Below are 236,539 nucleotides of genomic sequence, written 5' to 3'. Positions count from 1 at the left end.
TGTATCCATTGTCACAGGTTCTGCTTTTGGTCTCGCTGTTCTCTGCCACCTGTGAGGACAAGTTCCTGGAACCAAATTTGGTTGTTGCTTAGTAGTTGATACAAGATCCAAGGTCCAGGTATTTTCAAGGGTTGGTTGCAGTTCTGTCAGTCCAAGGAACACTACAATAACAACAATACCCAGTGTCTGGCACAAACAAATGAAACAGTTACATTTAAAAAATTACCATTTTGTTTGATCTACTTTTTGAATCTCCTCTGATTCTTTTAGAGACTACCTCAGTACTATCACTGTACATTATTGTTGAAAGATGAATGAAACATATTTGTCCGCCAGGAAATGAGAAAGCATTCCAGGAGCTGACATTGGCTTGTTTCCACCGGGTTTTGTCAAGGAACTCTTTATCTTTTTGCTCGGTCTAGGAGACAAGCAGCTATCAGGGGTCAGCTGTGTGACATTTGGCTGCCTTGCGCCAAACACTGAGAAAACAAAGAGGCTCTTTCTGATGGCCTTCATCCCCCTGTTACCATAACCAGCTGTTAGCTCCATCATTTTATCAAGACTTAATTTTGTGGTGAAAGCACTTCACCTTCTCACCAGATGCACAGGCAACTAACAGCAGAGCAGCAGAGAGTGACTGAGAGGCCAGTTCAGGAATTCCCTCATGCTGCCATCCTAAACCTCTCTCTGCCCCATTGCTTCGTGCTCTGACCCAGCCACACTCAAGCACTCCTCTAAAATGACATACTCTAATTCTCCCTTCATTTTATGGACATTTTTGACCATGTAAACCATGTGTCTCTGTCTCCTCAAAACATATTTTCTGGATAGTTTTGATTTTATTTGTCAAGATACACTACCTGTCTCCGTGATTTCTGCCTCTACCCCAATACATATTTAAAAAACTTAAATGCTCACAGATGTAATTGCATAATTGAACTTTTGCTATGCTTCATTACTTCACATTTTTCATAGGATAAATATTATTGATAACTTCCATAATTCTGACATGACCATCTACAAGTAATATAAGTAGATTAAAGACTTAATGTGGACTGAAAATGCAAAACTGATTTGCTTTGACCTGTACTGGTGTGAATGAATGAAACTGTAACAGAAAGGTCAAACACTTGCACAGAGTCATTACCAACAGACACTAAGCAATTATGAAAATCCCTGCCCACACATCCACTGCTGTGTGCAAAATACTCACTGGATGGATGTCCTCCCATCCATCTTTTGTTCCTTCCCAGTAGGTGCTCTTTGTCAGTAGTGAGTCCTTGGCTGGTCACTGTATCAGTCTGTACCACTAGATGACATCTGAGATCTTTCTGGAATTTGTATATTTGTATGTTTCTCTTTTAGTCCTTGTTGTCTCTTGAGCAGCTTGTAATGGTAGGTCTACTGGTAGGTAATTTATCAAGCACAAAGTTAACTGTTGAGTTGAGTGTTGACCTGCCTTTGAACCTGCCAGATTTACAGGACCATCATTTATTCTTTCCTTAAAAATGTAAACGTTCTTCTCATGGCATGACCTTTTCCAGGTCCATGATTTTTGTTTAAGTGGCAGACTAACACCGGGAATCACTCCTCTTAAATGATGCTCATACTAACTTTTCCCTGTGGCACTGGACTGTTTGCTGTCATCAGATACAATGAGCTTCAGCTATTCTCTTTGCCCTCTTCTCAGCATATTCGTGAGGTGAGTTTATCTCATCTTGTGAGGTCAATAGCATAGTTGGACAGGAGTGGTGGCCATAGAGGAAGTACTGTAAAGTGCTGAGAACCCTGTTGCTTCATATTCTGTGCAATCATACTCATGCACAGTTTGAGACTGATGTTCCTTTCCTTTGATCAGTTCCTCTTCCTTTCCTCAAATGTACTTCACATGTGAAGCAGTTTAGCAATAAATCTCTCAAGAGAACTGGCCTGGGGATGATATCGTGACATCTGACGACGATCCACTCCTGTCATCCATTCCTGTGTCTTCAAGAGCTGGCTCTCGAATTCCCACCCACGGTCTAGAGGGGTAGCCAAATCTCAGTATGAAGTCATTACTTTTCAGCAGTGGTCTTTTCATATTTGTTTTTGGTGGCATATGCCTGCATGAAGCTGGTGAAATGGTCTGTGGTGACAAGCTTGTTTCTAGATGTGCAGTACATAGTATAAAGCAGATAGCTCAAAAGGAGAGTTTGAGGTGTTGAGATGTCGTTTTCTAGTTAATACAGCAGCAACTCTGTTTGGTGACATAGTTTTCTATGCCGTTGTTTATGTAGGGACAGTAAAATGGTGATTTTTACTTAGGATATACTCCTTTACCTCTTGTATAGTGGTTTAGAAATAGAACATTACACTCACTGTACTTAGGTTTTGTTTTTCATGGCCATCAACATTTGTAAACTGGGGATACATCCAATATCATCATTATGTTATGCAAACGCTTTGGACTCCTCATACAGCATATCTTTAACAACCTGTTACAGAGCCTCATTCAAATTACTTAATTCAGCAGGTGGGTACCATACATTGGTAGCATCCTGAGTATCCATCTTGGGATTTGAAGACGCATCAACGTAGGTACAAAGCAGATCAGATTTTTCAAGAGGCTTTCATTTTTGGCAATTTTCTGTCATAGCCTCCTTCCCACATTCTCCTCTGCCCTTGTCTCTAGTCCCTCTAGTCCCACTTTTCCTGAACCATGTTCTCCTTCATTTCTCCAGACCCGCTATTTTTCATCCACCCACCCAATGTCCCCAATGACTTTTGGGCGGGTTATCCTTTGGGTTGTGTAGGATTTGGGGTGGGGCCTCCTGGGGAATCCCACAAGATGCTCAATGAGATTGGGATCTGGGGACCGGGACCTCTTCTTTGCTTCAGCCTGTCTGAGTCTGGATTTGGGTCCTCTCTGCCTGTGCTGCTTTCACCAGCTGTAACATTTCCCATAGGTATTTTCTGAGATGAGGTGACCTTATGACCTTTGGGATTTTGATGAGATTTCCCTGTTCTGTTGGTACTGAAACTTACTAAGGCATCTCTATAGCTGTCTTGAGAAGACTAATGAAGGTGAGTATACCACAACTTGTATCCATTGCGCGTATTATGAGTGGGTCAGTGACACTGAACCACAGCAGAGATTGACTCGTCTTTTCCAAGAATTTCAGGCAGGGGCCAAATGACATGGCCAGGTGTATATTTACTTTTCTGTGATACTAACCTGCATCCAGCAGAGCACTACTACATAGCCATTTGGTTTGGGTTTGAGAATACACCTCTTGTGGGGGTTGAAGTTAACCTCAGCAGGAATGAGGTCTAATATAGGTTTGGTAAATGAGAATCACGAGAGTGGCCAGTATTCATTTGACACTCTTGGTGCTGTGTCATCACTAGTTATCTCCTTGTGTGATGACTTGGCTTTTCTCAAGGAACCCACTGTAAACACCACAATCTGATATTCACCATTTAGAAGTTGTTTTTACCTGTCCATACCTCACTTTAGTCAAGTCAAGTCAAATTTTATTTATATAGCGCCAATTCACAACAGAAGTTATCTCGAGGCACTGTACATATAGAGCAGGTCTAGACCGTACTCTTTATCTTATAAAATTTACAAATTTACAACCTCGAGCAGAACCGGACTCAAGGTGGGCGGCCATCTGCCTCGACCAGTTGGGTTTAGACAGAAAGAGAGGGGGGTGGGGGAGTGGAGTAGGAGAAAGACAACATTGCAGATACACAGACTAAGTCAAAATGTAAATAGTAGTAGTAGTAGTAGTAATAATAATAATAATAATAATAATAATAATAATAGTAATAATTATTATTACAGCTAAAGGAATAATAATGACAAACAATGGTACATTAATAGCAATAACACTAGCAAATGTTTAATTGTTGCATCATGGGTTGAGCTGGATCATGGGAGCAGCAGGAGACTCTCCAGCTCTGGAGGCAGAACCCTGCAGTGAGAGACAGTAGCAGAGAGAGAGAGAGAAGCACAGCCTGGGCACTAATGTGCTTGAGGGAAGAACACACAGTTAAAGTGATGCAATGATATTAAGACAGTTAATAGTAATCTCGTCGGCAGGACATCATGGACAACATTTACTAACTATTAATCTTAACTGATGCATTTAGTTGTATAGTAATTTATTTTCCTTGACCTAAATTTAACCATACTATAGTTTCCAAGCATGGATACTGAAGAAAGTAAGAATTTTTAAAACATTATTACTGTATGGGTATGTATAGGTTTACTTTTCGGAATCCAGTACTTTTTGTATTTTATTAGTCCTTTAAATTTCATTTAAATACTACATAATACTGTTCCCTTGTTTTGCTCTTTTGCCTATTCAATCCCAAATGCAATGTATAACACTGAAGTGCAGTACATTCACTGTAAAAGTGCTGAATAAAGTTTGTTCAGAGGGCATTGCTGCATTTCTATTGTATTAATTGGTTTAAAAATAGACCACAAGAACCTTTGGAACAAGGCCAAAGCAGGTTGAATGGCTCATATGCATGAAAGAAGATGGTTTCAATACAAATTGGAAGAGGCTGCTTTACATTTCTGTTCCAGTAGAGCCAATTGAAACTTTGTCTTTGTTCATCCACATACTGTAAAAGCACATAGAGTAAACATGGACAGCGTTGACAGTTTCAAGTGGCAGATGCTCAAATCTGACCGGGCTTCCTGATTCAAATTGGTTTACTCACCAGCTATTTACAGTTTATTTTGAGCTGCACTACCTCACATGTGACTCTAGTTAAAAAATAGAAACTTTTCTTTCCTCCTCCATTCTTATCTTTGTTCACATTAAGAGCTCTTCATGTTTTCTTCTCTACCTTCTCTCTTAGTCAATACTAATTGCTCTCATTGCAATTGTTGTTCACTCTTTTCTGTAGTTGCAGTTTTCATGCATTCCTGTACATGTTTATCTTCCTACCATCATCAAGGACACATAATTTCTCTGAGTGACTTTCAGGAGACTGATTTATCCAAAGAATTTGTAGGTAAAAACATATTTAATTTATGATATACAGTATGTGCAACTTCTTGGCTTGTTTGAGCAGCATTTAATGCAACAGCATTTAATTGACAATATTTCAACATGTAGTTAAGACTGGAAAAAGGCTCCTTGATTTTAGCTACAATAACGTCAAATGTGTGAAAAATCATTTTAGCATTTGGGACAACAAAATCAAGACAGGATTTGGAAATGCTCAAAGTAGACACTGTGGCTGTGGCAAAATGTGTGTACCCTGAACTAGATCTTACTTTTTCAATGGTTCATATTCCCTGATTTCTATTGGAAATGTTGATCATATCTCTATTCGCAGAGGACACCACACCATGATGTGTGTGTACTGTCTATGAATGACCTGTTCTAAAACTATTCTCAAAATTAATGTACCTGTGCTCTTAATACAGGTACTTGTATTGAACTACATTTTCTGTTTAATTATTTTTAGGTTTGATAGACTGTCATGATGGCTCCAAAACAGATTTTAAGACTTAACTGATCCCTTTCCAAACAAAGAGGAGGAACAGGTAAAGGGAGATGACTGTGTGTTGTCCAGACAGAACACACTGTGTGCACTAATCCAGGATCCCCTCATGCTTCCCTGAACAGCAGAGGAGAGCAGGCCAGCTATCCTAGATGCTGTGGGAGTCTCTCACAGAACCGCTCCGAGTTCCCAAACAATAGAGTGTATTGATTCGACATGTATCGAGAACATTTCCACTGGAGCTGTGTACTTCAAGTAGCCTCTGAGAATTTCTCTGCAACAGGAGAACAGGTGATATGTCCTCTGTGGCACTGCCATTAAAGCATTGCATTTCTCTGCAGAGAAATACAGCCCCCCTAGGGGTGGCTGTGTGTGTTTGTGTGCACGTGCGCGTGCATGCGTGTATACAGTGCAACATTACAGTAACGGAAAAACCTTAAACTTTCACAATTTAGATTAAGGAGACAGTTCAGAGACAGGAGACAGAGACCACATACAGGGGACAGAATCAGAACAGGACCGGAGTCATCATGAATCATCATGATCAAGTTTAAAAGGGAACTGAGATCTAAGCAAAACTGAATTAGGTGAATACCACAGTATACAAAAAAATCTAAATCTGTAAATCTGTAAAGTTGAGTCAGATTGAGCTTGTTATTTTCTTATTATCTTATTTTTTTTTATTGTTCAGATAATAAATAATATGTCTGTGTAATCAAATTTGAAGGGCTGTTTACATTTGAAATGCTGTGTAATAAGATTTAGGGGGTGTATATTAGAACACGCCAAAAATGTTGTAAATTTGTAAGATTCACTAAATCTAGTGTTGCAGTAACTGGCTTATGTGCAAACAACATGCCTGTATAGGGCAATTGCAACATTAGCTGGTCAACTTAAATTTAATTAACAATTGGGTGTCCAACTAATTAAACTCACTGACATAAATTCAACAAAATGTTGTTTCTTTTGCTTTACTTAACTGTGTTTATTAATGCAAACATAAAGATATTTCATTACACTGACTTAACTCACTTAACTGTTTGTCCTCTATTATTCAGCTGTATTTGGAAAGACCGACTAGACTGTCCTTAGTAGTTCCTTCTTTAACTAAAATAAGTGTGACAACCATTGGGTTTGGTTTTACTTAACTACTTTTTACTGTTATAATGGCAATAATTTTACGTGGACTAATTAAATCAGATTATGTCAACAATTTCCACACTGTAGTTACATAAATTCAGATAACACTACTTTGGTTCTGTGAAAAAGTTGCATTTATTACCAATGAAATGCAATTGCAGTGCATTTGACCACTTTAATGCCTGTTTACTGTTTTTAAAGAGGGCAAGTTTTACAACAACTCCTTTTCTAATGATTGTGTATGGGCAAAAATGGCTTTTGGGTCAGAAGTGCAGCTCCTGGAGGCTTGGTATGATTCACCTGTAGTGGCAGGACTGGACTCCAGTGTGACGTAATGCCCTCCTCATTAGGAGAAGAGCTTACAATTGCAACAAGCAGGTTAGAACGGCTTCATGCTGACACAACAAAGAACATGTGGGTTTGAATGAATAATGGTGCGTTCTACTGGTTCCTTGTCAGAAGTTTCAACTACGACGCCTCCCGAAGTCGGGTTTCCAATTCGGAGAGTCGGAGCAACCCCACCAACCCTGACGTAAGAATTCAAGACTGTTTAAGCTGCAAGAAAGGCACACTTTGGATGGATGTCAACTTAGCAATTGAGATTTCTTTTGGAAAGAGTTATTGTTCATGTATCTTTAGAGAAAAGCTGCGAGTTGTTGGATATTAAGTACAGTCCTGTTTTTTTCCCTTCTCTATGACTGATTGTCAGTGTAACAGTGAAATAGACCTTTCACTTTGACCACAATTTTTTTAGAAAAGCAGGTCTAACTTTCTTCCCCAACTGTGTAGTCAAATAACTGAGATGCCAGGAAAGTTAATCTGCTGTCTATTATAAACAGTGATGAGAGATTCTATATCTAAGCTCCTTTTGTTTAATGCTGTTCCTGAATGAACTTGCAAATTGGTCTGATCTGAAAACACAAAGCGCTCTCTCACTCCTTATAACAGACTGGGTAAGTGGCTGGACTGATGTGAATTGGTGAGAAACGGCCAGGAGTAAGAATCTCTTTCTGACTTCAAAAGACTGTCATCTCACTTCTGTCAGCTTAGGCAGGGAGGGGGGATGACAGAGGGCCGCCAGGCAGACACATATCCCTGTGCAAGCTGAGCCCACAGAGCACTGAGAGTGTTGAATGGATGTTGATGCCAGGGCCTGCAGCAGTGATGAAACCCTGAGTAAATATAGTACGAAGAGAAAGCTGAGAAAATGTCAACAGTTTTCCGTCCGAGTGAGTGAGTTATGGCTTTTTTGCACCACTGACCAGTTTCATGTAAAGCGTGTGCATCAGGTTTAGGACAGTATTTTCACAGACCAGCATTTGAGGATGGGAATATATGACAGGGATGTAGATTCGGCATAAAAACAAACAAACAGAAAGTGCAGCCACACTTGTTGCTTCTGTCACTTCTTGTTCGTGTTTTTTTCATTTTCAAAAAGCCTGTTGCCATATATTATGCAGAGGGGGCTCGGGGCACTCGGGGCATGTGAATCACCTGTTGCAATAAAGCTGTATTTTAAGTTGGACTCCTGATATTTTCTACTTCTTTCTGTGTGGCCTGGTACCAAATGATCCACTGCACAGCATGTATATATATATATATAATGTGGTCTGTGCTCCTGCTAACAAATGTACACATTCTATATCTTATTTGAATATCACTGTGTTCATGTATAGATGGGGTTTAGATTAGAATAAGTTGTTTGTATCCACCATATAAAAGCATATATTAATTATGTTAGGAAACAGAACAATATAACATGCTTTCTTATATACTACACCTAACAGCCTGACAAAGAGCTGTGTATAAACTCAGCACTATCCTGTTTGATTATTGATGCATTGTTCATATGAGATGATAAAATTCAAGTCAGATGTATTTTTTACTTCAATAATCATAGAGGAACTGTACAATCAATAACATACTGTGACTGACTTGTTTTCAGTCTGATAATTTCAACATTATTCTCTGATTCCTGTTAGTTTGTGGTTTGATTTAACTGTTTTGACAATTAAATAATGCATTACATTAAGCTTTTTAATATTTAATTAAAATGTCAAATGTTTCTTCTTATCCCTTACTTATGCTTATGCTGCAGCTCTAACTCTGACTGCAACATTTATAGTACATTTTGAACTCAGTTTAGCAATCCATATGCACAGTTTATTGATGAGTATTTATTATATAAAACTTGACATTTTACCATATTTTACGTGTATTTCATTTTGTGCATATTTACTTTTTTCCCAATACATGTTTATTAAGAAGCCTCATCTACAGTCATATAACACCATTCAATTGTTGCTCAGTTTATGGATGTGTTATCACTTTGTGCATTTTGTGATTCATGGCTGTATATTCCTCTGTATTTCTGCACATCTTATGCTGTTCCTGACTGTGAAATAAAGACTGATGCTACAATACACTGGTGCAATCCTCATTCTCATGGAAGCCAATGGATTTCTTTTCCTTTTCTTTCTCTTTTTTCTTTTCTGTACTGCTCCAACCTAATGTCCTACATTTACATACAGTCATAATAAGTTATTTTCCCAAATGCATTGTGCTGTTAAAAGGAATTTCCTGCCTGGATTATGTTCACAGGTGAAGATTTTTGAATGAATCTACCACACTAGAGCTGGTAGGAGGAGGAGGAGGAGGTCAAGGTCAATGTGTTTTGGTTAAATGTTAACATGCACATTATGATTCAAGTCACAGCAGCATTTTCTGTTCTTTTCCTCACCTTAACTAAGTGCTATGAGTGCCTAAACATAAACATAAAAAGTTTTATAATGCTGCATTCACTACAAAGATATTGGATATTTTTGTAGAAAAAAATTAATATGTTGTCAGTGAACATTTTACAGAATTGGTATCAATGTTTTTGTAACTTGCCAGACATGCTGATGAACGACATTTCCTCATCATGTTACATTTTTTAAAAATGTATTTTGCTGCTGCAGATTAGCTGTAGGTGTAATTACGAGGAGACAGGGTTGGCTGTTCTGTAGCCCTGTTTAACTTTAATGCTGGAAAACTTTCAACCAAAACGCAAATCTAACACAATTCACTTATTGTCAATGTTGTCAGTTCTGACCTCAGCACTTTTCTCTCCCGGCTAATGCTCTTGTTTACTGGCAGCAGTGAGGCTGGTGTAATTGGGTAGACGCTCCCCTGGTCCTTACTTTGGTACAGTAACAGAGTATAAGCTTCTGCCTGAGTTGTGCTCTTTTTTTCTATCTTGTATATTTTGCAACAAGTGGAGGAGCAGTGCGTTCTCATCATGGTCTGAAAAGAGCCTTTGTTTGGCTCTGAACACCTGGACAGAGTTATCTCAGTGGTTCAGACTCTCCCTCCCTCCTCCCTCTCTCCTTCTCTCTCTCTCTCTCTCTCCCTCTTTTCTCTATCTGTCATTCTTTTTCAGTCTGAATTGTTCTCGCCTTCTCCCCTCCCCTCTCTCTGTTTTACACTCTGTCTGTGTGTGTCCAACTGCAGCAGTGTGACTCAGAGTGCAGGCATGGGAAAGTGCTTTAAGTTTAAAGGGAAAGCAGCACAAGGGGAGAATGACATTTATAGAGAGAGCCATTGTAGTGGTCATGTCTAAGGTCAAGTCCTCTTGAGTTTGATACCAGACCAGGCCCGAGAGATTCTTAAAGGAGTAGTGTGTAACATTTATGGGGATCTATTGGCAGAAATGGAACATAATACATAAGTACGTTTGTGTGTCAGTGTACAGTCACCTAAAACTAATAATTATCATCATCATTGTGCTTTTGTTCGCTTAGAATGAGACATCTCTATCTACATGGGGAGCGGGTCCTCTTCCATGGAGTCCCCCATGTTTCTACAGTAGCCCAGAATGGACATACCAAACCAAACAGTGGCTTTTTTATGTTGACACCACAGCTTGTGCGCAGAGGATGAAGAAATATCACATTGACATAAGTATTCAGATCCTTTACTATGACACGTGAAATTTAGCTCAGGTTCCTCCCATTTCTCTGGATCGTTTTTGAGATGTACACCAGGTTCTCTGGAGCTCAGCCAGAGTGACCACCAGGTTCTTGGTCACCTCTCACCTGATTGCTCAAGTTGGAACAATAAGGGACTCTAGGAGGGTCTGTGCCTCGACACAGTCCTGTCTCTGAGCTCTGTAGACAGTTTCTTCCACCTCATGACTTCATTTTTTCTCTGATATGAATTATCAGCTGTGAGACCTTATATAGACAGGTGTGTTTCTTTCCAAATCAAGTCCAGTCTATTGAATTTATCACAGGTGCACTCCAATCAAGGTTTAGAAATGTTGAAGATGATCCAGAGAAATGGGAGGGACCCGAGCTAAGTTTCATTGTAGAGGGTCTGAATACTTTCCAAATACACTGACCGTACATGTTGTTTTGTTTCTTTCTTTCAGTTTTTCTTCTTATTTTATTTCTGATCTTCCCCTCACTTGTTTCCTACGTCATATTCACCACAGACATGGACAATGTTCATTTTCTTCCTATATATGCACTATATTACAAGGTATCCTATATATTTTATTATTACCTCCACCAAGGGGGCTGATGTTGTTTGTTTGTTTGTCAAGAAGTGAACTGATTTGCATCAGTCTTGGTAGAGGGATGGGACATGAGCTGGAGAAGAACCCATTAACTTTCAGTGCAGATCCTGGCCAGGGTATGTGCTCTCTTATTTTATCTCTACTTCTATTACATTATCCTAAACTGGGAATTGACCCTGTGTCTTGACTATGAAATGCTACTTAACCATTTACAAATTCTCAAGAAGACCATGATGCTACAATTAGCTGTCTGTGTAGTGAGTCTAATTGGCCTTGAAGCCTACTGATCGGAGGAGACTTGACCTTCATTAGAAGGTGTTCGATGCCAATTAGCCTGAGCAGCCAAGCCTGCAGCAAGAGGTCACCTGACTCCACTTTCCCACGACACGATGCTCTGCTAACTCCCAGTCAGCCACAGGATTGAATATTCATCATATACAGTAGAAATCCATGATCACAAAATGATATCTGTTTCCTAGTTACTGTGTTTAAAAGATGCAGAGTGTGCAAAGGTCTGACCTCAGGTGTAAGGTGTAAGCTCCTAAACGTAAGCTCCTAAAACGCAAAACGAAATTATCAGAATGTTAAAATGTCAAACAATAACTTTGTTATTATTGATTATGAAATGATGATTTCCTCAAAGATGTTACAGATAAATATGAAAAAATGTATCGTATAAACACTACAAAAGTACTATAATACACTATGTTAACGTCCCCGACAACCTCTGTAGTCTCATTTAGACAGTTGTTGGCAACCGCCAACCACCACATAAAAAAAACACAATTCTATTCTATTCATTTAGATTTTGTATCAATTTTAATTTCTCCTAGCTCTTTGGGATCAGTACGACCTGATCAGTATAAAAACAGGGATTGGCGCCATCTTGTTTTTACACTGTTGAGTGCATTGTGATTTTGTTAAAACTTGACCACACAAAAAAGTGTCGGCTAACAAGGACAACAGGTCTTTTAGCAAAATGAAGTATAAGGTGCAGCAAATCCAAAATGTAACGTTCCTGTATGAGGACACAGATTCACATATTCAATAGGAAACAGTATGTTGATAGAAAGAAACACACTGAATATCAACAGTTTTATCCTTCTGTGATTTACAAAAATCATGGTTGTGGACGTGGGGTAGGTCTAAAGAATATTTATGGCTGTGATTTCTCACTTGCAGTTAATCTCTGCCTCCACAGCAGAGCAGCTTCCTGATTATTTGCATGAGTCTGGGCCCATGTTTTGCATTTCACACACACACACACACACACACACCTTATCCTCTCTTTCTGTCTCTTCTCTCCCTCCTTTTTCAGTCAGTCCCTTTGAGTCTCTCTCTCTCTCTCTCTCTCTCTCTCTCTCTCTCTCATTATAAAGTGTTAGAAACTTGCTGAAGTGAGAAATGAGCCTGTGAAAGCCTCGTTGTCCTAATTAAACTTTGACATCAAGAGTGACAAGAAGCAATGAAGAGGAAACAATAGCAGACTGTGTACGAGTGCAAGTCTGGAGCGAAGCAAGCAGCTTTTGTCCCTGAAGAACAAAAGCATTTGTTTGCATGTGTTCAGCTCCATTCAACTTCACCAGGCCCAGGTGCAAAAACCAACTTTGCGAGGAACATCACAACTGATAACACCTTGGCGAGGTTGATGAGTGGCCTGCAGTCGTTCCAGATCGGCCGACAGAAGCAGATCAAAGCTGCGGTGTTGCGATGTAAATATTGTGCAGCTGAATGAATTCAGTCTCATTATTTTCATTGCTCGGACTCATGGACACAGCCAAATAATTCAGCTGTGAAATTTTACTCTTGACTCTCCCTCAGCTCTTTGAAAGGTCACACACACCCACACCTCCTCGACCTCCACAATCACCACTGGTTAGAGTGAAAGTACAAGTGCACTGCCTGTATCCACCATCTTCCAGACTGGACAGGGGTCTGAGGACCATGAACAGGAGGTCAGGGTGTTGGGGGACGTCCTGGAACAAGATGATTCTCTGCAGCTCTGCCAGGGCTCCTTCAGAGGTCTGTAGAGTCCATGCCCCAGCAGGTAGAGGTGGTCTTAGTGTTTTGGTTCATCAGTGTGTACAGGAAGTGAATCTAGGCATGCCCCCGCCACAATATTCACACAGCATAAGTAATAAACATGATACATGTTGCAGGATGTTTCCAAGGTGCTGCAGAAAACCGCAGATCTCCCTCAGATAAGGGCCCTTGATATTTGATAGGGGCGGAGCTGGGATCTCTTCAACTGCTGTGTGAGGAGGGAGGAGCTCCGCGGATTTATAAAAACACAGTGGAGGAGCTGGGTACACGGAGCAAGTTCAGGAGAGCTGACCCAGAATGGCACAGAACGGAATATCAGAGAACGGAGTGACTGAGGGAGTCCCGGCTCTGCCCTTCCCTCAGCCCACTGAAGTCCAGGAGATCAGACACACCAAGGTAAGAGAGAGGAGGGGGGGCCGCAGAGACCCGGTTCAGCTGCTGCAGCCTGGGTTTGTTAGTGACAAGACAAAGCATGTCCCCTCACTGTGTCTTTAACTCTGCTCATGTTTTAAATGATCGTGTCAGGTGTCAGAGATTCTACATATTTAACTTTCCACACTCCACAGATTTTTATCGACAATGAATGGCACACGTCCTGCAGAGGGAGGACGTTTCCAACCTTCAACCCGGCGACAGGTGTCAAACTCTGTGAAGTGGAGGAAGCGGACAAAGTAAGAAGGCATCATTTACAGTTATCTATATAATATGATTCATAATAAATGATTTAACTTGGTGCAGACCTGCGTACCGTTTGTTTTCTGCTTCACTGTTTTGGCTCTAAATCGATTTTTTTATGCCAAACTTCATTTAAATATTAGATTATTTAAGTTTTTTTGTTTACTAGTAGAAATGTCTATGAAATACAGTCATATAAGAACTCAACCAAATAAATGAGGTTTTTTTTTTTTTTTTTTTTTTTTTTTTTTTTTTTTTTGCCAAACTTTTATATCCACAAAATATCACACGCCACGGGACATTTAGTTAAAGATAACGTGTGAACTTCAGTATTTTTAAAATAAAGTAGGTCTGTTATTATTACTACCACTACTCTGTGGCTATTTCTTCCAATAGAGGCCTAATTAAGAACTGAAAACGGGCCATAACATTTTAGAAGAAGCCATACTGTGGCCCAGTGCTGTACTTTTTGCTGCATTTATTTCCGCTTTATTTTTTTGTGTGTAGGAAGACGTGGACAAGGCGGTGGAGGCAGCCAGAGCGGCCCGGCAGAGAGGCTCTGTGTGGCGGAGAATGGACGCGTCCAGCCGCGGGAGGCTGCTGCACAAACTGGCCGACCTGATGGAGAGGGACCGGCTCCTGCTGGCGGTGAGCTCACTCTCAGTTTAATGTTTTCTGCAGACAGCTGCTCTAACAACGTGTCGTACATTGACACATTAACAGTTTTACTTACAATACATTTTTTTGCTTAGTGTATCAGACTGTCCCGTAGGTCCGGTTCAGTTCAATTATCTAAAAGATAAACAAGTTAATTAAAAACATTCTGCATACAAGGATGGAATCATTACATTTACTTCAGACGAATTATTAATTATTGATTAAAGAAAACATAGCCTTCTAAGTTTAAAACACTGCAGAATATTAGGTTGATACATGACCAGACATTAGAAAGTGGTTAGTGTCATAGTGACAACATATCACTGTTTTATCACCACAGAAGACTTATTTAGGCATAACATGATCACCAAAATACACAGCTGACGACAGAAAGTTGTTCTGATTTCCAGTAAAACTGATCAATATGCAAAAAAAAAAAAAATCTTATTACAATTATTTTGACAGATATTACAATATGAGTCAGGATTTTAGTGGGAATTTTTGAATTTCATTCTCACTGAAAAAAATAACAGTGATGATAATGGTGATATTTGCTGGGGTCTGTACCAAACAAACATGTTCCCTCACATCTGGAGAACATGATAAGTCCACAATGATTTATGTACGTCGTTATGTTGTGACACATTTCACCTTTATCCAAAAAAGTACAGCACCTGTGATATGGATACTGCAACTGAGATAATATTTAGAATAATTGTTCGGCCCTAATTTCCAGTAGTAGAAAAAGTATTAAGTATTCAAATCCTGTACTGCACCTCATTAAAAAACTTGCATTATACATTTAGAGTAGAGCCTCTGTCAGGGAGATATTATTATGTTTTATATTATATTTGATTATTATTACTGATGCATTAATGAATTTGTGATCAGCATTTTGAGCTTTATTGACTCTAAGTGGAGATGGTTGAGAGTATTTTATATTATTTTGAGTGATTAATTTATTGTATAACAAGGTTTAACAGGTTTTAACAGGTTTTTTAAGTAACTATAGCAGTCAGATAAATGTAGTGGAGTAAAAAGTACAGTGATTCCCTCTGAAATGTATTGAAATAGCATTGAATAGCAAAAATGGAAATACTCAAGTAAAGTCCCTGTGTTCAGGGACTTGCAGTACTTTCGTAAATGTATGTAATGGTGAAAAGTTCAGTTCCATCACTTTCTTCTTACAAACTCAGAATCAGAATCAGATATTTTTTCAATGATCAGAATAGATCTCAGTTGTAGGAGTAAGTTCTGTTTCACAAACAACAAACCTGTGGGATTTTCCTGCAGCTGTCCATGTGCTGTCATGGCTCTGACTTATTCCTATCAGGGACTGGCCTATATTATTGCATGACATCATGACACTGTGACCCCACCCCGGTCTCTCTCTCTCTCTCTCTCTCTCTCTTTGTAATGACTGCTGGATGTTACGTTCCCTCTCTCTCAGATATTGTTTGGAATGAAATCCCCCGTTGCTGTGCCTTTTTCACTCTGTTTAGCTGCCAGCTTGCAGTAAGACTCAGATCTGTAAATGAACCCTTACAGATGTGAGTGAAGTAATAATACCAGATTGCATGTGACTGCTAATTGCAAACATGCTCTGGAGTGGTAGTGTGCAGGGTATGGCTAATTACACTAAACTCCTAGCTATGTTTGAGGAAATATGGTCCAGATTCAGGCCGTTTAAAAGGTACAGTGAAGTGGTAGAGTGGTTTCAGTGTCTGTTTGTCTCCTTATTTTCCCGTTTACAATGAAATAAACTCCAGTAAACATGGTATATATGTTGGAAAAAGAGTGGAGAACAGTGGACCACTGTGGCCGACATCCCACTGCACCACCCTTGGCTCCACACTGAAACTACCATGCCAGCTATTTCAGCCTCATACAACTCGCTGCCTTTGTTAGGCCCCAAATTAATTCACCATTATTATAGTAATTATTATTATTATATCTGGAACCAACGAGTATAGCATCATATTAAATTCCTGGTAATAAAACTGTAGATGGCCGGCAGTAACTTTATGGGCAAGAGGGAGGCCTGGAAGGTACCAGAGATTATAGATATTTATTTAAGGATTACTCTGGTTTATTACAATTTTGGTCTTATTATTGGAGTTTTTGTCCAACATTTCGATCAGATGATAACATTGTGTTCCCCCAATGTAGAACTGTAACACATCAGTCTGAACAGTCAGATGATTAAAAACAAGGCCACAGTTTATCCAGAAAATCTGAATCAATTTATTTGCAGATCAGACTGAAATTGGTGAAATATTGAGTAAAGGAAAACTGCACAGGAAAACAACAGTGGGTCAGTGTTAAAGTAGGGAGTGAAGTTTACAACAGAGACTCGGGGTAGTAATTGTACTGTGCGCCTTTATTTTGTCCTCCAGATAGGTTTTACTAACCTGGGAGTTTGTTCTCGACATGGCGGCCAGGAAGAAAAATCTTTTGCTCTTGCTCTTGTAAAACAGTATATTTTTGCCTCTTCAGACCTGAAACATTATTCATATCAAACAATATGAGAAGTTAAATTTACTCTAAATGAATCACTCACAAATCTGGCGTGAGGTATACATTCCTTCATCTTCAGATCACCAGCAAAATGTCAAGGCCATGTACCGAACCGTGATGCTAGTTTTTCCTGATTCCTCAGACCCTGGAGACTCTGGACACAGGGAAGCCCTTCCTCCAGTCCTTCTACATCGACCTGGACGGCAGCATCAAAACCCTTCGCTACTATGCAGGCTGGGCCGACAAGATCCATGGCAAGAGTCTGCCTGTAGGTGAGTGTGTGGTGCGATCGTCCTTTAGCTGTCAGGAAACTAAACCATTGTGATTAAGAACTGAGACACTAAAGGGAGGAAAAATTCACATGGCACTACTAAGATTTAGTTATGAATGTAAATCTGAAATAATACTTGGATGAACTTGAAGTCTTGACCCTTTGCAATCATGGATATGTGTATAAAGTACGAGCTGTTATCTGTTTAATAGCTTGACTGTTTAAAGCAAGGCAATGTGACTTTTGCTGAGCAGGACATTGGTGCCTTAAATTCTGTTGGGCTTTAGCAGCATAACCCTAGAGGCTAACAGGTCATATATTGAAAATAAAGCCTGTTAATAGCTCAGGCAACAAACACACTGTCTACTCATGTCAAGTCAGCGCTCGGCTGAGTGTAACACACCTCTTGCAGGAGATCGTATCCACTCGACCCAAGTTATATGGAGCAAGAACAGGTGTTTGAGGTGCAGAGTGGGAATGATACAGGCCATTCTCCCTATTAGAAGCTAATGTATACAAAATGATTTTGAAACTGATATTTTAACCTCCTAAGACCCGAGTGTTGATTTTGTCTGCATGTCTAATTTCTCCTGTTTGGGAACAGTAGGACCTGAAAAACTAAACCATGTCTTTGAACAGGAAATAGTTTTTGAAAAAAAAAAAAAGAAGTCAGCATCTAGGGAAAATGGGTTTATTTTATTGTATTTCCTTGCCTAAACATGGCTGTCTGAAAACAAAATTGCAAACAACCCAACACATCTAAAAGCCTTATGATTGTTCAACATTTTGTAACTCTATAAATTTTCCTTCTACCATACTCCAAACTAGGAATCTGTAGGAAGTGTCACACTTGTTGGCCTGTGTGAATTTCTGCTAACATTTACTAACAGGCTATGAACAGCAGCTCTCACTCTGTTTGTCTCTCAGTGAAATGATGAATAAGCATCTAGAAAACTGAAAAATAAATCTGAATGGTGATGTCCTGTTGTCATATCAATCAACAAATATTATTGAGCAGAAAAAGTTTCAACCATAAACTCTGCTCAGGTTTTTTTCCTCTGATACTTTCATCTTGAGCTCGGCTGTAGAGTGTGTTGACAGAAATTGGTGCCATCTTGTTTTTACACTGTTGAGTGCATTGTGATTTTGAACACTAGGTTGCACAAAACTAGCGGCACAATTACCACATCCCAACATAATTTATAGTGAAACTGCAGAGCTTGGTGGGTGTCAAGAGATTTTTTATTATTATTATTATTGTTACACTAATTTGACAGTTGATGGAATGAATTAGTAATTTGTGCTCTCAGATTAATGACCCATGAACACAAATTAGTAAACTATCTTCTGACATCACAAGTTAATTAATTTGCCTTTTTAAATTACTGTTAATGCTGTTAATGTTAAAGGTGTCAAATCCATTCAGCTCAGGGAGGAGTACTCAGAGTGTTACCAGCAGTGTTATTATATTATGGGACCTTACATTTATTCAACACATTAATAATTTGTGCTCCCAAATTAATTTATTTGCTCATTTTAACAAAGATAATATTTACACATGAATAACTAAATAAAGATAATTAAGAATAGCATGAGATGAGTTTCCAGAGTGCCTGAGAAACACAGAGGTACTTTTTTCAGAATCCATAACCTGCGCACTGTTGGGAAACAAGTTAATTACGATGGAGTTGGTGACTTGTCCTAGCTCAGGATTGTCCTCAGCCCTGGGTGGTATCTCATTCAGCCTCTTAATACTTCCCCCTTTTTGTCAAATCCTACTTTGCCTCTCCTCCGCCTCTGCAGGACAGCAGATAGACAAAACACGCTTGCCTTTTCCTCCTGATTAGATCCTAATAGTGTGGTGAGAGACGAACGGCACGGTAGGACAAAAGGAAGAGGAAGAGGCAGAGATAGTGATCAGTGAGGTGCAACAGTCTGTGGGGATTAACAATCCGTGCTGTGCTCAGTGCCTTCGCCAATACCAGCAGCCACTCAGCCAGTAATCCCCAGCTCTGAACTGGAGTCGTCTCACCACTGTTCACCAAGAAGATGATTGAGCTGTTGTTTGATATGCAAAGTGCAAAATTGTAGGCAAAATACACACGGTGAAACTCTGACTCAAATTATAATTCTACAATGAACATTAAACATGCTTTAGTGGTAGAGAAGCTGTACAGACTAATTATGGTTTTGTTTCATTCAGGTGAAGCTGAAGTAATTATTGTTATGTAATAGAAACTTCAATAACTTCTCCTTCATTTTAAATTTTCTCACTCTTTGGTGCATTTCAAAATGAGAAAATCAAACATATGTACCTGGTATCTGTCCACCATCTGAAGAAACGGTATAGATAAAGTACAAACAGCAGTCTAAAAAACAACAACAACAAAACAACAATATAAATAAAGATAGCACAACAATTATGAAACATCAACAGGTTTCTCCTTCATAAATTCAAATAAGGACCGACAAAATGCTAATAACGCAACCAGTTGACAGAGTGAGACAAAAAGAAACCCACCAGACACCAACAGAGCTAAATCAGTGATATTTTCACTTTTCATTTCATTCATTCCTCTTACCAGAAGATTTGTTGTGCTGACAGTGGCTGAATCACCAGGATTACAGACATAATAAGTGGCTCCTCGGCTGCTTTCATTTTCTATTTTACAAAGACTGAAATTTTCACGAGCTTAATAAGCTTGCAGTGGTTTAATTTATTTGACATTATGAAATGTTAGAGGATGTTATAAGTCCATGCCAGTACCAACATTATCACTGGAAAAAAAGTTGCAAAGTCACAAGTCAAACAGCAAAAAGTAAATGATTAACATCATTATTAACATTCAGCTTATTGTGATTGCAATTGCAGAGGTAATTTTCCCAGTGCCACAGAATCTAAAGACCCAGGTAAGCCTTAAAGGGGACCTATTATGTTATGTAATTTCCAGCTCTATATAATGCTATAACATTAGCTTTTTACTTCTGGAGAAAGCTATAAACCAGCTACACCACGGTCACATGACATCAACTTCTCCACCAACTTGTCATTTAATTTAGCTCTGACCTCTTCTACAAAAGCCTTTCTTCTTAGAAAGTTAGTGATAGTTTGAAAGAGTGTGAGTATAAACACAACGAGGCTGTAAAGGTGGACTGGTGAGTAGATCAGTTTTCATGTTAACATCCCCAACAACCTTTGTAGTCTCATTTAGACACTCGTTGGTTTTATGTGGAGGTTGGCAACTTAAAAAACTTTAAAAACCACAGGTGTACTATTTTCTGACAGATTTTATGTTGTAGAATAAAACGTGAAAATGTCTTGAGCTTGTGTTAAAACCACAGACCTTATTTCAGACATTTAACCAAAAACCCACTGACTTTGGGATGAGGGAACCGGAAGTGCTAAAATGCTAACTGATTCCCAGGTTTTAGGACTCATTCTATTGTCTAATAAACATTATATATAATAACAAAAGATTTGGCTTAAAAAATCTGATCATCTGGTACAATACTGGTTGAACTTGCAGTTGCATTGCTTTAAGTTTTGATCCAAGAACAAAAAATTGGATACACAAAGTATAAAGATACTGAGTGTAAAGATTTATTATAAAATAAACATATAATACATAACAAAAATGGGAGGAGAACCAAGACACAATAAATGACCACAAACCTTAACTCACTGAAATCAATGGGTTAAATATGTAGTCAACCATTTCAGTGCTGATGAAAACACATGCTTCTTGTGAATCTTGTGTTACACGCTGATAGCAGAGTCAAAGATAAAGGCAGCTGGAGATGAGTCCTGTTGTAGGGGAGCCACCCAGTCTGTAATCAGTTACACAGGAAACTAGAGAAGGTCAACATGCTGAGTCTCTGATACATCCATGTACAGTCTACCTTAAGTCACGTGTTAGCGTCATGTCAGTATTGGTGGGGCTTTCAGAAAGGATTTAAATAAAAACTTAAAAATACAAGAGAAATTCTGCACATACACAGTTTCTGCTTCCTTTACAGAAATATTTTCACTCTAAACATTGTGTGAAAAGTTGTTCAGTTTAAGAAAAGGTCATTAAGAACTGACAAATCCTCCAATTTAATTAGATTAATCGTTTGTCCACACAGTGACACAAACAGAAACGTTTCCTGGTCTGACGCCTCAATCAGCAGCATGATATCATTCATCTGTGCTCTCCAAAAACATTACAAATCTCAGTTGAAATAAGTCTGTTTTATGATGTGACACCACTGTAGTTAATATTTGGAAACATCGTGGTTGGGGTAAAAATTACTACTTAGTTTAAGGTTAGGTGACCTCTGTTGTCATGGTCACAAAAAATAAATACTTGGGAATAAGGTTCATGGAGAAACATGGTCACGGTTAAAAAAAACCTAACAATGTTGGCTGGTGTTTGAAAACAGTAAAGAGCAGCAGTCTACTGTGTTAAAGTCCAAAGTTTTTTTCATCCATCCATCCATCCCAATTTCCTCCTTGACCATAAACATTTGTCGTTTACTTGCAGAAATGACTGATTATTTAAAGAATTTAACACCCGTTGACATTTTTTTCTTTCTATTTTTTGACCTTGAGCAGTTTCACTTCCCACCTTGCTGCTGTACAAGTTTAATCTAGGACTCATTTCTGGGTGTAGTTACAGGTGAAACAGAGCACACCTCCAACCAAACCCAACCACACCCATCAGATGTGTTGGGTAACTTTGCTTTTAAGAGTAAGTTCATATGTTACAAAATTACTGATATTAAAAAGTAACGTTAGGTTAATTACGTACTGAGAAAAGTAACTTTTGTGTTACCAAAAATGTAGCATCAGCATTGTTCTACTCCTCTTCAACAAGCCTCACTGCCATTGTTGTGGAGCTGTTAGCTTAGCTTGAAGCTGCTTCTTCAAATTTGAAGTAGAGTTCTTTACAGCTGACAGACACTTATCACCCAAGCACAGTTTGCATTTCACTGTGATGTTCTTTTCTTTTTCACCCACAAATTCAAAATAATGTGAATATTTCCACAGCGTAATGGTTGTCCTGACCACACTGACACACTGTAGGACAGGAAACCTTCCACTAGTTCGTTAGCGTGGATTGCCTATTTGAAAATGTAACTAACCGATGATTACCTGAATCGCAAAACTAATGTGTTAAGTTACTCATTTCAACAAAAAAGTAATCAGAGTACTCTAATACATTACACTGCCCATCAGTGATGCTGGTTGTGATGTCTCAGTCTTCTTTCCTTTTCAAACTTACAATATAGTGTATAAAAGTGATTGTGCTGTTTCTGTTTTTTGTCTTCTTTTTTTTTTTTTTTTACAGATGAAAGCTTCGTATGTTTAACTAAACATGAGCCAGTCGGTGTGTGTGGAGCCATTATTCCAGTAAGTCCAGAAGGGATCTAGTTTGAATTTATTAGCCATAATATGTAATAGGAATTTTGATTACTCTTCATATATTCATACTATTCATACATTGCTGTTGATATAGGGTTACAGTGAGTGTGGGCCTGTATAACTCTAACTGTTTTGGAGACATAAATCTGTTTACACGGTCAAATCATTATAACTCGTCAAATTTTATTTCATTTTTGGTTTACAGTCAGGGTAAGGTTAGGTTTAGGTTAAGGGTAGGCCAGGCATTAGGGGTTATGGTTAGGCTTACGGTAAGTCTCCAGGAAATTAATGTAAGTCAATGTAATGTCCTCTGAAGGGATGGAAACACAACTTTGTGTGTATGTGTGCTTTTATTCTGCTGGGGAGATCCACTAAAATGTGCCTCAGGATGTTTGACCATTTGGCTGTAATACAATCTGTTCTTATTAAGCATTTTTAAAAATCTGAACATTGCACAATATCTAGTTTATAACTTGAGGATATAGAATCCAACACAGTGTTAACTGTATGGATAATTATCATACATGTGTTTTAAGTATGTCATCAGAGAGTTAAAAGCATGCTCTGACATTCTGGGAAAAACATTCATTTTGTTTACTGTCTTCTCCAGAGTTCAGAGAGTATGGATATCCATTTCATCTGTGTAGATCAGTACAGTGATAGATCCAAGCCTCAGGAGCAGGAGCTGGGCTGTGTGGCATTTTTGCACAGTCATGGTCACGTGACACCCTGGAAAGCAGAAAAATGTTTTTCCATTCCAAAAGAAAATTTTCTGATTGTGATACACATTCACAATTACTCTTTAAATTCAGAAAGAATTCTAAACATTACGTTCAAAAAGCAGCAGCAGAAATTGGAGAAACTTTTTTGGCATGGCATTTGCAGCTCTCAGTGGAATGACTGGGCTGCCATGTTTAGATTCATAATCCATTGTTGAATACATCCATGGATTGATCTCAGAGGCTTAGCTTAGCACATAGACTGTAAAAGGGAGAGTTTGCCTGCAAAAGTCCGTCCAATATGGGAGCTATCTTATGTGCTCATTGTATCTTGTCTAACACATAAAAAGGATTGTGGTTTTAAAAGCTGCAGGTTTGTGCTCTATCCTAACCTGAAAATGAGAGTGTTGGAGTTGCTGGAAGATTTATTTATTTATCCGTCCGTTGGCTCATTCATTTGCTCTTCTGTCTGACTGTTTGTCTGTCTGTTCATCCATCTTTCGTTCATCCCTCTATCCACGTAATTTGGCCTCTTGATGTGTGATATTTCAAGCCCGTCTTGAGGGAATTCCTTCAAACTGCACAAATGTTCACTTGGGCTCAAAGACAAGGTGATTTGATTCTGGTGGTCAGAGGTTAAAGGTCAAGGTCTATGATGGCACAAAATGGCTGTAACTTAAGAATTGACACACAAATTATCTACAGCTAGACTGATTAGAAGAAACATACAACCAAGGTGAGCTGGGCGGTAATTCTAGTCTATGTTGGTATTGTGCCGAAAAACCAAAACCAGGACAGAGGTTGGGATGGATGGAGCAGTCAAGAAAAAGTGCAACACTGGAGACAGCTGTTCACTGTTCTCTTATTATGTTTTCGGGTTGTCCATATGTACCATTTTCGTGAATGCAATATCTTAGGAACACCTTGAGGGAATTTCATTACATCTGGCAGAAACATCCACTTGGACCAAATGATCACCTGATGAGAATTTGATGGTCAAAGGTCAAGGTCACTGTGACCTCACATCCATCTCATTTTTGTGAACACAATATGTTAGATTCACCTGGAGGGAATTTCATTAGTTCTGGCACATATATGATTGCAGGGGATTTTTGTGTTGCTGTACCACAATTTATCACTGAGATAGATAGCAGCAATACTGACTTGCTGTGCCATCTCCAGCTCTGTAAATAAATTATTCATGTTCTGGACACAGGTATAGAAGAGAGATGAAATCTTCTCATCTTATCTTACAGTGCTCCTTTAATGCAGTAGGCCCCTTAAGTGTCAACAGGTATTAAGGTTTAATTGGAACTGTTGCAGACTGACCTTAATTTTCCAGAAAAGCACTGATCATAAATGTGTAGTGCTAGTAAGGCAACTGCACTCATTTCACAGTATTGTTGGGATGTGAGGATGAAATGAAACCGTGTGTACCAGAAACCTTATCTTAATCTTTGCTCTCCCTAAACAAGACCTCCTCTATGCTAATCCCTTTAGGGCTATTCTTACAGGAATACACTGCCTCAACCCTGTGCTGCTTGGATTTACTTTCACACATTGGAATATATGTTTTTTTTTTTTCTTTTGATAATAACTTCTTCAGATTTAGGGTGGGGCAGTGTGTTTCACCGTATTGTTTTTCACTTTGTCATAGATCCAGACAGACACATGAGTATAATTTCAACATCATGACAGAATACAGTCATTCAGTTTTTATCTTTGAGCATAAGCCTATAACCTCTAATGTTGCTTTGGCAACAAAGGAACAAAACGGCTGTTGTTTGACATGGGAGATTATATCATAAAAGTGAAATTTATACTGAAGAACGTTGTGTAATTACTGAAAGTACTGTTGGCACTCACACCACATGACTCATTGTCAGAGGAAAACAGGAAACCTTTCTCCTGACTTGTGATCCCAAGATCCCTTAATGGCGCTGAGTGTTTCCAAAGTGTTGTAAATTTAACAATGCCTAAACAATAAACATGCAGCACTCACATATATTGCTGTCTAATTTGGGTTTAAGTGCCCAATTATTTGTCCATTGGTTTCCAACATGGAAACAAGCAACTGGAAAATAAATGACCTCTTCTTCTGAATTTGTTTACTTTGAATCATCTCCAGTCCTGATGATTTAGAGCTCCTTTTATTGTCTTGTATATTCCCTCCAACCTAACATCCAAGTGATAAAGTGGATTTAACTTGGAAAACCAAAGTAGTGATGATTTGTGTGTTTCTTGGATTATTAGCTCAAGTTTGTGCCTTTCGTGTAGTCGTTATTATTTCCATTGGAGACCGCCGCAGTGATAGATTATAACAGAATCACAGAAATAAGCTACTGTTTATATCAAAAACTTTGATTAAAAAACTAATTCTAGACTACAATTTGACAAAAGTAGGAACCACAAATTACACCTGCATATCTTTTTGTTGAAGTATTATATATAACCAAGGGTGTAGTTCCAACTGGACAAAGCTGACAAAGAGCTTCCATGGGCCCCCTAAAGCAAGGTTTGCTGTATAACAATTGTTTTGTGATGATATGATCACTTGTAAGATCAATTCATCCATCCACTTTCCACTGCTTATCCAGGTCCTGGTAGCCGTGGCAGCTGCTCAAATCACCACCGTTTCTTTCTATGTGAGAGAGCAGGGGTTTCTACTCCAAGCTCCTTCTGGATGTCCAAACACTTCATCCTGTCCCTTGGGGGAAATTCAGCCACCTGAGTAGACTTTCTCACTTATTCATTACCAAGTACTCATGACCTGAAGTGAGAATTGGACGCTAGTAAACTCTGGGCTTTGCTCTCTCTTCACCACTACACTTCATCACTGCTGAAGCTAGTGCTGGCTAAAATGCTCAAACAAATCCAAGCTACTACTACTTTTGCGTTCGAAATGTATGGGGTCTGCACTGGTCTTCAGCCATATGCTTGCGCACACACAAGTCAGACATGTCAAACGCCGTCTCCTTCATCTGCTGAACAGCTTTTATATGTTACCAAGCTGACTGCTAACCATATAATTAAGGGGCATATACAACCTTAAATAGTGTTAAATACATGCTACTGTGATGATACAACATATAAGAGAACTGGTAGATTTTTGTTTATTGACTATAGAAATAATACACACAGAGTAGCAACACAATTATCAAATTAAGTAAAGTAAAAACCATTTTGTATTTCATTCTCATCAGCTTTATGTAGCTTCAAGGTTAATATTTTTGGAAGCATATTACTTTACATATACTCTACATTGCACTCTTGTGGCCTGAAACGTTCACAACACCCAATACTCAAAATACTCAAAATACTCAAAAATAGTCAACATAATCAATGCATTTAGAGGTCCAAGCCACTCCCAGCATTAGCAGATGCCACATCAGCCAACACTCAAAGCCAGGACATACTTTGAATCTCTTCTTTTAGACATTTGTGGTGTTGTGCTTAGATGTACACACAAAATGTAAGGGAAAAAGAATGGAAAAAGAGAGCTTCAGAGAGAAATTTAAAGCCTGCATTCAGTGACACCCACATTTTTGGCCACTTGCTAAATGAAGTGGGTGTGGAAGGCCAGATTGTCATTTTCAGACAGTTACAAATTGCATATCCCTGAGTGTTATCTATTAGAAGCATACTGACCTTTTGACCCCAAAATACTTCAGCTTCTTCAGTGTGGACAGCAATTGTTGTTACTAATGAGCAATATTAACTGACATGATAGGGCTGCTACAATGTAATCCAATGGGCAACTGTCCATGTCAAAATTGTGTTGTACTTATATAAAGGATTTGAATATGATTGAGGCAGTGGTATTCCAGCAGCTCCCCTGGAGTCTGGTAGAGATATATGAATATATATACATTAAACATTTGGGGTTTTGTCAGTGACAAAAACAAGCACTTTAGTGGATGTACTTTGATGTGGACAATTTGCCACTGAAATACATTGCAGCAGCTCTTTCATGGTTCTTGGGAAAATAAAGCCCAGGTTCAAAAAGTTAGTTATCCTTCATTAGCTGACCTTGAGTTTCTCTCTTGAAGTTGGGACTTTTGTTCAAATCCACTTTTAAAAGATTTCAGCTGATATTATCTTTGCATGATGCATACTGCTAAATGATTTGTATTAAATCTCATTGCTACATGTGTTGTTGTGGATGAGTTACATAACCTTTGACTTAATAAGCTCAAGTAGACACACATGTGCATGTACAGTGTTGATTTAGTTTTGAGTTGTTCTCTACTTTACATTGTTATGTTTCATGTAAGAGGCAGTGGTCTCTAAAGGTTAGAGATGTGGGTTTATGGCCATAAGGTTGCAGATTACAATTTCTGAACCAGCGGGATGAATCTGGAAGGGGAGAGTGAAAAAGCTTTCCACTGAGGGGCCTTTGAGCAAGACCCTAACCCCAGCTGCTCCAGTGGAACTGCTCAGTGGCCAGCAAATCAGACTCTGGTCATATTGGGTAGCTTTCAGGTGTGAAATTGTCTAATATAGTCAGTGTCAGGGGGACCAGAGGAGTCTAGGGGATTTATTTAGGGAGGTTCTTAAATACTGGCCACAGTCAGACCACACATTTGAAAATGTTTTGACAGTCAACTAACGTATGTTTTTGTCTCTGACAGTGGAACTTTCCTCTGCTGATGTTCATGTGGAAGATAGCGCCAGCCCTGAGTTGTGGTAACACTGTGGTCGTCAAGCCGGCAGAGCAGACCCCTCTCACGGCCCTCCACGTCGGATCACTCATCAAAGAGGTCTGATGTTAGGCTCAACATGTACAGTGGGATTGATCCAAGCTGTGGGCTGAGACAGGTTTAGACTAGTCCATGTCTTGAACAGATTCTGAATCTGTATTCTTACAGAGAGTCATGTTTTTTAGGGTCGAGACTGTACCCAGCAGGGGAGACAGTCTAAGTGTGGTTTGAAGACTTCCAATAGCCCTTTCACTGGAGGTTTCACTTAAGGATAATGTCCTTCATTTGCACACTTTAAATGTAAATCAACAACAGCATTCCTTGCATATGGGACAAAGATTTTGCACATAAAGTTAACATTTTTATGTTTCAGCATTATGACTGTTACTTAAATTTTGTCCAAACTTTTGATTTTACGAAGTGTTGATTGTGTTACATCAACAACACATAACTGATTAACTTACCTGTAGGTCTAATTGTGCTTTAGTGTTTCACATTGACTTACCTCCAGTTGTGAGCACCCAGGCTGAGTTACTCACCTCCCAGCTCTGTCAAGTTCATAGCATCGGTTAGCATCACAGCTAGGCTAACGTTAGTGGTTAGCAGACGAGGGATTAGCCAATCAAAGGCAGGTTAGAAGAAGAGGGTAAAAAAAATGCTTTTTCCACACTTATCATTCCCATAGATATATCGTCATTAGCTATGAGTTCATGGCTCAATGGGAGCAAAGGAAATGGTCAAAAAACTAAATGTACAGTAAGCACTGAATGCCCGAAAAAGAGCTCTGGACTCGATTGCTCTTCCTCAATTACCGGATGTGTGCCACAGTGAACTGAATTTTTAAAAAGTGAAATTGAAAAGTGAAATGTTTGTGATTCTAATTCAGTTTTTAGTGATATATTTCTGCCCATACGTCAGCCTTTAAAATCATTACCATGTGTCAGTTTAAGTTGTAGAATGTTAACACCTCTCATACAACCCTGAAATCCTCAAATTGCTTGAAAAAAATACAGAAGACATGACTTCATTTCTTAGAGGTGATTTGTTGTTGTAGAGAAATACTAAAATGAGAAACATCAATATGGTACAATATTTAGATATAAGAACGGTGTCCCTGATCAACACACTGCAAACACATGCAAATAGACAAAAAAAAAAAAAAAAAAAGAGAAACACAAAGCTGAAAATATAGAAAATCCAGATGCACTATAGGGTTAAGAGCAGATGTCTGGAATAATATCTGAATCATGCAGTCTGAATGTTTAAAGATTGGAAAAAAACATTTGTATGTCTGTTTTTGTAGTGTGTTTAAGTATTTGGTTTTGTTGTCTTACTTTGCAGTATTTTTCCTAAATGTCATATGGGGTCTTTTGCTCTTCCCTTTTTCATTAAATCACTGGCAATACTCTGCACTAACACACTCTCTCCATTGCCATTTTCAGGCGGGCTTCCCTCCTGGAGTTGTGAACATCGTTCCAGGGTTCGGTCCCACAGCAGGAGCAGCGATCGCCAACCACATGGACATTGACAAAGTGGCCTTCACTGGCTCTACGGAGGTATGTGAATGTATGAGGACACACTTTTGCTGCATAGCCATCATTTTGAAGAAGTAATAAAAGATAAATGCTCTCATATACTTTGATTTTGTTATTGAAGAAGATCAGACCATTACTTTGTTTCACTCCAAGTCCCAATGAAGATTCAAGAACTTAAGTAATACAAGTTTTGGTATAAGACAATAAAGTAAATATTTGACCATGGTTTATGTGATGAAACTATTTATTCAAAGTTGTAAACAAGCCAGGAAGCCAACTACCCACAGTTTTAATGTTAAACATTTCCCTAAAAGTCCCTCCCTTGTCCCAATCGATACTCATACTTGCTTAGTTTTAAATGAAGCTTAACACATGTTGAAGCAGCTGCAGTGTCTGAGTTTGACAAATCACCATCGGACAGCACTGATAGTTCGACCTTGATAGCTCCATAACCACCAGGAACCAACTTTAATCCCTGGTTACTCTGACTGAACCACTAATTCCTCAGTTCATCAAAGGGTTCTTGATCCCTCAGCAAGTCACTTCTAACAGTTGAAAAGCCCTATTTCATACAAAATACAGTAAAAACCATATGCTGTATTGAGTTGTAACGTCTTAAATTTTAGCACACAAAAATCTGAATTGCCAACGTGTCAGTTACAGTGACTTAGATAAAGAGAACTGAAAATAAAAAATGTCATCATATGAAATTAAGTGGCTTTACAATAGACTTTGCTAAAATTTGATGGGCAAAGTAACAAGAATAGCTTTTTTATGCAAAGGAACCATTATTATTCTTCATTTAAGACATTACCATTCACCTAAAATCTTTTTAATCAGGTTTCCCAATGCACCTATTTCTATTTCAGTTGTTAAATATAATCAATGGTTTCCTTAACATTCATTAAAAGAGATATCCATAGTCACACTCACAGCTGAAAACTCACTTGTTCTGTTACGAAGTATAAGTTAAGGAGTTGTATTTTCATTGTTCATGGTTTCATGGTTTACCATTGTGTCTACAGGTTGGCCAACTGATCAAAGAAGCAGCAGCCAAAAGTAATCTGAAGAGAGTAACTCTGGAGCTGGGAGGGAAGAACCCATGCATTGTGTTTGCTGACTGTGACTGTAAGTAAACACACTCTGAGAAGAAACATCAAAATGTTGGATTTTGATTATTTCATCATGCATTAGAGTCGCAACATCACCACTTACTTCTCACTTTTGTGTGCCTATCTCATTGTCAAAAATATAAACTACAGCTAAGTGGTGAATTGCCAGGGACCTGCAAAGAACCCTACCCAGTTTTACGTTCCTGGGTCCAGTGCTGGGTGTTGTTTTACTGTAATCTACTGTAGCAATCATTGAGGACACTGTTCCTCATCCTAAATCTAAATCTGTATAATAGAGAAGAAAAAACAAACAAAAAAAATACTCAAAATCAAACCATCACTAAGGCTTGAAAAAGAAGCCCATTGTCCAGGTGAGCGTTTTGTTTGGTTTATTTTAAATTTTTTGCAAGTAAACAAACAGAGAAAATGACATCCTCTTGAGCCCAATACCTGGCTACCCGTGTTTGTAGATTCACTTGATGTGCCCAAGCTGCCCAGTACCTTCTGAATAAAAGCATCAACAACTACCCACATTAACCAAAATAGTAATACTTATGCTGCAGCCTTATTCTTAAAACAAAACAGCAACAAATAAACAAATTAATGTTTAGGTAAATAAAAATAACTAAAGATACGCTTTTTTAGAGATTTAGCTGGGTCTAGTGTCGCTCTTACTGACAGCTGTTTCCCCAGTGAAAAACAAAACAAAACAAAAAGGAGCCAGTCAGAGCTTTGACAGTGGGATTAAGAATGGTGACTGTAGGAATGACAGAGTAGACAAAGCAGGTAGAGGGTATGAATAAGTTTCAAAATGTAAATTACAACATGTGCTGAACATCACAGACCAATGATACATGATAGAAAATGTTTCCTAAAATGTTAGTGTGGTTCTTATTTTTGCTCTCATTGACTGTGTATCCGTTATGTGTGTCTGCAGTGCAGCTGGCTGTGGAGGAAACCCAGAAAGGAGCTTTTTATAACCAGGGTCAGTGCTGTACAGCCGCATCACGCGTCTTTGTGGAGGAAAGTATTTATGAAGAGTTTGTGCGTCGGAGCATAGAAAACGCCAAGAAGATTGTTGTAGGAGATCCACTAGACCCCCAGACAACACAAGGGCCACAGGTAGGAACAAGTATCACTAAACCTGCAGTGATTGATGGGGAACTTGTTATCAAAAGTTGCTTATTTACACATCCAGCATACTGAACTGCCAATGTGGAGTTTCTGACCATGTGGCAAATGTCCAATATTCACACTCTTTTAGCTCTATTTTTGGTCTCTACCAACAACTAAAGTAAATATTTGGCTCTTTAGCTCTTTATGTTCACTAGCTCTGTTTTATCCAGTTTGTGGGAGACGCTTGAAGCAGCAGTGAAATGCTCTTTAATGGAGGTGGAGCAGTTAGCCAGATGTATACATTTACAGAAACACGTCTTTAACGCTGAAGTCTTTTCTCTTGTTAACACTGAAAACACTTCCGATAAGGCATATGTCACCCCTGTGTCGATAGTTGAAGTTTGGTGCTGAGTGTGAAATGGGCTCATTGTGGATGCCCAGGGGGAAAAACACCCACTATAACTGCTGTTCCCATCAACCGTTAATTACCAGTGAGTGTTTTTGCACCTTCTGGCCTCAGGGGACAGTAATGAGCACATTACAGCTTGGGGAACTGTACTGGCACAAAGAAGACAGCATTTTAAAAAAAGCACACAAAGATGAGATTTATACCTCATTAGAAGTGTTTTCCAACACAGTTTTTCAGATATCAAGGATGAGGACTGGTAGATTTTAGTCTGGTTAACGTCAACAGTAGATTTTATTGTCCCAGAGGAAATTCTCTTTCACAGCATTGTTCAACAATTGACACAGCTAGTTAGTAACTCTGTCTGTGGATGTTTAGAGAAAATAATGCTATGAGAGCAGTGAGAGTGAACCAAAACAGTAAAGTTGCAGGCCAGTGTTTCAGCATATTCTATGAGCATTGCAAAGTATGGCAACAGGGGGGAGCTATTATGTGGATGTCATTTTGTTCGAGTGGATTGGAACGTTATTCATCAGTCTTTGGAAAAGGTGAAAAAAAGTACCTGACAATATTAATATTGCTACAGTATACTTTTGTTTAAGTTCCAGGCACAGTAGGGAGAGTGAGATGGAAAGATGGATATCAATTTCATGTCTGTGTGTTAAGTATTTCGAGTTAGGACATGGTTAGCCTTAGCAAATAAGACTGGAGGGTAAAATAGCTTGTCCAGACATCAGACACGATATTTTATTTGTTTAACTTGTACACATCTTAGCAATGCAAGACCAGCTAAACACCTCTACCTCTGTGTTAGACAAACAGAAAGGAAACTAATATTAGTGTATTACTTTGTGTATTATTAGTGTATTATTTGACTCTGTTTAAAGACAGCAAACAATGATTTTAGATTGTTCCTGTTCCTTATTAAACCATCTCCTTCCCTTGTACACTTGTCCGTCTGCAGATTGACCGACAGCAGTTCAACAAGATCATGGATCTGATTGAGAGTGGGAAGAAGGAGGGAGCCAAGCTGGAGTATGGCGGAGAAGCAGTGGGTGAGAAGAGCCTCTTCATTCAACCCACCATCTTCTCCGAGGTCAAAGACCATATGCGCATCGCCAAGGAAGAGGTTACAACTTGTTTAAGTACATTACAAATGAACTAGACACAAACAGTGCAGGCTACAGGGTCAGTGTGTCACAGTCTACGACAAAGGAGAACAACAGTTTTAGTTCTGTAAAGGCCTGTTTCTGACAACAAAACTCAAAATTATGCAATAGGTCAACAGTACTGACATAAGTCTTACTAGTGTTTATCACCCCTAATTGAAAAGGTGAGACTGGGCCTTGGACTGAAGACTTGCTGTCAGGTTATGTTAAGTGTTGTGGTGCTAATTTGTACGTCACTGGCCTTTCTGTTGTTGAGGTTTTTCAGGAGTTTGCATCTTGTGCTGAATCCTCTGAAGTTTTGGTTGTGAATTTTGAGGTCTGAAAATCTCTCCAACTGTTTCTTTCGGTATGAGATTCTGTTTGTATGATAACCCGATGATGCAAAAAGCTGCACTAAAAAGGTTGAAAAAGATAAATGTTACATACAGTATGTGGGTTAAAAACTTCTAAAACACAACTCCTCCTTTAGCTGGTGGAATGTCCAGGAGGCATGCAGTAGATTGAAAAGCTGGTACTAGCTTAGACAGTAATTCAATGCAATACTCAGCTGATTCCTGCAGAAGAAGATAAAGAACTAATGTTGTATCTAATCTTATCTATCTAAGTTTAAGATCACTGGAGTAGCACTGGAGGTAGATACACGTAGACCTCGGTTGAAATTTCTAGTGCAACATTTAGATTGTATCTTTATTCTGCACATCATATTTTCTAGATTTGCTAAAGAGAGTCTAGATGAGAGGCTTGTCGAAGCAATTCTTCAACAGCTGACCAAATGAACCATTGTGACTCATGTGTTCAGATACTAAAAACAACATTTTCCAGTGCATATTGAACAAACTTGACCACACTAATTTGAGCTTTTCTAAAAGGTTAAACTTAGTTTGCACATTTGATCCTGTATTTTCTCAGTTTATATCACATATCATGTTTTTTATTTTATGTGTAACAGTATAACTCACTTCTTTGCCTCAGATCTTTGGTCCAGTGCAGTGTATATTCAGCTTTAAGAGCCAGCAGGAGGCCATAGAGAGAGCAAACAGCTCACAGTATGGCCTGGTGTCAGCAGTCTTCACAAGAAGTATGGACAGAGCTCTGTCTGTGTCTGCAGCCCTAGAGACCGGCACCGTCTGGTAAGTCCCTGTTCACAGTCCTGATTCCAGAGGGAAAGATTCAAGTTTGCCAATGTTCCTTTCTTTCTCAAACAATTTCTGCTGTACACATAATAGCTATTATAAACTTCAGAAGCACAACAATCAGAGATAAAGGATGGGGAGGCTGACTCAATTCAAATCTTGAGGACAACAGAAAATCACAAAAATTAAATTTAGCTCTGAGGGCCAAGTTTCAAAACTTCATAACTTTTTTATGTTTCTGTTCATGTACAGATTAAACAAACAAACAAGTTACAATATGTTAATTAGTGCCTTTAAATGTGTTGGTGTTGGTCTAAGTGTATTTTTTTGTCCTAGTCTTTGCGCTTAACTAAAGACAGAGGCAGTGATATCTTTCTTTCTTCCTCTCGCTCAAGGATAAACTGCTATAATGCCCTTCATGCCCAGACACCCTTCGGAGGATATAAGATGTCAGGAAATGGACGAGAACTGTAAGTATCCTAACTGTTTCTTTTACATTTCATATTCTTGGGTTATATCTGGTCACTATGAATTCCCTAACCTGCCTCATGTGTCCTCTCTGTCCTCTCAGCGGAGAGTATGCTCTGGCTGAGTACTCCGAGGTGAAAGCAGTGACCATCAAACTGAGTGAAACCATTTGAGGAGAACTTTGGAAAATCCAGCGCTCTTCACTTCCCCTCACATCAGGCCACAACACAATTCTCCACATCCCCCGCATTCCTGTCTTTGTCTCAGTCAGGCTCATGATGTTGACATTAATGTCAGGCCTATACAGTAACATAGCCCTAAAAGAGTCATTGTTTTATCACCTTTTCTATGATTTACTGTAATGTCGGTGTATAAAACTGCTAATGCTCTGTTTTACCAGTTCATATTTTCCAATAATTTATTTGTAAGTTAATAGCTCCCACAAATAAGTGATCAGTACAACAGTAATTATCAAGAAGAGTCAGTGTTCAACTGGTACACTGCCAACAACACTATGTAACAGAAATGTTGCTCCTGGATAGTATGTCTTATTTCTTAATCACTTATGTTGTAAAAGTATTAAAAATGGCCATTATTCCCTCCTTTCTGATCTGGATAATGAAATTTAGAAATTAGCCCATTTTCTATGTAAAAACAGGCAAATTTGCACATTTTCATTTACATAAGGTCTGAATAAAACAACATATGAATCAAGATTTACATGGATTTATACTAAAGTTATAAAAAATGTTTAGAAGTGAGTAGTTTTCTGAGATTTACTGTACTATCTCACCTTCTAGAGGTTTTTTTTTTTTTTTTTTTTTTTGCAGTAAAATGAGGTGCCCAGGATTTGTCTTGATCCCCAACAGGCATGCCAAAGTGTGCCTTGTCGTCTTCACACATTTTAGTATATGCTGTTACAGTGCACTTTGTCGCTCTTAATAAATTGGCCATGTACAGAGCAGAATGCATCTGGAGAATGCTTGCAGCTCCTTGATGCCATCTCTGATAGATTCAGATAAGTGTTCACTTAGGCAGCTAGAACTATACTGAAGTGGAGAGTGGTGAGCCCTTGCATATACATTACTATGAAGACAACAACATTCCAGAATGTTCATGAATTCTCTAAGTTCTAGAGAATTCTCTCTCAGCTAATCAGCACTGAATCTACCTGGACTTTTCTGAAAAATTGGCAAATTTGAAAATTTGGTTACCCAGGCCACAGAAGCAAAGTCTGTAGGCATAAGTAAATGGGAAATTACAGTTTCTGCCCAGGACAAGAGAAAGTAACAGTTTTGTTACATAGTGTAATTGATTACCAGAAACTGCTGGCTGAACCCTCAAAGCACAGCAGGGCAGCTGAACATGCACAAATGTGAAATTTGTCCAGAGTCGCGCACACTATGCAACACACTGTATATGAAGCACATCTTTCCAATAATAAATGCATAATGATTGAATATTTCCTTGGCTTTAAATTGGGTAGTTCTTTCCGTCTATAGTTAGCACCAAATTACAGAGTTCTGTTTTGGAAAATACAAAAACTGTGAGTTTGAGACTTGTTCTCTGGCCGTCCTCTGACTCCAGGTCAGTGATCTTTGACCTCTCCCACTGGATGCTATAAGTGGGTTTGATCTGGTGCTGGTCTAGAAAGCTGACGTAGTCTGTTTCTACTGATCATTCAGTCTTCTAACCAGAATCCTTTCTTCTTCAGTGATGTTGTGTTCTTGTAGTTCTGTCCTGTTCCTTGTACCTGTTAATGTCCAATCCAACTGAGTCATTTGTGTTCTCACTTTCAGCTCCTCTGTCTAGATAAGTTTGGGGTTGCAGCGCACATGTGACAGCAGCCATGGAAAAATATTTCCCACATCCCAAAACTGTTGCACTGGTATTACTTATTATTATTTGGACAGTGCATGAGATTATCTGTGCAAATATGAACACTTGCCAGACATTTTGTCCTCATGGTTGTTTTCTGTCATGTCACCTGTGTGGGAATCCCCCTCAACCCTACAATGTTCCAACATACTTAAGTAGTTATAATGATGCAGTTTAATGCCTGCTTAGTCCAGAAATTAGATACATAAATGCACTAAACAGTGTTTAATCAACAAAAATAGGATTTTGTGCTTGAATTTCATTGATCAGTTGTTTTTGTTCATCAAATCTCCCAATGTGGGAAAAGATACAGTAGCTGATGTATGTAGATGAAAAATCAACTTTTTGTTTCTAACTGAAAGCGCTGATTCTGCTCCTGGTGTGATCTGATATAAATGTTCTCTCTGCTGAGGAGAATGTGCCTTCCCTTTTTAAATGTTGGAGACACCTCTGTTTCCTGTCCCAGTTTAAGGTAATATTTACCTTTCCAGGTCCATTTAGTAGCAACAGCAATAATGTTATCATTACATGGATAGTGTCAACTTCAACTTTTTTAAATTTATATAAATATATAACCAGCGTATATATTTGAGTGTTTGTTTATTATCACACATGGAGAAGAAGAATGTCTCTGCCATTTCTCACATAAGTTTTGTAAGCAATTAGAAATTCTGAATAAAGAAAATCATATATATGTCTTGTGTCATTCTTTGCACCTGGTGTACGGGAATTTGTTTCTTTTTATAGGGTGCAGTATGGACCAATGCCACATAGCACATTATTTACAACATAAACTAGTTTGTAATAAACAGTATATTTAAATGGCAGATATTCTGTGCTGAGAACAGTCAGGTGCCTCAATGGAGCAATTTAGGAATAATACAGGTTTAAATATTAACACAGAACAAAGCAGCTCACATCACACTCAACTGCTTATACAGAACAGGGGCAACTACAATGTATAATGTTTTTTCTTGCTAAATATCACATTTAAAACCTTAAGAGATACTGTGCAGGAATCTGTTGTTCTTTTCAGACAGACGTCATTGTTTTGCGAGGCAAAGACAGATGAAGATATTATTTTCTAGTCTTGCTGTTTAATCCTGCTGATTGTAGCAACCAAATTTTATTTAGAAATGTTTAAAGGATGTTTTTAACAAAATGGGCGGCTGGGCATTGTTTCACAAACTCTTAGTGGTCTCTCTTGTCAATATATATTTTTTGCTTCGGATGGCTCCTACTGAGTGACCTTGAAATCAACTCACTCAAAAAAAATATTTTCTCTACTCAAATAAATAAATAAATGCATAAAAAGGTCAAAAGCACCAATATCATGAAACTCTAGATACACTCTACATATAATGTCTGAATATAATTTACCTCTTTGCTCAATTCTTTTTTTTAAATTGAATTCATTAATATTTGAATGGCCCAGCTTTCTGTACTTGTATATTCCTTTAATTTTGTTATATTGTTTTATCATTTAAATCCTGTTTGATTTGTTTTTGTTGTCAACATTGTCTGTTATGTTTTTGTTACTTCCTGTGAATAGTTGATGGTTAAATGTTCCTTGTGTATAAACCAAAAACATCCCTTCTGTAGGAGGTGTAGTTCTGTTTTGAACGGTAGCCTTATAAATAAAGTTTTTTTCTTAAAACAAAAAAACCCCTAGAGTTAGCGGTACATGAAGAAATCCGGCGAGCCCCGAAGCAACCAGGTCGTGTTTTCGGCATTCTTCGGCGTAAGCGGGAAGTGAGGAAGACAGCTAGTATACGAGAGTTGTATCAGGAGTCGAGCCGAATCGAGTCGAGTATAGGGATTTGTAACATGGATATAGTAAATTACATCCATGGTTTGTAGTTTATAGATAATCTGATAATACTCATAATACTACTACAGCACAGACAGCTACGGCAAGCTCCGAGGGTAAAACAACTAACCAGTCACCACCTGTATTTAATCACACGGTACACGAGTAAAGTTTGTAACTCTATTTGCCTGCGTGTACATATAAACACCGAGTTGGCTGGAGAAGACAAAGCAGTTGACAGTGTAGAGTACGGGCATGGCTATTTCCTGGAAACATCATGTAAAAACGTAAACTCGATTTGTATCGAACTCGCGGAAAGAAGTACCGGTAGAAAAGATTCCTTCTTTCATTTTGGCCCAAATCCTCTAGTCTGAGTCGACACAGCGTGCGCACGGATTGGAAAGTTTGCATCGTGGAATCAGGAAGTCCAGTAAAATGCTAAACCGTAATCTGTGCCTGTCACTGTTAAGAAGTTGTCAGCTCTGAAACCATCTCGTGATGCTCGTTGGACCCATAGAACATGCGGTGAGTTGGACAATAATAACTATTTGGTCCAGTGTTTTTGCTGCAACTATGGGCGCAACAAGTGTTCGTGTTTTTGCCTTGTTAGATTTGGTTCATGACGTTGTCAGTTAATGGACAACAAACCAATACATTGTTTCCTTATCTGTGCGTGTGATTCAAGTCAATTCAGTTTTATTTATGTAACAATAAATCAGAGAGGAAGGGAACACAGTACAGTGCAAGTTTCACATAGAGATGAGGAGTAGTAGTAGTAATAATGACAATAATAATACTAATAATGATAACAGCGATAGTAGTGAATGATTACAATGTTATCAATTATGGTTGATATTATGAAAATAATAAGAAACGTATAAATGTATAAATAAATGTTGAGCAGGATCATGGGGGCAGTAGGTGTTTTGCAGTGACAGATCCAGACTCTACTGCTCTGGACGCAGAAATACCAGCAGAAAACGACAGGAGGAGAAAGGCAATGTCAAGTTAATGGACTTGAATGGGATATGAATGCATACAGGTGGAGAGGGAGAGGAGGAGAGCTCATCATGGGAAGTCCCTTGGCAGTCTAGGCCTATAACACCAAATCTGAACCATCCATAACTATAAACTTTGTTAGGCTGACCATTAAGAGCTTTGTAGGTGAGGATTTTCATTTCTGCCCCAGATTTTACAGAGCAGTAAAATAAAAGTGTGTTTCCTTGTTCCTGTCAGCAATCATGCTGCAGTGTTTTGGCTCTGTTGGAGAGTATTTACAGACTGAAAGTCCAATAATTCAGCCTAAAAGTCACAAATGCATAGATAAGTTTTTCTGCTTGTTTTTGAGACAGGATGTGCCTGATTTTTGCAAAATTACACAAGTGAAAAATTACAGTTTAATGTGGGAGACATACATTGCATTCAGAAAGTATTCAGACCCCTCCACCTTTTTTTCATGTTTTGTTGTGTTGCAGTCTTATCCCCTCATCAGTCTACACTCACTGCTCCATAATGAAAAAGCAAAAACAGAATTTTACAAATTATGACGTTTAATTAAAAAGTAAAAACTGAAATATCACCTTGACATTGACGTATGTATTCAGACCCTTTGCTATAAAGCTTTAATTTTATCTCAGGTTCCTTCCATCTCTCTTCATCATCTTTAAGGTGTGTCTACACCTTGACTGGAGTCCACCTGTGGGAAATTAAATTGATTGGACATGATTTGGAAAGGCACACACCTGTCTATATAAGTAAATTCTCAATGCGGCACTCTGCACACTGGACTCTGCACCGATCTGAGTGTAATAGTTGAATGGCTAGATAGAAGCCTCTCCTCAGTGAAAGTTTAAAAAAAGCACTTGAAGCACTCTCACAGGATCTCTGGAGCTCAGCCAATGTGACCATCAGGTTCTTGGTCACCTCTCTTAACAAGGTCCTTCTTTCTTAATGGCTCTATTTGGCTCTTGGTAGAGTTGCAAACAATGTTCCCCCTAATTTTTCATGTGTCTGAGCATACACACAAACTCCCTGAGAATTCCTTGGACCTCTGTGAGCAACATCAGACGTGCACACTGTCACACACTGTAATTTTATGCGCTACATAGTTTTGCTGTGCGTGGAGAAAGCGGGAGCAGTGCGCGATTGCGCAGGCGCACAGCTTAGAGGGAACGTGGTCGTAAATCTTTTCCATGACCACTGTGCTCTTGGGAACCTTCAATACAACAGAATTTTTTTTCCCCCATATCTGAGCCTTGACACAGTCCTGTCACACAGTCCGGCTCTTTCCACCTCCTGGTTTTGTTTTTGTAGTAGTTCAGGTCTTTGAGTGATTACACGGAAAGCTCAAAGTTAATAACCTTTGTGGTATTTCTGTTTTGGGTAATTAGAAATTGTAAGTCAGCATTGTCATCCAGCGAATATAAATAATGAATAATATTTGAACTTGTCCAACACCCACCCTATTTGGCACCCTCAGAATGCTACCAAGATGAAGAGGCAGCTTGGTGGTTACCAAGGATGTGTAGATAAATGGAGATGAAGAATAACATAGTACAATATTGTAAAACAAATGCAGTGACCAGAAAAAGGAACACTAGTGCAATCTAAGGGAATCCAACAGCTCTTCATGAGGTTATGATTTCAGTTAATTATTACCTATCTCAAAATATATCTTAGAAATCTTTCCCAGCAAGGCTCCTCAATTTTTCAAAACTCTTCAAAAAGCTGCACATTTGTGTCTGTTTAGCTGGTAAAAGGATTTTCAGTAAGACTCGAGGAAGCGGTGGGTGTTTCCTCTTCATCACTGCTGCTTTGTCTTTGTGCAGGCTGACAGCTGAATCCAGGCTCTCTGTGAAGGAACTGAGCTCTGACAGTGGTTAATCAGTGACTCCAGTGGGAATGTCCTACTGGTCTGTTGGCCTTCCCCAGGACTCTGGAGACTCTACCAGCAACATGGAGCAACAAAGCAGTGAGTAATCGTCCTGTATCTCGTCCATCCCTCTTTAAACTCTGTCAAGGCACATGGTCCCGTTCTCTCATGGCGTTACAGGGACGTTGGACAGGTTTCGGAAGGATGTGACTGTAAACTGAAATGTATTGATGTGTGGAGTGACTGCAACACTGCTTAAATTTAGCAAAAAAACAGAACTGAAACTGTGATTGTTGAGAGCCAGAAGTCTTATCTGTTGCTGTCTGACTGCATGTATGAACTAGACTGTCCTCACTGAACGAACACATGGAGAAAGTTGAATTTTTAGTTGCATTAAAATGACCAGTACCAAGACATTGTAGTGCAGGTGTGTGGTAAATGATAACAGAGTCAGTAATAGATGTTAAGGGGTTACAGTGGGAGATGGGGGAGTATAGGAAAAGGGGAAGCTATCACAATCTTCTGTTATATTTTGTCTTTTAACTTCCTGTCTACATCAGAAGTGGGGACACAGTGTTGGTCTATATTTTCTGCTTGTGACCATCTTTAACACACAGTTTTACAGCAGTTTAACATGTAGCGTTTAAGATTTCCAGAGCTGGTAGAAGGTAATTGAAGTCGTTGCAGTTTTCCACTCTCAGCATATCAGGCAGTGCTTTTTTCCCAAGCTATGTGCTACGTCTCCCAAGTCGCCCACTGATTGAAAGATCAGTGTTTTGATCCCTCGCTCCTCCAGTCCTTGAGCAAGATACTGAACTGCAAATTGTCCCCAATGGCATACCATCTTATATGAGAGAAATTTTGTATGATTGTGGGTGAATAGTTGAATGTGACCTGTTGACAAGACTAGAAAAGTGCTCTACAGATGCAGACCATTTACTCTGTAGGCTGAAAGATAGGATGGTTTGCTGAGATTTGGACTGGCGGAGGTCATCGGGCAGTGGTATATCTAAAAGGACATTTCTTTTTATTTTTGTATAATATTGCTAAGGACAAAATCATTGGTTCTTGAAAGTAAGACATGGATTTTGAACCAAATTGTATGGTGGCCCTGAAGGTCAAAGCACAAGGGCAGTTCAGATTACGGGCGGGACAGCACTCCTTTTTTGTGATTGGACAGAATTATTCTTCTTGTTTCCTGAACTGTTGTAATGTTTTCTGAAATGTTGTGGTTTGTGAATTGTCATTGTGCTTTGACCTTCAAGGCCACCATAGGATTGTGTTCATGGAGGCAGAACTGCAAACATAAACATTAGTCATCACTTATAACTACCTTTTTGTAATGAAAAACAGAACTGACACATCACCTTCAATAACCGCTGAAATTTGGCAGTAAATTGGGCGATGAGGCATTTTGTGAAAATAACAGCAGCACCACCACATACCACAACTATTACTTAGATTTGAATATGAATTTGAAATTTTAAAATATATTTTCTCATTTAATTGAGTCATTCATCAAAGAAAAATACTAATCATTGTCTGGCAGCTTGGTCGATTGTTTGGAGCTTCTTTAATATTTTAGATTTATTTCTTCAGAGCAGAGACAGAGAGAGAGAGAGAGAGAGACTAGAAGCTCAGAGGCTGGTGTGGCTCTTAAACAAAGGAGCATCACTCCCCCGCCCCTCATCCTGTACCACTACCTCTCTCTCTCCCTGCCTCCGCTGTCGTCAATCCCTCCCTCCTCAGCTAATCAGAGGGTTAGGGAGGAGGGAGGATCATACAGGGAACACAACCGGGACGGTTGAGGATGCTGGATAGAAGCCACACAGCAGTTTGAGGGGAAAACCATGAAAAGAGAACAGTCAGCTTAATAGGTGATGGTGGCGAGAGGAAGAGGAGGATTTGCTGCTTCGCTATGAGCAGGTTAGTTGGAGCAGAGGAGCAGAGGGGCAGAGCTAAACGCTGACTGGAGTGTTGTTTATATGCTGCACATGTAGGTCTGACCGAGCTGTATCTACTCTGCACTGAGCTCTGGCTGTGGTATCAGCTTACTGACATCATATCTGGATCAGCCAGTGTGTGATTGATCTGATGACTTCTATACTGTAGATCTCATCAGTGCAGTAGTCATTGTTTATGAGAAGCCATTAACCTGGTTCATATACATGTGGATGTATTAGACTGGGTCTTAATGGAAGATTTCAGTGGGATATATTCTAAATGTTTCTGCTTGGTAGCGACAACAATGATACAGATTTTTTCAGCATAGATTAAATCACACAAGCTTGCCACTATAACAGTACAAAATAACAAGGAGCAGTTATGGCTCCGTGGCTGCAGACGATATTTAATCCCACTAACAAACTGTATCATATGTTTCAGCAGCTGCTATCCACCTATATCTCCTCATTTACCTTAACAGAGCAGGTTTTAGCCTAAAGGATACAGTCACCTTACATTTTCAAGTCTGACTTGAAACAGTATTTATCCATTTTAAAGCCACAACCTGCAGGTCTGCACACTGCATCGTGGAGATTTTGGAGTTGGGCACATTGCCTCCTCTGAAATGTTGTAGTAGATGTTGTAGTAGATATGGTAGATTTGTACAACCTCTCTGTTACAGTAGAAGAAATTTCCTTGATTGATCATCAGGAAAATAAACAATCAATTATTATTTTTTATACTGAAAATGCCTATTGCAGAAAATAGGCTGCTAAAGAAAGTGTGTTGTTCCTCAATGAAATCTTTATTCCAAGAAGAAATTATAGTCCATCAACAATCCTCTTAAACAAAGCCTTTACAGTTAAACAGTTAACCACCTTTTCTTTTTTTTTACACATGCAACTGATGTAAAACAAGTGTATTTCATAGAAAGAGGAAGCCTGTGGTGTTGTTTTCTGTGGGCCTTTAGGATCACTGGGCCACCAGGCGCAAAGTTATCTTTTATAGAACTGATTCCAGTGATTTCCATACAGTGTTTTGAAAAAGGAGAGCACCAGTATCAGCATATATCCTGAATTAAGGAATCAAAAGTCGTTTGTTCATCCTTAGCTGGTATATCAGTCTTTACTTAAGGTTTTTATGTCTAACAGGAGTCTGTATTTAATTTCTGCCATGTAAACAGATGGTCCTCAAGTCTCTCATTTGTCTCTAAATCAAAGTCTCCTCCACTTTCTTCAGCTTCTCTGTAATTAAATCCACTCTTTATCACACTGATGTTTAATTGCCACTATCGTTTGTTCGTGTAGCAGAAGTCAGGAGTGTATGTTTCCTTTGATCTCTGAATTAGACGGACAAGTGAAAGGAGAAATTCAATAATGGAGGAGTTGCTGGGAGCCCCATCCCTCCTCAGGTCTGAAAAAGCTGTGAAAGGCGAGTATTGACGGTGGATGGGAGGCACATGTGGGTCTAATGGTTTCTGTGCCTCAACCTTTCTCATATAACCCCGGCAGGCCAATCAGGCTCTCTTTGTCTTAATTATTCATAGAAAACTGACTGGTCTGCAGGAAGCAGGCACACACAGCTCAGACGAAGCTAAAAGAGGAAACAGAAGTGTTTGCTGGTGAAACAAATAACTACTCTGACAAACATGAAAATGATATAGAGCTCGAGAACAGAGGTTTCATTTACCAAGCCAGTTCTACATTAACCTACTGCTGCTTGACGCTGTGATCTGTCTAATCTTTTTAATTACACATGAAGGGTCAGAGTTGTAAATAAATGTGCCAGGAGCAAACAAGACCCCTGTCCAGTGCAGGCCCAGGCAAGAAATAACTGTCTCTGTGATAACTTTCCAAGGTTGTAAAATTTGGAACATAAAACAACTGTACAGGCATTTGGTGTGAATGACGAATGACTTTATGATTTGAATCATGAATGACTTTATGATTTCAGACATAGCCGGAATGCCGGTAATCAAAGGTTTAATGACCATGCGATAAAGATGCAGCACATTGGCCGACACAGTTTCTTTGGTCAAGGACAGGATGTGCCAAAATTCTGATCACAAGAAGTTTTATAGTTAAGATGTTACTCCAATAATGTAAAATGAGTTTTGAACCAATTACTCCTTAAAAACCAAAAAGATGTTGAAGTGACTCTGAACTAACAAATGTGCTGTGATAACTTTAAAATATTAATCATTAAGAAACATATATTTTGAAATGATCATTGTGTGTACCAATGCTCTTTTAAAAAATTGATGAGGGAGGGAAAATTTTCAAGCTGAAGGTGTCAACTGAACTCGTGTGTTAAACTGGTCGGCTTTGAAGCTACAAAGTTCGATGATGAGAGTCCCTGATAAACCATATGAAAGCATAAAGTGGTCCTTTGTGTGTTTTTGTTCTTTTAAAATGAAGGTGGAGAAACTCTCTGTATAAAAACTAGAATCCAGAGAGAGTTCAAAAGTCTGTTTTTGTCTGACATTGTTTACTGCTTTCCATCTTTATCTGCTCCAGAGCTTTATTGATATTACAGCTCATGATATCTCAATAAAACACTTCTGCAGTTGACTTTCTCATCACCAGAATTCTCTTGAATTTCTCTTGACATTAAGAAGAAATTGAGAAGTTTGAGTTTAACACTCTATATTGTATAGCCTGAGATTTCAGTAGACCAACTCAAGCAAGGATGGGGGGGCTTGCTTGGGAGAACATGCAAACTCCACACAGAAAAGCCCCGGGCAAACCAGGGCTTAAACCAGGAAACATCAAATATTGACATTTGTTGTCTAAGATTATTAGTATTTGCCTTTAAATACCAATATCTTTGTGTGATGGTGCGTCAGTGTCAAGTGCTATTCTACCTGCCACCAGAGGCTAGTACTATATCACACTGTGCGCTAATCCACTCAGCTGTACTGCTGTTCATGCCATGAGAGCATTCTTTATTAAGATGACCTAGTTCTGGGTGTCTGCTGCTAACAGGACTACAGTATAACAATGTCTTAAACCTGCACTATACTGTTATATGATCCCAGTCCCTCCTCACAAATAGTCTTTCTAACTGCCATCCCTCAGGCCCTGGGGAGGAAATGGGAGCCAAGGCATCTTTGGTGGATGGTATGGGGCCTGGCTCTTCGCTCGCTCCCTCTCTCACTCTGGAGAACATCCAGACAGCATATGAAGATGGAGAGGAGTCCGCCAGGGAGCTGATTCAACAAGCCTGCTGTGTGGAGTGCAGTGCAGGGACGCCCCGGATCGACGGGGTGAGTACACCTGAAATATATATGACGGTTACAATGTCAGCTGTACTGCAGGTTCGGCTGTGGTCATCACTGTAACAGTATGTAATTTGCAGGGTGGAAATCTGGGGTTATCATGACATGCTGATACTCGATCAGCCACAACATTAAAACCACTGACAAGTGGTTACAATAAAATGTTCTGCTGGGAAACCTTGGGTCCTTCATTCATCTGGATGTTACTTGTTACACGTATGGCCCCCCCTAAACATTGTTGTAGACCAAGCACCCCCCCCATAGCAACAGCACTCCCCAATGGCAGGGGCCTCCCCCAGCAGGACAGTGCTCCCACCACACCACAAAAACTGCTCAGAAATGTCTTGAGACTCCCCAGGTCCCAATCTGATCCAGCATCTGGGAGCAGCCTGGCTGTTTGCTCATTTTGTTTCTCTGGTTAGTTAAGATCCAGACCTTCTATGACAAAAATCCTTTATCTGGTTTAAGATTATAGTTATGATAGAAGTGAAGGTGACGTGACTTGAAACAGTGAGAAAGTAGTCACATGAGAGTGTTTTAATGTCCAGCTATCCAGCCCTGCATGGTGTATTATGCTGATGGATTTGGATTTGCTGTTTGAGGCTAGCATGGTTGTGTCTGTGTTTGCTCTGAAAGTAAAGACTAATGCAACTTATTATGAGTGAGAATAAGAAGAATTTTATTTTTGTTTTGATTAAAAGAAAAACATAGGTAGTGATAGTAATATTGAGTTGTTATAATATTGAGAGTTGTTAAAATAGTTGTATCCCCTGTGATTGGCTAAGGCTTTTTCAAGTTTGTGCAGGTGTTGAGGGAGAAACTCACAGAAAACTTGACAACTTGACCCTGGCCTTTGTTCATTATCTGTGATGTGAAACATCACATTTCCACACAGTCAAAGAAATAAAAAGTTTCAGTTATGAAATCCTATTACACCATGTCCCCAAGTGTCTTACCCGATTGGCTACTGACAGCTCTGTCAGATGAAGAGTCAGTAACACCAGATTGCAGTAAGGAAGGTTGCACCAGTGTCTGGTTCAAAAGCGGTTTAGCTGACTTGACTAGCATTCAGCACAGGGGCAGCACATTGTTGAAGCAGTGAACAGAAACAAATGATCATTAAATAAATGTCTAGACCACATGAAGAAATGTCTAGTTTTGGACAATGGTTGTTGAGGATGAGTTTGGTTCTGTTTGTTGGTGAGCTTTTATGCAAATATACATGGACCAGCTCTCCTCTTTTCACCCAGTAGTGCAGGAGTTTTCAATATCATCCTCTTGGTGTAATTGTTCCATATAGCAGGGATGCTTTAACAGTCTTGTATATCTGTAACTGATGAAGGCCACTCTGTCATTATGCACCAAACTGGCAGTGTTAAAGGAGGAAGCATGAAACCTTACCTTAGTTCAACTAGAAAAACCAGTCCCTCACAGCCGTGAGAAGACAAAACTAGTTCCGCTTCAAGCTACTTCTAAGAATGTGATAAACTGCATTTAAAAACAAACCAACCGCACTGGGTTCAGGGGATTAAACCAAACTCTAGGATGTACCTCTGTTTTGAAATCGAATATTAGTGGTGACAAATGTCCACTCTATAGTTTAGGAGGGAACTTCACTATCAACTACGGTCCTTCCTCATTACCTTTGGAATAATTTTCTCATTTCCTCTGCTGGTGAAGCTTGTGAAATACAGTTGAAAGCTATGAAAGCTAGTAAGTTGGTAAAGCAAGTTGTGTGTGTGTATTGTTACAGGTACATCTGTTGTGTGTGGCCACTCAGCATGGTGATCTGGAGAGCGTGTGTTACCTCCTAAAAGAAGCCCGGATCTCAGTGCCCCTGGAGCCATCCAACAGCAACCCAGCCATCTTGGCAGCGTACTACGGCCACACCAGCCTGGTCAAAGAACTGCTCGACTCCATACCTGGTAGGAGGAAAGAAAATAGCTCAACACTCATGACATATGGGACAGGGAAGACCTTTTAGTTTGGGAATAACATGGATTAAAAATTTTCTTTAGGGCTAGTTAATATCCTGCAGCTGTGACAAGATAAATATGATGCAGTTTATTTAAATTCTATATTCATGGTGTTACTGTTACCGCTGTAAAAATTAGAGTAAAGAAGGGGCACTCAGCTATTTTTTATAAATAGTTGTGTTAGTACTGCTCAGCCTGTAATAACAGTTGTATAATGTCCCCTGAGGTTCTGGAGGAGCTGTGCCAAGTGTGAGAACTTGGACTTGGACAAATGTATAACATAATCTGCATTCCAACGTTGAGGTGTGGAGTTGGGGAGAGAAGGTCTAATAAAAAGATGATAAGGGTTGAATTATGGGAAGTCTTTGGCTCCCTCTCAGGTCCATGTCTGAGGAAAGACTTACTGAACTGGATGCTGGCCACATCTTGCCAGCAGGGTCACCTGGATGTGGTCCGTCTGTTGGTCCACGGTTACGACGCTGATGCCAAGGACTGTGCCATCCACAGCGATGAGTTTGCTGTTGTTACTGGACTGCCGCTGTACGCTGCTGCACGAGCAGGTAGGGAGACGCACGTGAATACAAAACACAGCCCGAGGTGAGAACATTTTGGATTTGCTGCTTTACTGATAGAAAATCCTCAAATCTAAAAAGAACATTTATTTCTACAGTGCCTTCAAAAACTATCCAACTCTGAGCAACTGCAATACAATTAGAGAAGCAAAGCCATGTATTTGCAGAACAGTCCTCCAGCCTTAACATCTGACCCATAGGAGCAGACCAGCTGCAGGCACACAGGATGGTTGTTTCTAAACACAGTTAAGATTTGAGGACCTTCATGGTTTGGTAAGGTTTAGGAACAAAAACTTATTGTTTAGGCTCAGGAAAAGATTGTTTTTTAGTTTGAGTTTATTAAGGTTAGAGGACCTTTATGGTCATGGCTACAGTAATAAACATGTGGTTAAGGGAAATGAACAGTGGTCTCTGATTTGTGCCTGTGGGTCTTAATAAGCTCATGGTGTCGTTTTTTCATCTCTTGCAGAATTGCTGGCAAAAGATACTGAGTGAACACTGCCTCCACCTCTGTTATTAAGGACACAGAATGAGTAGTGTGTTTTTTTTGTTGCAGGTAATGAGGAGATTGCTCGCTTCTTGCTGCAGAATGGAGCAGGATTCTCATCATACACCCTGATCGATCATCCAGCCTTCAGCAAACACCTCCTCAGACTCAAACTACAGGAAACGTCCAACAGTGAGGTAAAAGAGGTCTGTATTGACAAGTGTGTCAAATATTTTACTTCTAAAAAGTCATTTTTCCAGCTAGTTTATGTTTCTAAATACTAAAAATGTCCATATATAAGTTACCATGATATTGTGGTGATAATTTTTCTGCCTGTGAGTGCAGGCTGTCAGTGTGTATTGGAGTGGTCTGCAACTGCCCTGGTTGGACCTAGATTGGTTCATGGATATCTCCTCACGCATCACCCACCTGGATCTGTCCTCCAACAACCTGACTGCTCTGCCCTCTGTCGTGCCCTGGGGTCTCATCCACCTTCAAACTCTGGATCTTTTCGAACAACCAGCTGAAAGAGCTGCCTCCTGCTCACAGCTCCCAGGAAGTCATCTGTTCCAGGTACACATGGCAGGAAGTTGTCTGGCCTAGCTATGGCTGTGACAGATATTTGGATATGATGGATGTCCTCCAGGCAAGAGACCAGAATTAGGAGGAAAGTGACAACTTCCATCAAAAATGAAAACAGTCATGAAAAATAACTAAGCATAATGACTTTAAACTCCTTATCTAAATACGAGACTTGCCCAACCAATTGACCAACAGGGCTGAAGAAGTGGTCTCCTTTCTCCATTCATCTGGCAGATTTGCTGTTGTGCTTTGCTGCCTTTGCTGCTCCAACTCTTGTCACCATATAACTTGATTACATGTTTTTTCTTGATACAGGGACAAGAGATTGAATACATGAGCTTGATTTGTAACGTAAGAAGAATTCTTCATCAATTAAATTTTGGAAAACTGCCACTTTAAGCGATTTGCATCAAATTTTAAGTGCTAGTGCTGCCAATATGGTGAAATTTTAAGTTTTTAATTACTGATTTAGAAAATGTGTTGTTGCACCCACTAGGTGGTCAATTTACACATTTTTTTGCATGGTAAATCAGCCAATCGTCCTTGACATCTTTGCAAAATCTATCTTAAAATGTCTAAAATTTAGACATTTTGTTCAATCAGTGGTTGAAGTCATGTAGCGAGCAAGAAAAAATGGTGTCACCCTGAGACAGGCTAGTAAGAAAGCAGAGATGGGCGGGGCTTTTACCAGGAGCTGCAGCTAAAAAATAAAGCACATGGATATAAAGTATTTGAATATGTGATGAATGTTAAGTGAGTTATCAAACAAAATGCTTTTCTGTTTATTATAGCACTCCCTTATGGTTGACTTGGTTTTGCTTATGATACTAGAAATTTTTAAGTTACTAAGTAAAAGTATAGAACAATTTTTTTGTAAATTAAGGTTTTGATTGCAGGACTTTTACTAATGGAGTTTTCAATGGTTATTTTTACTACAGTAAAGGATTTTAATACTTTTGTTTTCACTGTGCATTAATGTTTTATTAACTAGCAAGGGAATTACCAGTCCATGGAGAAATGGTTCTAGTGCGTGCATTTACTAACTGCTCCTGAAACCAAAATGTCTCATTTCCTATTTCTACATGTGCTAAATATAGATAATACAGTGTAAATATACCGCTCTCCCCCTGCTTCCAGCCTTTGTGCTGTTAATCTAGGCTGAACATGCCATGAAGTTAATCCTGTTACTGAACACAGTAATTTGAGTAAAATGCTTGTTTCTCAAAATGTCACTTCTAAAGAATTCCCTCATCAAAAGTTTTTACCTTGACACCAGCAAAGTATATGCAAGTGAAAGGCAAACACAATTTACTTGTCTCAGTCCTGAATGCTTTTGTATTAAAGTTATCTTGTGTATCAAAAGCAAAGTGGCAAGAAAACTAAGTAAACCCTTTGTTTGTCATTTACATATAATATATGTCTTAAGATATGGTCAGATCTTCATCTAAGTCACAATTATCTGTTTTAACTGGTAACGCAAATCATTATATTGTTCCCCTAACCCCTATACTAGTGATGTCAGTAAAAGCTAACTGGAGTCAGGAGTTAGCAAATCTAAATCTAGAGTCCAATCAATGAAGCAAGATTGCAGGTGCAGGTTAGAGATGCTGTGGACTGAGCTCGAGCTGTTCATACCTCACATCTGTAAGAATATGGCTGAACTTACACAAAATTCCTCCTGAGCTGGTACAGGTCTGATCCGAAGCTACCAGTTAATAAACCCAAGGGTTCACTGACTTTCCACCAAAACTGTGAATCTTTGTTGGACGTCCAATAAAGAATTCTAACTAAAATAACTGTTTGTGTGTTACTGTAGTTCAACCTGTCAGCACTCATTCTCCCTTCTCCTGTGCTTTAGTTTACAGCAGGTAAATCTCTCTCAGAACCTGCTCACCAGTTTGCCACCTGGACTTCTCCATCTGACCCGCATCCAGAGACTTTCTGCTGCCAAGAACCAGCTCACAGTCCTGTTTGACATCCCTGCTGGTATGTCTTAGCTAGGTTGACACTGAGAACAGCAACCCACAGCTTTAGCCTCTGTCTCGTCTTGCCTCTGTCCATTTTTGGATTCCTCAATGATTTGTCATTTGTTCAGATCTAATTTAGACTTGGGTTGTGTTCTTTAATTCCAGCTACTAACTGGATCGGTCTTCGTAAGATGGAGGAGCTGGACGTGTCTGATAACTGTCTGACCAGTCTGCCTGTGGCCGTCATGCACCGTTTGAAATCCCTGAGCTTCCTCAATGTGTGCAGGAACAAACTGAGCTCCTTCCCTGACCCCTGGGCCTGTCCTCTGGTAAGAAACCAGACTGATAACAATCCACTTAGTGTTTGTTAAGTCTGCTCATTTACATTTGTATTTCTCTAAGTCAAAATACAATATTTAATCTGCTTTGGTGCCTCTGGGCCAGGATAGCTTGACATCACTGATGGAAAAATGAATTCCAAAATGTATAAAAAATTCAGTCTGTTAAATAAAACATAAAAAAACAGAAAGATAACTCAAAGTTAATTCTTTCTCCTTCCCTGCAGAGGCAATGCAAAGCTTCTTCTAATGTGATTGAGAGTCTTCCTAACACGATCTCCATCTTCTGGAGGACTAAGCTGCAGGAGGTGGACTTCTCTGACAACAGCCTGAGGGAGCTGCCATCGTACATTTTTGAACTGGAGGTAGAAACCATCAACTGGCTTTGTTATTGTACATCTGTATCTGCAGCAAATCTCTGGTCTTTCTAGTCAGTGTGTGATCTCTTAATTAGCCTCCAGATGGCACTGCTGCTGTGTGGAGGGCTCCAAGTTCGGGTCCCTGACAGTAAATCATCTCCATGCCCTCAGTCATTGGCTTTAGTGATCAGTGCCTGTAGTTCAGTATACTAAGTAATGATATATACAGTAGATGTATTTATTTTTGATTCTTTTTCTTAAGAATCCTGATCAATTTTGTCAAATATTCCGATGCTGAACCAACAAAGACCCACGTTTCCTGGTGTGTTGATGTATTTATCCTCACAGATAGAAAGATAGAAAAGTACTCAGTCGTTAAATCATATATTCTGTACCGTCACAGACTTAAACAGTAAATACACAGTACAGTACTATTTCTTATTGGTGCAACTGCTGCTTCAAAGCAGAATTATACAGTCTGTGTCATTGCTTTAGCTTTTGAACCATTTGAAACTTGTCATAGGTTTTAGAAAATGCTGATAGTAGGATCAGAGTTTGTGTTTTCATCACTTCACAGGGAAAGCTGTGTGCCTGATCCAGTCAGCCAGCTATCTGTCTGAAAGTGAAAATGCAGATGTGTGGTTTACAGTATCTCTCATCTCTCATCAGGCTCTGGTCTCATTGAGACTATGTGGGAATCATATTTCGACACTCCCCGCTCCCAGTAAGTGGAAGTGCTCTCAGCTCAGGACCCTGGATCTTTCCAGGAACCAGCTTGGCAAGTAGGTCCACATACAAATACACACTTCCTCATTTTTGTGTCTGCACTGTCTGCTGGAGTCAGCTGTTACTGACTGACGTCATGTGTGAAGAACTTTATGCAGTTTAACATAACATTTTATAGGATATGAACCAGAACCAAGTTAAACTCAGAGACTTGGTTTAGATCTACAGTTTTAAGCTGTAGCCTAATTAACATAAACTTAAAAATAAGATTTGCAGAAGACATGAAATGTTGATTATGTTCACATTGAAAAAAACTATTTGATCTAAACACTGGAGGTCTTGATTCAGAATTACTAAGCAGATCAATTTAAACTGTCAGTGTGATATGTATAAAAGTTGTGATTCTGGCCACCTGAAACTGATGTGATTCAATCAGCTGCTGTATAGTCTTGATAATGTGTTAAAATAATGTTACAGAGAGGGAGTTTCTTTCTGAATACAGGCACTATCTAAGCTTCATTTGGCCTTTGGGCAAGTTGTAACATCACCATGTTTAGTGTTTAAACCAACAAAAACAATCATCAGGACCAGATAAAAATGAGATCCTGGCCCCTGAATGTTTTGTTTGTGGATTTTTTTTTTTTGGAACCTTGGAATCAAATCTGGAAGAACAGAAGCAACTTTTGGAATTCCAGCTAGTTCAGCCTTTTCCATCGAATATGTTTGGATATTACACTCACTGAGCACTTTATTAGGAACACCATACTCATATTAGGTAGGGCCTCTTTTTGCTCTCAAAACAGCCACTGATGGATAAATGCATTAATAAGCCGGTGTATGGGTGTTCGTAATAAAGTGCTCTGAGAGTATATTTACTTTATCATACTAGGCTTAAATGCTGACAGATTTAGACATATTTCTTGACAACTAAATCATAAGTGCTGCTTTCATTCTTTCTTGCTGTTGTACTCATCAGTGGACTTCATATTGTCCTTTTAATGGTCTCTTTTAGAACAGAAGAGGGGCCCAAAACCAGGAGGCTGGCCTTCCTGACTACATGGAACAGGAGGGACCCAGACCCAGGTAGGTCTGCTTTATATATGTGGAAATAATTATGTTATTACTTTTATTACTTTTATTACTCTGTTATTACTTTTGTTGCAGTTTTAATCAAAACTGTATATTTAGAATTTAGAATATATTTACACATGGAAAGACGTCGCTGACCTTAAATTGCATGGATGTTGGAAATATCACATTCAAATGTCAAAGAATTTCTCATCCCTTCACAGTTTACTGTTTTTTTGTGGCTAATAATCTGCTCTGAAGACTTGATGATGTCTAAGAACATGAAATACTTTTACAAAATGGCCAAATCCTTTCCAATATGACTTATTACTATTACAAATTACCCATCTGAATAACTGATAGACGTAAAACAACCCAGTATCTCACCAAAATAGAGAGAAAGGCTTTGCAGAGCAGTGCTTTTTACTTTTTCTCATTAATGATCTTCGGACTTCTTCTTGCCAGCCAATGCTCTGAGACACAGATTACTCTCCATACCTCAAACTAACCCTTTATATACTGTATATATGAATCTTATTGTGTGTAAATACGATGTGGGAGAAATATGAACCTCACAGGCTGAATTCAGGACAAAATAACCCCCTCACATTGCTCAACCTCCTGTTGAGCTATCTGTTACCTTTCACGCTTAAATGTATAAATATTATAATTATTGTTGAGGTCACTTAACAGTCCCTAAAAGATCCTGCGGGGACTGATAACTCTGTGATATAATGGAAATGATGCAATTTGATTTAAGTTTATTGTGACATTATTGTGTGTAATATCTTTGTATTAGTGTTATATAATGTTTCAGAGGAATTGCAACCTGCCAAGATCCAGTTCTGTGGAAGTTGCTTCTTACTAGTTATGTTTCATTGGAAATGTTTGGCACAGATACCCCCAAACACAAGTCTGAAACCTAAATTCAGTATTGTAATAAATGATTAGTAATAATAAGTAAGTAATAAAAAATTATGAGTAATAGATAAATCATTGCTGTGTGTGTTTGAGCATACATGCTGTGACCGTCTCCATGGCTCTGTCTCGGCAGTGTGTCCCATAGAGTTTCCCATGATACTGCGGGATTCACTGGAAGTGCTTTACTTGAATGACAACCAGCTGGAGTGTGTTCCTCAGTCAGTGTGTGGTCTGCACAGCCTCACTGAGCTCTACCTCTCCAGGTGAGTCCCTCTGTCACATGCATGCCATCCTTCACAGTCCTCCCTCTGTCACACTCATAACTATGGTGTCATTTTGTCAAGCTACAATCCCCCAGGTGCAGTCCAGAGACATTGCAGTACATCTGATTTTCATGTAGGGGGTGCTCTTGTCTCTCTCACTCCTAAAGATAAAAATGTAAAACAACATTTTTTCTATGCTGGAATATTTCCCAAGGTTCACTGTGGCAGACACCAGGGACAGTCTGCAGATACTCAAAAAGCTTGAACTTAGGATCAGAAGTTCTAGTGAATAATAAGACATTTTGTCAACCCAGACCCTTTCCAATCCATTACAGAACCTTGTTGTCGTCTTAAATTTTACCAAAATTATCCTTTGTATTGTCAGCGTGCTGCCATGTCTGTGTAGGTTCTCAGTCATCCAGGTCGTGGTAGTCTTAAGAGCTCAAGTTGAAAGCAACTAGACTTCTATTACTTGAAGACGTTTTACCAATGCAGTGAGGAGTGCTTGGACCTATACATAGGAGAGACCAAACATCCACTCTACAGGCGCATGGCACAACATAGGAGAGCCTGCTCATTGGGACAAGACTCATCTGCATCTAAAGGAGAAGGGACAGTCATTTGACGATACAAATGTCCACATTCTGGATAGAGAAGACAGATGGTTTGAGAGAGAGTAAAGGAGGCCATTTATGTTCAACATTTATGTAACAACCATCGTTGAACAGAGGTGGCGGCTTATGACACCAACTATCAGCCACCTATAACACAGTCTTGAGATCTCTTCCCAGGTGGTTTAACCCTCATTCACACCATGATCTGTGTGATCCTAACGACTCACAGGGTGGGCAGTAACTCTCATGGCCAAGATGACAACCCCACCAGAGGTTAAATACCTGGGAAGTGAAGAAACATTTCAGATTAGAGGTGAAATTTCTTCAAGGAACCTAAAAAAAGTCCAATTGCCTTCGACTCTAGCACTTAAGACCAACATGCTGCTAACTGCATACATTGCTTTTTATTGTTTTGTTTTCTGTCTGAGGAACACGTTCTAACATTATGTTACTGTGAAAAGTAAAATGTCAAAAGTCAGTTTGACTTTTGAAAAGAACAAATAACTGAGTAAAAAATCATAAATGTTGGGATTTCATTTCATCATTTCAGTCACTGGGAACCACTGCTTGGTATGTGGTCAGTCCTTCTGCTGCAGCTTTTTGCAGCTGTTTTATATAAACAGCAAATTGCTCTGTTCTCACAGTCTCCCCATTGATTGAATCATTTGGGAAGTCATGGAACCACATTTACTTTTGCTGCCAAAAAAAGAGTTTGGCAACATCCATCTGACTGTTTCTTAAAACAGGGGTTAGGGACCCTGAAAGTCTCATTCAGTGAAGATCCATGATGATTAGAAACTATTTGTCATTTTAGGTAGCTCTGACTGTTCTTCCTTTAATGTGAATCGTTGACCCATGTTGTCTCATCTGCTCTGGGAACAGTAATCCTGGAATCCGGGAGCTTCCAGCAGAGCTCGGTCAGCTTTCCAACCTGTGGCAGCTGGACACCGAAGACCTCAACATCACTAATGTTCCTCAGGAAGTGAGGAAAGAAGGTACTGTCTAACTGTCTTTAAGGACACCTTCAACTGACATGTCAAAAGAAAGAAAGCTTGGCTATAAAAAATAAGTTATAATCTTTGTAAGATCTACACTGAAACCATTTTTGCTTGCTGAAATAATTCCTCCTATTCATACCATTAAGACCAGACGCATCTCCTCCCAGTGGGGTTCCAGTGTAAGTGATAGTTTCCCTGGACAGCGTTTCCATGCAAATCTAAGGCAGAGGAACTGTAACACAAAGAGGGAATTTCCCTACAGATATCAATTGATTTGTCTAACTCTTTGTCTGCTGAAGTTTCATAGTAACTCCAGATAAACTAAATGTTTTCACAGAGTAAAGACAGTGTATTTTGTTTTCCTTAAGGGCCATTTTGTTGTCGTCTTAAATTTTACCAAAATTATCCTTTGTATTGTCAAGAGAAATGTTTCCAGCAAACAAGCCCTGTTTCAGTGTGAAATATAAAGCCCGTATAAAATGGAAATGTTCAAGTGATGTACAAATATGTAAAACTTACATATAGTCCTTGAAAAAATGTATCTAGCATATGAAATTCAGACAATGACCAATGAATCAGGTCTCGACATTCAAAGTGAAGCAGCTTATGTATTTGGTTTGTTTCAGAGGTGGCGCCTTTTTCCAACATCTTGTCCTCTCTGGTTTCTCAGGTCCTGCATCTGTCCTGGCTTTCCTCCGGGCTCACCTTCGAAAAGCAGAGCCTTGTAGACTGCTAAAGATGCTTGTGATTGGTCCACCGAGGCAGGGGAAGACAGCCCTTCTGGAGGCTCTACAGACCGGCAGGGCGTCTGCCTTCACCCCAGCAGAGTGCAGCATCTCCACCTCCACCTGGGAACTGGACAAACCCAACAGTGGCAAAAACAATGTAAGAAAAACACAGACAGGATTCACTTTACAACCCACAATACAGTACATGGTCAAGATTTTAGACTGAACAATTTTTCAAAAATTATATCAATAAAAAAGGAAATGTGGTGTATTTTATTGTATGTATCTGTAAGATATATAATAATTAGTTTTAATAATAAATATAACCAGACCGTAATGAGACCATTCGCAACTGAAATGATCCCTTTTGGCATTTTGGCTAAAATCAAGTCCAAGGGATTTTTACCCATGCTCTCAGCCAGGGGTGGGTAATATAGCCTTAAAATAATATCACAACATTTCAGGGTAATTTGAGGTAACCTTATTCAAGACAATATGACAAGAAAATTTCAGCCGCACATCACCAGCAACAGCGGATAAACTCCGGTCCTCACGCAACTTCTGAGTTTCATCATACTCATGTCTGTGGTTTTGCCTCAGGTGGTGAACCAAATTGCTTGTGTTGTCACCTTTAATTGTGACTGTTTTCTTACAAACCTTGTAGAAAACTGTGTCTTGCTGGAGGTCTGACCTCTTAAGACCAAACCACTTCCACACAAGAGATGTAGCTCCCCTTTTAGGGACCAATTCTTCATCAGAGGTCGGTGAGCTGCTCTGGCTTCCCGCCATTGTTGTGGTGAGGGAAGACTAGATTGCACATTATGGTTGGAAAATGCACCAACACATCATCACTTTAGAGATACATTAGAAAAGCTTATTTAGCCTCGAAGCCTCTGAGTGGATAGACATGTGACAGTGTTTGGTTGGCAGCAGTAACTTCAATTAGAAAGCTAATGTGGGTTGTGGTTCAACGTCTGAGGCTCTTCTTGTGCCATATTGTGGCTGTTGACTTGCCATAACTATTTGATCCAAATACAGTTTACAATGAAGTGATTTCATTGGCTGTGAACAGAAATTCTCTTAACTATGTAGAAGAAGATGTCAGCTCACAGATGCTTCCCATCCGATCTGACAGAGCTTGAGAGGCTCTGCCAGGAAGAATGGGATAAACTGCCCAAATCCAGGTGTGTAAAGCTTCTACAGGCTTACCCAAGAAGATTTGAAGCAGTAATTGCTGCTAAAGAGGCTTCTGCAAAGTACTGAATACGTTTGTAAACAAGACAGTGTTTCCCCTACCATTGTCTTGGCAGGGAGGCCTGCCCCGCCAACAGGACCCCCGCCCTCCCAGGAAAATCAAGGAAAGAAAATGCAAAAATTAAAAGATCATTTATGTTTGTGTTTTTCTCTCCACCTCCTGTTTCATGTGCATCTCCCTGTATGTGAAATCCATAAACAGTGTCCCTGTTTCTCTGGATAAACCACAAAACAAACGTCAATAGTTTCATTGGAATTACTCATCATAAAGTAGTTCCAATAAAAACTATTCACAGTGAGGTCTGTGAATTTGTCTGTGGGAAACTAGCTAGACTTAAGGAATAAGTTTTACATATTTTTAAAAGACTGAGTCACCTCAGATGGTTTTGGGTTTTTTTTTTTTTGCTGACCCATCACATATTCACTTTTGAGCATCCTCTTTAGAGTTCACTTGTCTCTTGGCTCTTGTCTTGTATCACACAGAAGGACTCGGTGGCATTCAATGTGTGGGACATCGGAGGTCAAGTCAGCATGTCCACAGTGAACCAGTGTTTCTTCACCGATAAGGCCCTGTATGTGGTGATCTGGAACCTGGCTCTGGGAGAAGAGGCGGTGGCCAACCTGCAGACATGGCTGCTCAATATTGAGGTGAAATTTAGTTCTCTCTCTGCAGACCCACTGAGAACCTGGTCCCAGCTGTATTTTAGCGTGAGTGGTTCAGAGAATGAAGGGTGTGACTGTGTGAACCAGACAGTACTTAACAAGGAGATGGTTTTTATGTCTCCAGTGCGACAGAGGAGTGATCTCACTATAAGGAAAATTATTTGGTTTTCTGACCACATAAAGCAACCACAGTCAAGCTTATGTTAGTTATTGGAAGCATGATAATGTTTGTTTTAAAGGCTGATCTGAATGAAACTTTAACATGCATGCATTTTCTCAGTAATGTTTTTCTCCAAAGGGCTTAATGATTTTTTTATTTAGGTTTTGTGTAAGCATCTACCTTTGGCTGCAGATTTATGGTGCTATGTGCATCAATCACAATGTGATTTCCTGGAGAAGTTTTTTTATTTGTTAAAATGTTGTTGTCATCCACCAGAGTGGAGTTTTTCAGAGCAGTGAAACCACTAATGTGACTGGTTGAGAGTGTATTTATTAGTCACAACACCTTCCAATCTACAGTATATTCCACTTCAACCAGCTCTTTTGTTTTGATATGTAAATCAGACTGTTCAACACTCAATAAACTTTATTTCTTGTGTCTTAAAAGGCTCGAGCACCCAACTCTGCAGTGGTGGTCGTGGGAACACATCTGGATCTCATCGACACCAAGTTTCGCACCGAGAGACTGGCCACACTGAGAGCTTACATTCTGGCTCTGTGCCGATCCCCATCAGGGGCTCGAGCCACCGGCTACCCTGACATCACCTGGAAACACCTGCAGTAAGCACATATTTTAACATTTTATTGTTTTATGTTAATGAAGGCAGCTACACAACTGCATTGTAGAACATTTGTTCATCTGTAGAGCGTATTCAAGCGTTTGAGTGTGTGGGTGTGTGTGTCTTGGTAATCAGTGAAGTGTCCTGTAAGACCCTGGAGGGTTTGGAGGGGCTGAAGAAGCTGATATACCAGGTGGCTCTCTCCATGAAAGACTGTAGCAGCTCAGCATGTGGCAGTAAATTGCTGGGCAGACTGGTGAGTGTGGCCACTCATGTGTAGAGAAAGATTGTGTTCTGACAGCTTAAACAAAGGAATTTTTAAAGTCCTGCTCTCCACCTGTGCATGTTTTATATCGGTTTATGCATGCCATATCAGTTTAAACATCAAAAAACAAAAACTGAAGGAACTTTTGCAATAATTCTTCATGTTAGATCCTTGAATTATTTGGTCAAAAGACCAGTTTAGATTATATACCTGTCAAAATTATTCAGCACTTCAAATCTTCCTTATGTTATTCTGAAGTACAGGAAGGTTTTAATGTTGTCTCTGCTCCACCAGATCCCCAGGAGTTATCTGACACTTCAGGAAACAGTGATCGCGGAGAAGCAGAGGCGAGAAGCTAAGGGAGAAGTCCAGTATCTGACTGATGCCCAGCTGGACCTCATCATTGAACAGAACCCAGGAAGTGACATTAGAGACTATGAGGACCTACAGACTGGTACTGTGCACTATTTAGAACCATTTCCTTGTACAAAAGTATCTTATTCCTATTACAAATATTCCCATTTGAATATATGAAGTGTGGAGATTTGAGTATTTGTTATTGGCCAGAGGAGCTGGTCAAGTTACTTGAAAACTGTAATGAATTACTCCTCGCATTTGACTCACTGAAAAGCAAAAAATTAATTAATAAATTACTTGATTCATTATTCAGCTACAAAATTTTATGTATTACACTACTCATTACTTTTATTACTCAGTTGCCACCTCCATCAAAGGTGCCGCAAACTCATCTGCACCCTTACATTACATCTTTTGCATATAAAGCAACATTATGCAACTTTTTTAGTTATCGATTAATTTTTATTTTCATTGGCAGAAAAAAGGCTACTAAAGAAAGTGTGTTTTTTCTCAGTGAAATCTTTATTCCAAGAAGAGATGAAGTTAAAGTTGAACTTAACCAAAAACAAAACAACAAAGACTAACTCAGAGTAAAACCGAACAAATTAACAAACCAAAACTACGGTGCTCGTCATCAACACAACTGAGAGTCTTTTAAACACAGTACAAAAAAGTTATCACTGGCACTGCAGTTTTAACAATGAAACATCAAACAAGCTGAATCCCATTCAAAATAAAGTTACTGGTTGTCGACTTAATGCTGAAAATACAAAGAAATACTTCTGATGCTACTGGTGTGGCAGCATATTTCCCTCATTTCCCGCATCAGCAGCACTGACATTTAGTTACGAATAAACTCCATGTACATGTTCTCTTGTCTTTTTTGCATTGTGTTCACATCCAGCCATCAGCTTTCTGATAGAGACGGGGACCCTGCTGCACTTCTCCGACACCAGCCACGGCCTTTGCACCCTCTACTTCCTGTGTCCTGTGTGGCTGTCAGAGTGTTTGGAGAGGATCATACACCTCAAGTCGTCTCGCTCTGTAGCCAGAAATGGAGTTATTCGAGCTGAGGACCTCAGGGTGAGACTCAGGACAGACAAGTAGCTGAAATCAGATTTGTAAGTTGTTAACGATTCCTGACTTCCTCTTCTTTCCGTGATGTCTGTTGTGCAGATGCTGTTGGTAGGAACAGGGTTCACCCAACAGACAGAGGAACAGTATTTCCAGTTTCTAGCCAAGTTCGAGATCGCTCTGCCTGTGGCCAACAACAGGTAAAATATATACTGATATTTGGTTGATACAAATGGTGACTCCCTCTACTTTTGAGCATTTTTATTGTGTGTGCTTGATCTACATGTATTTAAATGACGCCAAATCACAACAGAAGTTGCCTCCAGGCATTTGTCATATATAGGGCAGGTCTAGACTGTACTATATTATTTTATTTACAAAGAGAGACCCAACAGTTCTCACCATGAGCAGCACAAGGCGACAGTGTAGAGGAAAAACTTTCTGTTCAGAGGCAGAAACCTCGAGCAGAACCAGACTCAGGGTGGGTGGCCATCTGCCTCGACTGGTTGGGTTTTGGGGGTTAATGATTCCTTAGCAACCATCTAATAAAACCAAACAACTGCTCAGAAAGCCACAGCAGTCACATAGCATCGAAACAAAAATGACCAGAAACCATCACACACACCCAGCTAACTTTTGCAACTACTGTGAGAACAGTTATCACCGTAGCAACCAACTAGCAACCAACTAACTACCACCCAGGAAACACTTCAAACGCCTTAAAATACAAAGTAGTAACTACTGTGAAAGCAACTCATGAACAACAAAAAATGTCAAGCAGCTTCCTCAAATATTTACTCATTTTAATTGTGTTCTCCATTGTTTCTTTCCTCTTTCTGTAGCTATCTGCTGCCCCACCTCCTTCCTCCCAAGCCTGCCCTGGACATCCACGGCTTCCGGCAGCAGGTCACCAACACACTACAACGCCTTTTCAAGATGAGCTTTGTTCCCGCTGGATTTTGGGAGCGCTTCATCGCCAGGATGCTCATCAGCCTGACAGAGATGGACCTGCAGGTACTGAAACTAGCAGATTCTCATCTTTCACCTGTTGGACTTCTTACATTTATGGTCTGACATGTTGTGTTTCTCACAGTCATTTGAACCCAAGAGAAACACCAGGAACCAGCGCAACAGGAACTCTGTAATCTACAGCTTTGCTGGAAGCCAGCAGAGAAACCGTTGCAGCACATTCAGAGTCCGACGCAGCCAGACGATCTACTGGAAGGAGGGGCTGCTGGTCACTTTTGATGGAGGTTATCTCAGGTTAGAGCTTGTGATGGAAGGATGTGGACAGTAGACTTGGAGGCAAACAACAGGTCAGATGTTTTGTTCACGATTGAAGGACACACACAGGTTCACAGGAAGTGGGTAGGTTTGTGTGTTTAACAGTTCAACCTGAACATTACAGGGGATTTCTGACAAATGTAGTATTTTTGAGAACAATTAGAACAAGTCATTGTCATTTTCAAATTAATGTTGACCTGCCTCAGACAAAGTATTGCTTCCTGCTGTTCTTGCTGCATCATCATTTAAATTGTGAAAACATATTAACCTTGAGGGAACTACATGTATTTGCATCTCTGCAGCGTGGAGTCATCAGACGTCAACTGGAAGAGGAAGAAGAGTGGAGGCATAAAGATCATCTGTCAGTCGGAGATGAGGGATTTCTCTGCCATGGCCTTCATCACAGACCACGTCAACTCTCTGATCGAGCAGTGGTTCCCTGGTCAGTCCTCTACTCTGTTTATGTAGATGTATTACTGTTACTGATTTAAATAATAGTTTTGTTAATATTATTCTGTGTTTTACTTGGTTATTTAAGGGATTATATAGCTGTTTGCCTTTAGATAACAGTGACACATTTAAATCATTTATTGAATTCCAAAAAGAAAGATTTTTATATCTAGCAAAGTAAGTTAATGAATTAGTCTAACTGGTGTCTTTTCCAGTCAGGTAACAATTTAAAGACACTCAGCCCCTATATGACACAAACACAAAATTCAAAAATGTTTCCATGCCAGAGTAACCAGTGTAATAATGAAATAGCCAGACATCTTAACATATTTTATATACATTTAGAGCTCATACTGCTTATTTTGGATAAATGTGATGTTCACATGAAGAAGAAGAAGGAGAAAATCTTTATTGTTATTGGAATAAAATAAAATACAAGATTCGGAGTGCTACTCCTGTATGGTGCCACAAAGTTAAAAAGAAAGAAAATAAAGGAAAATAATCTCACACACATTCTCCAAAAATCCTGAGTCCAATTTAAGTAAATAATAAAATAATTAGATAAATATGAAGGTGTCTTAAAAAAATCAACTCCAGTAGATGTTTGGTTGCACAATGGGAAAATTAACATTAAAATGACATTAACAACATTAATGTCCAGGGTGTAAACAGACGATGCTTTTATGATGAGTCAGCCCCAAAACCACATTACGTGATCGAGCAGGTTAAAGAAAAATGAACCCACTGTTTCAAAGAATCTAAAGAATTGTTATATGATTTTTGGGATATCCACGTTTCCTTAAACATAAATGCATAAATTATGTTTTTTTCCCTCTTGCTACTTGGGGCAAAATGGACAAGCAAACAGTCAACACGTCCAGCAGACACAGAGCAGCATTGGCAGTTCAATTGGCAGAGTAATTCATGTAATCAAGGGTTTTAGTCATGCTGATCTGATTAGTTATTACTAACCAAACATAAGATATGATCAATTACTCACTATAAATCACAAATCATGACACATAGGAGGTCAGCTAGTCTTTAACTTTATCTGCCTGCTGTTTGGTGCTGGAGAGGTGTACGGTTTGGGACAGTAAAACCAAAACAATGAGCTAAATGATGCTTTAAATCTCTCTTTAAACAAAGTTCTGTAGAGCTGACAGATACTGCAGAATTGGTGGTGATTCTCTGAGCATTCACCACAACCAGCAACAGATTATGCACAGTCATCTGAAACATTAAACTGACAGGATGTGATCTAGCCTCGGACTGCTGACTGCTGACTAAAATTTGATACAAATCAGGCTGTATGGTAATAAGAGAGCTTTGAATGTAAGTTATTTGAAGTGGTATGCTGCCCTCTGGTGTAGTACCTTTGTCTGCACAGGACACACACTCTTTTTATGGACGTCCTTGATCCCACAATCTACTCTGAATGTCCACTAGGGGGCAGCATGACATAATGTGAGACCACGATAGAGGATAACAAACTTGGCTACCTGGATATAAAACAGAGCAACAACTTGGGGAAATGGGTTAGAAGTATTTTTTTGTGCGATCTGCACCTCACAGGTATGAAGTATTATGCAGGGAGACTAGCAATCACGCGCAATTTTGCAAAAGAATGTAGAGTTCCAAGTCTGCGGCTTAAACCTGTATTAACAATTGTGTGCAGGTTTCACATAAAAGCATGACCTCTTAGCAGCAGGTAATTTTTAGTAGATATGGTGAACTACAATGATCGCCAAACAAATTCTGCACAGACTAAGGTAATCCAACAGAGGGCAGCAATACAACACAAATGTCATTTTTGAATGAAATGTCCGAAAAGATACTAAATAAATTCATATTCAATACACCTATTTGCACTAATTGGACGTGCTTGATTTGGAGTGCATGGATGTTTTTACCAAATATTGTGAAATTTGAAATATTTTCTTAACGAGTTAATTTAAAAAATATATACATTATAGCGCCCCTTATGCACTGAATTTCTCATGGAAAATGAGCAGGTTATCCTGGATGTACCAAATCTTGTGCAGGTTGCAACTTTTTTGGGTGAAACGTGTTTCTCTAAATAAATTTATGTGGCTAGCAAATGATGTTTTGTTGTAAATGAGGCCACTCACTCACATTAGAGTCATAATCATGCAGTAATGTTGGAACTGCAACCAGCCCAGTTCTGTGTACCGATTTGGCAACAAGTCCAACTCATTAAATTTCATGCTTCTTTGTCGTCACTTGTAGCTTTGACAGCCAGTGAGAGTGATGGGAGTCTCCTCATCGAGCAGTATGCCCCCTGTCCTCTCTGTGCCTCACTGGGTCATCAGAAGCAGGGTGAGGTCCCAGCCAGCCGGCCCAGCCAGAGAAATCATGGAGCAACTGATGGAGGAGGCAGAGGAGAAGCAGGAGAAGCAGGAGTTCATTACTTTAACATGGAGGACTGTGTGCTGGCTGCAGTGGAGAGGGAGCACATCATTTGTCCTCAGCATCCTGACCAGCCAGTCCCCCTCCAGGAGCTGGTCCCAGAGCTCTTCATGACCGACTTTCCTGCACGGTAAGTTTGGTTTAGTACAGCTTAATTCTAATAATTGTCTACTTTAGTATTGGCTGTCTTTGCTATCAGTTATACTAACATTGTAGCCCCCAGAGTAATGGCTGAAGACAAAGGCAAACATTAATTTTATGACATAAATTTGCTCACTAAAAATGAAAAGCTTGTCAGAGCTCTCTGGCAGGCAAACTATCTCACAGAGACAGTTTTTTTCTTGTTACACGTATGCCGGTATTAATATATCTGTGAGAAACTAATATTACTTTGGGCCTGAATCACTGTGTCCTGTCTCACACACATCTGACAGATTAAATAAGTTTCAGTTTTCATCAATGCAGATGTCTACACAGATGCAACAGCTCATATTTTCTGTTTGTACAGTATTCAGCAAAACCAATTGCAACCCTGGTTAATACAATGAAGATGTTAATTGATTATAAATCCTGTCCATTTAATTACAATTTATTTGTTTTTAGCCACGAGGAATGAAGCAAATTAATTAAATTAAAAGTCAGTTCACCCATCATTAGAGATCCCATTCTTTTATTTATCTATTTTTAATATCTTGTTTGCTTGCCTGTATTTTTGACAACCGATTCAATACTCCTGGGCATGGATGATACCAGCTCAAATCTGTAGAGTGATGTTCTGCTGTTCTTCACAGATGTTTCTCCTCAGCTGCTCTTTGCTGGAGGGGTTTTCTTGTTCTACTTTCTCCTTTAAAATACTCCAAAGGGGTTCTACTGAATTCAAGTCAGGGACCATACCCTGTCAAATTCCTCTCTTAAGCTTCTTGAGTCTCAGTCTCAGTATTGAGGTGTAAAAACTGTTGTTAAACAGTCACAACACTGTGGTAGTCCAAGTCCACACCAAATGTGCTGGTCCCCTTCTGATCCAAACAAATTTATTTTAGTTTCATATGACCAAAGAATGTGCTGCCAGTATTCATCAGGTTACTTTTCATGTCCTTTAACAAAGTGCTCAAACAAAAGAACTCAAAGAAAAGCTTGCTCAGATGTCCTCAGAGTATAATGGTAGAACGGGTGCAAACCACAGAGCACAGAAATGAAGGAAGAAAAGTCATCAATGCTCACACACAGCTGCAGAAAGAAACAGACGTGTTTCAGCTCAAGGTTTTCTTTAACAGATTCTTTGTCAACATTTAATCTTTCAGCTATTAGCCATTTGTAGAGGTCAACTTCATGCGACGTCACTCACACTGTCTGATCAGTCCCTGAAACTTTCCACAGATAACCTGTATGCTTGGTCAAAAGGAACCAGACTGTTTCTCAATGTCAGGTTGTTTAAAAAGCAAATTGTATGTGCCGTAATTCTTCGAGGATGGACACTCTGTTATTGGTTGTATGGCTCTTCCTGTGCCTCCTAACCACTGGTTCTCACAATCTGGTTTCTTATTTGTTCAGGCTTTTACCATGTGAGACCATTGCATTAAAGACAACCCAGTCTGAAACAGAGGAAGTTGTGGTGGCAGGTTATTTTATAACTGTGTTCACAGATTTAGCCTGAATTAGATGTTACAGATGTAATCAAATTTGTTGCAGTGATCACAGGTGTACTCGCCTTTACTGCTTTGAAGTTGTGCTTTGGGTCCCATATTTTCAGTGTAGTCTATCTAATCTGTTTGTTTTTAATTATACATCAGATCAAATACCTGACACTTAAATTTAAAAACAATACAACAATAAGACAACACTGTTTGGAATCATTTAACATTTTAGTGATATTGCACAGGAGTTTTTTTGGATACTGTAACTAAGCGGTCGGTTTACACATCAGTGCCTCAAAGCTCCAACTTCTGGACGAAAGAAATAACTTTATTTGACTAAAGAGTGTTGTCAAAAGTCATCTGAGTCCGCAGCTTCACTGTGGCTGAGTATATCTTATTTGACACTGACCAAGACCTCAAGCTGCTTTCACTACACTGCTGATGTAGGCTCTGAGCCAGCATCGACTGGAGATAAAACTTACATGCAATACCTGCTCAGACCTGTAGGGGTCAGCAGATTCGCAGCTCAGAAACAGCAGTTTATTGTAACAGGAGGAAAGGCTTGTATACATTTTAGCAGATGTTACGCTCATGTCATCAGCCCTATTCAGGACCATCAGAGACTTCAGACTCCTGAGCTCAGTAACTACGGCTAACCTTAAACTAATTGTAACCTAATCCCTAAAACTAAATCTTAACCCTCAAAAAGCAGTCTTTGCCCATGGGGACGTAATTTTTTTTGGTGTGTATTGAGTTTAAGGGGTCCCCACCAGAATATAAAAACAACCCCACACGTGCACTTACACACAGTGACAGTCAGCAGCTCTCCAGAGCTTCGGCCGTATAATGAGTTTCAGCTGATTTGTTGCTAGTGACAGCATTTGTTGATGCATTGTCAGGGGCTCAAGGATAACCAGCACTTCTTTCAATTATTGGAGTAAACATTCAGTGTCTGTCCTTGTGTCCTACACGCGCACACACACACACACACACACACACACACACACACACACACACATACAGACACATACACACTTGAGTATGTGGGGGTGGGGGGTGTAGGGAGTCAGTTGCACAAGCGTATCTCTGTCTCTGTAAAATAGCACAGGCCCATGGAAATATTTGCTGCAACAGTTAAACAGTGTCTCCAAATATTTGTGCAACTGCAATTGAAAATGTGTTGTACTTGCGCACTTAAAGGATGTAAGATGTATGTTTAGTATAAACACAAGTACCAGCATCATCCGTTTTTACAGCTGGAGGGGCTTCTTAGTACAGTACAGTAAGGTTGGACTGTTCTATGAGCTTTTGCCAATATTCCAATAGTCCCTTTATTTTTATAGTGTCTTTTTGGTCACTGAAACCAATCAGTTTTGTTGCAAGGGTCACATAGACTGATATAAAGCAGTGGTTAAAGTGTTGACTGAAACTGTATTGAATGTTTGATCAAATAATTGTAACTCAGGGTCCACTCAGTACCTTTTTCAACCACATCTCACAGTCTTCCACAGGAGATGGATTTTGCTCAGCTGTCACGGATGACTTTCCATGACAGGTGAACAGAAAAAAACAGGCTGGGAAGCCAGGAGCTTTTTCCAAAATTGTCAAGAACCAACAAAATAATCACTTAAATCAGGCAATATCAAATATATAACAAAGAATCTGAAAAACAAAACTTAGATTGTGACCAGTCATTTGATGTACTCAACTTTGAGTACAGTTTTCTATACTCACTGGCACAGACACAGTTCAGTTTTCCAAAGGTAGTAGGAAGTAAGTTAATAATATATTGTGTGCAGCGAGGTTAAAACAAACAGATTTAAATGTGATGCTAGTTTGGGTCTGATATAGTGCTGAAGATCTGCTCGGGACATTCCTGTTCTGGACTCCTAAAAAGATGAAGTACTGCTGCAGTTTGATGTCTACATTTAATTAGTGTTTCTGTAGATTTGCATCCAAATGTTTTTGCCTTAAAGAAAACCATTTCCAGAGTCAACAGTAAAGTGTGTCACCATTCAGACTGGAGGGCCATGGTTTATGTTGTCCCTGTGGTTGAAGATTACATCAAAGGCCTGTGAGCTGAGGATGATAGAGGGACGGAGGAGATGCTCTGGATGAGCAAGAAGTCAGGAGGGTTGCTGATAAAAGAAAGGCTTTGTTTCTCTTTGTGACCCTAACCCTATCATTATCTTTAAGATACTTTGCCACAGTACTAAATTATCTCCATTCATAACTGTAGACAGATAAATATCTATACTCTTTCATCCCATTTACACCAGGGATTAAAATATGATCTGTATCCAGATATATTATCCAGATAATAAACTACCAAATCTTACCGTTGTCTTCAGACTTCACATCATCCCGAGAGATCAGATTTCTGTTCTGTGACGCAAAGCCTCAGCAGGATTACTCACCCTTATCATTTGAAGTCGAGTCTGAGACACTGTTGGTGGGCTGGCTCTGAACTGTCTGGTTCAGTCGGCTGATTTACCAGAAGTGGTCGGGTAGATCGAATCACATTCACAGCACATTTAAACATGTGCTTTTCCTTATGTGGTTAAGATGTCTGAATACAGATCATAGTTTAACACCAGATGTAAACAGGATCTTTAAATGACCTTGTAACCCTTTTCAGCTTGATGCAAATCGATAATTCTTCATTTTAAGTCTGCTGAGATGTTTGTTTTATAGCATGGTTCTAACTCACACCTCCAGTATTGTTTCGTTGATCACCAACTCCTTTGTTGATGGCATTAGCCTGAGGATTCACAGACTTACACTGTCAGTGTTTGAATGATGTATTCAATGTGAACAATACAGTAATTTCTGTGTTAAAATAGATTAAAATAGATGTGTTGTGTATATTTACCATCTGACTCTGGGTAAGACCGTTCCAGGCTTTGGTCTAAATAATAAACAAGAACTTGTGTTTTTGTGTTTGTGTGTGTTAGGCTCTTTTTAGAGAAATCAAAGCTGGAGTACTCTGAGGAGGAGAGTAACATCCTGGGCCAGGGTGGTAGTGGGACCATCATCTACCGAGCCCGATACTGTGACCAGCCGGTGGCCGTCAAACGCTTCCACTTCAAGAAGTGTCGACAGCAGACCATCAGCAGCGACACAGGTACAGAGGCGTGTTCTTCTTCTTTAGTGAATTATTTGAAGCTTGACTGGAAGCTGCTGATGAACAGTAGATGGTGTTAATACTAACTGTTAACACTACTACGTCTATGTATCTACAACTAAATCCAGTTGCCCTTTATTCAACCCTTCTTGGAAAACCATGACCTGGATGACTGAGAATCTTAACATACATATTAGTTGGGATTATCTTCTTTATTCTCCATATATCCCAAATGTAAGTATCCCTTTTTTTAATGTGACATCTGTGCTGTTTCTCATTCCCCTTCTCACCGTTTCAGACACCATGGTGAAACACCTGCAGTCTGCAGATGCCTGTCGGAGCTTCTCTGAATTTCGCCAGGAGGCCAGTATGTTGCACTCTCTTCAGCATCCCTGCATCGTCTCTTTGGTGGGCATCAGCATCCACCCGCTTTGCTTCGCCCTGCAGTTAGCGCCTCTGGGCAGCCTCAACACTGTGCTGGAGGAGAAGCACAAAGGCAAAGGCACGTACAGAGGCAGTCATCATGTGGTTTTTCTCTTGTAGTTGGCCTGTTTGTATTCATAGCAGAACAAGCTTATGTTTTTTTTATTTGTAGGCTCAAAGTACATGCCCCTCGGTCACATGCTAACCTTCAGAGTAGCCTATCAGATTGCAGCAGGACTGGCATATCTACACAGGAAGAGCATCATCTTCTGTGACCTTAAATCTGACAACATCCTGGTCTGGTCTCTGCAGGTCTGTATATTATTCACAATAAAGTCCTTTCATTTGTTGGCTGCTGTTTCTATCATCTAATTTATTAACTCCTTCATGTGTCTTCTTCCAGGTTCAGGATCCAGTCAACATTAAACTTTCTGACTATGGCATTTCTCGACAATCCTTCCATGAGGGTGCGCTGGGGGTCGAGGGCACACCGGGTTACCAGGCTCCTGAGATCCGACCAGGCATCGTGTATGATGAGAAGGTGACTGACTGCCTCTTCTTAACTGATTTGTGGACCGAGTTTATGAATCTTTTTTGTCACTCTGTTGGTCATATATATACATGCAGTACAACAAGATAACTTCACAACTTTTTGCCAGATTTTCCTTTTATAACATTAAGTATAGACAGTCGTGGCCCCCAGCCGAATTATATAGATAGAAATACTTCATTTATGCTAATGGGAAATGACAGTTTCACAGCAGTCAAGAATAAGAGCACTCAAGGAGGTTAATAAGAAATAAAATTCAATAAAACCATGCATAAAAAGCAATCAACTAAAATAAAATTATGTCTGAGAAAAAGAGTAATTTTAACTCTGATGTTTACTGCATTCATACTATATAATGATTGCCACATAGACAGATGTACACTGTGTAAATAGGTAATATTGTGCAATGTGCAGCAAGGTGCTGGATAGAGATTGTGAATTAACTGTGCACAGGATACAGTGCAGACCACTGATATTTATATTTTTGTTCTTTAGCCTCTGAGCTTCACCACATTCAATTTGAAATGAAATAATGGAAACTACATTTAAATGCCAAGTCTTACAACAATATAGATGAGCTGGGGTTAGCTGAAATTAAACAAGTGCACATAAATTAGGTAAATAACATTTACCAAAAATATTTAGTGTTCTTATTTTTTAGATTTTTTTTCTTCAGTTTCTTTTGGGGACAAAGGTTTGTGGTGGTGGGTGGGCTGTCGTCCCAGGACAGTGATAGAGAAAACACTGGTCTGGTCCTACTGAAGGGAACCTCTCCAAGGGATCAATAAAGTTTTTATATATCTGGTCTTTCTGGTAATACCCAACCAATTGTGGTCATGGAGAGTGAGTGACTACACATAATCAGATAAACTTGTATTTTCTTGAAGCCATTACTAAAAAAACAAGCCAACAAAACTTGCTTGCTAGTGTTAGCTAACATGTGTAGGGAGACTTTTTGCCTCAAGCTAAACTCCGCACAGAAAAAACATAATAAAAGTAAAAGGTTACATATATTTGGCTTTCCTCCTCATGTTGACAGATGTCACCTCACAGTGCAACTACCAAAGAAACATTTTAATTTTAAACCCTTCAAATTTTGGCTCTTTGATTTTAGTGATGGTGTTAATGTCTCTGTTAATGTCTCCATCAGATGATTTATTCAGTTTAGTAGATGCCTCTCATGGTCTGAATTCCAAACTGAAAACAGAAGGATTATCTCAAAGCAAACCCAGCTGGGGTTTACTCGAAAGATGATCACTCATCATAGCCAACACAGCCTCCATCCTGCTCTGTACCTCTCTGTGATTTTTCCTTCATCTCCATCACATATGAAAGTTTCCTAACTGGGGACACACGTTGAATTAATAATACAGGGTAATCACTGAAGCATGGGGAAGAATGGGGAGTTTTACACTGCAGTAGAAATGTATCTGGACTTTGAGCAGAAGGTGAAAGAGCTGCTCCTTCCTCAGTATTTATTTTACTTGTTGAAACAGGGGATTTATGGTTAATGGGCTGATTGTTTTGACTGGCTACTTCCTCTCTTTAGCATGTTGCCTTACTGTCTGATTAGCACCATATGTTTACTTTAATGGCAAAGAAGAAAACCTGTAGACTCATGCAGGTTTTACCACAGCTGTTTTTGCCTCCACACAAAAACTGATCGCAGTCCATGACTCTGTACCATTTTGATTTTTTTTTTGTGCTAGTACCAACAAAGTTTCACACCAAAACAATTCTTTTTTGATAAATTTTACTTTGTAGAATATAAACATGATTTTCATATAACCCATAAGCCAGAGATCTCAAATGTGACAAATGTTTTGATTCATATCAGGAAATATCTGAGCAAAGAAAAATCATCAAACATCTTCAGAGGTCTCATTTTGTCCAACCAACAGTCCAAAATCCAAACATATCTGGTTGACAATGATATGAAACAGAGAAAAACAGCAAATCTTCAAATTGGAGAGGAAACAACTAGAGAATATTAGACTCAAATGATGAATTAACAAAAATGAACTGAATTGTTAAATATTTCTTTGTCTGTTGGCTTGATTAATCAGCTGGTCGCTACAGCAGTAAATGTAACTTGAGCATGGATATTGGTGTTGGTCTGATGTGGCTGGTCCAGGCTTTTCTGAGCTTCTCTTCTCTCCAGGGGAGCTAGCTTTACTAGGGTTTAATGTTTTACTGGTCCTGGCCTCTGTAGAGAAGCTTTCAAAGAGCAGATAAAATGATCTTTAAGCCTCCATCTCTATTCACCAGCCTCTCTCTCCCACAGAGTCTGTTGACCTTGGCCAATCAAACACCTTTTTATCTCTCCTGGGCATTAACTTCACTGTTTGATGAGGTTTAATTATTTTAATGAGATGCAGACAAGGCCAGAGAGAGACTAAATTTAAATTATGAAGCAAGTGGGAAAGGAATGAAGAGTATAATAGGAAAATAAATGAAAAACCAGCTTCATGGCTGTTAACTTGCTTGCCAGCTACAAATATCTTGATTTGTCAATGAGGATCTGGACAACATACAGTGATACCACCAGAACACTGTTACTAGCCATTTGTTTATGGGCTTGGATAATATCAACAGAGCTCAGAGACTAGATTAGGAATGCCAAACATGGATTGTTTATTATAGTTGGTATATAATGAAGAGTGTGGTCTAGAAATGTGTAAAATGTGTGTCATCCAGCTGAAATAACCCTGATACTTCCCCTCCAGGTACCTTGGTGCTTTGAGTGCATTGCAGGGAATTTGATAACCAAAGTTATCTCTGTTTATGAACAACAGTTTGCTCTTATTGTGGAATAAAAAGCCATATGAATGAAAGCCATAACAATGATCAGCACTTCTATCAGTGGAAGAAAGAGTCCAAAAGCCCATCAGGAAGTTAGCACTTCCTGTTCCCTTGTCCCAAAGTCAATGGGTTTTTGGTTAAATGTCTGAAATAAGGTCTGTGGTTTTAATACAAGCTCAAGACATTTTTATTCTACAACATTAAATATCATCAGAAAACACCTCACTTGTGATTTGTTTAAGCTTTTGTATGTCTTAAAAAATCGCATTGGCTTTTTGTCAAGGGAACCAGGGTGATGCTAACGTCCGGGTTGACTTACAGAAATACATCATCCCTGCACCTCTCTATTATACCTCCTATCTGTTCTGGCCATGTAGAGATACTTTGACCTTCCTTGGACCTGACTGAAAAACAGACCCAAGGAAAACCTGCCATTGATTTTCAATTGCTTGTTCACCTGAACAAGACAGACTATTTTGGTCAAATAGTCTGCAAATGTTGTCAACAGAGTGTCTACCCGCCAATGTTAGCATTAGCAGGTTTACTTACTGCTCATTAATTTCTTTAGCTCACCAAGAGCTGTCTCCAGCTGTGAAAAGCAACACCAGTGAACTCCTGTTTTGCTTGTTTTTATCACCTGTTCTCTTCTACTGAAGTTAGCATGCTAACCAGCTAGTCCAATCCCACCAGTCTTATAATACCACCAATAATGAGCCCCCCCCCCCTCGCCCCAGTTGTATATAATACAATAGATTATCATACCACATAAGTTAATGACTCCAATATTAATACAAATATGCAACTGGCTCTGTAGCGGTCTTTTTATGTTGGGAAGGATGTGGATAGAGCGTCTTTCTAGCAAGAATAAAAGCTGGAGACAAAATGAAGGGTGAGAAGATTCTAGACTAATCAAACTGAGGTCCTGGGGACTTCCTTATATGAACATGCCATCATTTTGTGATGCCATAACATACCACAGACCTCGAATGTGTCTGGAGCCTCTACCAAGTGATGTCACAGCAAAAGTAGCTGAGTGGTTTTGGCATCACACAATTGTTTACCTCTAGTTATTCTTGGAATTCCCACAGGGGCACCCTCCCCCTCAGTCACTATCTGTGACCATTCAGAGACAAGCTGAGGAATCCACTTGGGTATTTTGGTTCTCAGATATGGGTTTCAAGGATGAGATGAGTGAGGAAAGAATGGAAAAACTGGAGTTTATCTTTGCAAAGAAGAAGTGTGGCAGTTTTTGGTTTTGTTTCGGTTGTTTTTGTGTTTTGTCACACTTAATGACCAAAGGTGCTTTTTGGAATCAAGGGCCATGACAACTGCAAACAAGAGGAAAAACTCAAAGACACTCTGAAGCTCTAGGAGATAAGAGAGAGTAGGATAAGCTGATTCTGTGGGGTATCTATCAATCAGTGTCTCCATTATCATTATCAGTAAAAGTCAAGCTATCATTGCCATTCATTTCCTGCCCTGTGTTCACCTGCTGATAATTATAGGATCATGGTTTCTCAGTACTGTATACTGTATGTTTTACACCAGTCTTTTATTGTATCTTTGATGATCATTTAATTTTGGTTCATCTTTTGATTACTGTCCATTTCATCAACATTCCTGACATAACTTACCTCCAGCCACACACTCTTTTAAATCCAAGGTTGTATTTCACGTTCACATCATGCACAAATCTCCAAAACCTGACCTTGACATTCCTTGGTTTTTGAAGGTGGACATGTTCTCCTATGGTATGGTGCTGTATGAGCTGCTGTCTGGGCGAAGGCCAGCACTGGGACAGCACCAGCTTCAGATAGCAAAGAAGCTCTCCAAAGGCATACGGCCGGTGCTGGGCAGTCCAGAGGAGGTCCAGTTCCACTGCCTCCACAGCCTGCTGACTGAATGCTGGGACACCAAGCCTGAAAAGGTGAGCCTCCCTGCTTTGCCCTGATTTGTAGGAAGCAGACTTAATTGTACTGTAGTGGTTAAGTTCCATGAAAAAGTATTAAAAACATACTGAAAAAAATTCTCATCCACCATCACTAAGACACAGGGTCATTAGCTGCAGCTTGGTTGTATGTTCTAGTCAACAAAACTGGTTATGTGCCTTGTCACACAAAGACAGAATGAACCTTTCATGCAGTGCACCCTCCCTATTTTTCTCTTTTTCTCCTAGCTGGAAAGTTAAAAATAAAAAAGCTGCTTGCAATAACAGGGACATAGCATGTCTGTCTGTAGCAGTTTTAGCACATAATGTGAGTGCTGCTGAGCAGAGGGGATGATAGAAATATAAACTGGACAATGGACTGCATTTCATACAATGTTTTGTGTTTAGTTATGTCAGCCGAGCACTTTACAATACAAGTGACATTCACCCATGCATTCCTATGGGGCTTGTATTTACATATTCACAACGCTCTAACTCACACACATGCATTCACGCATTGATGCTACATCAGGGCCAATTTGGGGTTCAGTATCTTGCCCAAGGATACTTCAGCATGCAGACTGGAGGAGCCGGGGATCGGACCACTGACCTTCCAATTAGTGGGCAACCTGCTCTACCTCCTGAGCCACAGCCGCATTAGGCATTATTATTTCAGTTGTATTAAATAAACAATGACTAATTGTATTAAATGTCTCCCAAAGGTTTGTGTGACACAATAGTGTTCAGTTTTATTAGTAATAGTTCAGTCACAACCTACAGGTCCCATGGCTTTAGTCAGCAGAAGGCAGTGATGTTCTGGACTCAAGAAAAACAGCAGATTACAGTTACCCTCTGTGTGTTTCTGTGTGTGTGTGTGCAGAGGCCGGTGGCCATGCAGTGTGTGAGGCAGATGCAGGAGCCCACCTTCCCCTGCCTCAGGTATATATTGTCCTGTGACAGTCAATCACAGCTCTTCCTGTCCCAGCTGCAGGGATACAGTGCTGTGTTCTGGTGCGGAGACAAGGACAACAGGTTTGTTTCAACTCTTAAAAACATTCTGAGTGAACTCTAGAGACAGTTTGATGTTTGATGTGAACATGAACTGAAGCTCCTGGTCAGAATCTGATCCATTACCTCCCACTACCCTTCCCTACATCCTCATCTCTCTCTTCCACTGAGCTTTACCTACCTGTTTGCAAACTGTCAGTAAACTCAAAGAGAGGGAAGAAGGAGAGAGGGAGTGCCTTACTAAACTATATCCAATCAATGAAACTGATTAAATTGACAGGTGAACTCCAGTGAAGATCAAGACACATTTGGTGGAAAACTAAAGAAAAATTTCAGATTTTTAATAAATTTGCAATGATTTCTAAAAGCATGTTTTTACTTTGTTATATAGGTTATTGAGGGTAGATTGATATGCATTGACCAAGAATGCATGAAATAAAAGAGCAAAAGTGCTTCAAATGAGAATAAATGTTGATAAAAAGAAAATTCTAAAATGGTTATAAATAATCAGTGGGGAAAAGAACCAAGAGAATGACCTTGTGTATTAAAAGGTACATCTTAGGTGTAAGTCCAGAGCAGGACGTAAAGGTCATCAGTAAAATCTTAAAATCAATTCTAAGATGAAGTCAGTGAAGAGAAGCTAAAATGCAGGTAAACTGGTCTTTTTTTTTTTTTTTTAGTTCTGGTGAAATGTCTGGCATCTGCATTTTGGACAAATTGTCATTTCTTAACTGTGTTGTTTCAAACATGTGAAGAGGGAGAGATGGTAATGTCTTTGTGTGTTGCTGTATTTGTGTTGAATAGGAACTACAGTGTGGTGAATGTGGAGAAGGGCCAGGTGGAGGTGAAGAGGATGTCCTGTCCAGGCAGCAGGATCAGCTGTCAGATGAAAATGTCTAACACTCTGTGGATGGCCACTGAGGTGCACAACACCACCTGAAATCACTTTCATGTTTTACACATGCTTTATGCTGTAGAGTTTTAAACAAATTGTGTTTGCATTTTGCTTGTGTTTATGTCACAGGAGCAGGAAGTATTTATCTACAGTCTGAAGGACATGTGTCCACTCAGTCAACCCCAGAAACAGTTCTCCTGTCCAGCTGTCATCACCTGCCTGTTCCCTGTTCCAGCAATAGAACAGGTCAGCACACGTTACAACATACAAACACAAGATGTTCTACTCATGTCTGTTTTCACAGAGTCAGTAGTGTGAGAAGCAGGTTTTTGTCCCTGGATGAATAAAAAAATCTGGAAAAAGTTTCATAAGCTAGAAACTATCCAAGGTGGCGTTGGCAAACCACCTTCATATGCTCAGTTTGTTCAGTTTGTTCCCTCAAGTTAATTATTTTTCTGCAAAGATTAACACAACTGAAAGACTGATGATCTGTTGGGCATATGTCAACTAACAGAGTTATGGCAGTTGTCAGAGGTGATGGGATGCTGCTTGTACAGCAGCGCATCGCTGTAAAAGTGAAAAAGAGAAATCTTAGTAGGTCACATGTGTAATATTTCTGACAGCTTCCAGCACAGGTCTGAACTGAATCCTGTCTGGTTTACATAAAGACTACAGCAGCACAAGGTTCAATAAACACAGAGATTAAATGCAGGTTTTGTTCACCTGTAAAACATTTATCGATTAATTATTGTCTCTGATGCACAAACAAAATTAAATCAGCTCATTAAAGAAGGAAACACTGTGAGCCAATTTTAAATTGTTTTTTTTTTTCATGTACGATCAATAAAAAAGGGATGTTTTTCCTTTGAGGGCAGGGCACCTTGTAAACATGCAGATCAATAATCAGTCCAGCGCCCCCCACCATGACAGGTAATAGCTTATCTGTCATTCAAAATTGCCCTAAAACATCAGTTGGTTGTGAGTGTGAGGCACCAAAGAATACTTCAATGGGAGAAGTTGTTTTACGGTCTGTATTGCTGTTCCCTCCCACTCTGACCTTTGACCTGCTGTCTTCCTAACAATCTATATGTAACTGTTACGTCCTTGTTCCCTTTTGAAGTGTAGGGGATGGAATCCAGATGTTATCAAGGGGTGGGGGGAGGTGGGTCAACTCTCCAGCCTGTAGTGGTATCAGTGAGTGGACTGAAGTGTCATCATTTTTTTCTGTGTGATTCTCTATTTGAAAAGTGCCCTCAGATAACTTCTGTTGTAATTTGATGATATATAAATATAAATACCTTGATTCATAAATAACTTGACTTACTGGTCATAGTAATACAGGAAGAAGTTTAAAGAGTTTGGAAACAGAACAAAAACCTCAAATGGTGTAAATTAAGTAAATGCATTCAAATGCCATGTAAAATAAAGTATCTTTATACAGACAGTATATGTGAAATAATGAGTCTGGTTGATGCAATTCTGCAATTCTGACTCATTAAAAGACACGGTTCACAGTTTTTAATTGAAGCTAATATGAGGCTTGAATTAGACAAAGCAAGTTGGAATATTTGTCCTTGTTGTTGCATGTAGGTTTATTGCAGGCATTTTCTAATGCAAGTATAAGGACATATCGCTCCACCATGTCTCAGCAGGGAAACACTGTCTAGGGAAATATAAACAGGGCTTTTTGTTCTAAAAAGACGACTTCAAACTGCTGAATCTTAATTTTGTTTAAATTTTTGAGTCTTGGGGTGTAAGTTGATTATTAAAATGTAAATGTAGAAAGATCTCCTCCTCACCTGTTACAGAGCCTGGACAGAGTGTTTGCGGGAATGTCTGACGGCCTGTTGGCGGTGTACAGCTTGGTGGAGGAGCTTCCTCTGGAGGGGGAAACCTACCTGTGTTCACACACCCTCAACAAAACCGTGTTTGGTCTGAAGGACTCAGATCCCAGACAGAGACCCTACGCAGTCAGGAGCATGGCCCTGGTCAGCAGTGGTTCGCAGGTGAGCCAGTAATTATGTTTGATGTCTTTATGTTATGGCTATTGAGTGAACACCCCATCTTCACTGTGTTGTTCCTGCCCCTGTTTTTATCAGTTATGGTTCTCCAATGGTCCGGGTGTGCTGGTCATCGACTGTCTGAGTCTTAAGGCAGTTCGGAGGCTGGAGCCCTACAACCCGCCGTCCTCCATCGTATCCATGGCAACCAGCTTCAGTCTGTGGGGAGAGGAGGCGGTCTGGACCCTGGATGACCACATCAACACCCTGCTGCTCTTTCATGCTGCTTCCTATGAGCTCTGTGCCAAGTACTGGTGAGTGGAGCTTCAATGTTCAGGACTGTCACAATTTGTTCTTTCACAGTTTTAAGACATTTTATTTCTACCTATAGCTTTCAGCTGTTTCAACAACATGTTTCTGCTCTCAGCTTCTTCTCCTCATTCATTTCAGCTCCCAGCTCCAGTTTTACATTATAGCTTTTTAGCATTCAAGTTTTCTCCTGCATTTCACCTGTTTTTCAGCCATTTTCAGCATTGCTTCAGCAAACTCCCTCATCTTTCAGCTTCCATTCTGTGCATTTACATTTTGGCCATTAAGCATTTTTTCAGCACTGTACTTTAGCTCACATCTTCCTGTTTCCTTAAGGCTCTGAGCGGAAATGCATTTTCTAGTATGTGAATAATGTTTAATTGGTGATGTGCACCATCCATAAAAGGGTTGTTTGAAACCTGCGCTTTCAACTGAGACAGAACGGGTTTGTAAGTCACTACACACTTGTAGCTTCAGTTTCTCCAGGTTTCAGAAAGCTGTGGTGCATTTAGAGATATTCCTGATGTGCTGATTTTAACTTCATGTCACGGTTTCAGCTGCAGTGACAGCAACCCTCTACGAGACATCTTCACTGTGCAGCGTCCTGCCGGGGTTACCATGGTGACAGCCACTGACCTGAAGACCACGGACCAAGAAGAGAAAGTGGAATGGACTAATGGAGAGGTGACACTGATCTACAGTGAGGATGCAGGCACTCAGATCATCCAGCACCAGGATTCAATGACAGACTACTGCTCCATCTCATCCAACTGCTCCCTGGAGCCTCTGGGGTCAGACTGTTCCAACTCCGCCGACCTTGGTTCATTATCCACCCATTGCAGCGTGGCACAGCCGGCAGACCAGGATGGGACGGACATCAGCCAGGACCAGCAGCTGTTCACCAGTCCTGATCTGGACTCTACAGAGACTGTGAACCCCACAGTGCCTCAGCTGCAAGCCTTCAGTGTGCTGCCAGTGAATGGATCTTTGTGGATCCCCAGGTAGAAAACAGAGCACAGCACATACACACAGGAAGTGTATGTGAAATAAATGCACAAAATAAATATCACATCTAAATATACATACATCAGTATGAATCAGCAAAAAAAAAAAAAAAGTGTAAATTCTCACTACTTTTATATAATAATATATGCTGATCTACAGAAGGCTATACATTCCTGAAGTTCTTCCACTATTAAAACTTGAGGAATGTAAGGGTCATTAAAGGTTTTTGTAATGTGTCAGTTAGTTGCCAGGAAACATTTGTAGCATCGCTTTATCAAAAGCAGTAAATATCATAAGTCACTGCAGTATCACAAGCTGTAATATAACTTTCAAACAGTTTTAGGAGGTCAAGCTGACAATATTTTGTAAATGTAGGTATGACTGTTTTATTTATATATTCAATTATATATTGTGAGTTGTACACACAATACTCCTATGCTTTTGTTAACCTCATTAATTAACAATCACTTAGTGTCTGGGTTCTGTGTGTTTTGTTGTTTGACAGGCGTGGAGGTGATGTGATGGTCATTGAGATGCAGCCACATGGCGATCAGCTGAGGGGGCGTGTCATCGCCGTCCTCAGTCCACCTGGATGTTCCTCTTTGGGGTGAGTTTATTTCCTATTAAGAGTAGAGCTGTTCAAAGGTTTTTCCAACACCTCTGTCAAATGTTTAGATTTGTTTTAGAATTAGTAATTGAGTTGGGTCAAATAAGACTTGATAAACCATAATGTGAAGGATGGTAGTATTCATTTTACAACATTGATTTCCAAGATTTGTATCAGTTAATTTTTAATGCAGCCTTAAAGAGCTGGAAAAACAAGATTAAAAACAACTACATCATGATGCATCAGTCAAATTTCCAGGCAGTTTGTGGTATCATGTTTTATCAAAAGTGACTCACATTAAAGGAGGTGCTCTCAGAAGAGATAAGTCTTAAGGAAATTCTTGAAGATAGAGAGGGATTCTCTGATAGTGTTTGGGAGCTGGTTCCACCATCGGGGAACCACAGACAAAAATAGTCTGGACTGAGAACGCCGTGTGCAGGGATGGTGATGGCAGAGGATGATCCCTGGAGGAACACAGTGACTGCGAAGGAGCATGAGCCTGAATGACTGAGTTCAAGTAGATGGTGCAGACCCACAAGTCTCTCTGTAGGCAGCATTAGAGACTTGAATTTGGTTCAGGCGGCCATGTTTAGCCAGTGGAGGTAAAAGGGCAGCAGAGGGACACGTGACCCTTTAGTCTGATCAGAGACCAGATGCACTGCTGCACTCTCAACCCTCTGTAAGAGTTTCACTGCCTGTGAAGGGAGGCCTGTCAGCAGGGCATTGCAGCAGTCAGGGCGAGAGATAAGCACAGGCCTGTACCAAGAGTTTGGTGGCATACTGACATAGGGAAGGTCTGATTTTTCTTATGTTGTATAGTGCAAAGTGGCATGACCAGGAAACTGATGCAATTTGGTCAGAGAAGGAGAGCTGGTCATCAAACATGACATCCAGGCTACTGGCAAAGGGCAACAGTAGTAGATTATTTTCATGATTCAGTGAACATGTTGGCTGGGCAGCTCCTCTACCCAGTGAGCCTGAGTATCAGCCAAGCAAATTGCTTTTCACAAGGCAAAGCTGTTTGTCAGCGCTGAAATAAACTTTTCAACTGAAGGGAAACCATTGAAAAGAGTTGAAATTTGTCCAACTGCAATCACTGCAGCAGAGATCTAAGTTATAGTGTAGTTAAATTGTCTGAAATGAACCTAAAATGAAAGCTGTGATGAAAGATGAAAAGATGCACAAAGTTCAAAGTGTGATCTGTTCAAGAATTACATGTCAGTCCTTAAACCTAATTTCAAAAAGAAGGCTTCATCTTATGTTTGTATTTAAAAGTGTTGAGGAGTAAGTTCTTTCTAAGATCAAAGGGTGAGTTATGAATTCAGCTTTCCTCCATTTGAATGGAGCCCATTTTGAGCTTTGCTTGAAACCATTCAGCACTCGAGGGGGAGGACGGGCTATATGTCGATTTACTGATGCAGCCTCAATAAAGTGCAGCAAGATCCTTCATCATGTTCTTATGGTGCTTGGCTGAGTCTGTAATTATTTCTGTAAAGAAGCCAGCAGCTGGTCGTTTGCAGAAAGGACTTCTGTGCGAGCTTCAACAAAGAGGCCTGGCCTTTTAGCCACAGGCAATAAAGGGCCACCTAACACAAGGTCCTTAATAAGCAGTTATTACACGGTGCACCTGTAACATAAGCAACACAATGGGAGGTCATATCTGAGGTCAAGGGAGAGGTCATCAGGCCTGTAGGGTTTCATTTATAGCACATAGCTGCTGGTGTTGTTCTTCAGCTGTAGTGATCATGGAGCAGTTTTACTCCATTACAAATGTAGCTAAGTTATCGTTTAATGTGTCTGTTAGTTCATGTGTGGGCTTGATGTCTGTCACAGCTCCTGGTGACTTCACAGAGCACGGCCTGTTCTTGTGATCATGAGGCTGTATATCACAAAACATGAACTAATGTCAGAAGAGGATAATGATACACCTCAGAAAGATGAAACAACAATGGAAGAACATAATTCAGGGTTGTTCTGCATGATACATGGGTGGTTGAGCTCAGGATGCAGGGTCACCAGTGTTTTGTGTCACAGCCTTCATAAATTAGATGCCTTTAACGTCTTTGCATTTTTTCTCTTTAGACAAAAAAGCTTTGGAGAAGACCTTTTAGAACAGAGAAGTGCAGGAATTTTGCTCTTTACCAGTGCTTAAATAAATAGCAACTTGTGTGCTAACAGTATATTCAGTGTCCTTAGTGGCTTTCCAAGAAGCTGCTTCCTAGAACTGCCCACGAGCTTCCAGGAAAAGCTAATTACAGTGCACAGAGATGTCCCACCAACTTTAGCTCCTTCTCCGCACTGCATCCCTCTCTTCTCTCGCAGATCGATCTCTTTCTTCACTCCCTCCCTCTCCCCTTCTCTCTCCCTTTCTCTCAGGATCCTGGAGGAGGCAGCACTAGTGGCAAAGGACACAGTTGTATGTGGCTTTCATAAGGAAAACATGGAGTGGTGCCTGTGTGTCTGGAGGGGCTGGGGCTGCCGCGAGCTGGAAGTCTTCTACCAGTCCTACGAGGAACTGGGCCGCTTGGAGACCAGCATGAGGAAAAGAAGGTAGCTGTTGTGCTGCGACAGCGAGGGCGCAGAATCGCAGCTCTGTACGGAGGGCGAGCCGACGGGAATACGCACCGACAGACTGCCAGTGTTCAGAGAAGGGGTGGGGTGGGGGGGAATGCTGACATCAGGGCAACTGAGGAGGGGGGAGGAGGTCGGGCCATAAGGGCTGAGCCTCAAGCTGTGCACAGTGGTTATATCCCTTCACTACATACCTCAGCACCTATAATATGTTAAGACCTGAAAAATCAGTAATCTCACAGCAGACATGAAAAGCCATAAACCTGAGTCACAGATCAAGGTTGCCAGAACAAAACTTTTTAGTAAGTGACTTTACTTATGCACAAAGGTTTTATTGTTGGTTGCAGTCTCATATTTAGTGCTATTTGCCATATTTGGTCAGTTTGGTATGACTGGGATTCAGTTCAAGATGTGGTGGACTGTTTGAATCTGATTCCAGCTGCAGTCTATTGTTTATTCTTTCTGTCTATTTCAGTCTTCCTTCATTTAACAACTCCAGTCTGCAACCTTATGCAATTTGGAAGTGACGCTGGATGAGGACATTTTTAAAGGGACAAGTATTGACTGTTTTTTAAAAGGAACTGGCGGGATGAAGCTGCTGGTTAACAGCTGTGTTCTACAAACAGACAGCAGGTTGTAGATGGGTGGATGGCAGCGACACTGACACTCTCACACAAACTCAGAACACAGTGTTCCTCTCTTTTCCAGTGTATTTTAGCTCTAAACTGTGCCATATGAATCTGCATGCCAGCTACAGCTCCCACTGTTACCAAAGTGGCTTGCAAGCAACAAACTAACATCTGTGTTCTGTGCAACATTATGCAACAGACCAGTTGTTCCCAGCTTTTGCCATTAAGAGTTTTTGGCAGGTTCTTACAGATAAAACACTTTCTTTTAAATGAAGCTCCTTTTTGGCTTCAGACTTGCCTTCTGTTCCTCTGGCATCATTTTCAGTGTAAAAAAACATGAAATATGTTCTTGGGGTTTGACCTCTCTATTAAGCAGAAAGTGATGTAGACATAATGCAGAAGACAGAAGCTGGTGCATGTGCACATTTTACATAATGTAGACAACAACATTGGCTCAGTACGTCCATGTTGGATGTTGTTTCCTTGGTTGTCTTTATTAAAACAACATGCTGTGATGAATTCTCTCAGCTGCAGTTTGTTTGGCTGGGCTGTAAACAGATCCACCAGTTGTTCTTGTTCTGTTGTATTTGACAGAGTAACTGGCCAAGGAGTGTTGGCTGTCCCCAGTGGCCAGTGCAGGTATAATTTCAAACAGAACTTTGGGATGTTTTATTAAAATACACATGATGTTACAACCAGGTGCTCAATCTTTACCATCCCTTACTGTATAGTAGATTATACCAGTCGATGTTAGTCTGTTGAGAATACTTTCAGAAACTCTGATCAAAGAAACCCCTGAAGGGAAAGCCCACTCTGTTACAGATGTTAGAGGAACAGAGTTTATCTATAAGAGAGAGGGAACGACTTTGGCTCTGTGTAGGCTAAGCCGTAGCTGAATAAGTCAAATACCTTTTAAAGTGTATCATGTGTGTCAGTGCATTTGCTTTGAGACCTCACCCGCCAGGTCTGTAATCACATGGGATCCTACTGACAGATAAAATGTTTCTTACCAGATCATATCAGTTATTTCCACAGCAGCACCCATAATCGGACTGCAAGAAAGGGAAGCAAAAACACAGGGAAAATGTAAGAAAAATGTAAGAAAAATAACCTAAATGCATGGGACTCATGCTAATTTTATTAGATGAGGTCACTTTAAAGATCATTTCCAGTCATTTTTACATTAGAGACGTGGCAGATTCACATGGGATCAAAAAGGCACGATGCCGCTGATCAACAGGGCTTAGAAGATCAATGCTCCCCACGTGGTTTTACATATTTAAAGCAACACTATGTAACTTTTGCTGAGCAGCAGCAGCCTAAACAGCCACGGGTGGTAATTAGGTGCAGGACTCTGGCACATTTAATTCTGTCAGGCTGAATCTGAGCAGTTGGGAGCAACACACTCCCTAGAAGCTAAAAGCTCAAAGAAAGCCTGAACTGAAACATGGCAGAATGATGTATATTCCTAATGATCCACAGCTTCCAGTACCAGAAGTGCTGCTGGTATAACAAAGACACCAAACTCTGTTTAGATTTCTTAATATTTTAATTTGCTAGGCCTGATTTCGGCATTCGCTGCCCAATCAACCCAAGTGCAAGGCATTTGTGGCTCGGAGTGGGAATGACAGAGGCATCATTCTCCCTGTTATTTTAAGGTAAAACAGTGGAAATGATGTTGCTTTAAATCTTTTTATTATTGTTATTATTCCATCCAAAATAGTTTTATTGACTTACATGAGCACATTTGCAGTTCTACAGTTGTCAGTAAAGACATGTACAGTCCAGGGCAGCCTTTACATAAGGCAGAAGTTATTTATTTATCAGAATGTGAAATGAAAGTATATTGCAATAGAAGTTGTTGTGTACCTGATCACTGTACAATATTTTACTTAATAAAGTTCTTATGATAATTCTGTTAAATTTCTGAAAATTTCATGTGTCCATTTTATTCTGCTTGTCGAGTCACAGTGGCAACAGGCTACACTCAGTATTCCAGATGTCCCTCTCTCTAGCAATGTTTACCAGCTCTTCCTGGGGAATCCGAAGGCGCTCCCAGGCCAGATGAGCTATACAATCCTTCCAGCGAGTTCTGAGTCCACCATGAGGTCTCCTCCCAGTTGGACATGCCCGGAAAACTGGTTAGGAGGCATCCTAACCAGATGCTGGAACCACCTCCTTTCAATGTGAAGGAACAGCAGCTCTGCTCAGAACTCCTTACCCAGTCTCTAAAGCTCAGCCAGTTTTGGCTGGTTGTATCCACGATCTCATTCTTTTGGTCACTACCCACAATTTATGACCATCGGTGGGGGTTGGACCATGTATTGACTCTTCACCATGACAGTCCAGTACGACATCCACATTACTGCTGGTACCACATCAGTCCGCCTGTCAATCTCCGGCTCCATCCTGCCCTCACTCATGAACAAGACCCCGAGATACTTAAACTCCTTCACTTGAGGCAGCAACTCTGCCCCAACCCAGAGGGAACAATCCACCATTTTCTGGCTGAGAGCCTTTTCTGAAAACTGTCTTAATCATTAAGACAGATGGAAGCTCGTCCTTTTGCAGGCATGCACTGCACAGAGAGAGAGAGCCACCTCTTCTGATGAAGTGATGATGACAGATGGGAGAGGGAAGTTGATAACAAGGCCCTTGCTCAGTATGAGGAACGTAGGAGGTTGCCTCCTCTGCAGGAATTTGGCAAGCTTTCTGCTGAGTGGTTGAAAAAAACCCTTGTTCAACTTGTTCTTGACTGCATGTTTACCTGTAACAAAATCATGTTTTTGGATTAGTCCATGTAATAACAGAGTGGCTCATGTGTGAATGATTAATTTTCTGATCTGCCACTGCCATGCTTTAGTTTCAGCACAAAAAAGTTTTTTTTAAATTTTCAATCAATTTTTAGTCAACTCTAAACATTTTTGTCTTATCTTGTCAAATAATGCTAATGCTGCTAATTTTCTATGATCTTAACTTTCTGTGTGAAAACAAACTGAGTAAAACAAAACTTACACAGCAATGTTTAGTTTGGTCAGAGCGGTGCTAGAAAGGTGTTGATATGACATTTTGTAGACTTCAGTCATAGTGTTTAAACTAAGTGTTTATATACAGTGTACATCTCTGCACACTCACCTTCTCTCTAGGTGGCAAATTGAATTGGAACTGAGTTCAAATTTTTACTCATTTTTTTTCCTACCATGACCCACTGAGATGTCATGTTCTGTCACAGTATGTTGGATTATGGCATCTTTTGAAAAAACAGTATTGTAATTTCATCACCTCCTTTTTTCATCTGTGCATATATAGATTCTGTGATTTTTTTTTCTTTAATATGTTAACCTAATTGTCGCCTTTTTTCTCACATTGTTATTGTTATTGACTTTTCAGTTTCATTTCATCAATGTCTCATCTTTGTCATGGGGGAAAAAAAGATCCTTATTTACATTGCAATTTTCATCAACAAAATTAACACTAAATAGACTTGACTTTGTTGGATAAGTGTAAACAGACATGAACAAATCACTGATGCTTTTTTCTTTTCTCCTGAGGACAACTTTAAAACTTCACACCTCCAGGCTGGAGCATAGACTTGCAAAAGTGTGTAGTCTCCGTGCCCCAGCTTATATTAAGGGATGTGCTTTAAACAAACTAGTAACTAAGTGTACTGTTCATACAAGTCAAAATCGATTGCTCAGCTGTACGTCTGTAATACTTGAAAAGACAAAAAGCTACAGAAAGTTTCTTGGATATACATACAAGCCTTCCTGTAAACAAGATGACAGGGCCGGTGCCAGGAGTTTACTCAGCAGCCAACATGGTGGCACTGCAAATATCATGAATGATGCTCTTGTCATTTAAAAAGACTTGGCCCCTCAGTTGGACTGATATGAATAAATCATGCTCAGTCCTCGGGTGCTCTCATTTAACCTCTGCTCAGGCCATAATACCCACAGCAGCCCTGGCCTCGCAAACCTGACCAGCAGCCTCTCAGCTCCTTACACTGCACCAGCTCTGCTCAGGATCCCATTCAGTCTTATCACTGCCAGCCAACTGGATTTCTAACGCAGACAAGATCTCTGTTACTGGGCAAAAACCAATATGAAGCTTGTCAGAAGGAGTAATGGCTTGTATTTGCAGTTGTGGTCTTTTCCTCAGATCAACAGACAGAAGAGGGCAGTAGAGAGGTCTTGGTAGTTTCTCTGCTTCCTTATAACATGCCATGATGCATTGCTGCTGACAGTGTTGGAGGATTTCCCTTCTTCTCTTCAGCTGTTTGAGTTTACTTTTCTCGTAATAGGTTTTTTTTTTTTTAAATATCATAATAAGCTCCTTTACATCATGTTTGGGATTATTACATGTTCTAACTGATTGATTTTGTTTTCTCCTATGGAATTTTAAAAAGCAATCATTGTAGGCATAAGCACTTAAAGAAAAATGCCATGTTATTGCTGAATATACCTTCCATTAACTTGTAACTCAACCAACAGCATGTTTTTGTTGACTTAAACCAAGGTAATTCAGGTAAGGCAGCTTGTTCCCTTGTTATAATCAGGAGTTATGACATTATCAGTGCAGAGTGTCCCTTCAGTGTTGTTTAAAGCAGTAAAAAAAATGACTTCTTTGGAATTTGCTCAGCAAAGGCTCTTAAACTGTCTAGTCCTGTTTCACTGAGAATGCAACTCATTGTTTTATCCTCTGAAAAATGAATTCACAAAACTAGAATGCTGATGAAACTGTAGACCCACTGTCCATAAGGCATCTGAGGCCCTATGTACACACATTTTTGTTGTCATGCAAATGTGAAATTTTTTTAAAACACAAAGGAAAAACGTTTGGCCTGAGATGTGCATGCATCACCAGACAGGATACCTATCTGAATAGCATTTCAGCTTTCTCACTGCTCTATCCAGCACTGACCAAACCAAACAACAGGAAGTGAACAAAATAAGATCATGTTAGACTTGTTCCTTCCTCTTTCTCCAAGGTGCCTTTCACATGCAGTTTAGAGAGTGATGGCTCAGTAGCATGTGTCTACAAAACCTTATATAATTCATATCACCTCTTACCTTTAGGATGTCTGGTGGTGAAGTTGTTGGCTTAAGTTGTTGAGTGGAAAAAATGTAGAGGGTCAGAGCCTGTGCATAGAGTATAAGAAAATAATGCTGTATTTTGGGGTTGTTTTTTTTTTCTCCCCCAGCTTCTGCTTTCCCCAATTCGAGTGACCTTTTAGTCAAAGTTAATACTCACTGAGTCCAGGTTGTCCAGTGTATTGTCTGTGGCTAAAGTGAGGACAGTTTGTTCATTTCATAGAGTTGAGACAAAAAGAATTTGTAATTGGAATATACATTTCTACATTCTATATTAATAAATTATACTCTTTGAAATTAATATATTTTGACTGTGTGCACATCAGTTGATGATGATTGATTTGATTGTGATTCTTCTCTTTGTTTGTTTCCTAGTATTAATTTTGGTCATTTGCCACCTGCTGAGTTTGGTAGTTCATTCCTGACCTTGAAAACAGTGGTTTGAAAGAAACTCTTGAAGGTTGGATGTTTTGTTTGTTTGTTTTTGCAATATAATGGTGATTTCATTGAATAAAAAAATAAACTGAAACAAGAATAAATACACATGGGTGACAAATTAAAGGAAACCACAATAAATGGGTGGAGAAACGTGTGCACTGCACAGTACACTTAAGCAGTTAACATCCAACTGTGCTCTTTGGCATGTGTAATAATACTGAGCAGGCCCAGCTGATTCTGATTCTATATCAAAACAGAAAGAAAATTCATTGTTGGTGCTCAGAGGGCAGGAACTTCAGTCATAAAAACTGCTCAACTGGTAAGTGACATCTGCATTTAGATTATGACAGCCCTCTTGCACAATGGCCTAAAGGGTTGTGCCTAATCTTTGGTGACTGCTTGTGTTTTGTGGAATAACTTCTGTATCCATTTCCAGTGATCTTACATTCAAACACAGAGGCCGCACAGCCGGACCAGGCTGCACCCCACTGGGAAGCCTAACAAGCTTGCAGCTCGCTGGACTTGGACGTCTTCCTCCACAGACTCGGTAACATTGACTGGGCTTAGCATAGCATAGCATAGCACAGCTAAGCACAGGACTGGCAAACCTTTGTCAGTGTATTGATCTGAATGAATGCATTCACCAAGCTTTTTTTCAATGATGTCTGTTTATATGTAGGTTATAGGATAGCTGATATAGAGTGGTGCAGGGATGACATATTTTTGTAGGCCAGTCTGGTTAGCATCACCCTGGTTCCCTTGACATAAAGCCAATGGGATTTTTTAAAATTGGGTTTGGAATTATTACAGAGATCTGTGATCATCAAAAGTTTATGATACTTAAATGGTTTGTTCAGCAAGATAATCTTCACAAATGAACACCATAGCATTATAACATCAACAACCTCTGTAGTCTCATTTAGCCACTTGTTAGCAACCACCTTTTTTAAGACACATAAAAGCTTAAAAAATCACAAGTGGGGTATTTTCTGACTCAAAACTCATAGACTCTGGGATGAGGGACCCGGGATTGCTAAAATGCTAACTTACTTTATTAATATGTTTCACACACATAGGACTGAGGTACATCCATTAACTACTATGTCTATCATGTAACCAACTAACTTATCTTTTAACCTGGCACCTTTATCCTAAATGATTTGGCCTTAACCAAAGAAACACATGCTTTCTATCTCCCTCATATGCCATGCAATCCCAGCAGCCATCTTTGACTCTGCCATCTTTTTATAAGTTTCCTTTGTTTACACAATGTGTTTCCAGCCTATACCTGCTGGTCTGTTTAAGATTTTGCCAACCTTCTCTCTGCAGAATTCCAAACCCATCAGTCTGTGCTTACTATTGACCCTCCAGTTATTAACAACTTAGCTTAGTCCAGTTTAGAAAGAACCTCATAGTTCCCCCACCTTGACGTCCTTGAGCTTATAATATGAAGATATTGACCATTTTGATCCAGACAACTGTGATCACTACATCAACAATCACTTTAGAGAACCAGACCACAACCTAACTGATAAAAGCAGCAGAAGGCCATGCTCAGAAATTCTGGTCCAGAAGCATGACCAGCCAATAAATGGATCAGACGATGACCGTATCATCGCCGACCACAGTTCAGAACGTAGTCATAATCCATCAGCGCCTCTGAGTGCCTCTCTGTCTCCAGCTGCCTGGAGTGTTACAGCCCTGAGCCACAAGTTAAGATAAAGCACAAGAGCTCCAGAGTTCGCTCCTCACAGTCATCACTAACAGCACAGTCCATCCCTGTACTGACAGTAAGACAGATACTAGCTCAGGGTATCTCACTGTTCTTGCAGTTCTGAACTCACTAATAGGTGGACATCCTTCTATTAGTTGAGAAACCACTGTCCAACTGTACAAGTACACCTGGATCAACTCCCTGGTAGTACTTTTTTTTAGTAAGATCACTACTGAAATACACTCATGAGCACTCCAGAAATGGCCTTATCTTCTTTGATTTTGTAACTTGATGACTGTTCTTCCTTAGCCAATATAGACAGTGCCCTGCACCAGTGTGTGGCCTGAATCTACTGTTGGAAACCACTGCAATGCAATACTGCAATGCAATCTTTAGATGTATTATTAAATCTTTTCCTCGTGTTTTGTGTGGAGAATGTTACAGTGAACAACACTGCATATCTGTAATCAGAGTTACAGTGTGACTAAAGGGGATCAGAGGGGGAGGATGGGAGATGGGGGTGTGGGGAGAGAGGGGTGTTGGCTGGTTGGTTGGGTTATGAAATAAATAACACTCCTTCAGAGCAGGACAATGCCTCTCTTGTTTACCACATTTGCTTCTTGTTCAGTGTCTCAAGGAGATTTGGCTCACTCAAAAGAATAGCCTTTGCACACCACACTATGTGTGTGTGTGTTTGTGCTGCCATGTGTGGCTGCTTTTCATCATGATAATTAAGTTGATTTCTTTATGACTTTATAGTCTGTCCACCCATCCATCCACCCATCAAAATCCTCTGCACAATTGTTGAAGACTGGAACGAAAACTTCCTCTATGATTTCCAATTGAGGCTGACCACATGCAGGTTATGTATAACATACACTGATCAGCCACAACATTAAAACCATCTGCTTAATATTGTGTAGGTCCCCCTCATAGTGCCAAAACAGCTCTGACCTGTCAGGGCATGGACATGGGATCTTTAGGGGTGTCCTGTGGTGTCTGGCACCAGAACATTGGCAGTGGATCTTTTGGGTCCTGAGGGTTGGGGGTGGGGCCTCCGATGGATCTGGCTTGTTCCGGATCATCCCACAGATGCTGGATCAGATTGGGATCTGGGGAGTCTGGAGGACAGGTCAACACCTTGGGCTCTTTGTCGTGTTCCTTGAGACATTTCTGAGCAGTTTTTGTGGTGTGGTGGGAGCACTGTCCTGCTGGGGTGAGGCCTTCACTTCACCTGTCAGTGGTTTTAATGTTGTGGCTGATCAGTGTAGCTCTTCTTTTACCTCCTGACTACTGCTACAACTGTGTTTCAGCTGATATTCAACAGCCTACTGAATCTCTTTTACTAACTGTGGTGTTCACAGGTTATTTTATAACCTTGTTCATGCAGTTAACTTCAACTGGAAATCACATTTGTTGTAGTGGTCAACAATTGTCTTGGGGCCCATATTTTAATGTAGTCTATCTAACCTTATACCCCTCACTTAACTTAAAATGATACTCTCTGATTGTCCTTGAGTGGCCCAGCCAAACCCCAAACTTAAAGCCCATAGTACATTTGTGGAGAGACCTGAAGATGGCAGTTCACCTCCTCTCATCCAATCTGATGTAACTTGAGAGGATCTGCCATGAAGAATTAGATAAAAATGCCCAAATCCTGGTGTGCAAATCTTCTAGAGACTTACACAAGAAGATTTGAAGCTGTAATTGCTGCCAAAGAGGCTTCTACAAAGCACTGAATTCAAGGTCTTAATACTTTTGTAAATGAGAAATTTCAGTTTTTGATTTTTAGTTAAGATATATTTCAGGTCTTGCCAATTCAATTTATATACAAAAAATATGAAAAATGATTCCATTTAGCTTTTAATTTAGATTCTGAACAGAGCTCCTTCATTGCCACTGGGGTTGTCCAGTTCACTAATTCTGCATATGTCAATTCTTGCACGGCTTTTCTCTGATTCTGCGGACTCATCAAACCTTTCTGTCGACATATAGACAGATTTAGATGTACTGAATGCTATCTACTGTCAGCTTCACAATTTGGCCAGGTGCGTCTCACAAGGCCACCCTTTCATTTCCTGTTACAAAACCCAGCCTTCAATTCTCCACAGATACAGCGCCGTCCATGGTTGTCTTTCACCCAGTGACAGCCCAAGTCTTTTTAAAGAGTCCACAGTCTTTCTCTGATTTCTTTGACATTAGTTCCGGCAGAGCACTTGAGTTGTGTTTGGGTCAACTGTCTTGCTGCCAGCTGACTAACTGTTCAGCATGGTTTGTTGGTTATTGTGGTTTGACATCAACACAGAATGATGCTGGATGCTGCAGGGCTGTATTAGAGCAAAGCAAAAAGTTGACATCAGGATGAGTTGGTGTTAGTGCTATAATATCATCTTAAATCCATCTGTTATTTTTCCAGGAGTCAGAAAAATGTCAATATCACTGTCATGCTTAGTACAAAGACTGGAAGCAGAAGGACACAGTAAACCTCTGTCAAATATGAAAAAATCCACATCTCGTAGTAAAGACATCTTAAGCTGTGGATGATATTTCCTAAAAATATCAGTGTGTGTTTGCCTTTAACATTATCTAAATGGAAAGATTCCCCAGCTATAATAGGAAATTAAAAAACTGTGGTAGCACAGCAGGGACCTTTAATGGAGGCCTCTGTGGTCTCATCTGGCTCCAATCAGTCTGATGCAGATAAGAAAGAGTTTCTGCCTTCATGTCTACAACCTGCTGGGCTCTCTTCATGCTCAGCTCTGCCAGTATATGAGCTGAAGACAAAGCTCTTCTGGTTCGAATCTGGAGGATTTAACCAGATCTTTGATTTTTCAAACATATCTCTGTACAGAGAGATAGATGCAACTTACTCTTTAATTTAACATCATTGCCTGCTGCTCTCTGTAGATCACTGTAACTGGTCTGTGCAGTTGATAGTGTGATAGTGTTAGTGTTTACTTTATTTATTATAGAAGTTATGGAATTGATCACTGACATTCTTCCTGTCCAACTAGAAGAACTTTTCTATTTATTTCTATCTAGAGGCCTGTCTTCGGTCACTGTGGCTCTGTAAAAACTTACTTGCTAGTATTTACTCTGTTATGTTGCCAATGTGTTTGTGTGCATCTCCTTCAGCTTGGCACACGCTAGATAAAAGACAACATCTCTCTGAGGTGAGAGTGTATGATCAAGAAAATTATTATTGCTTAGTTCAGAATCACAGGGTGTACTCAGTGGTGGTTGCGACAATGTTTGATTATATGGTATGTGTATATGCATAAATACTGAATAAATTAGAGCAGCTACTGAACAGATCTTGAGGTCTGACTGATTTGTTAGCTGGTGTTTCCAGGCTCAAGAATGAACCTTGAAGCTTAATGCATAAATGTATTTTAGAATTTTAAATTTAAGTCACAGTTATTATCCCAGCACAGATTTCCCACTAATAATATACCGAGTGAGCAGAAAAATAGAAACTGCTGTACACTGTAATTTAATGTATTACATAAGTCATTTAATAAACAGGCCACTATCTTTATGAAACATAATTTTAGAATGTTGGTGACAGGTGTCTGACAGGATGTTTTGAACATTTGTTAAAAAGGTAGACAGAATACCCTTCTAATATGTTAGGTTAAGTTTGATGGTGTTAGGCTTTATTTTGCGTATCTGTCAATAGTTAGTGGTCACCAGATTATGAATTGTAAAATTAGAAACTGCCTATAAATTTTTATTCACATTCATTAGAAAGCCCTTAATACTAAATGTCACTTTATATTATTAATTTTTTTATACTACAATATTATCTTTATTTTTTATTTATTCATGATTGCGATTTCGATGTCGATTGACAGATTTCTTTCTTCATGTCTGTCTAATTTCATTTTATTTTAGGGCAGGGGCCAGGGAGCGCGCGAGTTACACAATCTGCATATCATTTGCATACTAAGTCGGAAGCACGTGACTCTTCCTGAAACCGCCATTCCCTCAGAAACCGGAGATGACTGTGCACCTGAAGTTTGCCTTCCATACCGTAAATAAGTGTGTTTCTCTTTGCTCTTTTGTTTTCACGTAAAACCAGAAACTTAACCGGACGTTCACTTTTATCGGACGTTTCACTGGTTTGGTGGAGGTCCGTTCCGTTGAGACAAGCGCTAACGTTAGCTAATACATATCAGCTAGCAAACCTAAAATTAACACTAGCTAAGTCTTCCGTCCTGTGATGTGAAACAAACAGTGCATGAGGAGATGACCAGGTTTTGAATTAATATATGATTACTTAACGGTATTGGGCTTATTTGATGGGAAGTTGTGTTTCATAATGTTAATTCATAACCTTATAATCATATATGTCGGCCAGTTCCTGGCCTCTTCTTTCTGCTGCTGAAGAGTTGGCGATGTCAAAATTAAGTTATTCTGATAAAGGTATTGTAAGTACTTTTATAATTCTTTGAATGTTTCCCTCGTTTTCTTATGTGAATACAATTCACACTGAAGAATTTTCCAAAATGGAGGGAGTGGAGGTGTGGCTGTTCTACAAGTCTTCACGGGTATTATGTACCATTTACAAACATCTTCTCTTTCCTTTAGGTAATATAAAGACATCAACATCGAAAATTCTTTCTGTCACTGTCTGTATATGCAGGTGAACCATTGTAGATGAAAACTGGCAGCAGTTCCTCCTGATGTCGATGGTTATACATGAAAACTGATTTGCAGTGTTTTGGGTGCTGGGAAGACCCATCATGTATGATGAGGTAAATGCATATATCTGAGAATTACATTGTAAAAAAACACTATTTGTACACAGAGTTAGGAACAGCAGTGTAACTCATGATACAATATAAAATATTTTGTCCATGATAACACTACAGACGAGTGATAAATTAAAGGAAAAACCCAGATAAAGTCAGGTAAGGTGCCAGGCCATTATGAGAGACCAAAACAGCTTCAATGCTCCTTTGCGTTTACTCCAAGTCTCTAAACTCTGTCATCCTGTTTATCCACTCATTTTAATTAGTCACCAATCTGTGTATCATAACACATAATACATTTGCCACTAAGATTAAAGGATATTTCTAAAAAGGCCATATTTAACTTTGCAAAGCCGAAATTGACAGTTGAGATGAAACACTGTACCAAAATGTCAAAGTCTGGACATTGTTCTCAACTATATTTCAATGTCAAGCAACCATAAAACACTAAACTGCCAGAACATTTCAGAGTTCAAATTTAGGCCGGAAAAGAAACTCTTTGCCTCATTTATGCAACAGAATGATGGATATTGGTCCCAGAGTTTATCTACTGTACCACCTGGTATCATAACATTGATCATTTGTCCTCCTATCTGAAGATGCACATTCTAACAAAGAGTCCAGTGATCTTGAACAGGTAATAATGTTGGAACCAAAATCTATCTGCAGTTTTACATATTTAAAAAAAAAAAAAAAAAAAAAAAGATATCTCATCTAGTTGATTTGATTTTGGTGCAGTGGACTGTCGAAACCTGTCCACTGTGTTTCCCTGTCTATGAGGTAGGCTCCAGTCCCCCTTTAAAGTTCACTACTCACTCAGTTTGCAACTCAGGTGACAAATTGGTTAAAATTAACCTCATCAGTAGAGTGCACAAATAAGTAGTTTAAGGTAATCCAACATTCTTTCAGGTGTGCAGAAACCTAAATATTGATGCTTTACCAGCAAATTGAATGTTTTAATGTTGATCATTCTCATCATTCCATATATAATACTGACCTCTGTCTTAATGTTGACCCCAAGAGTAGTGCTTTACGTGATACCTCTGCATACCTCAGCATACCTATTGCTTATACATATCCAGGTGATTGCTTTGGGTTTTTTTCATTTAATCATCTATTTTCTTAAGAATGAATTCATTCTATTCTATTCTTTTTTCCTTCCTGCTTTTATTAGTGAAGATGATGTCCATCAGATGCTTGCAAGCCAAGTAGCAAAGATTTTAAGATCTGCATCACCCGGGTAGACCTTGTCCACAGAGGCTTCATTCAGTGGCGAAGACAGAAGAAGGGCTCCCCTGTCAATAAACTCCATGTGACTTTCATTGGAGAAGTAGGAATGGAGGAAGGAAGATGGTGCTTATAGGTTTGCATTGTTTCATAGTTACTCTACATTATTGAGTCTATGCATGTTGGTGTAAAGTCAGTGTTTACAGTGTTTGTTGATCATATGCAGGAGACATGTTTTCAGCACCATGCATCTTCAGAAACTGGTGTTGTCAGTTCTTTGCAACAGGAGACATTGATGCTCTGCAGCTGAACAGAGACAATATGGATGATCTTGAATATGTTTTACTCATAGAAAAGGTGAGTGGCTGTAGAAAACAATTAAAATGCTTTCTGTAGGGTACATTATTTCACTGCTGTCCTGTTAATGGTTTTGTGTTATAATTTTAGGTGGAGAAATTGCAAGTTGTGGTTACACAGAGCTGCTAAAGTTGGACAGAAAGGTCAGTATCATAAGGTGTGTATGTACATTTTATTGACAAATGTTTTTTTTATATTTATATATCTATATCATATCTTTAAAAAACACATGTATCTTAGGTTGATTCTCCTGTTGGTTCCCTTGACAAAGGCATGGTTTAGTACTGGTGTTGGTAACCCAGGCATTATGGTATCTGTATTAACTAATGTCACAATACTTTAGGTGTGAAAGAGGATAATGATTTCAGGCAAATAGTACATCTAAAAATGTTTTTCATTATTTCATTATTATAATCATTTATTCAGATTTGAAAAGGATTTGTGTGAAGGAAGTTATGTGGAAAAAAAAACATGCTTTTTCGTTTTGTTTTGCTGTTCCTCTGAAAATCAAGACAAACTATTATCCATTCTCAATAGAGCCATTGTTCTAAATGATATAATGCATCTGACTCCAAAGCTTCACCAAATTAGAAATGACATGAATGAACCTTCTGGAGTTGATTGGGAGGGACCAAACTCTCTGCTCAAACCCCAAAGAGGATGATGATAGAGTGAAAATGTTGATATATAATCATTCAGATTTGCTTCAGTACTATGATTTGACAAAATTCTGTGAGAAACCAGACAAAATGTAGTGGTACAGCTGCATCTCTTTATAACTATGAAAAGTTATGAAAGTTCTATTTTTATCACTTTCTGTTAATTCTATTTTTAACCTATTTTAGAAGAACACAAAGCCTTATATAAAGTGGGATGTGGACATTTTAAAGGTTTCTATTTTTTCCTGCACAGTAACCCCCCCCCCTTTTTTTTGTTCTGTTATTTTCATTTTTCTTTATCTTCAGCCAGATGCTGTTGGATGCTGAGTGCCAGCAGAAGTCCAAGCGGATCAAGAGAAAATGCCATCATCAACTTCCTCCAGAACTTTCTGCAAGACCTTGAAATCACAGGTTTGACTTGATTTGGTTCCCAGCTTTAAAGGTTCTGTACGGAGAAATCCAAAAACCCTTGCTATTACTGACACCTGTGGTCATTAAGTGAACTGCAGCCTGTGTCCTGTTGCTCATAAAGTTTTTTACCAACCCTGTCAGTGTCTCAGCCAGTCCTCACTGTGTGCTTGCTGCGGGTGCATGAGTCACCGACCATGGTGATAATGTTACCGAGCAAACAAACAAAGGTTAGCCAGATAGCTGTAACTTAGCTACACTGCAGGGGTCCAGTGTTGGTTTGTTAGTCAATTAAGTAATTATCAAATGGCAAGCTTGTCAATTTACCAGCCAGATCAGCCCTGGGAGTGTGGGTAAATTAGTAGACGTTAACCACTCATCACAGTAGTTTGCTACCGATCTGTCCACGTTAGCAGGCAAGCTAATGTCAGAGAGCATTAACAGAATCAGAATAAATTTCACAGGGTTTGCAGTTACCTCACCTGTCCAATAGGAAGAGAGACAGCTTGGGGTCGGTTTAGATCCCAAATCAAAGGTCAAAGGTCCCTCCATATATCAAATAAATCAAATGCCCTGCAGATGTTTATCCTAGTTTTCCCCCGACATTGGGGTTAAACTCAATTCATGTTTGGCCAAACAAACTTCATGAGAAAGTTTTCTTTTTTTTTGTTCTTATGCAGAGTTTGTGTTGGAGTATTTCTTGTGCTGGGCACTGGTCATTTCGTAATGGTGGTGGACTCCATTCTAAAGCTAAAAATAGTACACTGCCAGTCCTATGGTGGCTCAGAAGAGAGACTTTTATTGTGGTGGGGAATTAATCTTTTTTTTTTTTAAATGTCACATAATCTTTCCATACATTGGCAATAAAAAAAGCAATTATTACATGTAAATTGCTTCAAGTTTTTTCATACAGAACCTTACTCCCTTCAGGGAGAAAAATATTAAGCTTTAGGTAAGACAATATGATGACTGAATTTCAGATCAACCTATGAAACTTTGAGGACACTTGAGCTATTTTGCACCCTAACCTCTCCTTCTGTGCATGTTTGACCACTAGAAGGAAGAACTTATATATGATAGGGTTCAAACTATTGTACAAATTTAATCAAAAGATTTCATGGTATCTTTGACCTTTCAGTTATTTCAGTGTATATTAAAATGTAAAGAGCATTGCTGTAGGTTCAGGTTGAATTAGGCCTTTGGGATTTGTGGTGCATAGTTCTTCTCACAATGTTGGATTTTTACATCATTGGAATGTAAAAACTCTTGATTTGTCTAAACAATACTTTTTTCTCTATCATTTAGGTCAGGATGAAGAGCGGGGAATGTGAAAGTCTCTGACCCAAGATGTTTTGCAAAGTGAGAATCAAGAACTCCTAACTGGACAAAGACACAAGCGCCCCCTAAGATTTGACCACCAGCGCAATGAAAAATGTCTGGTCAACACATTTGTTTCCCACTTGTAAGTGCCTGCACAAACACAGTAACTCTTCCTGTTAAATGCATATGAGTTCAGAGATATAATAACAGTAGCCATCACAATGAGCAGAGGTTTCAGTCGAGTGTGATTTGTCAGTTGATTAAAAAAAAAAAAAACCCTCTTGAATGAATGACTTACTGTTACCTGTGTCTTATATAATTTAGTCAAACTAAAAACAGATGGATGAAATATTAGTGCCTGGTTCATTACACTTGATTCTACCATTGCATTTTGGTTCTTGTTCTTCAGTTCAGTGATACTGAAAATTTACAGAAAAAAATATTTTGACAACAGATAAAGTTACATCCAGCTGTTATCTTTACTGTCTGTCCTTAAGGGAGAACATGCAAACTCCACACGGAAAACCACAGGCAGACCAGGGTTTGAACCCAGAACCTTCTTACTGTGAAGCAACAGTGCTAACTGCTGAGCTACTGTGGCTACCCACGAGTAAGGTTGGGAAAAGGTAATTCTAGGACTTGATAAGTATTTGCGTGACACGGGTACAAATGTGATGTTCATAGAGAAGTTTCTGTATGTTTCTCAGCTAAAGGTTACCTGTGCTCATGAAGAGCTTTCAAAATGTTAACAGATGCAGTCACTATCAACATTTGCAAATTTATGTTATTATATTAAAGTGGAAGGACACACAGTGGTGTAGTGGTTAGCATTGTTGCCACTCAGCAAGAAGGTTCCAGGTTTGAATCCCAGCCCAGGGCTTTTCTGCAGGTTCTCTCCAGGTACCCCAGCCTCCTCCCACAGTCCATGAACGTGAATGGTTGTTTTTCTCTCCATGTGTCAGCCCCACAATAGACTGGTAATCTGTCCAGGGTGTACCCCCCCTCTTGTCCAGTGTCAGCGGAGATTGGCTGCCTGAGACCTTCAAGAATAAGCAGTATAGATAATGGATAGATGTTACTCAAGTTTTTGAAGATTTTGGAATTCTTTGCCAACATATTCATACTGAATGGTCAGCAAGATTGACTTGATTGATGTCAGTTTCTGAGTTTGACAGTTTATGGACTAAATGTAATCATATACAAGTCTTAATCTTGTGTTGCCAATTGTAATGTGATCTGGAATGTTTTCTTTGTGAATGTTAACATAAGTTTAAGTTGACCAAGGACAGCATCTCATGTTTTACAGTGTTGACAGGTCTTTGCTGATTTGTAACACCCCCATACAGCACTGAACATTTTTCTTCGATCAAAAATGTTTGTGATTGGTTTAAAAGTTGTTACTCTTTAATAAATGTGTTATTCCTGAACTGTTTTACTTGAAACTGTGTAGAAGCACGTTATTTCAAACATTATTTAGGATTGAAATCAGCATTATACAGTATATTTTGTGTTCTTCTCCACTGTCACTAAAACTATCTGGCTTTGTAAGTTCAGTAAATGCAGAATCAAAGTGTTCAAATTCACAAAGCTTTATTTTTAATTTTTCCGAGGCAAATTACAAAGATATTAAACATGTTGTTTTATGCAGTGTGGGACCATGTCTGATGTTATTTAAGGTAACAGTTAATCTACATGGGTCACAGATAAAAAGTCTAAAAAGAAAGTATGGCCAATTAAACCCACTAAAACTTGTGGTAGGTTATATTTGACTGATTAAAAACAAGTAACAGGAACAGAACTGCTTTGAATTGTTCATAGTGGATACTGTAAAGTAAAATCTAAATATCCTAAAGCCACTCCACCATAGTTTTGCACAAAGAACTATTCACAGCAACTTCATCTAACTAGTATCATCAAGCATCAAGTAACAAATGTCCATACCATTTTCAAACCATAAAAACCAGACCATTTACATTTGTTCTACACGACAGACTGAGTGTTATCCTGCCTTATTTGTGACTGTAGTGTACACAGTTTCAGCCTTGAAAATGTCTCTTACATTGTCCTAGGAGGAAGTCATGGAATCGATGGCCGCCCTCAGTCCTGCCACTGGATGGGTGGTAGAACGACTCCACCACAGACTCTTCTGTCAGACTGTCAGGGTTCCAGTCCAAAACATGATCTTGCAGTGTCACTGAGAGCTGAAGGAATCACTGAAGCACTGCTAAAATTTCAGGAAATAGTAGGAAAACAGCTGAAAGCTTAAAATCATTCATTCATTGGAATGAATTTTTGCAGGAAAAGCTGAATATAAGTAAAAGAATTAGTTAGTGTGAACAACTTTTCCAAAAACTTCACTAAAAACCTGTCCCAGTCCACTCAAAATAGCCCAAAACATGCACCTTACAACTTCTACTGAGACAAATTTGAACCTGACAAATTTTCACTCAAAACATCAACCCAAACCCTAAGCAGACACCAAAAAATGTGGTCAACTTCTCAAAAAACTTGACTACAAACTTGTCCCAATCAAGTTTACCTTTGATTATGCACAGCTTTTCCAGATATGTAGCTTGCTCTGCCACAGCCATGGACAGTGAACATGAAGTGAGTGATGTCCAACATTTTTGACTCCTTGGTCTTTCTGCCTCTCAACCAACTTCCAGATTATATATTGGAGATATTCAGATCTTCTGTGACTAAATCATAAGAAACAGAGACAAAGTCAGATGTTTTCAGTCAACGAATTTCAGTGAAAAAAGATAACACTGGGTACTCTTGCTGTCGTCTTACCTTAATGGAAGCCCAACCTTTAACAGAGCTCATGAAGAAACCAAGTGTAGCACCAGGGCACATCACCTTTGAAGATTATAATAGTTGTACATTGTGTATACAAAACAGTAGTTTGGTCAGTCTCTGGTTTTCGTACAATGTATTTCAAGATTTCCTTTAATTTCCCATAAAAGATGAACACATACTATATTCATATATTTCATACATGCTCACTGTTCAGCTATAGGTATGAATTAAATGTTCTTCTGTTCATGGTTCTACCTTCAGACACAATGAAAAATTAGGCTATTCAAAGAGGTTTGATCAACAAAGGTGGGAAGCATCCTTAGAGACGCTGTTCACAATATTAAATGGATGTTTTATTCAGGGGTATACCAGACATCCACCATCACTTTGTTCAATAATTGCTCCATTAATTGATTTCTCACTGTCCAGTTAGGACTGTGCATTCACTGGAGACAATTGCAAAGGCTATAAAGACCATAGCTGCATGCCAATGAGGTTTTACTAATATTCTTCAGAAACATCAAGCTTTGACTGTCCCCTATCACCACCCAGAGCCACTATGAAAGTAGAAGCTGGAGGCCTTTCCTCTCATGACAACAGACAAGGAAAAAACATCTTGTGTTCATTAGCAAAAGAGCATACAAGTCCCACTTCATGATTTGCAACAAAGTGTTAATTATTCAAACCCACAGGTTGATGTTGCAGAACTTCCTGAAGCCTTCTCAGCGTATGAACTGCCTCCCAATTAACAGCAATAAAATTAACATTTAAAAATGATTACTTATGTGATGACATATTTATCAGGACTCAAGTTGCACAGGTTTGATTAATCATCCTGCCATGATGATTACTCTAATGCACATCTGACCTACGGCTATAGAAATTATGAATTACTGCATTATAGTTGTAGCCTTGTGATAATTCAATGAGAAATATTAGCCACTTAATGTAAGTTCAAAAGTAGTGCTATGCTTCCACATCATTCAGAACCCTCTCACTGCAATCTATGAAATGACAGGAGATGTGTTTTGTTGATTATCATCACTTGAGTGTATATTTACATTAGCAGGAAAACACTTGTACTTCAACATCATCTGTGCTCCCTATTGATTAGGATAGGGCTGAAACTTACTTATTTTGTCTGTTAACAATTACTTTCAGAAGCAGTGCCCAAATGACAAAAGTTCAAACTTTCCACAAAGTTTGCAACAGAGTGGTGCAGGAATGAGTCATAAAACCCAGAAGTTTTAGAACTACCTGTTCCCTTGTCCCAAAGTCGACAAAGTTTTTGGTTAAATGGCTGAAATAAGGTCTGTGATTTTAACACAAACTCAAGACATTTTCACATTTTATTCTACGACATAAAATACGTCAGAAAATACCCTATTTGTGTTTAAGCTTTTCCGTGTCTTCAAAAAGGCGGTTGCTAACAGGTGGCCAAATGAGACTACAGAGATTATCTTGCTGAACAAAACATGTAAGCATCACACACTTTTGTTGGTCACAGTATATTTTCTGTAATAATCCAAAACCCAGTGAAAAAAAATCTCATTGACTTTTGGTCGAGGGAACCAGGGTGATTCTAACTTCCGGGTTGGACTACAAAAATGCATCATTCCTGCACCACTCTATTTGAAGTTGAATTAGAGTTCCATCATTTGACGTAAAGATAGAAAGACAACCATAAAGCACCACATTAGAAAGTCAAATACACAAAAGGCTGAAGAGGGAAACAACTTTTCATTACCGTTATTTCTTGGAGTCACGAGTCTGCCATCTCTTCATCTTCACCAAAACCTCCCGAAACCAGAAGTAAATCAGAGAGTAATGCAGCAGAAAGCAGAGTTTCTACTGGGGTGAGAAACTGTTGAATATTTTGCCTCAGCACTTTTGTGATGCCTCCTGCAGCAGCAACAACAAAACTCACAGGAAGGGAGCAGCTAGCGTCACAGTTTAGCTAGCTGCTACGCATTAGCTAACGTTAGCTCTCGTTTCAGCGGACCTCTGCCAAATCAGGGTAACGTCCCTTAAAACGTGAGCTTTAATCGGGCCCCGGTTCTCTGTGAAAACAAAAAACAAAAAACTTGAGAGAAATACACGTATTTTCGGTTTGGGAGCTCCAGGCGAATTCGTTGAAGCCATCTTCCAGGTGTGCGGTCACGTTCAGTTCCTGAAGAACGGCGGGTTCAGGAAGAGTGACGCGTTTCCTCCTTCGTATGCAAATACTACGCAGATTGTGTAGATCGCGTGCTTAATGCCCCGCCCTTCTACATCAGAGCAGTGACAGGAAGATGAAACTGAAAACCATTAACGTAAGAAAATAAATATGGACAGCGTAAAAACAAACAAACTGTCTCTGAAAATAGACCATCATGAAGAAAAATCAAATCAAAGAAAGATAATAATGTACTTTTTGGTATCTGTGTTTTATTTTTCAATGTAACTTTTTCAGCGCCAATACAACTTTGAACAATGTTTCCTTTTTCAGTTCAGATTTTGTTTTCAATGCCAAATTTTCTTTTCAGTGCCAATTTTACTGTCACTGTTCAAATTAAGTCTACTAACTCAAACAATAGCTATTACTGAAGTAGATCACTATGTGTATAGGTAAAAGTAATTGACCAAACCAATACATAAACACATGACAAGTCCTATTGTCATTGTTGTTATTGAAGCTGCAATAATGACAATTGCTCCATTTTCAACAACAGTTATCACAAATGTGAGTATGTGCAGTCATATCCAATATCCAATATCAGAGCTGATCAAACATCATCTTTGGATTAGTTTAAACACAGGGCTGAGACTCTGCTGACCTCCCTCCCCTCTGCCCTTTCAGTCTTTGCAGCTCAGCAGCAGACAAAAAAGCAGAGTATTGACTTATCCCAGCACTTGCTTCAGAGGCTCTGTCTTATTGTCCCTGCAGGGGCTTCCTGATAGTGGCTCAACTAGGAGAGCAGGCCTCCCTGAGTACAGCTGACTAAGTCAGGAGGGTGCCTTGTATCAAAAAAGCTTCACACTGCTTTTCTGTCTTTTAGAAGACAGAGGAATCACATGGAGTACACAGAACCCACAATTAGCTTAAAATCAGCTACTTAACTCACAGCTATGAATGAGGAGATTTATTTTTGATATGATATTATTATGGTTTTAATTAATTACACCATCTCAGTTACTGGGAGTCTTTGCAGTAACTGAGAGCAGAGTCTATCATGAAATTATACGTTTAATGGCATTCCGGGAAAGACAGTTAATATTCGAATTCAGCAGCAAAACTAACACACCCCTCCCTTCAGTGCTCCCTCAGAAGCTCCACCCCCTAAAACTCATGGACGTGACCCACCTACAGCATTGATTCATGCAGAAGTATAAATTGGTGTTTATGGGAGTCTGTGTCAAATTTGGGCTGGGTTATACCAGCAGTAGTATGTATGACGTGTTGGTCCGACCATGTTAGAAAATAAAAGTGTGGACACCCCCTAATTCAACCTAGCAAAGGTTTGGGGCAGTGGTTTCCCAAAGGTGTCAGGCCACTCGACAAGCAGCTCTGACAGAATACTGGCCCCTTTACCCAACCCTCAGACACAAGTAAAAACTAAAGTGATGGAGGCCCTAAGATGTTTCCTGCATTTACCTGTTGTTTCTGTGGTGACCATCATCCTGGCAGCTGAGAACTAAGAAAAATACCACAAAAGCAGCAGATTTTCATACTTTTCCCCCCACTTTATTTCTTTTTAAATAGAAAACATTGCCCAGTCGGACAGAGTTGAAAGAACAAAAATTATAAAAGTAAAAGAAAATTTAAAAAACTATGATGACAGCACAGTCACTCATCCTGTTAACATCAGTCTTAAAAATCAGCCATTCTTCTTGTAATGCTGAAAGAGAAGCATTAACCCGATGGAGTGCTACAAGGTACAGTACCTGCCAATAAACACACAGGCAGGAACAGGACAGTGATTCAGGCCTTTTATGAGGAAATGTTCCACCCTCAAACCTGTAACACAGGATCAGACAATGTGGGTTTTTTCATATCACAGCTCAATGGAAATCAGCACTGAAGCCACACCTTTGTAGACTGGGACCAGCCACAACACTTTTTTTATTTCAACATAAAAGAAAGCAATTTACTTATAGAGAAAGAGAGAGACAGCGAAGTGTGACTTGAGCCGGCCGACCAGAGCCCTGCTCCCATTTCAACCCACCAAGAACCATCAGAAAGGCCTGGGATAGATAGAGCATTTGTGTTTACTCACCATTATACAGCCAGTTTCATGTTTGTGCCTGCAAAACACCACCCAACCACCTACACACACACACACACACACACACACATACACACATACAGGCAACATGATACCTAAAGCAGACTGTGCAAAACTCTTTGGTGATAACGAGTTTAAGAAAAGGAACATGAAAAAAAAAAAAAAAAAACTATCCCACAACTGACATGGTTATACAATCTTTCCAATATACATATTTAAACAGTCAGGGAGTAGAAAATGGAGCCTGCAAATTCAATAAATTAGACAGCAAAAGATGAATTGCAGATATCAAATCCAGCAGTTGGGTTCACAGAAATTAATAATAAAGAAAAAAATACAATAAAATCCTGGAGCAACAGTAACAGTGTTATGTTGTATTACCCAAAAAAAAAGTAAAAAAAAAAAAGAAGAATGTAAATCAACAAAATCAAATGGCCCTTAGTAACCACTCAGATATCTAGAATTTGAGTTTTCATTGATGAAATATTTCGAATCAATCTTTTGTAAACATTCACAATCAAAGAATTATGTTTCAAGCACTGCTGGTCTGAGAGTACATGGACACGTGTTCATCTGTTTTCTGCATACAAGATAAATGGAATATTTAAGGGCCATGACAGTATACTTCCCCTTCTTCCACTGCCCTGAGAGCCAGGGCAGTGGGAGGCTGGAGGAGCCCTCTGGTCCCTTTGTAATCAGGCTCACACAAGAATATTGGTTCATATTCCTTCCATCATGACTTAAAAAGATGTACTTCCATACAAGGGCCCAGTCTGTCTCTAGGAATTGTTCATTGTGGCGTTTTTCTTTGTTTAAAAAAAAAAAGAAAAGAAAAGGAAAAAAAAAGATGTTTTCAAAAGATATCCATGTGAAGTCTTTCATTTCATTAAAAAATAAATTAGGTAGTGAAAACACCACTAAGAGGAAGAAATGAGCACAGAGAAGGTCCAGGTTCAGTTACTGACAGACTGCAGCCTGTTTTTTTTTTTGTTTTTTTTGTTCACACTGTCCTAACTGAGCCGTTATTGCTGGCCAGTCTCCTGAAGCTGAGATCGTTCTTCTCCAGCCAGAGCTCGGCCAGCTGCTGGGTGGAGCCGTGCGATGAGGCTTTGGAGCCCAGGCACATCTTATATTGCTTTGCCTCCAGGTTTGGATCGCATATGACCGGGTGGTGGACGTGTACTATCCCCGTGTCTGTACTTCTGAACAACTTAATCCCTGACTGGACAAATTTATTAAAAAGGTCCACGTCCTCCAGTCCCCATCCCTGTATGGAGGTGTCAAAGCCTCCAGCTTGGACCAAGTCTCCCTTGTAGACGCAAACAATCCCAAAGCCGTAGTTCCTCCACAAGCCTGTCTTGGAGGTGAAGACGTAGTGGTTGTTGCTAGGGACCTTCCCAGCGATACACCACCTTAGGGTCATACTGGCTGAAGATGATAGGGAAGTAGGTCTGCTCCCCGAGGGCGGTGTTGGTCCGACATCGCTTGAGGAAGTCGCTGGTGAAGAGCAGATCCACATCACAGTAGAAGAGCAGTGAATCGTTAGAGAAATGCAAGGAACCCACTTCTAAAGCCAGAGCCCTGGAGAAGGAGCCGGCAACGGGCTTTATCTCCATCTCGGCCCGGGGATACTTCATGTGATACTCCCTCATGAGCTCCACCTGCTTGACCCGCTCTGTGTTGTTGTCTGTGCTGAAGAGCAGGATCAGAAGCTTGACATTCTGGTTGGGAATCAGACAAACTCGTTCAAAGTTGGCCATGAAGCGCACAAAGATGTCATATCGCCCTGACAGAGGTACTAAGATGTTGACTTTCTTCTCTTTTGGTTCTCTCTGGTCCTGGCCAGAAGTGGCCAACTTAAAGGGTACCAACATCTTGAGGGAGTTGGAAAGAAATGAGAGGGAGTCTGACTCCTTGTTAATATGACTGGCTAGAGCTCTGGCATCCATCTCTTCCTCCTCTCTGAACTGGATCTGGCTGAAGGTCTGCTGCAGGTAGGCGTGCCTCCTCACAGGAACTGTCATAGTCTTACCTTTGTGCTTCTTGTACAGCAGTAGCAGATCCAGCACATACTCTGCCCCATATAAAGGATTGACCCTCCGGTAGCCATACTGGATTTCTTTGAAATCAATGACCCGACCCCGCGTCTTGGCGTTGGCATTGATCATTTCCATCACTTGCATGATGATATCATCCAGGGCTTGCCTCTGGGAGGAGTCCATCCCACGGCGTGGTGGCTGACCATCAGATGACGAGAACAGGTACTTTCCCGTCAGGAACTCCCACTCTAGAACCTCCTCTCTCTGTCGTGGGTGGAAGCGCATAAATGAGGGCGGCATGCCGAGTTGAAGGTCGTCTCGGCTGGGCTCGCCCGCTCCATAACGTCCCATCTGGACAATCTCCCGGTGGAGTTCGATGGTTCTGTGGCGCAGGTCTGCGATCTTGCGGCTAAGCATATAGCTGTGCAGGCGATACTGATAGGGAGGGTTCTTGTTGGGGTGGAGGGTGATGGCTCGATGGATCTTGCTGTTGTGGAGATCTCGTATGTAGCCCTTCTTATTTGGTTCATAGTTCTCATAGAAGAGCTGCTGCATCTGTGGAGACAGGAGATGGATTGGCATTAGTGCCACTGAGGTCATGTCCATTTGGATTTCATGTCCATTATTACACGTTAATTCAAATTGAAATGCCCTCAAGTCCACAGTGAACTGTGACATGACAAATGAAGGTACAGAGATGACCAGCAAGTTTTGCTCTGAGCTACACTCAGAACCATAATGTTGCAAAAACATGGTCAGTGCCTTGGTGCCTTATCTCCATAAAAGTTCAATAAAGTGTCTCTACAGGATTTTGGTAGCCCACTCAAACAGTTTTGAGCATACTTAGAGATTTCTTTCAACACATGACATAAAATGGACTTCTTTAATGGAACATTAGCTTGTAAATGCAATGTTGTTTTGCTGCCAATCTTGATCCAAAGACAGTATCGAAAATGGGTGTGCACGCTGTACCAGTGGCTGATATTATTGGTTGATAAGTTCCACTATCAAGCAACAGAGGGACAGAGGAGAGAGAAGAGAATGAGTGATAACACAAGGCTATTACCTAGTTTAATGTGAAAGGCTTGTATCCTCTCTTTAAGAATGGAGTGAATAGCTTTATGTAACCATTAACCAGTCCAACAGTGTGTATACCATTCAATCCAATGTTTTTTTAACCTATACAGGCTTGTCAATAAGGAAATAACATCTGGCAGTAACTTGACTGAAACAAACTAAGGTTACTACAAACAAACTTAATTAACTTAAACAAAATTAATTTATTATTTATTCTTGGGGTGTTTAACAATCTCTAAGTGGTGTTGTATTAGAAAAATAGACTATTGTATTATTAACGGGTCATTTATTTTCCTTGTCACATTTTTACATTTGTCAGATCAGTTGTCAGTTATTGTTATCTGCCCTGAATTTCCAAATCAGTGCATGTCTGGACAAAAAAGCTTATGTGCATGTAAACACACTTAAGCCTCGCCAGTATTCTCCTGTACTTTGCTATTTTCAAACTCCAAATTAAGAACCTTAAGGGGTATGTTGTACACCCACTGCACAGTCTACTGCTGACAACAAATAGGCGAGTGAGTGTTTACTGCAGACCTGCTGGAGCTTCACAAACCTACTGTTCCTCAAATTGCAGGAGCCTATAAGTGTGAACACTGGGACAGCTGTTTTGGAGTCGCTGGCAGGATCTCAACCGTGGTCAAGAAGGCAGGGTTTGTGTCGTTGCCTCCCAATGAAGGGAGCATCAGAACGGCTGCCCCCAGAAAGTCTAATTTGAGAGGAAGGCTCTGGAATGCAGCCGCAAGGCTGATCCCCATGGTAAAGGCCGTACGGGGAATAAGACAGGACGTGCCTGAGAGCTATGGAAAATGATACCTGAAGCTGAATACGATCACAGGAACTTGCCAGAGTAACTCTTTGCTTTTCCATGGCTTTAACCTGTGTTCTTCTCCTAAAAGAGGGCAGCCTGCCAATCAAAACATACTGTACCCTTGTCATTAATGGAGTCTTGAGCCAAGCTGTGCCTTCAGAGGTGAAGGGTCAGCCTTTACATCTGAAACCAGGCCACTGTATGTGCAACAACTTACAAAAATTCAGATGTAGTATTCAAACAGTTTTATGCAACAGTTTTTTCATAGAGGTCTTTTCAGATAAGGAATATGACTTCATTCAGACATGACAGCACACTTACAAAGCACTATTTGTCATTTGATGCACAAGAAGAGCAGGAAGAAGGAGAAAGGATTGTTTCTGTACTCTTTTATAAACTTATTTTGCTATTGACGCCTTAATTGATTACCATTCTGATACAGACTTGAGCTAAAAATAATATGGAAATGTTTGGAAAACTTTGTCTGACTTTGTAAGATTGCCAGCATCACTGACCTCTGCAAAAATGTGCAGGGTGCTTCTTCAGACATGTTAAATTATCATAAGATTAATGTAAGGTATAGGGGATATTCCTACATACCTGGTAAAAAACAAACAAACAAAAAACAATAAGCTTACAGTTACTGCTACATGCCTGTAATTGTTTTATTCAGAACAAAGGTTGATGCTGAACAAGCTGAGATTCCCTTCCATTCCCACAGTATTTTTCCAGGTAGTTCAGTTGATAGTGATGCTGGGGGAGAGCTCTGTGCCGGCTCAGACTGTCTCCAGCAGGTTAACACCAGTGGTCATCAGCTGACAGCCAACTGGTCAGGATGTTTATGTCTCTCTCCTGTGGCTTCACCATCATTAGCACACGTCCTAATTATATGACCTGGTCACTGCAACTCACTACTCATTAGTACGATTTCTTCACAGTTGTTAACCTCACAACATCACTGCCTGCTAATCAGCTACGATGGTTCTCTAACAAAAGGAAAGACAAGGGTAAGTCACAAGTTATTGCCAGGAGCTGAAGCCTTGTACGCTTCAATTAAAACACAGCTGCTATGGAGATATGTCTGGGTCTTGGTCCACAATTATGTCTGTATTACCCCATTACATACCCCATTCTTTCAACTGACTCAATACAAAAACAATAACCAAGGCAAAGCCAGAGAAATAGTATTATCAAACCAACAACACAGTCATTGACAGAGGAGAAAGTTATCTGAAGTGAAAGGAGAGGCCAAACCAATGACCACAGCTCATGAGAACCCATGAGAAGGGTCTGTGCTAGCGATTACATTTGTGAAATGATTACATTATCGTGCGGGGTGTTTGGACCCTGCACAAACTCACTGTTACACATCACAACCAAATGCCTTGAAATTGATTCTCTCCAGAGAATCGCTCTTCGGCCTGGCAACCCTCAAGACTCGCTAGAGACATCCTGCTGGAGGAAACCTGAGAAACCAAACACCAGAGATGAACTGGGTTTACTGTTTTAAACATAATAAGACACAGGAAAAAAAATCTGTCACCGGGATTGGTTCTATAAGTACCCCCCGTCAGGTTTAAATCTGCTTTTGCTTTTAGGATCCAAATTTTTGACAGAAACCTTGCAATATTTGGATTTTGAAAGACATTTACTGGGCAAAATATTCTTCTGCCCAGGAGAAGAGCATTCTTCTTCTTAATCTGTCTCTTAACTTTATGGAAGCGCAACACTAAATTGCTGGAGTACATCTTAAAAATATATGGTTAAAAACTTACTGAATCAAGTATGTTTCTTTGTCTGAGCAGTGTTCAGCTAGCTCTTTAAATGCGGCTATTTGCAAGTTTTCTCTGCTGCCGAGTGTGTTTTTTTTTGCCAGGAGTAGGCACCCGTGATTGTTGCTTCCAAGAGCTTCAACCAATGTTGCGTTTAAAAAATAGGAGGTTGAATGTGTCCTGTGAGCTGTGCTACTTGTTCAGGGAATATAGATAGCACTACAATGAGTCACAATCGTAAAGTCCTGGACTAGAGCTGGGTAAAACGATAAAGATAATTATTGCAAAATAGCTTTTCCTTGATAGAAACATAAGACATGGTCAATAAAATGTCAATAGAACTAATTCCATCCATGTTTTCACAAACACAAAAAGCCAATGATAATGACAGTAATGCCACGCCAAACCAATCATGTGGCTGGAATAGAGTTAGCAACCATGTCAGGTTAGATTGACGCGTAGGAGTAGCAGCTGGCAGCAGCAACCCGCTAATATCTGGGCTTCTGCAGCTGTGCACATCAGTACGTCAGGAGTGGTAGCAAGATAAAACAGAAAATGAAAACAGAAAAAGAAAATCCTTTAAAGCAGAGTCATAGTGTTAAATGATGCTCCAGTCACAGCAGAGGAAATGCATACAGCTTGTGTATGTCATGCTGGAAGGCTGGAGTATGTGCAGGCAGTGGAAGTGAAGCCTGAGGCTCAGTCAGAGCAGCATGGTTGCCACTCCGGCTGGGTTTAATCTGCAGGACAATAGGTAGTGCCTGCCTCTGAGTGGGCCATGCAAATCTAATTGGAGACAGCATTATACTGCAGTAATTGGTTCTTCTGTAAACAAGAGCGGTCTGTCCAAACTAATTTCTCAACTCAGGGAACAGCTTCTTGCACCTAAGACAGCTCCACAATAGGTCTGGTTTGATCTGCATGATCAACAGAATGACTTCATCAATATTAGCCATCTAACCTGTGGACTACTGGTGCGTGAGACTTTACTCACCACAGAGAGCTGTTGATTTAGACTGTCAAGCTGAGATCTGCACTGGGCTGACCATGTTTCATCAAATCAGAGGTAATTCAGACTTAAATCAACAGTTTTAACACAAGCACAAGACATTTTCATGTTTTATTCTACAGTATAAAATATGTCTGAAAATACCCCACATGATTTTTTAAAACCTTTTTTTTAACCATGTAAAACATGTCTTAAAAAGGCTGTTGCTAACAAGTGACTAAAAGACTACAGAGGTTGTTGACGTCATAAAACCCCACACCAAAAACTGATCTACTCACAAGTCCACCTTTACAGCCTTGTTGTGTTTATACTCACACTCTTTCACACTCTTTCTATCTAACTATCACTAACTGTCTAAGAAGAAAGGCTTTTGTAGAAGAGGTCAGAGCAAAATGAAATTATAAGCTGGTGATTGTATTTCAAAAATTATAACAGTAGTGTTCATTTGTGACTATCTTGTTGAAGAAAATATTTCATTCATCATTTCACAAACTTTCAACAACAATCCAAAAACCAATGAAAAAATCCCACTGCCTTTTTGTTGAGGGGATCAGTATGATGCTAGTTTCTGGGTTGGCCTACAAAAATACATCATCCCTGCACCACTCTGTATACATTAGACAGGCAGACTCTGTTGAGGCCTTAAAACCAAACTTAAAAATCATCTTTACGCCTTAACTTTCATTTAGCTTCAGGCTTCTACCTGTTACCATTCTACCAGGGTTGGATCACTCAAAGCATCAGTTAAAGTCAATATTTAGTAAAATCCATGTTGTCCAACTCTTTAAAAATCACTGCATCACTCTAACTGAGTGTGTAAGCTGTGTGCTGCTTAGTTCTGCCCCGAGTTTGTCCTTATCTGATTCAGAGTCTCAGGACAGAGGGTGCTGTATGCTCCACACAGATTGACAGAGTCTCTTTAGGGCAAATTTGTGATTGTGATACTGGATATATAAATAAAATCTGACTTGACTTGATGGCGCTAAAACAAACCAATGCTGCATTAGTGAGGATGTGTCGTCTCACATTAATATGATCCTGGAGGTCCAGTTGAAGGAACAGGTTGGCATGCACGCTTGATTAACCAACACTTTGCCTTGCCAAATAATGGCACATTGCATTTCAGCACTTTCTCCCTATTCTAATGAATGAGTAGAGCTGCGTTTTTACATGCAGAGCAAATGAAGACTGAAAAGGTGCCCAGTAGGCTGAACTTGAGGAAGCTGAGAAGGGATCAACTTTTTGAAAATGTGTTCTGACATGCTGTTGTGATTTCCTCGTAATGGAGAGGGTAGATAGTTGAAGGGTGGTGAACTGGTGAAATGAATGACATTTCCATGGCACTGTGATATGAAATAAATGACTAAGAATGAAAAGTCATAGCTTAGTGTATTCCTGCCTTCTCTAAAAACTGTTGGTCAACTCTGTGGCCTTGGCACAAACCAATTACAGATTTCATTTACTTTATAATTGTTCCAGCTCTTATTTTATGTTTAACTTTTGTTTATTTCCAGTAACACGCTGAGACACAAACAATAGATCATGTGGGTCTAGGCTTACATGAGAATTATACAGAAATGCCTTAGTTGTCCAATAATTTAAATGACAAATCACAGAAAAACTAGGAGGGTCAGATTAGTTTAAACAAGAGTGAAAAATACTGTGTAAAGCCAACAGCAAGGAGAGAGATTCTGCAGAAATGATTTGGTGTCAACAAAGGAAATGAAGAGATACTGAAGGTTGTGTCCCAAAGTGCCTCAGAAAAAAATTCATCTGGGCAAAACTTTAGAATACGTCTTTGTAATTTTTTTACTTACAAAAATATTTCTATGTCCTCAAGGACCTGTAGCTAACCCAATCATTTTCACCTATTTATTCACCCAGCAACATAAATTCAAAACACCATTGTTTAAAAAATCACCAGAGCTACAGGGGCACAACCTGCCAAAACAGATGCTCCTGTTCCACGATTATTTCACAGATTCTTCTGTTGAACTGTAGACTGATATGAAATTAAAATAAATAAACATAATGACAGATACTTATCTTCTCCAGAACTAGGCAGCAGTGTGAATGTGAGAAATGCCTACAAGGATAAGATTCAAGCACTGACATGTTCTTGTCAGGTCACCACCCGCAGGTATCCAGCACTCTGCCAATCAAAATCACTTTATCTAACATTATGCAATCCTGTTGCACTACGCTGTCTGAATCCTGTGTATCCTCTGTGTTGCTTTTGATTCCCTGTAGACCAGCAGCCTGATAAAACAGCATTTTATGTGAGTGAATAAAACCTTTTGACTGTCTAAATTTACTACTGATTTCCTTTACTCCGCAGTCATGTCATCTGGGTCATTGCTAGTCTTGATGATTCAACACTTTGGCAGAGTTTACAGACCAGCTGGAGAAGTCTAGACCAGGAAACTGAGTAAAACTACCCCACCCCCCCACCCTTTCCTCCGGCGACATCCCTCCACTATTTCCAGTTACTGTGTAGTTGCACATCACAATAAGATCACCTCGATAAGTACCTTTATTACTTTGTGCTGCCACTGGATATGAGTGTGTATGACTCCAGGTAAATAAAGGAGAAATATGAGCAGGTTATTTGGTTTGTGTGTCCACTGTGAATTGGACAGGACTGGGTGACAGGCAGCAGAAAAGGCCCTTTGTTCTCCCTCCTCCCGACCGGCCCAGTTCCTCTGTCCAGATGTCTTCTTCAGCGCAGGCTCCCAGGGAGGGATGGGAGATATGCACTGTTACATAACTCAGTAACAAAATGGATCTCAGATTTCTCACACTTCTTAAAAAAAAACAAAAAAACAAATAGCATTCTGATGATAAAGTCTGAAACAATATCAAAACTGAAATGAAGTCTAAAGATTTGAGTAAATATATATTTTTCAGTCTTCTTTCTGTCAGAATTGATCTCAGAACAGGGAAAATTGCAGGAAATAAAATGTTTTTAAATCATTACTATTGAGAGAGGTTCTTAGTTTATGAAAGGGCCTTTTCTCTCTTTTTTACAAGTTCATAATGAGTCACAAATTACAACTGGACCTTAAACAGATACCAGTTGAAGAAATCACTCTGAGATAACAGATACTGTGCACATATATCATCCTGACTCTTGAGTTTTCCAATCCTGCCCTGATCCTCATGACTCAGCACTGCCCAAACATTAAAGATGGACAGATAATTCAGAAACTCCAAAGCTTGTTTTGCTCTTGTGACACACACTGTTTTAACACGTCAGAGCTTGTGTCGAATGAAGGATATCATGTAACTAATGAAGCTTCAAACATCATAGCCAAGAAGAAAGTGTTTCATTAAAGCTTTTCAGCTAAACTATGTGATCTAATTTGATGGACTTAACTGAAATAAAAGGAGAAACATGGCGATGTACAGCAACACCATGGTGTGTTTGCAGCAGACAGGAAAACATGTAAACGAGAGTAACTACACACTGATCAGCCACAACATTAAACCACTGACAGGCGAAGTGGATAATATCGATCATATCATTATAATACTTTTTCTGTTAGGAACCTTGGGTCCTGACTAGGGGTGGGCATAATTACTCAATGATCAAATTTTGTTGATCATGTGAAATTGAATTGCTACATTCATATCACTGATGTGGTGTAGTGTGTCTTGAAGCAATATAATGATTTTTCACTATGTGGCAGCAACCAGCAGGAGGCACAATAAAAATTACACAAAAAACCCAAACTGCCTTTGAGCTGTTTTAGAAATAGGTAAACATGAAGAGAACAGCACCATTTCCAGCTGAGAAATAACAAAGCTCATTGTAAACACCACAATGCCAGTGATAACTTTTTTGTATTGTGTCTAAAAGCCTCTCAGTTCTGTTTCTGATGAGCGCCATGGATTGGGTTTGTTAATTTGTTGGGTTTGACTCTGAGACTTGGCCTCCGCTGCCTTAATGAGGTTGCAGATCTTTGTTGTTTTACTTTCTGTTAGTTCAACTTTAAAGACTTTGTTTAAGAGGATTATTGTTGGAATATAATTTCTTCTTGGAATAAAGATTTCATTGAGGAAAAACACACTTAACTTAATAGCCTTTTTCTGCCATAGGCATTTTCAGTATAAAAAATAATGATTGATAAAGGAAAGTTCTTCAAAGTCCCATCCCTAGAACACTGGGACAAAAAAAGGAAAAATCAAAAGAGCCTAATAACTAAATGGTAAATCCCACATGAACTGTACCTTATCTCACAAGGGATCCTGCTATACTGCCATTTTTTGCCAGAACAACAATAGTCCCCCACTCCATGTTCGTACCTTTTATACAGAACATTAATGCAGAATAATGATGCAATATTCCCGCCTTGAACAGGCTGTAGAAAAGAGGCCTTCAACTGGTCAGACACACAAAAACACTTGTTCTGCTGTATGTGATAACTGAGTGGTGTATGAAAAGCAAACACAAATAAACACACAATCACGGCCTTAATGGCCTTAATTTATGATTGGTTTCAAAGCAGCTATACAAATGTGTTGAAACCGTTGCACCAATGTTGTGAAAGGGTGTGACACACATACTGTCACTGTACACTAGACATAATTATAAATAACAGAACACTTCCACTGAGTACCAAATAACCAAATAACAATGTAATAAAAGTAATCAGCTAATTAAATGAACATAATTCTCTGGTCACATCACATCATCACTCACATGAAAAGTTATAAATTAGGGTTAAAATAATTTAACTTCAATCAGTAGCTCATAGAAAAATAATGCATCATAAAAAAATTGGTTAATTGCCTTCTATGATCCTTCTTGATTTCATGTGTCAACACAACTGTCCACAGTAGCTTTGTAAAAATAATGGAAACAGATGCGAAAATGTTGCTTGGCCCAGTGAATGGCAAATGTACATTTAATAAATTAAATTAATCAAATTGATCAATAACGGATGACTCAAGATGGCTTCAGCACTCTACCCACGTTTCAAGGACTTAGAAGAGGAGAGACAGAAGAGGTGTGGACCCAACAAAGCCTCTCCTGAGACCTTTGAATGTTACCTGAATGTTAAAATATGTTCAGCCGGCTACTTTCTCACTGTTTTATATATACATTTTTTATAACTACACTATAACTATAATCTTAAACTAGATGAAGGATTTTTGTCATCAGATGTCTGAATCTTAACTAATCAGAAACAAGATGAGCAAACAGCCCCTCTCAATGTCCTGTGTCCACCCAAGAGCATCATAGAGAAAGATTTTTAATGTGAAACAGTTTTATTCAGTGTTTTTTACAGATTTTATTTACTTGGTATGTTTGTTAATAGATAATTCGGCTCCCAGTAAAAACCTCCTGAATGACTGATATTAAAGGAATCCTAACCTACAAACAAGCTGAGCTAATGTTAGCAGCAGCTCAGCTAACAGCCTACAGTCCCTTACTGTGTCTGCTGAAGAGTGCCGGAAAAACATGTGAAACTACTTTATTCAGTGTTTTATCCGTCTTAATGCGTAGAGAGGAGGAGACCTCTGAGGATAATTCAGCTCCTGGTAAACCTCCTGAACTATGAACACTGGGACAAAAAAAGGAAAAATCAAAAGAGCCTAATAACTAAATGGTAAATCCCACATGAACTGTACTTTATCTCACGGGTCAACAGACTAATGACTAATGTGCTTCTAGAGGTTCTCATCAGATGGTAGTAATAGTTTTGGGAACCCCCTCCCTCTACACATTTCTGATGTCTGGCGAATCCTTCTGACACCAACAATCCGCCATTCAGAGGTGCAGAGATGACAAAGAAGCCATGGTTTAAACTTATCTCATTTTTCATTTTCACAATCGTCACTTTTCATCTGTACAATAAAGTGAAACCAAAGGAACGGACAACAATACCACAATGACCTCACACAAAGCAAAAGCAGAACTAGACACTTGCTTCACTTCCGTCTAGATAAGGTTGCACTTCTAACAGATATGCTCTGTTCAGACAGTCTGAATTTTATTTTAATTTTCCACCAGCTAACTGAGGAACCTAAGTTTACTAAATTATTCACCATAACTAACAGACAAAGGTCTTGAACATACTACACTGAAAATATGGGTCACCAAATCTGCTCATAACTTAGGGTTGCATGCATTTAGTCTGTCTGGGCCTCTTTCCTCTCATCCTCACCTAACATTTCAAAGACATATGTTTTTACATTAATTTATAAACCAACTATCAGATAAATGGGAAATTCAACTTTATGACAATAGGAAAGGGGTCTGCAAACTCTGATTGTTTACAACAGACAGTTTGGGTAATGATTTTACTATCCATCTTAGTTTTCTTTTTTAAGTTAGTTAAGTTGGAAGTTTGTCTGACTGCTTGCATCTCTGCATATTATGGACAAAGCAACAAAATTAAAACTCAAGTCGTAATGAACTTGAACTATCCTTTAACATTTACTTACTGTTACCAGCAGATGGCACTATGGTAGATGTCGTTAGGGAAACATATTAAGTTCGGGGCAGACTGGACAATGTTAATGTGAGTAACAACAACTTCCTGTTGAATGGTAAAGAATCAAAATTTGCCATGTCACCACGGAAACGTTCTTCAACAAAAATGCAAAAGTATCATAATTTAACATCAGCAGTGTTTTAATGTTGCACTGACCAAATTTGAAGTCCATCTGATAAAGTGTCTAAGAATAGTTTGTTCAAGTATGACCCCTGAAAATGGTCAAAATAACATAAAAAAAAAATCATATTCAAATCAAAATACTTACCAACTTCCTGTTACCAAAAATGTATGCATGTAGGTGAAACATACAACCGGGGCTACTTAGTTAAAATTTTGTATGGGGCGCTATTGAGCCACTTTGCCACACCCATAAGCAAAACCTATAAAACATGTAAATTCTCACCACATCGGATGTATATACAAAGTCTCATGAGTGTTCATGCAACTCTCTCCCCTAAAAATGTGATTCATTTGGACCAAGAATAATAATAAACAGAGCAAATCCAAATGTGCCTTTGTACCCTTTAGGTGCTCGGGTCCCTGCTGATCAAATAAATCAAATGACAGAATGAGGAGTTTAGAGAATTATATGTGCAAATTTAGCAAGTTTATTGTAAAAGCGACAAGGGAGTTTTTATTCCTATTGCACTTGAACCAGTGTTTGTACAGAAATTGACATTTTCTGTACAAAGCCAAAATGCTAATAAGGGGACATACCAGAGGCTGATCAACAAACTCAAGAGGCAAATATACTTTCATCTAGTGCTTAACAAAACATACCAAAAATATCCTTTCAAAGAACACATAAAGGTGTGACCCCAAAAGAGAGGTCATTAACTTTAACTTTGCAATGAACTGGATTCTTCTGACCCACCCTGAAACCCTGTACAAACACTTCAAATGACAAGCGCGACACATACAAACCGGTGTGGTGACAGCGAGAGGATAGATAGCTAGGGTCATTCAGAGAGCCTGTCTTTACTTTAGCACGGTGTAAAGTGGTGGGATGTTGAGGACTTAGAGCATGACCTGCGCACCACAGCACCTTGTGATTTTGATGTTGATCAGGTGTGATTCTGGATGAAGCCTTCCTCACACCTCACTCATGGCAGACAGCTGCATCATTAATGTCTGTCTGCCTGCAGAGATGCTGACCACGGGCGGATCCACAGCATGAATTGCTTTCTGACATCAAAGTAAAGAGCTAAATTAAAACCTTCCATAAAAGTGAAGGGAAAACTACCCAATATTGGTTAAATTCTTTTTTTTTTATTGTTGAAGGTAATTATAGCTGTGCGGTGGGCAGCAGCATACTTGTGGAGTCCTGGTGGTCCACAGAGCTAGCATTTAGCGAGCGCCGCCCAAGGAAGCTGGAGGAAGAAAAGGAACTGTAGATGTGGGTGTAGAAAAGCTTGGAGACAAGTGTTTCTACTCTCACATCACATGACAGAAAGTGAATATGTTTATGTGAGTCTATAATCTGCACCTCAGTCCCTGCCCTAAACAATCCTTCCATTCCAAATGCAAATCTCCTACATGGGGAAGTGCATGAAACACCACTTGCTAAAGACATTTTAAAACTTTTGCTTTTGTGACCTGGGTAATGAAGTTTACCCATTTTTCAGAACAATCTAGGTAGATCCTGTGCTGTGTAGCTGATGAGATATTTGTAGAACTTGCAAGAATTTTCAAAAACCTTTTATAACTTCCTAGAACTTTCTATAATAACATATATATGGCTCATCACTCACCACTTCAGTTTAGTTCTAGCAATCATAAGGCTGAAAATTATGTGGAACTGGTTGAAGCTCTGGTGAAAAACTATGGTAAAATGGGCTGCAGGATGTCCCTGAAGTCCATATACGTGAGGCTCAACATACTCAGAGGAGCAAGGCGAGTGCCTCCACCAAGATATACAGGACTTTGAATGCCGCTTCCAAGGAGTGTATAACGAAAACATGATGGGACAGGATGTAAATCTTGATTCATATGTTTTATTCAGACCTTATGTAAATGAAAATATGCAAATTTGCCAATTCTTACATAGAAAATAGGTCAATTTCTAAATGTCATTATCCAGGTCACAAAAACAAAGTTTGAAGGGAATAAAGGCCATTTTCTGTATTTTTACAACATGTGTGTTCAAGGAACAAAATTTGTGTCACATAGAGTTATTTGTCATGTTTTCTGTGTGAGTGCATTACACAATCAAAGCATAGCCAAGCCCCAAAATGTAAGTTCCAAATCTCCACTGTGTTTGGAGTAAACAAAGAAAAACTGTTTTGCTAGTAGGTGAATGTGACTTTATTAACAGAAAATCCAAGGACACAGCTGTGCTACCACTATGCAAAAAATCTTTTAGATTATATTTGTGTATGAATCAGTCTTTTAACCAAATGTTTATAAGACTTCCTGGTGTAAATGAAGGTTCCTACAAACACTGTCAGTGCTGTGCTTACACATATATTCAAACTGGAGCTGAAACATATACTGTTCAGTCCCTCCCCCCAAAAACCCTGTGGCCTGCCCAGGAGGCGATGGCGGGAGTAGGGCACTAATTACAACCCTGCCCTTGTTTCATCCCGCTGACAGCATGGCCGCCTGACCCCCAGGTAAACGGGCAACAGCTGTACACTGATGGTTATGGGTCACAGTCCAGATGTCACCACCGACACAAGTATCTTAGATACCTCCCAGCAACCATGTGACGGCCACTGTGCAGAAATGTAAAGAAGTCTCGGCTTGTGAGCGGGTGAACACTGAGCTCTCTCTTGTGATAAGTTCACGTGCCATCAGACTCAAGTGTGACCAGTTTCTCAAATTAAATCTTCTGTGGTGGATGCCACTGCAATTCTATCAAGTGAATCAGTCTCAAATGTCAAAGAGAATGACGTCCAGGAGGCCCAGGGTAAGAGCCAGTTCATGGCCTCCCAGAACTAGCTCTTAAGGACAAGGATAACCAAATATTTCCAGTCTACATTAAAAGAGTGCAATGCCTTTCTCACCTCTGCACAGGTGAGTGCGAATGCCAGATCTTCAGTTTCTGAAAGTCAGTCCAAAAGGAAAGGAAAAGGAAAGGAATATAATTCCCCTGAACGCTGTTACATCAGAGCCCAGGTGAAGGGCAGCAGGTTGCCTTGGCAGCGCTGAAGGATGGCTGTGGGGGTTGGGTGGTGGATGGTGCTGCTGCCGCTAACTGGATTTACAGAGATTTGTACTATCTTGATGGTGCCAACTAGGAAAAGAGCCCGTTCACACAAACACACAAACACAAACACTCTCCAGGTGTAATGGTACAGAACGTTCTCATTCATCCAAATGTGCTAGCTTATTGGTCTGTTAGCCTTGTTAGCTTGATATAATTACAGAATATGACTTGGCAAATGCCCAGCATAAAGTCAAAGGTGTCAGTTTAAGTCACCGTACCTCATCTGGGTGGGAACCTGGAGCTGGAGGAGCATCCCCTTTCATTTTGTTTAGAAGCCTTATGGATTTCTAGTTGATTACAGTAACACAGAGACAGGAAATTACTCAAGACACAATCAGATGCTAGGAGACAACTGCCATTTCTCTCCACTGGATCAGTAAACAAACTGGATAAAAGTGAAATAAAGACAACAGGTCAAAGCAGTCCATGTCAGGGGATCACTGGTCCCGCTGCTTAATTAGCTTCATCCACATCCTCTCTCAAAGTGGCCACATTATGTTCAGAGTCACCGCTACTACAGAGAACAATAAACAGTCAGTTCACCAGCTGTAATGAGGTCTCACACTTCCTAATGAAATATTGTTGTTGGAGGAAGCTCGTGTGGTGATATGCAGGGCATCAGCCAGGGCTCAAGAGGAAGAAACCTCTGATTGTTCTCAGAGGAAACATTCAGCTGCCACAGTAAACAAATAACAACACATACTCTACACATTTTTATTGGTCGGGCTGTCAATATGTGCATGTCCTCTGTCTCAGTTATCTTTTACACTCCCTCCTCTCAAGTCTCATTCTGTTACTGAGCTGAGTTAAATGATCAAAATTAAGCCAGTTTACGTGATATCAACTGCCAGTAAAAAGTGTTCTAGTTTTATCCTCATGGCTTGGTTTTTGTCCTGAATGTGGTTTAAATTTGGGACCTTAAATCAAAACTTTTAGGGCCCCTCCATTTTCCACCAGTTGTTACTGATATTTACAGTGTAATGTGTTTTAAAACTGTTTATCAGTGTATACTAAACTACGTCTGATCAATTCAATTCGCCAAAGTTGAATCGAGTTCTACACATATCTCAAGGATAATTAAAGCAAACAGTGAGTGACACAGCGAAGGAAAATAAAGATTTTAGTTTTTATTTTTAATACATTTGCAGAAATTTCTTAAAACATGTTTTTATGAAATGTTATTGAGTTTAGATTGATGGACAAAAACAGCAACGTTATCCATTTAAAATTACATCTAAAACACAATAAAGTGTGCAAACTCTCTGAAAAGGCTATTGCGCTTTTGAGAAATAAGACTATAGAAACACAAAACAAAACATCCAGAGAAGTGATGAGACAGAAAAAACCCTTTCCCTCATGGGTGCAGATAAAGATGAACTGAATGTACCAAAACAAAAAGTTGAATATCAAAAACCTTTATTCATTTAAGAGCTACACTCTCTGGCTGACGTCATTAGATTTACTTTGAAAAGACACAAAAGCTAAACAGGGTGAAGTGTGCCAGCCTTGGCCTTTGCAGACATGGTAGAGCTCCAGCATAATGTCACACATAAATGGTTTGTCAGGGTTTATAGAACATAGGTCTGCTTGCATTTGGCACTCTGAGCCTGTATCATATGACTTTCTGCTTGGCGTTAGCAGCTAGAGTGATGAATGGTGGCAATGCACTGGTGTGAAATGGCTCTCAGGGAAGAGAGACACGAGAGGAGTCTCAATGTGGATATGGGGTTGGTATAATGCAATGTCTGTTCTGCACTTGTGGTTTTAGAAACAAATGATAAACCTTTCCCAATAGGCAATAATGCAATAAAGAACCAGTCTCAGTGCAGGAGAAATGAGGGCACTAGCAGGTAATGAAAGGGAAGTTTTAGTCCACGCTTTAAAGGACCAGCTGCACAAGGTTTTATTTGGAGTCCCAGCCACAGTAGCTCATTCTAACATCCTTCCAAATGGATTAGTAGCTGTGTCTGGGCTTTCTGAAGACAGTCTGAGGCAAAGGCAACATCTCTGAGAAAGTCTGAGAAAATGTCTTTCAAAAATAGCAGAGATGAGTAAAGATTTGTAGCCACTCTCCTTAGAAAAGAGATCCAGTTCTCCCTTGGCAATCATATTCATCTCCAAGTCTAATTAAAAGTCTCAGTATGGAGCACATTATTAGGAGAATATAATTCTTGCCTGAGGACAGACTTAACTTTCATGTCGCTTTCCGTGCACATGTGGACAAGAGCTGTAGATTAGCATTTTGTTCACTTCATACAGTGTATCTGGTGCTTGTGCATAACTGTATGTTACAGTTTAAATGATATTGTTAAGTCAAACTTGTTTATGGAGATTCCAAGTGTATGACTTGGCTAAGACAGAAAACAAGCATTTGCCTTGAGACTTTTTTTTTTCCCTGCAAAAATTTAAGAGTTGGCCTCATCTTGAATTGAATTTTCCACCAAATACTTTTAAAAAAGAGTTAAGATGGACGTATAATAATATTCTGAATAACTTACATAATAATAATTGAGTAACCTGAATAGCCGAGCACAGATTAAATGACAGAGAGGAACAAAAAACACACCATAATCCTCATGTTAACTCCATCTGAAATGAAGAACAACCACCTGAAATCAATGCCTCTCTTTCTCAGTTCAAAGGGGAGAGGAACCTTTTTATTTATTTGTTCATCTGTTACCTGTTTATTTTGATCCTAATTTTTATTTTCATTATTTTTTTAATAATTAAAAGAAACTTCTGGTACTGCCACTGTTACTTCTGTTTCTACAGCTACTACTATCACAATCAACACTATAAAACACAGATGGGGAAATTTGGGAGAGTTAAGTTTACAACCTCACAGACTATGAAATTGCCTCTGTGAAAGAAAGTGTCTATTGCTATCACCACTGATCCAACTGCTGAAATGTATTTCGGAATTGTATTCTCGCCACATAGCAACAGAAAAATAAAAGGCAAGAAGTGAAAAGCAAAGGATGCCTTTTGGATTTTGAAATAAACTCAAGTGTTGGGCTTGAGGATTTGCCTCGTCATAACCTGTGGATTTGGTGAGACGACTATTTCCGCTGAGAAAAGCAGAGCAGAGAGAGAGGAGTGAGAAGATGGAAAAAATGAATCACTCTAGACAGTCTGCACAGGTTGGAGAAAAAAGAGAAGAGGGAGCTGAGGAAGTGGTGGATGGGTTAATTTGGGGAGTGAGGGAACATGTCATAATAGATGTCATTTTCGAGTGCAGAGGTAAAAAAAACATATTCTTCTGTCTGTTTAGGCAGGCTGCTTTCTTTTCTAACTCCCTCTCTGTTGTAGATATGAAAGCAGGCGGCCTGAGGGTACACAGTTCCCAAGCCTGGTAATGTGAGCAGTATGTGATAAAACAACTGCATTACTGAATAGCAGCTGATATTCACATGTCAGTAATCAAAGATGTTTCATGTGGATATGATATGGGAGCTGTCACACTACTGCAAAAAACTCTAAGCTAACAGAACTGCTGCTGACCACAACAAATGACTATGCACTGGCACTAACATGGAGACTGTCCAACTGTAGAGATCCAGTATCCTCTGCCCGCCACAGCTGGCATCGCCTGCATCTCAGTCAGCACAGACTACTGGGGAATGATGAATTACCTAGTCATACCCAGCCAGACCAAAACGACAACATCAGGAACAGAATCTAGTCTGCGCAAAACCAGCCCCATGCTCCAAAAGGCCTAATGCATTTCCATCAGCCTTCTTTTTCTATCCGACGGCCTTGAAACTGCGTGTTCTGCTCAGCAGCGCAGCCAGCCTTGCAACTCAAAGCTTCATCATCTAAAAATGCAATCAATCTGAGCTATGCTGCTCCTGAAAACATATCAGCACCCAAGTTAAATGACCCCCTTTCTGGACTAAATAGTGACAAATATGGCAGCTGCTGGTTATTTACTTACAAATTTACATGGAGCAGTCCTTAAGTAGACATGACCTCCTAAAATGTACTTACTGTTCATTATCTCCATAAATAAACTGTTAAACCTTTGTGGTTTGTCAATAAATCACACTGATTTGTGATTTATATTTAAGTGCTGTTGCAGAATGCAGCCCCACAACTGTGAACAGGTTGACAGCTGAGTGCAGCAGGTATCTGTTCTGAATCTTATCAGAGTGATGATGTGCACTCTCAAACCACAATCATGGACGTGGGCACATTGAAAACACTTAACACAGTTTACACCCACTTTTAATTATTCTTTTGTGGTCTGACTGTGTGCCACAGGTGTGCCAGGTGATCCTGGCAATGAAAATACCAATGCCTTCAGTTCACCAGACAGAATGCACCTGACTGGCTGTGCCACTGGATTCATAAAAATAAAGTCCAAAGGGATTTATCACATTGTTGGTTTGTTAAGACAATTTTAAGTCCATTACAACTTCACATTTGTGTAACTTCACACTAGTAGCAGTAAGTTTCACATAGTTCTAGCCTTCCAAAGGCAGAATAGTAGTTAAAAGTTACAATTTTGATAACATTTGTAATTGCAATTGTGGTAAACATGGTGGTAAATCCACTTGTGTTTGTAGGGCTGACACAATTAGCTGGTAATCTGTTAGACAGAAGATTAGAAGAAGAAAAGAAGCAAAGACGAGGTAAAACACCACAGATTTGCTGGTAATGGCTTTGAATAGTAAAGATTTGTCACCTCACTTTTTGTAGTTCCAATCATTCTAAACTGGATTGGACATAATAAACAACTGGATGGAACTGGTGTTGTATGACTTGTCAGTAACTTGTCACAACATTTTCATGGTAGTGTAGCTAGTGATGCCAACCATTCTCTGTTTATAATGTCATAAATGTGAGGATTTGCTGCTGTTGGACTTTTTGTTGGGCAAAAACAAAATGATTAAACAATTAATAATAAATGCATTTATATATTAATAATAATGATTTATTGATGTGGAAAATACTACACATGGCACCTTTGAAGCATGCCTAAGGACAATCGTCCTCCTGTCTCTGGGCCCTGATTCCTTCCTCTCTCTGAGGCATCCTCATTTCAACCCTCCAGTCATTCCTCCGGCAGCAACCTGAGCCCTCCACCCAGCTCTAACCTGCTGCAACTCACAGACAAAGGCTGCTTTCTAATCCCACAGCCACACATAGCACTAAGCATAAGAGGCAAGGAATTCCCTCTCCTTCGAGTGCTTATGCATGAATACACACCTGTGTGACTCACAGCCCCTGCATCTCTAACTTTAGCTTTAACTTTTTTCCTGTCCTGACACACTGAGAGCATCTATCTATCCATCTAACATGACCATCATACCTCAGCAAAGGGATTTCAAGGAGCTGAAAAGATATGAGATTGAGCCAAGTTCATCTTAAATTAATACAAACATTGTGTAGCGTCAACCAGCAGTGAAAACATATTGATTGCCATCTCTCTTTGACTATGGTTTTCATAAACACCATAAAAAGTTATTATGTTGTGTACACTTAACATGTTTTAAACCGATGAAGTATGCTTAATGTGCAAGTCACATATTTTGTTGCTGGATCATTAATTATGTAATTAGTTTTTGTGGTTTTACATGTAGTATCAATGTCTAAAGTTGGGCTTTTCTTATTTTTTCAGGAGGAGAACCAACCTAACTAAACAAAATTAACAAATACACAAATTTATGGTACCATAGAATGTATTTATGTTAATTTTCCATTAGGGCCTGACAGCACAGATGGAGCTCAATTTAGAGATGCACATATTCTTCCTTCTGCTGAGCAAAGACTACAAGTATCAATAGACAAAGGAAATAATCCTATATAGTTGCGGGTGATGAAGAGAGCATCAGTATTGTTTCTATAAAACTCAGATGACATTCAGTGAAAGGTCAACAACATTACTGATTTGTGATTTTGGAGAACTCTATGTTTGCACTCCTGTGTCAGCTAAAGCCATGCAAACTGTAGCTTTTGCACTCAAATGTGGAGAAAAGCCAGAAACACCGAAGGCAGCAGCAGCGGTAAATGCACATCTTGCTAGTTTAGTAAATTTACTCTCTATCTGCATGTGACCTGTCATGTGTTCTGCTCCATCACATTAAAATTTTTGAAGATAGATGCAATTATTGTTGATACAGCCTAAGACAGCACTTGACTGTAAAATTAAGTATAAGGGCGCCTAATCTTTTAGAGGATATACCACTGACTAATTAATGTAATGGTGAATCAAACAAACTATTCAGGAGCCTCTGAAGTCTCTGCTGCTGACGTCAAGGATTTTGTGCATTTGCTACGGAAGACTGTTAAACATGTTTGTAAGCAAATCCAGTTTTCTTGTACATTCAAGATTAAATCCAGCCCCATCATCAATTATCTGCGTACTAGTCATGCTGATGTTCTCGGGGGTTTCCCACTTGGGTTGTGATAGGCTACTCTGTCAAGGGACGCTGATGCCATCTTAACAAATAGGAATGATGCTTGAGCCTGTAGTGTGATCATAGATATACTTTTAAACTCAAGCTCGTTCCATTCTTCACAAAACTACTGTCACTTTTCAGCACCATAAATGTCTTCAAGGACAGACTGTTTGAAAGTGCGTCCCATCTTCCCTGTTTGGAGGATTAATTGCATTAAGACAACACTCAAGACGCGCAAAAGAAATGCAGATACTGATCACGTAACACCTACAGATTGATTACAAAGAGTTTATCTAATCTACATGCTTTTGGAGTGTAGAGAGAAACCCACACAAGAGGAACATAAAAAAAACACCTAAACAAAATAAAAACCAATTTCTGTTTACAACAGTGAAGTACATAACTTTCATGTGCAAATGCAATGTGGACAAATTCCAAGGTCAGAATTTCCTTTTTTATCACACAGTTATTATGGAGCACCACAGAACTTGACGGTATGAAACTATGTCACAAGTATTTCCCAGGCCTCCTCCTACCATCACAAGCAATTACCTGCCTTTACCTGTCACCAGTTAATCATCACCTTGTGGACAATGTTGCCTCTTGTACCTATCATATATGACAGCATAAGCCACTTTTTGATATCACTAATTCAGCAGGAATACCAACCCTGGCCACAGTCCACACATTACTTCAAATAACCCATTACCTGTCCGCCATGACAAAACCATGTGCCTCTAGTTTAGCAACAAACCCAACATTGGACAAAACTGTCAGAGATGGCACTCTCAAATAGATTGATGTAGAACTTCCATTTGGACCTGTACCTACAAGTCCCATTATCATAGCCTTTGGTCAGTGGCTGATGGCATGTCAAGTCAACACAAGTGCTGGCTCCATGACTGGAGGATCTCTTGCTCTTTTCCCTGCATTTCTGTCTCTATGTGCCAGTTCAGGTCTATTTTTGATGCAATTTCTACTTTTGTGCTGTTAGTCCAATACGCCACATTAGGACTTGATACTGTTAATCTGCCATCAACTTGAAACTGAGGCCTGTATTTGATTTAGACCACAGCAAAACTGGGAGAAGCATCAGTTTCTGCTCAGTACTAAGTCTTTATCTTTTTCATTTCTGAATGGGACCTGCACATCGGCAGGTTGTAAATCCATTCAGGTTTAACACACTTTCAGGGTGGAGGCTCAGGATTCCTAGATTCACCTCGAGTTGGCTGGTTAGATTCTCCTTTATATTGTTTTAGTCCAAGTAATAGTGAGAGTGGCATCTGGTTTGTCTTAGTGAATGATTCATCTCCAATTCGAGGAGGCTTCAGGCTCTAGTAAGTTCTCGTGAAATGCTTTTAAGTTTGGTACACTACACAGTCCTCACTGCACAGCCAGAACCTGCAGATTTTATGCTCACAATGCACAAAAAAACTAAACAGCCATGACATGGGTGTTCAACGTTTTGTAACTCTTGTCTCTCATTGAAATGATGAATAAGCATCTAGAAAGCTGAAAAATCAATTATGGTAATGTCCTGTTGTCATCATTTGTATGCTATATCAAACAATAGTTTCAACCATAAACTCTGATCAGGTTTCCATCTATCTTTTTACACTGACTGCATTGTGATTTTGTTAAAGCTAGATTGAACAAAAAGCTGTCAGCTAAAGAGGACAACAGGTCTACGTTTAGCAAAATGAAGTATAAGATGCAAAAAACCCAAAATGTAATGTCCCCATATGAGGATGCAGGGTCGCAGGAGGTTAAAATAAGAGGGTTGCTTTACTTTGTGCAATCTGAAAGCCACATTGATACTTGTTCAAGCAATTAATAGATAAAGGTATCATGACCCACTTTAAACTGCATGTCATAACTCTATATTTAATAATATTGACCAGATATGAGTTTTACTACTGGGGAACATAATGAGTAACAGAAAAATTCTTCATTCTAGTCACAAATCCTCATTCTCTCATTTGGGTTGTGCTAGTAAAAAAAAAAAAAAAAAAAAAAAAAAGATCAATTAAAGTATTCAGTCTAGATATAGGCTCTTATTCTCTAAAGCAGACAGGACTAAGAATGACTTGTTGAAAACCTTTTATTCTTGAAGACGAATTGTTTCAGATTTCACTCACTGACAATGAATTCTGAGCAGTTTTACTTATTGACTGGATTACAAGACTTACAGCTGCTTTCAGCTACAAACAAATGGTAAAGTTAAATGATGTTACAATCCACAAGCTGATATATATCATGTTAAATCCTCTGCATACAACAACATATGGAATGTAGGTAAAAGGCCGTGGTGATCTGGACATGAAATGGTATCAGTGCCAGCTCCTCAATATATGCAGAGGAAACACATGGTGAGGACCTGTATGGTCATTGTAAGAGTCTTAGAAAGTAATCTCCTCTAATTGGATGCTAGAGGCTTAACAACACCACTATGATTGACTGTGATGGGTGCCATGGTGTATTGAGCATGGTGAATGGACTGGCCTCAGAGCTCCTGGTGCAGCTCTGCCAGGCCCAAGTCCTCCATCTGGGGTAAGGGTTTCTTGTGTACCGCTTGCATATCACAGGTTTGAGTATTCTCAGGAGTTCTCAGGGCAGAAAATCAGACCCGTCATCCTGGTGTGTCTTCTGATCTCTTGTACTGTGAGTAGAGTCCAGGAAGATCTCATCAAAAGTAAACATCATCAGGTCACTCAGATAATCTAAAACATTATACTGTTTCATTGGGGTCATCTAGGTACAACTACAGATATATTCAGAGAAGGAGAAGCATCTATTTAACAGGATGTAAGACCAAACCCAGTTTTGATATAGCCTGATTAAGGTGGTAAATGTTGTAGTGGACATGATCTAATTTTATTTATATTATTTCATGACTCAAGATTCAAGAATCTATCTATAATAATATAATAATAATAATAATAACTAAAATATTTAATTGCGATTAATCGCATGATTGTACGTAGTTAACTTGCGATTTATTGCACATTTTTTATCTGTTCTGAATGTACCTTTAAGGGACATTTTTCAAGCTAAGCAAGTGGCATTTGAGACTCAATGTACTCTACATCGATGTGGTAACTCAGTTCACATCAACAGTAAATGCAAATAACTTTGGTCTTGACGAGAGAACCATCCAGCAGGGCTTTGAAGCTGAACTTGGCATTAAATAGACCCTTTTCTTTATCCATTTATGCTCAAGTAGGTTTGTCTCCATGTCAACATTACATTAATCAGTTCAGTGCAGCAGAGTGTAACAATGATGTAGGAAAAAGTGGACCACATTCAGTTTTTTTACTCATGTGTAACCCATCAATGATTCTTTGAGATAAAGAAAAAGGTAGATTTCTTATTTTCATAGAACTTTTCACTTCTAAACTCTTGTGAAAAGACTGACTGGACCTGGTTTACATTTGAAATAGTTTGTGACGATTCAAATGCACAAACTCACCAGCAAGCTAGCGAGAGTTAGTGTTAGCAAGTTATCATCTCTGCAGGCACAGTTCAGTGTAAAACTCTCTGAAATAGCTGGCTATCTGTAGGCTGATGATAGTAAAACACAAAGAAAAAATGTTTTCCTAATATACTTACAGTTCGGGGTTCTGAATAAACACACTGGCCCAACAGTTGGTGCTGTCCGTCCTTCAGTAGCAGCATAACTTACAATCATGGCAAAAATGCAGGGGTTGTAAAACAGAACCAGGAGTTTTTTGTACAAAAACAAATGTTGGGAAGCATAGCACACTGAAACTTTTAGTTTTACAGGGAGCATCTTAATATATGTGCACCTGTATCTAACATCACAACAGATAAAAATTATTTTAAAAGCGTAATATATCCCCTTATATAAGACAGTAGTCACAATGAAACAAAGGCCGAGTAAAGGCATCTTTCAGTTTCTGTATGTTGGTAGATAAAGATATGCAGAGAAAGATCTCACTTGAACCATTTGAACAAGTATGCAAACAGACTGAAGATCTTGTAGGGGGGAATTAACACACAGCAAATCAACAATGGCTTTTGAAAAATTATCATTAAATAGGCGTTGGAGAGGAACCAGAACAAGTGGGTGGATTGACAAGCAAATACATCCTAGCATGGATGGATAAAGATTATGGCTTACTGGTCAGCAGCAGTAACGTCAGCAGCAGAGCTTAAATCTGGTTTATCTGCCGGGTAGACGAGTAGCTGTTCCTCTGCTGGGCAGAGAGAGCTGCTCTGAGGACGGGGCTTTTGACTACTTCAACGTTTCCAACGGTTGTGTTCAGTGAAGATCCTAAATGATTCTAATAGTTTGTGTGTTATGAACTTATACATTTATACATGCTACTTAGATGATCAGGTCGCATTTTACCATTTATTGCAGACAAACAGATAATTCTATAAGGTTCACAGACTCTTTCTTTGCCCAGTGGTGACAAATTAAAGGAAAAACCAACACAAAATGTATGTATGTGCGTTTCTGTACTGAAAGTCAGATATATGACTGCTAGTTTTGAATAATTAGAATTTAGATATAGCTGAGTTAACCTTGAGACCTTGAACATTCCCCGTTTGGAGTATGGAGGAATGAAGATTTATGCATTGCATTGTTTGCAGTGTTATTTTTGCACAGCAATGTTTAGGAATTGAAGTTTTATACACTGATGACTTTATTATACAGTAAAATGAAACCATTGTCTCCATATGCCAACTTCAATTTTTTTTTCAAAAACTACTTCCTGTTCAGAGACATGGTTTAGTTTTTATACTGATCAGGTCCAACAGGTCCCAAAAAGCTAAGAGAAATTAAAAATGCATACAAAATCAATGCTCAAGTCTTGGGAGGTTAAGGTAAAGGTTAGAAATGCTGAGATTTATTGGAGCTTGTTGAGCTTGAGCCATACACAAACTGAGGGTAAAATCTGCCTGAGAAGAGACGTAAGGAGTACAGGGAACAATGTCTTGTAGATATGCTGCCTGCTGATCTAATCCAACCGTGCCCAGGACCCCCTTGCCAGTGACTGACAAATAAATATTCAGGCCAGAGGCGGTGTGGACCCCCACCACATCCATGAACAAACCCACCACTGCTTCTGGTGATGACACATTCACTCACTACTATGGTCGGTTGCCACATGTAATCACAAACACACACACACACACACACACACACACACACACACACAAAGCAGAGCAGCTGCAGCCATCTGGATGAGACTGTGTTTGACTTTGCTATCTCACAAATTTGGCTAAAGCCCGTCTGAAACAACTCATAATTGTCTTCCTTTGGTTGGATGTTATTACCACTGGTGTCATGACAAAATGCAGAAGGGCTGACGTTCCTACGTTCAAAAGTACCCTGTGAGTTTTCTACAAATTTATGCTAAGACACTGAAAGAGATATTTACCAAGGATGCAGCCTTGACTGCACTGAGGTTTTAAACAGATAAAATGCTCAGAGCAGAATGCTGAAAATTGTTTGATGTCAAGCAATATGAATTTCAAGGTGCTACAGCATCTGATGTTCTTGTTAACCTGACAACATCAAGCTATTCAGCTAAAATATCCTCACAAACAGCTTTCTTCTTGCAGTTTCAAAAATGTCTTTTCTTAAACCAATATGTAAGTTCAGGGAAAAAAAGACTCTGTTATTCCTTGGTTTCCAGACCTGCTACAACAGTCTGGCATCAGATATTATTTAGTGAAATTTTATGCAAATCTGACTTTCAGATCAAGTATTGCTGAGCTCATTTAGATCTTGAGTCTTGATAAATATCCCACTAAATTAAAATTTTGCAGTGATGATCTGACTGTAATTTGCAACAAGGATAAGTAAAAATTTCCCTAAAACCCATGTCTTTCTACAAGAAGGACTGACACATGAGAGGAAGTAATTGGTCAGATCAGAAGTATTATGGATTTTTAAAGCAGTGCATGGTGTTTCTCCCCCGAGATTTCTTTCAACAGCAGGGTGAAATGGTTTAAGGGTTGGACTGGGAAAGAAATTCACATCTGGACTTATCCACTGGGACTGGTGGACAGCTTTTTTGATGGTCCACCGGCCAACAGACAAGGTCGGGATTTGTCCTGGAAAACTACGAAGGATTTTGTTGTACCCGCATAGAAGGTGTGCATAGTACAAAAGTGGTTGGAGTGAAAATCAAAAGGTGATGGTTTGCCAGTTAAATCTATCTTTCTCTTGTTTCTCCTTCTTTTCCCTTCTCTCCTCAACAAACCACCACCACTACAAAATATATATAACACAAGTGGTCCAGTTAGTCAACAATGATCAATTAATTTCAGTTCCCAACTGTTTGAATTTCCATTCTTTCCTCCTATTTTTTGTATTCCTACACAGAATGTCCTGGAATACATGCTGCTTTACTTGCAGGGTGTATTTTAGGGGAAAACCTCTGTGAGGCCAACAGTAAATATGGGTAACCAATATCATGGCTATTTACCGCCGAAAAAAAAGAAGCAGAGAACAATCTCAAAGAATTTTAGTTAGATCCAGAACCTTAAGTTGTAATAAGTCATACCAATGGAATGGGTAACACAGAAGATATAAACACTGATAGTAGTAATTGTACTGTGTTTTTAGTTTCACTGACGTTTGTGCCAGCTGAGCAGCTGTGGAAGAAATTCAGGTTGATTTATCATCAGTTTGGGTTTGAGCATAAACCTTTTTAAAGACGTGGTTTAGCTCACTGTGGGTGCTCCATGTTGTTTTAGTTGTTTTAAGGCCCACAACATTAAAAGATTGACAGAGAAACACATAATGAAGAGTAATGGCAGCCAGGCCGAGCCAGCAGTGAGCTGACAACCGCTCAGCCCAATTAACCAAACTGAATAGGGCTAATCCTCCAAACACAGGGAGAACACTGCCTGTGGCCAGTCTGTGCACATTTCTACAAGGAAATAATGGATTGGCAATACAAAAACAATAGTGATGAGTGAGATAGAGGACAATAGGCACAGCTTAGTAGCTGACCATATTAAACATTAGGCTGTGCAGACTCATGTGAAGCATCCATATTTGTTTGTGTTTCCCTTTTTATGACTTAGATGTAGATGTGAACAGCGTTTAAGTCAGAGAGTGGTAATTACAGTAAGCATGTTTCTCGGCATGTTTCAAATATGTCAAAAGTCAAAACTGTTTCTACTTGTTCTCAATGGAACAGAACAGGTACTCGCACTCAGAGGTGGGATGAAAAGCCTGCTGTCACACACTGTAAAAACTCAAAGTAACTTGAATATCCAATAGGTTACCTATAAGGAACTTGAAAATATATCTGAGGTGCTTCAAGAAACCCTTTTCATATGATGATGCCACTCAAATATCCAATAGGGTGCTCAGAGAACTTCAGATAACATCAAAGATGATCACGGAAGAACCCTACCCCAACAACCTATGAACTTGCATCATCTTTCCACATCACTGTGAGAACCCTGTTTAGCCTCACTTACACAGAGACTGTAGAACAAAAAAAAGAAGGCAAAAAATCAACAATCGATATTATAAACCCAGAACATCAGACCAAAAACAATACATGACAAACATATTTACCAGACAGAGTTATTAGGAAGGTCAACAGTCAGCTTAATATTTTTAAATAAAAAATATACTGAAAGACTTAGGTATTGTGTGTTATTTAAAACATGATTCAGCTTATTTGTCTGTACCATAGAGCTCTACTGTCCTCTAAGTGACAGCTCACTGCAGATACCAGTAAACATAGTTCATACTGTAAACAATGTATAAATGTTGTGTTTTCTTTGCTAACAAAGTTAGCATTAGAAAACAAGGTGCTCTGTATGTGGTTATGGGAATATCCTGTCCACACAATTATTCACTTTTCTCCTTCAGATCTTGGGTTATGCTGTTTATAGTTTATGTTGTCCACCCTGAAGAAAGTCCCTTCACACGCTGTGCCTCAGGTGTGCTGACTAATCAGGGTGGTGTGTCAGACATTAAAAATCATCCTGGTCTTTAGACTATCCTATTCATTGCACCATCTACGTTCTGACTGCAGCTGCACCACCAGACTCCTGTAACTCTGATCTTTGATGTGCCCTTTTTTCCTCTGGTGTTTCAGACATATAATCATACTGTTCTGCTTTACAGGAATTATTCTCTAGCAACTGCCGTTCATGGAGCGGTTTCTAAATCGCTTGCCATGCCCATATTTTTTGCAATAAAGAAACATTTTACCTTGTGCAATGGTATGGTTCAAATATGTGTTTTAATAATAGTTTCTGGTCAAAAGAGGAGCTCCATGGCATGTCAGGTTTTGGATACACGCATGGATTTGTTGACAATAACGAAAATATTAAAAAATCACCAGCCTTATCCTATAAAGACTTGTGATTTTCATTAAAATCATCCACCTGTGTAACTACTGCTTTATTCTGGAAATACTACATATTCTCTTTGAAATACAGGAATATGTGAGGAGAGAGGATGACTCTGCAGTCAGCAGATGGCAGAGAGAGAGGCCAGTCCTCCCACTTGGGCTGCTGGCCAAGGTTTTAATAAGCCCATTTACCAGAATGGCTTGATCAACTCGGTCCTAGGCTAAACTTGAAGATGCTGTAATGAGTACACCCCTGACCATGCAAGGCCTTAATGTCCTTATAGTTTATCTACTATTATTCATATTTTTTTTTTTGGAATGAAGTTATGAACTGTTCAGTGTCAGTAACTCATTAAATTGACTGATTTTTCTTACTTCAGTGCTTACCCTATGGTTTAATTCTTGTCAGAGCTTTTGTCAGAGTTGAAAGAGGGAGAAAGAAAAATGTTATGAGGGGGGAGAGGGGGGAGGAGGAGGAGGCGGCCAGGAGCATGACTAAGGCCTACAGTGGCAAAGCTTTAGAGAGCTTTAGAGTGCCAGTAAATGCCAGCAGCTTTGGCTAAGCAGACAGGAAAGAGGAGAAAGCTACTGGGTACAAGAGATGCAAAAGAGGAGGAGGTGGAGAAAGCAGACTGGAGACAAACAAAGATCTGAGGGTAGAGAAGGATGCATGAAAAGGGAAGAGATGTTTAAGTGCAACTGCAAAAAAGGTCAAATTCAAGAAACATATTCACTGAATTTGTTCTGAAATTGCTCCTGAGTGTTTCTTCCAGCGAGAAGGAAAAAGAGACAGATTATAACAGTTCTTTCATATTTACATCTCCTCCTGAGGTGTATAAGGGAATAACTGGAGTATAATTTGTCTACATTGCTTCTTGGTTGTATTTACACTTGAGTTTTACATGTATAAAGATTGTACAGAAGTGAAAATGGTGGTTTTGTGAATGGAGAAGAGAGAAAAGAGAAAAAAATGCTAGCATTCTGTTCCAACAGTCCTAGCAGAGTTGGTAAGCATACAATTAGAGAGGAAAAAAGGAGGTGGTGTTAAAAAGGAAAGCAGGAGCATGAGCTGGCAGTGGGCTGGACACAAAGGAGGAGCCTGGCTTCTCTCCGCTGCGCTGACTGGCCTTGCCCAGTGGGGTTAACCTCAGCCTGGGATTATAAGGGACTGGCCTGGAGAAGAGCTTTTCAAGAAGAAACAGAAACAAGAGCCCTCATACAAGAATATTTTCATATTCTTCATTTAAATTTCATATTCTTAATCCTTAAACTGGTGCAAGTTTGTCAGATATGATCAGTAGCATGGTAGATACCCCCTAAAGATGCCATGTAATGCTGTCTGTACTGCTCCATGTGTGGGCTAGTTTTATTCACCAAAAAGTTAATAAAGAATAAAAGACAGTAGTCATATTAGAGGACCAGAAACAAATGGAAAATATTAATTGTAAACCTGCCAATGACATGTTATCAGAGCAATCAGAGTAGGACTTAACTGTGAATGGGTGAATGGTCTAACAAAGGATGAGCTTTTGAAGAAATTTCCTTGACAGATCACTGGGAAAGTCCACTAAAGAAAGTGTGTTGTTCCTCACTAAAATCTTTATTCCAAGAAGAAATTATAGTCCAAGAACAATCCTCTTAAACAAAGCCTTTAAAGTTGAACTAACAGAAGGCAAAGCAAAAAAGATATTCAACGCTCATAAAAGCAGTGGAGCTTGAGGCTCCAAGGCAAACCCAACGGGGTCTTTTAGACACAATACAAAAAAAGTTATCACTGGCATTGCAATGTTTACAGTGAGCTTCGTTATTTCTTAGCTTGAAATGGTCCTACACCAAACTTCTCCTGTCCTCATCATGTTTCCCTTCAATTTCTATGACAGCTCGAAGGCAGCTCAGATCATCGATTAATTTTTCCTATCCCCACATCTGACATTAAAAAACACAACTATTTCTGAAGTGATCCATGACTCCTGACACCCGGTTCTAAACTGGAACTAATCTGTAATGGCAAACCTCTTGCAGCTCCTATGATTCTGCTCAATGCCTATTGATATGATTAAATTATTAGTCCTACATCTAGTCTTATGAGTCTCGATTCTGCTCGAGGTTTCTGCCTCTTAAAAAGAAGGTTTTCCTTGCTGCTATCACCTAGTGCTGCTCATGGTGGGTCTCTCTTTGTGAAGATTATAATATAAAGAGTACAGTCTAGACCTGCTCTATATGAAAAGTTCCTTGAAATAAATTCTATTGTGATTTAGCACTATATAAATAAACCTGACTTGACTTGACTTGAAGTGATACTAAATTATTAAGAGCTATATATTGATTATAGATTACAGAATATTTTCATAGGGTCTTCATTCAGGCCAGCACTGTTGATGCTCATGTCTCTGTTTACCTGCAAGTCCTGTTAATCACATTACAACAGCTTGGCTTCAGCCTTGGCATTGGATCGGGAACATCTTTCACAAAAAACACTTTCATTCAAGTCATTTGACACTTTGCAAACCAGATAGTCACCACAAAATACAAGCACATTGAATCTGACACAATCAAAGTGGCACCACAGTGATCTGATAACCTACTTTATACCAGACTTTAAACCAGGCCAGAATCCAGTCAATGCCAGTCGCCGCCTGTCCCATTCACTGTGCTCTAGCTTTCCACAACACAATAATTCACATAATCAGGGTGAATCAGAAAATACAGACAGCAGACAACATATCCTTTATGGATCCATCTATCCATTACAAGGGGTTAATTCAGCCTCGGTATAGATCTTACCTTCAATATTGGCCCTTTATGGGTTGATATTAGCCATTAACAGCCACAAATAACTAATAAACTACCAACTGAGGCAGAATGATCATTATGGCAATGTCTCTCTGGAACAGCCGAGGGAATGCAGCAAGGAAAAAAAAAAAAAAAAAGGTGGAGAGGTCAACATGCGGGGGTGTAGCAGAGACTCTGGGCCCGTGGTAGCAGGCTGCCTCTATCAGCAGTGATCCTCACAAACACACGCCGTCTCCCAGAGTAGAGTTTCAGTCAGGCGGTGAGTTATTTTACCAAGTACAGGGACAGCTGCTTTGCTTTATGACCTGTGAGAGTGAACTGTGATCCTCTGGTAACAGGGAGAGAAGCTGGTGGAAAGGTGTGTGCTATTCTGATGATTTTGCCTTTTTTAAAATCTCCCACATCCTTAAGTGATGTCTTCAAATGTCTCATGTTGTGCAACCAACACTGCAGGGGTCACATTGCTCTGGGGTTATTGAGCTTCTTCCCATGCCATTTAGATCTTTTCACCTCCCGAGGGAGTTTAGATAATTATTTATTAATCTTGTTTACATTAATCAGAGGCCTGAACGCCCACACTGCCACAGATCTAATACATGATAGTGTGGTTGGGTTAGGAAACACTGCTCCTTGCTTTGTACTGGTGGAATTCAGTGGTTATTCCATTACTCATGTATTGTTGATTAGCTCAACATCAATATCATAGCAATAGTGTTGGAACCATTTTTTTTTTCCAGTGGGCTTGGGGGCAACGTAAACGCCAGACCATATAAATTCTTTTATATATATATAGAACATTTTTTTAGGTTTGCCAAACAAATTGTTATTTCTCATTGGTGACTGAATTTTTATTTATTCATACTGTTTTTATGACTTTCCGCAATTTTATTTCCTTTTTTCTTCCACATGTCAACCGATCAACTTTTTATCTGATGGAAATCTTCATCTGCATGTAATTGCAACTACTACATCAAACATGAACATGAACATGCAAACTTCACACATAAAAGCCCCGGACCAACTGGAGTTCGAACCCAGAACCTTCTAACCACTGTACCACTGTGCCACCTGAATCTGAAAACTTAAAATCTAATATCACTACATCACAGCCACCAGTACATCAACAGTAATGATGCATGTTACTTCAACCCACTACACTGTAAGGAAAGAGCCAAAAAGCGAAAAGTGATGTGATCTACCAGTGAAAGCTCTGGTCAGCATTGGCTCAAAAGCCATGTTTCCTGCATGCTTCATACACTCATATTTGCCAGTGAGAAAGTAAGAGAGAAAATAATGGATTTGTTACTTCTTCCATTTCATTCATTGTGGGCAGCACGGTGGTACAGAGGTTAACACTACTGCATGTTCTCCTCGTGCCTGTGTGGGTTTCCCTCAGGTACTACGGATGGATTTCATTCATTTATTATTGTAAAAGGATTAATAGAAGACAGACAGTTGGTTTCTGGTAGATTAACAGGCAGGGCAGTGAAGGAATGTAGGGGAGAGCTTTAATTTTATTCATTTCAATTGTCAGTCTATATGTTCCCAAGACCTGGGAAACTTCACTTCAAATAGTAGTCAATTAAAAACTGTGTCTCTAATAATGGCTAGGGGGCATGGTCAACAGGAACAAATAAAGGTTGGATAAATTCCTGATGTCTGTACCTGTTCTAAGAGAATACTTCCAATAAAAAGGTATCCAGTATGTTTTACAGGGTACAAACTGACACAATGGCAGCTTTTGATTCATTCATTCTGATCCACCTTGCTTTATCAGCCTTTAATCCCATGTGGCTGTTGTTACACATGGTATGCATCCAAATGTTTCACAATAAAAGCCCCTGTTAAGAAGGGTTTCTGCCTGCTGAGATGCTAGAGGGCTTTTAATTTCAAACACTTACAGGAAAAGTTGAGTGCAACAGTGTAACACTGTTAACTTTAACTGGAGCAGGTCAAAGTGAGAATTTGTACTAAAATATGCTAAATTATACCTTACACAGCTTCGTTCATTTGTGAAAAGCATTCTAGCTTTCTCCTTTATTGCTTGGTATTTCTAGCTGTCTGTAACAAGAATAAACTCAGTGAGACTGTTTCAGATTTCAGCTTTCAGATCAACACCACCACCATACAACACTGCTTAGCGAGTCCCGAATGGTGAGGAAAGGATGGGCAATCCTCAGGTCATCATATATGAATTGCCAACTATGGACAGAGGTACAGAGTACCGCCTTTGCTGACTACCCAAGCTCAGAAATCCTTCACATGCTCCAGTCCATTTTCTTATACTTGGCTTGTGGTTCAGCCCTCAAGACTAACTTTTTGACCTTGGAGCACTCACCCTCCCAAACTTCACTGTCCCTGCATCATTTTATACAAAATTTTCCCAGAAACAAGCATAATTTATTTGCCACCATCTAAATCTTCCACAATATAAATCTCTGTAGGAATGACAACACACAACTTGAGTTTGTTAAGATGTAACCACCACTGGTTAAACATGGTAAGATACAAATGTTACTCGTCTGATTATCTAGTCTTTGCCCTACAGCCCCTCTAAGATTTAAGGGGAAGCAACACAGGCAACACATTCATTTGATTAAATATGAAGCCAAGTAATATGCACACGCTGAGTTGAGACAGAAACGGAGGAATGGGAAAGCTAGTTAGTCCCGAAGAAAAGTGTCAGTAAGGCAGGAATACAATGGTGCTGTTGTTGGCAGGATGAGAGCACATGCAGCACGTGCACAGTGAGTGGGTCGGCCGCAGGTTTGGCAGGCCTGCAGGCCACTCAAGAGAAATTAGGATTAGGAAGTGGACCCACAGCTCTCAGCAATGCAGCCTTGTGATTCCCATTAGCTGTGTTCGAGCTTGTTTTTCAGCTGGCGTGCAGGATTGGTGATGGAATGGTCTCGCTGCTGTTGAGGAAAGCAGGCTACCGCTCACCTCAAGGACATTATCACCACTTACAGTGAGCAGGACCACTGCAGACTCAAACTTCTGACATTGAGGTGGTCCTATACTCAGCAATATTAATGAATAGTAGAGGAAGAAGAAGAGGAAGAGCAGGGTCCGCTTCACAACTTTGCATGTCTCACCCTGTTGAACACCGCTTTGTCTTCTCTTACATCTTTTTTATCTTATTTACATCCTAAACAATATGTTCTGAGCTGTAAGCAGAACTGATGAATCCATCAGAAATCCAGATGAATATTGATTCTAAAGGGGTCATCCTGAGGAGGTGCAAAGTCAGAGGTCCAGAGATACTAAAACATGAGAAAGCAGATTAGTCCAAATAGTGTGATTAGCTATCCAGTTTATTTGTTTCGAACAGTTCCAGCCTTCAACCTGCTGCGGGAGAGCCAGCTAGGGAAGAAGCAACGCGACTTAGCCCTTAAATATTTTGAGGTTTACGTTGGTTCTGCTAGCACACCCGTTGTTATTTACACTGACCACAATTCCCTGGTATTCATTTATCAAATGCAAAACACAAATCAGAGGTTTGATTAAAGATTAATTGATTAACATAATATAATACAATATTAAATACATTTATTTAATCTTGTGCTGCAGCGTTAATCAGACAGCATTCAATTCAGACATGTTGAAAGTGTTACAGAAATGTTTCAGGTCTGCTATCACCTTTGTTTAACAGGTACAACCAGGTCAGACCAGTGCTTTTTATGGGTTTCAGTCATCATTACTAGACATATGAAATCTCTGTCTCATTAACTCAACCTCCTCCCCCTCCCAAACTGTCACCCTGCTGCATACCAGTTCACTGCTGCTCCAACCACACACAGCCTGCACTTCATGCTGTAGTACTGTAATTCATGCTAATTCAGCACCCTGGCCTTCCATTTCTGTTTATTTTTGAAACACAAGTGTAAACATTTTTTTGCTCATTGGGCCTCGCGTTGCGGGGGCCTACTTTTAGCACACCGTGGAGAGTCGGAGCAGAGGCACAGAGAGTGAAGGCCACAGCATGTCTGAAAATACATGAAGCTCACCACACGATGGGTCGTGCTCCACAACAGGAAAGAACAGACACATACAGTCCAAAGATGCAGACAGAACACTTAATCCTCTAATTACTAACATAATACTAATACAGACAATTATTATAAATACACAACTTTATGCCTTGCATATTACAACAATTTCATGTAGTTAAAAATTAGTGAAAGAATATCACCTGCATCTGTTGCACTAGAAACTATTACTATATCAATCAATTCTCATCTGCCATGATATCGACAAGTCAAGATTCTAAAACAAACGCTCCTATTGGATCCACATCTTGGTTTAACATACAATGTATGGTTGAGAGTACCCATTAAAATACCCCATTCAAGACATGTCAGGTGCCCCTGTGTCTGATTCTGGACAGTAACTACCATGATGCAGAACATATTTAGGGATATACAGGCAGGAAAACATGAAAATTCTTGGCCAAAAAACCGGCCATGGACACTGGAATAACTCATAGACAGACGAGGCTAGAAGCTTCAAATCACTTTTAGCATTATCTAAAGAAGTAGGTGCAACCTACTGTGTTGAGATTTTGTTTTGATATCATGGTTTACAGTGCTGTTTTGAAGAAATGACAAAAATTCAACATTCATTTTTTTTTTTTTTTTATGTTTTATGGGCTAATGTCCCCTGTTGCAGTGTATAGTTCTTATTGAGTGACAGATATGATTAGTTGAAGTTGTGCTGATTCTGGGATGTGTAATGCTTGATGATACTGTTAAAAATGACAATTTTATAAACATAAATGTCTGTATGTCGGTGTAAGAGGGTTAAAACAGCCAATATGTAGCGAGAAATTAAAGAAATGGAAAGCAAACGTAGCTGCTTGGCCTGAGAATCTTTTCTTAATGCTCTCAGAGACCTTTATCTGCAGCCTGTTGAACTCCAAGCAGGCATATGTCCATGGCTGTCCTTGCAACCAGGTTCTTGTGAAGCTCTGTGGGAGTCACCATTGGGTTCTTCATACTGGTGGTTTCACACTTCTTCCATTTCACAATTATTGAGGTGAAGTGGGAACATTCACACATAAGGTTCCCTGTACTTCATGGCTACTATAATACATGACTTGACTAGTATTGTTAATATATCCAAACCTGTGTTACTATATTGGGTAAAATTGAGAAAAGAAACATTACATTGCACTGAGAATCTACAGTAGGAGAAAATATTTCAAGTACCAGTGGCTTCTCACAGTTCACAACTCTACTGAGAGTGACAGCAAAGAGTGTGCGACATGGCTGGGGGAGAAACAGTCAGAAAGATAACAGCATGTTGAGCCGCAGAGTGTGGGTGGCTGCTTCCTGTTCATTGGTCTAGCATTAGCAAGCACAACTGATGTAGAAATATAAACCCTCTGAAACACTGAAAAAGAAATTTTAAAAAGGAGGAAAAAAAGGGGAAATCCACAATGAGACTGCACTGATGGATCACCGTCCTACTCATCATATCAGTGCACTCCCTGATACAGGCTTTCTCATGCTTTTCTGTGTGCGAGACCTGAGACTGGGCAATGGCTCACCTTTTAGCACAATGACCTGAGGCATGCAGCCAAGAAAAAACTGGAGTGCCTCAGGACAAGTCTCTCACTGTCCTTGAGTGGCCCGACCTAAACCCCACAGAACATCTGTGGAGAGACTTGAGAGAGAGCTTGAGAGGACCTGTCAGGAAGAATAGGTTGCTGAAATCCAGGTGTGCAAAGCTTTGTAGAGATTTGCACACCTGGATTTTACAGCTGCCCCCTTGAAAGGCTCTGAATACTTGAAATGAAAGATTGTTTTTTATTTTTAATCAATTAGCAAAAATTTTAATGTTTTCATGGGTTACAGAGTGTAGATTGGCAGGCATAAAAGACAATTTTACCATTTAACAATTAAATATAGAACGCAATAAAGTGCGCAAAACATGAAAAAGGTCTTAATACTGAATACATGTATGAGATGTCGACAGAGATCTTAGTCTTCCTGAAAGTTATGCATTACGGACTAGGGATGTTCACAATTAATTGAGGATTGAGTAATTGATTGTCTAACATACAAAGATGAACTGTGTGTAGTTTCCTATAACATTCAGCTAGTAGAGCTGTGTATTTGACTCATGTTTGCTACAGGGCACAATGTATGACCTCACACATCAAGAAGAGGTGCAAGGATGCTAAGTCAGAGATGCTAGCACAGCTACTCAGCACTGCTAGCAAGGTTACATTCAGTGTTTCCGCTATCATTGTCTTAATAGGGCAGGCCACCCTGCAAATGGGGCCCCTCACCCTCCAAGAAAAGCAAAGAAAAAACAGTAAAAACTAAAAGATCATTTACGTTTGTGTTTCTCTCCCTGCTTCCTCTCTCACATGCGTCAGATTTGACCAGTCAGATTAGAGCAGAAACAACACTTGGAGGGAATTTTTGGTGTTATGAGACACAGCCAGATCAGCCAGACTGTGTAACTGACCGTGTTGGACATCAAAAGAGGTCGCCATAGAGGGAAATGTGATATCATTTAAAATGGAGATAAAATGGAGATAAAGACACATTTTCACAGTTTCTCCACAGACGCATTCATAGTGTTGGTACATTACACACATGAAAAGAGCCACAAATAGCTGTGTAACAAAGAGAGCTAGAGAGAGCAGTTCAATCTTTAGCTTCCTTTCTCACGTCTACATGAAGGTGTAGGTCAGACAGGTGTATTAGAAGGGGTTTTCCAAAGCTATCCAACCATCCTAACTGCTTATTGGAAAGTGTATAAAGCCGGACAGTCCAGCACCCAATCTCTAAATGCCTGTGATCCAATGCATGCTGGGATAGACCCCAAGCTATGGCGACAGAACCAAAAGAACCCATTTTGCATTTCTACACAACTCTTTTCATCAAGCTGCTGCTCTCATGTTTCTTCCACAGATATTCTCCACAACTGAACTATCAGGTTAAACTGGCTGTTAATGGAGCTGAATAGCTTAGATTTTTCCACCTGTGTGAAACGATGAGCTACACCTAGGTCCACAGACAGATTTCTCCCTTCTGCCAGTTGCAGTAGAAGCGGTAGAGGCACCTTCACTGTGATTGACAGGCACAATCAACCGACAAATCTCAGAAGGCAGCACATTAGGCCATGTGCATTGTGTATGTGCATTTCTTACAGGATGCTGCACATGCTGCAAGTTAATCCAATGTTTGTGCATCTGATTTCATTATTCATATGTATTTCTTCTGGGTCTGGGGTTGCTACAACATTACTACATTATTACTCTCTATCTTCCAACATCATTTTGATCTCAGCTATACACCTGGAAAGTTTCATAGCTGTTTTTTTGTACAGTTGTGACACTATCGCTGTGACATATTGCCAAAGTACTGAAGAACACCTCTGTGGTAGCTTCTGCTACAATGAACCACATTATACCATGATGACACACACAAACAATATGGACTGGAGGTCAGCTTCTTTTTTTGTATGACTGATGTGATGCGGAGGGCAACGTGCTGCAAATGTGTTGTCTATTACAGGCACACGCTAGGACTTTACACCAAATTATACTTTCTGATACATTTAATAAACCTGACACACTTCTATACTGAAACACTCAGACACAGGAAACTTCAGGAAATGTTAAATTGCTGAATAATCTGTCAACAGATCATGTCTGTGACACATGAAACAAAAAACGCAGAGCTTGAAAATTGTTTTCTGGGAAAACTCGAGTGTCACGAATCCACGCAACATTTTGTGGTTCTGTTAAATGAGAGCAAGATGATATATTCATTCACAGATCAGATCTATCATCACATAGAGTCACATCATCAAACCTCCAAATTACTGTGTAATTTGCATTAGTTTTAGAGGGCTCTGACTCATGTAAGGACCAGTCATATCAGCAACAGCTGAGTCTAGACATGTCAGAGAACAGGTTTGTTGGAGTAAACACTTGACTGGAGCACACACAGAAACACACTCTCCTCCAGTGACGAAGCTGGTTTGGTTATTGGAGTTGCATTAATAACTTTCCCACACAATGGCAACAGTCACACAAGTCTCAACAATGACTGAATACCATAAAATCCAGCTGGCACCAGAGCAACCATTTCAGCTGCCCGAAGAAGGGACTAACACTCAGCATACACACTTAAACCAAGTATAAACAATCAGACCACTTGAAAAATAACATACCTGCACATCGCTAACTGAACAAAACAAAACCTCGTTGTGTAAACATAACGCAATAGTGCAGGCAGGACTCAGTTTCACAGCCAGAGGAATGCTATTCTGTAAACCATGAGTAGGGTCAAAGGTCAACCCAGAGAGTTTGGGATTGATCAGACACTTTACTGATGGTACTGTGTGATGGATAAAAACATATACATCTAAAGGTTTTTGCACAGGACTGTACATTGTGACTACATGACAAGGGACAGCAGCAGCTCCATCTGGTACAATCAATCCCTTTTCTTTGCTTGAGAATAATGATCTTTCTAATAATATATCATTATCAATAACACATAAAAAACACAAACTGTCTCAAATGAAGGAAAAACAGGTCCAAAGATCACTAAGGAGAAAGCTTTCCATAAGCACTGGGTGCTGACCAAACAATAATGACAATAAGTTGTAGCATGTAGCTAGCCATCAAAGAAGTGGCAGTTATGGCTTTAAACGGTTCACATTAGCTACAAACATTGTTAAATCTGCAGCACAGAATGAAGCTGTAAACAGGGAGTAATACATTTTGCTTTGATGGTAATTCACTGTCTCATCCTCTGGTGGAGAAAATGTGAATTTTGATGGTTCTAAGAACCTTAATTGCTTCCAACTAAAAAAAAAAAAAAAAAAAAAACAAAAAAAAACAGAAACAAAGTGAAACCATCTTACCTCGTAGGACCAGACACACTGGACCCCGGCGAACCTCCTGACACACCGGCCCACCTCCACATCTTCGTGGGTGGTGTACATCTCCTGCAAACATTCTCGGATGTGGGGCACCATCCTCCTGAGGACCTCACGGCTCATGATGACCCCCGGCCCCCCCATACAGAAGTTCTCCCCGGGCTCTAGCGCCAGTTTCCCCAGCTCATCGCGGGCCCCCATGCCCGTCTGGCCGAGGAAGATGGCCTCGCTGCTGTTGAGGCTGCGCAGGAAGCTCTCCAGCTTCTCGCTCTTGATGTACACATCGTCATCAGCCCTCATGAACCACTCGTACCTGTCCAGGTAATGGTCATGCATGTACTTGAGCATCATGAAGGACTTCTTCTGGGGTGGGTATGAGTCATCCACATTCCTCAAAGCCACTATGGGGATGGGTATGGAGGTGTCGGAGCCCTCGCTGGAGAAGAACTCCACATGACCTGGTATTGTCTGAGCCCAGGTCCTGGTAAAACATGGACACACAGACACACAAAAAGGTCAGACAACAAAGCAACAAAAATAGCAACAGCCCCAAAACAGACACAGACATGGGATGCTCAAGTGGCTCTGTGTATATTACAGTGCAGTATGGTGTGAACCAGTTTTAAACACAGGAGAAATTCATCATCATCTCCTCTCCACAGGCCCCAGAGTAATAACTACAGCAGCAGCTGCAGTCCTCTGTCAGTGGACTGGATATATTCTGCCACAGCACTGCTGCCACAATAATTCATCAGATGTGGTGGTGATCAAACATTATGGACAACTGCTGTTGTCAATTGCATTTACGATTATCAAAAAGACAGTGATACTTGTCCGAGCAATTCCCTCTTTTCCTGCAATAAAACCCAGAATGAGCATTTGAATCTGCTGGGAATAAAAGAAAAACTCTGCATCTACTGCTGATGGACTGGGATGGATTTATATTTGAGGAACAGACTGTTTATTTCTGGAGCTTGAACATGTATCATCAGTGCCCGAGTCACCAATGACCAGTCTCAAGTTCTGAAGACCTGCGACGTGTTCAGTGAACAGATCTGACACTTCAGGTCGCCCGGCTTAACCTCTTAAACTCCACTGACCTGCCAGTGGGTCAGTAGGTACAAACTCATACTGTTCAAAGAGCTGTGTTTAAAAAGTAAGTGGAAAAAAAACATCTGTCTCAACATATGTAAATTCACAATATTTCTGATACTGCCAGACAAACTGGAATGACATTATTTTACCTGCTTACAAAGCTACTTTAAGGGGGAAATAAAGGGGTTTTAATGGCAATTTTAAGGCACATAGCATGACAGTAAATGGGTAAAACCCAACTTGAGAAGTTAACAAACCACTGGGGTGTTCTGGTCAATTCAGTACATATTTAATTAGGTATATATTCTTATATTTCCTTATGATTTACCCCCCCCCCAAAAAAAAAATAAAAAAATAAAAAAAATAAAAAAAAAATAAAATAAAATAAAAAAATGGCTGTTAGCAGTCAATAACAAAAGCTGGGATAACTGCTGTTAGCTAGCTAGCTAACTAATGACTGTTTTTATCCAAGTAAGCTAATGGTGCAAGCCACATTTAACTGCTTTAATTTAAGCTTAAGGGTTAATTAATTAATTAAGGTTAAGGTGTTAAGTCGTGTGTAAAAAAGCAGCATTCATCACATACCTGTACGCTGCCACGGCTCGGCTGTTCAGGTACTTCTGTGCGGTCATGACACCGACGAACAGGAAATTATTGGACCTGGATCCAGGTTTCTCCGTTACCGGTGAACCGTTATCTTGCGACGGCCATAACACTCCGCCGTACTCATTCCTGAGCCCCACGTTCAAGCCACAGCCGGCGGGGTTCGCTTTGCGTTTCTGTCCGGCTTTCTTCAACTCGCTCGCCTTGGGTAAAATGAGTCTGGAAGCCAGGGTGAACCCGACAACCAGTCCCAGCAGAACACTAAACCATGCTCTTCGGCTTCGACCTGCCATTCCCTAAAACTTCACCAGCTCGGGCTATGTGTCCGCACAATATCCTTAAACGACGGGGAAACAAAACCAATAATTAAATTAAAAAGGAGACTTAAAAACAACAAATCTGTAGAGGTCCCGTGTCTCCAGAAAACCGGGCTCACACACACTCTCTCATGGTAGAAAAGCCCTTTTCTTCCAGTTGCCTACGTAGCATCACAGCAGTCTCCTTGAAGCCGCCACCTGAACTCTTCTCCGCCGCTTTTCCCTCCGATCATCAAACCGTCCCGTCGCTATCGATCATCGATCGGCAGAAAACTTCAACGCCAATCGACGAACGCAGCGCCTCTTTTCAATGCCTCGATCAGCGGCCCCATGTTCGCCATTATCTCGCCATTGGAAGGATGTCAGACTGTCGAGATACTGCTGTTCGCGAACGGTTTAACGCTGATTTTTGACCCAGCGGGTGTTGCCGTAGAAGCGCTGTGACTGGCTGGCTGGTGTGGCGTTCATGTGACGTGAGAAAATTCCTTTGCACAGCAGCCGCTGGATTCATCTGCAACATGAGGATGGCTGTAGTTGGGGTTGCCCTGTGACAATTGTTAAAGCTTCTATAATAACCAAGTAAATCTAAAACCGGAGTCAAGTTCCTTTGCCAATAAAGCTGATTCTCATAATCATAATTTTTATACCACATTATCATAATGGATTGAATTACTATTATAACACCGGAATTTATTATGGTTAAAAGTAGTCCCTGAGAGCTTAACTTGACAGCAGAAATCAAAGAAAATAAAGTTCAGACCAATTTAAAAAAAAAAAAAAGAAAAACCTGCAAAACATTAACATTAGAAACATATCCAATCAGCTAAGAAATGTATGTGAAATATGAACATGTAAAGATGAAATGTAATTCAAACACGTGTGGTTTGCTTTTTTATATAAAGTGTTATTTGTTTATTTATTTTTTTATTTGCCTGTTAACTTGTAAGAACTTCTGTGCTACATTACAGATTACGCCACAACAAAGTACTTCAAAGTACAACTTCCGCAAATGCAGCACGTCTTGTAGTCAGCTCTCTAGTCTCGAGCTCCCCCACGTGGTTTGTGTTATTGTTTGATTATAACCACAAAACTATTATATTATGTATGTGTGCTCAATCCTAAACACTGTTTATACTGTAAATCTGTGTAAATCTGAATTCAAGTTTAAAAGGGACGCCATTTTACACATATGATATCTTTTTTTAGCTATTTATTTATTTATTAGTATCTAACACAATGATCTTAAATGAGACAACAGCAGAAATGCCATTTTATGAAGTGATGTAATTCTTTCTAGTTTTTTTCTAATTGACATATTAATTAAAACGTATTGTTTTCTTTTAATTTCTGTGTTTCTTGTTGATGTGTAGCACACATTAATACTGAAAAATGCACTGAGGCCAATCAAGGTTGGATTACCAATTTAGATTATTACTTCAAACTAAAAAAATAAATAAATAAATAAATCACAATTTGCTTTTAAATTATCTCTAAAAATCAAATTTTACTGAATGGCTTTTGCACAATTATTACTATAATTAATTACTATTATTTTATCTGTAACTTGTAACATGTTAATTGTAACTTTTATGTGTTACTTGTATCCTTTATTCTACCATGACTTTTAACTTTTTTAAGTGTCATCTTATTTGTTGCCTTGATTTAACAGATTTTATTTTATTTATTGTATATTTATTATATATTTTTCTTTTATTTGTCCTTCCCTGTGAAACACTTTGTAACAGTTGTTTTGAAAGGGGCTATATAAACTATCATCATTATTAGGTTGAAATGTCACAAAGTTCCTTTTTTAACCTGAATGTGAATCAAAGAGATCAAGATGGAAACTTTAAAACGTTTAAACCTTTACAGCACCTCAAAACAACCCAAGCGGAAGTTCTGGGAGGAGACTCCTCACAAATTGTCAGGTACATTCAAGACATGTTCAAAGTAAATCCAGAGGAGATGAAGGGTATATGAGAGGATCGCAAAATGCAGAGACCGCAAAGACTACAAAGCACCCGGGACTCTCAGAGCAGGTGAATTATCACCATCACCTGTACTGTTATGGAGCAACCAACCATGACAAATTGTGGGTTACACTTTGAAGAGAATCAGGATAAATATACAGAGCATTTCCCTGATCAGTCTACACTCAACACCACATGATCAAAAAGTGAGATTTTAGAAATGTTTCTAAAGTTACTTAAAAGGGAAAAACTGAAATATTGGATTGATGTAAGTATTCAGACCCCTTAGCTCAGGTTCCTCCCATTTCTCTGGATCATCTTTAAGATGTGTCTATACTTTGACTGGAGTCCACCTGTGAATTGATACCTGTCTATATAAAGGGCTCACAGCTGATAATTCATATCAGACCAAAAACCAAGTCATGAGGAAGAAGGAACTATCTGCAGAGCTCAGAGATGGGATTGTAGCCATTGTTGTCCAAAAGCAATTACCATAATACTCTATTATCCCAGCAGATCACTTCAATTCCAAAAGGCAGGTTTACTTCCTTGAGTTTCCAGGAGTAGAATGGGGGGCAGAGCCCTCAGATGTCCAGCTCCTCTCCTGTGGAACCAGTTGCCAGTTTTGGTTTGGGAGGCAGAAACACCTTCTCTGCATTTAAAATTAGACTTAACATTTTCTCTCCTTTCAATCCAACCAATCGAGGCAGACAGCTGCACACTCTGAGTCTAGTTCTGTCTGAGGTTTCTTTTCCTCTACACTGTCTCTTGCTCATGGTGGGAACTGTTGGGTTTCTCTCTGTAATATCACAAAGGTCTTGACCCTGATTTGTAAAGTGCCTTGAGACGATGTATGTTATGATTTGGTGTTACAGAAATAAAATCAAATTGAATTGAGCTGTCGATAACGTCTGTGTCTTCATTCATAAGGTCTTGCCATCTTTGTTTGTCAGGATATTAAACATTCTTAGTTGAGTTCAGCAACAGCAACCAGATCACAGGACACATTGGCTTTAAAGTTCTTCATACCAACTCTGAACTAGAACAGACTGCACCTCCCCACTGGAATGAATGGGAACATAAACTGAAGTTAGAGGGACAAATTGGGGTTTTTGCCTTGATCTTAAAACTAGATTTTCTTTTCTAATTCTAGCCCCTCTATATGGCACAGGTACCAGGATTAGGTAACAATGGCCTGCTTCAGAAACAAGTTTTCAGTTACGTAAAGTTATCCTGTGGAATATTTGACCACTAGTGGCGTAATGGAGCATATTCTTAAACATGGGTCCTTGCTTTTTGTATTCACATGCTTCTTGGTGGTGGTAATGCACTTAAAACAAATGCAATGCAGCATTGCCAAAAAAAGCAGTGAAAACTAAAACTGCTAGCTTGTAAGCATGAATGTTAAAATCAATGTTTCTAACTAAGTTTTAACTTTTTTTCATCAGTTTTTCAAATGTTTTATGATGCAGTTGCCAGCTTTGCACAGTTGGTGATCCAGCTTTGTTGACGTTTGTATCTGACTCTTAGTTTTATTTTGTGTTGCGTTTGTGCTTGATCATGTTATTTGTCCTCAGATCTTGGTTCCTGGTTTGACTAAAGCTTACAAAGCCACACCCAGCGTGTTGCACATTCACACCACCCTCAGGTGCCTGCAATTTCCCATGTGGACAAATTCAAACTCCTGGTGACCATATTTTTATTGCATAAAACTGTCAACATACTCTGCTTACATTTAGATAGATCAAATGTTTGTAACTTTATAACCAGAATATATACTAAATCTTATAATTAGCCATTGTGCACCAGCTAGCGATATAAGCTCTAAAGGTGGTAAAAATTGATGAACATATTAAAATAACACAGACTGTGAAGTTCATCAGCCAAACCTGGTGGTTACACACCATTTGACAGGAATGGCTTCATAACAAGCTTTCAATTCCACAACTGTTTTACCCCTTAAAGGTGTGATTCAAGATGATCATATTGTGTTTGATGCTTAACAATGCAGCAGAGAGGAAATAACAGTAGAGAAAACTGAACAGGATGGCAGGTATATACTCATTAGAAGTGTGGGACAAGTAAAAAAAAAAAAAAAATTAAATGTGGACTTTGTGGTATTGTCAACTTGCTTCAGTCAGTCGGTGCAAACATCAAGATGTCAGAGCTCAAAGGTCAGACAGACCAATGTCTCTGACCTTTAACCTCATCCACCAGATGACGGCCCTCTCCTGCCAGGTCTCCAAGAACAGGTTCCTCCTCCCTGTCCAGACAGAGGACTGTAGTCTGAAAAACACACAGGTGTACAGGATGTAGCATATTTCATTCTGAGAACAAATAATTAAAACATTATGAAAGCTAAAATATGGCTGCATACTGCATACAAATGTAGATTCTGCTCTAGATTTCCAGGTGTAGATTGTTGATAGAAATAGGAAAATTTGTTTTTCTCAGTTTCTTCCAGTTCTTCCCTCCACTTTTGAAAATAAATGCACATCTAACACACTGGTGACCTAGTTTTAAAGTTTTTAAGTTTAACACTAATCAAAAATGGTAAAATAGAGGCAAGAGGAAACAGAACAGTAGGCCTGTTAAAAGAGGAAAACCCAGTAAATTTGTCTAACATACACATGTTACTGTATTGTCTATTTTGTGTGGTTTAGTGTCTGTCACTAACTATATGTTTTCACTGTCACCTGCTAAAGGACTGCAGATGATAGTTAGCTTTATACTAACGCTGGTTTAAAAAACAAACAAACAAAAAAAAACATCAAACAGCAACATTTCTGTCTAATATTGTACATGGTCCCTTTCAAATAAACTAAAATATCCTGGTACATTGTGTAGATGACAGGGGATGTCAGATAAATTTAAAAATGAAAATCATATTTAAAAAAAGCAAGACCTAATAATTCATTGACCTCTTCCCTGGCTACATATTTAAAGGTGAGCAGGAACTGAAGGTTGAGTTCTTGTTCTGAGAAATACATACCAGTACTGCGAAGTGGTTTCTTGTCCGTCTTTGGTTTCAGCATTGTTGTTGATGAGCTGGCCTCTTGGTTCATCTGCAGTTAGACGCATTAATCAGATACTACAGCCTTCATTAACAGCCTTAACAACCTTACATCAATCCCTGTTTTATACTCAACCAGTGAACAGGCCTGTGTGTAAGTAACAACAGTTGTGTGATCTACTATAAAAGAAAACACTAGTGATGAATAACAATATCCGACCATGACCTGTTTCGCAGCGTTCAACTGGCCCTCAAATCTAGAGCCATATAGAAAATGAATATGCATGCAGCACAGGTTTAGTTCAGACAAACTGAAAACATGTTTGTCTTCCATCTTACAAAGTTTGAGGAAGGAATAATACTTTTCAAGATATTAATGGCCAAATATAACTTCTATGATAAACTACTATGAGAGTTAAAAACTTTTTATCAAAAATATTTTCCAGGCTTACTTTTGGGATCCCAATATTACTTAGACAAACTCTTGAGACAGTGCTGAGTTTATTTACTGAATGTACTGAACCATGATTCCTGTATCAGACTGAAACCTGGGCTAACTCATTACACCCCTGTCAGTGATGCATGGTTTTGTTAACACTTTGAGGTAAAGAGAGGTAAAAAGAATGAATTTAAATTTAATAATTTCAATCATCATCTTTCTTTCAATCACATCTAGTTCACCTCTGTACCTGTTTCTGTTGCTGTTTCTGTTTCTGTTTCTCTTTGTAGATGGCTGCGCTGGCATCAAGCTGCTCCTGCATCTTTCTCCGAGCTGCTTCCATGGCCTCTTGTCTTTTTGCCACCAATGCTGCATCTTCACAAAAAATAAATACATCAAAATCATTACATTTAGCCCTCTGTAATATGCACCAAATCACAATGCTCAAACTCTTTGCTGATAACTAACAGACAAAATTCATCAACATGTTTGATGATTAATCAAAATCCCCCACAGGTGTTTAATCACCTAGGGGACCCCCAAGATCCCCTTAAGGGCCACTGGAAACATCCTGAAGGACAGCTAAGACCTTGTAAAGGACCACAACCTCAAAAAGACACTGCCTTCTTAATGGCGATCAGAACATCCCAAGGGCCAACCACACTATTAAAATTAAAGGATACTCAAGGCTCCTTTTAGGGGTCCTCAGTTTGCCATACTGGCGGAACCCTTTTGGGAGCCTTGAGGAACCCTTTTTAACACATCAGTTCTCTGATGATCTAAGGATAGTTTATGAGGTTCCTTGAAGCTCCTCTTACGGTTCTTCAGTTTGCCATACTTTCTGCAGAAATCCTCTGAAGGACTTCTGGGACCTTAATGGACCACTAAAACACTGAAGAATCTTCAAACATTCTGAAGGACTTCTACAACCATCTCATTGATGGCTAAAACTTCCAAAACCCCTAGGGTGTTGGTTGGTGTGGGACCAACTCCTAACATTCCCCTTTAGTTTCTAGTGGACCTCTAAGACCATGTCATTTAGCAATAAAACTTCCAAACCTTCACATAGAGCATTTTCAATGACCACTGGAACTTCCAAAAGACGGCTGGAAAATTCTAAAGGACACCTACAACCCCCTTACTCACCACTACAACCTCTCATAGCCTCCTAAAGGACTATTGACATTTCTTAATGACTACTACAACTGCCTAAAACCATCCTTATAACCTTTTCAGTGACCACTTAAACCTTCCAAACAACCTACAGGACTTCTGGAACCTTCCTATCGACCACTGAAACATCCTAAACGATCCTGAGATTCTCCTCAATAACCACTAGAACCTTGTAAGAGATCCTTAGAACCTTCTTTAGATTCTGTAAATAATGCATAACATGGTGAATAAAGTGAAAGTAAAGCCCAACTTTAAATGTCTAAATAAGCCTTGAGCCAAGTTTTTCCTTCAATTTGTCACCTGATGAAATCATGTAGCTTTTCTTGAACTATAATAAAGCAGACTGTGAACAACAACACTGTGTAGTGTTACAAGTTCTGTTTGAATCTATTCCTAATGTGGCCTTTGTCTTGGTAACTTTGCAGTTTGGTAAATGCTGGTGTTCACCTTGTGGTGTCTGTGGGGCTGAACTCTGGCAGCTCTGGCTGGATCTCCTCTTCTTCAGGTGCTGGATGAGCAAGTAAACCAGCACGGTCACAGCCAGAAGGTACCAGCCATACTGGGACAGCAGCTCTCCTGCTGCAGGTGGCAGGAGAAAACACATCATGTTCCTTGTTGTAAAACAGTTTTGACATATGCGAGATATAGATAGACATTTTAGAGATTAATAACAAAGATTACAATAACAAAAAGAAATGGGGGTGACAGAAAAATATTACTTAAAATATGAGAGACTATAAAAATAACTCTAGAACGCATTTATTAAGTTATGGAAAGTTTCTAGCTCTTTCTCTTTAAATGAATTAATATATTTCTCCATATTCTCTTTCTTTCCTTATAAACTGCTGGATAAACTGCTTAGATTATGTAAAAATTCGAAGAATGGAACATTGGTGGTGTTATTTACATTGTAACCAGCTATGAAGACACAGGAGACAGGTAAAAAGAAAATCCCCAGCAGATTGAGTTAATAAATAGAGTATTGATGGAAAGAGAAGTGAATTAGGTAGAAGCACACGTCACTAAAACTTAGCTATTAGATTTAATTTCAAATTATTTTTGTTTTAATAGATATAGCTACACACAGGAAGACAAGATACATAGGAGTTCCGATATGTCAGGCTAGTAAATCAACTAGTATATCCAGCGAGTGGTGTTTTTCAAACGACTCGTGCTAACTGCCAGCATACTATCGTTTATCGTAACTAAAATCGTTTCGCTCAATCAGACATTACGTTGATCCAACAGCAAACACGTCATAATGTGAAGTTACCAAGTATGCTCAGGGAAGTCAGATCCCGATTTTTTGGGGGGTGTTTCTCCACCTGAATGCCGCCTTCATTGACGTCTGTGATCTCCACATCATCCATTTCAGACGGTTTTAAACGCCGTGTATTTAGAGCTCCCGTGAATAAGCAACAAACGTTATCCACTCTTTTATTTGTTACTTGTCGTGGTGAGGACTGCTTCCTACGTCAGCCATCTTTGATAGAATGGAAAGCAGAATAGAATGTGACGTGTTGGCCTTCTGCTGACTGACAACATCATCATCACCACCGTTCTACCTCTTCCTCTTGTTGTTTTGCGGTAGTTGTTATCCAGGTCATTGGTGCCCTACCGCCACCTTCTGCTCCGGAGTGTGGTTCAGTTAGTCCTGTTATAAAATGTCAGTCCATGTCAGCCACCATTGCATTCTATTCCCGTTTATCCTACAAAAAACTGAATTCTACCACGACCATAACCTGTGCTCTCTCACCCAATGCTCAGTAAATCCTTTAATATTGATTCCTGCACCTCTAATTCTCTCAGGTAATTCCCCATCATCTCTCAGTGTCCCTTGCAGTTCTAAATTGCACTATTTTTTAAAATGTAAGATTAATGACTAAGACTATAAGAAACTGAGAACAGAGCTTAACGCAGACTCCATCCCAGACTTATTGTCCACAGCACACAGAACAGAATGAAGCCTTTTCACATACAAAGAGCAGCCATTTCACACATGTAGCACATAACTAGATAGTCCATGTGGGACATGTTCTCTCTTACTGGAAATACTCAGTATGGTTTAGGCAAGGCTTTGTGTTTGGGCACTGTGTTGAAGGGTAGATCTTACACACTGTTCTTTCAAGGTTAACAAACATACTCAAAGCTGAGCTTCAATGTAGTATCAATTATTTTATTTCAAACAGACCCTTAAGTACAAAAATGTGCAACTGTACAAATACAGAAAGCCTGCCCCACAAAATGTTGACATGAAAGCTGTGCATTTACCTATCAGCAACAGAATGACGCCATTGGCTTGAATTTGGGACCCATTCTAGTGATTAAAAAAAAAAAAAACTAAGGCATTTACAGACCATATAGGTAGACACCATTCAGCTGACTGTTTAAAGAAAGTGGTCCCACTCACAGAAGTATTAAAAATCTGTTTAATGTTTGTCATTTTACAAAAAAAACAAAAACAAAAAAACAGCTGTGGTAAATGTATCAACACAAGAAATCTACAGCATTGGAAAAAACAAACAAACAAAAAAAAGAGTCAGGGCACTCAGGAGCCATTAACATGTGGCTCTTCATCCATATCTTCATCACCCTCCTCCTGATCTCCCTCAGTCATCTCCACACTTCCACTCATATGTGCGTCCATCTGTTCAGTGTCGTCCTCTTCTTCCTCCTCCACCATACCAGCTTGACCTTTTACAAATAGATATATGAATATATTCTGTGAGGCTGGAGTTGTCCCATATTTTTTTTTGTCCATTTCTCAGTATTTTCTAACCGCCCTAATCAGGCCCAGTACCTTTCCACAACAAGACAGTGTCATTTTTAGCAAACATTACTCAGAAGCAAAGGTTTTCCACAAGTGAATACAATGCCCAGCTCTGTCACAGAAGTCCAGTTGATTGCACTGTCAAACAACAGATTCCTTCAGTGTTCAGCAATGAGGAGGTTTTTACTGGGAGCTGAATTATCCCCAGAAGTCTCCTCTCCAAAACAAACTGCCCACATAATTAAAATCAGTAAAAGCACTGAATAAAACAGTTTCACTTTAAAAATCAATGTTTCTCACTTGGGGACACAAGACGTCGAGGGGGGCTCAGCTTGTTTCTCTGATTATTTAAAATCCAGACATCCAATAACAAAAATCCTTCATCTGGTTTAAGAATATAGTTACAATGTTATAAAAAGAGTCGATGACATGACTTGGAACAGTGAGAAAGTGGTCGGCTGAAAATGTTGTAATGTTTGACAGCTGCTGCTTATGGAAAACCCTGCTCAGTGTGCATTTCTGTCACTTCTAATTAATACTACATAAGGAATCCTGGCCAAAATGGTGCATCAGCCTAAAGCATCCACCAGATTCTGCAGCATTAGTTATTTAGTCAGTACTGACCTTGTCTGACATCCCGGCCTGGGATCTGACCGGCCTGCAGCATCCCTTTCAACCTCTCCACCTCTGCCAATGATGAAGCATTGGCAATGGCATTCTGAAACACAAACACTACTAGTCAAACCACAGATAAAACAGTCTCACAAATACAATTCAGCGCTTTATGTTCTGCAAATTCACCGCACGGAACCTGAATCTTCATCCAAGTGACTGAGTACATCAGTGATTCTTCATCTCCACTGTGGTTATGTGACAATTATTTTGTTAATTTGATATCTATTTCATGTCAAGCTTCAAAGCTCTTTTTCTTTAATGACAAACATCCACCCACGTCACATTAAGACGATGGGATGGAAATGAAAACCCAGTTCTCGTAATCTAAACCCCCTGAAAACTAAACAGCCAACATTTTTAAAACCAATAACTGAACCTTGACGGCTTCAACGTCGGCTTGAGATGGCCCTGTCCTCCTCTTCTCAAGCTGTGCCGCCACTCCAGGAGTGAATCTGAAAAGGAAAACACCTCATTTAGAGGACATGGACAAACACGGCTTCTCTGACCTCTCGACCAGTGTAGTCAATCATGTGTAGTGTCTTTTCTTGAGTCAAATAAACTGATACATCGTCCAGAGACAGCAGTCCTGAGCAACACTGTGGTGAATAGTAATGGATTCAGATTCAAGCAGTTATGGCTTATTCAGATTATTTATTATGAAACAGTCCAGAATCATTTGGAAATATGATTAGGCTGGAAGTATTTAGACAGTTACACATTTGTTCTTCAGAATAACAGAAGATTTGAGTGGATTTTCATTAAAATTTAAAGACCTGCATGGCCAAAGCTGAAAGGCTGAGAAGTAACCAGACAGATCATCGTATTTATCATCAGTCAATGACTCAATGTCCTGCTGAATGATAATATGTTGTCCGATGAGTTCTGATGCATTTGGCTGAAGCTGAGCTCACAAGCACAACTTAAGAGCCGGTACGCTATGCACTTTCCTCTTCGCATTGTTTTGCTAGAGTGTGATTTTTGTTTCGTCGGAACTCTGCAACCTGGCCTTTCTGTTTTTGAGGTTCACCAGGTAATAGCCTTAAAATAACATCACAACATTTCATGGAAATTTGCAGTAACGATATTCAGGATGATTTAAAAAAGTGGCTAAACGCAGGGCCTCATGTGACTTATGAGTTTCATCTGTGGTTTTGCTTCAGATGGTGCAACAACTAGTTGTGTTGCCACCTTTAGCTGTAACTGTTTTCTTGAAGTTGCAGAAAACTGTGGCTTGCTGGAGGTTTGTCATCATGCTGCTGCATCGTGTAAAAACTGGCACCAGCATTATGGTTGTTGTTTTTGAAAGAACAGTCTTGATTTACCAAGCAGTTCAGTTATTTTAAATTGAAGAACAAAAACTGTAACTATCCAAATACTTATAGTCTGAACTGTATGTTTTGAAATTTTGTACAGGAACATACTGTATATGATGGGTGGTGACGGTTTATCTGTTATATGATTTAACCTGCTTCATCAGGCAAGATCCAGTGATTCTGAGGAGCTGCTGTCTGACATGGACTTTTAATCTTACGTTTTCGTTCGCTTGGCAATATCCTTTGCAAGTTGAGCACCTCGTTTGCCTTTGAACATTTTCTCCGCCTCCTGGCGTTCCTATGATGATATCACACAGTTAAAGTGAAAACCCTCATTAATTACAGACTGAGCCTTCATCCAAGGAGGGGAGGTAAAGGCCAGGCAGGAAAATGCACAATTTACCACAACTCCTTTGGATGTTCTACAGGTGGTTAACTTCAGAGTTAAACACGTTGTTAGTTACCAGTTAAACGTTTTAAGGTTAATTAGCCACTCTATTGTGTAGACTCCAGGCCTTAAAATACTGTACAGAGTCAATGAGGACTGGTCAGCAAACTTGCATCTCATGTTACTTCACATTTAATTGAGACTTCGAAAAATTAGTATACAACATACCTGCTCACTTGTTCTTACCTTTAGTTTTACCTTCTGGAAGTCAAGCACACGGATCTGTGGGATTTTGTTGATGACGTAGAGCCTGTAATGCTTCTTGTTTGTCACTGGATTCCTTAAGAGGCTGAAATTTCAGAAGCATATGATCACAATTAAGTATAGCACAAGACAATTCAATAACCAGTTTACTGTATCTCTGAATATTGATCATTCCTACCTGAGAAGAGTCAATGACTTCACAGTGGCCAGTGGGTCCAAGTCCCCCTGCATATGAAAAGAAAAAACACTCTGAAAAACACAGTATCATAAAACAAAGAGGCAGTGGTTTCCAAAGTGTTTGATGGGCCATTACCACTTGCACCATTTTGCCCAACAAATAAAAGAAGGGTATCAGACTGCTGAGGAATCGCCATCGTTATTGGTATTTCAGGGTAAATCAGTAAACTGTATTCACAGTTTCAGTGATGGTTCTGTTGCATTCACTGCTACTGAAATGTACTCACCAGCTCCTGAATGTTGTTGTTTGTGAGAACAAGTTCTGTCAGACTCGGCAGACAGTGCTCCAGATTCTCACCTATGCGACTGCAGAAAAGATTTCATAAGGTCAGAAGCATTCAGCCACATACTGTGACTCATTTAAATAAAGGCAGCACTTCAAGACAGTCTAACATCATCCACATCCACAAGTATCTGTATTTCTTGATGAGACTCAATCAGGCCTGCAGTGAGAGCAGATCAGCCCACACAGGTGGAGCAATAGGCTTCACCAATTGATGTTTGATCATTTAAAAGACAGGGATTAGCTATGATGTTTAAAAATTGATTTCACAACCAGGAAAACAGTCACAAGGTAATTCTAATTCAGCTTCTGTCATTTACAGTGACCTTGTTATGTGCACCATTCTCAAATGGCACTATGAGGCTTCTGTAACAGGCCAATCATACCTAAGCTTTATAAACCATTTAAATGTGAATTATAACATCAACACAACATCAACATGGTTTTCTACATTAATATGAACATCATATTAAATTTCTTTGCCATTCACGTGACTGGAAGGTGCTGCAGCTGCAACTTACCAAATCCTGTTGTTGTTCAGTAGCAATGTTTTTAATCTTTTAAGCAGAGGGAAGCCATCCAGTTTTCTCACTTCATTATCAGAGAAGTCAATAGTGTCAAACTGGTCCAGAGTGGCTCCAAGATTTTCAAGTACTGGGATTTTATAACCTGTGACAATGGGGGGAAAAAAACACTGAGGAAGAACTGTCTGCAGATATCAGTATGAAACAGGGTAAAAATCACTGACAGATGCTTTCAGTATTTCTTATACACTAGACCACTGTGCCTTGTGGGTATGACTACAGTCTAGTATAATAGTATTCATGGTTTCAGTGGAAAAAAAGATGCATATGCATATATGTGCATGGGAAAGTATACAGGACGATAATTAGTAGTAACCCCGATAAAAAAATCTGAATATTCATGAAGTAGCCACATATTTTAGATTAGACACGGATTGGAGACTACCGGGAAAAATTATATTTATGTCATCTTTCTGTTCATATCATGAAGTACAAAACCTGATGTGTACAGGTTTTGAATGAGCGCGGCGCGAGGCCTGTCGGCATGTAGCCTCAACAAGCTAACTTAACACATCCAGCTACGCAGTCGTGAATAAATTACAAACCTCGTAAATCCAACTCTCTGTCTCTCACGGGGTTCGTATACTGAGCAGCCTGCTCAATTAGCTCCGCTGATAATTTCACCATGTCGATGCCGAGAACAGACGTTACCAACTTTTGATTTTCGCAGCAAAACGTCCGTACTGCTAACACGATGCTGCCCGGAACAAAGGCTTCGATCACTTCCGCTTCTTCTTCTTCTTCTCTGTTTTTTTACGGGCGCTGGCAACGAGCGTGATAGGTACACTGCCGCCATCCTGACCTCCGGAGTGTGGACCAGTTATCAATCCTAGGTATCCACAGGAGTTTAAGGATGTCAGGCTCTTGAGAACTGAAACCGAACCAGAGCAGATTACTCACTGTGGGCGTTTTTCGTGATTCAGTTGCACGTCAGTGTATATGTATATATTTTCTGAACCGTTGTCATCCTGGTTAATTTTCCTCAACAAACCTGCAGAGCCAAAAGTACTGCCAGCATCCCCACTGTGTTAACTCCAAGATAATTTGAGTTTTCAGATGAAAATGAATAGATACTGTCCGGTACTGTTACTGTATCTTATGTTAGGTGCTGAGAGTGTTATGTGTTATTTTTTGTCATCATTAAAGAAGTGTCTTCCTCAGTTAACTGACTCATCTATTATTGATAACACACAGTTAAGTAATCAGGGAAAAAGTCTCAGTGATGAAGATTCAACAATGATGTATTGACACAAGATAAAGAATCAAACATAGTCCCAAACAAATGTATAAAACAACATAGAACAACAAAAATGTATTTTTAAATGTATTAAAAAATTTCTTATGAACTGGCACTGGAAGAAAATGACTCCATAAATATTGCTGTGCAAACACTGGCCACTAAAGACCTAAGAAAGAAGGTGAATCTAATGAAAATATGTCCCTGCAGTTCTGGCGGTACCTTAAAATTCTACAGCCAATGAGGCCTACACATACGTGAACCCTGAGTGTTTTCAAACTGCTTTGTACTTGTTAACATTAGATTTCAATACAAACACTTCACAATGTTTCAAATTTAAGGGTTGGAAAAAACATGTAACGTTCAGCCCGGGACAACAACACCACATGAACCAATTCAAATGTATCCCAGACTAGCCATTGCCACTGCTAGCTATTGTCAGCACAACCATTTTTTTTGTAAAGCTTTTCCAAAGGTCCAGAGGTCAAAACAGATGCTGTGTGATGTTCACCCTCCTCATCTCTCTTACTCCCCATGTTAGCATTGTTGTCCTCCATCTTTAAAAAAAAAAAAAAAAAAAAAAAAAAAAAAAATCCTTTTGATTTGTTTGTCATTTTTCAAAATAAAATATCTGGGACATTCATGTAGTTCAGGAAAATACCTGGGTTCTGTGACAGCTGCATTTGTGGACACTGAAATTCTACATTGTTGTAGAAATACTGTAAAAGTGTTAAACTGTTTTACAACAAAGAGTCTCACCATTCAGCCTTAAAGAATTTGTAAATGGAAGCTTAATGATGTTGTAATTGCAAGCCAACACATCCAATAAGGCCAGTTATGTACTATACTGTTACTATATGTGTGCTAGTCCACATACATGTTAGAGGAGCATGCTCATTAGCTTGTCTATTACAGACTACACGTGGCTCAGGTCCAATTTGGCAGAAAGTAGTCACAAATAAAGGAGTTTCACCTCCAGAATTTTTTACTTTTATAATATTAAATACATTTTGGCATTCAATAGTGTCTTAAAAAAATAATTGGATGAATAATAATCAATTTTATTTATCTAAGGCCCATGGCTCAGCTCCAATCCTGAATGTAGCATATAACTGTGGAGAACAGTGAACAAATAGACAGAAGTGTAAGTAATACAATACAATTATGCATAACTACAGCACTGCACAACTTAGATAAAATATGTCATGAGATTATACCTTTAAATATAAAAAGATAAAAAAGCCCTAATAATTTATAATTATATGTGGATCCATATCTCATTTAAGAAATGCTCAAAAGACCATTTAAAATCCAATGATTTTGATATTTGATATTTGATGATATAAGCTGAATGATGACTCATTTTCTCCACAACATCACAAATGTTTTCTTCCATCTATGCTTTTCCTATGTTTCCCTTATAGGTTCAGATTTCCCCCTGGCTTCTTACTCATCTGGTTTCGCTCCCTGTCCAGCACCACTCCTGCTAGACAAACAGTAGCACCCAGCATCGCCCAGAGATATCAGTCCAATCTCATACCACTGATAACAGCGCATACACCTCCACATCAGACTTATCTCGCTTGCATGCAAGGTTCAACCATACCTGTGGCTTCAGTGTACTGTGAACAGATAATCATCTGTTAGTTTCAACAAGTTGGGTTAGTGGGGTGGATCACAAACATGTTTTCTATTTATTGTATAGTCTGTGGATACCAGAATCAAGTGCATTGCAATAGTCAAGTCTGGAAGAGATGAAAGCAGGGCTCCAGACTAACTTTTTCCACTAGTAGCACCATTTGCTAGAAATTTTTAGGAGCACCACTTAAACACATTCATTCAACACATTCCTGTTTTTTCCTTAACTGTATTATTGATAAACGTTTTGATCCTAAATAGACAATTTACAGAAATAACAATGTGCTGTTTTACTAGTGTTAAAAGTTTTACTAAAATCTACATGAATAAGTTTTACTAAAATCTACATGAATAATTTATGTTGCACTTGAAGTATTTCACATTTTTCTGAGTGATCCCACAGTTCTGCATAAAAAAATAATAATTACAAAATAACATAGGTTGAACAAGGCTAGCAGTGAAGAGACTTGAACAGTGATTTTCTCATCCTCCTACAGTCAAGGTGAAGCCAGCTCACCAGCTGTAGAGATGGGCATCATTAGGTCCAGCTCATATTGTTACTGGTTCATTACAAAAGATTTTTTTATTTTATTTATAATTTTATAAAAATGAATCAATTCAGAATGGGGTTAGAATTGATTCATATTTTAAATACAAGTAAATAGTGTTTCTAAAGCCGTGACAGTGATGTTCACAACAGCAAAGTCACTATATACTCAATAGCTCACTGGAAAGAAATCTAAAATGTCAGTAAAATATATACTATTCCTGACATCAAATATAAATATATGTTAATATATGGCTAATTTGTGTTGTAAAATTCATTTTACAGTTGCAGGGAGGTTGGTGGAAAGCATACAAAACACAGGACTTTGCCACCAGATGTGGGTTCACATCCTGAATTCAGTATCATTCAATATCAACAGGTATGATTTCAGAGATACTTTGATTATCAACATTTCCTGTTTGAGTTAGCAGAGGCATTCATTTCACAATGTATTTACCATACTACACATTAGTAGAACATACTGTAATAAGCAGAAGATGGGGTTGTATGGTCAAATGAAGCCTGACAGCTGTGTAGGATAAATATCCATCCATTCTGAGGACCTCTTGGTCAGTCATCAGGCTTTTCTCTGTTCTGGCCCTGGTGGTAGATTGAACCCCAACCCATCTGCTAATCTAAACCATCTGCTTTGTTAACATGCACTTAAATAGCTGATTTGCTGTTGGCTTTCTGTAGTAAGCTGCTATAAGTAACCAGATCGCAAAGAGAAGTTGTGGGTACTAGACAGAGCAGAGCTTTCCCTAACAGCATGAATGTGTTTGAGTCTGAGTGTCAAATATTCAGCATCAAGGCTGACTTCTAAACGCTACCTCAGCCAGACCTTGGATAGGATTATTTTAAAAACAAAGATGCATTGCTCTGTATCATGATCTCTAGTTTCATCCAGCTGCTCTGCTTTTACTTTCTCTGTCTAGCTAATTAGAAACTTGGTTACCAGCATATGTGTTCTTCTGGAGGAATTCAGTTTCTCTAATCCCCTACCTTTATTATAGAAACCTTGTTTCTCGTTTTCATGACTAGTGAACACACTGAATTCACATATATTCACAAATAGTTCATTGTGACTCAGTGGGATTAGATCCTGTTACTGTTCCGCATTTGTTTTTTAATTAGATAGATGGCAGTACAACATACACATCCTGTATTTGTACCTTCAAGTCTGATGACAAACAACTTTTTATTAACAGAGTATGTGCCATAAGCTACTGCAGTTAATGTCATGTTTTTAACACATTTAACCCAAAAATGAAAGAATCAAAAACTAGTAAGACAACTGACTAGTCATATTCCTTCACAATTTGATCATGAAAAATAAGGTTGGATGATATAAATGGGCGTTTCCACTAAACATGATTTAGGCATGCTGGCTTTATTTTCCATCTTATCAAATATTTGCTGTGTAACCTTGGTTTGATAAAAAATTACATTCAGATTTCTCTAAAATTATCCAGGTCAAACCACAGGTGCGGGTTTGTTCCGATTGGCCCCAAACCACCAAAGTCTCAGCCCAGTTATCACTGTTGGTTAAAGGAGGTGAACACTGTCCAAACACACTCTGACCATGTGTTGTCACAACTCAGGCTGACTCAGAAAATCTCAAGATTGTGCAAGTTTTTCACATTACATTCCGACTCCACCATTGAACACAGTACTATCAGTTTCTATCAGGGGCTCACTTGCTGATGACAAGAACTGAGGTTATTAATAGGATATATATTTACTATATTTCAGTGGAGATGTATCACAGTGCAATACAATGCTACACACCAAAGAGGATGCAACTGGCAAGGGACCTTAACTCTAATCTCAACAGAGAGCAAGCTATGGATAATGGATGAGATGATCTTTTCCCAATCCATTGCAAACAAATATCCAGACAACAGCCTAATGGGAGTGTCAAAACTCTTGGAATGTTAGCATATCTTGCACACTTCACTTTCCGAACCTTTTGTTAAGTTTCAGCAGGAGCTGATTTTCCAAGTTCACATAAACAACACACAAACTGTGTTTGGAAGACCTGAAAAAGCCTTTCACATGGAAGGTGAAATGTCATCCATCCATTTTTCTCCGCTTATCTGGGATAAGGTCACAGTGGCAATAGGCTAAGCAAGGTATTCCACATTTTCCAGCTCCTCCTGAGGGATCCCAAGGTGTTCCCAGGCCAGATGAGATATATAATCCTTCCAGTGACTTCTGGGTCTGCCCCACGATCTCCTCTAAATTGGATGTCCCCAGAAAACCCAAACCACCTCAAATGGCTCCTGTTAACCCATGTCCTACATGACTGAGAATCTCCACAGACCTATGTTAATGTTATTATTAATATGTTAATAGTTTGGACAACTTCTTGGGAGTTTCCACTAACAAAAGTCAGTGGTAAAAACCCTCTCTTACTACAATAGGGTTAGAGAAAAATAAAACATTGACTTTGGCCTTTATGTAACACTTAGTTAACAGTCAGTGAGCGTAACCATGGTTTTGCAGAACTGTTCAATATCAACATTCTTATCAGGTGATAGGGTTGGGTTACAGGGACCTTCTGTGTACAAGCAATGGAATAAGCGAGGTCCAGTGGAGCTTCACAGAGATTTTAAACACAAATTTAACATTTACGTCTCAAACTGTTCAGTTCTAAAGCTGGCCGAAGTCTGCGCTGGAAACAAGGAGTCACAATCCTTAATAAAAGTTATCACAATCAAAATATGATATACAATAAGATGCAGATATCCACAATACAACCAAGTATCAAACAAGTTTCCTTCACAGGGCTCATTTTAAGGGACAGGGTGAGGAGTATCCATAAAGACCTTTGAGTAGAGCTGCTGTTCCTACCACTGCAATAAAAGGAGTTACTCCTTGTAAAGGAAGACATACTCAACTGAGAGGAGATTCCAGGCTCCCATCTAGCCAGGAATCATCTCTGGATCCAAGTGTCTAGTGGATACTTGTTCTCTCCTTTTCTACACAAAGGAAGACATGGCAACTAGGAGTGGGAAATTCTCTGCAATTAAGTCAACAATTGCAAATTCCCACAGAAACTGTTTATTAAACAGCAACATTAACCTCTGAAAATTCTTCATGCTGTCCTGCTCCACTCACAGCTCAGTTTTCCTCTGAAATGCATGTGTTCCTTCACACATGCACTGCTACCCTGCTGAGTTTGTTTGGTGTGTTATGTGTTAAAATATAAATTTTAGAACATATTATCCTGCTGACACCCATGCTTTCATCATTTATCACCTTGTTCACAAGCTGCTGTTGGTGACCCTCTGACCTTTTCTGCCATCGGGCCAAAGTTTTTTTCTGTCAGCAGCTAGAGGTTAATATTAATTTGTCCAGATGGATCTCAGCGGTGAACTGAAATTTTACAAATAAAGTTCTGTTAAACCAGGACAATTTATGATATCAGTAGCTGAGATGGGTAACTATTTTTAATGAGAAGCGTAGCACTCTGAAAAAAGCTGCTGGGTGCAGTGCTTTTTCACTGGGGTGCTGCACGCTCTGTGCCAGATTCAGTGGAGTTGTACTGAACCCAGAGTTACAAATGTCAATATTTATACAATAACCGTATTTTGCAGTTGCTACCAAAGTTGCAAAATAAGGTTACACTTACAATGTAAATGCACATTAGTCTCTCATGGTAATGCAGTTTCACATTGGCTGAGTTACTTCTCAATCACCCACTCCCACCATTATATTATGCATATCTGATAACTGTCAAATTAAGCAACTTTACATATACATGGATTGATGGCTGTGTGGTGCCCGAGATGGACCTTTGTTTGTAACTTTTTGTGGACGGGAAGGAAAACAATTTGTCCAGTGTACATAAAATATGTTTACATCTACATAAACTACAGTATTTAAAATATGTGTGTAATCAGAAAAATTACACTTGCTGTATGCACAAATAACTGAGGAAAGCTGAAGTCTGTTGGGATGTCAGGTGCATCACAGTCAAGAATTGGGACTTGATGTACACAATGAAGAAAATGTGTAAGTGCTTTTTTTGGACCTAGCAACAATAACTGCTTGAAAGATGTGCTCTGAAGTCATGGGCACAATGTAGAGTGTTTATTCCAATAAAAAAAAACAAAGTAGACAGAGATACATTTGCGAGAACAGGCCTACAATCTCGACAGTTTCAGATAACTCATATTAAAACTGACCTGAGTAAAATATTTCTATTTCACAAAGAAATGGTAAATCAGCTATGTATCTTGCTGGGAAACACACATTTATATCTATATTTATTTTTGTTTCCTTTTAAATGATGCTTTTGGTTTGAGGCATTATTATGAGCCACTGTTGTGGGTGTGATTTAAAAAACCTCCTACGGAACAAAAGGATTCAAACAGCAAGATGAAAAACAATTGCTGATTAGCACTGCTGTGTAGATAGCAGGGCTACACCCATGACTGTGCAGCAAAGAGCAGGCCCACGTCAGCTAGCCTCATAATCTCATTTTGGTGGATGGCAAAATAATACTAATGGATCTGTAATGAACTGAGGTAAGTACGTAATCTCAGCTTTCCATTCACTGTTGAGTCTTGCTATTGTTAAAGATGACTGCCGGTGATAAGAAAACAAAAGAAGAAAGTAGTAATCACTCAGAGATCTGAACACACCTTGGATAGATTTAAGCTTTTATCGCTTGAGTCAAAATATGATAAAGCAAAGCAAATAAAAACACTCAGGAGAGTATTTTGTTAAGTCTTAATTATCTAAAACCTTATTGTATATCAGTCCATAATTGGTCATAGACCACCATAGTCTATTACCCCTGCAGGTCTAAATCAGATTTGGTGGTTGTGGGTGTTTTCTTCTCGAACCTTGAACAATGCCAAAGACAGAACCCTTGGTTTCCTTCTTACTGATCATTGCCACAAGTAGAAACTAACCAAATACATCTACTCAGATACAAGACATACAGTATATTTGGTTTTGAGCAGTGGTTACCCCCAAACCCTTAAAGTTCCCCTCAACACACTGTTAACATTTTACAGGGGTCAGTTAAACCAAATTATGAAGTAACACATTTTCTCACTTCCTTCTTTTATTAGTGTATAATCACCTAAAACTAATAAACATTTTTTGTGCACTTAAAATGAATCATTTATATCTACAGAGGGAGCAGGTCCTCTTCCACAGAATCTGCTGTGTGTGCCAGAATGTTTTTACAGTAGCCCAAAACGGACAAACCAAACTAAATAGTGGCCTTTCGTATTTTTACATTGATGCTGCAGTTTGTATACGGGAGATAAAGACGACCAAGAGGAAGAAAGGGGAGAGTATAGGTCAGCTATTGCCTATATTTTTTATAGAGTAACACCTAAATACAGTGTCTAAATCCAGCTACAAATTGGTCACTTGACGGACTAATCAATGCCATAGTTGATGACATTTTGTCACCTGATGGCTGTCACACTTGGAAAGGGAGGGGTGAGGGGACAGGTATTCAGGTGTTTGTAATCTGTATTCTCAAAGCTAGATGTTGAATTGCAACACTGAACCATGTTGTCTGTTTCTTCAGGCTGTTGTTATATTCTGGATGCAGGTGTTACATATGATGACATGATGATGTCATACACTCTCCAGTCCTCCCGTCAGGGCAATCCTATCTCCAGGGTGTATCAGTAAAGATACATTTATCGGTAAAGATACACCCTCAAGAATTTGAATGGTTTGTGATAAGTGCTGACTCCTTGTGGATTGAAGACTCTGATTGGATATTCTGATGGTCCAGCCATGTGGGGGAGTCTTACTGGGATGCTTCTGATTGTCCCTGTTGAGTTTGATCTGAAGTTGTGGCAGGATTGTCATTATCCAGAGTCCCATTAGACCTCTTGCAACTCCTCCTCCTTAATGAAGAAGGGTCTACTCCACTAAAATGTTATGGTTTAAGTGCTGGTTAGTGTTCAGATTAAGAACTGACCCAGTTTTAGGATGTGATGGTAGTATTGATCCTATGACACAAATCATAAAGTGTACCGTTAAAGAAACATAATATAAATATATGAAACATACATTAAAAATAAATAAATTATTTGGAGACACCATACAATGCAAAACAAGAACAAACATTTTTTCGTTTAAAAATAATCATCAGACCATATTTTCATTTTTTATTTTATAACAAAAATCCTCTCAGAAAGGACATCTTTGAAATTAAGTTTTACTTTCCTTTTTATCATGTGGTGAAGTAAGAATAAATGTAATCACAAAGGTTAGTTTTGTGACTAAGTACAGATTTTGTTGGACCTTATTTCTGCTTCATTCCTGTTTGTGGTATTAACATAGAAAGTTACGAATCAGTATGATCCAAATATGTCAGATGGACCATGAAAACATGCCTTAAGGTACCAGTTTGTTTGCATCACAGATGTGAGGTGGACATCTTCTTGCATGCTCAGTAACCTTGTCTTTCATAACAGGTATGTGATCCAAAGACCGTGGAAACAAAAGGGACATAGGGCAGGACCAGCAGTCATGAATCACCAAGAAAAGGTATGGGAATGCCACTCCCTCACCAGACTAAGACGTCCCCTGGTATAAAGAACTGGGCCTCCCTCCCATCTTCCTCACTATTCCTGTGGAGAAGCAAATGGCTATGGCTAAGGAGTGGCTGCTATGGCTGACCCTGTCTGCCATTGTAGCTGCCTGGCAAAGCGGTACATACATTTTACTCCATTAGGCAGCAGGACAGTTTAACAGTTCAAATATTTATCTGTGTGCTCAAGCAAAGTTCATCCTTATTGCATTTTAATGTTGTTTTGGATTTGATTATTGATAACTTAACAAATAATTCTTCTCTCTCAACAGAGGCAAAGTCTGCTGTGAACACTTTCTCCTCAATGTCCCAGATTCCTGAAAAATTAACAGGTGAGTTTGGTGGTTGTTGATAGTAATTGTAAACTGACTAATAACTGTGTGAGCATCCATTCATGTGGGTAAAGACTTGTGTGAAATATTGTTGCCTTTGCGTTATCATGTCCTGATTTGTCTTTATAGGTGTGAGTCCCATCCACAATGGCCAAGTTTGCAGTACATGGGGCAACTTCCACTTCAAGACCTTTGATGGGGATGTTTTCCAGTTGCACTCCACCTGCAACTACGTCCTGACGTCTTCATGCAGGAGCAGCTACAAGGACTTCAACATCCAGATAAGAAGACAGCAGGTCAATGGCCATCCAACCATCAAAAACATCATCATGAAGCTGGAGGGTTCAGTGGTGGAGCTCTCCAAAGGCTCAGTGGTCGTTGATGGCAAAGTGTAAGTTTACTCTAAAGACCTTAAATCTTAAACCTTTGCATTGTTTCTTTAAAAACTGCTGAGTACTGGTTAATTAAGTAAATTAATGTTTGAACAGAAATTTTTATATGAAAAAATGCTCAAATTTGAAACTTGATTATAGTCTGACCTTCAAAAGAACATATACGGTTGAAGATATGATGTTTTATAAATGAATAAAATGATCTGATCTGAAATGATCCAACCTGATCTTGAGAATTATCCATTGTAAAAACACTTGAAGTGATAATTATTAGAACAGCATAGCCAGAACCTAAGGACATCAGACGAAAAAGTAAATCTCCCTAAAAAAAAAACATTAATGTCTGCTGCTGCTCTCTGCTGCACCTTTCCACATGGTTGAATAGAACTGACAGCTCCATTCACAATTGCCCTTTGACTCCAGGAACACAAGTGGCAAAAACACACAATGGCCAAAATAATAGAACTTGTTTTGTTATTTTTGCAGTGCTGTGTTACCACTTAGTCATTCAGGAGTGTTCATTGAAAAAACTCCCACCTACATCAAAATCAAAGCAAACCTGGGATTAGCCGCTATCTGGAATGAGGAGGACTCTTTTCTGGTAAGATTATCTGGCTATATATATATATATATATATATATATATATATATATATATATGTGTGTGTGTGTGTGTGTGGGGGGGGGGGGGGGGTGCTAGTAATACATATATTTATATTCATGTGCGTGTGTGTGTGTGTGTGTGTGTGTGTCTCAGGTGGAGCTAGACCTGAAGTACAAGAACCAAACCTGTGGTCTTTGTGGAGACTTTAATGGGCTTCAGCTCCACAACGAGTTCTACAGTCATGGTACACTTTGACCCAACACTTTAACAAGGTAGTCACTGTAAGCATGGCCACAGAACTGAAGTATGTCTTTTTGATATTATCCAAACAGGTTCAAAAATTTCCCCAGTGGATTTTGCCAACTTCTGGAAAATGGATGGTCCAACTGAAAGCTGTTCAGACTACACACTGGAATCAACACAAAGCTGCAACGACATGGTGAGGCTTCATATATATATATATATATATATATATATATATAGATAGATAGATAGATAGATAGATAGATATACACACAATACTATAGCACTATTATTATCATGGCATCAGATAACTACATGTCTTGTGGTGTCACTGCAATGGCTTCAATGGTGGCTGGATAATAGAGGGGTCTGTGGCACCCCCGTTATCCATAAAATTTAAATGGGCCCTGTGGAGTTTTCTTGTAAACTAACAAAAGTTATATTTAGATTCAGTGTTAGTTGATTTATTATTGATATTTTTGATAGTTACATTGATAGATTATTCCTCTATTTGCACAAGTTATATTTGACTGTATCATATTATAGGTTTTTTCTCAATCTGTTGCAATATCAATAATCTGAAACCTTATTTTCTGGCATCAAAACTTTATTTTGATGACACATATTTGTAACTAAATTTTACACTTGATTATAGTGTTACTTTCAAAGGAACATATATGGTAGAAGATGACATTTTAGAAATTAATAAAACCAGATGAGCTGTGTAAATCTATCCTTATTCAGAATTCTTATTACCCTAAACAACCGTTAAACAATTGTCTAGTGGGCTTAAGTGGAACCTCAGATGCAGTGACCTCTATAGGAGTTTCAGTCATTTCTGTAGGTCACAGCAAATGGGTTTGCGTTATGAGGGGGCATAGCTAAAAATCATATGCAGGAATTATGATCTCAGTGCACCTGTATGTTCTCATACTAACGTGTCATAACATGTTCTAAGATGAACATTTAAATGCATGTTGCAATGCAAAAATAAACATTATAACTTAAACCATTTTTTCCAACTGTCCTTTTTCCACAAACTTTTTGAAGCCCTCTTGTAAACCACAGGTATAGTTTAAACCACAGCTTCTAATAGACTAGACAGCTTCTAAAGTGATCATTTGACTTGTACCCAGACCACATAAGTTCAAACCACTTCTTAAACTTAAATCAAAGCTAATCTGTTTCAATTCCTGTCTGTTTGTCCTGTAGAAACCTCTGTGCGAGCAGATCCTCACAGGGCCGGCCTTCAACAGCTGTCACAGTCTGCTGGATGTTGATGCCTTCACCTCTGCCTGTGTTGCAGACCTTTGCCAGTGTGGCAGTGATGTAGATGAACATGCAGACCCCTTCTGCCTGTGCAACACTGTGTCTGAGTTCTCCAGACAGTGTGTCCATGCGGGTGGCAAGCCCCACAACTGGAGAACCAAAGAGCTCTGCTGTGAGTACACTTATTATACCCTCCTAATTAAATATTAGTTCACTGATTCAAAACACACAAAGGCCAAGAAATTCAAGAGGAAGACAAAATTAGAAAAATGTGAAAAAGAGTGGAGACTGACCTCCTGTACAAAACGATCACATACAGCGTTTGTGCAGCAGCTTATTACATCTCACAGTTACGTCTCCTTGTTAAGCGACATCTAGTGGCCACAGTAATCATGACATGACAACAAAACATATTGTGACTAATGAGATACTGTTGTAACTTTGAGGCTGTGTCAGTGGGTCCTTGGGAAAATTGCAATGACTACTGAATTTGTTGCTTGTGTTGTTGTATATATTAATATACTTAAATTCAACCTAAAAGCCTTCAACTCTAGCATTGGATGACTCCGGACCTACACAGACATACACAGTTCCTCATTAATCAAACACTGAGGTCAGAGTGAGTAAGCTGATTCATAAAACATGATCATCACGTCATTCATAACATGAATTCAACCCCAACCCTTCTCAAAGTTTAGACATTCTGCAGAGGATACTTTTAGAAGTGTGGGCAGGCCATTCAATGGGAGGGAACAATGCTTCAATAATACAGTTTGTGTGAATGAATGTTATCTGAGAGGTTACGTAAGTTAAGTGGTGAGTAACAAACTGGTGTATTCACAGGGAAGTCATGTCCCTACAAAATGGAGTACAAAGAGTGTGGAAGTCCCTGTGCTGATACCTGCTCTAACCCAGAGGCCAGCCGCACCTGTGAAAATCACTGTATCGATGGATGCTTCTGCCCGGCAGGTACAGCAGAGTAACACACACATTCACACACATAAACGCACCATATTACTTAATTGTAACACATGTGTGTTACAATTAAGTAATATGCTGATCACTCTCAGGCATGGTGCTGGATGACTTAAATGGCAAGGGTTGTGTTCCACTCAATGAGTGCTCCTGCAGCTACAACAAGAAGATCTATGGACATGGAGAGTCCTACTCAAGTAACTGCAAAAAATGGTAATATATTCATTATGTCAGTCTATCTTATGTTAAAAGATCATTCCACATAATATCCTAAGTCTAGTGTAGCCTAGGTTGCAAAGAAATTAATTGATCATCCACTGGTAATTAAGATCAAATTGTGTGTGCTGACAGTGTGTGTGAGAGTGGTCAATGGAAATGTATGGAGAAGAACTGTCCAGGAACCTGCTCTGTGGAGGGAGGAGCTCATGTCAACACTTTTGACGGAAAGGTCTACACCTTCCATGGGGACTGCTCCTACATTCTAGCTAAGGTAGTGTACATCACTGCTGTTATACCAGTACAACACTGCTACACAAGCCCTAGAGACCTCAACGTCAAACCAACCACAACTATTGTAGACATATATAATAAAAACAAGAGATCAGGGGTATGTATGTCATCTCTATATCGTTCCACATATAGAATCACCTACCACCACTTAAATAGTAAAAAAGGCAAAAGAATCGGAAAATGGTACCACTTCCAACAACAAAGTATAAGTTGATGATACACAGTAATGTGTCTTAAAAACCAGAGTATGTTAATAATATTTTCTGATGTTGACAGTGTTTTGTTACATCAACAATAATTAATTGGTCATGAGAATTTTGGATTTAACCTTTAGTCGCCACTACTATGTTATTATTATTATTATTATTATTATTATTATTAATATTCTGAACTACAGAGTAAACACACAATGTTGACATAATAATTATCATAAAAATATTACCAACTTTTCTTCTTTTCTATTCAAAAACCACTGCTATTATTACTTCGTGGTCTTGCTACAAATGATACATCCACTCACAGTTACTTCTTTTACTGGTATTCTGTTCCCAATGCACCACACTCTGCAGGCGTATTGTTTCAATTCAGCAGAAGTTTAATAGTTTTGTGTATCTGTATGTTTAGGACTGCAGTGGAACTCAGTTTGTGGTACAGGGAGAACTAGTGCAGTGTGGACTGACTGAAAGTGAAACCTGCCTGAAGTCTGTTACCTTGGGTTTGTCTGGAGGGGCTAATGTGAGTATAAGACTATAATACTGTATTAGAGAATGGACATATTATTGAATTGTTTCTATATTTTATAGTATCCTATTGAAATAATCTTGGAGCCTTGGAACTATACTGAATTAGATAATTCATCACTGTACATGTATTATTGCATAATTTATTTGTTTTGTTGTTTTTTTAATCACACAATCCCAGAATGTAAAGACTTCAATAAGATCTTGTATCTTTTCATATAAAGGTCATCACCATCCAGCCCAGTGGAAAGGTTTTTGTGAACGGCATCTACGCCCAGTTACCTTTTTCTGCTGGTGAGATGCATACCAATTACTTCTGACTTTATGTCTATCTTAAATGTATGAAAACACATCATAAGATACAGTATATTTTTCTATTTAATCTGTACTACAGATAGTTTAGCCGAATGACAAATACTTTATTTTGGCTGCTGTCAGTCTCCTTAGTTCTTCTTCCTTTACTCAATCAACACTTAAATACTGTCTTCAGTTTATTCTCATGTATGGTAATATAGCCCGTACATAAAGCTGTTTTTTAACATGTATATGGCTTTAGTTATTTAATAAAGGAAAGGGAAACTATCGGTGAAAACACTAAATTTGGCACACTGTAGTTGGAGTCATTGTCCGTGCTTTGTTATAGAAATCATGTTGGTTTGTAATAGATGATTTGACAAACTATTAGTGAGTTATGGCCAATTTCTTGCTAAGCCTCACCCCAAGTAAAGGTTATCTCTCAACGACTTAAACTTAAACAATTGTCATGCAACTTCTGATAAGCTTGGTCCAATGATTATCTACAGAAAATTTGGTAGCAGTTGGACCTACAATTTAGGGAGATGTCAAAAATGTGTTTTTCAAAACTTCAACATGGTAATAAATCCATCATGGTGGACTTTTATGGTACAGGAGGTTTTTGTGTCAAAATTCAAGGCAATCGGACCTATGTTATGAAGGGCATGGCTTTGCAAAATTGTATTTCTGGGCCTTGATTACAGAGCCACCATCTGGTCTGATTTGACTCATATTTCTTGGAAAGAATTTGCACATCATCTCCAATTACAGGTTTACATTTCATGTTTCTAGCTCATTCCAGCTGTTAATAAATGTTCGAAATACAGTAAGCTGTAGTGTATGTACTGTACTTGCAGATGAAAAAGTGTAGCTGCTGACATCTTGTGGCCATGTTGGGTCATTTCCTCCACAGCTCAGCAGAAGAGTTAACCGTAACAAGGAATGCAATGTAAAAAAATGCAAAAAACTGAAATAATATTAATTATAAAAAATAACCAATTTAAAATTATATGAAAAAACAACAACATAGAAATGGCCCTGAAAGAGATTCACACCACGTTCATACTTTCAGACACTGAAATCAACAGCATATGCTCAGTAATAACTTAATGTGCTTTAACTGTGAACTGTTCCACTCCTACACCCCTCTAACAAACTCCCATCCCCTTTTCTCTTAACCTTTAGCTGGCATCTCCACCTTCAGAGCATCCTCTTTCTACCTGCTGGTCCAGACATCTGTCGGTGTTCTGCTAGAGGTGCAGCTCCAGCCAGTCATGCAGATCTACATCACAGTGACCAGTGACTATCAGGCCAAGACCTGTGGTAGGTACACTAAAATAATCTGTCTGTGCTCTAAGCCTGAAAACAGCCCACAGAGAGAGCTAAAATACTGACCTACTGGCTCTGTCATAGCCTTTCTTTTAAAATGTATATTTCTCTGTCAATTTCCTCTTAGGCTGTTTGTGTGCCATAACTCCATCTTTGCTCTGTAATATGCATCTGAAATACCATCTATCTCACTCTTTCTACCCCCTTTATACCCTCCCACCTCCTGTGCACTAGCATGAATGGCATGATTGGCTGGAATGGATCGCGCCAATCCACTTCATTTATATCTCAATTCTAGAGCCAGGACTGTGTAGAAATACCACATATCAGCACACTAATATGAATTTGTATGCTTGCAGGTCTGTGTGGTAACTTCAATAGTAACCAAGCTGATGACTTCCTTAAGCTCAGCGGTGTTCCAGATGCCACAGCAGCTGGTTTTGTTAACAGCTGGAAGACACATGCTGGTTGCACAGATGTGAAAAGCAACTTTGAGAACCCCTGCAGTCTCAGTCTGGATAATGGTAGGTTTGACTCATTTAGATTCTGTGTAATCACTGTGGATTCATCAGAATGACTGATGTTGGTCCCTGTGTGTCACTGATAGAGAAGTACGCCATGCACTGGTGCTCCATGCTGAATGATCCCCAGGGAGTGTTTGCTTCCTGTCACTCAGAAATCAGTCCTGACTCTTACAAAGAGGTAAATCTCACAGCCACAGCTTTTATATGTTTCTGTGGACTCAATCTCCAGACCTTTGATATGACTTCACACTGCTGTTTCTTTATTTTGTTTCCTTATAGAACTGCATGTATGACAGCTGTAACTGCGAGAAGAGTGAGGACTGCATGTGTGCTGCAGTCTCCTCTTACGTCCATGCCTGTGCAGCAGCAGGAATCCAGATCAAGAACTGGAGGAAGACCATTTGTGGTGAGTAGTGAGGAACAATGAAACAGAAGAAATTTCCACTGTTTGTTGTGGATATCAACTCATAATTAGAATTTTGTTAAAACACTACAAACCAAGTAACACACAGTCCACCCTTGGGCTTTTGGGGCTACTGGACATGTGGGGCTCCAGGGCAGCTGTCCACTTTACCCGGTCTATAATCTAGAAATACTTTCTTGTGTGCTGCAAGAGTCCTGTGTGATCCTCCAAGAAAAGACAGTCTGTAGGTGCTTTTTTTTTTTTTTTTTAAAAAAAGGGAAAAACTGAAATATCACATTGACATAAGTATTCAGACCCTTTGCTATGACACCCATTTATCTTCATAATCTTCAGTAATAATAATAATACATTCAACAAAAACAACAGGGTTCTAATAGTATCAGTGTTCACATTTCAACAACCTAAAACACTACAGTAAAACTACTCATAAATGCTGTTATAATAATGTAAAATGTGCAAAAACATTGGTGTGTTCCTACAAACATCTTCACCTGGCAGGACTGCAGTAGAACAGTCTCATCATTTTTCACTTATTTTGTGGTCTGACCTCCTCAGGGAAATATGCCAGCTCTTGCCAGAACAACATGGTCTACTCCAACAACATCACATCGAACAGTCACACCTGCCGCTGCCTTGGCACCACAGATCTCAGCTGCCACGCCACCTTTCCGCCTATTGACGGCTGTATCTGTACAAAGGGAACCTATCTGGATGACTCTGGGAACTGTGTCCCATCTAAAGCTTGTCCATGTTATGATAAAGGCTCCGTGGTGCCTCCTGGACAGGTCGTCAACAAGGATGGGGTCATGTGGTATGAAAATTATATATTGTTCAAGTTTTTTATTGTGTTATTTGAACGAATGAATGAATGAACATACGTTATACATCATATCATAGTCTTAAAACCCCAATTCTTAATGTCTTTGGCCACTGAAATGTGATTTTATATATATATTAATATGTTTTTTGTATTTGTCCACTAGCACCTGTAAAGAGGGCAAATTCAGCTGCATTGGAGAGTTTATTGCACAGCCAGGTAAGTTACCTGATACAGAATCTAAAGATAAGTAGCAGCCTAATGGTGAGTGCTACTTAAACGATGTGGGTATTTGAGGGTGAATCTTTGCAAAAATAAAGATTAGTCATAATTGAACGTGAAGAGGAAATGAGTAGAAAATAAAAGAGCTACTGACTCTCATGCAGCATTTGAGGCATAAAATGCACAGCCTTGAATGTTGCATAAAATCAGGAAAATGGTAGATGCGGTTAAGTAATTTCAGACATGTATTTTCTCAGCGGCCTGTGCTCCTCCCACTGTGTTTTTCAACTGCTCTACTAATGGTCCAGCTGCAAAAGGAACGGAGTGCGAGAAGAGCTGCAACACATTAGACATGGCTTGTGTGAGTTACCTTTTCCGAAAAAAATCTTAATAAGTTCTGAGGTAGAGTTAAACGTTTTCTGTTCTGGAGCAGAAAAAAAAACTATGGCTGTGGATTTTAAATTTGGTGTTTTCTCCAGGTGGCCACAGAGTGCGTATCTGGCTGTATGTGTCCATCTGGGATGGTATCTGATGGTAAAGGAGGCTGCATTAAGCCAGAGGCCTGTCCTTGTGTTCATAATGGCATCTCCTACCACCCTGGTGAGACCACTAGGGTGGACTGCAACACCTGGTAAGGGAATACAAGTGGAATTAAATTTTGTAAAGCTAAGTTAAGATGTGCCTGGTATGTAATTCTTTTAGTTACACCCCCCTATCTGTGACTGATATGCACAAATAAAGGCACATGTTTAATTATAAGCCTGATTCTATTAATCTGTATCTGTTTACAGCACTTGTAAAGATAGGAAATGGATCTGTACCAACAATCAGTGTGATGGAACCTGCTCTGTCTATGGTGCTGGACACTACATGACTTTTGATCAGAAGCGGTTCACCTTTGATGGCAACTGTGAATACATTCTCACTCAGGTATGAATGCATACAAAAAAGTTGGTGAATGATTAAGAATGACGGAGGTGAAGTGCATTTTCAGAAAAGATTAAAGACAATATCAGAGAGGAATTCAAAATAGTAAAACCTAAATCACAAACTCTATTTCCTACAAAAAGTTTAGTTATGTTGTACAAATTTAAAGTGATGTGGTGATGAGGTGTAGGCAAGGAAGGAGAGGTGACTGAGGTTAAGAAATGGGTGAGCAGGAGGGTATGGAGACAGGAAAAAAGTCTGGTGGTGCGGTTGGAAAATGGCAGGTCTGGGGAGGTGAAGGGACAAACATGGTCAAGGAGAAGTAATCAGGGGCTGAGGAAGAGGCCAAGGGAAGATGAGGAGTAGATTGCAACAGTATCTCTCAATTTGTATAAAATGTGCTTGTATGTGGGCCTCCTTCCTCAGGACTACTGTGGCAGTGCTGAGAGTAATGGAACCTTCAGAGTGATCACTGAGAATGTTCCGTGTGGAACCACAGGAACCACCTGTTCCAAGACCATCAGGATCTTCTTGGAGGTAAACAGTCAATATGAATAATAACTGAATTGTCTGACTCAGTGGGGAAACATGATGTCACCAGTCACCAGATCTCAACCCAGTTGAACACCTACAGGAGACTGGCTGAGAGTGTGGCGCTATCTGCCACTATCATCCAAACACCAAATAAGGGAATATCTTTTGGAAGAATGGTGTTCCATCCCTCAAATATGGAGGGCACTGAGAGAGGAATCAATGCCAAGGTGCATTGAATCTGTTTTGGGGGCTCGTGGCCCAACACCCTACTAAGACACTGTTTCCTTTTTTTGTCAATATTTTATATGAGGTGTAAACCACTGACTTTGAAACAGGAGATCACGGTTCGATTCCCAGTCAGGGCGGGACAATATCCAGTGTGGACCCCTAGGCAAGGTCCTTAATGCTATCAGCAGCCTACCTCAGGCACGAGTGAAACCGCAAACACAAGATGTCACCCAGGTCAACAAAGTCTGCATTTGGTGTCAGGGCTAAGAAATGGGCTGCTGGAACAAGTCATTCATCAACTGAAGCAGAAAGTGTGGAAATATTGGAATGTGGATGCTTTGAAACCCAGCATCTACACTGACAGATATATATGATGCATTTGACAACAATCAATGTCTGTTTGTCTTTTTTAGAGTGCAGAAGTGATTCTAACAGAGGGAAGCTACCAGCTGCTTTCAAGTGGAAATGAAGAAACTGTTCCATTCCGGTACAGCACTATGGGCAACTACCTGGTAATTGAAGCCAACAATGGACTCATTGTCATGTGGGACAGGAAGACCAGCTTGTTCATCAAGCTCAGTCCAAAATATAAGGTACAACTGGAATATGTAAAGTAAGATTTTGGTTTTAATGTGAAAAAAACTACAAACTTTATTTTGATACTTGACATTACATAAGGAGCTCTATTCTTTCAGGGGCGTGTTTGTGGGCTGTGTGGCAGCTATGACAGCAATGCAAATAATGACTTCACTACACGGTGCCATGCTGTAGTGGTCAGTCCATTGGTGTTTGGCAATAGCTGGAAGGATTTACCAAGCTGTCCTGATGCTCAGAGCATCACCAGCCCCTGTAGAGACAACCCATTCAGACAGTCGTGGGCCCAGAAACAGTGCAGCATCATACAGAGTGATGTCTTCTCTGCCTGCCACTCCACCGTAGGTTGCTGTTGATATTAAGTTTGTTGTTAAAGTTTTTCTTCTCTTTTTCATCTTGTTTTTACCCTGCACACAGCGGGATCTCATGATGCAGATGCTAGTCAGTTTTCCTGCCTGTCCCTCTAACACAGATCCAGCATTAACATATGTCAACTGCTGGACAGACTAAGAAATTTAATATGGACATCCATGGTCCTCAAAAAATTAATTCTAATTATTTAAACAACTTAGTTAACATTCAGCACCACTTTCAAGTCAAGGTTTTCCCCTGGTCCAGTATAGTCAGTAAAAATATAGAGGTATCATAGCATTTTCTGTTAACTATACATATGTTCTGTACTCAAATCTTAATTTAAAAAGTAAGACACAGTAAATGCAGTATTGTAAAAATTACAATATTTGCAGCTGAGATGCAGTGAGCTAGAAGTAGATGTAGTAGTGCCTTTCCTCCATTTTGTGTTGGGGAATTGCCCTTTCAACTATTCAAACCATTAATGTATCATCACATACAGGTGGATCCTGCTCCATACTATGAGGCATGTGTGTTTGACTCATGTGCTTGTGACACTGGTGGAGACTGCGAGTGTTTCTGCACTGCTGTGGCTGCTTATGCGGAATCCTGTAATCAAGCTGGTGTCTGTATACAATGGAGAACACCAAAGATCTGCCGTAAGTAACAGGATTTCTTGTTGAGAAGCTACAATCAGCATACATTTCATACAGTTTTACTGAGCTAAATTAATTTTCAAGATAATAATGATAATAATTCAAATTTCTATAGCGCCTTTCAAGACACTCAAAGACGCTTAACAATATAACAAAAAAAGAGAAACAGTAAAAAGAAATAAGTAAATTATATTAAAGTGACTGTTATAACTATCCAAATGCCTAGTTGAACAGGTGGGTCTTGATTAGTGATTTGAAGATCTGTAATGAGTCTGAGTTCCTGATGTGTTGTGGAAGGGAATTCCAGAGGGTAGGGGCAGTGGCAGTGAAGGCTCAGTCCCCTAAGGTTTGGTGCTTGGTTCTGGTGATGGGGGTCAGCAGGTTGGAATCAACAGATTGGAGACGGCGGGAGGGGGAATGGCAGTGGAGGAGGTCAGTGAGATAAGAGGAGGCAAGGTTATTGAGGGCTTTGTAGGTGATGAGGAGGAATTTGTAAAAATAAACTATTTATTTTTCTAAATAACTACAGGACAATGCAGTCTTCTAAAATGTGAATGGTTAGTATGGAACTAGGGCAGAAAAGTACTACTCAGGAACAACCTGATGATTAAAGCTACAGGCAGCATTGATTGGGCCTTTGCACCTTCACACACATTGGGGGTGCTGAGGGGATGCCGGTTGACCAGCCATGTATACTGTGCAAATGTGTAAGATATAATGATGTATTCCACATTTTATGACCTTTTGTGATAATCATCACATTAGGCATACTTCCAATTGTATATATATCCCTCTCATGCCCCCTGGGATGCTGTGTGTCTTCCTCAAGCTCAGGACCTGTACCAGAGGCCTGGGAGTTTGAGGGTTCTGCATAGTGTTGTAGCTGTTCCTGGGACTGCAGTCCTCTGGACAGAGACGGACAGATGTTGTACCTGGAATCTGTTGGAACCACTCTCCCAGTTTCGGGGTCACAGCCCCCAGCGGATAGTTATAACAGTTTCTGTTCGATTGCCACTGGCACCACTGTTGCCTTTACTTTCCACATTTATTCTAGCTCCTCCTTCAGCTCATGGTTTTCTTTGAGCTTCTCATGTTCCTCCTTCTAGATGTTGCTGTCACTTGGATTCGCTACATCTGTCACTACTGTCTTCCTCTGTTTGTTTGTTGACACAATGTCTGGTTGGTTAGCCATCACCAGTTTGTCAGTTTGGGTCTGGAAGTCCAGCAGGATCTTAACTTGGTCATTTTCAACTACCTTAGGAGGTGTTTTCCATTCAGACCATGGGACCTCCAGCCCATACTCAGATGTTTCTATACACTATGCCAGCCACATGACTATGGTGTTCCATGTACGCTGTTTCTGTGTGCATCTTATGCCTTGCTGTTACGTACTGAACTGTCTCAGTGGCATCTTTGCACAGACTGTATCTGGGGTCCTGTGGTGGTAGACCACAGCCTCTATTGATCTTGTACTGTTTCTGTTCTTGTCCCATCATGATTAGTGCTTCTGTGTTGTCCTTCAGTCCAGCCTTTTTCAGCCACTGGTAGGATTTATTGATATCAGCCACTTCCTCTGTCTGTTGCTGATACATGCTGTGCAGGGGTTTGTCCGTCCATGATAGTTTATCCTTCTCCTCCTTATCATTATTGGGTTTCTGCTACCCGAGGTATTCACTCAGCAGTTCATTTATGAGGGCCATCTTCCTGATGTACTCCTGGATCTTTGTTGTTTCATCCTGGACAGTGGTTTTGACACTCACTAGTCCTCAGCCTCCCTCATTTCGCTTAGTTTACAGTCTCAGGGTGCTGGACTTGGGGTGAAACCCTCCATACATTGTGAATACCTTCCTTGTCTTGATGTCAGTGGCTTCTATCTCATCCTTTGGCGAGTTTATAACACCAAGGCAAGGCATATGTGTTTAAGACTATGACCTTATTCTTCTCATTAAGCTGACTTGGAGACTTTGGAGGCCAAGTCAATACCTCGAACTTACTCTGTTCCTCTATTCCTCTTGAGCCATTTTTGCAATGTGGCAGGCTCTATTATTCTGCTGAAAGAGGCCACTGCCATCATGGAATACCATTTCCATGAGGTGATGTACTTGGTCAGCAGCAATATTTAGGTAAGTGGTATGTGTTGAAGTAACATCCACATAAATGGCAGGACCCAGGGTTTCCCAGCAGGACACTACCCAAAGCATCACACCGGCTTGCCTTCTTCCCATAGTGCGTCCTGGTGCCATGTCTTCCCCAGGTAAGTAACCCATATGCACCTGGCCATCCACATGATGTAAAAGAAAATGTGAGACCAGGCCACCTTCTTCCTTTGCTCTGTGATCCAGTTCTTATGCCCATTTGCCCATTGTAGGGCTTTTGTTATTGGACATGGGACAGCATGGGCACCATGACTGGTTTGTGGCTGCACAGCCCCAGTGCAACAAACTGCAATGCACTGTATGTTCTGACAAATTTCTAGTGGAACCAGCAAGCTGAGTTACAATAGTTCCTCTATTGGATTCAATGGGCCAGCCTTCGCTCCCCACATGCATCAGTGAGCCATGGCTGCCCATGACCCTGTTGCCAGTTTACTGGTTTTCCTTCCTTGGACCACTTTTGGTGGGTCTGAAGTGTCTTAAACTGGGGCTGTGGTAGCCTTCAGGTTGGGAGAGCAGGCATTTTGTCACTCACTACAGGATTTAACGGAAATAGCAATTATGAAAATGACCCATTTCAAGGCAATTGTCATCTGCATTGCAATACTCTATTTTTTCTAGCCAATGTACCAAGTCTGCCAAGTATAAAAATAAAGATAAGGCTATGCACAACTACACATCTAAAATTGTCAGTATGCTCACTAAACAGTCCAGTCTGGAACATGCTCATACTGAATAATAAATATAATAAATAAATTGTATATATTTTTTCCAGCTATCTTCTGTGATTACTACAATCCCCCTGGTGAATGTGAATGGCACTACATGCCATGTGGATCTCCCTGTATGAAAACCTGCAGGAACCCCTCAGGCAGCTGCTCCACACAGATACCTCCTCTAGAAGGTACAAAATAGGGATAAACAACTTTATCTGTTTATGCACATCAAATTCAAGATTCAAGACTCAGTATTGGACATAACAGTCATATTGTACATGTTGGCTGTATTTTCAACTGTCTGGTATCTCTGTTTTTATTAATGACAAGAAGTATACAAGAACTCATATCTTGCAGCATATGAACGGCTGTTTGTTTTTCAAATAGGTTGCTATCCAAAATGTCCTTCTGCTCAGCCATACTTCGATGAGGATACAATGACATGTGTTGTGCAAGAACAATGTGGCTGCTATGATAAGGAGGGGAAACACTATAATAATGGTGACAAAGTCCCAACAACTGAAAACTGTCATACATGGTAGGTCTTACTTATCTTACATGTGCCAATCAAGGTAATGTACCTTTGTTGCAAGTTCAGATAAAATTTAAAAAAAATCTAAACTGACAATGTATTTCATGTTTTTTTCTCTTGAAGTACATGCAGTGCAATGACCATCAAATGCCAGTATGATGCCCAAGGTATATTTAGATAGATTGTGAGATTTAAAAATAAATACTAATGGTGGGTTACTATGTCAATAATACATCTCCTCCTCTTCTTACAGCCTGTACTTGCACATATCATGGAAACAAATATCCCCCTGGCAATACCATCTATAACACAACAGATGGACATGGAAACTGCATCACAGCAGTGTGTGGGAAGAATGGTACCATTGACAGGAGGACATACCCATGCTTAGTGCCTACACCAAGTACACATGCAACCACTACTACAACAAGCCAGTCTCCAACCACCTTTGTTTTTACATCAACCACACCAGGTATGTGGAAGGTATTTATTTTGGAGATATATAATCAGATGCATAATGTCAGATTACCACATAACCGATGCCTGTTATTATGTGTGTCCACAGAGCCAGTTACAGTCACATGTAATCCTTGTGAATGGTCACAATGGTATGATACTAGCTTCCCTACACTTGGAACTCCAGGAGGAGACAATGAAACTTATGCAAAGATTAGAGCAGCAGGGCACAAGATATGTGATAATCCAAGTCAGATCCAGTGCAGAGCTGAGAAATTCCCTAATGTCACCATTGAAAATGTGGGACAAGTGGTACAATGTGATCTAGCAAAGGGGCTGATATGCAGAAATGAAAAGCAGTCAGGTCCACTGGCCTTGTGCTTTAACTACCAAGTCAGAGTTCTATGTTGTGACTACAGTGCATGCCCAACAAAGCCTACTCCATCGTCACCTCCAAGATCAACCACAGAACCCCCAGTGATACCTACAACTACAAAACATGTTACCCCAACATCTTGTCAGGAAACAATCTGCTCTTGGTCAAAATGGATAAACTCAGACTACCCTGAATATGGCCCTGAAGGTGGGGACAATGAAACCATCAAGCACATCATACAGAAAGGATATCACATCTGTGAGAATCCAGTAGCAGTTGAGTGTCAGGGTGTACATTATCCAGGCGTTCCCCTAGAACAATTGGGACAAAAAGTAATATGTAATAACCAAGTAGGACTCTTGTGTAAGAACAACTTACAGTATCCACCCATATGTTTAGATTATGAAATAAAGGTAAAATGTTGCAAGACAATACAATGCGACGAAACACCATATCCAACAAGTACTACTTCTGGAAACATCCCAAATATATCACCTACAACTACAACCACAACACCTTCTACCACAACTGAAACCACAACTACACCTCAGCCAACTACACCTGCGCCTTGCCCTGATGGACATGATATGATATGTAGTTGGTCAGACTGGATTAATCTGGGAAAACCCACAACAGGCCCTAATGGTGGAGACAATGAATCCATCCAGAAGATAATCTCTGCAGGGCACCATATTTGCTCATCTCCCATAGAAGTCCAGTGTAGAGCTGCTCTTTATCCAGGTCTATCAATTTCACAGGTTGGACAAGCTGTGACTTGCAATAAAAATGTGGGTCTCATATGTAACAACAGACAACAAGGGCTTCAACAAGAGTGTTTTGATTATGAGATTAAATTCAAATGCTGTGAGTGTCCACCAACTCCAACTCAGCCATCTACAACTACAACTGAAACAACTACAACTCAACCACCTACAACTACAACTCAACCACCTACAACTACAACAACTACAACTCATCCACCTACAACAACTACCACTCAGCCAACTACAACTACAACAACTACAACTCAGCCACCTACAACTACAACACATTCTACCACAACTGAAACAACAACTGCAACTCAGCCACCTACAACTACAACTACAACTACAACTACAACTCAGCCACCTACAACTACAACAACTACAACTCAGCCACCTACAACTACAACACATTCTACTACAACTGAAACAACGACAACTCAGCCACCTACAACTACAACAACTACACCTCAGCCAACTACACCTGCACCTTGCCCTGATGGACATGATATGATATGTAGTTGGTCAGACTGGATTAATCTGGGAAAGCCAACAACAGGCCCTAATGGTGGAGACAATGAATCCATCCAGAAGATAATCTCTGCAGGGTACCATGTTTGCTCAACTCCCATAGAAGTCCAGTGTAGAGCTGCTCTTTATCCAGGTCTATCAATTTCACAGGTTGGACAAGCTGTGACTTGCAATAAAAATGTGGGTCTCATATGTAACAACAAACAACAAGGGCTTCAACAAGAGTGTTTTGATTATGAGATTAAATTCAAATGCTGTGAGTGTCCACCAACTCCAACTCAGCCATCTACAACTACAACTGAAACAACTACAACTCAACCACCTACAACTACAACTCATCCACCTACAACGACGACAACTACAACTCAGCCACCTACAACAACTACCACTCAGCCACCTACAACTACAACAACTACCACTCAGCCACCTACAACTACAACAACTACAACTCAGCCACCTACAACTACAACTCAACCACCAACAACTACAACTCAGCCACCTACAACTACAACTCAACCACCAACAACTACAACTCAGCCACCTACGACAACTACAACTCAACCACCTACAACTACAACAACTACAACTCAGCCACCTACAACAACTACACCTCAGCCAACTACACCTGCACCTTGCCCTGATGGACATGATATGATATGTAGTTGGTCAGACTGGATTAATCTGGGAAAGCCCACAACAGGCCCTAATGGTGGAGACAATGAATCCATCCAGAAGATAATCTCTGCAGGGTACCATATTTGCTCATCTCCCACAGAAGTCCAGTGTAGAGCTGCTCTTTATCCAGGTCTATCAATTTCACAGGTTGGACAAGCTGTGACTTGCAATAAAAATGTGGGTCTCATATGTAACAACAAACAACAAGGGCTTCAACAAGAGTGTTTTGATTATGAGATTAAATTCAAATGCTGTGAGTGTCCACCAACTCCAACTCAGCCATCTACAACTACAACTGAAACAACTACAACTCAACCACCTACAACTACAACTACAACAACTACAACTCAGCCACCTACAACTACAACAACTACAACTCAGCCACCTACAACTACAACAACTACACCTGCGCCTTGCCCTGATGGTCATGATATGATATGTAGTTGGTCAGACTGGATTAATCTGGGAAAGCCAACAACAGGCCCTAATGGTGGAGACAATGAATCCATCCAGAAGATAATCTCTGCAGGGTACCATGTTTGCTCAACTCCCATAGAAGTCCAGTGTAGAGCTGCTCTTTATCCAGGTCTATCAATTTCACAGGTTGGACAAGCTGTGACTTGCAATAAAAATGTGGGTCTCATATGTAACAACAAACAACAAGGGCTTCAACAAGAGTGTTTTGATTATGAGATTAAATTCAAATGCTGTGAGTGTCCACCAACTCCAACTCAGCCATCTACAACTACAACTGAAACAACTACAACTCAACCACCTACAACTACAACAACTACAACTACAACTACAGCCACCTACAACTACAACAACTACAACTCAGCCACCTACAACTACAACAACTACAACTCAACCACCTACAACTACAACAACTACACCTCAGCCAACTACACCTGCACCTTGCCCTGATGGACATGATATGATATGTAGTTGGTCAGACTGGATTAATCTGGGAAAGCCAACAACAGGCCCTAATGGTGGAGACAATGAATCCATCCAGAAGATAATCTCTGCAGGGTACCATGTTTGCTCAACTCCCATAGAAGTCCAGTGTAGAGCTGCTCTTTATCCAGGTCTATCAATTTCACAGGTTGGACAAGCTGTGACTTGCAATAAAAATGTGGGTCTCATATGTAACAACAAACAACAAGGGCTTCAACAAGAGTGTTTTGATTATGAGATTAAATTCAAATGCTGTGAGTGTCCACCAACTCCAACTCAGCCATCTACAACTACAACTGAAACAACTACAACTCAACCACCTACAACTACAACAACTACAACTACAACTCAGCCACCTACAACTACAACAACTACAACTCAGCCACCTACAACTACAACAACTACAACTCAACCACCTACAACTACAACAACTACACCTCAGCCAACTACACCTGCGCCTTGCCCTGATGGACATGATATGATATGTAGTTGGTCAGACTGGATTAATCTGGGAAAGCCCACAACAGGCCCTAATGGTGGAGACAATGAATCCATCCAGAAGATAATCTCTGCAGGGTACCATGTTTGCTCAACTCCCATAGAAGTCCAGTGTAGAGCTGCTCTTTATCCAGGTCTATCAATTTCACAGGTTGGACAAGCTGTGACTTGCAATAAAAATGTGGGTCTCATATGTAACAACAAACAACAAGGGCTTCAACAAGAGTGTTTTGATTATGAGATTAAATTCAAATGCTGTGAGTGTCCACCAACTCCAACTCAGCCATCTACAACTACAACTGAAACAACTACAACTCAACCACCTACAACTACAACAACTACAACTCAACCACCTACAACTGAACAACTACAACTACAACTCACCACACTACAACTGAAACAACTACAACTCAGCCACCAACAACTACAACTCAGCCACCTACAACTACAACTGAAACAACTACAACTCAACCACCTACAACTACAACAACTACACCTCAGCCAACTACACCTGCGCCTTGCCCTGATGGACATGATATGATATGTAGTTGGTCAGACTGGATTAATCTGGGAAAGCCCACAACAGGCCCTAATGGTGGAGACAATGAATCCATCCAGAAGATAATCTCTGCAGGGTACCATGTTTGCTCAACTCCCATAGAAGTCCAGTGTAGAGCTGCTCTTTATCCAGGTCTATCAATTTCACAGGTTGGACAAGCTGTGACTTGCAATAAAAATGTGGGTCTCATATGTAACAACAAACAACAAGGGCTTCAACAAGAGTGTTTTGATTATGAGATTAAATTCAAATGCTGTGAGTGTCCACCAACTCCAACTCAGCCATCTACAACTACAACTGAAACAACTACAACTCAACCACCTACAACTACAACAACAACAACTACAACTCAACCACCTACAACTACAACAACTACAACTCAGCCACCTACAACTACAACAACTACAACTCAACCACCTACAACTACAACAACTACACCTCAGCCAACTACACCTGCACCTTGCCCTGATGGACATGATATGATATGTAGTTGGTCAGACTGGATTAATCTGGGAAAGCCAACAACAGGCCCTAATGGTGGAGACAATGAATCCATCCAGAAGATAATCTCTGCAGGGTACCATGTTTGCTCAACTCCCATAGAAGTCCAGTGTAGAGCTGCTCTTTATCCAGGTCTATCAATTTCACAGGTTGGACAAGCTGTGACTTGCAATAAAAATGTGGGTCTCATATGTAACAACAAACAACAAGGGCTTCAACAAGAGTGTTTTGATTATGAGATTAAATTCAAATGCTGTGAGTGTCCACCAACTCCAACTCAGCCATCTACAACTACAACTGAAACAACTACAACTCAACCACCTACAACTACAACAACTACAACTACAACTCAACCACCTACAACTACAACAACTACAACTCAGCCACCTACAACTACAACAACTACAACTCAACCACCTACAACTACAACAACTACACCTCAGCCAACTACACCTGCACCTTGCCCTGATGGACATGATATGATATGTAGTTGGTCAGACTGGATTAATCTGGGAAAGCCAACAACAGGCCCTAATGGTGGAGACAATGAATCCATCCAGAAGATAATCTCTGCAGGGTACCATGTTTGCTCAACTCCCATAGAAGTCCAGTGTAGAGCTGCTCTTTATCCAGGTCTATCAATTTCACAGGTTGGACAAGCTGTGACTTGCAATAAAAATGTGGGTCTCATATGTAACAACAAACAACAAGGGCTTCAACAAGAGTGTTTTGATTATGAGATTAAATTCAAATGCTGTGAGTGTCCACCAACTCCAACTCAGCCATCTACAACTACAACTGAAACAACTACAACTCAACCACCTACAACTACAACAACAACTACAACTCAGCCACCTACAACTACAACAACTACAACTCAGCCACCTACAACTACAACAACTACAACTCAACCACCTACAACTACAACAACTACACCTCAGCCAACTACACCTGCACCTTGCCCTGATGGACATGATATGATATGTAGTTGGTCAGACTGGATTAATCTGGGAAAGCCAACAACAGGCCCTAATGGTGGAGACAATGAATCCATCCAGAAGATAATCTCTGCAGGGTACCATGTTTGCTCAACTCCCATAGAAGTCCAGTGTAGAGCTGCTCTTTATCCAGGTCTATCAATTTCACAGGTTGGACAAGCTGTGACTTGCAATAAAAATGTGGGTCTCATATGTAACAACAAACAACAAGGGCTTCAACAAGAGTGTTTTGATTATGAGATTAAATTCAAATGCTGTGAGTGTCCACCAACTCCAACTCAGCCATCTACAACTACAACTGAAACAACTACAACTCAACCACCTACAACTACAACAACTACAACTACAACTCAGCCACCTACAACTACAACAACTACAACTCAGCCACCTACAACTACAACAACTACAACTCAACCACCTACAACTACAACAACTACACCTCAGCCAACTACACCTGCGCCTTGCCCTGATGGACATGATATGATATGTAGTTGGTCAGACTGGATTAATCTGGGAAAGCCCACAACAGGCCCTAATGGTGGAGACAATGAATCCATCCAGAAGATAACCTCTGCAGGGTACCATGTTTGCTCAACTCCCATAGAAGTCCAGTGTAGAGCTGCTCTTTATCCAGGTCTATCAATTTCACAGGTTGGACAAGCTGTGACTTGCAATAAAAATGTGGGTCTCATATGTAACAACAAACAACAAGGGCTTCAACAAGAGTGTTTTGATTATGAGATTAAATTCAAATGCTGTGAGTGTCCACCAACTCCAACTCAGCCATCTACAACTACAACTGAAACAACTACAACTCAACCACCTACAACTACAACAACTACAACTCAACCACCTACAACTACAACTGAAACAACTACAACTCAACCACCTACAACTACAACTGAAACAACTACAACTCAGCCACCAACAACTACAACTCAGCCACCTACAACTACAACTGAAACAACTACAACTCAACCACCTACAACTACAACAACTACACCTCAGCCAACTACACCTGCGCCTTGCCCTGATGGACATGATATGATATGTAGTTGGTCAGACTGGATTAATCTGGGAAAGCCCACAACAGGCCCTAATGGTGGAGACAATGAATCCATCCAGAAGATAATCTCTGCAGGGTACCATGTTTGCTCAACTCCCATAGAAGTCCAGTGTAGAGCTGCTCTTTATCCAGGTCTATCAATTTCACAGGTTGGACAAGCTGTGACTTGCAATAAAAATGTGGGTCTCATATGTAACAACAAACAACAAGGGCTTCAACAAGAGTGTTTTGATTATGAGATTAAATTCAAATGCTGTGAGTGTCCACCAACTCCAACTCAGCCATCTACAACTACAACTGAAACAACTACAACTCAACCACCTACAACTACAACAACAACAACTACAACTCAACCACCTACAACTACAACAACTACAACTCAGCCACCTACAACTACAACAACTACAACTCAACCACCTACAACTACAACAACTACACCTCAGCCAACTACACCTGCACCTTGCCCTGATGGACATGATATGATATGTAGTTGGTCAGACTGGATTAATCTGGGAAAGCCAACAACAGGCCCTAATGGTGGAGACAATGAATCCATCCAGAAGATAATCTCTGCAGGGTACCATGTTTGCTCAACTCCCATAGAAGTCCAGTGTAGAGCTGCTCTTTATCCAGGTCTATCAATTTCACAGGTTGGACAAGCTGTGACTTGCAATAAAAATGTGGGTCTCATATGTAACAACAAACAACAAGGGCTTCAACAAGAGTGTTTTGATTATGAGATTAAATTCAAATGCTGTGAGTGTCCACCAACTCCAACTCAGCCATCTACAACTACAACTGAAACAACTACAACTCAACCACCTACAACTACAACAACTACAACTACAACTCAACCACCTACAACTACAACAACTACAACTCAGCCACCTACAACTACAACAGCTACACCTCAGCCAACTACACCTGCGCCTTGCCCTGATGGACATGATATGATATGTAGTTGGTCAGACTGGATTAATCTGGGAAAGCCAACAACAGGCCCTAATGGTGGAGACAATGAATCCATCCAGAAGATAATCTCTGCAGGGTACCATGTTTGCTCAACTCCCATAGAAGTCCAGTGTAGAGCTGCTCTTTATCCAGGTCTATCAATTTCACAGGTTGGACAAGCTGTGACTTGCAATAAAAATGTGGGTCTCATATGTAACAACAAACAACAAGGGCTTCAACAAGAGTGTTTTGATTATGAGATTAAATTCAAATGCTGTGAGTGTCCACCAACTCCAACTCAGCCATCTACAACTACAACTGAAACAACTACAACTCAACCACCTACAACTACAACAACTACAACTACAACTCAACCACCTACAACTACAACAACTACAACTCAGCCACCTACAACTACAACAACTACAACTCAACCACCTACAACTACAACAACTACACCTCAGCCAACTACACCTGCACCTTGCCCTGATGGACATGATATGATATGTAGTTGGTCAGACTGGATTAATCTGGGAAAGCCAACAACAGGCCCTAATGGTGGAGACAATGAATCCATCCAGAAGATAATCTCTGCAGGGTACCATGTTTGCTCAACTCCCATAGAAGTCCAGTGTAGAGCTGCTCTTTATCCAGGTCTATCAATTTCACAGGTTGGACAAGCTGTGACTTGCAATAAAAATGTGGGTCTCATATGTAACAACAAACAACAAGGGCTTCAACAAGAGTGTTTTGATTATGAGATTAAATTCAAATGCTGTGAGTGTCCACCAACTCCAACTCAGCCATCTACAACTACAACTGAAACAACTACAACTCAACCACCTACAACTACAACAACTACAACTACAACTCAACCACCTACAACTACAACAACTACAACTCATCCACCTACAACTACAACTGAAACAACTACAACTCAACCACCTACAACTACAACAACTACAACTACAACTCAACCACCTACAACTACAACAACTACAACTCAGCCACCTACAACTACAACAACTACAACTCATCCACCTACAACTACAACTCAGCCACCTACAACTACAACTCAGCCACCTACAACTACTTCTACTACCACTACACTCTCCACAACTGAGATACCTGTAGTGACGGGAGGAACCTCTAAACCAGTTACTAGGCCACACACTGAGCCTTGCTATTGCCATCATAATGGTACAAAGTTCCCCCCTGGTAAGTTCGGATTAGTAACAAAACATGTTTTTTTGACCTTGCAGTTGAGTGACATTTATGGCAGACACCATTGTGTTTGTACATTTCAATTTTTGGTTTATTGCTTTTCCCTCACTCAGACAATAGTGACTGCTAAATTGGCATGAGATATTTGGAGCATAAGTACAATAAGCCTGTATTAGTCTTGTGGATCAAGTAATAGTAACAAATATCTATATTTGATAGTAGATGTTACCACCAAGTCAGCACACAACAGGCTGACATTTGATTATCCAGCCAAATGCTAATCTGTTTCTGTATGAGTTAATAACACAGTGAACATAAAAGATTGGGTTCAATTCCACAAATGTATTATTTGCTCTCAGCTATTCCACCTCAGAGGTGACTTGTTACTCTCAACATGAACATGTAAGTTTATAAAATAGTATTAAAATGATATGCTGGAGTACTAACTCAACGAGGCCAGTATGTGTGAAGTAAGTATTTATTAGGATACTTAATCAAAAGAGAAAGCACAAGTACAAGCCAAGTATACTTTAGGTTTCCGTATAAGGCAGGAATGCTTAATTATATTTTTCTTAAGTATATCAGTCTCAATCAAAAGATTAAATACATCTATAAGCCATATAGACTTCTCTGTATACGTGTCAGTATATAAGCCCTAAGTTTAATTTTGTTCAGTATATCTGTGATAAGTATATAAAAACTAAACTTTAAGTATACTTACTTTAGTTTAAAAGAAGTATACTATAGCACACTTGAATTAACTTCTTTTATGTAAGGGTGAACAGCTAATCAGTCATTTCATATCAGATTTACTGTATAGCATGCAACCTGCCAATTGGGAGAATCTAGTATGATAAACAGCACAGCATGTGTGTGTTACACAGGCTTTCTACTCTGCAATATGTGCTATTAAATATGTGATATGTGACAGACCCTTTTTCAACAATCTCCCTGTACCCCATTTGCAGGGTCCACGGTCTACAATGTGACAGACCACGATGGCCACTGTTTCATAGGGTACTGCAATGAGACCTGTCATGTTGTGGCCAAACACCACCAATGTCCTCCAAATAATGAGTGTGTTGATGTAAATCCTCCAAGAAAGGTAATCTTTATTTCTATTTTGTACAATTTTAACTGTTTCACACAATTGTTTAACAATACTGCAATCCTTAAATGCTAACAGGGTAAGCATTTAAGGATTGCAGTATTGTATTATAGCATTTATCATCAAAGGCTATGCATTTAGCATGACAAATTAAGATGGCTATGAGATTAACAACCTTTTTTTCTTGAATTGCCCTTATAGGATGGTGAAAGTTGGAAGGAAAGTAAATGTAGTGTAGGAACATGTATTAACGGCAAGGTTACCTATACCCACACACCATGTCCAATTCAGAAGCCTGTAGTATGTGCAAATAACTTCCCTGCTATTGAAGTCTGGGATGATGATGGATGCTGCTCACACTATGAATGCCAATGTAAGTCCGACCTAACAGTAACGTTTTTCATTTTACTCACATTTTATTTTACTCATCTATTTTTAACAATGAATGTTGCGCACCAGATGATATCAGATGACTTGAAATGTCATTTTAATATCTATATAATATAAAGGTATCTGCTACGGATGGGGAGACCCCCATTATGTCACCTTCGATGGAACCTACTATGGTTTTCAAGGCAACTGTTCCTACTGGCTAGTTAAAGAGATCTTGCCCAAATACAACTTCAGCGTTATGATCGACAACTACTACTGTGGTGCACCTGATGGTTTGTCCTGTCCTCAGTCCATCACAGTCTTCTACCAAAGCTATAAGATTTTTATTACACAGAAGGATATTAATGGCATTTTCACAAACCAGGTAAATAAATAGCATTGTTAACATTATACACTAATCTGACATAATCCTAATTTGTAACTGTCCAAAGAAGGGCTTTTATACCAGAAAGAGTCACTGCTTTGAACCTTGAACCTAGAACTTTGTAAAGACTTATTTCTGATATTTATTTCATAATGCTTTTGTTTTAGATTTCTGTGAATGACAGGCCTGTGAGTCCTGCATACCAGAATGCTGATTTCCGTATAGCCACCACTGGTATTGATACAGTGCTCGTGATCCCGAAAATTCATGCCAAGGTTACCTTCTCTGGGCTCATATTCAGTATCTACCTGCCCTATGGTGAATTTGCTAGCAACACCGAGGGACAGTGTGGTGAGTCCTGCAGTAGAAATTAATAACATCTTATTGTATGTAGAGTTGGGAGATCAATATATCTTGAAAATAAAAAATGGCTTCTGCATAATTCTAGTGATTCAGCAGGAAAACAGCAGTACAACATAACTGAGTTGTGTCATGGTTTTACTAATGATGAGGATTTCTCTAGGCACGTGTGACAACAACCGGACAGATGATTGCATGTTGCCCAGTGGCAAAATTGATCCGTCATGTCCTCATATGGCACACGAGTGGCATGCTAACAACAGTTACTGTGAACCTCCAAGTCACCCCACACCAACACCTAAGCCTGATACCTGTAATACAACTATCTGTGACATCATCAAGAGCAGGTGAGAAATGGTACCAGTCACCTGTAACATCAGGTAAAAACTTTAGCTGGTTTGAATATTAATTCTCACTTGTGAATTTGAGAATTTACAAATTCCTAATTGGACGACTCCATGGATGGAATTATAGATATCCATCTAAACTTAACATCCAAACTTAACATTAACACCACCATGGTTGTGCAATATTAATATTGATTAGTAAAAATAAAAATATTAATATTAGACATCAAGATAGACAGCAGAAACCATTAAATTACTAGCTTACTGAATTCACTTGTCTCATCTTGACTGAACGATGTATTCTGTTTGTGTTTGTTCGTACTGACTATAAATCCCATCTTCCCCAGTGTGTTTGAAGCTTGCCACAAGGTCATTGACTACACTCCATTTGTTACGGCCTGCAAGTTTGACATGTGCCACATGCACATTAATCACATTGGTTGCACTAGTATACAAACCTATGCTGACGCCTGTGCTGAAACTGGAATATGTATCGACTGGAGGAGTGCCACCAAAGGACTCTGCAGTATGCAACTAAAATATATAATGTTAACATCAAGCACTATCACACATTCATATCTCACCAACAACATTAGAGCAATGACTTCTACTAAAAAAAACATAATGTTTCCATCTCTTAACAGAATATAAATGTCCAAGTCCCAAGGTGTATGAGGCCTGTGGCCCTCTGGTGGAGCCTACCTGTGATTCCTGGTACAGCTATTCACCACCATATTGTTGCTGCTCAACACAGTCAATCAGTTTTCATTCATTCATGATTTAACTTGTATAGAACAACAAGGTATGGTCGTCACACTGTATACACTGTTTCTGCAGGTACAACCACAAATTCATCTACACTGTCAATGAGTTCAGTGCCATGACAAATGTGAAGCTGGAGGGTTGCTACTGCCCACCTGGCACCATCCTCCTCTCTTCCAACTCAGATGAATGTGTGCCCAGCTGTGGTAAGAGAAGAAATAGCACTACTGTATGACAACAGCTGTTTTATATTTTTGATGGCCTTTCATCAAAATCACAAGTTTATGGATACAGTTAATATCCTGTAGCAAAGAGCAGAGCGAGGGTTTAGAGTTCAGGCGTTATTCAACTTTTGTGCCATAAACAGCATTCACAGCATTCAGCATTTACTAATTTCTGCTGAGCTCTTGAGGCCAGTGAATAGAAATAACTTTATGTTGTGTACTTTTCTCCTAATAGAACTTTGTCGGCTGCCAAACGGAAAATGGAAAAAGGTAAATCATTTGTCTACAATGCCAATCCCATTTTACATAATCTTTTGATAGGTCAGTCTTTGTTGATAATGCAATGCCCCCTAACATAATTCTACAAAAAACACTGTGTCCTCAGGCCAATGACACATGGACAGAGGGCTGCGAGGAGTGTATATGTAAGGAGGACACACTGCAGGTCAGCTGCCGTAACATGTCCTGTCCAACACAGCCACCACTGATCTGTGACCAAGAAGGTCAAGTCAAGATCACTGAGAGTGTTGACTGCTGTCAAAAGGAGAAGTGTGGTAAGTGAGCACCAATAAGGTAGCATCTCCTAATACTGAAACCACAGCTTTAATGCACTCTATATTTATAGATAAGTGGTACATTTGTGTGCATTTTTTAAACATTTTTGTGTGTCTCTGATGTCTTGAGCCTGTCCCAGTATGTCATGATATCAACAATATAGCAGCATGATGACATGTTGCCACATTTGCAAACTGCAACATGCAATGTAGTCTTCTCTCACTACAATAATGGTGGGAAACCAGAGCAGTGCATCAACCCCTGATGAGTCCCTAAAAGGGGAGCTAGGTCTATTGTGTGGAAGTAGTTTCACCACCTGAAGCAAAACCACAGATGTGAGTGTGATGAAATCAGAAGTCTCGTGGAACTAGTGATGTGCAGTCGGAAAGTTTTTTTTTCTTATTGTCTTGAATATCAGTACCGCAAATTACCCTGAAATATTGTGATATTATCTTAAGGCTATATTGCCCATCACTGGCTCCACCATTAAACTCTTTGATGCTCAATGTTTGGTGGAACTGTGCAACACTACCAGCAGATCAAATCTCTAAATGATAGCAGGAGGATGACTTTTGTTTTCATTTAGGTTCAATTTACAGGCCTTGGTAAAAGTGGGACCTTTTACATACTGGACACCACTGAACAACACAGAGGCAACACATGAAAAATGACCTTTTAAGTATTTTCAAAAGAATGGGTTGTCAGTGAAAGAGTTCCTATCTGTCTGTGTCTTTGAACAGAGTGTGATACAAAGCAGTGCACTGGTACTGAGCCATTCTGTCTTGCTGGTTTTACTCTCCACACCACAATGGGAGTCTGCTGTCCCAAATACTCCTGTGGTGAGTGTGCTCATCTGTGTGCATGTTACTGTAACACTGCATAACCTGTTAATTTTCACCACTGTAATTGTTGCAGTACATTTAAAGTGCATTCACTGATTGGCCTGTTTCTTTCACAGTGCCTAAAAAGGATGTGTGTGTTTTCAACAACCATGAATATCAGGTGAGATCTCCAATACAAAGGAATACAGGATGGTGTGGTTTTACTCATGGACTGTGTGATTATGTCATTTTCCTACAACCAAACACTTATGTCATCAGAAAGTGAGCAGTTATGCTGATTGGCTGTGATTTTGGAGGCTAACTAAATCTTATCTGATTATCGGATCATGGCCACAATGAGAAATTTGTAGATAAAGTGGTGGAAAAAGTTAAAGTTGCAAAAAACATTAGAGAGAGAAGTGGCACTGAGTTTATCCTATAATTGTAGATAGTGAATCCAGGAGGAAAACAATTTTACTTCTTTGCTGCATGGTTCAGAATTTATATGACAATTTGACCACACCTTGGTATCAGTGCACTTACGCTTACATTTTATCTAGTAAGAGTATGTAACATCTGACAGAATAACACAGATTCTCTGTTTATGAATTTATGAATAATTTGAATATACTCTCAGTGGTCAGTTAAATAGATATACCTGTGAAATCTCAGCCAAAAATTGTCATGCTCATCTTTGAGGTTGCAGTTTACAGTGGTGGTGTACTGGACTGCACTACTTTGAGATGTGTTTCTAATGATTTGCCTTCTCACCCCATCCATCAAGGTTGGAGACCTGGTGCCCATGAAACCATGTGACAAGTGCATTTGTAGTGACCAGATAGATGCCAGCACTCATCTGCACACAATAAAATGTCAGCCTATACCATGTGACCCACACTGCCCTCTGGTAAGACTAGTCTCTTTTCCCTCCCTCTTTCAGTTAATTCTGACATACATTCTTTATGGCATTATGGATGTGTTGGTTTCTAGTTGCTATTAATGCCAATAAAGACAGACCTCTTGATAGATTTGCAGTCATTTTTATCCATTCTGCTTTTACGGTCTGTTCAATTATAAGTTTTCCATTCCTAATTGATATTTCCTGTCAGGAATTAGCAAATAAATAAGTAACACCAAAATTTTTACATTTGATTTTGAGAGAGCAAGGACAGAACGGAGTACATACATGCACACTATATTCCACTATTATTCCAAATATGACAGTATTTGATATTGGTCATGTTCTATTTGGATAGTCCAAATTTAGTAATTTATGATTAATATATATGGCATATGTCAATATATTTCAGGTTTTAGGAGCATTGTTTGGACATGTATACATTTTATACATATACAATTAGGTTTTTATAACATTTTTTAAAATGTATTTATTTATTTATTTATTTTTGCTGGTTTTAAAATATTATATTTTGTTTAAATGCTGAGTTTGTGTTTGTTTCACTCCTCAGGGTTATGAGTACCAGACCATCTCTGGCCAGTGTTGTGGAAAGTGTGTCCAGAAACTGTGCATTGTCACTCTGTCAAATAACTCCACACACACAATAGAGGTTTGTATATGTATGTATATGTGGATATGTAGATGATAGTGACTCTAATACAGGCCTGCGTTGAAGTCTAAAAATCTGTGATGTTTTTCTTTAGCCTGGCACCATTTGGACCCCTGCTGGGAGCCCCTGTGTGAAGTATGAGTGTGTGAAGATTGGTAATCAGTTCATCTCTGTTGAAGCCAAAACCATCTGTACTTCCTTCCACCCTGATGAATGCATACCGGTAGACTCACACACACACACACACACAAAACATTATCATTTGTATGTTCTTAAATAATGGAAGATTTGAATCCTTCAGTTTGTGAACTTAAAACACTCACATTCACTGATGACATGATGCTCATGTCTCAGGATGGTGGTGAGGGAACACTGCCACCTACTGGCCAATGTGTATCTCTATAAAATGAGACAGAACACTGATATGGATTTATATGTCTCCTGCAGGGAACAGAGACCATAGCTCCAGATGGATGCTGCCCTGTCTGTATGTATTGCTTCAATTACTTTTTCATATTTGCATATTATCTACACTCCAACGTTGTCCTTTCACTCTGGTTTACACAAAGCCAAATGATGCCCATTAGAGCTTTTAACCTTGCATGCAAAATGAAATGACCCATTTTGGTCAGTTCTGATACTTAATCATGATTCCTTATGATGAGGAATACACATTATGGTTTGGACCCAAGAAAACAAAAAAAAAAGCAAAGCATGGTCTTCATCATTTGAAGAGTCCACAGAGTAATTAGGATTTCTAACAATATGTTTTTGCTTTGCTGCCTCAGGTATTCCAAGGGGTCATCCATGCAGTGTGTCCAGCAATGCTGTGTACCTAGAGAGCCAGGGTTGCTACTCCAAAGACCGGGTGAACGTCACATCTTGTAATGGAGCTTGTGGTACCTTCACCTTGTGAGTCCCACTTTCATCTTTTTTTTATCATGAGTGTCATGAAAAATTGTAAATATCTGAACATTTTCTTTCACAAATGATTTTTCTATCACATTAAATTCACACATTAATTAATCACATTGATTATGTTAGGGGAATTGCATACTGTAATTTTATGGTCACCAAGCCCAAGACTGAGATAAATAGTGACGGCATCGCTATAACATCAACAGGGTTATTTTCTCAGACTTGACAAACATAATTCATAATTTCCCAAATTTCCCCACCGTCTCCTGTTTTTCCACTCCTTCCTCTTTTCTCTTTCTTCACACCACCGTTTCTCTCCACTCCTCAGCTACAACACCAAAATGAGATCCCTGCAGCACACCTGCTCTTGCTGTCAGGAGGTGGCCACATCTGAAAGGCAGGTCCAACTCTCCTGCCCTGACAATACTGAGATCACCTACACCTACACCCACATCGACGCCTGCGGGTGCCTCAAGACAGAGTGCACTGTGCCTGGCCAAAGAAAAGAACCACCTACCCCCAGGTCACGTCGACGCAGAAGATGAGACAAAAACCCAGGACTGGAACTTGTAGGAACATAACTGAATAATCGTAATTGAATCAGTGTCAACTTCATATGCATACATGATTCCTCTATTTATGTCTAATGTAGTTTTAGTTTGATAAGGTTGTAAATCCCCAAAGATCTCACTAATAAAAATCATACTGTAGCTGCAGGTTGAGCATGTCTGTTTTTGTCCTGGTTTCCTACTGCATAACCCTTTCCCTCTGTAAATGAGCCACATTTAGAGCCAAATAAAATAAAATCCCCACAACAAACATACATTTTAAAAATACATTCATGACTGAGAGATTGTTTTGTCAGCTAGTGCTTCACCTGTTTATTGTTAATTTCATTACTGTTCTGGCAGAAGGTTTTATTAAAACACACTTAAATGACATCTTGGTATATAACTAGTTGAGATGTTCTTGCCTTACATTAAACTGGACTTTAGAAGCAGATAAATGGAATTTAAGAAAGAAAGAGAATGAAAGATTTCATTCATGTTTATTTTTTATTTTAGTTTTCTTAACTTTATAGTTGTATTTTTGATTATCTAAACTGCACTAAAAGTTTTAAAGATCATGTTTACTCTTATTTAAAGTACTCATCAATCCATCCATTATCTATACCCTTTTCCCTAAGGGTCGCAGAGGGGCTGGAGACCACACCTCAGTCTAATTCACTTACCTAAACCTACAAAGGTTTATTGGTTTGTCTAAACTCTTTCTCTCCTGTTAGTTCTCATGTTTGCTCATTTTTGCTTGGCATAATTGTAGCTTTACTTGTAGTTGCCCCTAAATCCATCTGAAAGTGACCAGTTTGGTCAGCAATCCGTGGCTTTGGCGTCTTCTCCATCCATGTTCACATCTTGATTCCCTAGAACAGCTCAGCTCCCCAACTGTGCTTTATGAGTGCAACAGGATGGCCTGTAAAAGTTGTGATGATATAGGCTGCAATGTATCACGCAGCCATTTCCTCCACACCTGTTTTCTGTGATGGTCCTTATCCCTGGTCCCTTTGTTGTCCTTCTACCATTAACCATGCCATCAACATTGCTCAGCTAGCCAAAGCCAATATCACCAATGCCTTCAAAGTTCTCCCAATTGGCACCACATTTTTTAGGTTTTCTGGCTTGGTTTGGAAACAATCAAACTCACCTTTGGTTCCAAAAGCTTAACCAAAATATTAGATTTTTGTTTTTGGTGTTCCCCTTTTCCTTCAAGAAATCATCTCTTGGTTTCTATCTCATTTCAACCCTCCTGTCAACTGAAAAACTGCACCAAATCCCCTGAACAAAAGATGCACACCATCCACATCTTCCCACTTCCTCTCACTGGTTGCCACTTCCCTTCACTCCATGATTTTACTGTCCTGCACAAAGCTTGCAAAATGCAGCTGAGAACGTGGCACCATTCCCTCTTCTCCTGGAAGAGGAAAGGAAATAATGCCTACTAAGTCAATTGACAATGCGTACCTGTACAGGTGTGTGTAACTCCTTTTGTGGTGAATTCAATATTGAACTAACTGTGTGTTGTTGTTGCTGCCTCCACCTTGACCTTGGATAACACTTAACATTCAGCTGAAGCCCATCAATCAAGTAATTGTGTGAGAAGTCTATCACTGTGACCACATCCTGCTTCCAGTTTACTTCCCAACCCTGAGTATTTGACCAGGACATGAGAGATAAAGGTCTCACAGAAAGATCATGCCAAAGCTGTGATGACAGAACAGCCAAACACAGCACTTGGAGGCAGAAAGCAGCACACAGAGTCACAGATAAACACTCCCAGAGTGACACAGTGCATTTGGGCAAGGCGGTACCACAGCACACACATCCCAGAGTCAGCTCTTTCATGGGATAATGGGTGGAGAGAACCGGTATTCATGGGAGTCTTGGTAAACAAGAATGTTTACTTAATTTAACATTTATCTAACTAGATACGTCAATGAAAGCAAATTATCGTGACTTGCCTCTCAACACCACCATGATTTAAATACATAAGCAATTAGAGAGCACAGGTAATAGTGTGTCTTGTGAAAGACTTAATCAGTAAACAACTCAACAATTCCCACATTAACTGAAAAGGAGTGAGATATCTTGACAGGGAAATACAACCTTTTTTTATCCAGCACTTGCCAAACAGGCTTCCTTTTTTTTTTAATGTCCTCTGCCTATAACAGTGGTCCTGCTCCCTGGTCCACCAGGAAGACACTGATTCTGTTTGTGGAACTAAAATATCAATTTACTATGTGTAATATATAATCTATATGAGCAATATATCCAACATCTTTCAGACAAAATGCACAGACTTACATGACTTAAACATCAAAAAGTCCCAATCAACATATAAATTGTCATAAAAAGACCAGAATCCTGTTGGTACATTTAGAAACCAGAACAAGTTTAAAGAATAACTAGCAATTCATCCTTTTATAATAATCATAGGTTAATAATGAACTAGAGGACTAGACTGGTAAACGACAGGGCTGGCACCATTCAATATACCAGCCAGTATTATTATTTCTGATTTATTGTCTTATCAGCAATAAATCCCACAAAGACCAAGGCACTGTCTGACATCACTTCATTGTAGTGCAGTGTATTTACTGTCCATCATTTTGTTTTTAATCTAGAATCACTACACAGTGCATTTAAAAGTTCCCATGGCTGTTATGACAGTTTCACTACTTATGGTTGACAAAGCAAACAAGTCAATATGAATGTGAAAATTTGACTGACACGACACCTTACACTGATAATGCAAATGAAAATCTAGAAATAGAAACAGATATCTCGATAGGCAATTTTATTGGTACTGTTTGCTTGAGAGACTTGATTGACTTTAGAATAAAAGACATTTACTTCTCAGTAAGTCCATGTGCTCCTCTGAGTTCCGCTTAATTATCCATCCATCCATTAGCTACACCGCTTATCCTTAAGGGTCACTGGGCTAGAGGCAGTAAGAGGCAGTGGATTTGCATTCCCTTGTTATATTTTCCTATTCATTTCCAATTCATTCATTCATTTCCTATTCATTTTTTTTAATCAGAGACAATACACAAAAACTAACTAAGAACATATTAGGGGACCCAGTATCATGTCACATAGGGCCAAAAATGAACAGCCTTGTAGAAATGTAGCAATGAGTCTGTTGCTACTGGATCTCAGCAGTAACAGTTACCCACCAAAATAAAAGGCGAGTAAATACATTTGCTGCTCCTTTCCAAGAGTCAGTGAAGACAGACTGAAGGGGAGGCTAAAAAAGAGAAAGGCTCTTGCCACAAATACTGCCAAATAAGTGATATGCTCACCAGTAAAGGATCAGGCCAGCCAAAAACACTAACTAACTAACACTAACACACACACACGGCTTACCCAATGTGGCAAGCAAAAAATAGAGTCTGACACAACGGCCAGGAGGCTACACAGTTTGTATATTTTGTCTTTGTGGAGAAATTATATAGCATAGCATTGAGTGCTGTTTGCTTTATGGACACCAGTAAGTGAACAATGTAATCTAAAACTTTTCATTCATTACTTTATCATAACTTATGATCAATTTCAGTGAATGTGTGTGTGTGTGAAGTTTTTCAATACTTTTGATATGCCTGTTGAATATACATTTGAGCTAACTCTATCTCATTCTAGTCTAATATGTGAAATAAGAAAATTATACAGGCATCTACTCACCGTCAGAGAGCTCTGTCTCAGTTATAAAATACATCTAAAAGCACCTAAAAATGGATGAGAAGAAAACCCTGTCCGATTCTGGTGGCAAATGTAACTGAAAGAGCCAGAACTGGCAATGTCCATTCTATTGAATAGGGAATAGAAAATAGTGCGTGCCAATTACTTTTGCCAGTATCAAATTTTTTCTTGTGGAAGGGAAATAACATTTTCAGTCACATCTGTAGCTACAGGGGTAAAAATAAAAAGCAGATTCATTAGGATAAAGCAGGACTCCTGTTTCACACCTGTGTGACCCTCTTGAAAGAAGAACAAGGATTCCAAGTGAAAACAATTAAGTCCAATTTGACAAAATGAATGTCAAATTTATTGTGAAAAAATTGACAGTACTGACCATACCATCCAAACAGATGTCATTTCATACTTTGTCATGCAAGAATTCAACTTTTACATAGGAGTCTGAATTACTTTCATAATATATTGCATAACAAAATGACATTTTCAATATTAACGCAGTTAATGGCAAGTGGCAGAGCGCAAGTTTTCATGACACAACACAAACACTCTAGTTGGTAAAACAGAGCAGAGTCTTTATTAAAGATGCACCACAGGATGCATATCCTGGACTGAGGGTTCTGAGTCACTGTGGCATATTTACGCAGGCCTCTGACATCAACACAAGCCTAACAATCCTTCTCCTCCTTAGAGCAACACATCATGTTTACACCTGAACAATGTGCCATATTGTGTTTGATTTCCATAGCTGAGTGATAGGTGTGGATTGCTGCATATTGAGACGTCTAATGCACTTAATGAGCCACTTACTAGATAAGAGAACATGTTTCTTCAGACTGCTTGGTAGCTGCAAGTCATTTTTTTTTTTTGTTAACATATAGATTTTGATGTCTCGTAATAATTTCAAGCTCTAATTCTTGCTTGCATGGTCACATAGATTCCCCTTTCTAGCCCAGAGCATTGGTAGACACACTCAAACACACATAATTCATACAGGTATCCCATAAAACTGTTTATAGTTTTAAGAGGAAGCTCTGAACACTTTGACTCACCCACAAGAAACGTTAAATCACAGAAGGCTCTGGTTCTGTCCATGTCCTGCAGCTGTGACAGTTGTTTGTTAAAACTGGAATGACAGGAAATTAAAATTAATTAATGATACAAAATGTAGACGGACTTTATTGATCCCTTTGGGATGACTCCCTCGGGGAAATTACGGGGAAATCAATGATATATGGTGGCTATTGCATCACAATACAGTGATCAACAGGACATTGTGATGGTTTGACACTGGTCTGAACCACCATTTTTTAAAGACACACACAAGACAATTAATAAACCTACCTACCAACAAGCAAATTTAATAAACCTAGATTGTGTTTATTAACTGTGACTTAATGGTAAACGTGAACTACTCGGGTGGAGCATAAAAAGACTGCAGTCAAGTCAGGACACATTCTATTTCCTGTGGCATGACTGCTCTTGCTGCGTTTGCCTTTTGCTCAAATAATTCATAGAAAAACTACACAGCTGTTCCCCTTAGTAAGTCATACATATATATACATACATACACACACACACAATATATATATATATATATATATATATATATATATACTGTATATATATGCACACACGCGTGCACACACAAACACACACGGGGGAAAAGTTACACATAGGATACTATGCTAGAGAGAAAACATTTTTATGGTAAAAATGGGCGTGGCTACCGTATTGCCATTGCCTTGAGAACTTCCCTTTGAAAGCTTCGAGTTTGGAATTCGAACGTTGCCATCTTTTTTTTTTTTTTTCTTTACCAGAAGTAATCATGCTTGGACAAGAGGGAGGGGCGAAGGGTGCACCCGCCCGGCCACCTCCAATCTGACAGCATTGGGGAGGGGGTGGTTCTTATCTTGATCCACAGCTGTATTTTATTTGTAATTTTTTTAAATAGTCACAGTTGATTCTTAATTGAAACCCAAATTTTGGTGTTTTTTCTGTTGTATATCTGGTATGAAATTTAACAGCAACATGGCACAGAATTGTAATCACAGAAGAACACACTGATGTTTGTTTTGCCAGAATTTCTAATTAATTACATTCTATGTTAACTTTAATCAAGAACATAAATAATACAAATGTTTATTAAATGTTGCTGTCCACAACAAACACTTCAGTTAAGGCATGGTGGATCCAATGAATCACTCTCTTTACAGGAGCATGTCTGCATGTCTAGCAATTGAGACCATAAACTCAACAGGAAAATGTCTACTCAGGTAATAAATCAAGTGAGGATGAGGGCCATTTTCTCTCAGACTTCAATATAAAATGACTTCTTTTTGCAATCAGTGGAGTCACCTCCTGCTGGTCAATAGAAAGAATGCAGGTTTTAAGGCACTTCAGCATTGGCTTCATTTTTCAGACACCGGGTTGATGTGCTTTTTTATCCACAGTCTCTGCTTCTAATCAGTGCTCTGGTGGTCCTTCTGAAAATAATTTCATTATTAATTAGATACTGAGCCTCCGAGAGAAGAATGTTAGAGACCTATTGTCTCATGTCAGAACTAGATTTTCACTAATGCAAAATGAGAAAAGCTAAATGTATCTTAAAGCATCAGTAGCCATGCAATCCACTCCCTTTAACAAACCAGTAACACACCCAAGGTTAGTTTCATTTGTCTTTTACAGAGTAAATATCTATTAATAAAATCAAATATGCTGGTGAGGCTTCTTTAGCATTAAACTGTAATTATGATCCCTGAATGTGACAGAAGGCCTGAAGGGCTGAGACTATAGCTGTCTATTCTGGGGCTATCTACTTTGATGACATCACTAGTTTATCCAGCACCCAGATATTTACTGCTAATACTACATAGCTGTACAGCCTCCTGCAGCACAACCCATACCTTAAAACTGCAGACAGTTAATAACAAATTTATCTGCACACAGAGTAAATATTAGCCTCCCCCCAGCCAGCTGGACCATAGTAAACTTTTTTTTAATGTGAAAGGCTGATTGTCATTGTAGCCATCATGAGTCATATTGCTGTTGCTGTAAATTTTAAAGTTCACATTATGATCTGTCACACTCTAAATTGCCTGTAGGTATGAATATGAATGTGAAGGGTTGTTTTTTTTCTGTATATGTTGGCCCTGCGATGGATTGGCAATCCATACAGGGTGTTCCCCCGCCTCTCGCCCAATGTCTGGCATAGGTTCCAGCACCCCCGCGACCCTTAACCTTAAAGTGGTATTGAGAATGATTGAATGATCTGTCACAGATAAGATCTGCCCATGGTCCTGCTCACAAAGCTATGACTTGTTTTTGTTGTCTGCATTTTGGCATGTGATGTGTCTTCCTCTTAAAAAGAAAAGTCCCCTTGCATCTCTGCATGAAAACTGAACGACACTTTGTATCAAATATTGGGAGATACTAAATGGGAAATTGTGAAACCCATGTCACAGTGAAAAACTATTTGTTATTCTTATTTATACAAAGTAATTATCATTTAACTGTTTTTCATTTAATTATGAAACTTAACGCATACATTAAAAGCAAATATTTAATAACAATGTGTATTGTATTTCACTTTATTTCTTTGTTTGCCTTTTATAAATGTTAAGTATTTCCACAACACTGTAAGTTGAACCACAAGAAATGTATCTTACATTAATAGGTACCATTTCTCCCAAAGCAATCCTTTCTCTTAGAAATAATGTCTATACAGTACAAAATTTTGATGAAAAATCAACTCTAAGTTTATGTTCAGAGTTTGGTGGTGGTTTCTGTACAAGGTGTGGGACTGAAATCAGAGTCCCAGGCTTGAATCCTGAACCCTGTCTATGGTTAGGACTAGGCAACAAAAGCACTTTGGTCAGGGTTAATAATTGTGAACATGTTGTGCAATGTGCAATTACTGCATATTGTAATGCAAGACTGAATACTAACCATGCACTGTATTATTTAAAAAAAAAAAAATATTTAACACCACCCCATTTTACAATAGCATTTTGAGACCTTCAGGATCTGCAAAAACTAAAAAATTATATCTGATATCTTCAGGCTATACAAAGCAACGTAAAGCATGTTTGGTGTGTTTTCTAGGGCTGTATAGTGGACACATGAAGTGATATAACATGTGCAATGTGTCATGTCCACTGCCCTGCACTCTTCACATAATCAATTATGTCCTAACTGAGCAATAATAAACTCTCTTTGGGTTCCTCACTTATGTCATTATTTAAGTATTATATTACACATACATTCCCTGATTATGTTATAGTGCCCAACAACATCAGTGAATCCTCACATTTACTCCCAGCAGGATTTTGTTGACTCTGGACAGATCCAGACTCACTGTTCCCCTGTCTCCAGTGTTTGTGTTAAGCTAAGCTACCTGGCTACTCGCTCTAGTTACATATTTACTCTATAAACATAAGAGTAGCATCAGTCTTCTCATATAACACTTGGCAAGAAACTAAAAAACCATATTAATAAAATGTGGATCAGTTCCTTTAAATCCTTAAAACTGTCACAGTGCATATCATAATTTACCAAACATATTTCGAATCTGTTCTTAAAACAGTTCATTGAGGTTCAGGAAGGACAGTGGTGTTGGTTAAATATTGACAAACTAATCAATTACTACAGAATTAAGTACTACAGTAAGTACTAGTAAGTACTAATTAAGTACTACAGAAGTACGCCGATGATACAGCCATCGTTGGGTGCATCAGGGATGACAGAGAGGAGGAGTATCGGAGACTGGTGGGGGACTATGCTGCATGGTGCCACACTAACCACCTACAGCTCAACACCTCTAAGACGAAGGAGCTGGTCATTGACTTTGGGAGGTCCAGACCAAGACCGCGATCAGTCCTGTTAGAAGGAGCTGAGGTGGAGGCTGTGGACTCCTACAAATAACTCGGGCTGTGGCTGGATAATAAACTGGACTGGACAACACACACCAGCCACCTGTATGGGAAGACACAAAGCAGGCTGTACTTCCTAAGAAGACTGCGGTCTATCAACATCTGCAGCAAACTGCTGTGGATGTTTTACCAGTCTGTGGTTGCCAGCGTCCTTTTTTACACTGTGGTGTGCTGGGGGGGGCAGCATATCCAAGAAGGACACATCCAGACTGGATAAACTGATCAGGTGGGCCAGCTCTGTGGTTGCCATGAAGCTGGACTCTCTGGTGACGGTGGCAGAGATGAGGACACTGGAAAAACTGCTGGATATTATGGACAATGCCAGCCACCCTCTGCACACCGTCATCAGCAACCAGAGGAGCCTGTTCAGTGAAAGACTGCTCCTGCCCAAGTGTAGGACCAACATACTCAAGAACTCCTTTGTCATCATGCTATCACACTCTACAACTCCTCACTTGGGGGGAGGAGGAGATAGAGTACAGCGACAGAAGGGAAGGAGTGGTAGCCACTTAATGTGCAATAACCCACCCGGACACTCAATAACCTCATCCTCCGTCACAGTGCAATTTAATTTAACCACAGGCCATATACAGTTCTCCATATTTATTTATCCCATCTCATTCTTATTTTATTCTATTTGTAGTTTGTATATTTAGTTAAGAGTTTACGGTGCATTTTTTTTTTTATCCTATTAAAAGTTTACTGTTTATTGTTTATTTTTTTATTCTATTCTCTATACCTGTTTGCAAGCAGTTGCTGTTGCAGTTTGTAAACTGTCCTGTGTGCTACTTCTGTCTGTATAAGCTGCTGGAAACTTAATTTCCCTGAGGGAGTCATCCTAAGGGATCAATAAAGTCTAGTCTAAGTCTAAGTCTAAGTTTAATTAAGTCAGCATTAATACTAAGCAAAAAAAAAACCCACAATCTTTTCTTAACTTTTAACTGAGTGAATGCAGACATGTTCCATTTTAACAAGCCTTTTAACTCATGTTCAATATTATTTTCCAGCTTATTCCATCTTGTTCCATCATCCTGACACTGGTCTCTAAAAGGCTGCTGCCAGAGGTTTGTGTATCGATAATGAGATCAAAGCACCCTGTCACCTCTGTAGTTCATCAGAGGCCTGTAGGATGAGCAACCTGCTCAGGGCAGTGATGGAAGTTATGGCATGTTTGGTGAGCAAACAAATAGTAACCTTGTAAGCAGACATTTATTTAACATGTAAATGTCACAGGAAAACCACATTGAAAATACTGAGGATGAAGTAGGAATGAGTAGCCTCTCCCTCCCTCTCTGTTACCTGAAGGAATTTGTGTAGCTCCACCTTGACTGGAAGGTTATAAAAGGATTTGTCCTAAAGGTGAGTCCTCTCATACAGGGTCAGTCCTCAGAACCAACATGGGGACCAGAGGACTTCAATCCACATTATGGCTCATCTACCTGATACTGCTGGTTGGCTCACTCACTCAGACCGGTGAGTGATGACCTCTCAAGCTTACAGCTTCGCTGAGGAAAAAAAAAAAAAAAAAACTGGAGAAGAGACAGAGGTTCATTTGGGGCGATGAAGAGAATTTATTTGGGTTTAGATTTTACCCTCTGGATAATTTTATTTCCTTTGTTTTTGGCTGTTTTTTGCAAAAATATCACAAGAAACTCCAGAGATATTGTTTTATAGACATTTTCCATGCTCTTCTAAATTTTAATCATCACTCAATGGATTTACAATAAAGCCATTTCACTAAATAGTCTATAGCATCTTGGGTTTGATTATTTCACTCATATCCCTTCAGCTTCACACACTTCTGTTGGAAAAGTTTTTTTCTAAATAAAAAAATATACAATTTCTTCTCTTCACTACAGTGACCTTCATTCCTTCTCTAAACAAAGTGAGCCTGAATTCAGGTAACTATGCAAATTCCCTAAATTAAATTTACTCTTTGTGTCAGTTCAAAATGATGTTTTAATATGTTAAATATCATTACAGCTAATTCATCCCACATCGACCGAGTTTGCACGACTTGGGGACACTATCACTGGAAAACCTTTGATGGAGACTTCTTCCAGCTTGCCTCCACCTGTAACCATGTTCTGACCTGGCAGTGCAAGGGCAACTATGAAAATTTTAACATCCAGATGAGGCGCAAGACAATCAACAACATCCCCACCATCAGCAACATTGTCATGATCCTGGACGGCTCTGTGGTGGAGCTCTCTGGCAGCTCAGTGGTTGTCAATGGCAAAACGTAAGTTCAGTCCAGACCATTTCTGTCTTGGTGACTCCCAGTGGCGCTATTAAAAATGTGACTGGTGGTTATCCATTGGATAACCACCAGTCACAGTCAAAAATGTGTTTTATTGTTGGGATTGTCTAATTTTTCTACAAACCTGTGTCTAAAATGGTATATATCTTCAAGTCAAGAATTCTGGCATAGTGTTTAAATATACATAAATAACTGGTTTTCATGTTGCCAATCACTGTTTGCCTCAGCTATTGTATCACTCTGGGAAGGTTGGAAACTGTCTGAGATTACTGCCATGGTCAGCTGCTTCCCTCAGCTGCTCTCTTCTCACTTTCCAGGTGTAGTTAAATTTCTCAAAAATTACTTAAATTATTCTTTTGTTGCAGGGTGTCTCTGCCATTTGTTGCATTTGGGGTGACCATCAAGGGGACCACATCTGGTATCAGTGTCAATGCTAAGCTGGGAATCAGAGCTGTCTGGAACATGGACGACTCTCTGGATGTATGAAACATATGCTCACACATGCACATACATCTGTGTTTTTTTAATGTTCACGTGTATTTTTATGGGGTTTTTAAACACACTGACAAAGTTACAACTCTGCCGTAAACAACTCAGGAACAGGATCTAATGCTATCTGATAACTGCTTAAGCCTGTTTCTTAGGCAGTTGTTATGTATGCATGTGTGTACAAAGAAAACATACTCAGTCTTGAGCCGTTTTACTTGTTCAAAGAATAAGGCTGATGTTAGTTATCACAAAAAGACTAAAACCAACAATGAATCTATGTTTATAACTAATATTGTTTGTGTGACACAGTCTGATAGCACTAATTTCTGTTTGCCACAGAACTCTACTGTTGTTAAAAAAGCATTTAAAATCATATTTAGGAGCCACATTGTTGCATTCAGGTGTCACATTTGCTAAGTGTAATTTGTCCCACTCAGCTCATCAAACTTACAAATTAAGTTGATAAAGGTAGGCAAGAAGATTAGCTGTGTGCAGCTATCCATGCATTTTTAATAGAAGAGTCTGAATGAAGAGCAAATGTAATTGCCACTGATACCTATCAAGCTTTACTGTAAATAAAGACTTGGAGCTACTCCCTTTAGAGTGGTGGTATCAAGTCCTCAGGGCCTAGAGCAATAACATTTATACATTCCTTTCTACTATGAGCAGTTAAATAAAATATTTTCTCATTGCAAAATTATCCCCCTCCCCAGCCCCCTGACCTAACTTAAAAATCTTATTGAGATCTGTTTTGAGGTAGACAAACTAGACAAAAAAAAACTTCATGGCTGAGCTAACAGGGAAAGTACCTGACAAATACTGATGAAGGCTGACTACACAAAAGCAGTGAGTCACTGGGTGAGTTTGAGGGATATGTCCTGGAGTGATAAGCAAACAATATGAATAAGCCAAGCCTGAAAACCGCAGTGTAAATGGAGCTGCTTTAAATAAACATGTGCCTGAATGCACTGCTTCATGATGATGGATGTGATGAAAAGATTTCCTGAAGAGAATGATTTAACAACTGAAACATGTAAATATAATTAGTTTTTACTAAGGTTGCGTGGAAACCATTTACATAGCTTAATACCTCTTGATTATTTCTTGATTATTATACTGGGTGTGATTGAAGTAGTGACACTTACAGTTACAGTATTGCTGGACTCAGCAAAATCATTCTGTTTATTGATAAAAAATAACCAGAGTCAACGTCCGCAATAAGAAAGAGAGGGCTGATAGGCCAGCAACATTAATAATAAAAAGAAGGAAAGCCACTCAGACCAGCCCACAAAGTATTATAGGATCTGGTGATCACAGACAATAGGCAGACCACAGACCACATCAGACCATTTAAAGATCCACACAACGAGAGTTGTGATCTTATGCACTGGAAACCCAGTAGAACACAATAAAAGCCTCAAAATGCAGTGTTTTCATTATATCCAAATGACCAGCAAGAGGATTATCAAGTGACAGAATCAAGACTTCTGCTCAGTATGGTCAAGGAATTACAGTCTAGGTCACAACAGTCTAGTCATCTGCAGCAGAGACACACAATAATCTCAGACAGAGTGCAGACAAGTTGTAACATGAATTTGACTAAAGTTCCCAAATGGACTGCACAGACAGAGTGACATATTTCAATATTTTTTATCAATAATGTGTTTAAATCTTCAAACCTTGCTTTGAACAATAAATGATTAATTACCTACATGTGACGCTAATAACCACCTGTATGTTTGGGGTGTGTTCACAGATTGAAATAGACACCAAATACCACAACCAGACCTGTGGACTCTGTGGAAACTTCGATGGCATTTCCAATGATTTTATGAAAGATGGTAATATCCCTCACATTAACATGACTTAGTGTGTATAACAATGTTATTTTCTTTAAACAGTGATTAATGAAACCAGTGCTTTAATATCAAAGTTAATTCTTTAATTGATTCATTAGCACTCACCCTAATCACTAAGTGAGTGCATCTATAACTGAGACCAAAACAACAATGCAGATATCTAGTCTGTCCACACAGTTGCAATACCTGGAAGACACAATCATTTAGACACTTCACTTATATATCCTGATAATCTTTTATTTATAGGAAATTCACTAAACAGTATTTTGAGCTTCCAGGTTAATATGTATTTAACATGAAATTACTGATCATACCTTGAAAATCTCGATTCAACCTTACTTAACTTAATGTATAATGTAGTGGATGAACCCTGTCTTTATAAACTTGTACTCCATTTACATCAGACTATAGAGAATCTAATTACATTTACTATGATTTGATGATATAAAAATGAAATCATAAGGTACAAAAACCCAAACAAAGTGCAAGTTCCTGGAGCTAGTGACTACTTCAAGAATGTTTAGCTCAGGCTAATGTTCACCAAAAAAAAAACAAAAAAACTGTTGAAGATGACTTGACTTGATAAAGTGGTACAAACTGCATCGCAAGTTTTTCTTTAACTAACGCTTGGGCTGAATAATCACACTGACCAGTAACTCTGTTGTTCTGTAGGATTTCCACTGTCTGTGACAGATTACGCTGAGACCTACAAGGTGGACGGGCCGACAGAAACCTGTGAGGAGCCTGAGATAAACCCTGTTGTGAGCTGTGGTGATAAGGTAACACTTCACTCTTCACTACTTCACACATTTACATTAAACATCTTGTGAAGTTGTGTGTGTGAAGGTTGAGATGCTGATGAATTCTGACAACCACACTGTTGTTTGATAGGAGGCTAATCAGTTGTTACACCTTTCTCAACACTACATCAACAAAGAATAATCAAACCTGATAACTATAATTTGATCAATAAATCAAGAAATCTGTGTCATCCTCTCTGTCCTTCAATTATCTTGACAAACAGTTGACTTCAAACTTAGCTAGTGTATCGCTGAGGACCCGAATAAGTGCAGTGTAAAGGGTTCTCGAGAAAATCAAAAATAACCCAACTAACACAGAGACTGATAACACTACTCCTGCCATGTCTGACATTGATCAGATGAGGGGTTGATTTCTTGATGTATTAGTAGGATGCCAAACTTTGATCGGGCAAAAAGATTACTTGATGAAAAGCAGATATTTAACTCGTTGTGGATCCTACTAATAAATGGATAAACATTTGTCTTTTTCTCAGTCTGTCATTCAGTTTTTTTGACAACTGCTTGTCTGATCAACTTCAGATGTGGCAGGTGTGTTGCTTAGGACCCAAGGAAGTGCAGTGTTGAATTTTTGGATGATCAGTTGTCAAGAAAATGGCAAACTTTTTATTTTGTAACAATGCCACACCCCAACATTCAAAATGTGCCAAAAATATAGTTACTGGTATCACTTAGCTGGACAAAGTTTGGTAGATAAGTAAGATAAGTTTTTGGATTTGTCTGTCAGTTGTCTGTCAGAGTCAATTATGCAATAGACATAGCAAACACTGTAGCTGTAAAGATTAGAGTAAGAACATAATACAATAACATTACATTTTATCACTGTGAAACTAGAGGCCATATTGTTTAAAAGTATTAGAGTCTCTTTTTGATAAGTATCATCAAAATTAGCCCATCAGAAAAAGTATGAACGCAAAACAAATAATCTGTATATCTAAAGACTGTTAGAACTCCAAAATAATTTTTTTATGACAGGTATTTGTATTCTTTTTATTTTGTCTGTTTTTCAGCAATTCTGTGACCAGATTTTCTCCAGTGCTCCTTTCAGCAGTTGCCAAAACCTTGTGGATGTGGATTCCTTCAGTAAAGCCTGTATGGCTGATATGTGTAACTCTAAAGACAACACAGATTCTGTTCTCTGCAAAACGATCTCAGAGTTCTCTAGAGAGTGCGCCCATGCAGGTGGCAAACCCCAACAATGGAGGAACACAACTTTTTGCTGTAAGGATGCTAATACCTAAAAGTTGACGAAACATATGTGAGTGTTGTGGCTCTGAATTGCAGACATGTGACGTTGTTTGTTTGTCTCCACAGATAAGAAATGTCCATACAACATGGAGTTCTTGGAGTGTAGCAGTTCATGTCCTGACAGCTGCTCCACCCCTCAGGCCAGCCAGACATGTGACACCCACTGCCACAATGGCTGCAGTTGTCCTGATGGTACCCACACACATTTTACACTATATATGCCACATGCAAGCGTAAACAATCAAATCTTGTACAGATATAAAACAAAACAATAAACATTGCTTTCTCTCTCCTCCTCAGGGACGGTCTTTGATGATATCGGTAACACTGGCTGCATTGCACTGAATCAGTGTCCATGTCTACACAACAACAAAGTCTACAAGTCTGGGGAGTCGTACTTTCACAACTGTAGATCCTGGTAAGCTGAGAATAAGGGTGCCTTTACTGAGGCATTAAATAAAGATAAATATAAACCACTTTGGGTAAAAGTATTCATAAATAAGCTTTCTTTTTCCCTATGAAGTCAGAGTTTGTTCATTCATATCATTCCAGTTTATTTAACTTTTTGGAGAAAAAATCCTCATTACATCTCTAAAATTTGGATTTTAGCTTGTTTGTGCGATTAATGGGGTAGAAGAATTAGCACACAATATGTGACCACAAAACTTTTTGTACTTGTGTTAACTGCATTTTAAGTAATTGATAACAATCTGCTCATATTTAGAGTTTGTTCAAATCATTAATGTCACAATTTTATCTACTTAGACAAGAACAATGAATGTTTACATTGAGATAAACGCTGTCATTTTGTTGTATGGCACACAAAAGACAGAAGGATCACAATTTGTCTCAATTTACCTGGTGTTTGACATGTTTTAAATGCCGTTGGGAGATGGATCCAAATGCAGTCACAAGGATGAGGCTATGGCAGTTCAGTGATTTATTTTACCAAACAAGAAACAAGAACAAAAAGCTTACTGTGAGGAGGCAAATTCCAAAGGGAAAACACAGGTAGAACCACCAAAACCAGGCAAACAAGCAAAAGGTCCGTACACAGGAAGGATCAACAAACACAAGGAAACTTGAAGCGTGAAGAGAGCCACCTTGTGGATAAATTCCTAAGAACTAGAAGCTCACAATCAGTAAAGAAGAAGGTTAAATATGTGGAGTATATCAGCCATTTAATAAGTAACTGTTAATCAGTGCTTGTTTATTCAGAAAAGCCAGCTTGCCTGCTGGTACTTGGGTGCCAGGACAGGACAATAGACTGGTGCAGAGATTATGTATTTTGGTAGGCCAGCCCAGAAGTTAGCATCACCCTGGTTCCCTCGACAAAAAGCCAATAGGAGTTTTTCATTGGGTTTTGGATTATTACAGAAAATGTAAAATGAAAAAGTTTATGATACTTAAACATTTTGTTCAGCAAGATAATCCTCATAGATGAGCACCACTGTTAACAATCTTTGAAGCCTAAATACAATCCCTAGAAGTAAAAAGTTAATGTTAGGCTATAAACCAGCTGCACCACGGTAACATGATGTCAACGTCTCCCCCACTAAGCTCCCAACTGGTAAATTCATTCATTGCATTTACCTCTACAAAAGTCTTGCTTCCTGGAAAGTTAGTTTTAGTGTTATAACTAACTTGTTAGCAATTGCCTTTTTTAAGACACATAAATATAAAGAAAAATCCTGAGTTTGGCGTTAACTGAAAATGTCTTGAGCTCAGAAAACACAAATTGGGAAATTGAGACGCTTTCCACATTTTGACACCTTCACCAGACACCAGGCATGTTTTTGTTAAAAAAACAAGCAACAAAAACGACATACAGGAGAGTGTAAATTGATGCAGTGCGGCATTTAATTAGTGCCAAAGGCCGGATCAGATCAGTAGGCAGGTGAGGTATTTCTAAAGAGGGACAAAGTTGATGTAGAGTTCTCCGTGATAATAAAAACTGATGTTGACTTCTCTTCTTTATTTATCATTATGATGTTCAGTTTTCAGATGCAGTTTGGTTAGGTTTAGGAAAAGATATTTTTTTGTGTTAAATTAGACCTTTTTTACTAACGATGTGAAATTTACATTCAAGATGTAAATGTGTTCCCCTGGAGCAAATATTTTATTCCTGGCTACGGACACCTTGGTGCAAACAGCGTCGTCATACTTTTAATGTGGATCCTGCCTTGGTATAATTCATTATAAAACTCGTAAGGAAATAAATGTAAACTTCATAACATCATGTTCAATTCTGATATACAGCCCTGTTTATTTGTTTGCTTGTTTTGTTTCTCCAACCCATTCAGCAAGGTGCATTTAAATGCATTCACCACAGTGTTAGAATAATCATTGGGTTTGGCTGAAATGAAGCCAGCTGTACTCTGGTCCAGGTCTGGACCTGATTGAAACCACTGGCACTTGAAGAAGTTGTACAGTCTCTTAGGATTCTCTGGTTTTCAGTTCGGCTTCCCCCAAAAGACAAACATTCCCAAAAGATACGTTTTGCCTGAGGAACCTTACTCATTCATAGCTTATTTTTAAACTACTCTTTCCATGCTGTGTTCAGGGTGCAAAAGGGAGGTGGGTCCTTCTATGCTTCAAAAAGGCAACAGATTTCAAATTGAATTTAAATGTTTTATGTTACAAATAAACCAGTTTTAAAAAATTAAAATAATGAGACCATCTATAATTACAACCAGCAAAAATAAGTTTCCCTTTAATTCAAAGCACTGTAGCATAATCAGATTAATGCATTAGTTTTTGTGTGTCTGTGTGTTTACAGTGTGTGTCAGAGCGGTCATTGGAAATGTACGGAGGAGAACTGTCCAGGAACCTGCTCTGTGGAAGGAGGAGCTCATGTCCACACCTTCGATGGAAAAGTCTACACCTTCCATGGGGACTGCTCCTATGTTATGGCTAAGGTACAGTAGACATCACCACCTGGAACACTGCTAGTACATTTGATATTTAAAGAACATAGATATCTGAGTGTATAGTGAACCAGGTTACTGTTTGTAGTCGGTGATGTGTTTTATACCAATGTGTCTTGCAGAGTAACAACTCCTTGTACACTGTGCTGGTGGATTTGGTCAAGTGTGGTATGGCTGAAAGTCGGACTTGCCTAAGAGGTGTAACTCTGGCCTTATACAGCAATTCCATGGTAAGCTCCTAGCGCACACACACACACACACACACACACACAGAAACTATTCATTATGCAGTCAGAAACTTAAATATTTTGCATTGATTCCAATCTGTGAATTGTTTGGAAACACTGTTGGACTCATGCTTCATGTAATCTAAAATGTGTCTTTCCTCAAACTGGCAGGTTATTAAAATTCAGGCATCTGGGCAGGTCTATGTGAACCACATCCTTTCTCAGCTTCCACTGTTTACACGTGAGTCACTTAAAATTATGTTAAAGAGCACACAGCATGCTATAAAATGCTTTTTTAAAACAAGACCCAGACCCAGTTTAGAGTCATGAGTTAGGCTCTAATCTATTTACTTGAGTGCACAATAAAAATTAGAACATGTTTAAAGAGTTTTGTAAGAGAATTGAGAAAACCCAGTAGTCATATATACATTTCTGTGACTTTCTTTGAAAAAGACTTGGGTTTTTCTTTATCTTCTGTATACTGCAGCGGAGCTGAGTGCCTTCAAACCATCATCCTTCTACATTGTCATAAGTACCAAAGCAGGCATACAAGTGATGGTCCAGCTGTCTCCCATGATGCAGGTCTTCATGACAGCACCCACTTCGCACACTGGAACCACCTCTGGTATGGCTTCATATTATTGCTTCAGTGTCTGGAAAACACCTCCTCCGCATTTTTAGGTGTAGCTTAATCTTATTTTTACTAGTGTTTACAAATCAGTTGGTCTAACTATAAATTGAGAAATCTACATCCATCTTTCTGTCAGTCTATCTGTCCCTTGATGCTCTGGGCAACTGCTCAATCAATAGACAAACTTGACATATTGACATATAATGTATTTTTGTGGTCCAACCTGGAAGTTAGCATCACCCTGATTCACTCGACAAAAAGTCAATGGGATTTTGTCATTGGTTTTAAGATTACTGCAAAAAATAATCACAAGTGGGATATTTACTGATGTATTTTATGTTGGAGAATAAAACATGAAAATGTCTTGAGATTGTGTTGTGTGAAACCACAGACCTTATTTCAGGCATTTGTTTGTAATACCTGTCATGTATCTTCACATGTATAAACATTTGTGGATCTGTTTAAATGTGTGTTGTTTTCATCCAACAGGCTTGTGTGGGAACTTCAATAACATAATGAACGATGACTTCAGGGTAATGAGTGGGCTAGTGGAGGGCACTGCCACAGCTTTCGCCAACACGTGGAAAACCAGAGCCAGCTGCCCTGACATTGCGGCAGGCTTTGGACACCCCTGTAGCCAGGGCATCAGCAAGGGTACAGCTAGACTTTCTTCTCATGATATGACATGATAACATCTTGTCTACCTCATTTTATAGTCAACCACACCATTTTAAGGCATTTGATGTTTGTAACCACTTTATTTCTGTATGTTTGTCTCTCAGAGAGTTATGCCCAGTACTGGTGCTCCAAACTAACAGATCCCCAGGGAGTGTTTGCTTCCTGCCACTCTGTCATTAGCCCCAGCACATACAAAGATGTAAGTCTGCACACACAAAGCTGTAATGACAAATAAGCTAAATTGCTCTACCCTTATTGATGTGTTCGTGCCCACGGTGATTTCCCATAGACCTGCATGTATGACAGCTGTAACTGTGAGAACAGTGAGGATTGCATGTGCGCAGCAGTGTCCTCATACGTCCATGCCTGTTCAGCGGCAGGAATTCCTCTCAGAGACTGGAGGTCAACCATCTGTGGTGAGCAAAACACTAAGGACCTTTTTTGTTTTACTGTGGTAATAGAGATAAACTGGGTTTGTAACATGCAGCATCAACAGCAGAAAATTTATTTTAGGAGAATTTATGAAATTATCAGTTTATTGCTGCAGTACACAATAATAATTCAGTGAGGTAAACATGACAAAAACTAAGTGCAGCAAATACAAAATTGTTCCTATAGCACTGAACAACTATAATGAAGTGTTAACAGGGGCAATCTGAGACCTGTAGGACTGGGTGCAGTTGCACTTTGCAACTATTTTGCTTTGCACTATTGCCCATCTGCTACAATTTACCTACATGAAAAATCTGATTAATCACAAACCCAATTCTTTCCCACCAGGCAAATTCAGTGTATCATGTCCAGAAGGAACGGTGTACGACTACAACATGACGTCCTGTGGTCGTAGTTGCCGTTCCTTGAGCCAAAATGACTACTCCTGCCAGACCACCTTCATTGCAGTGGATGGCTGTGGCTGTGCCGAGGGAACCTACATGAATGAGGAAGGGCACTGTGTGCCCAGTTCAAGCTGTCCCTGCTATGATAAAGACACCATTATTCCTGCTGGACAGGCTGTCAGTAGAGAAGGCATCACATGGTAACTACTGAGTGCAACTTTAAGGGGTCAGAGGCGACAGTCTACTTTATATTGAGGTTTAAGGAATGCCATTTATGAACAAAGAATGATTTCAAGGTGCTAGCTAATGACACTAACTCTGTTTTTCATGTCCACTCATACCTGTTCTCACAGTGTCTGCAAACAAGGAGAGCTCAGGTGCTCAGGAGGAACACAGCTAATATGTAGGTTTCCACTAATGGATGTGGTCAAATCCTTTAAAGTGTATAATGCCAATAAAGCTCATCTGAATTATTTGTTACCCAGCTTCACAATCATGTGTTTCCCCAATGGTGTACTTCGACTGCGCCACCGCTCAACTTGGTGCCACTGGGACTGAGTGTCACAAGAGCTGTAGCACTCTGGACATGGCTTGTGTAAGTATAGACTAGCACACATTTGCAGAAGTCAAACACTTCAGACATGCATGCACAGACCCTGTTATGCTCATGCCCTCCACTCTGGTTGGGATACAGGTTAGTACAGGCTGCATGTCAGGCTGCATGTGCCCTGATGGATTGGTGTCAGATGGACAAGGAGGCTGTATCAATGAGACCAGCTGTCCATGTCTGCACAACGGAAATGTTTACCAGCCTGGACAGACACTTACTGTGGACTGCAACACATGGTTTGTACAGTGTTTTACGTACATGTACCTATATGGAAACACACACTAAATATTCCTCTCTCAGAGGTTGAGCATTGTAGTGATTTCAGATATATGCTTTCTAAACTTGAGAGGAAAAGAAAGATAAAGCGCTGAATCACAACAAAAGTTATCTCAAGGTACTTTTCATATAGATGAGGTCTAGACTGTACTCTTTATATTATTATATTAACAGAGAGGCACAACATCATGAGCAGCATATTAACAGCATATTAGCAGTAATTTCATAATTGCTCTAGGCAGGTCATGTGATTGAAAGTTTGTCTCCTGTGTGTCTCCCCAGCTATTGCAGTGGAAGGAAGTTCACATGCACCACCAATCTTTGTGATGCTGTTTGTAGCATCTATGGTGACGGTCACTACATCACATTTGATGATAAAAGGTTTGACTTCAGTGGAGAGTGCGAATACACACTCCTCCAGGTAAAGTAGCAGATAGATCTTTAGCAACTACTTTCTCAGACATGCAATAGAAGAGCAACTTATGGATCTATTTACAGTGTTACCAAGCCAACTCACAAATCAGTCAATTATTTGTTGTCTTTTTATCATGCTGTGAACAAACATTGTCTGATTCCATGCAGCACACAGCATGAATAGCTTTTCACGCAACAGTAGGGCACATTAAGCCTTGAAGGACCAACAGTTCTTGTGCTTTTTATTTTTTTTTTTAGGTTTTTTAGATTCATCTCAGGTTTTCTTGTTTGTTGATAAAACTGTTCTGAAGTCAATCCTATCTATTGCTATTTGATTTCATAATCAGGACTACTGTGGCACGGGTCAGGACAATGGAAGCTTCAGAATTATCACAGAGAATGTTCCATGTGGAACCACAGGAACCTCCTGCTCCAAGACCATCAAGATCTTTGAGGGGGTAAACAACCCTAACACGCCTACACATCATGAAGACTTGTACCAATTATTAATTTATGATTGATAAACCTTTGAATGCAACCTTCATATTGCTATGCTGTCAATTTGCATCTGTACCTTTAGTAGGCACTTTCTTTCCAGATATGATTTGAACAAGTGATTACCTGTAATAACTACATGTTCATTTCATGTTGACACACAGGATAATGAATTCCAACTTAAAGATGAGAATTTCAGGGTGGTAAAGGGCAGCAGCCAGGTGTTCCCTACTCAGATACAGAAGATGGGAATTTACCTGGTGTTGACAATCAAGCAAGGACTTGTGCTCATGTGGGACCAGAGGACCAGTCTTTTCATTAAACTCAGCCCACAGTTCCAGGTAAACAGTCAAGTCTACAAAGCTTGAAAGCTTTTGAAAAAAGTATAGTTTTTGGTTAAGCTCACTGAGCTTTTTCGCCTATTGTAGCATCATCAACACAAAAGAGAGTTAATTTCAAACTTGACAAAACATGATGGCTTTCTGTTTACTTCATAAACTGGACACTGAAAGGATCAAATGAAAATGCCAGACCTACACTTACACTAGAATATTCGGAGACAGTTAAACTCAGTAAATTCTGTTTTTGGGTTATTCTCCAACAGGGTCAAGTCTGTGGTCTGTGTGGAAACTATGATGGCGACATTAGGAACGACTTCACCACGCGCTCCCAGGAGACAGTGGCAGATGTGCTAGACTTTGGTAACAGCTGGAGGGTTTCATCCAGCTGCCCCAATGCCCAGCTAGTCAGCAACCCCTGTGCATCCAACCGCTACCGGGCAGCCTGGTCCCAGAAACAGTGTAGCATCATCATTAGTGTCACCTTCCAGGCCTGTCATTCACAGGTAATTTTGTTGGTAACAAACACACTCAAATGGATACATGCATAAATGTATACACATACATAAGCAATTTCATTCTAAAGGTATAATATGAAATGTTTCCTCAATGATGAGATTAGATTGAATGATTAGAACTATGTTTCCAGCAATGAGGCGTCATTTCCCCTTTGTGCATGAGTCAGCATCTCAGCTTGCAGTTGCTCTGAGGAGATTTTTCAAATGTAACTGCTTTATTCAGTGTTTGTTTTGGAGAGAGGGAGATCTCTGCAGATAAATTGGCTCCCAATAAAAAACTCCTGAACAATTCACACCAAAGAAACTCTTATCGAGAGAAGCTGACTGCAATGACAAAAATGGTGGCGATGACAACAACTCCCATCATCCCATGCTACTCCACAGTGTTATTAGACTACTTCTTTTGTTATTGTCTTGATTGAGAGACCCCTAGTGGCTGAAATTACATACTGTGTGTTTAACTGCCATAATATTTGGCAAATTATGTATGTTTTATTTTTTCTCACCAGCTTTTCCTCTAAGTGATCCTTGGTTTTGCTCCTTGCTTACTTTTGTTACCCTCAACCTTTCTCTACTAAACACTGCATTATTGTATATTCAAGGTTGACCCTGGTCCATACTTTGATTCTTGTGTGAGAGACTCTTGTGCTTGTGACACGGGTGGGGACTGTGAGTGTCTCTGCACTGCTGTGGCTGCCTATGCCAAAGCTTGCAATGAAGCTGGGGCCTGCGTTAAATGGAGAACTCCAAAGCTGTGCCGTAAGTCTGACCTTCATTACGCCAGGAAAATCTGAGCTTTTCAACCAAAAAATTTCAATTTATTTGTCATTTTATGGCTTTTCTGACAAGAGCTAAGAAGTACTAATTTTGTCTTGCAGCTGTTTTCTGTGACTACTATAATGCTCCTGATGGTTGTGAGTGGCACTACAAGCCTTGTGGAGCTGCCTGCATGAAGACATGTAGAAATCCATCGGGAAACTGTTCCAACCTCATTACTGCCCTGGAAGGTACATTACATAGATCTTTGGGCATGAATATTATTACTTTTGTTTAGTTTCATTTTTATCCTAAGAATGGGAACTGGGAGACTGTGGGTCAAGAAGTAGAGCAGGTTGCCCACTGATCATAGGGTTGGTGGATGGATCCCCAGCTCCCACTGTCCATATATCCTTAGGTTTAAGTGTCTTTAGCTAAGATTCTGGGCCCAAAATTGCATGGTAGCTTGCTGCCAGTGTGGGTGAAAATGGGTATGAAGCATTTTGTGACATGTGCCTTCACTGAGGTTACTTAAAATGTTATAATGGTTTTGCAGGCTGCTATCCACAGTGTCCCTCAACTCAGCCATACTTTGATGAAGACTCCATGAAGTGTGTTGCATGGAACCAGTGTGGCTGCTATGATGACAAAGGCACCCATTACAACATCGGAGATAGGGTTCCATCAAACAACTGTAACACTTGGTATGTCTCATACACTTGATATGATTCATCTTGCAACTTATCACACAGTAGGCAATGATGCACATACAACATTTAGACACACATGTTATTTAATTGACTGATTGTATACTTACTTCGATTGCTAGGACACATTTCAAAATATTTCGCTAAACTCAAAAAAATCTTGCAGTGCCCGGGTTTCAGTGCATTTGGTGTATTTGTGTAACAAGAGTTACATAAAATTGTTTTCGGATCTTCTTTTCTGTAGCACCCATAACACCATAGCACCCATAGCAGTATTTGGTGTGTCAATTGAATGTCAGTCATTTTCTGCTCCTGATTTACCTCTTGCTTCACATCATTAAATATAATTGTGTTTGCTCATGGATGGATGGATGTTACATTTACATTTACCTCAGAGATGGCAATGTAAATCTAATGGTATAATTTATTTTCTTCTGACCAGAAAATGATCTAAAATGCTAATTTTAGCTAAAACGCTAAAGAACAAAGAAATGACCGCAATTTCCTTAATTTTCAAAGCTCCTGTACAGTTTCTGGAATAGAGTGCAGATACGATGTGAACAGTAAGTACATTTATTATTTTTTAATTTCTATTTAGTGAGGGAAGAATTAGTGACTGGCAACCTGTTGCAGAATTAAATAAACAAAGAAAACCATTTGCTAGAACTACCACACAAACACACACACACACACACACACACACACAAAACTGAAAGAATGATATTCTTGTTCTGCAGCTTGTACATGCTTCGTCAATGGAAAAACCTACAAATATGGGGAAACCATCTACAACACCACAGATGGGCTAGGACATTGTATTACAGCTACGTGTGGGGCCAATGGTACCGTAATAAGGACAACGCACCTATGCTTAACTACCACCACCCCTGGCCCTACATCAACCCCCTTTACTTTCAGCACAGTTGGAACACCAACTACAGGTAATAGACACAGCATAGCAACTAATCCTACATTCATATTAAACAAAACAAATGAAAAAAGACGCTTAAACAATTTAGGACAAAGATGCAATACATACATAAATTTTGATTAATTTTGTTTTTTTATAACAGTTATTACTACAACACTGTTCGAGACATCCACAGGATCTACTTCCAAACCTGAAAAAAAAACCACATCACAAGCTACAACGACATCTCTTGTTGGAACTACGACCTCAGTGCCTGCTGTCACAACAACAAGCCCAGAAACAACAGTTGTAACATCAAGAGCAACAGTTAGTACTACAACCACTAAAATACCTGCAACTACAGGAACGACAGCTAAACCAGTTGGAACAACCACATCAGAAGAAACAACAACTGTGAGTAAGACAACAAAACCACCTAAAGTAGTCACCACTGGCCCAGTC

General features: G+C 39.5%; 9 protein-coding genes and 3 long non-coding RNA genes across 15 annotated transcripts; 8 read left to right on the top strand and 4 right to left on the bottom strand.

The window, feature by feature from the left end:
• Positions 1-13,484: 13,484 nt before the first annotated feature.
• aldh1a3 (aldehyde dehydrogenase 1 family, member A3) lies at positions 13,485-37,700 on the top strand. The gene is made up of 13 exons (XM_018692925.2): positions 13,485-13,642; positions 13,813-13,917; positions 14,429-14,569; positions 17,238-17,367; positions 22,697-22,758; positions 28,121-28,249; positions 29,632-29,745; positions 30,750-30,852; positions 31,774-31,958; positions 33,323-33,487; positions 34,500-34,657; positions 35,056-35,130; positions 35,232-37,700. Exons 1-13 carry the CDS (start codon positions 13,544-13,546, stop codon positions 35,299-35,301), a joined length of 1,536 nt encoding a protein of 511 aa, XP_018548441.1. The 5' UTR covers positions 13,485-13,543; the 3' UTR covers positions 35,302-37,700.
• Positions 37,701-38,737: 1,037 nt separating this feature from the next.
• On the top strand, positions 38,738-88,468 carry lrrk1 (leucine-rich repeat kinase 1). Its single transcript, XM_018692896.2, is given in 39 exon segments — positions 38,738-39,341; positions 41,645-41,787; positions 46,710-46,897; positions 48,663-48,834; positions 49,266-49,445; positions 50,014-50,150; positions 50,290-50,454; positions 50,456-50,517; positions 52,385-52,512; positions 52,659-52,822; positions 53,059-53,196; positions 53,860-53,972; positions 54,929-54,999; positions 56,039-56,168; positions 57,665-57,777; positions 58,451-58,665; positions 60,246-60,410; positions 61,033-61,205; positions 61,340-61,460; positions 61,764-61,923; positions 62,731-62,909; positions 63,003-63,100; positions 63,743-63,914; positions 63,994-64,163; positions 64,487-64,626; positions 66,882-67,191; positions 71,650-71,819; positions 72,118-72,321; positions 72,415-72,554; positions 72,646-72,783; positions 77,327-77,521; positions 78,402-78,553; positions 79,334-79,451; positions 79,554-79,670; positions 81,233-81,430; positions 81,524-81,738; positions 82,291-82,734; positions 83,244-83,345; positions 85,722-88,468. Coding segments are annotated over 38 exon segments (6,105 nt in total). The 5' UTR covers positions 38,738-39,341; positions 41,645-41,717; the 3' UTR covers positions 85,900-88,468.
• Positions 88,469-92,435: 3,967 nt separating this feature from the next.
• On the top strand, positions 92,436-103,126 carry LOC108894128 (uncharacterized). 4 transcript variants are annotated; one of them, XR_001962753.2, is made up of 10 exons: positions 92,436-92,620; positions 97,682-97,820; positions 98,285-98,337; positions 98,433-98,544; positions 99,716-99,904; positions 99,995-100,125; positions 100,216-100,268; positions 101,091-101,195; positions 102,498-102,654; positions 103,010-103,126. It is a non-coding gene; the product is annotated as an uncharacterized LOC108894128 (long non-coding RNA). The 4 variants fall into 4 exon arrangements; XR_001962752.2 differs by having other exon boundaries at positions 97,682-97,828; XR_001962756.2 differs by lacking the exon at positions 98,285-98,337.
• Positions 103,127-103,418: 292 nt separating this feature from the next.
• Positions 103,419-107,500, bottom strand: LOC108894129 (uncharacterized). The gene is made up of 5 exons (XR_001962758.2): positions 107,059-107,500; positions 105,306-105,371; positions 105,052-105,211; positions 104,572-104,736; positions 103,419-103,552 (listed from the first exon to the last, which is right to left on the bottom strand). It is a non-coding gene; the product is annotated as an uncharacterized LOC108894129 (long non-coding RNA).
• Positions 107,501-109,013: 1,513 nt separating this feature from the next.
• chsy1 (chondroitin sulfate synthase 1) lies at positions 109,014-154,875 on the bottom strand. Its single transcript, XM_018692900.2, is given in 4 exon segments — positions 109,014-110,978; positions 110,980-112,170; positions 152,433-152,928; positions 154,128-154,875. Coding segments are annotated over 4 exon segments (2,400 nt in total). The 5' UTR covers positions 154,439-154,875; the 3' UTR covers positions 109,014-110,576.
• Positions 154,876-158,114: 3,239 nt separating this feature from the next.
• On the bottom strand, positions 158,115-162,597 carry selenos (selenoprotein S). Its single transcript, XM_018692713.2, has 5 exons — positions 162,331-162,597; positions 161,505-161,636; positions 160,135-160,259; positions 159,425-159,497; positions 158,115-158,718 (listed from the first exon to the last, which is right to left on the bottom strand). Exons 1-5 carry the CDS (start codon positions 162,425-162,427, stop codon positions 158,639-158,641), a joined length of 507 nt encoding a protein of 168 aa, XP_018548229.1. The 5' UTR covers positions 162,428-162,597; the 3' UTR covers positions 158,115-158,638.
• A 615-nt stretch (positions 162,598-163,212) lies between these two features.
• On the bottom strand, positions 163,213-168,305 carry snrpa1 (small nuclear ribonucleoprotein polypeptide A'). The gene is made up of 9 exons (XM_018692711.2): positions 168,117-168,305; positions 167,509-167,656; positions 166,932-167,010; positions 166,646-166,692; positions 166,450-166,552; positions 166,034-166,113; positions 164,879-164,954; positions 164,452-164,545; positions 163,213-163,751 (listed from the first exon to the last, which is right to left on the bottom strand). Exons 1-9 carry the CDS (start codon positions 168,196-168,198, stop codon positions 163,606-163,608), a joined length of 855 nt encoding a protein of 284 aa, XP_018548227.1. The 5' UTR covers positions 168,199-168,305; the 3' UTR covers positions 163,213-163,605.
• A 9,319-nt stretch (positions 168,306-177,624) lies between these two features.
• On the top strand, positions 177,625-205,058 carry LOC108894145 (mucin-5AC). The gene is given in 37 exon segments (XM_051078330.1): positions 177,625-177,685; positions 177,837-177,896; positions 178,026-178,287; positions 178,775-178,889; positions 179,045-179,135; positions 179,224-179,330; positions 180,347-180,575; positions 181,247-181,372; positions 181,474-181,591; positions 181,730-181,868; positions 182,513-182,623; positions 182,853-182,922; positions 184,108-184,245; positions 184,611-184,775; positions 184,859-184,953; positions 185,055-185,181; positions 185,755-186,010; positions 186,183-186,235; positions 186,496-186,599; positions 186,718-186,869; positions 187,030-187,168; positions 187,592-187,702; positions 188,341-188,520; positions 188,623-188,862; positions 189,375-189,531; positions 192,457-192,585; positions 192,785-192,935; positions 193,053-193,096; positions 193,183-193,412; positions 193,805-193,924; positions 196,582-197,542; positions 197,545-197,853; positions 203,451-203,587; positions 203,792-203,963; positions 204,100-204,347; positions 204,515-204,698; positions 204,871-205,058. Coding segments are annotated over 37 exon segments (6,279 nt in total).
• A 3-nt stretch (positions 205,059-205,061) lies between these two features.
• LOC127139021 (mucin-5B-like) lies at positions 205,062-206,602 on the top strand. The gene is made up of 6 exons (XM_051078328.1): positions 205,062-205,087; positions 205,402-205,580; positions 205,699-205,768; positions 205,892-206,022; positions 206,276-206,310; positions 206,426-206,602. The coding sequence occupies exons 1-6, from the start codon at positions 205,062-205,064 to the stop codon at positions 206,600-206,602; spliced, it is 618 nt and encodes a 205-aa protein (XP_050934285.1).
• Positions 206,603-209,431: 2,829 nt separating this feature from the next.
• On the top strand, positions 209,432-210,565 carry LOC127143328 (uncharacterized). Its single transcript, XR_007814645.1, has 3 exons — positions 209,432-209,471; positions 209,773-209,896; positions 210,231-210,565. It is a non-coding gene; the product is annotated as an uncharacterized LOC127143328 (long non-coding RNA).
• Positions 210,566-220,457: 9,892 nt separating this feature from the next.
• On the top strand, positions 220,458-222,797 carry LOC127143327 (mucin-5AC). The gene is made up of 4 exons (XM_051076134.1): positions 220,458-220,553; positions 220,940-220,981; positions 221,064-221,322; positions 221,706-222,797. Exons 1-4 carry the CDS (start codon positions 220,478-220,480, stop codon positions 221,824-221,826), a joined length of 498 nt encoding a protein of 165 aa, XP_050932091.1. The 5' UTR covers positions 220,458-220,477; the 3' UTR covers positions 221,827-222,797.
• LOC108894143 (mucin-5B) lies at positions 222,652-236,292 on the top strand. Its single transcript, XM_051078326.1, has 27 exons — positions 222,652-222,687; positions 223,586-223,670; positions 224,361-224,467; positions 225,517-225,727; positions 225,821-225,946; positions 226,055-226,172; positions 228,534-228,677; positions 228,806-228,911; positions 229,080-229,149; positions 229,396-229,533; positions 230,029-230,193; positions 230,322-230,416; positions 230,507-230,633; positions 230,998-231,253; positions 231,407-231,456; positions 231,539-231,648; positions 231,748-231,899; positions 232,222-232,360; positions 232,701-232,811; positions 233,013-233,189; positions 233,453-233,692; positions 234,307-234,463; positions 234,583-234,711; positions 235,017-235,164; positions 235,687-235,730; positions 235,905-236,120; positions 236,264-236,292. Exons 1-27 carry the CDS (start codon positions 222,652-222,654, stop codon positions 236,290-236,292), a joined length of 3,486 nt encoding a protein of 1,161 aa, XP_050934283.1.
• Positions 236,293-236,539: the final 247 nt, after the last annotated feature.

The sequence above is a fragment of the Lates calcarifer genome, linkage group LG2 (genome assembly GCF_001640805.2).
Source record: "Lates calcarifer isolate ASB-BC8 linkage group LG2, TLL_Latcal_v3, whole genome shotgun sequence".
Classification (NCBI taxonomy): domain Eukaryota; kingdom Metazoa; phylum Chordata; class Actinopteri; family Centropomidae; genus Lates; species Lates calcarifer.
Note: the sequence above shows the minus strand (reverse complement) of the source record. Positions and strands in the feature narration are given on the sequence as shown.

Bases quoted from the DNA above. Each gene is read 5' to 3' on its own strand.
- LOC108894143 (XM_051078326.1), top strand. From the start codon at position 222,652: ATGAAGGCTGACTACACAAAAGCAGTGAGTCACTGG. The intron at 231,900-232,221 runs GTTTGTACAGTG...GTGTCTCCCCAG, and splicing joins ACTGTGGACTGCAACACATG to CTATTGCAGTGGAAGGAAGT. The intron at 232,812-233,012 runs GTAAACAACCCT...GTTGACACACAG, and splicing joins CCATCAAGATCTTTGAGGGG to GATAATGAATTCCAACTTAA.
- LOC127139021 (XM_051078328.1), top strand. From the start codon at position 205,062: ATGGTACCAGTCACCTGTAACATCAG. The intron at 205,088-205,401 runs GTAAAAACTTTA...CATCTTCCCCAG, and splicing joins CCAGTCACCTGTAACATCAG to TGTGTTTGAAGCTTGCCACA. The intron at 205,769-205,891 runs GTACAGCTATTC...CTGTTTCTGCAG, and splicing joins GAGCCTACCTGTGATTCCTG to GTACAACCACAAATTCATCT.
- snrpa1 (XM_018692711.2), bottom strand. From the start codon at position 168,198: ATGGTGAAATTATCAGCGGAGCTAATTGAGCAGGCTGCTCAGTATACG. The intron at 167,657-168,116 runs GTTTGTAATTTA...CCATTGTCACAG, and splicing joins CAGAGAGTTGGATTTACGAG to GTTATAAAATCCCAGTACTT. The intron at 167,011-167,508 runs GTAAGTTGCAGC...TCTTTTCTGCAG, and splicing joins CTGAACAACAACAGGATTTG to TCGCATAGGTGAGAATCTGG.
- aldh1a3 (XM_018692925.2), top strand. From the start codon at position 13,544: ATGGCACAGAACGGAATATCAGAGAACGGAGTGACTGAGGGAGTCCCG. The intron at 28,250-29,631 runs GTCTGATGTTAG...TGCCATTTTCAG, and splicing joins TCGGATCACTCATCAAAGAG to GCGGGCTTCCCTCCTGGAGT. The intron at 29,746-30,749 runs GTATGTGAATGT...TTGTGTCTACAG, and splicing joins CCTTCACTGGCTCTACGGAG to GTTGGCCAACTGATCAAAGA.
- selenos (XM_018692713.2), bottom strand. From the start codon at position 162,427: ATGGATGATGTGGAGATCACAGACGTCAATGAAGGCGGCATTCAGGTG. The intron at 159,498-160,134 runs GTACAGAGGTGA...GTCTAACTGCAG, and splicing joins AGAAACAGCAACAGAAACAG to ATGAACCAAGAGGCCAGCTC. The intron at 158,719-159,424 runs GTATGTATTTCT...TGTGTTTTTCAG, and splicing joins GAAACCACTTCGCAGTACTG to ACTACAGTCCTCTGTCTGGA.
- LOC127143327 (XM_051076134.1), top strand. From the start codon at position 220,478: ATGGGGACCAGAGGACTTCAATCCACATTATGGCTCATCTACCTGATA. The intron at 220,982-221,063 runs GTAACTATGCAA...ATATCATTACAG, and splicing joins CAAAGTGAGCCTGAATTCAG to CTAATTCATCCCACATCGAC. The intron at 221,323-221,705 runs GTAAGTTCAGTC...CTTTTGTTGCAG, and splicing joins GTGGTTGTCAATGGCAAAAC to GGTGTCTCTGCCATTTGTTG.